The sequence below is a fragment of the Eschrichtius robustus genome, chromosome 17 (assembly GCF_028021215.1).
Source record: "Eschrichtius robustus isolate mEscRob2 chromosome 17, mEscRob2.pri, whole genome shotgun sequence".
In the NCBI taxonomy this organism is placed as follows: Eukaryota; Metazoa; Chordata; class Mammalia; order Artiodactyla; family Eschrichtiidae; genus Eschrichtius; species Eschrichtius robustus.
In genome coordinates this window covers 4,801,768-5,010,200 of record NC_090840.1, presented here as the reverse complement: position 1 = coordinate 5,010,200, position 208,433 = coordinate 4,801,768, and the positions used below count along the sequence as shown (strand labels likewise).

The 208,433-nt window shown below is 44.1% G+C and overlaps 3 protein-coding genes and 2 non-coding genes across 8 annotated transcripts; 3 read left to right on the top strand and 2 right to left on the bottom strand.

Annotated features, from left to right (window-relative positions):
• Positions 1 to 25,275: 25,275 nt before the first annotated feature.
• Positions 25,276 to 26,325, top strand: MOS (MOS proto-oncogene, serine/threonine kinase). The gene has a single exon (XM_068525475.1). It carries the CDS (start codon positions 25,276 to 25,278, stop codon positions 26,323 to 26,325), a length of 1,050 nt encoding a protein of 349 aa, XP_068381576.1.
• A 22,843-nt stretch (positions 26,326 to 49,168) lies between these two features.
• Positions 49,169 to 50,336, top strand: RPS20 (ribosomal protein S20). The gene is made up of 4 exons (XM_068526041.1): positions 49,169 to 49,343; positions 49,523 to 49,622; positions 49,893 to 49,966; positions 50,118 to 50,336. Exons 1-4 carry the CDS (start codon positions 49,341 to 49,343, stop codon positions 50,298 to 50,300), a joined length of 360 nt encoding a protein of 119 aa, XP_068382142.1. The 5' UTR covers positions 49,169 to 49,340; the 3' UTR covers positions 50,301 to 50,336.
• LOC137751680 (small nucleolar RNA U54) lies at positions 49,760 to 49,826 on the top strand. Its single transcript, XR_011070924.1, has one exon. It is a non-coding gene; the product is annotated as a small nucleolar RNA U54 (small nucleolar RNA).
• A 35,809-nt stretch (positions 50,337 to 86,145) lies between the features above and the next one.
• LYN (LYN proto-oncogene, Src family tyrosine kinase) lies at positions 86,146 to 197,180 on the bottom strand. Of its 4 annotated transcripts, none has more exons than XM_068526037.1 (13): positions 197,092 to 197,180; positions 142,814 to 142,950; positions 139,693 to 139,738; positions 138,757 to 138,862; positions 136,862 to 136,960; positions 136,637 to 136,740; positions 135,176 to 135,325; positions 133,725 to 133,877; positions 121,701 to 121,883; positions 119,552 to 119,628; positions 98,358 to 98,511; positions 95,807 to 95,938; positions 86,146 to 87,490 (listed from the first exon to the last, which is right to left on the bottom strand). In XM_068526037.1, exons 2-13 carry the CDS (start codon positions 142,943 to 142,945, stop codon positions 87,288 to 87,290), a joined length of 1,539 nt encoding a protein of 512 aa, XP_068382138.1. In that variant the 5' UTR covers positions 142,946 to 142,950; positions 197,092 to 197,180; the 3' UTR covers positions 86,146 to 87,287. The 4 variants fall into 4 exon arrangements, with proteins under 4 accessions (XP_068382138.1, XP_068382141.1, XP_068382140.1 ...); XM_068526040.1 differs by having other exon boundaries at positions 142,877 to 142,950; XM_068526039.1 differs by lacking the exon at positions 197,092 to 197,180 and adding an exon at positions 196,806 to 196,851.
• Positions 197,181 to 199,158: 1,978 nt separating this feature from the next.
• On the bottom strand, positions 199,159 to 199,231 carry TRNAW-CCA (transfer RNA tryptophan (anticodon CCA)). Its single transcript has one exon. It is a non-coding gene; the product is annotated as a tRNA-Trp (tRNA).
• Between the last annotated feature and the right edge of the window lie 9,202 nt (positions 199,232 to 208,433).

Genomic DNA, 208,433 nt, shown 5'->3' with positions numbered 1-208,433 from the left:
GACTTCTGTGGTCTTCCTTCCAGAAACCCATCATCCCAATCTAATCATGAGAAAAACACCAGACAAATCCCAAATGGGGGACATTGTATAAAATACTTAACCAGTACTCCTCAAAACAGCCAAGGTCATCAAAAACAAGGGAAGTCTGCGGAACTGCCACAGGCAAGGGAAGCCTAAGTGGCCATGACAGCTAAATGCAATGTTTCCTGCATGGGATCCTGGCTATTTGTCAGACACTGTCTCTAAGACTGAATGAAGCAAGCCTGTCACATCCAGAAAAACAACTGACGGCATTTGTTTCTTCTGATAAAATTTGCTTTCAAGAGAAAAGTGAAATTTTGGAAACGTTTTATCTACCACCTTGATTTGGTGGCTTCCAGTATGATGAGCTCAGGGGTGATATTAACGAGTGTGATTTTTTGGTATTGTGTAATGAAATGTGTCAACATTTGGAAGGTTTGCATAACTCAGTGAACAATTATTTTTTTCAAATGACCAATGTTACAAACTCATGCCTGGGTGAAAAATCCATTCAATGTTCAAGAGATATCATTGGATTTTAATGTAATACAGTATAAAAACTACATTGTTAACAGTTTCAAATTCCACATGGCAACTAACATGTAAGAAACTACCACTTGCCAAGTTTGGATACAGTATCAAAGTAGAATATCCACAATTATTTGAAAACACTAATAAAAAATGCAATTGTGCACATCTCTGTGACACTAGTTTTCTTCATATATTTCATCCAAAACCACATCTCACAACACACTGAATGCAGAAGCAGGTGTGAGAATCTGGTTGTCTTCTAGTAAGCCTGACCTTCAGTTAAATGTACTTGCAAAAATGTTAAACGATGTCACTCTTCTCACTAAATTTTTTTGCTTTGCAAAATAGTTGTTTTTTATTAAACAAAAATTCTACTCCTGGAGTAGAGGCAAAGAAAAAAAAGCTATGGCTCTGTTTTTGTTTTGGTTTGGGTTTTTTTGCTTTGTTTTTTTTGTTGTTGTTGTTGTCTTTTTGAGGGGCGGGTGTTTTCTTGCAGTTAATGGTAGTCAGGCAACACCGTTTGTGGCAAGTGAGAGGCATGTAAGGATAAAAGCCAAGCTCCCTCTGGGAAAGCTCCTGCTTTCCTAGCAAAATGACAGACACGGCTGGCTTTTTCCAACATCCTGCCCGGATGTAGCTCTGCTGCTGAAGCCGGCACACTAACGTAACATTAAGTCCTCTGACAGGCCTGACCATCTCCTTCTATATTTCACGTTACATGAAATAATCCTTCGTTACTTAAACCGATGTTAATTAGCTATTCTGTTACCTGCAATAAAAAGCATTTCATGCTGACACATGACCTCACATATCTGAGAACAGGTAAGTCAGGATCCTCAAAGGGACAAGAATTCTAATGCGGGAGTTGCACAATTCCGATTGGGTGAACTCGATTTCTCTTCCTTCTCCTTCCTCGTTTCAGGACCCCTCAAAGCTGATATCCATATGGGTAATAAGGACTTACAGAGTCAGGGAGGCTAAACTCGGGATTTGCACTCAACAGGACAGCGCCCTGGGCGTCCTCCATGGTCCTCCCCGGCCCCCCTCCAGTCCTCCCCCCGAGTCCTCCCCTCCAGGTCAAAGAGCGGACGCGGAGTGTGCACTGCTGTGTTTGTAGTGTCACCACCCTTGTGTGATGAATCCCAGTGAAGTTCTGAGTGGTTTAAAAGTTGGGGAATAATCCTTTTCAAACCTCTTATAATTGCTATTAAATCATAAACTTCCTGTCATTAATAAAACTAAGGACCAGTTGGTGGTGGTGGCCCGTTTTCAGAGTCAGTCAGTGGAGTAGCACTAAAACCTCGTGCGTCACATGGATGTTTGACAGAATCGGTGTTCGTCCAGGGACAACTGTATGCCTGCTGGACCCGCCCTAAGGGGTCAAGCTCCTCAATCTTTGTGTTTCTTGTGCTAAACCAGCAACTCTAGATAATGAAGAGCCCCGATTACTTTTCCATTCACTGATAAAATCCGGTAGATGCCCCAGAAATATCTTGGGACATTCATTCAAAATTTAAAACTATATATATATATATATAATATTACTCAGTCATAAAAAAGAATGAAATTCTGCCATTTGCAGCAACTTGGATGGGCCTAGAGATTATTATGCTTAGTGATATGTCAGTGAAAGATAAATACTGTATGATATCACTTAAACAAACAAATATATATGCAAAACAGAAACAGACTCACAGACATAGAAAACAAACTAGTGGTTACCAAAGGGGAGAGGGAAGGGTGACGGAAAATTAGGGGTATGGGATTAAGATATACAAGCTACTGTGTATAAAATAGAGAAGCAACAAGGATATATTGTATAGCACAGGGAATTATAGCCATTATCCCTTAATAACTTCTTTTAATGGAGTAAAAGCATCACAATGCTGTATACCTGAATCTAATATAACATTGTAAATCCACTATACTTCCATTGTTTTTAAATGCCATAATATTGAAACATCCTGGAAGGAGGAAAGCTATCTTTGAGAGTCTCCTGGACTTTGCCTGAATGAGAAATAAACTTTTGTTTCTTAAAAAAAATTTGTTTAAACCACAGACTACACATAAAGGCAGCTCTGGCTTTGCCCTCCCCAGCTCTATGTATAAGTTAATACCTACTCATCAAGTCCAATACTGAGAACTAACAAACTGCTACAATGGATTCATCTACCGTAGGCTCCTATTCTGAGTGCAAGGGTCTATGCACATTCATCATTTTCCTGATTCTTCCTCATCACTACAATGCAGGGCGAGGGGGATGGATAAAGTCTCTAAGTTTTACATGCCATATCATTAACTGATCACTCTCTAATGAGATTTCATGAGTCCTAGACTTAATCATCTTCCTGAGACCTCTCGAAAAGTCTACAGAAATTCAATTCAAATAATTGTTGAGCATCGTGGAGAAAACAGGCGTTTTATTCATCAGTGAGCAGACAACCCGCCTGGGTCAAGAGTTACATTTACAGTCCCCTTCTACTCCTCAGAACCAGAGATTTTCTGAAGTCAAAGTTCCTGGATCTGGGCTTCTGCTCAGCCTCTAACGCCCCATAGGCATTTGCTTTCAGAATAGGAAGAGGGTGGATTGCCAGATCTTTGGCACTCCCTGCTGGCCACATTATTGGGCCACCACTATTCAAAGGTTGAGAATTGTTCCAATGGGTGCCAGCACTGTTCAAATGCCTCTTTAGCTGGATGAGCAATTCTGGAGTTATCTCCTCACGGATTATTCCTTTGGGAAGTTCCAATCTAAGCACATAATCCAGCAGTTAAGCCACTGAGACCCAACACTTCCAATCTCTATCAGGAGAGATGCTGAGATGCTTCTTATAAAATGAATCCCGGGCTCTTAAGAACACTCTCTGTAACCACCGAGTTTCAAATTTCCTCTGTTTTCCCAGCCACCACCACCAAGTAACCAGCAGCCACCATAAATGGACACCTGCTAAGCAACCCACCTAAGTTTACTTTGTCAGCTCCAGGAGAAAACTCGGCTCCTGGGCACCTGCACCATTCCCCCCTTGTTCCTAATGGTTCCATCCTTCTAAGGTGTAAGTCCTAGGGACCTGCCCCTGTTCCAACTAGCCAGGTAAAGGTGGAGCCCTACTCAGCAGAGTCCTGAGAACTCCATGCAATCAGCTCTCGTTGGGGGAAAGGGTGCCACGGAAGAATCTCCCTGACTCTAACTTCTGAAGGCCTGTAGATCTGCCATCACATTACTGGGGGGGAATTCACTCTAAACTGCTAACGCATAAACGGTGAGTTTCATGTCTAGAGAGAGAGGTACAGCACACGGTTATAAAAACACCAATTTTCTCCTTAGGGACAGTTAGGATTTGGAGTACCCTAATCAGGAATTCACATTGCAGAGTTAGAGAACTAGCACATCAAGATTATGATGGAAATATACATCCAAAGGTTTGTTAAGGGATACAAGGAAAGAAATCATTGGTGAAACTGATGTCTTCAAGATATGTGCCTAGTTATAGGCTCTGTGGAGCCCAAGACACTTTGAATGAATGAACAGAATTCAGATAACCCAGCACTCCGGTGTTGTTGGCAGTGCTCAAGAATCCCTCCACTTCTAGAAGACTTGGTGGGGTGACCTGACAACCAGGTTGGAAGAACATGTGTCTTCCACAGAGCGCATCTGTCATGCGTGGTGTCTAGGGGACACTGAGGCACTGCCTGTAGCCCTCTTCAGGACTCGGAGTGTGCCAGGAGACCCCTCTACTGTCAGCCTTCTTTCAGAACTGCCTCAGTGGAAGAGCCCCCGCTTGCCCACCATCACACCCCTTCCACGAGGGGAGTCCTTACTCAGTAACTGGTCAGTGTATGTGTACAAGTCCCTGGCCCCCTTTCCTCAACTTGGGACACTTCTGCAGGATGATCCCAGCTCTGGAGCAACCTCAAGTGACTGCCTCACAGCCCAGCTTATCTCTCGGGCCCCTCCCGCTTCAACGGGTCCAAAGAACCCTCTATAAAGAACATCCTGCACAACAATCTCCATGTCAGCCTGTCTCCCAGGGAACCCACCCCGCTACAGTTGAGTCAGTAGTGGTCTACTGGCACTGGACCCTCCCCCCCTCAAAATGCGACGAGTTAGGACTCCTGGTAAGAGCGAGAGACAGAGGGGTTCCTGTATAAGGTAGCAGAGCAACTGTTAAAACTTTTACCTGTGATGAACTGGGATGGGATGGTGCTGTGTACCCTGCCAGGCATCCTGTCAGAAACACGGAGTAAATGGTAACTATACCAATAGTTGAATCAGGTGGCAGTTGCTAAAGGCAGTGGACTTTGACAACAGATGAAGCGTCTGGGACTGCTTAATCAGCAATTGGTCTCTAAGCGTGAAGGCTTAGGGCTTCCTAAGTAGAATAAAAACACTCATCTCCTACAGCCAGAAGGATACCAAGTATATTTATTGCAAGTATCTTTTTTCCCCACTGTAGGGCTTGCATTTTTATTTTCTTAATGGTATCTTTTGAATTGCCTCCTGATTTCCTTGTCCTATCTTTGTCTAGCCTAAGACTGTGAAGATTTTATCCTACATTTTCTTATAAAATTTTTAGTTTTAGTGTTTATATTGAGGTCTGTGATTCATTTTATTTTTTTCATATTTTATTTTTATTAACATAGCCCCAGTAAACGTTCCTGCTAGAGGACCACAGATATAATCAAGTGCCATTCTTCCTTTTTGGACAAGGACAGTGAAACCCACGTATGAGCCCTGAACATGCCCAAAGCCACATGTTACCTTGAGGTTTGAGCCCACTCTGAATCTGACTTCATTTCTCACCTTGACTGCATAGTTTACAGACCCCCATTGATGAAGACAGCAATACGCCGTCCAATATGGCAAAGGTGGTTCAGAAAGACAAATATCATATGATATCGCTTATATGAAGAATCCAAAAAGAATTGATACAAATGAACTTATTTATAAAACAGAAACAGATTCACAGACTTATAGTTACCAAAGGGGAAAGGTGAGGGGGAGAGATAAATTGGGAGTTTTGGGTTGACATATACACACTACCATATACAAAACAGATAGCCAACAAGGACCTACTGTATAGCACGGGGAACTCTGCTCAGTATTCTGCAACAACCTAAATGGGAAAAGAATGTGAAAAAGAACAGATACATGCATATGTATAACTGAATCACCCTGCCGCACACCTGAAAGCAACACAACATTGCAAATCAACCACACCCCAGTATAAAATAAAAATTAAAAAAAAAAAAAAAGGAAGCCTTCCCTGAATTAATGTACTAACTTTGGATGAGCATTCTTCAGGGCAATGTCTTTCTAAAGAGACCTAATACAAAAGTCATTTTAAAAATATGTGGCTCTCTTGACCAAAATTCAATGTTGGTAAAATCCTATTTTGTTTTCATAGCACAGTCCTAGAGATAGTTTCAAAGTTCTATTAAAGCAGTTGCTTAACTGCATTGAGTAGCAGGGTCTCTTACTGTGGAGAGTTGAGATAAAAGAAGCAAAAGTAGAAGCCAAGTGCTGATGTGACTATAGCGGTGACCACAGGCTCCACAAGGGCAGAAATCTTACTTATTTTATTTACCACAGCAAACCCAGTATTAAAAGTGTGATTCATTTCCATTTCATTTTTGTGGATGGTGTAAAATAAGGATCAAAGTTACATTTTTTTCTGTATGGATATCCAGTTGTTCCAATACCATTTTTTTAAAACACTATCTTTTTCACCTTTGAATTACCTTGGATACTTTGTCAAAAATCAATTGACTCTACATAGGTAGACCTATTTCTGAGTTTGTTATTATGTTCCATTGATCCATATTCCAACCTTATGCCAGTACCACAGTCAGGATTACTTTGCTTAACAGTAAGTCTTGAAATTAGACAGTGTTAACTGTCCAACTTTGTTCTTCTCTGTCAAAGTTATGTTGGCTATTCTAGACCTTTTGCATTTCCATAGATACTTTTTAAAATCAGATGATCAGGGGCTTCCCTGGTGGCACAATGGTTAAGAATCCACCTGCCAATGCAGGGGACATGGGTTTGAGCCCTGGTCCAGGAAGATCCCACATGCCGCGGAGCAACTAAGCCCGTGCGCCACAACTACTGAGCCTGCACTCTAGAGCCTGCGAGCCACAATTACTGAGCCCGCGTGCTGCAGCTACTGAGCCCACATACCACAACTACTGAGCCCGCGTTCCTAGAGCCTGTGCTCCACCACAAGAGAAGCCACCACAATGAGAAGCCCGCGCACCACGAAGAAGAGTAGCCCCCGCTCACCGCAACTAGAGAAAGACCACGCGCAGCAACAAAGACCGAACGCGGCCAAAAATTAAATAAATAAATAAAGTCAGACAATCAATTTCTAAACACAAGTGCTGGGAATTTGATTAGTATTGCACTGAATCAATGTAAAAATGAACGGTGACTGACATGTTAGTATTTAGTCTTCCAATCAATGAACACAGTACATCTCTCCATTCATTTAGGTCTCCTTTAATCTCTCTAAGCAACATTTTGTAGTTTTTAGTGTGAGATCGTACACACATTTTGGTAAACTTATCACCGTCGACATGTTTGCTGATGCTATTGTAAAAGAGTTGCTCATATACTGACCTTGCAACTGCCACCTTGCTGAATTCATTTATTATTTTTCCATTTCTTTTTTTTGCAGATTAAGATTTTCTGGTATAATGTTATAAGTCATAATTCTAGTTATTACTTTAAAATGTATATCTCAGAAATAACTAAATTTCCTTGTCAATTGCATTATTATGAACTTTCATCAAATCTTTAACCGTGGTCATTTTTAAGTCTTTCGTCATTTACAGATAGTTCTGGGTGTACTCTGATGCTTTTGCAAAAATGTTCCTATGAAAGGGTTTCATCTTCAAGGAATTCATGGAAAAGACTCTGACAAGTACAGGTTTCTGGTAACTGACTATACTGCTGAACTGAGTGAAGAAGCATTTTCAGAACTCTAATGGAAAACTGATGAATTCATAAAAGTGCTAACAAAAGATCAAGATAAAAAAAAATTAATTACATGGGACTGAGTGAACTGATGAGGATGATTATAATTTTTGTGACTTTCTGTTTGAATTAAAAAAAAAAATCCCCCCCCCAAAAAAAAAAGATTTTCTCCCTATATATCTATTCAAATTTAAGCATTCATTTATAGTTCTTTTTCAAATACTTATTTACTTATTTATCTTTGGCTGCGTTGGGTCTTCGTCACTGCGTGCGGGCTTTCTCTTGTTGCGGAGCACGGGCTCTAGGCGCGCAGGCTTCAGTAGTTGTGGCACACGGGCTCAGTAGCTGTGGCTCACGGGCTCTAGAGCAGAGGCTCAGTAGTCATGGTGCACGGACTTAGTTGCTCCACGGCACGTGGGATCTTCCCGGAACAGGGCTCGAACCCGTGTGCCCTGCATTGGCAGGCAGATTCTTAACCACTGCGCCACCAGGGAAACCTCAATTGTATTTTAAAGAAACTTTTTTTAAATAAGAAGAATCTTTTACATTTAGCCACATATTTACCAGTTCTGATCATCTTTATTCCTTTATGCATGTCCAGGTTTCCATATGGTATCATCTTCCTTTTGCTTAATGTACTTCCTTTAACACCTTTTTTTTTTTTTTTCCCTTTAACACTTTTTATAGTGCAGATCTACAGGAAGCAAAGTCTCTCCAATTTGTTTGCCTGAAAACATCTATTTTATATACATTTTGAGCAGTTTTTGCTAAAGATTAATAGATTGATGCCTAATTTTATTCTCAGCAATTTAAAGATTGTTCCCCTATCTTCTAGATTGCATACTTTCTGATGAGAAATCTGTGAAAGCAGAAGAAAATTATGTTGATTATAACAAACGTTACTACAGCCCCAGCTGAAACACTGATTGTTTTGAGAGCCTCTGAGCCAGAGGGCCCAGCTAAACTGCACTTAGATTACTGACCACACAGAAACTGTGAGATAATACATGTAAGACATAAATGCCACTAAGTTTTGGGGTAATCTGTTATGCAACAATAGATATCTAATTCAAAGAATATCCTAAAAACTTCCACAAACTAAAATCAGTTACAGGCAGAGCACCCAGAAAAAAAGCATTGGACATCTTAACAGCTGCTTTCAAAATTGTGAGAGAAAATTTATTTCAATATACAATTTGGACCAGACAAATTATTAATCAAATGTCAGGGTAAAATACATCATCAGACATGTAGGGACTGAAAAAATTTGTCTCCCATGTACCCTTCCTCAGTAAGTTATTGGAGGATGTGTTCCACCAAAACAAGAAAATAAAGCAGTTGAGGAAGGCATAGGATTCAAGAAAAAGTGCATCCAAACCAAGACAGAGGCAAAGAGAATTCCAAGAAGAAAAGTAAAATGCAAACCCAAGATGGTAGCTATGTGCTAGGCTAGAACAACCGTCCACTCTAGACTAGGACAGCTGCAGAAATGTGTGCCAGAATAGGAGGCAAATCCCCAAATACACAGTTTTAGAAGTTGAAAAGGGTTGCCTCTGGGTAACAAGTGAGAAAGAGAGATGGCGGTGAGCTCACATCTCACCAACCTTTAGGGAAATTCTATCTCAATCACTATTGGGACATCCTGACACCCACCATTTCCCCAAATGTAATTTATTTTCTGGATCACATAAATGATGTGTCCATGAGAAGTGCTTGCTTCATGCAGAATTACTCCTAAGCATTCAAATATTGTTCATAGACCTCCATCTCTCTTTTACCAGATCTTTGCTCTGCTTTATTCTGCATTCACTTGTCTCTCTCAGGTAAGCATTCTCTTAAAGGTACTATTTCTTCACTGCTCTAGAAAATTCCCTAAACTGAGACTCACCGAATCAATCATTATGGCCAAGAGAAAGAGAATATGATGATTAGGCAGGCCTGGAGACCCTAACAAATAAAAAGAACCCCTTAACCATTGAAACTTATGGAGAAGTTAGTGCCCCAAATGACTAAATTGTGCTAACACTCCAAGTGGCTCACACATGTCTGGTGGTTACCCTGTGATAGTTTTCCCCTTCCCAGGAGTAGCAATAAGAACTGATTTCTTATAATCCTGAAGGACTACCCATGGGTGGAGGGCACAGTTGGAAGGGGCTGTTATTAGAGCAGCAGTCTTTAGAATCCTCTCCCGCACCCCAAACTATAAGCATGAAACAGCACGAGGGTGCCAGAGGACTGAACATCATCACAGCTGAACGTAGGACTTGGACGCACTAGGGTAGTTTTTACCTCCGTGTCCCCCTTATTGCCCTGGGTTTGTCAGAGACAGGTTCCCTGGAGAGTGTAGAGGACATCTGTCACCTTTTGGCTGCACAATATCTAGACCTTCCTAACAACACATCGGTTTCCTTTTTTTAATTAATTTTTACGGGAGTATGGTTGCTTTACAATGTTGTGTTAGTTTCTGTTGTACAACAGAGTGAATCAGCTATATGTATACCTATATCCCCTCTTTTTTAAATTTCCTTCCCATTTAGGTCACCACAGAGCGCTGAGTAGAGTTCCCTGTGCTCTACAGCAGGTTCTCATTAGTTATCTATTTTATACATAGTAGTGTATGTACGTCAACCCCAATCTCCCAATCCATCCCACCCCGGCTCCCCGCTTGGCAACCATAAGTTTGTTTCTTTTCCTTTTGAGAAATTACTTCTCCCCACAATGTTTCATGGTCTGATTGAAACAGTATATCCAGGTGCCTGCTTCCCACAGAGGGAACCAAAGCTTCATGTTCTAGTTTTCCCCATGCTGTACCACCAGGAGGGGAGAAAAGTGAACAAAATTAACCTGTGGGCTGCTCCATCCTAAGACTAAAAAAATGACTGAGGGACACTCAGTCCAACAGTTCGTATCTTGGCCCTACTTTTCTGCCCAGACTGGTACAGTGGTTCATGTTTCCTGGTTCTGTAGAAAAGTCTTGGTTCTTGCCCACTTCTGAGCATGGTTCTTCAGGTTCCCACTGAGTCCGTAATCCTGCAAAATCTTTCCAATAAACTTCTTTTTGCTTAAGTTGGTTTCTACTACTTTTGGGAACCTAAGAAGCCTAAGTAATACAGTGGTTAACTGTGGATTGTAGTAAATTGAATGAGGCTGTTCCTGCTGTGTCAATGTTATGCCTAATTTTATTTCTGTATTGAAAGATTATCCTAAATCCCCCTAATTTTTGTAAGCTTTTACGAATCCGGCTAATGCAATCTTCTCTCTCCCTGTAACACCACCAAAAGCAATGATAATTTGATGTATACACTCCCCAGTTTGTGTCATAAGGAGGTGCAATGGAATTTAAACTTATGTCCTAGGGCTTTCCTGGTGGCACAGTGGTTAAGAATCCGCCTGTCCATGCAGGAGACATGGGTTAGAGCCCTGGTCCGGGAAGATCCCATATGCCGTGGAGCAACTAAGCCCGTGCACCACAACTCCTGAGCCTGTGCTCTAGAGCCCGGGAGCCCCAACTACTGAGCCTGCGTGCCACAACTACTGAAGCCCGTGCGCCTAGAGCCCGTGCTCTGCAACAAGAGAAGCCACCACAATGAGAAGCCTGCACACTGCAACAAAGAGCAGCCCCCACTCGCCACAACTAGAGAAAGCCAGTGCGCAGCAACGAAGACCCAATGCAGCCAAAAATAAATGATAATAAATAAAATAAATATTTAAAAAAATCTTAAAATAAATAAACTTATGTCCTAAACTAGATTCAAGTATTATAATTATCTATTACATTGATAATATATTGATTGGGGATTGGTGTACAAACATGGAAAATAGAGTGTAGGGTTAATTATGCAAGAAACAAACCAAACAATAGGAAAGCATAAGTTAAAAGCATTGGAAACATAGAATTGAGCAAGGGACAATACAATCTAAAACCCAAAGCCATTCAAAATGAAGATTTATATGGGCCTTCCCTGGCGGTCCAGTGGTTAGGTCTCGGCGCTTCCACTGCAGCAGGTGAGGGTTCGATCCCTGGTCGGGGAAATAAGATCCCACGTGCCACATGGCACGGCCAGAAAACAAAAACAAAAATTGAACAAAATGAAGATTTATAGTAATTTCATATCTTCTACTATGCTTCCCTGACCCTGCTTTTTCTGACTTTAGCTGTTGTTGTTCAAAGTTGGAGCCACGATTCTACTTCACCTGGATCAACACGCTTGCTAACGTGCCAACTCAACACTATTCCTTTTGGTGGAAAACAACACAAGTTACCGCCTGTCTGCTATCTTCTTTGGGGTCATCTGGGACAAATTATTGTGTAGCCACCCCCTTCCTTGGGTTGGGCTGAATGCGGGGGCCAATATGAAGGCAAGTTATTAGTAACATCTGGTCATGTAATTGGACATTGTCTGTAGGCGAGAGCTGGGATTACACTCAATTGTGGAAGAGACCACGCTGTTCTTTTTTGGTAATTTGTAAATTAATGGTCTTTGAAATGTGTCAGTGTTAATTGGGACATATAAACCCCAAATCAGCCTCCGGTCGATCAGTCCACTGACAGTTTAAAATTATACAGTAGTGATCTAATACATACAAAAGCCTAAAATCAAATGTTTCTGTGAATAACGGAACATATGCACTTGACCCTTGGACATCGTGGGGTGAGGGGCACCAACCCCCATGCAGCCAAAACTCCACGTATAACTTTACAGTCATCCCTCCATAGCTGAGGTTCCACGTTCTCGGATTCAACCAACTATGAATCATGTAGTATTGTAGAATGTACTTATTGGAAAAAAATCCACATTTACGTGGACCTGCACGTCCAAAACCATGCTATTCAAGGGTCAACTGCATTTAGTAAGTCCTCGCTGGTATCCTGAGTTGAGGCTCCAGGAAATGCTTAGGTAAAGATTCTACTCATTCCTCCCAGAAGCACCCACAACCCCCGTATGACACAGGAACCCCCTTTCACATACTTCATTGTTTCATAGGAGACCCTTGCACACACGCAAAAATAATTCTCAGAAATGTTCTGAGTTGCCCAAGTAAGTGGGTTGCTGAAGTTGCTAAATTAAGTTCCTCGCATTTGTTTCACAAAAAGGTGATTAAAAGAGCAAGCAAAAGATCCAGAGAAGGCCAGGGAGTAAAGCCACTGATGTGTGTATGCTTCTCTATTTCTTCGTTCTGAGTACAGATTAGTAGTAAATGATGGAATCTTAATTTAAAGTCTGAGACCATGATCTTTATTTCCACAAGAATTCAGCATGGTCAGCAGAATTTGTTGCAGCAGGGGGCCTGAGCTCAGCCCTGAGGCTGCAGAATTGACCTTTGTAAGCCTCTGTCTTCCCCTCCCCGCCTGCCCTTTGCTGTCTTAGGTCACCACGTAAGGACCCAGTACTCAACTCTGTTGAGTTCAGCAGCCTCTAGTCTCAGGTAAGAATCAGAAATTAAATCTTTTTGTCTAGCCTCTGTTTCTCACACACACACACACACACACACACACACACACACACACACACCTTTTATATCTTTCCTGTGACAGCCAATAAAGGGATTTAATATCCTGTTTTCCTTCCTAGGCTAGATTGACACAACATGGGTACCACCATGTTTGAATGTCAGAAAGGATTTTCCAGCTTTCTTCCGCTAGTACCAGCCCATCACAGTGAGTGGTCTGTAAAATCCACAATAGTCACACTAGAGATGACCTCAAATTTTAAGTTCCCCTTTATGAATCCTGGGACTATGATATACTGAAACATCTAAAGGAAAACCAGGGAAATCACCATGACAACCAGACTGATTCACGGTATCACAGAAAGAGGAGACGAGGCTCTGACACACGCTACCAAGAAAGTGGCCAAAACCACACTAAACACGTTGAGAGAAATATTGAGGGGAAGCCCTCCAGAAGGTTCTTTCTCCACCTCCTGCCCAAATAGGACCCACTGAGACTGTACCCCAGTCTCCCCCATCTCAACAAGCCCTAAAGGCCTTTTAATACTTGGGCTCCTCCTCCTCCTCCAGATTCACCTAAAATCATCTTGTGTGGAGTTCCAAGTTTCCTGATGTTCCACTTCCAAACATGTGGGCCAGTGATGCCAGGAGCGTCACTACAGAAGCACTATGTTCTTTATCTCATATAAGATTAAGCTTTAAAGCATTAGCACTGAAATCCTCATGCTATTAAGGAGGCATGCCCTAGAAATAATTAGAACATTTATTTTTTTGTTCATTAAAGATAGAACAGTTAAGTATTTCAGAATACATGAACATGAAGTAAATCTCTCCTCAGATTAGTCTAGATTGCAGAAGGTCAGGTGAGAAAGGAGTTGTTTGCATTTCAAATTTGAAAGGTCTTAATCTAATAAGAGGCATTGAGAAGACATATATATTTTATATAGATATAAATAGATAAAGAAATCATATTTTTAAAGTCTTAGTCTAATAAGAGACAGTGGGTAAGGCAATTTTTAATCACTAAAAAGAATTACATGTATATATACAAAACTTATCATCTATCTATTCATCCATCCAGACACACATACACAAGACTGTAAGCAATTCTGTTTTTACCAACTTAAAAATTGCCTTACTTCCAAAAAGCACTGGGGTGCTGTAAAACACAACTTTGTCTTTACTCCTTTGGTTGAATGTATATAACTATATATGTATTCGTATAAAGCTAAAATTATAAGAGTGGGTTTTAAGCAAATACACCTAATTTTTTAAAGCATAGTCAAGCTCAAAAAGAAATATAACACCCAAAGACTTCTTAAAATTGGAATTCTACACTGAAATTAAGAATTAGGATAGGCACGTCCCTGGTGATCCAGTGGTTAATACTCTGCGCTCCCAGAATGAACCAAACCTACGTGCTTGTGTTGGAGGGTATCCTGCAGAGGCGAGGGGTGGCTGTGGCTCACTGTGGGGACAAGGACACTGGCAGCAGAAGTTCTGGGAAGTACTCCTTGGCATGAGCCCTCCTGGATTCTGCCATTAGCCACACCAAAGAGCCGGGTAGGCTCCAGTGTTGGGTTGCCTCAGGCCAAACAACCAACAGGGAGGGAACCCAGCCCCACCCATCAGCAGACAAGTGGATTAAAGTTTTACTGAGCTCGGCCCACCAGAGCAACACCCAGCTCTACCCACCACCAGTCCCTCCCATCAGGAAACTTGCACAAGCCTCTTAGATAGCCTCATCCACCAGAAGGCAGACAGTAGAAGCAAGAAGAACTACAATCCTGCAGCCTGTGGAACGAAAACCACATTCACAGAAAGATAGACAAGATGAAAAGGCAGAGAACTATGTACCAGATGAAGGAACAAGATAAAATCCCAGAAAAACAACTAAATGAAGCAGAGACAGGCAAACTTCCAGAAAAAGAATTCAGAATAATGATAGTGAAGATGATCCAGGACCTCGGAAAAAGAATGGAGGCAAAGATTGAGAAGATGCAAGAAATGTTTAACAAAGACCTAGAAGAATTAAAGAACAAACAAACAGAAATGAACAATACAATAACTGAAATGAAAAATACACTAGAAGGAATCAATGGCAGAATAACTGAGGCAGAAGAACGGATAAGTGACCTGGAAGACAGAATTGTGGAACTCACTGCCGTGAAAACAGAATAAAGAAAAAAGAATGAAAAGAAATGAAGACAGCCTAAGAGACCTCTGGGACAACATTAAACGCAACAACATTCGCATTATAGGGGTCCCAGAAGGAGAAGAGAGAAAGGAAGGACCCGAGAAAATATTTGAAGAGATTATAGTTGATAAGTTCCCTAACGTGGGAAAGGAAATAGCCACCCAAGTCCAGGAGGCACAGAGAGTCCCAGGCAAGATAAAACCAAGGAGAAATATGCTGAGACACATAGTAATCAAATTGACAAAAATTAAAAACAGAAAAAAATTATTGAAAGCAACAAGGGAAAAATGACAAATAACATACAAGGGAACTCCCATAAAGTTAACAGCTGATTTCTCAGCAGAAACGCTACAAGCCAGAAGGGAGTGGCATGATATATTTAAAGGGATGAAAGGGAAGAACCTACAACCAAGATTACTCTACCCGGCAAGGATCTCATTCAGATTTGATGGAGAAATCAAAAGCTTTAAAGACAAGCAAAAGCTAAGAGAATTCCACACCACCAAACCAGCTCTACAACAAATGCTAAAGGAACTTCGCTAAGTGGGAAACACAAGAGAAGAAAAGGACCAACAAAAACAAACCCATAACAAGTAAGAAAATGGTAACAGGAACATACATATCAATAATTACCTTAAACATAAATAGATTAAATGCTCCAACCAAAAGACACAGGCTCGCTGAATGGATACAAAATCAAGACCCATATATGTGCTGTCCACAAGAGACCCACTTCAGACCTAGGGACACATACAGACTGAAAGTGAGGGGATGGAAAAAGATACTCCATGCAAATGGAAATCAAAAGAAAGCTGGAGTAGCAATACTCATATCAGACAAAATAGACTTTAAAATAAAGAATGTTACAAGAGACAAGGAAGGACACTACATAATGATCAAGGGATCAAAACAAGAAGAAGATATAACAATTATAAATATATATGCACCCAACATAGGAGCACCTCAATACATAAGGCAACTGCTAACAGCTACAAAAGAGGAAATCAACAGTAACACAATAATAGTGGGGGACTTTAACACCTCACTTACACCAATGGACAGGTCATCCAGACAGAAAATTAATAAGGAAACACAAGTTTTAAATGACACAATAGACCACATAGATTTAACTGATACTTATAGGACATTCCATCCAGAAACGGATTACACTTTCCTCTCAAGTGCACACGGACATTCTCCAGGATAGATCACATCTTGGGTCACAGATCAAGCCTCAGTAAATTTAAGAAAATTGAAATCATCAAGCATCTTTTCTCACCACAATGCTATGAGATTAGAAATCAATTACAGGGAAAAAAACGTAAAAAACACAAACACATGGAGGCTAAACAATACGTTACTAAATAACCAAGAGATCACTGAAGAAATCAAAGAGGAAATCAAAAAATACCTAGAGATGAATTACAACGAAAACATGGAGATCCAAAACCTATGGGATGCAGCAAAAGCAGTTCTAAGAGGGAAGTTTATAGCAATACAAGCCTACCTCAAGAAACAAGAAAAATCTCAAATAAACAATCTAACCTTACACCTAAAGGAACTAGAGAAAGAAGAACAAACAAAACCCAAAGTAAGTAGAAGGAAAGAAGTCATAAAGATCAGAGCAGAAATCAATGAAATAGAAACAAACAATAGCAAAGATCAATAAAACTAAAAGCTGGTTCTTTGAGAAGATAAACAAAATTGATAAACCATTAGCCAGACTCATCAAGAAAAAGAGGGAGAGGACTCAAATCAATAAAATTAGAAATGAAAAAGGAGAAGTTACAACAGACACCACAGAAATACAAAGCATCCTAAGAGACTACTATAAGCAACTCTATGCCAATAAAATGGACAACCTGGAAGAAATGGAAAAATTCTTAGAAAGGTATAACCTTCCAAGACTGAACCAAGAAGAAATAGAAAATATGAACAGACCAATCACAAGTAATGAAATTGAAACTGTGATTAAAAATCTTCCAACAAAGTCCAGGACCAGATGGCTTCACAGGTGAGTTCTATCAAACATTTAGAGAAGAGCTAACACCCATCCTTCTCAAACTCTTCCAAAAAATTGCAGAGGAAGGAACACTCCCAAACTCATTCTATGAGGCCACCATCAGCCTGATGCCAAAACCAGAAAAAGATACTACAAAAAAAGAAAATTACAGACCAATATCACTGATGAATATAGATGCAAAAATCCTCCACAAAATACAAGCAAACAGAATCCAACAACACATTAAAAGGATCATACACCACGATCAATTGGGATTTATCCCAGGGATGCAAGGATTCTTCAATATACGCAAATCAATCAATGTGATACACCATATTAACAAATTGAAGAATAAAAACCATATGATCATCTCAATAGCAGCAGAAAAAGCTTTTGACAAAATTCAACACCCGTTTATGATAAAAACTGTCCAGAAAGCGGGCATAGAGGGAACCTACATCAACATAATAAAGGCCATATACACCAAACCCACAGCAAACATCATTCTCAATGGTGAAAACCTGAAAGCATTTCCTCTAAGATCAGCAACAAGACAAGGATGTCCACTCTCGCCTCTATTATTCAACATAGTTTTGGAAGTCCTAGCCATGGTAATCAGGGAAGAAAAAGAAATAAAAGGAATACAAATTGGAAAAGAAGAAGTAAAACTGTCACCGTTTGCAGATGACATGATACTATACATAGAGAATCCTAAAGATGCCACCCAGAAAACTACTAGAGCTAATCAATGAATTTGGTAAAGTTGCAGGATACAAAATTAATGCACAGAAATCTCTTGCATTCCTATATACTAATGATGAAAAATCTGGAAGAGAAATTAAGGAAACACCCCCATTTACCACTGCAACAAAAAGAATAAAATATCTAGGAATAAACCTACCTAGGGAGACAAAAGACCTGTATGCAGAAAACTATAAGACACTGATGAAAGAAATTAAAGATGATACAAACAGATGGAGAGATATACCATGCTCTTGGATTGGAAGAATCAATATTGTGAAAATGACTATATTACCCAAAGCAATCTACAGATTCAATGCAATCTCAATCAAATTACCAATGGCATTTTTTACAGAACTAGAACAAAAAATCTTAAAATTTGTATGGAGACACAAAAGACCCCAAATAGCCAAAGCAGTCTAGAGGGAAAAAAAACGGAGCTGGAGGACTCAGACTCCCTGACTTCAGACTATACTACAAAGCTACAGTAATCAAGACAATATTGTACTGGCACGAAAACAGAAATATAGATCAATGGAACAGGACAGAAAGCCCAGAGATAAACCCACGCACCTATGGGCAACTATTCTATGACAAAGAAGGCAAGGATATACAATGGAGAAAAGACAGTCTCTTCAATAAGTGGTGCTGGGAAAACTGGACAGCTACACGTAAAAGAATGAAATTAGAACACTCCCTAACACCATACACAAAAATAAACTCAAAATGGATTAGAGACCGAAATGTAAGACCAGACAATATAAAACTCTTAGAGGAAAACATAGGAAGAACACTCTATGACATAAATCACAGCAAGATCTTTTTTGATCCACCTCCTAGAGTAATGGAAATAAAAACAAAAATAAACAAATGGGACCTAATGAAACTTAATAGCTTTTGCAAAGCAAAGGAAACTACAAACAAGACGAAAAGACAACCCTCAGAATGGGAGAAAATATTTGCAAACAAATCAACGGACAAAGGATTAATCTTCAAAATATATAAACAGCTCATGCAGGTCAATATTAAAAAAACAAACAATCCAATCAAAAAATTGGCAGAAGACCTAAATAGACATTTCTCCAAAGAAGATATACAGATTGCCAACAAACACATGAAAGGATGCTCAACATCACTAATCATTAGAGAAATGCAAATCAAAACTGCAATGAGGTATCACTTCACACCAGTTAGAATGGGCATCATCAGAAAATCTACAAACAACAAATGCTGGAGAGGGTGTGGAGAAAAGGGAACCCTCTTGCACTGTTGGTGGGAATGGAAATTGATATAGCCACTTTAGAGAACAGTATGAAGGTTCCTTATAAAACTAAAAATAGAATTACCATATGAACCAGCAATCCCACTACTGGGCATATACCCAGAGAAAACCATAATTCACAAAGACACATGCACCCCAATGTTCATTGCAGCACTATTTACAATAGCCAGGACATGGAAGCAACCTAAATGCCCATTGACAGATGAATGGATAACGAAGATGTGGTACATATATACAATGGAATATGACTCTGACATAAAAAGGAACAAAATTGGGTCATTTGTAGAGATGTTGATGGACCTAGAGACTGTCATACAGAGTGAAGTAAGTCAGAAAGAGAAAAACAAATATCGTATATTAACACATATATGTGGAACCTAGAAAAATGGTACAGATGAACCGGTTTGCAGGGCAGAAATAGAGACACAGATGTAGAGAACAAACGTATAGACACCAAGGGGAGAAAGTGGTGCGGTGGTGGTGGTGGTGTGATGACTTGGGAGATTGGGATTGACATATGTACACTAATATGTATAAATTGGATAACTAATAAGAACCTGATGTATTAAAAAAATAAATAAAATTAAATCCAAAAATTCAAAAAAAAAAGACTGCGCTCCCAATGCAGGGGGCCTGGGTTCGATCCCTGGTCAGGGAACTAGATCCCGAGTGCCACAACTAAAGATTCAACACGCGGCAACAAAAATCCTGCATGCCGCAAGTAAGACCCAGTGCAGCCAGATAAATAAGTAAATAAATAAATAAACAAATAAATAAATTTTTTTTAAAAAATTAATATACAATAACTTTTATTTACAAAATGATATCAGAATTTTTACCCCAAGTAGAGGCTCTCAGGCAAAATCTTTAAAGCATGTAATACTTGTATGCATGGTGGCCATGAAAATATGTCTCTCAGGTCACTGAATGCAGAAAGTATTACTCGCCAATGGCCCTGGAGCCACTCAGAAATCAATCATGATGTTCTCACTGAAGCCACGCTCCCCAGGGCTGCTCCCAGCCAGTGACTGTGCACAGGGACACCAAGCCAGCCCATTCCTAGGAGACACGGATTCCTCTACTGACAGCTTTGACTTGGAGAACCCTCATCAGCCATACTGAACCTTCTTAGAACTACACTACAGGCTAAGACTCGCCCACCCAACCTTCTGTTCTCCCTCCGCCCTCAGGGTCAGACCTGCATCACAGTCTGGCAGCTCTCGAGCTGCCCGGCTCCCTCCTCATCTTCCGTCAGAGATGGTCCCCTAGTAAACCTCTAGCACCTCTAATCCTGTCTTGAGATCTGCTCCTCAGAGGACCTAGACTAACACAGCATCTTTTCTTCATAATAGAGAATCCTAAGATTCTATGTCCTCCTTGAAGTCCCCCTGGAGGAAAATTGAAGATTTTGCCACTAGATTGCGACGAAATCAACTCAGAGAATCATTTGGATTTAGACGTTGTAAACTGTAGTACAACGTGATAATATTAAGTTGGTGGAAGAATGTTATATGTTATAAAAGGAAGTTAAAATAAAGAGAATAAAAAGACTTTATTATTAAATATTTACTAAATAAAATATTAATGGATACACAAAACTATTATCAGAAATTGAATAGAAGACTGAATTAGATTGCCCAACCAGAACTCATGCATATACATCTTATGCACATAATATTGCATTTGAAAAAAAAATATTGCATTTGGTCATTACATATGGACCAGCTGGTGGCTAAATGAAACTTTCATACAGAGCTTGGGAAATTCATTTGCTTTATTTCCCCTTTATTCCCTATCTCATAAGGCTGACTCTGAGAATTTTTTTCTACCATCCTTCAGGATTTAACCTCCCAAAATTGAAAAAAATTAAACTAATCATATATGATATTTGTAATCACAAAACCTCACAAAATGAGTTATTATGAATGACTCTACAAGAAAATAATTTGACTACACATCCTGAGTAGCATTCAGTATAAGGATGAAAATAGCTGCAAAAAATCATCTTAAACTTTAATAATTTTGTCAGATAACATTAGTAATTATATTAATTTTGTTTGGAATTCAGATTTTAAAAGAAAGGGAAGGAAAATTATAAAATCAAAATGTTTTAATTAGGAACTATAATGTTAGAACTGAATTAGAAATATTGACACGAACCCATGCCTTTGAAAGAAAAAAAAGGAGTATATTTTCCAATTCTGTCAGCTAAAATGAGCTAGGAACAAGGGTTTAAGAGAATGGACCTGATGTGTAAACTTCACTATTATGATTTCTAATGCCATCTTTCCAGGATACCCTGGAGAAATGGCTGATTCCATGTCTGGCGTAGGGTAGGTTATGAATCTGGGGCAACTTGCTGTAACAAGACAAGAAATAATTCAGATTAATGGGACTGTGTCTAACTCCCAGGGATCCGTCAATTTGATCAATAAAAGACAAATTTTGTACTGGTTTCATTTCTATAAAATAAACCCACAGTAGTAAAAAAGTTGCTTATGTTGATATTAATTGGCGTTCCACCCAAGATCAAATTTTGATAGAATGTTTGTCATATGAATAGGTAACAAAAAATATATCCCCCCCCCAAAATGGAGGGGAAAGTAACATATAGGTTTCAGGTATTATTTATAAGTAAAATTTTTCTTTTCTCTGAATTTTGTGATGTCTGTGTTGTCAGCTTTTTAAAATTTGTAACTTTTTGTGATTTTTCATCTAAAAAATATTTGCTTCCATATGTAATTCTAGAATCTTTTTCTTAAAGAGGGTTCCTCAGTTTGTACTACGCTTTAGGTCCCACAGAAGTTAGACCTTCCCCTGACCATCTTATGTTAGAAAAACTGAAGTCGCTCTATATGTACTGTACTGAGGTAGAAACAAGCTCACGATACATTGCTAAGACTAAAATTCAAATTTCAGAATAATGTCAACAGTGTAATCCCACTTAAGTAAAAAAAAAAAAAAAAGTAATGTTTCTCAAGTTTGACTCTAAAATCCTCATATTTCAGCAAAGTATATGTATTCATCTATTAGTTTTTCAGTTCTACAAAAAGCAAAAGTGAATTTTCGACCTTCATCCAGGCTTGTAAGTAGTAACACAAGACTTCAACGACTCCAGGTCGCCCATTCCTTCCCATTTCACAGCCTGAAGTTGGGTTGTAACCTGAGGTCCCTGGGAAACGGATCCCTGCATTGATGTCGCTGGTCCTCAGCCTGAGTGGAAGCCGCTAGACCCAGTGGCCTGGGAGGCGGCCCTGGACCCCGCACCCGCCCAGCAGGAGACACTCCTCCAACCAGCGCTGCCCTCAGTCTCTGTGATTGAAATCAAATTCAATAAGCTATTAATTCTGGCACCTGTTGTCACATCTTGCGATAAATATCCTGTCGCTTGCCGGATGCTGAAGGATCTCTTCACAGCCAGGCTGTCAATCAAAGAGCAGAAAATGCCAAGCCTCTATTTACTCTTAGAACCTGAGAGCCTTTTCTTACCTGTAGGTGCCCAGTCCCTCGACTTTCCTGTGTTTCATCTGCAATTCTAGGGGAGACAGTGCATCCTCTGTTTTCAACACGTTTTATTCTTTGCCTAATTTATTTCAGGATGACAAAGTTACCGCATTTGATCAGATCAGTGTGAACCCTCCAAATCTTTAGTACATAACAATAAGGCAACATGCCCTTATGTCTTTAACCTCAAACAAAATTTAAGTGCAGAAAAAAATACTCTAACTAAACTTTAAATTGGTTTAACATGATAAAATGATGTTACTTCAGCCCTGGTAGGGTACATTTTAAACCAATACTGTCTAACAGATCTTACTGTTACAATCTCATATACATCTTTGTATGAGTTTCATAAATAATAATTAGCATTTAGGTATTACTAATCAGGCCCTGATAGTATTTGGAACTCTGTTAATCTTGACAACAATCCTGAGGTAGGCATATTTTCCTCATTTTGCAGACAAGGAAACCGGGGGACAGTAAGAAACCCAGGCCATTTGGCCCCAGAGATTGGAGAGTTAATTAAATACTCTTGGGCAGATTGGCAGATGATAGATCTAAGGAACTTGGGATTTGTGAAGGGACAGAGTACCATTATTTTCATTAATACCTTATATTTTATGTAAATAATGAAGTCAAACTGTGAAAAATGAATTGTTTATGCTATTATCCTAAAAATAAAGATTATATTATAATAAGTCACATCATTTTGCATTGTGTGTAATACCAAGAAGGTTAAGGCACTCCACTGCTCTTATCTGGCTAATATTCACAGCATTCCCGATACCATATGACAATTTCCGAGCCCTAGATTATAATTCCAACTATACGATGGCTATTAAATAGATTTTGCAATATAGACTTATAGAATATAATTTTGTTACTTTCTTATTTTACTCTATTCACTGCCATCCTTTCATATTTCAGGTTTGACACAACTGCATTTCTACTAAAATATTTCATAGTTTACATTTTTTAGATTTTTGTTATTACTCCAGACAGGGCTCCCCAAACTTTGTTCCAAAATAAAAAAGTTTACTTTAATAATTATCCTAATTTCTTAAGTAAAAAGGTTGAGGCTCAAACAGGTTGAATATTATACGTGATAACACATGCTAAGTCAGAGGGGTAATATATTGATAGAATAGAAATCTTATCCTAGGGCTCAAAAGACTTTCAATGGCTTATGTAAATGGACTGTGTTTATTAGCATCTTCTTGGAACAAATATACTTCAGAAGCATAGACCTATCAATAGAAAAATGTGGTTACACATCACCTACATGCTCTAAGTGCAGTAAGTCAGGACAGAACTTTACCATTTGATTTTTCAAAAGGTAGATCCTTTCACTTTCCTGTGTTTTTTCATGAACAGGGTAACATTGTCAGTCTTTGTTCCAAAGGTATGGAATGAAAATTGTTTTTTTATTATAAAAATTAGAACGGAAGAACTTATGGCTGGACAGCACGACACTGTATTTAATTTCAACATCTGGCTTTCCACATTATAGGGAGGCACATTATATGATTCTGTGCCGCTTTTATTTCTTCGGATTTTTCCTCTCCTGGGATTCTCTCATATTTGTTATTATTTGAAGCTCTGGTCACGGCTCTGAATCACTTTTGTCCTTTTTCCTCCTCTACCTTCAAAACTGCTTCAAAACTTCTGTAACTCATTTGTTGAGAAGCCTAGAATCTCTTCTGCAAGTCAGCTGGCTGGGTGGACCTGAAGGATTGCTAGGGAGTTGATAGGTTGCTAAGAATATAGCTGATTCACTTTGTTGTACAGCGGAAACTAACACAACATTGTAAAGGATTTATACTCCAGTAAAGATGTGAAAAAAAAAAAAAAAGTCTTGCTAATTTGCTACATAAGCTGCATGGAGTGTCAGAGAATTTTCCTTTCTCCGATGAACTTAGGGGGCTTGTGTTTTGAGCTGTATCAGTGATTCTGTTTGGATCGATTACTTTCAGGTTACCATTTTTTATCCCTATGTGAACGTTGCACCTAATTTTCCCTGTAGTCGGTTCGACAAACGTCAGCTGTTCGTGTTTCAGTTCTTCCTGCCGATAACTGCTGGAAGTGATTCCATGCAGCTGGGGAATAAACTGACAATCATTAGAGCCTGCAAAGTGTGAAAACACTTCATTGCACTGTCGTGGTCTCCTTAGTCTGAGGACTTAAGATGCGCAGCGGATGAGACCTGGGGGGAAGAAGCCTGTTTACAATGATTACAGAAATTGTGTAAAAGAGGGGTGAGGCCTGGGGCCGCTCGGGGCTGTTTATCCGGTGCACTCTTCTCCGGGGCTTCTTTGTATACGAATTCACTTTAAGCGCTGAAGGGAAATGCTTTCATCTGAATGGGATTGTCGTGCTTCGTTCGGACCGTTTCCCCATCTGATAAAACCCGTCGCTGAGTACCGGCACAGATGGGGCTCATCTGGGGAAGACGGAGGCGGAGGAGACAAACGCTGGGGTGGAGCACAGGGGGCGGCCAGTGACGCCTGCCGGCTCGCGGGGTCTCCTCTGCTCTGCCCGCTCACCTGCGCCCCGGCGGGGTCCGCGCGGCCGGAGGGATGCCCTCGCCTCTCCCGCGGCGCCCTCACCTGCCGGGCGACCGGTCCCCGTCGGGGGACTCGCGGCCCTGCAGCAGCCCCTGCGAGCTCCCGGGGCCGGCAGGGAGGCTCTTCGCGGGGGGCACCCCGCCCCGGGCCCCGCGCCTCCCGCGCCTCCCGCGCCGGCTGGCCTGGTGCTCCATCGACTGGGAGAAGGTGCGCCTGCAGCGCAGGCTGGGAGCCGGGGGCTTCGGCTCCGTGTACAAGGCCACCTACCACGGCGTGCCCGTGGCCATCAAGCAGGTGAGCAAGCGCACCAAGAACCGGCTGGCCTCCCGGCGCAGCTTCTGGGCCGAGCTCAACGTCGCTCGGCTCCGCCACGCCAACATCGTGCGCGTGGTGGCGGCCAGCACGCGCGCGCCCGCGGGCTTCGACAGCCTGGGGACCATCATCATGGAGTTCGGGGGCGACGTCACTCTGCACCAGGTCATCTACGGCGCCACCGGCTGCCCCGAGGACCACGGGCCTGCCTGCGGCGCCGCGGCGCAGCTGGGTCTGGAGAAGTGTCTCAAGTACTCCCTGGACGTGGTCAGCGGCCTGCTCTTCCTTCACTCACAGAACATCGTGCACTTGGACCTCAAGCCGGCCAACATTCTGATCAGCGAGCAGGACGTCTGCAAGATCGGTGACTTCGGCTGCTCCGCGAGGCTGGAAGACGTGCCGTGCTTGCGGACCCCTCACCACCTGGGCGGCACCTACACCCACCGAGCGCCGGAGCTCCTGAAAGGAGAGCCCGTCACGCCCAGAGCGGACATCTATTCCTTCGCCATCACGCTCTGGCAGATGACCACCCGGGAGGCGCCCTACTCGGGGGAGCGGCAGCACGTGCTCTACGCCGTGGTGGCCTACGACCTTCGCCCGGCCCTCTCGGCGGCCGTCTTCACCGCCTCCATCCCCGGGAAGAAGCTGGAGAACGTCATCCAGCGCTGCTGGAGGGCCAGTGCTTCGCAGCGGCCAAGTGCAGAACTCCTGCTGGTGGACCTTCGCGCTTTACAAGCTGAACTGGACTGACTCTAAACCTGCATCCAGATAAGCCTTTGTCTTTGTTTGTATTCATTTTTAACGAAGTCAAGATGTAGGAAAAAACATAGAGGTAGGATGAATTTTTAGAAAATAAAGTTCCTAAAAACTCCTTTCATCTCAAATGCTTTTTCTGAGACAAACAGCACAGCTACAAGTCTAGTAGTCCTGGTGGTACTTAGGACCTAATCTTATCCCTTTACAGATACTTCAACAGTCCCATAGTATTGCACTTATTCAAATTTGTTATTGATAAAAACCACTTTGCCCAAAACAGAACTGAATTGGAAAATGCCAAAATTTTCTATAAATTCGAATAATATGCTCCATACCTAAATTTAAACTATTAGCAGTTTTACTTGCTCCCATACCAAATAAGTAAAAACTTTTTTTAAAAAAGACTATTTTCCCCTCCTCCTCCCCCCCAAAACAGCTACTTGTTTGTAATGACCTTCACACATAACAATTTACAAATTGAGATAAATTTATTTTTAAAGGAATAATGTTTTAAATGAGTTCTTGGGATATTTTGCACTTGTACATTCCATGAGTAGAAAAATTTTGCTAAAATACTTCTAAACTGGGTCCCTTTTCCTGTTATTTGGACACAAAAGTAGATGACACAACAAAGAAAGGTTATATGATGTGAGAATAAATGAGGACCCCGAGGAACAGTAAAATTTAACATTGGGTTGGAGGAGAGCAGACAAGGAGAAGCAGACTGCCCGTCCGAGAAATCAAGGCCATGGCTGCTGGTACATGGGTTTAAAAGAATGAGGTGCCTGGATCTTGTCATTAGGACAAAATTGACTTCCACTGAGCGACAGCACTTTCAGCAAGGGCTTGATGTAGAAGCTGTGTTTGGACTGTTAAGGAGAAGAGAGAAGCAGAAACCTTTAAAAGGGTAAGGTACACAGAAATGTTTTGAAATTGTTGATTTGGTTTAGTTTCCTTTTAGGATAAAGGCAGTGAATTTATCTGTGAAAGAAGCAAGAGGAGACAGATAACTGATGAAGTTTAAGAACTTGCAGAAGAAATGAAAAGTAATGCCCAGGGAAAGAGATTGTAGCCTTGGAGAGAAAGCATCTCCTCCTGGATGTGAGCAAAAGAGGGCAGGACAACTGCTATCACAGGTAAGATTTTAAGCAGGAAGAAGAGGGACTGGGGAAGTTCTCATCTGTGGACTTCTATTTTTTTTTCTGTTAAGAGTGATTAAGGGTAGAGAGTCTACAGAGTGAGGTCAGGATTTACAACTGTTCTTGAGGGAAGCAAAAGGGAGCTGTCATGACTGTGTATAATATTGGTACAGTGCTGCCAGCTCTGTCCATGAAGCTGGGGACAAACCAGCCATAGACCAACACCAACAAATGCTTCCCTCTGTGTACTGTAGCAACAGGAGTTCATGTTGGCAAGTTTAAAATACAATGGATCAAAAAAAAAAAAAAATCACAAGTGGGTCAGTTTGTTCTACCAGGTGTGTTAAAAGAAGATTCTAATTCCAGACTGACAGCTATAGAAGGATCCCTACTAAAAATATTAAAGTCCAGAATTCACTTCCCTGAATGAACATGGCCAAGGCTTAGATTCAAATATCTTCCCTTCTCCTGGGAACCATTCAGAGTGACAAAGAGAACAAGGGAAGGGACCTTGTAAACTGCATAGTCAGGGACACTAGGAGGCGTAGAAAATGTACAGACTCCAAATGTCAGTAGTGATGCCTAATGACTGGAGAGACCCTGTAGGGAAAGAATGCAGGGAGCCGTGCGGGTAGCTCAGGGGAGGACCCAGGGACCTATCAGTGGCAGATCCCAGAAAGACGTGGCAAAATAGATTCTCTGAAAAGCAGGTGGCCATGTGGAGTGCAAAAGTTGGGGATGAAACTCCTGAGATCAAACGGAGCTGAGCTTACGAGAGTTGGGAGGGAAAGAAGAAACAGAGAGTGCTGAGGAGGGTCTAGCCACAGCAGAGCTGGGAAACATGTAGCAAAATGAGAGGGTCACCAGGTGTGGGGCAGGAGACACGAGACAGGCACAGAAGTCTCCTGAGCCCAGTTCGCTTGGAGGGAGAAAAAGGTGTGGCTGCCTGGAGAAACCCACAGAAAGGCCATTTTTGAAGGAAACAAATATGGTCTTTGTGGTTGCAGAGAAAGGAGGTCTTTGAGGTGTAGGAAGACTACCCAGATGGGACATAGAATAAGCCCATGGACTGTGCATTTGGAATTGCTAAGAGTCACAGGAAATTATCTAAAGTAGACAAGTCAAGTCAGAGGTAAAAGCATATTTAACAGTACAAAGATAAGGATTAAAAATACCACTGACTTAAATTGGGGTGGAGGAGGGGAGGGGGAAACGGACACAAGTTATCAATGTTGTCACTGTCTATACAAGTAAGCCCCCAGAGATGGTCTAAGACTGAGGACATTGCAGACCGGGAAATAACAGAACAAAAATACAACAAACACGCTTCCTCAAAAGCAGAAGTACCAAAACAAAAGGCAAAAGAACCAAACACAGACGGAAAGACAACACTATAAACCATAAACACAAAATAATACAAAATGTCAGAGTTAAGATCAAACCTGCCATTTCATTAACTGTAAGTGGCTTAACTCACCTATTAAAAGAAAAGCTCTGTGCTGTGAGATAAACTCCTTTTACTCCAAAAGTAGGAGCCACGATTTTATCCTAAGATGAAATGGAATTGAAGCCAAAGAAGGAGAGTTAATAATGTTAAAGAATACAATTCACAATAAAGACATAAAAGGACTAACTGTGAACCAAATACCATAGTAACAATTTTCAAAGACTAGAAATAACAAGCAGTGTAAGGGCAAATCGAAACACTGTTCGTAGGAGACTAATTTACTACACTCTGTCCAAAACAGATTGGATGGGCATGAAATAAGGGATGATGCAGAAGACTGACAAAATCAATAGGATACATGTGATTGTTACAAAATCAACAGGATACACGTGACATTCAAGACCCTACAAAGATAACTATAGCTTCTTTTCAAGCACCCATCAAAAACGGACCTATGCCATGAACAAAACCTCAAATTCCAAAACTTAAAATAGTAGAAAGAAATAAAATTAAAATTTTAACAAAATAAGAAAAGAAGAAGCTCCTTTTTCTGGAAATTTAAAAACTCTTAAGTAACTGTGTGTCAAAATGAAATGCTAATCAGAACTGCAGGTCCTCTCCAGAGCGACAATAATGAAAACACTTATATTGGAACCCATGGGAGAACAAGGTCAAAGAAAATGTGCAGTCTCGAGTAAAACTGAAAAAAGAAAGAATAAAAACAAATGAATTAAGCATATGAGTCAAACTTAGGAAAAGAACAAAAAAAATCCAATTTCATATATATGTAAAAATATATATGTATATGTAAAATATACCTCTAATTGGAAACCAGACAAACTGACTCTAAAATTTATATGGAAAATAAAGAAACAGAGCCAGAAAAATTCAGAAAGAGGTGAGCAATAAAGGAGCATAACTCTATCAGATATTAATATGTAGCATATATATGTAGTATAAAAACTAAGTAATGGAAATGAATACACAGGCCATTGAAACAGAATAGAATGTTCAGAAAAAAGACTCAAACACTCAAATATGGGAATTGGTATATAAGAAAGACAGTGGAGAAAAGATGAACTTTTCAATGGCATTATGTTGGGACACCTGTGTGGCCAACTGGAGCCAAAATTAGATCTCACAACATACACTAGGATAAGTTCTCAATAGGTCAAAGATTTAAGTGTAAAAATGAAGTCATGGGAAGTACCAGAAGAAAAGTGGAAATTTCTTTCTAACATTAGAGTGGAAAAATCTTTCCAAATTCATAAAAGAAACAATTGATAGTCTCAACTACAAAAAGAGGGAATATATCTGCATGGAGAAAAATTAACAGTACGAATAAGGTCAAAGAGAAACAACAAACTAGGGGAAAACTATTTGTACTTCAAATCATAGCAAAAAGCAAATCTCCCTAATATAAAAAGAGCTCTTAGAATTTGATAAGGGAAAGACAAAGCACGAACAATGAGTTCACAGAAACAGAAACATGAATAATCCTTAAATAGATGAGAACTACTAATTAGAGATACTATTATCCATTACGGAAAATGAAAACATCACCAAAGTCTAAAAATTTGACAGATATAATTGGTGAGACATGGGGAATTAGGCCCTCTCAGACATTGCTAATGCGAGTACAAGTTGCTATAAACTTTATGGAAAGTAATTTGGTTACATCTATTTAAATTACAAAATCATTTATCCTGTGATCCAGTAACTGTACTTCTGGAAATTTGTCCTGTTGATATACTCATGGGTATATGCACACGTTCATTCACTGCAGCATTTTTGTAGCAGCAAAAGATTGAAAGCAAGTCAAGTATCCACCAATCAGAACTGGTTAGATGACAAGACGTCCATATAATAAAACACAGTGCACATGAACACAGAGAATAAATAAGGCTTTTACTGTTACGGAAAAAGCTGCATAATGTATTTTTTAAATTAAAAGCAACGTGTAAGACAGTGACGAAGGAAAATGAGTATGCCACACTATGCTTCCTTTTGTGAAAGGAAGAAGGAAAATAAGAATACATGTTCATGTTTGTTTGCATTGGCATAAGAACTCTAGAAGGAAAAACAAAAATGAAATAAAAGTGGTTATCTGTAGGAAATGAGGTGGGTGAGGTGGGAATATTCTTGAGAGTTTACGCTTCATATCTTCTATATTAATTTGATTTTTGAACCCTATGAATGTATTGCCTATTCAAAAATAATAGAATTCAACAGTAACAAATATTTTAAAATGAAGTCAAATCTCAATCTGCACAAGTGTTCCTTAAACCACCTTGAATCCTCTCTTCCAATAGCTCCCCTCTCGTGTACATAAAACCACTGTCATTACCTTCAGCTTTCCCAGCTTTCCTCGGGCCAACTAAATCATGGTAAACATGCTTTTCACTGTGCCGGGAAATTCATTTCTGTCTGACCTTTCTCAGGTTCAGAGCAGAGAGCAGCTGACTGGGCTGTGGCCTTTGAAGGAAAAAGACTAAAACGTGTGCAGGTTAAGTTGCATCCGTCTGATGAACATCCAGATTTCACTCCGTCTCCTTCACAGCTCTCATCACTCTTGCAATCACTATCTTTGCTGCTCAGAAAAGTCATCATCATCAGGGCTAAAATTTATTGAGCATCATGTACCAGGAACGGTAAAGTATTTTACGTAAATATCAAATTAAATCCTCACAACTACCCTATCATATTTACTATTATTATTATTTCCTTTTTAAATTTGAGGAGAAAAGCACAGAGAGGTTAAGAACTTGCCCAGGGTCACACAGCTAAGTGATTGGGCCAGAACCCATGTCCTTAACCATTCCACTCCGCCACGTAAGATGGTGGTGATGTCAGGGAATACCCTACTCTTAGCTTCGTTATTTCAAATGTTTAAACGATGTATTTTATCTAATTCATAAAAGTCAACCAAGAAAATTGCTGTTGGAGGGCATTACTTGGTGCAAATATTAGGATGGTGTCATTGGGGATGATTTTTAAAGAGAAACAGAAAAGGTATCTGAGAAAAATAATGTGGTGCCCAATGCTGATAAAAGGAGATAGTTATAGAGTGTCCTTATTCCTTTCTTTCACATAAACCTGATCATAAGATAATGCTTATGCACATATTCAGCAAGCATATATTTCATCATCCAGTATATCCTCAGCACCATGCCAGGCACAGCGGGAGAAAGCAAAAGTATAGACCCAAGAGTTGATACTACATTCTAGTTGAAGAGGTCATGCAAAACTAAATTTAAGATGTTGTGGATACCAATTTCATTATTGATAATATTAAATACATTTCCAAAATTTAAAGTTGCCTGACAGTCTTGGAAAATGTTGGAACGTCCAGGGAATTATGAAGGGCAAAAATACTCATTTATCTCTCTCTTCTCCCTCCTAATATCCTCATATGTGACAGCAGATAAATTTTTCAAAGCATGTAGTCACAAGGACAAAGGGAATGAGAGAGAAAATTACAGGAACAAAATCTGGGAAGCCAGTAAATTCAGTATGCCTTAGAAAGCTTAATCCTGAGCCAGCATCTCAGGTTCTCCTGAACCTGAGATGCCACCTGAGTTATACCATAGAATAGCCCAACGTCTTAGCATTGGCTGTTTAAGTTCACAGAATCTGGCAACCAAGCTAATACCCTCTAGGCAGGGAAATATGAATAGTTCAAGAAACTAGACCTCAAGATACTGACAATGGAGATTCCCCAGTAAAACAGCCAGAATACCTTGCAGTGAGGCTTTCATTCTTAAAGGTACATCCACATGTGCACAGTTACCAGTCAGCTTTTTAGTGCCCCACTATTAAATAGGAGCAGGCAGCTTGGTTTATTTCTTTTATAAAAAAGGCTTTAATATGAAAGAAGAAGATCAAAAAAATCTTAACTATCCTTAGAGACATATAAAAGGAGCTATTGGCTACTTGAAAAAAACAAGGTTCTATTTTTTTTAACCTAGAAAACAGTAAAGAGTCCTTGGAAATTAAAGCTATAATAGCAATATAAATTAAAATTCATTAGAAAAATTGACACATAAATATAAACAAATTTCTCAGAAAGTAGAAGAAAAGTAAAATATTGAACATAGCAAGACAAGGCAATTGGAGGCTCAGTCTGGGAAGTCTAATATCCAAATTTTAGAAGTTCCAGGAAGAGAAAATATGGAAAATAGGAGAATAGTATCAACAATTTAGGAAACAAAACTCTCCAGGTTGAAAAGATGTAATATTGATTTCCCAGACAATGAATGAAAACATACTACAAGAAGGCAAATCACGATAAGATTTTAGAACAGTAGCGGCAATGAGAAAGTCCTAAAAGCTTCCAGAAATTTTTTTTAAAATCCAGATCACATACCAGAGATAAGGATCCTAAAAGATAATAGAGGCTACTACTTATAAAATTCTGAGGGAAAAACATTTCCAACTTAGAATTCTATACCCAGCCAAACTATCAGTTGAATGGACAAGCTGACTAAAGACCTCTCCAGACATGCAAGGTCTCAAAAATTTACTACTATGCACCCTTTCTCAGGAAACTATCTGAGGGTTTACTCCACTAAAGCAAGAGTATAAACCAAAGAAGAAGAAAACATAGGATGCAGGAAATCAATACAATACAGAGACAAAGGTAATCTCCAAGGCTGATGGTAAGTAAAGATGACAAGCTGTCAATTGTGCACTAGTGCAGATTAGAGCAGGTCTGAAGACTCAAAGACGATAAAACAAATGAATATCTGTGTTTGAATGGACGGAAGGAACATTTCCACAATTTGAGGAGAGTTTGGATTTAACTTAATGATGAGTACAGAGAAAACAAAGCAAATGAAACAAAAAGTTTACTAACTTAAGGGGACATGAAAAGTCGGGCAACACAAGAAAAGCAAATGCTGCATAAGAAATGATTCAGTTCAAAATAGCCGTGTATAGCTCTAATAATGCAATGTTGTATGTTGATCTAACAAAAGCTATAACATAAAAATGATGAACGGTTCAATGGAGGGGAATTATGACTATAGGTAACAGGAATAGGAGTGAGAAAAAAACTAAATCCTTATTTTCCAAAGAGAGAAATCACTAAATAATACCTAAAACTAAAAAAGTCAAGAAGTGTCCACATAAGCACCCTAGTTAGAGGTGCAGACTTAGACACCAAAACTGACAGCAAAAGAGAGTTAAAAGTGGTTACAAGTCTCTAAGAGTTGGTGTGGCACCCTAGAGGGATTTTGGGGGGCCATAATTCTAGTGCGATTATTTGACTCTTCAACTGACATTCATGTATAACTGATGAAAATCAAAACTAAATTTAAAAAATAAAAAAGAAGAAATTGAGTGTGTGGCTGTGTCTTAGGAGAAGGTGGAGATAGGGACATATTTTAATGTGCTTTCTCTATGAAAAGAATCTTAAGAAACAAACAATATCAAAGTGATTGAACTAAATATTCCTTTTGATTGCTCTGATACGTGTGCATCAACTCACTATGGGAAATCCATACTTTCTTTTTACTAGAGTAATAAAATAGTACAATCTCCCTCAAAAGCCTAAAAGAAAAAAAACAAGCCACCCATTCAGCGAAGAAAAGCAGAAGCTTAGTTTAGTCCTTTGAGAAGGACTAAACTAAGGCAGGACAGCTTCCTGAACACTGCTGAATAGGGCATCAAATTACAAAGAGGGAAAACCTAAAGGTCTATGGAATAATAGAGTGCAGCCAGAAGAAACTTAAAGGGAAAGGAGGAAAATACTTGACAGAATAATGGCAGCCAATGCCAGAAGCAAGTCCCCTTACAGAGGAGTCAAGTTACAGAATTACCCTGACTTCAGAGCTGGAAGTAGGTTTTCCCCCGTTCAGGAATGGTGAATCATATTAGAGCACACTTCTCAGTCAGTCTGACCAAACATTTGTCAAACGCTGAGCAATCTTTAAGTCCTTAAGAAATGTCAATTCTGCCACAATATGAAGAATAAGAATCTTTTTTAAGACAGAAAAATAGCCTGTTTTCTCAAATGAATGTCGTGACAAGCGTCACACTGGTCTACTCTGGGTAGATCACATGGCTATCATTCACTGTCTACTGGAGTGTATCTTTCCACAATTATTGCAGAATTTCCTGCTACTGTAACTTGAGCTAGAATAACCCATTAATTACCAAGACAAACTTGTTTCTGCAACAGAGTCGATTAAATTCAGGCTTGAGTATGCAATTAGTGGATTGTTCAGGATCTTCTCTTTTGGCTTTCTTGCTGTCCATATTCTGGGCATTCTGGTACTTATCAGCCCCTCCACTAGGGCGTTAGGAGAGAAAATGATGGGGAGACATTCAACAGTTTATTCTTCTATTTTCTAACAGGTCCGCTATCTAGTATTGGCTTTAATTGGATCTGAGGACAGCTTTTAGATTACATTTATCTGCATTCTCCCCACTCTCCTTATTTTGCAGATTCCTCCTTAGGCAATAAAAATCCAATTTTAAAGAGGTGTTCTTTTGTTGTTTTTTTTTTTTGGTTTTTTCCTAATTCTTTAATGAGGGTCCCAGAGTCAGACCTGTAGTTGGAACTCACAACTTCAGGCACGCATGAGAGTAGTAGGAGCCCCCATTGGTATTTTCTTTGAAAAAAAGGCTTAAAGACTTCATGGAAGAGATCACTAAGAAGTTGGGACTATTAGCTGGTTGCCTCCCACAATCCCTCCGCCTCTCCCCATCAAAAAGACAAAAAGGTAACCAGGAAATAATGGCTTCTCCTTAACTGTGGAGGGGCTGTTCAAATGGAAAAGAAATTTACCCTGAAGAGGACGTCTGGGCAACATAGCCTAGGCTACCCTAGAGACGGAAGGAGAAAGCTCTATGGAGGCGCCTTCCGGGAAATACTGCCAGGGGAGAGGGTGGAGGGGTGTACGAAGAGCTGAAATCAGAAGAGCTGCTGGCTAACTGCTGGGGTAGTCTTCTCCCTGCCTGCAAATGTGGAAGGTGTTGGGGGGGGCAGCCCCTGGGGAGATGTCAGGACACTCAGAGGACAGACCGCCAGTGTCTCCCAGCAGAGGGAAAGGGGGGATCATCTCTCCTGACTGTAGCTGTGTTTGGTGATTCTTCTGTCTGAGAAAGTTGAGGAAACCAAAGAGTGAATCAGTCATACTTCCTGTTTTCAAGGAGCTTTTAGCCTACCACCAACAGTTTTACTAAAACTATATATTTTTTTAAATAAATACTTTACATACCACATACTAAAATCATTTCCAGATGGACTAGAGAGCATCTGTAAAACTGGAAGAAAATAGAATTGAATAGTTAATACAAATTTGCAGGAGGAAGGGATTTCTTTTTTGTTTTTCTTTTTTTTTTTTTTTAAGCAGTTTTTGAGGTTTTAAAAATTAATTAATTTATTTATTTATTTTTGTCTGCATTGGGTCTTCGTTGCTGCACGCGGGCTTTCTCTAGTTGCAGTGAGTGGGGGCTACTCTTCGTTGTGGTGCGCGGGCTTCTCATTGCGGTGGCTTCTCTTGTTGCAGAGCACGGGCTCTAGGCGCGTGGGCTTCAGTAGTTGTGGCACGCTGGCTCAGTAGTTGTGGCTCGTGGGCTCTAGAGCACAGGCTCAGTAGTTGTGGCGCACGGGCTTAGTTGCTCTGCGGCATGCGGGATCTTCCCGGACCAGGGCTTGAACCCGTGTCCCCTGCACTGGCAGGCGGATCCTTAACCACTGTGCCACCAGGGAAGTCCCTGGAAGGGATTTCTAACCTCTTATAAAAGCAGTGAAAAAATGTATAAAGGAGATTGCCAGGTTTAATTATATAAAAATTATAACTTCTGGATATTAAAATACAAATAAATAAAATATGGACAATGGTCTGAGAAAAATATTTAGCCAAAATGTGACTCAAAAAAAGGTTAATGTTCTTTCTATAAAGAACACCTACAAATAAAAATGAAAAATCATCATGCCCTAATAGAGAAATGGAAAAAAAAATCTTGAAAAGTCAATTCACAATAAAGAAAATGCATTTAGGGGACAAATATGAAAAAGAGGAAAATGTTATCTCACAAGTACTTGAAGAACTGCAAATTAAAAATAGGGTGTCTTGAAAGTACATACATGCGCAAAATTCTTAATGCTAATGAAGTGGTGGTAAAACAGGATCTTCCATACACTGCTGGTGACACTACAGAATACAATTTTTTGGAAAGCAGTTGCAGTTTGGCAATGTATATCAAGATTCTCAAAAACATTTATATTCACTGACTCAAAAATTACGTCTCTGGAAACCCATCTTAGAAAATACTACAAAATAAGCATTTTAATTAACAGAATGTTCATTAAGGGTCATTTATTCTGGAGAAAAATTCAAAACAAGGTAAATGTCCAGAATGATTAAATAAAGTACAATACACAGTTGATTCAAAATATTATGATGGTGGTAATAACATAGAAATACCTGTACTACATTGTTAACTGAACAGGGCAGCATCCAAAACTTTGTAACAGTTTGATTATTACCTTTTTTAGATCAACACGTTTTTTCTTAAAACATACAGAGAAAAAGACAGAAAGCAAAGTTTTGTTTGTCTGAGGCTGGCTGTCTGGGGGACTGTGGATGTCTCCTTTAGTTCTCTCTTTTTTAAACTTCTCTTTTTTTCCAATTTCTAAAAATTCTTTATAATATAAACATTTATTTAAAAATGAATAGTCACAAAAATCACTTGCATCTCTATACATTAACAGTGAACAACCTGAAAAGGAAATGAAGAAAACTCCATTTATAATACATCAAAAAGAATAAAATACTTAGGAATAAATCTAGCCAAGGATGTGGAAGACTTGTTCACTGAAAACTACAGAACGTTGCTGAAAGAAATTAAAGAAGACACAGATAAATGGAAAGACATCTCATGTTCATGGATTGGAAGACTTTAATATTGCTAAGAATGTCCATACTACTCAAAGTGATCTACAAATTCAACACAATCCCTATCAAAATCCAAATGGCAATTTTTCAGAAATAGAAAAGTTCATCCTAAAATTCATATGGCATTTCAAGGGACTCCTAATAACCAAATCAATTTTGGAAAAGAACAAATTTGAAAGCCTCACACTTCCTGTTTCAAAACATATTACAAAGCCACAGTAAGCAAAACAGCGTGGTACTAGCATAAAGACCACATAGACCAATGGAATAGAATAGAGAGCCCAGAAATAAACCCTCACTTATATGGTCAAATGATTTTCGACAAGGGTGCCAAGGACACTCAAGGGGAAAGGACAGTCTCTTGAACAAATGGTTCTGGGAAAACTGGATATCCTCATGCAAAAGAATGACATTGGACCCTTATCTTATACTATACACAAAAATTAACTCAAAATGGATTAAAGATCTTTGGACTTCCCTGGTGGACCAGTAGTTAAGAATCTGCGCTCCCAATGCAGAGGGCCCGAGTTCAATCCCTAGTCAGGGAACTAGATCCCGCATGCCGCAACTAAAAGAGCCCACATGCTGCAACTAAAAGAGCCCGCACAGGGCAACGAAGATCCCACATGCTGCAACTAATACCCAGCACAACCAAATAAATAAATAAAATAAATAAATATTTTAAATAATGGATTAAAGATCTAAACATAAGACCTACAACTATAAAATTCCTAGGAGAAAGCCTTCATGATATTGGACTTGGCAATAATTTCTTGGATATGACACTAAAGGCACAGGCAACAAAAGCAAAAATGAACGAATGGGACTACATCAAACTTTAAAACATCTGCACATGAAAGGAAACAAAGTGAAAAGGCAACCTAGGGAATGAGAGAAAATACCTGCAAATCATATATCTGATAACGGGTTAATATCCAAAATATACACAATTCAACGACTAAAATCAGATTCCTTGAATTTAAAATGGGCAAAGGAATTAAACAGACATTTCCACCAGCGAAGATATACAAAGCATATGAAAAGATGCTCAGCATCACTAATCTTGACAGAAATGCAAATCAAAACCAAAATGAGATATCACCTAACATCCATTAGGATGACTACTATCCAAAAAACCTGAAATATCAAGTGTTAAGGATGTGGAGAAATTGAAACGCTTGTGCACTATTGGTGGGACAGTAAAATCATGCAGCCTCTATTGAGTATTGAAACAGTATAGAGGTTCCTCAAATAATTTAAAAAGGAACTACTATGTGATCCAGCACTCCCACTTTTAATATATATCCAAAAGAACTGAAAGACAAACAGTGGTTATTCAGACACGAGTATTTGGCAGACATTTCCTTGGGAATGAATGAAGTGAGCCCATCAACAAGGAAAACAATTAGTAACCAATGATCAATGATAAAAAGTTGGGCTTTAAGCAAAAATTAGAACTTTAGAAAACTTGTATCTGCCACCGTGAACTTCACAGCGTCCCAAAACATTACAACTTTTCTTACAAGATAAGTAATGATGTTAATAGATGTGGTTTTTTAATATTATATAATGAAATATGTCAACATTTAGATGTCTGTAAGTCAGTGAATCAATATTTTCCAAATGACCAATGCACAATGTTGCAAAATTATGCATGAGTAAAGATAAAAGATCCGTTCAAGGTACAAGAGAGACCAATATTTTTTAATGTAAGAAAGTACAAAAAAGTCACTGATATGGTTTCAGACTCCCATTGTAACTAATCTTTAAGAAACTACCACTTATCCAGTTTTAGTGTATCAAAGAATATCCACGAGTATCTGAAATGTTATTAAAATCCTCCTCCTTTTACCAACTACATATCTGTGCTTCAACCAAACAACATATTGTGACAGATGGAACACAGAAGCAGGTATAAAAATTGAGCTTTCTTCCTCTATTAAGCCCGAGTTAAATTAAAGAGATCTGCAAAAATGTAAAAACAATGCCATTTTTCTCACTAAGCTTTTTTGTTGTGGAAAATATCCTTATTTTTCATAAAAATATGTTAGCAATTAATAAATCTGTTACTATTTTTAAATAAGTGAATGTTTTTACATTTCCCAATTTTTGTCTCTATTATAGCAAATATCAGTAGATATAAGCCACAAAAGCTCTTTGGGGTCTTCAATAATTTTTAAGCCTATAAAGAGTTCCTAATACCAATAAGTTTGAGAATCACTGTTCTAGAAAATTATAAATTGCCAAAACTGACCCCAGAAAAGGGAGATCAAGGCAAATCAATTACCACAGAGAGAATTAAAGGTTATAGTTACCTCTCAATAAAACACACATTCTGCCGAATCTTTAAGGCACCCATAACCACACTACTCCTTACACTTTTCTAGGGCATGTAGGAAAAGCTTCCTAATTTGTTTCTTTGGCACCAGTATATCAATATGCACACACACACACAGATCTTACAATCTCATTTGTAATATGCTTTGTGAAGAACAAAGCATTATTCCAGGAACGCAAGAAAGGCTCAATATTAAGACATCTATTCACCACATTAGTAGACCAAAAAACAAAAATCATATGAACACCTGCTTAGTTGTTGAAAAGGCATGTGATAATATTCTAAATTCATTCCAAAAGGAAATCATAAAATTACTAAAAGAAACCATGGGATAATTTTTTAAAAATAATCACAGAATGTGGAAGGTCTTGCTTAGCAATCAGTTTCTTGATGAGTCCCAATCCAGTGGGGTATAAACATGGAAGAGTTTTAATTTATCTTCAAGCTTCAAGGTTTCAATGGCATTGTTCAAATCATCTCTTCCCATCCCTTAATAGAAATCTAGGAAAGAGGGCTTCCCTGGTGGCGCAGTGGTTGAGAATCCGCCTGCCAATGCAGGGGACATGGGTTCGAGCCCTGGTCCGGGAAGATCCCACATGTCGCGGAGCAACTAAGCCCGTGCACCACAACTACTGAGCCTGTGCTCTAGAGCCTGCGAGCCGCAACTACTGAAGCCTGTACACCAGAGCCTGTGCTCCGCAACAAGAGAAGTCACTGCAATGGGAAGCCTATGCACCGCAACGAAGAGCAGCCCCGGCTCGCCGCAACTAGAGAAAGCCTGCGTGCAGCAACGAAGACCCAACGCAGCCAAAAATAAAAATAAAATAAAATAAATAAATTTATTTAAAGAAAAATTCTAGGGCTTCCCTGGTGGCGCAGTGGTTGAGAATCTGCCTGCCAATGCAGGGGACACGGGTTCGAGCCCTGGTCTGGGAAGATCCCACATGCTGCGGAGCAACTGGGCCCGTGAGCCACAACTACTGAGCCTGCGCGTCTGGAGCCTGTGCTCCGCAACGAGAGAGGCCGCGACAGTGAGGGGCCCGCGCACCGCGATGAAGAGTGGCCCCCGCTCGCCGCAGCTAGAGAAAGTCCTCGCACAGAAACAAAGACCCAACACACCCAAAAATAAATTTAAAAAAAAAAAAAAAAGTAAATTAAAAAAGAAAAAATTCTAGGAAAGAGTCTGTGACTTTCTGGTAACTTCAAGTTACTAAAACTCATTCCTGTTCAGTTTAAAACTCTAAACTGATCCAAATTCTAACCTTTCCCCTCCACTGTTACCAGTTAGACTTGGGCTTGAGTAAGGAGACCATAAAATTTATAATCCAAATTGGGCACTCTTGAGTGAAAGTTGGCACTAATAATAATAATACCTTGGTCAGGTACTGAAGCTGTTCTGGCCAAATCGGATGAATGGCCACCCTGGGTCAAAGGACTTGAAATGGGAAGAGGGGACCCTCATCTGCTACTTCAAGCCTCCTCCCCTGTGGATTCTGAATCCAGCTCCTCCCGTGTTGGGGAGCAGGAAGGAGAGACAGGAGAGGCCAAAGCCATCTTGTGTCTCTGGCAATATGTTGATGGTGGAGGTATCTCCTTCGATCTGTTTGCTTCCAGGAAAGAGCCTTTCAAAGCTGGAAGATCACCGAGTTCAACACCCTCCTTTCACAAACAAGAAGACTGAGGCTCGTGCAGATGAAAAGACACTCTCGAGGTGGCACACCCAGTAAGTGGGCTTACGCACGTCCTCACAACCCCTGTCCAGTGTCCCCTCTGCTTCTCTTAGATGTGCCATCAGAGCCAGGACCAGGGCAAGGCCTTGGGACGTGCTCACCCCAAAAAACTCAGTAACTGAGAAAAACCATATCACAATGCCATGTTTTTTAAAAAGCAAAATAATCCATGACAAACAGAGTATCCCAATTTTAAACAAAGCATTAGTATCACTGACTTGTCCTTCCGCCTTGGGCTTTAACATCTACGGTACACGTGGCCTTAGAGAGCTAACACTCATCTCAGACTGAACTCGGCTCGAACAGAGCTGTCTCCATCAGCACAGAGATCAGCTTCCAGGGGTGGCTGAGGCAGTGGCTTCGATACAGCGTCCTGTCTGCAGCTGGGGGCAGGAGAGCCTGCTGCAGCCCGGGGCTCAGCCTCAGGTACTGCCTGGGGAATTGCTCCTGTCGCGGGCTCTCCGGGGGTGGCTCTCCTGCCGTGCTACACGTTCTCCTACTACATTTTAACCTTCCCAACGTGATGCAGAAGTGGTTTCAGTAGCTTGGAAACCAGGATCCTGGACTGATGCGCCCTCGCGGAGGCCCTCCCTAACCCCGCAGCCTCCGCCCCACAGTCGTGCTCTACCCACTCCTCCTGTGTTGTTTTCCTCAAAGAAGCGATTATTGTCCGAAATTCTGGTTGGTTTTGCAGCAAGGCCTGCGTCTCTTCCGCTAAAATGCATGTTGCCTCGGGTGGGAATGAAGTGCCTCATTTCCCGTTGTATTCCCAGTGTCTGGAACTTGGCAGGGACACAGCAGTCAGCCCATGAGTATCTGTGTAAGGAGTAGCCCTGGCCTGTGATTTTCTTTGTTGGTGGTGTCTTTGTCTGGTTTTGGTATCAGGGTGATGGGAGCTTCACAGAATGTCTTTGGGAGTGTTCCCTCATCTTCAGTCTTTTGGAAGAGTTTGAGAAGGACCGGTATAAGTTCTTCTATGTTTGGTAAAATTCGGCTGTGAAGCCATCTGGTCCTGGACTTTTGTCTGTAAGGAGTTTTTTTAATTACAGATTCTATTGTACTTGTAGTGATTGGTCTGTTCAAAGGAATAGCCTTAAGAAAAGAAGGAAAAAAAGACAGAAAGAAAAAAAGTCGCTACTCTAAGTGGGTTTCAAATGACCAAGAACTTATCAGTGGAGAATTAAGATCTCTCAAATTGCAGTCATGAATTCGGCTCTAAAGGAACTTGAAAGGAGGTACGGCAGCCCTCTATGGTGACCTCCTCAGCCGACGGTGTCAGAGGCACCACTGGAGACGAGCTCATCGGCGGCTCTGAGCTCAGGATTAAGAGGAAGAGCTGCCACCGTGCTGCTGGCAGGGAAGCAACGTTTCTCAAAGGCAACAAGAAGGAACCCCGGAGGACAGGGCTCTCCTACACACCAGCTCGTAATTCCACACCCCCTGTGACCACGTGCGCAAAGCAGTTCAGAGCTGGCTAATCACATATTGCATCAGCTTGCCCTTTGGGGACCCCCGATGACCGTTTTCATCTGACTTCACCAGTATGAAGATGTTGTGTATTCACAATGTCGTAGTTATCTACTGCTGAACAGAAATTTACCGCACAGTGAGCAGATGAAAACAACACACAGTTACGACCTCGGTTCCCGTGTGTCAGGAATCCAGGCGGGCTCAGGAGGGTCTCCCGTTCAGGGTCCCTTGTGAAGGCTGCACTCAAGGTGTGGGCTCCTCCAGGGAGAGATCGGCTCCCAAAGACCACGGTTGTTGGTAGCATCTCAGTTCTTTGGGGCTGTCGCACCGCGAGCCTCAGTTCCTTCCTGGCCGTGGGCCACAGGCTGCCCTCGTTCCTTGCACGTGGGCCTCTCCATCCCACAGCTTCCACGTGGCAGCCACTCCACCAAAGCTGCAAGGGGGGGGCCGGCCAGCAGGGCAGGGGTCAGCATCTCAGTTAATCTATTCGTGGAAGTGACAGCCAGTGCTTTCCCTGAATTCTAGTCTTTAGAAGCAAGTCCGAGGTTCCCACAGTCAAGAAGAGGGTGTGAATCACCAGGACAGGAATCACAGGTGCTGGAGACACGGGGTCACATTTGAGGGTGTCCACCACACAGGAGCAGCGCGGCAGAATTTGTGTGTGGTGAAAACCAGGGGCTCCGAACTTCTTTTTTTTTTTTAATTTTATTTAGTTTTTATTTATTTATTTTTTGGCTGCATTGGGTCTTCGTTGCTGCCCACGGGCTTTCTCTAGTTGCGGCGAGCGGGGGCTACTCTTCGTTGCGGTGCGTGGGCTTCTCATTGCGGTGGCTTCTCTTGTTGCAGAGCACAGGCTCTAGGCGAGCGGGCTTCAGTAGTTGTGGCACGCGGGCTCAGTAGTTGTGGCTCGTGGGCTCTAGAGCACAGGCTCAGTAGTTGTGGCGCACGGGCTTAGTTGCTCCGTGGCATGTGGGATCTTCCAGGACCAGGGCTCGAACCCGTGTCCTCTGCATTGGCAGGCGGATTCTCAACCACTGCGCCACCAGGGAAGCCCAAGGGGCTCCGAACTTCTCACGAAGGACAGCAAATGGTAGAAATCTTTTCTAAAAATTGTACGAATTCTATATAACATGGGAAGCAGAAGTCCGAGAAAAAGTGGCTGATAGATAAATATAGCCCTGGCTCCCCTGCATGACATCAGAATCAAAAAGTGTGGCCGTGGAAATCCTCTGCAGTTTACCTGTGAAAGCTAGGAAATGGCATGTGTGATTCTTCAGGTTGTATATTTCAAGGAACCTTAGAATCTCTAGGCTCGTGGGCCTGGGAATAGGAGGATTACGGGGGGGTGGGGGGGGAGGAGAGTACTAGGAGGCCTAGAGGGCCGAACATTCAGCTCCACCCCTACAGAGAATTTCGGGAGCTCGGCAGTTAAATATGATTGAAAAGTACCTCCCCCAATGCATGCTGCATATGAATCATTCTCAGTGAAAAGATCTTCCTGCGTCCCTAGTTCTGTTCCATTGCTCACTTTAGTGAACCATGTTAATGAGCAAATAGAGTTAATTTGACTGTGGGTATCTACGGAACTTCAAACTCAGAATTGAAAGAGTTAAAAAATGGGGATTCTATGGATAAAGAAGATGTGGTATATATATACAATGGAATATTACTTATCCATAAAAAAGAACAAAGTAATGCCATTTGCAGCAACATGGATGGACCTAGACATAATCATACTGAGTGAAGTCAGTCAGACAGAGAAAGACAAATATCATATGATATCACTTACATGTGGAATCTAAAAAAATGGTAAAAATGAACTTATTTACAAAACAGAAATAGAGTCACAGATAGAACTCTAGAAAACAAACTTATAGTTACCAGGGAGAGAGCAGGGGACGGGGTGGGGAGGGATAAATTGGGAGATTGGGATTGGCATATACACACTACTATATAAAAAATAGATAACTAATAAGGACCTACTGTACAGCACAGGGAACTCTACTCGATACTCTGTAATGGCCTATATGGGAAAAGAATCTAAAAAAGCGTGGATACATGTATACATACAACTGATTCACTTTGCTGTACACCTGAAACTAACACAACATTGTAAATCAACTATACTCCAATAAAATTTTTTTTTAAAAAAATGGGGATTCTACCTTAAAATGAACACATATTAGTAGCTCAATGAAATTTCTGACCCCAACTAAAGTGAAATCTATAAAGCCCTTCTATGTCATTTTATTTAACATAATAGGATTTTAACCTCTCAGATATACTAATGCTACTAGTGATAAAGATTAGACCTAACATATACTGAGAAATAGTCTAGCATAGTGGGCAAGACGCAGGCTCTGGGGTTCAAACACTGGCTTTTCCTGTGACCTTCCTGTCATCTAAGCTCAGCTTCCTCATAGACACAAAATATGAATCCAAGGTTGACGCAAGGATCAAACAGATTGAGGTTAATACAGGTAGTCCATTTGCAACGGTGCTGGCTACTATCCTATGCTCTAATCCTCACCTGTAACCCTAGGAAAGCCAAGGAACTGCCTCTACATTTCACCCCCTTAGCATACGGCACGGGTGGGCACAAGAGAAAGTTCGTATTCTTTTTCTTTCTGGCTTTTATTCTGAAAGTTCACACTGATGAGTTTTCCCACCAATTTTATTTAGATCAAAAATTATACGAAAAAATAGTGTCTAAGCAGACTCATCCACATTCATTTGACAATCTGTCTTTAGCATTTTCTTCATACACGTATACACGGGTACCATGAATTGAGTCGCTTTTAACTGCTGTTAATTTCCTTTTGGAAGTGTAATAGTTTGATGACACTGTCATTGCAGCGAAAGACCAGTAGATGGCTGTCCATAGAAAGACACAAATACCTGCTTTACAAGATACTTTTCGAAGAACTACAAAAATCAGTGAAGGAAGGATATGGATACAGATATTGAAAACACAGACTTTGTAATGGTCTGAAGAATAATTCTTAAACAGATGTGTGGTTCCCAAGGGGAAGGGGGAGTTGGGGAGGAAAAGATTGGGAGTTTCGGGTGAGCAAATGCAAACTATGATATACAGGATGGATAAACAACAAGGTCCTCCTGTAGAGCACAGGGAACTATAGTCAATATCCTGTGATAAACCATAGTGGAAAAGAATATGAAAAAGAATACATATATTCTGAATCACTTTGCTGTCCAGCAGAAACTAACACAACATTGTAAATCAACTATGCTTAAATAAAAAAAATTTTTAAGAATATTTTTAAAATGAGACAGAAATTTAATTCTATTTTTCACACTGAAATCTTCATTGCACTGCTGGAAGAAGTATCTACTGGGGCGTAACCTTCCCAGAGGGCGATTTACATAATACCAAAGTATTTAAAAATATGCTTATCCTTCGATGAAGCCACCAAAGAATAAGTGTATCTAGTCATTGATCTAAGGCATTAAGCCTGAGTTGAAAGATGTGTCTACAGCAGTGGTTCTCATCTGGGGGTGGTCTTGCCCCACAGGGGATATTTGACAATGTCTAGGGACATGTTTGTCACAACTGAAGGGGAGGGACTGGTACAGGCATCTAGTGGGCAGAGGCCAGGATACCGCTAAACATCCTACAATGCATAGGAAAGACTCATGTGTCCCCAAATGTCAACTGTGCTGAGACTGAGAAATCCCGGTCTAGAAGCATGTACCTCATGGCACTGTTTGTAAGAGTGAAGCGGGAAAAACACCTTAAGTGTCTAAAAACAGAGGACGAGTTCAATAAATCATGAATGACCCATCCATACAGTACAGTCATTAAAAGGAATGTTGCAGAAGCATATTTATTGTGCAAAATATTCTGTGGATAAAGCTAACCAAACTGTATATACAGTATAAGCTCACGTTTTAAAGGGATATGTATGTATCTAAAAGTGTAAACATGTGGTCTATCTCTGAATGTGGGATTCTGTATTTTCTTCTTCTTTTGTGCTTATTGTTTATTTTTAATTTTTCTCCAATGACTGTCTCACATCTAATATTAGAATATTACCTTTTTAATTGAAATCTGGGGACTACCGCAGTTGATAACTTTCAAGAGGAAAATATGACAAAATGTTTGAAACGAAATCTTATAAACTTCAAAATAGTGATCCTTTCAATGCATTTGTCTAATATCTCAACCAGCTGTTTCCTTAGTACTAGTCACATCAATCATTTTTCCCATAAATGCTGGGCCATATTTTGCCTTTTACTATGCTGAAGTTCTTTTTCTATAATCAAGGAAACCTAAGAATAGATGTATCAGATTTGTTATTGAAAAAAACCCACAAATGTACTTCTCAAACACTCCACCATTGAATTTCTGGCTGTCTTTTGAGCACTTGTAAAACTTGAATGCTACTCAAGTAAGCTTTCTCTGAAGATTCGTACTCGGTATTAATGCAGCGGTGGTTGATCACCGCCCAGGGAGCTTGGGCAACTGCATTTTTGTCTGTTTGTGGCTGGTAGCCATGCCAAGACGTGAAAGCCCTAAGTTTCGAAGTCTCATTTAGGTTACAACTAGTAAAACAAGAATGCGGGTTTTTGGACTTTCTGCTGCAAATTCTACTAATAAAGTATTTACAGCCAATGCATGACATTTTAAAATAACTGAACTGGAAAATATCCGAATTTTGACATTTAAGTTTTTTGTTAAATGGAAGCAAAATCCAGTAGATATTGTTTGTGAGCTAAAGAAAGCCAGGTATCAGCTGTGCCTGATTATCACCAAATAAGTCAATGGTATTATCTGATATACGTTTTAAGTATAATTCCCCTCCAAGGAACAGAAGTGAAAGGCTCAAGAAAGGCCCCTAATTGGAGGGGTCAGATCTGTGGGGCTGAGCAAATAACTCTTCTGCCCTCAGGTTCACCAGTAAAACAATACGAGGTTATTTACTCTTGCTTCTGCCCCGTATCAAAACCCAACTCACCTATTTCGTCCCACGTAACCACTCCGTCATCCTTAAGAATATGTGTCCTCCTCATCTCTCCTGGCCACCCAGGTCAGCTGCCCGCTCTCGGTCTGTCCACTGTACTTTGTCCTAGTATTAGGGAGTATTAGGGAGGTCCTCAAGGGTCTCATCCAACATCACTTTATCCGGACAGAGAGGAGGTAACACGCTTTGGAATTAGGCGGAGAGCCGGGGTCTCCAGGCGGGGCCTGGGTTGCACGACACACCCCGGGGTAAGCGCGCGCAGCCCGGCGCGTTCGCCCTCGCGTCCCGGGAGGGGGAAGAACCACGCTCAGGTGCTTTTCAGAAACAGACCGCACGTGCTTCTGCCGGTCTGGGAAGCCAGAAGATGAAACACCGCGAAGGACTGTTCCAGGCTATGAAAAATGACTGCTAATTTAAAGAATAAAAACTGACCCAGGTTGTCAGTCATTTCCCCTAATATCCACGTGAGTTAACTCAGAAAAGTTACCCGTTTGCTTAGAGCACGAGTGATTCGGTTTGTACGGGAAGAAGCTTTGCAGGGTAGAAGCCACAAGCACAGGAGTCATTCTGACTCCGCAGAGGCTGACGGTCGGCGAACCAGGACGGAGGAGTTTGTGGAGTTTTAGGCCAGGTCGCAGTCTCCCCATCATCCCCGCCAGGTGCCCTGAGGACCGCGGCGGCGCCCCACCCGACGGCGCTCTGACTCCGCCGGGCCGGCCGGGGGCGCGCGCGGCCGCGTCGGGCCGCCCCTCTGCTCGCGCCGCCGCCTTAGAGCCCGCAAGGCGATTCCTCTTCCGGGGCAGCGCGGAGGGGCGTGCGGGACCCGGATGCAGACGCGAGCGCGTCTATATAAGGGCCCGGCAGGCCGCATGCGTGCCTCTTGGAGGAAGACGCGGTCGCTCTTGCTGCGGCGCCTTGGGCTTCCCGCTCCCGCTCCTGACTCACCGCTGTTCGCTCTCGCGGAGGAACAAGTCGGTCAGGAAGCCGCACCGCAGCCATGGTGAGTCGGGGGCGTTCCGGTCCGGCCTCGGCGGGGGGGGAGAGGGCGGGCGCGGGGGGTGCCGGGCTGGCGGGAGGAGACGGGACTCGCTTGTCCGGGGAAGGGGCTGGTGAGCGCGCTCGTCCCCGGGAGGTGATAGGCTGTCTTAGAGGTGCTTTTTCTCACCTGTGGGACAACAGGCTTTTAAGGACACCGGAAAGACTCCCGTGGAGCCCGAGGTGGCGATCCACCGGATTAGGATCACTCTGACCAGCCGCAACGTGAAGTCGCTGGAGAAGGGTCAGTGCGGTGGCTCGGGGCCGGGGGACGGACTCGGGGCGGGAGCAGGGGCGAGCTGGGCTTGTGAGGCTCGCGGCGGCGAGGCGCGTCGCCCGAGGTGGTCGGCCCCTCGGCGTGGCCCGCCCTGCCCCCGCCGTTGGCGATGAGGAGACGCTTACTGGGTTGAGGTCCGGTGATAGTCGCGTACGCTATTCTGAGCCGGCGGCCTTGCGGGCCGGTGAGGCCGCCCCTGTCGTGAGCGAGGGCCCAGACGCTTTTCCCCGCTTGCAGTGTGTGCCGACCTGATCAGAGGCGCGAAGGAGAAGAATCTCAAGGTGAAGGGGCCGGTGCGGATGCCCACCAAGGTGAGAGCCTTGGCGCTCCGGGGCGCGGGGGGCCGCCGGGCGGCTTCGGGCCGAGCGTGCAGCCCTGCTGCTCGGGGCGCCCCGCCGGGAGGTTGGGGAGCGCGGCGCTCCCGCAGCCTGGGTGTCTGGTGTCCTCTGTCTTCCGCTGCAGACCCTGAGAATAACGACGAGGAAAACGCCCTGCGGGGAAGGTTCTAAGACTTGGGACCGTTTCCAGATGAGGATCCACAAGCGCCTCATCGACCTGCACAGCCCTTCCGAGATCGTCAAGCAGATCACTTCCATCAGCATTGAGCCGGGAGTCGAGGTGGAAGTCACCATCGCAGATGCTTGAGCCAGCGGCTCTAATAAATTGATAATCAGCCGTTAAGCTTCGTGGGCTCTTATTCCGGACCCTGACGGGCCTTAGGGAGGGAGTCGTGCCCCGGAATTCATTCCGCCTTGTAAGCAGGGTGACTAGAAGTAGGTGGGTGGCCCGGGTTCTGCTCTTCCTCGTTGCGTCTTGCAGGGCCCGCTGAGTGCGTTTGCACGTGACGTTGTTTGAACGCTGCACTGCATTAGCTACAGAACGTGTGAGACCTCGCTTGCGTCGGTGGTGAGCACATGCAGTGTGGCCGCCTGTGGGAGCCCTTCCCAGGAACACGGGTCCGCGTGCTACTCCGGAAGACCTGACCTGATAGGTACGGGGTACTGTCCAAAGTTCCTGGGGCGATTCTCGCCGTACAGCCATGGTGAAGAGCGTGCGGGCTAGAGGGCAGGTGGCACCTTAGGTTTTCCAGCCCCGCCTCTGCCAGGTGCTCAGGGCTCCTTTTAAACTGGGCGAGTTTCGAAGTGTTTTTGAAACTTTATTAATAAATTTTATAGACGCCGGTGCCTTGATGTTTTAGATTAGGAGAGAAACAATCGCAGTGCTTAGATTAACGTTAGGTTACGTCTGTAGACGAGCTTTACATAAGCTCCTTGCAATTATCTTTAACTGAACGTATGTGGGTCATTCAATAGGAAGCTACATTAACATGTAGTTTGTACGTAGATGTTAGCTTCATAAGTTTATGTCAGCCTTAGGTCCAAAAAGCGCATCGCATAGGTGACGTTCCGTTTATTCAGGCCCCTGTTGGCGCAGTAGAGGATGACACTGCTTAACTACTGGGCTCTACTTACGCGTTACGTCGTCTCGAATATTCCCGTTGTGTAGACATAGGAACTGGATTTGAGGTTTAACTTGCCCGGTGTCCGTGGCTTAATAGCACAGCTGAGATTTCAATGGGCGCATATGGGTTGAGAATCCATCTAGATGTCCCATTAAAGGTATTACATTTTTGCTATTAGTTTATAGTCTGATGGATTTGCTAAATACGTGTATTTCTGTTAGAGAAAATTTCAAGAAGTATCTCTGACAAGTATATAAGCATTTTGCAAATAATAAAATTCTCCTCAGAAAACGGCCTCGCGTTTGCTGCTCGTAGTAGGATCACAGTGATGAGATGCCCGCCTGTCCCCTGGGCTGCGGCCTAGTCCTCTTTGGACCGCCTCGTCCGCGGGCTGCAGTTACCGTCTGTGCGGTTGTGTACACACTTCTGTGTGCGCCCGGCTGTGTGCCAGGCGCCAGTGCCTCAGCGCCCACAGACCCTCCCGCTCTGTGCTCCCTCCCAGCGCGGCCACCACGTGCCGCACAGCCGTTCAGACGTGGCAGCTCTCATCCCTTAACCCCCCCTGCTGTTCCTTCCAACATCCAGCTCCTTTTGATTCCGCATTTTTTCTCTTAGCAGGTCTCCTCAAAACACGGGATTTTGAAAAGGGATTTCAGTGGCACAGAACCTGGAAGGAGCTATGCTAAGGTTAACCATTTGTAACAGCCTTAAGCCAGATAGATCGTCAACTTTCATTAAACTAATTAGCTTGGGGAAACAGGAAGAATTGAAGGTTTCATTGTAACTGTTCTATAGGCATTGGGCTGTAAAGCCTTCAATAGGAGTTAGACAGGAGGAGTCTGGTTTGGTGCCTGAGGCGAGCAGTGGTCCATTGGCCTTTCCTAGAGAAGCTGGTGTTCTCAGTTTAACGCTAGAAGCTGGGAAGGAAATAATCAGCCTGGCAGCGAAACTGCTAACTTGTCCTCTAGCCCAATTTTCAGGATTCTCTGCACTAGAAGTGCAGAGAGCTGTTACGGTAGCAGTTAAGATCATTTTAAAATTCAAGTACCTGATAATGTGTGGTCCCCAGATGGAAATTCCAGCAAGCTTGTTTCAGTACTCTTTAAGTGTATTGCAACTCAGAAGTCTTTGGAGTATGTGATCAATATCCTGAGAACTGGTTGTAAAAAGATCTCAGTTCTGTGAAAACTAAGCCACTTAACGGCTAAAGAGTAGATTATTGTGCAAAATATGCCTTCATAAGTCAGAAGGTATTGAAAGAATAGCCTAATGGCTTTCATACGGTCTGAAGTTTAGCCGATGGCATGCGACAGTGACTGATGCTTCACAAATTGTAATTTATCACACTCAAATAGTTGGGAGTTGTATTTAAGCTGTAAGCAGTATTTAGGGCCTGTAATACAGCTAAAATATGGCACTTAAGATCTGGGGAGCTGCCATTATCTTCAATCCCCTAAACATTCAAAATGCCTACTTGGAAATAAAACCCCTACAGGGCCTTTAAGTGTTACTAGCAACAAACCGAAGTTAAGATAGTTTACATAGTGGTGGTGATGCCAGTGATTCTGCATCGTAGGCCAGCTTGTATGGGTTAGGGAGGGAGAGGAAGGTTGAAAATGGGAGGCCTCGGCGGTCCTTACCTCGTTCCCTTTAGGGTCACAGAGTACTTCTCTTCGAGACACGGTGGCTACACGTAACGCGACAGGAACATGAGGCTGTGCATTGCTAGATCACATTTTTTCACCTGACATCCCTAAGTATGTGTTCAGGATCTGGGATGTCAAGTGAATGGGCAGGAGTGTAGAATTCTTGGCCGTGCTGTCAAATCTGTTCCAAACTTAATTGCCTGGATATGTGGGCTTGATACCTCTTGGAGCCTCAGTTCTCATGTGCAAAATGAAGGTGCTTGTATTTATCTCAAGGGCCTGTTGGGTGTTCCTTTGTCTCTGGGAGACATTTTCCAACAAAACCAAGACTGGTTTGCTAAGTGCATAGATTTCTCCCACGGGGACCTTGATTTCCAGTGGGTATGTGGTACACTGCTGACCGGTGATATTGGTCAGATTACTTACAAGGGCGTTTTGAGAAGTGTACTTGAATCCCTAGGGGCCTGGCCTTTCTAACTGCATCCTTCTTCACCAAAAAAGTGACTAAGCTGGTCTAACTCTATTGGAGAACCCAGCAGAGCCAAAATTTCAACCTTTTGAAAGTAAGAGGAGCTAAGTTAGTTCTTAACTTCCTTCATTCTCTGAACAGTATATTTCACTTTCTTAGCAAATTAAACTTCCAGAATGAAAGAACTTGATCCTTCTGTACATTCTGTCCTGTAAAGTGCTTTTCTTTCTTTATATAGAACCCATCTCAAAAGGTATTGTTAATATTATATTCAGAACTTTTCATGTGAATATAGTGTATGTGATTTTTATCTATCTCCTCTTAGCTATATAAAATCTATATCTCCTTTTTAAAAATACAAATGAGACAATACTAAACATTCTGTAAATTTTTGTCTTTATGTATCTGGGAGATGTTTCTCTATCTGCACATACCTCATTTCTTTCAATGAGTACTGCATTGTATGAGTGCACCTTAATTTATTTAACTGGACTCTTCTTGATGGACTTAATAGACACTTCCCACATTTTTGCTATTAAAAGCACCACTTCAGTAAATATGCTTTTAATATTTTCTTTGTTCACTTGTACAACTATATAGGATATGTTCCTGGAAGTAAGAATTGTAGATATTTATATGTAGTGGCTGATATAAAGGAATTAGAAAGTCACGTATTAAAGAACATTTACTATGGGTGTGTATATGAATGTTTTTCTAGGGTAGATAAAAGAAACTAAGATACTATCAAATGGATGCCTTCAAATGACTGTGCCCATTTATATTCCCACCAGTAGTGGAAATGCAGTAACGTCCATCTGGTGGACAAAAAAAATCTCATTATTTTAGCTTTGCCCTCCATTTGTTTATTTTCTCTTTCTGAGGCTCCTATTGATTGGATAACCTTCTGGAGGTCCTGTGTGTTGCTTTCTTTCATATGCTCTTTTAGTCTTTTATTATGTGGGATATTTCTTTGACTTTCTCATCTAGCACTTTTATTGATTTATTTTTTCATGTTGTCAATTTTTTAAAAAAAATTCCCTTGTTCTGGAAAATTTCAAACATACGCAGTAGAGGGAATGGTATAATGAACCCACTCAGCTTTAAGGATTGTCAACTGATGCCAGTCTTATTTCATGTATAACTCCATCCTCTCCCCCAATCAACCCTCAAATTATTTTGAACTTAGTCCCAGACATATTTTTTTTTTATTCAAACAGAAAGTCACAAAAATTATAATCATCCTCATCAGTTCACTCAGTCCCATGTAATTAATTTTTTTTTCATCTTGATCTTTTGTTAGCACTTTCATGAGTTCATCAGTTTTCCATTAGAGTTCTGAAAATGCTTATTCATTCACTTCAGCAGTATAGTCAATTACCAGAAACCTGTATTTATCAGTCTTTTCCATGAATTCCTTGAAGATGAAACCCTTTTATAGGAACATATTTGCAAAAGCATCAGAGTACACCCAGAACTGTCTGTAAATGACAAAAGACTTAAAAATAACCACGGTTAAAGATTGGATGAAAGTTCATAATAATGCAGTTGACAAGGAACCAGACATATTTTTGATGCACATTTTTCAGTGTATTCACTTCAAAAAGATAAGGACTTTTTTTTTTAACGGTTCAGTAGTGTTGAGTATATTCACATTGCTGTGCAAAAGCTCTCCAGAAGTTTTCCATCTTGCAAAACTGGAATTTTACACCCATTAAACAACAACTCCCCATTTTCCCCTCCCCCTAGCCCTGACAACTACCATTCTAATTTTTGTTTCTGAGTTTCCTACTTTAGATACTTTGTGTGAGTGGAATCCTGCATAATGTCCTTAGGTTTATCCCTGTGCCATGAGATTTTCTTCTTTTTTTAAGGCTAATAATTCCATTGTGCTTATATATATACATATATATACCACATTTCTTTATCCATTTATCCCTTGATGGACGTTTGGCTTGCTTCCACCTCTTGACTATTGTGAATAATGCTGCAGTGAACACAGGAGTACTAATATCTCTTCAAGATCCTTTCACGTCTTTTAGATATATACCCAGGAGTGGGATTGCTGGGTCATAGGGTATAACTATATTTTTTTATTTTTTGAGAAACCTTAATGTTTTCCATAGTGGCTGTACCATTTTACATTCCCACGAAGGGTTCCAATATCTCCACATCGTCATCAACACTTTATTTTCTGGGTTTTTTGATAGTAACCACCCTAATGGGTGTGAGGTGATAGCACATTGTTTTTTTTGTTTAACCTTTTAAACATGGCAGAGTATTCAATATTGAAATATAATAACAAAGAAGCTGGTTTCTAATTGCATTTCCAGTTTATACCTTGAGTATTATATCTTTGAGCCTACCAAATTTTTCCTACCCAAAATTTTTTCTTTTGCTATAGATTTCTAGTTTCATTCCACTGCAGTAATTTTGTGTGTCCATTTCTTTCCTCAAATTTAGAAATGTTTTGGCTGTTATTTCTTCAAGTAAGCTCTCTGCCCCTTTCTCTCTCTCTTCTCCTGGAACTCCTATAATTATTGCATTGATCTGCTTGATGGTGTCCCAGAGTCCCCAGGCTCTTGTCACTTTTTCATTCTTTATTCTTTTTGCTCCTCTGACTCAGTAATTTCAAATGACCTGTCTTCCAAGTTTGCTGATTCTTTCTTCTGCTTAATCAAGCAGTCAAGGCTGCCACTAAATACCTGTATTGAAATTGTCAGTTCAGTTTGTGTATTCTTCAGCTCCAGAATTTCTGTTTGGTTCATTATATAGTTTCTCTCCCTTTGTTGATATTTCTCACTTTGCTCATGCATCGTTTTCCTGATTTTCTTTAGTTGTCTGTCTGTGCTCTCTTTTAGCTCATCGGCCACCTTTTATTATTTTGAATTATTTGGTAATTCATAGATCTCTCTCTAGGGTTGGCTTCTGGAGATTTATTTTGATCAGTTGGTTGGGCTGTTTCCCTTTTCTTTGTATGCCATGTGATCTTTTATTGGGATTTGGGTATTTGGAAAAAATCAGCCACCTCTCCCAGTCTCTATGGACTGGCCTCGTATGGGGGAAGTCATCTCAGCTAGAGATTTAGGGGACCTCTCAAACCTTTTCTGGGGATGCATCTTCTCTGGGCTCGTGTGTATGATTTCCTAGTTAGAGAGACTTGCCACTGTTTTCTTCTCAGGAGCCTGCAATCTCTTACTCCCTCTGGTGTCTGTCTGTGGTACTGCATTCCCCATGGTATAACTTGGACAGAACATGACTTTGTTCTCACGGGCCCCCAACCTAGCATCCAAAATCCACTTCCTTCCCATCAGTGCCCTGAGTCAGAGAGACAGAAACTAGTCCCTTAGGCAGCCCCTCAAAAAGCCAGAACTTTGGACTCATGTTTCACTCTTTTTCCACTCCCAGGAGAGAAGCTGGGAGTTTTCTTCTGGTCTGTCTGTCCTCACGGGGGGAGTTGGAGGGACTAGGGCAGGCAAAATGCGAGGAACGTTCTTACATCCTGTGATGTGGCTCTTCTTGGCTTTGTGATCACGTGGTGCTGCAGCCTCTTACCTGGTTCCTGGAGTTCTCACAAGTTATTACACTGTGGTCTGTATATCCCTGCTAGGTTGGTGTCTCTGCGTGGGAATGAGGGTCTGGGGCTTCCTGTTCCCCTGTCTCGCTGATGTCATTCTAAGGACTCTCGCTGAAATATAATCAAATATCATTGTTACCACTAAAAATAGCAATAATCTCTTAATATCCTTAAATATCCAGTAGTATTCAAATTTCCTTGAGTGTTTTTACTGCGTATATATTTGAATAGGGATCTAACTGGTTGATGTGTTTCTCAAATTTCTTTCAATCGAGTGGTTCCCCTTCCATCTAAGAAATCATTTAAATACACACAGGCCTCACTTTGCATGGGACCAGAGAAAATAAACACGCAAGCTGAAAACATGCGAAATGGTCCTAATAATCAATAGGAAAAAGTTATGATTGTTCTGTGCCTATAAAATTTTACAAAACATTAAAAGTCTTTTGCTTTTAGTTATAAATGTAAAGGGAAATGTAAAATAGTAGAACTGATATTTAATATACTATCATCTAAAACATTAGTAATATTGAGAATTAAAGTATTCTGTCTTTGTTAAAAAAAAAAAAAAGCAAAAAACAAAACCCCAAACTTCATCAGTAGTAGTTTGAACAGTGCTTGCCTTCTCATCACATAACTTACAAGCATTTTTTTCTATGCCTTGGTGAGTTGTCATATTTCTAACTCTGGTCATGAAATATTTCTAGATTCTTTTTAATGTGTAGCTTTTTAATGGTATCCCTCTGGGACATCATCGTCCTTCTCATCACAACAGCTTTCCTTATTCATCTCAGTAAGTCTGTCTTCACTAAGTCCCTTTGGCTGCATCTCTGAGCCTCTCAGTGTTGCACTGTCAACACACCCATGGTCCACTGTGTGTTCCATAACCCCGTTTACATTTGATTCAGACTTCACTTCCATCGTTCTCACGCTTTGTTTCTTTGCTGTGCTTTTGTCTGTTGGCCAATTTCCTGTTCTAGCTCTCCATTTTTGTAAAATGTCACATGGGTTTATTGCTGGGAGACACGGCAGCTACACAACTACATGCTTTGTTGTCTTTGCTGCCTCTGAAGATTGAATAACAGATGCATGGTGACCAATCACTAGACTTTGACATTGCCATGTGTGTGTTATTTACTTGGTGAATTGTGGACTGAAGAGCTAGCCGCAGTTTATCCTCTGTGCAGTTATTCACAAATGATACACTGTGGTAGCTGATACAGGAACTGTGTTGGTGGGGGCCGGTGGTGTCTGCCTCAGCCGTGATAACTGAAGCTCGCGCTTACCAGAACCTTGCAGAGCAAAAACAGCCTGCACTTGTCTTAGGATCATCTTATGTCTTGGGGGCAGTTGTCCATTTACTTTGGCTTTTCCTTTTGAAACTCTGGGAATCTTTGTTTTCTTTTATTCATAATTAGGAATTATAATTAAGCTTTTCTTTCTGGTACCGGTCTGGATTTTCCCTCTTGTGTAGATGGACCTGGTTCTCTGATACGCCTTCCTTCACCATTGGAAGGATTTCCATGGACTGGAATTCCCAGTAGGGCACGACTGTAGGGAGTCAACTGCTATACTGGGGACCTCACAGCAGACCCCACTACATGAAGAGCAGCAGTTGGTCACACTTGATACTTCATCTCTTCCCAGGCGTCATTCGACTTACAGATTGTTCCTCATCCAGGACGCGTCTCGTTAGGAAGAGAGGTGGAGTAGCGTGGTGTGGGGCAGAGGCTCCTAAGCCAGGCCATCTGTCCTCAAAAATGGACTCTGCTCTTTTCTAGCTGAGGCTGTCAGTTATTTATACTTTTGTATCGTAACTTTTCTCAATAAAATAAGAACAGTAGTAGAAAATGCCTTGTGGAATTGTTTGAAAATGACATGAGTTAATAATATTTTTAATGTATGTAGGACAGTGGTTGGCACAGAGTAAGAGCTATTTAAGTGTTCGAAAATGAATAGCTTTGAATTTCAAGAAATGAAATGGATCTGAAAATACGGCCCCTTTAATTTCTTGTCTCCACATCTGGAACAGTTCCCTGAATACAAGGAGGTTTAAGAAAATTTTTTTTTCCTGATTAAAAATCAACTGGTTTCAGTGGTGACTGCTTTTGCAGTTAAGTAGGCAGTTAATAAAAAGTAAATGAATAAGTTTAAAGGACCAAGTGTGTCCCTGACAGGCCACACAGGCATCATAGTAGCAATTAAAATGAATTTATCGTACAGCCAGCGAAGAGAGGGAAGAGACACAGCAAAGCTCAGTGACAAGATTCCAAACATCTGTTTGCTTCTATTTTTGGTAATCATTGCATTCTCACAGTACTTCAGTCAAAGCTGGAGGAAAGCAAGAACACTACCTGTTTAAAGCCCAACAAAAAGACCATAATAAAATATTCAGCAAAAGTTCTAACAGGACTGTATTAAACAAACAAAAAAAAGAACTATGGACATTGTTGTCCTGTGAGCACTTGTAAGGTGTTTTTAATCATATTATTCACTTATGATTGAGCATATTGTACATTCTCAAGTGTCTTCATTTCTAAAAGCATCAACACTGAGCAGGAATCTTTTTCAAGGACAAATCCCATAAAACTTGGCTTTAAAGAAAATGAGGGAAAACCCACGAGAGCAAGAAGTAAATTGTCTTTTAAAACAGGAAGGAGAAATAAACCAGTTACACTAAAAATAGGAAGCCTCACTGATCCCAATTCAGCCAGTTGTTGCCATGATGTCAGAAAATGATGTTGACAGATGCATGTTCCTTAAAGATGCCTTTTATTTTTCCTTTGAAACAATCTCAAACTTGCATAAAAGCTGCAAGAACAGTACAAAGAACATTTCATCAACCATTTGGGTAACAATTATCAACATGACATCATCATCCAAATACTTCGGTGTGTATTTCCCCCCCACACACACAACCGTAATAGAGCCACCAAAATGAGGACGCCCGCCTTGATCTCATCCTCACGTCTCGTTCAGGTTGTGCCAGTTGGCCTAATTTTGCTCTTTAGAGCACAGTACCCAGACCAGAATCGGGCATCACACTGAGTTAAAGGCCTCTTTAGTATCATTTAGTCCAGACCTGTTCCTCAGTCTCCCTTGGACCTTCATGACCTTGGCACTTCTGAAGGCTACAGGCATTGTAGTTTGGATGCTTTCCTTACCCTGCTCAGGCTGCAGCACCACTCAGGACTGGCTCCTGCCAAGTCTGCCCTCCTCCTCCACTGAGACCTTCCCGCTCGGCCGCGATGCCCTGGGCTAAGCTGGGCTGCTGCCCCCGCCACCTCACCCGCTCCCTGGGTGGAGGGTCACACCCACGGCTGAGCTGCTCGTGGAGAGAGGGATAACGGGGAAAGAAAAGGAAGAGCCTTAAATAGTCTAGAGAAATAGATTTTAGTATTTGTCTAAACATGAATTGTAGCAGACAAAACTTCGAACCCAGTTGATGAAGTCATTCCAAGCAGAATCACAAATTTTAAACAAATACCTTTCCGTTTATGTCATGAATCTCAGGGGAGTATTTTGAAGGGTTAAAAAGTGGTCATATTTGACTATGATTATTCACTTGGTCTTAAGCATTTTATGTGTGTACCCCAAAATGATATTCAATGTTTTGCCCAAACTGAAGAATGAAATCGGTAAATTATTGTATAAAACATTTAAAGTAGTTACAAGTTATTATGAAATCTGGGTTTATATTCTATAGTGATGTAGTCAGGGTTCTCCAGAGAAATAGAACCAATTTTATATATATATATATATATATATATATATATATATATATATATATATATATATATATATATATATATAATGAAATTTATTGAAATATATTAAATTTATTGAAATGTATGAAATGTACTATAAGTTGTCTCAAGTCCCAAGATCTGCAGGGTGAGTCAGGGAGCAGGAGACCGGGAGGGCTGGTGGTGTAGTTCGTCTGAGCCCAAAGGCCTGAGAGCCAGGGGAAATCAATGGTGAAGTTGTAGTCTGAAGACCAACAGGCTGGAGACCCAGGAAGAGCCAATGTTTGTGTTCACATCTAAAGGCAGGAAGAATCCATGTCCCAGCTCGAAGGCGGTCAGGCAGGAAGAGTCCCCTCCTGCTCCCAGGAGGGTCAGACTGTGCTCTATGCAGGCCTTCAACTGACTGGATGAAGCCCACTCGCATTAGGGAGTGCAATCTGCTTTACTGTCTACAGATTTAACTATTAATCTCATCCAAACACAACTTCACAGAAACCCCCAGAATAATGTTTGGCCAAGTACCTGGGCACCTCATGGCCTAGTCAAGTTGACATAAAATTAGCCATCACAGGTGGCAAACCGTGTTCCCATGGGAAGTCCTCCTGGGATCCCTGTAACTACTAGCCCATGCCACCATCACTTCTTTTTTGTTGTTTTTTACACCTGTAACATAAAATTCAGCATCTTAACTGTTTTTTAAGTGTATGGTTCAGGGCGTTAAATATATTCATATTGCTATGAGGGAGATCTCCAGAACTTCATCCCGCAGAACTGAAACACGATGCCCATTAGACAACAGCTTCCTTTCCCCACCCTCCCTCCATCCCGAGGCCACCACTCAGTTTCTCAGGGCCTGACTATGTTAGTTGCCTCACGTAAGGGAAATCAAACAGTGTTTGTCCTTTTGTGACTGGATTTATTTCATTTAGCACCCTCCAGGCTCATCCCTGTTGTAGCATGTGACAGGATGTTCTTCCTATTTAAGGTTGAATAATATTCCATTGCACCTATACCACATCTTTCTTTATCTGTTCATTGATTAATGAGCATTTAGGTTGTTTCCACCTCTTAGCTATTGTGAATATGCTGCTATGAACATGGGTGTGCAAATATCTCTTCAAGACCCTACTTTCAGTTCTTCGGGATGAATATCCAGAGGTGGCGTTGCTGCACCACGTGGTCTGACGTCACTTTTTTACGTGGGCTATTGCAGTGGCCGCCTTGCTGCTATGTCTCCCTGCTTTCACTCTCGTCCCCACCCCCAGGTTCATTGTTTTTTTCATGAGTGTTAAAATTATTTTTTAAATATTTAAAACAGATCATGTCATTTTTCTGTTTCAACTTTTCTAATAGAGACTTCCAGTTTCTGCTTGGGAGGTACAGAACTAGAAAGAGAGTCACTCCCACCCTTACAGCAGTAAGAAAAGCTAAACAAACCTCAAGTCCATGACTTTTCTCAAATTCATCAGGGAGCTGAAGTCTTAAGGCAACCAACTAACCAAATCTGAGGAGAGACGGGTGTCTTCTGGCAGAAACAAGATGCAAGCACTTGCCTACCTGGGGCAGATACAGCTGCCATGAAGAATCACACATATTTCATCTTATATAATTTCTTATTTACTTATTTATTTATTTGACTGCGCCGGGTCTTAGTTGCGGCACACAGGATCTTTGCTGCAGCATGTGGCGTCTTTTAGTTGTGGCATGCAGACTTCTTAGTTGCGGCATGCATGCGGCATCTAGTTCCCCGACCAGGGATCGAACCCAGGACCCCTGCAGTGGGAGCATGGAGTCTTACCCACTGGACCACCAGGGAAGTCCCCTTTCATCCTTTATAATTTCTGTTTCAGAAATACCTCAATTAGAGAATGTTGCATTCAGAAAAATAATTTTACCGATAAAGTTTAATCCTTTAATTTCCAGAGCTTTTCTTTTATTCATTCTTGGTGGAACTCTTCTAAAATGTGCTATACTTTCCCCTGCTTTATTATATAGAATATACCAATTATTTAGGCTTTATAGGCTAGAGGACCACTCTGTACCTCAGGTGCTAGAAGACCATCTGTCCTCAAGGGCCATGGCACCACGAGGGGCTCTTGAATTCACTTAAAGAGATGCTGCTGTAGCTGTTCTTCTCTTCTTTCAGGAAAGCTCCTCAAGGCTCTCTTTCCAGTGGCACAGTGCTTACCGGAAAGGCTACTCTTCGGAAAGAATAAAGCCAGAGTTTAACCACCCTAGCTCTCAGATGGAAGGTACCAGTAGGCTGAGTAGGAATGAACTGGAACCCATCCAGGTCTCTGGTCGGCCTGGTACCCGTATGATTGTATCACCTGCCCTTCCAAGGCTTGGAGAGCGTGCATGAGGTGCTGCACACCCACTAACCCCCAGAGAGCGTGCCCGCCCATCCAGGTCTGGTTATAAGGCTTTCCTAGAATTCTGCGTGATATTGTACCATGAGCTCTTATTTGACAGAGAGCTCTTTGCTTAGGAGCTTTGGCTCTCTAGACATCTGTGGATGGACTCCAGTGAACTCACTTTGAAATTATAGACAAAATTTTGCATGTGCTTATGCCTGACCTTTCTGGAAAGAAGATCCAACAGTTTCATCAGATTCTCAGAAGGAATGAGATGGGCTGAGATGTTACCCCTCTTACTCCTAAGAAAAAGAAGTGACGAAGTGAGGTAATTAGTTTTCTGGACAGGTTCAGTCTGAGATGAGCACCTGGTATAAACAAAGCAATAGAATAAATTGCTAGGGTTACCTCTATAGAATGAGCCCCTGAGGCACCCAAGTATGTACATCACACTCAAGTTACAGTGCTCTCTATACCAGGTCCTGCACCTGGCTTTCCTTCACTTATAGACATTGTTTTATTTTTGCTTATAGAACTATTCTAGTATTTAAAAAATAATCACATAAGATTCCATTGTATGGCTATACCACAATTTATTTATCTGGCACCCCACTGATAGATATTTAGATTTTTTATTCTAGTTATTTTGGGTCATAAACAATGCTGCCCTGCATGTCTTTGTACATATAATTTTGCACAACATAGAGCTGCGACTTTTTGCTCATTCCCTTCCAGTGCAGGATATTATGATTATCTTTTGAACATTTTCCTGAATGATAGGTGAAGGCTGTGTCTTTTACTTTTGCTATTTATTTATTCTCTTAAAGATTTTCATATATTTATGGATTATCTGTACTTGTTTCTCCATGAAATGTATGTTAACATTTGCCGCAATAAATGCGGTCTCTCTAGAGTGTTAAGTGTTACAAGTGCAAAGCCCAGAGTGTGAGGGGAATGGCCCCCATTCACCAATGGATGTGTGATTTGAACCTGCTCTAGAACAAATTATCCATGTCTCTGCTTTCTCTTTTCGATTATTTTTTGCAGGATCTGTTAAGGACAGCTGGAAATCTGATAGAAAAGTTAACTGCCAAAAGAGTAACAATGCACTGATGCACTAAGTAAAGATTTATTAATATCCAAAGTGATATTACAGGATATAATAGGAACGGAGCAGATTAGGAGGCGAACAATTCCATAACATGACCCCAACTGGAGCTGACTATGAACCTTCTTAAGGAAATGCTCATAGCAATCACCATATTTCTGGTTTTTTAAAGGTAAAGAATGCCTTGTTGTAACCATAGATCTCATTAGTATCTATAGAAAAATAATTTTATGTCCTATAATGAAAACTTATAAAACTTCAAAAGGGTTGTGATTATTTTTTTTTTAAAAGAACTTCACTTATTTATTTATTTATTTATTTATTTATTTATTTATTTATTTATTTATTGGCTGTGTTGGGTCTTCGTTTCTGTGCGAGGGCTTTCTCTAGTTGCGGCAAGCGGGGGCCACTCTTCATTGCGGTGCATGGGCCTCTCACTATCGCGGCCTCTCTTGTTGCGGAGCACAGGCTCCAGACGCGCAAGCTCAGTAGTTGTGGTACACGGGCTTAGTTGCTCCACGGCATGTGGGATCTTCCCAGACCAGGGCTCGAACCGGTGTCCCCTGCATTGGCAGGCAGATTCTCAACCACTGCGCCACCAGGGAAGCCCCAGGGTTGTGATTTTTCAATGCAAACTTTGAAGTTTTATTCCTTGAGTAATCTCCCTGCAGGTTTTTGGAAGTTGCTCTGTTTCTTTTAATACATACTTGATTCTTTAAGAGTATATTAAGAATTTGGCTCCACACGAGGAAGAGGGCTGAGCTCTGTGTTGAAGGCAGTGCTTGGTAAATCATCTGCTTTTCTGTAAATTTCAGTGTGGCTATGATAAAATCATGGTTTCAATTCAGTAAGTGTTTGTTTTATTATCTGCACGGCTCAAAGCTAGATGTTTCACCTAATTCAGATTTTAGAGTTTGCCAGGAGCCTGTTAGCATGTGAAATAAATGTCAGAATAAATTAGATTGTAGATAGGGGCAGCAGGTAGGGGGAGTAGGGGAAGTGCCAAGGAGGAGGAAAATAGGGGAAGGAGTGTTCCAGACAGAAGGACCCGCTCACAGCTGAGAAAGAGCATGGCATGGTGAAGGGACTGAGAGAAGTTAGGTGTGGATGAAATATCTCGTCTGGGGTTCATGTGAGGAGAGAGAGAAGGCTGGCGAGGTAAGAAAAGTCAGGTCATGCAGGGGCTTTACTCTATGCTGAGGGATGTAGACTTTATTTTCCAGCAAAGGGTAGAACGTTGGAGGGTTTGGTCAGAGGCGTAAGGTGATGAAATACACTGTTAAATGAGAGGGAGAGAGAAGCCTGAAGGCTGGCAGACCATTTCAAGTGTCCGGCCAAGGCCTGAATGCAGCTTGAACTAAAACAGAGGGACTGGGGCTGGAGAAGGTTCTATTACTATGAGAATTCTCAGAAGGAAGACTCTACCGTGGCTGTGAGTAGGTTGACTAGGAGGAAGGGTGAATCAAGAGTGAGGCAGTGTCTTGAGCGTTGAATAGCCGACAGAGTGCTTACAGAGAACACTGAAGAAGGTTTGTAGGGCTGGATCTGACATGCTGAAGTGGCCATGTGACATCTATGTGCAGATACTTGGTAGATAGCTGGGATCTAAAGATTAAGAGAGGGATCTGAGATGGAGAGGCAGACGTGGGAACTTCAGCACGAAGGTGGTTAATTGCAACTATAGAGATAGGTGAGATGGCCCAGGGAGCACAAATCAAGTGAGACAATGGGCTGGGGGGAGCCCTGGAGAAGACAAATCCTGAGAGGAGGGGAACCCATAAGCGTGGTCAGGAAAGCTAAAGGACCATATGAGGGAAGCCAAAAAAAATTATTTCAAGAATGAGGGAGGTGTCAACTGGACCAAATAAGACACAAGTCAAATAAGATGAGTCCATTAGATTTAGCAAAAATATATAAACGATAGCTTCACAGATGTATGGGGATGTGAGGTGGATTATAGAAGGTTGAAGAGTGAGGGGAGTCTGAGAGAATGGAGGCAGTGAGCACAGACAAATCTGGAAAGTTTGGCTCTAAAGGAGATAAAATAGAGAAAGGGCAAGAGGGCAACAGTGTGTGGTTGAGAGTGGACTTTTGTGTTTTTCCAGAAGAACTTAAGGTATGTTTAAAGGCTGCTGGAAGGAGGCAGTAGAGAGGCAAGACCTGAACACATGGGATGAGAGATGCTGGATGACATCATGGGAGGAGGCGATGCTGGATGACATCATCATGGGAGGAGGAGGTGATGGATGACATGGGAGGAGGAGACAATGGATGATATCATGGGAGGAGGAGATGATGAATGACATCATCGTGGGAGGAGGAGATGATGGATGACATCGTGGGAGGAGGAGATGATGGGTGACATCGTGGGAGGAGGAGATGATAGATGACATCATCATGGGGGAGGAGAAGATGGGTGACATTGTGGGAGGAGGAGATGATGGGTGACATCATCGTGGGGGAGGAGATGATGGGTGACATCATCATGGGAGGAGGAGATAATGGAATGATGGTCCTGAGAAGGTGGGTGGGAGGGAATTCAGAGACAGGTAGAGGGATTCGAAGAAGAGGGGGGACACCTTACCCCTTTTCTATTGTAAGTAGAAGGAAAGAGGTAAGGACATGGTCTATTGGCAGGTAAGTTCACTTGTTTACTCCTGAAGTTCAGTAATTTCTCAAACGTTAATTCCCAGTGTCTCTGTGACTTGGAGAAAGAATCATGAACACATGAGTAAGGAGGGAACTGGTGGGATCCAAGATTGGAAGGGAAGAGAAGGTGAAAAAGCTTGAGGGAGACCAGGAGAGAGAGAGAGCTGACAAGAAAACAAAGGATTACTGGGGTAGTAGGACCTTGATTTTATAATGGCACCAATCTGAGTCATTTTATTACTTTTTCTCTAGTTGCCCTTGGTGATCAAGATTTAAAAATGGGGAAAGCAAATGGTTATGTTGATTCAGGATTGGGGTTTGTCAGGTCATGACAGTGGTGGAAGACATGACAAGGGAGTGGAGAATAATATCAAGAATATCACCAATAGAAAAAAAAACTGATAACCCAATTTGAAAATAAGCAAAGAACTTGAGTAGGCATTTTTTTCCCAATGAAAACATATAAATGGTTAACAGGTATATGAAAAGATGCTCAATATCACTAATCATCTGGGAAATGTGATTCAAAACCACAGTAAGATATCACCTCACAACTGTTAGGATGGCTATTATCAAAAAATCAAAAGACAGCAAGTGTGGGTGAGGATGTGGAGAAAAGGCAACCCTTGTGCACTGTTGGTGGGAATGTAAACTGGTGCAGCCACTATGGAAAACAGTATGGAGGTTCCTCAAAAAATTAAAAATGGAACTACTATAGATCCAGCAATTTCACTTCTGGGTGTTTATCCAAAGGAAAAAAAAAAACACTAACTTGAAAAAATATCTGCACCCCTATGTTCATTGCAGCATTGTTTACACTAGCCAAGATATAGAAGCAACCTAAGTGTCTATCAATGGATGTGTGGATAAAGAAGATATTATATATATTATACATTATATATATGCACACACACAGTATATTGATAGTATGTATATATATACATACCATCAATCACATCTTCTTTATCCATACACACACACACACACACACACACACAGGCACAATGGAATATTATTCAGTCATAAAAAAGAAGGAAATCCTGCCATTTGCAACAACATGGATGGACCTTGAGGGCATTACACTAAGTGAAATAAGTCAGACAGAGAAACAAAAACACTGTATGATCTCACTTGTATGTAGAATCTAAAAACAAAAACAAAAACTGAATTCATAGATACAGAGAACATATTGGTGGCTGCCAGAAGTTGGGGGGTGGGATTGGTGTGGGCAAAATAGATGAAGGGAAACAAAAGGTACAAACTTGCAGTCATAAATAAGTCAGGGAGATGTAATGGACAGCATGGCGACTATAGTTCATAGTACTATATTTTATATTTAGAAGTTGCAAAGAGAGAAGATCTTAAAAGTTCTCATCACAAGAAAAAACATTGGTAACCATGTGAGGTGGTGGGTGTTAACTAGACTTACTGTGGCGACCATTTCACAATATATGCAAACACCGAATCATGATGTTTTACATCTGAAACTAATATAAATTTCTGTGTTAATCGTATCTCAATAAAAAATACTTTTGGAATAAGATCGACAAATTCAATTAAACCTTACACTTCATCTATAGAAAGACTTTAAAAGTCTGCCTGCATAAATCACATCTCTTCTTTATATAGAAAAAGATATATATCAAGCCACAAACATCCCATGTGAGGAGACAGTTATTGACAAATTCTGTTAGAAGAGTAAGTGGGCTTTTATATTTAAAGAGGTGACAAAGGAAATAACAGCTGAAGGATAAAATGGTTTAAAATGGAAAGCTAATTTGTGGAATCTATAAAAGTGATACAGATGAACTTACTTACAAAACAGAATTAGACTCACAGACATAGAAAACAAATGTATGGTCACCAAAGGGGAGAGGGAGTAGGGGAGAGATAAATTAGGAGACTGGGATTAACAGATACACACCACTATATATAAAATAGATAAACAACAAGGTCCTACTGTATAGCACAGGGGACTATAGTCAATATTTTGTAATAACCTATGAGAGAAAAGAATCTGAAAAAGAACAGCTGTATATGTATAACTGAATCACTTTGCTATAAACCTGAAACTAACACAACATTGTAAGTCAACTTCAATTTTTTTTTTTTTTTAAAGACTGATTGATTGATTGATTGATTGCTATGTTGGGTCTTCGTTTCTGTGCTAGGGCTTTCTCTAGTTGTGGCGAGCGGGGGCCACGCTTCATCGTGGTGCGCGGGCCTCTCACTATCGCGGCCTCTCTTGTTGCGGAGCACAGGCTCCAGACGCGCAGGCTCAGTAGTTGTGGCTCACGGGCCTAGTTGCTCCGCGGCATGTGGGATCTTCCCAGACCAGGGCTCGAATCCGTGTCCCCTGCATTGGCAGGCAGATTCTCAACCACTGCGCCACCAGGGAAGCCCTACTTCAATTTTTAAAAAATCAAATTAAACCAAAAAATAATATGGAAGGCTCTCCATTCTGCTGAGCAAAGAAAACAGCCCCCTGACTCTTCTTACTCCCCGAGACTCTGCCCCCCATTTCTCCCCAAACACTGATCCTAACCATCTCCCTACCCAGCACTCCCAGATCCACAGGCACACGCACTCTCCTCTCGGGAAGCAAGGTCTCGACCAGGATTCAGAGAAGGGGGCCCTTCCAGTAGTTTATTTTCATCAACTATTAAGATACACTTGGAGGGGGGGAAAGAGACGCTGCAGATTGCATCCAAGGCCAAGGAGCCAGTGCCAGACAAAAACAATTTTTAAATACAGCTCAGAATCTGTTCATCTCCTGCCCAGCCTACACGAACACCAGGTTGTCGTGAAAGAGGTTGCTGTAACAGACAGAAGAAAAGTCCCTGTGAGTCTGAGAACAAAGGGGAGCCTTGGTCCCTAAGCCAGGTAACAATTAGGAGTGAGGGGTGTATCCCTCGAGGACACACCCGCCTTGGTGGCAGGTGGGTCCTGCCCGTGCTGGCGCCTCTGAGTGGCAGCAGCATTGGTGGGCCCCGCGGTGACACTCAGCACCTAGGGCAGGTTCGGCAGCATCTGCTTATTCACATGCCACACGAAGGAAGAATCTGGAAGAACTGCAGGTTGTTAAACAGTTGGAGAGCAGGGTGAGAAAAGTATTCCTTTGTTATTGTTATTTTCATCCTATTTTTTTTCCTGGGCTGGTATATTCTAGGGTACTATGGATTACAAGAACTTCAGACCCCAACTTTAAAACATTTTCGCCCTCCATCCCTTCTACTCCCTTCTCTGTATCACTCCTGAAGCCTTCTTCAGCTCTCAGCTGGACTACTGCAGTAGCACCCCAACTGCTTTGATTGCCTCCAGCCCCTCCTATTTCTAATCCATCCAACACACCTTCATCAGATTGCCTTCCTGATGAATCATCGGGATCAAATTAAGTACAAACCACTCACCATCTCCCTGGTAATCTGGTTCCGGCCCTCCTCTCCAGCCATCAGCTCTGGTGAAGTGACTTCCTTCCCTGCTCCTGTATCCTATACTTACGTCTCTGCCTCTTTCCCATCTGAGTCTGTTATGATCCTATCACTTCTTCGAGGTTTGTCTCAAAGAACACCTTCTCTGTGGAGCCCTCCCTGATTGCCCAACATCGCCCTGCTCTCACCCACCTCTGAATCCCCATAGCACTGCTTGCACCTCTCCCCTCCAGCCACAAGCATTTATGAAGCATCTTTTCTGTGCCAGGCAAGGATGCACAGACATGGCCTTGAGGAGCTTGTGTCTGGAAGGGAGAGAGACACTTCAACAGGTGAATTGTATGACAACCTGATAACTGATGCGTCAGAACTGAAACGCTCTCTCACTGAACCCCTGATAGCACTCTTAGGTAAATGGCAAATTCAGTCTGGTCCTGAGTTAACTTGTGTATCTCCCACACCTCCTACCACCTGTGGACTGCAGCTGATTGTGCTTTCTCCGGGGATGTGTTTTACTCCATCTGGAACCATGGCAGCAATTCACACAGTGCCTGGCACACAGACATTTTTTCCATTCAAATGAGTTCCAGTTGGAATAGAAGGGACAGAAAGTCCTGTTCATCTCCAGTGCACATCCCGCTAGCATCCCCAGTGGCCTAGGAGACCCACGTTCACCTCGTTCTCCAAGCAGTAGAAACGGTAGAGCTTGACCATTTATAGGGGTGCTGGATAGCCTCAACCACAGCTACATCCCTGTCTGGATGTGAAAAGCTTCCCTCACAATATCAGACTCTAAACTAGAAACGATTTTCGCCGAGCCCCAGTGCCTTCAAGGCCTTCGAAACAGGAACAAGATGCAAAAAATAAAACACAGGAAACAAGGAACAAAACTAGATAATCACATCAGAGACAGGACAAAAAATATTTAAATTCCACAGTATTGGCATGAAGTAAAATCAGAGAATAAAAATAAAAACAAAACAGTCAAACGCAGGGGAGCAAAGAATAGAATTGTGGCTATTTGTGGATGTGGGGAGGGGGAAATGGAAGTTGCTAGTGAAACGTATAAAATGTCAGTTATGCAAGATGAACGCGCTCTAGAGATCAACATTGTGCCGATAGATAATAATACTGCATTGGACACTTTAAAATCAGTTACGAGGGTAGATCTTATACAGAGTCTTTTTACTATAATTAATATTACCAAGTGATAGACCAAGAAATCCACAAATGAAATGGAAGATGTCCACAAAAGGAAGATTCTGATCATTACATTCCAGGCAGCATGAAAGAAAGCCAGAGTCTGTGATGAGAATCTCACAGCAGTGGGCACGTCGTGACTACATATATGCAAACATGCACACAACGTGGAGCTGAAAAGTGCACAGGACTTTGTATCGGGAGACGTGGGTTCCAGTTCTGTTCCTCCTTCTTGTTTGTCCTTGAGCAAGTGATTTGACCTCTCTGGGACTTAGATGCCTGGTATGTCAAGGTTGAGACTAAGTGAGATCTCAGCTTTGAATTCTAGAATTCTATGATTATATTAAAGAGAAATAGTTTTTCCCTAATCCTAAATGGATGTGATGCGAACTTCCTCCCGTGACTATAGAGCACCATTAGTAGGAATGGTGTTATACTCCGTAATCATAAGAGGACTCTCTATTGTTTTAATTCTGACTAAAGATCTGAGAATACTGGCATTGACAACCTTGGAGAAGTGCCAGGATTTTTATTTGAAAGTGACTACAGTAAAGAATCTAGTAACACTCAATAAAACAAGTTTTTTTGTTAGAAAGCAGCTCTAGTAAATAACAGATGCTAACTTATTTTTCATCTTTAAATAAATGTAGACAGTACTTAAAATCCAAGGAGATGCACGAATTTTCCCCATGTAATTAATGAAACCTCTCCCTTTTACTCTCAAAAATGTCCTAGTTTGGATGCTAAGTTATAAGGTCACCCTACTGTTAGGAGAGTCCTTTCTGCTTTGCTTAATTCCAAATCCACTTCAAAGATATTCTTCATCTGGTTCTCAAATGTTTCTTCAGATGGGCCTTATGAAAATCAATTGCAACCAGAAGAGTAGATTTTCCTCTTTCTCTATTTTTAATTTCCTAGCTGCGGCATTGTTTAAGAGCCGTGTTTGCCAAGGTGATCCAGAATGCTGATGTGGTTTCTGCCCTGACAGGTAAAGAGTTCAGAAGTTGTTATTCCCCTCCTACGACAAGAAAAATCTGGACAAATGGAAAATTGAAGAATTTCCTTGTACCCATCTGAGAACTGCAGCCACAGGGCGAACCGCCTGCCCCAAATCTGGAGAGTTGGTCACAACCAGAAAGATCCTTGAAGCAGAAGCTACGGGATGCCAAGCTGGCGGGAATATTTAAACCAGCCCTCAGGACCCTCTCTGCCCTCTCTCCCCAGCCTGCTTCCTGGAGAACGTCCCTTCCGTTCTCCAGAAGGTTCCAGAACTCACAGCACACTATATGTGTTTTTATGAATCCCAGGGACTCAGGATTGGCATGAAACTTATTAGAGCGAATTTAAAGCATTGCACAATTTTACTGCAACTTTGAAGAGATTCCTGAGGGATTTTTTTTTTTTTTTACTTGAAAATTTAATAAAATAACCCCTTGGTCATGAATCTTTCCCTGGGGAAGTTGATGGGGAATTGTGTTCACACCTGCGGTGACGTGTACCCCAGACTCGATTCAATTATAAATCTCTGTGACCTCAACTCACCTACAGATGGCACTGAAAGGCATGAAAACGGTTCAAATCTACTCTAATTACAGTGACGTATACAATTCTGCAAAATCAATGAACAATTGCTGAAGTTGCCATACAGCAAAATGGCGAGGAGCTGCATGAAAACCGAAATCCTACTTCATTCAATCAACAGGGAAATATTTTTATTGTCTCTAATTTTCATTTATTTTAAAATCAACTTATAATCATTGTGAATGGACGTTTCTCAGAGAAAATGCAACTAAATTCACCATCCCTTTTGCTGTTGGGAGTTGCAGGGAGGGGTGTATCTGTTGAAACCTCACTCTCTCAGGAGAGCACAGAGGGATGCATTGTCTTCCTAACCGAGGACCCACTATCCTGCGAGAGAACATCTTAGCGCAGCGAAAGGCTGTTCCTTCCCAGCACCACGAAGACTCAGCCCGCTCCTGTTAAAGGCCCAGCCTGGGTCATTCTGTGCCTGTTTTTGCTGGAGGTGATCTTGGAGGCAGCTCCTTCTCCTGGTGCTTTGTCCCGGGAAAAGCCGCCTCTCCTCCGCCTGTCTGGGGCCTGTTTCCCACCCTCTCAAAGTCCTGAGACTCTGATGCTTGGAGATCCTTAAATCTGTGAAAAGCAACACAGTACAGAGCATTCACGGTACAGACCCTGAAAGGAACGCACGGATTCCCAGCTTTTATTAAACAGGTAACAGCAGCTCCAGTGCTGTCTTTGTAACGTCCTAGAATTGGAGGAGAAAACAGCAAAATCTTCAGAATCATAAAACCTGTGTTGCCATAAAATAAACGTCTGTCTGTGTTTGATCATCGTAAGACCCAGGCTCTATTCTTCCTCTAGGGCCTGGGTGTCAAAGGTGTTTTCCTTCGTGTAACAGGGGCCGGTCTTGTCTCCTGCCTGACCTTGGTCCGCTTCAGCCATGGACCCAATGTGATGGTTGTTCTGATCCGTTCCTGTCGTGAAAGGAAAGCGTGTCCGAAGGACTTCAAGTAACTGCCCAGAGCGTGCTGGCAGGAGGAAGCACCCAGCCCCTTGGGCCAGGACTTCTGGGGCCTTCTGCCCGCCACCCTGTCGCGGCTCACCTGTTGGTCCTGGGTCTCCTCTTTAGCCAAATCCCCGCTGTTTGTTTAGAGCCCGGCGGGCAGGTGCCCAGCCCAGGCCAGGGCCGCTGCAGGATCAGGCCGCTGACTCCGTTTCTAACTCCTGGTTTCTGCTCCAGACTCACCCCTGGGTGAGGCAGCTTCGCGTTCTGTTCATTTCTCTCGCCAGGAAAAGCGTTCAGCTTTTGCCTTCTGGACCAGGGGGAGACCACCCCTGTTTCATCTCCTGAGTGTCACCTGTTTAGATGCAGCCCAGAGAACCTGGCGTGGGCTCAGGGCAGGGGGAGGCTCCGGCTGGGCCTCTGCAGCCGGATCCCAGGTGAGGGCCCCGCACAAGAGCCACGGTGCCCGGCGGGGCACACACGCTTCCCAGGAAGAGGGGGGCAGTTCCCAGCGATCACAAGGCCGACGGAGCCTCAGGGTTTTGCCCAAATCCTTGTGCTGTGCTGTATGACCATGCAGGCTGAAATCTCTCCTCAGGAGAAAATAACCCACGCCTCTCTGCTCTGCGTTTTGCATTTCACTATTGGGTTTTGTTTGTTTGTTTGGTAGCTGGTTAGTTATAATATTCCCAGGGGGAAGACATCAGCTATTATGATGGGGTAAATTGCCAGCTGTCACATGACACCTCAGGTACCATCATTTAAGTTGGACAGTCAGTGGCATGGTGTCAGGAAAATGATTAAGCCCCAAAGCTAAGGGAAATTTCTGTGTGAAAAAACAAACGAAAAAAGCTAGAATAAATTATAACCTGGATAAATTGTTAACAGGGCCTTTAAGTTCTCTCTTAACTAAATCTTAGTGAAATCTGAAAAACAAAAGCAAAAATAATCTTAACTGGAAGATGACTTCTTTTTTATTTTTTAAATTGAAGTACAGCTGATTTACAATGTTCCAAGGTGTACAACAAAGTGATTCAGTTATATATACATATTCTTTTTCACATTCTTTTCCATTGTGGAAGATGACTTCTTTATCCAAGGACATATCTCTTAATCCAAGGTATGACAGACAGAAATAATCACTTCGGGGGCCTAACTTAACATGCCTTTGTGGTCAGAAGAGGGCAAGGAGTGTCAATCAAATTAATAAGTGAAGTGGAGTTTTTTCCATCTATTCTATATGCGAAGTACATAGGAAATTAGTGGGGGGAATAAATTTTTGCCATTTATATTCTAGGCAAACTGCTACTTTGGTTATTTGCAATTGAAAGGTGCCAGTTATTTCAGCTGTGTTTGCTATGACACATTTTGAAAAAACATTCAGGTTTAAAACCAATATATGTTAATTAATCATTTGAGGTTTTTCCCTTGAGACGTTTTAGACCATAATTGACCCCATTTTTCCTCTTTTAATATTTATTCTTAATAAAGGTATAACTTTATGAATAACAATCTGATATTAATATAAGCATGGACTTTTTAAACAAGGAAACTTTATGTAAGTGTTGGGTTAAATAACACAATATTAATATATAGCTTTATGGTTTTTAGAACTGACACTTGGAATTAAGAGCTGCTATCTCATAAGGCTTAAGTTATTTTGTAACTGTTAAAAGCAGCTATATTATTACACTTTTTCATCAGTTTGTATTTCTGATATGATATCTTTCATGTACATTATTAGTGGACTGAAGTTTTGAAAATCAGGCCTTTATCTTTTTTTTTTTTTTTAATTTATTTATTTATTTTCGGCTGTGTTGGGTCTTCGTTTCTGTGTGAGGGCTTTCTCTAGTTGTGGCAAGCGGGGGCCACTCTTCATCGCGGTGCGCGGGCCTCTCAGTGTCGCGGCCTCTCTCGTTGCGGAGCACAGGCTCCAGACGCGCAGGCTCAGTAGTTGTGGCTCACGGGCTTAGTTGCTCCGCGGCATGTGGGATCTTCCCAGATCAGGGCTCGAACCCGTGTCCCCTGCATTGGCAGGCAGATTCTTAACCACTGCGCCACCAGGGAAGCCCAGGCCTTTATCTTATAAACAGAAAGATTCTAGGCTGAGGCTATAAATGAAACCACGTTATTGCAATTTGATTACTCAAGTCATTTGGTATCAAAAGGACTTCTGGGAGGGATGGGGGAAATGTGCTTCCATTTCATTTTTCTTTTCAGTTTTGAATTCGGATTTAAGGTAATGTATAGCCGATGAAAGAGAAGTAACCAGAACTGCCACTGGTTCATTTACGTGACGGAACACTAGGTGGCGCTGTCTTCCGCAGGAATTGGCTAGAATTGACCTAGCGTCTCTTTAAACCCATTTGTCAGGGATATGTGTGTTATTTTGTGTTTTCCAGAAGTCAGATAAAAATACTCCCTTCACTTTCTGTTCTTAATGAAGTGTTAACTTTATGAATAAGCACCTACGCTTGTAACAAACTGGACTTCTTGAATAACGCAACTCTGAGTAAATGACAGGTTGGTAACTATGGCTTCCGGGTACGAAGACTCAAGGAACTTGTTTACCTTTCAGTTGTTGTTGCTAATAAACTTTAGAACAGTTTTAGATTTACAGAAACATGTCAAAACTAGTACACCTTGCATCCAGTTCCTCAGTATTAACATCCTGTAACACTTGTCACAGCTGACGGACTGATGTTGATAACTTACTATTAACTGAAGTCCAGATTTTATCCCGATTTCCTTAGTTTTTACCTAATATCCTTTTTCTGTACCAAGGTCCCATCCAGATGACCACAGTACATGTAGCCATCCTGTCTCCTCCAGCTCCTCTTGATGACCTTGACGGTCCTGAGGCTACTGGCTGGGAATATTGTTAAGATGGCCCTCAGTTTGCATGTCCGATGCTTTTCTGGTGATCGAGCCGGGTTATGGATTTGGTGGAGGAGGACCACAGAGGTGCCGGGCTGTTTCATCACCTGGTGTCACGCCGTTGATATGATCAGTCACTGTGCATGTTGACCTTGGTCGCCCTGCTGAAGGGGTGCTTGTCGGGTTTCCCCACCATCAAGGTACCTTTTCCCTCCCTTTCTGTACTTTTTCCTCGGAAGCAAGTCACTTTGCACAGTGCGCACTTAAGGAGGGGACGTGATGTTTCACCTCTTTGGAGGCAGAGTATCTACATTAACTGTCTGGAAATCTTCTGCATGGGAAAAATGTCTCTTCTCCTCCATTTATTTACGGAATTATTTATTTATACCGGTGTAGACTCATGACTATTTATTTTACCCTCTGGTTTATAACCCAGTACTACTTTATTTTGTTACTCAAATTGTTCCAGCTTTGGCCCTTGGGAGATCTTTCAGTTGGCTTCTGTGTCCCTTTGACATACCCCCATATGCCCCCATCAGTGTGGTTTCTTTCTTTTAAGCAACTTTTAAACTTTTAAATAGATTCTGTTCAGTCTACAAATAGGATTTAGCTCCGTTATTCTGTGAGCATGTCTCTTTTCCATTATTGGAGTAATATGTTAATAATGAAAATTGAAAGATACATGAAAGTAGAAGGGAAAAAGCCCAATTCAATCTTTGTTATTCGTGTGTTCCCTTAAAGTGTTTCTTTTCTTTTCTCATTTTTATTATTTTGCATACTTTTTGACATTTCCTCCTTAAAAAACGGCTCTACTCATTCTTTGTAAATAATTTCGTATTCTGATTATTTCTACTTAACAATACATCATGGATATTTTTCTATTTTATTACATACATATCACTTAAAAAGTCCTCCATTGTTCGATTAACCTTGCCTTTAGAGTTGAATTGGCTCATAAGTATCTTTAGTGCATAATTCTGGACGCAGAGCAGGCCTTTAACACATAGGGACTGAATAAGTTATCTATTGAAATTATCTGTTTCAATATTTTGGAATTATATATAGCGATGAAATGAGTACACTTGAGCCTATAAGGTCTTTAAGCACTTTTACATTATTTCACATATTTAAGAATTCTAGAAGTTGAGCTAGGTCCGATAAGAGCAGCAGTATTTTTGAAGCCCTTGATTCACAATTAGATTTTACAAAATTGGGCAAATTGTATGACGGTAACCCAGGGAAAGAAAGGGGAAGATATTGTCCAGACTATGCAAATAAGGCAGGGCTCATTGGTTGAGAAGCTAAACAAAATGAGCCGATTATTAAGAAATAAAGCTTTTCATAGAAATGACATCTGGTTCAGAGCCTGGGTGTCACCCTTCTCAGCATGAATTCTCACTGCTCTACTGAGAAATTATGCAACCGACTTAATTCAACTTAATTCAAGAAAGGACGGGAGGAGGGGACTCCACATCCTGAGTGGTACTAGTCACCTAAACCTCTCAAGAGCTCTCATAAGTGGGCAGAACAGTGAGAATTCATATTTTCCCCTAAGATCTCTGCTTAACTACACTACTGTGCTGTCCAAAATGTTCATTAAAAAGTTAACACAGTTACCTGAAAACACCAGAAGCTAGACTCCTACATTTGAAAGGAGGCTGTACATTAAAAGAATAAAAAGAAATTTCTTTCTGTCATTTTTTGTTTTAAAATTATTTTTCTCTCAAAGGAGAGCATCCAGCCGTTGTTTTGCATTACATGGTGTAATAAACATGGGAGTTTCATTGTGGGGATTCACATTCAGATGTTAAACCTCATGCACATTGTCGATGTTGGTTTGGGGCCGTGTGTCTGGCGGGGAATCCTCACCCCTGATTCTCCTGTGAGGAGCCTGAAGGGTTTTCACTTCTTCCGGCTTCAGTTTTGTCCTCCTGGAGAGGGGACCCTCTTTTCTCATCCACAGCTCTTGTCCCAGAAACGTGTATATGTGTGAATTCGCTCCTCAAAGGGCTTCTTTGTCACACTATTGACTAACAAGGAGAAAAATATTTATTCTGATTTGATTTTTTTTTTTTATATATAAATTTATTTATTTATTTTTGGCTGCATTGGGTCTTCATTGCTGCCCGCGGGCTTTCTCTAGTTGCGGCGAACGGGGGCTACTCTTCGTTGCGATGCGCGGGCTTCTCATTGTGGTGGCTTCTCCTGTTCCGGAGCACGGGCTCTAGGCGCGTGGGCTTCAGTAGTTGCGGCTCGTGGGTTCAGTAGTTGTGGCTCGCAGGCTCTAGAGCACAGGCTCAGTAGTTGTGGCTCACAGGCCTAGTTGCTCCGCGGCATGTGGGATCTTCCTGGACCAGGGCTCGAACCCGTGTCCCCTGCATGGGCAGGAGGATTCTTAACCACTGCGCCACCAGGGAAGTCCCTGGTTTGATTCTTTGGAGTTGAGAGTTTTCTTCTGATTTTTAAGTTTTTCACAGTCTCTTTTTCTTTATTTCCTACTACAGGCCGGAGCAGCTCTTTGGAGTACGGCTGGGACATTTTTAAAGCTGCTGACAGATGGGGAGCTGCTCTTCAGAGAGGTAAGTGACAGCGTAAATGACTGCGGGATGTGAGTGGGGTGGGGGGATGTTCTGGTCCGGGTGTCCTCAAAATGAAGTACATTCCAACGAGTCCAGCACCCAGCATGTTGCCCGGCACAGGGCAGGTAATCGATAGCTAGCCGTTGATTGAATACATGAATGAATAGCTGGTATTTTATGGGTATACGTTTCCCATAGTGGAGATTAATTCATCCTATTTCCCGTCCACGAGTTCTGGCTTCTTTAGGAAAAGGAACTCATTTTAAATGACGGCATCAACAACAAAATACTACAGTTTCTGAGGACTGTGGCAAAAAATAATAGGAAAGTGTTCTGTCTCCCAAAATAGCTATGTTTCGAAAAAGAAAAAAAAGCTTGGCATACTTACATGTCCCTTGGAGTAAAGATGCAGTGGAAGATGACGGCTTCCCACGATAACCGCTACCTGTGTGTGTGCGTGTGCACGTGACCGCGGACAGAAACCCACGTGCTCCTTGCGTTTTCCCATCACGAGAATCAGAGATGCCCCGAGGTTATCACCTTGGCTGCAGGGCCCACTCTGTCCCGTTTCCTCCTCCCTCTGGGGCTGTTGGGCCCTGGGTGGGCTCAGCGGGCACTCCCTCACCTGGGCCGTTCCTCTCCTGTCCTCTCCTGCCCTCTCCTGCCCTCTTCTGCCCTCCCCTGCCCTCCCCTGCCCTCCCCTGCCCTCCCCTGCCCTCTCCTGCCCTCTCCTGCCCTCTCCTGCCCTCTCCTGCAAGCCCCACACCCCGCGTCTTGGTAAACTTGGCCTCACATCGTGGTCTGTCTGTGCAGTGATTCTGGTGACAGCCCTTCTCGCTGACCCCAGCACACAGCCCACTGGGGACCGGGATGCACTCGCCTCCATAGCCCTGTGCTCACGGCAGGGTAGGACTGGGGAGAGCCAAGGCTCTGAGAGGTTTGGGCGTCCTGGGTTAGGTTGGATGGGCGGTGCCAGCCGCCAGGCCAGGCTGTGTGGGGTTCTCGGCCCCTTGGCAGCTGCAGGAAGGACTCGAGTGGTGAGCCGGCTTTGACATGTCCCAGGTAAGCCTGGGTTCATAACCGGCCCCGTGCTGGGTGCAGCTGGATGTCATCTGTTCACCTTTCTAGCTCATGTTCTCTAGTTCCCAAGACTGAGTGTTATGGCTGATTTGTGTCCCCCGAAATTTCATACGGTGAAGTCCTAACCCTCAGTAACTCAGAGTGTGTTTGGAGATGGGGTCTTTACAGAGGTAACGAAGTTAAAATGAGTCTGTGAGGGTGGGTCCTCATCTGATGTGACTGTTGTCCTTATAAGGAGAGGTGATTAGGACACATGTGCACGGAGGGAAGACGAAGTGAGGACACAGGGAGAAGGCGGCCGTCTGCCAGCCCAGGAGAGAGGCCTCAGGAGGAGCCCACCCTGCCGACACCTTGATCTTGGACTCCCAGCCTCCGGAACTCTGAGAAGTGAATGACTGTTGTTTAAGCTGCCTGTGTGTGGTGCTTGTTACAGCAGCCCTGGCAAACTACCCACTGGCTTTGATAGAGGTCCCAGAAGATTCCAGGCCGGGGCAGGAGCGTCCCCAGAGGTGAGCAGGGCACAGCTTCCGGTGTCAGCAGGTGACCAGGGCAGGCAGCTCTGGGAGATGCTGTCTCCTCCCAGGGCACCAGGAGGACCTTCTGAGGCCACGCGGAAAGCTCTGCGCAGCCTCTCCTTGGCTTGCAGATGCCGTGTTCCCGGGTGTCTTCACACGGCCCTCCCTCTGCGTGTGCTCTGTTTCCTCCCACGATGGTCTGGTATTAGGCGCCTACCCGGGACACCATCTAAGCTTAACTGATTACATCTGTACTGACGCTGTTTCCAAACAAGGTCCCATTCTGAGGTCCTGGAGGTTGCGACTTCAACATACCATTCTGGGATGACACAAGTCAACCCATAACTGTTGCCAACCCCCAAATCTAATTCCCTAGCTGAGTTTCTCAGGGTTATAATTTGAATATTTAAATCAATATCACAGATGGGGGAGGTTGCTAAAAATTTTAAAAAACCCACCCAATCTAGAGAAACCCGATCTCTGGGTGCCGGGCAAGGGTCAGGGTGGTGGTCAGCGTCCGCAGGGTCCCCCAGAGCAGCCCTGGGGAGTCTGGGAGCTTAGCCTTTCTCCACTTTCCTGCCGTAACTGCCTCCTCGTGGGCTTTCCTGCCCATCCATCCCTCACACTGCTGGCCGACTGGACTTCATGACGTCTTTATTTCACGAACACATTGACTTAATTGTGTGCCTGACTCATAATGAGATGTTACTGCATTCATTCCTTGTAGCAACCACGTGAAGTGAGTTCTAATCTTACACCTATTTGGGAGCTGAGCTCAGTGAGCAGAGCTGGGCCAGGAGGCAGGCGGTGTGGCCCCGCCGTCCACGGGCATCGGCCACGGGCACCGGCCACGGGCATCAGCTCTGAGCTGGGCCACCGCCCCACCCCCAGGCTCTCAAATGCATAGCGCTGCCAGCATGGCTTACCTGGGCCTCCACCTTCTCTCCTCATGGGGCCTCTTCCCCATTGACCGCGCTGCCCCCCTGCAGAGCGAAGGTGGCCCAGGACCAGGCGTATCAGCTGCCGTTCTCGGGCCCCTCCCCAGACCTCCAGCCCAGACCCAGAAACTCAGCGGGGGATGAGGAGGCAGGGATTTGTGATGATGAGGTGATTCTGAGACGCTCTCAAGTTTGAGAATCACGCCCAAGCTCCACCCGTCTGGGGGGCTCTGTCCTTGAAGCCCCCCGACGTCCCTGCCCCACCTCCCCCCTCGCTGCAGCCTTTCTCTGAAACTCCCTGCAGCCTCTTCTTCTGCTGCCGGCGCTCGGTCCCTCTTCAGAGCCAATCCTGAATGTCACTTCTTTATGAAGCCTTTTTGCTTTATCTCCGTGCCTGTTCTTGTAACCAGCCCTGCGGTCTCTCCTCAGAATGACCTTCTTCACCTTCTGTACCTATTTTTTTCCTTAGAATAGTCTTCTTGCACTTGCGCTGTCATCTCTGCACCTGCCCCCTTAAAGCCGGCCGTCTGAGACTGTGCTCAGGACCGCGTTCAGCAAAGCGCCGTATTGAATGACCACTATTAACCCATGGAAAACCTGCTTTAAAACTAAGTACATGGGCAAAAAAGAGATTAGGAGTGATGATCCGCTTTGGGGAAAAACTGTCTTACAAAGAAGGATTCAAAAGATAATCCTTCGACAGGGCAATTGTTTTAAAGTGATTTATCTCTCCCATCAAAACACCTGGGCTCTGGCTCCCACCGGCAGTCTGAAGGCTTCCGTGTCTGATGTGCTCCCAGTTCCGTCACATGTCCCCGCTTGCCCACATCAGAGAGACTCTCTCAGGGCACTTAGATTTGGGAGTCCGCCATCTAGAGCTCAGAGTTGAATGGAACGCTCCCGCGTGGTCTGACTTTCGTGAAAGAGCATCTCTTTTTGTTCGTGGTCCTTTGCCAGCTACTGCACTCTTTATTTCAGCAACCACAGCTCACTGGCAGCTCTGTGGGCAACTGAAACCACTAGACACCTCTCCTCACTTGAACTGCGAAGTCTCAGACCTCCCTGAAGTGCATTTGATCAGAGAGTATTTTAATGACTATGTTGTTTCAAAGAGATGCATAAATACTTTGCATCCTGGAACATGGCTGCGTCAGATGAGTTTTGCGTAACCACAGCCCCCATGTCGTCTGTTTGAACTGGACTCACCACTGACACTGAAAGGTCCTGCCTGCCCTTCAAGCCCTCTGGCCCGTCCCCTTCGCTGCAAAAGCCCAAAATACTCCAAACCAAGTTTTTCAAGAATTCATTTGGTGGTAAAACCTGATCCAGAGCTATTTATAGGCTATATTCATCCCACTTCCTATGAATTCAGGCATTTTTCTCTGCAGAAATGTTTTATTTGATTAATGGTTTCTTCTCTAGTGTTCACTGAGGGTTTGCCACCAAATATTCAGCATATTCATTGTATTAACCTTTTAAATAAAAACAAAAACAAAAAACAAACCTTAAATCAAAAACATCTGACCCTGAGCGTAGCAGATGAGGGCTTAAGGACTTGTCTGAGCCCCAGCATAAGTGTAATTTAAAAAAATTCCCGGATTGTTTTCTTGCTTTGTGACACGGTATTGACTTTTGGTGCTGTAAATAAAGCCACCTTTGGTTCTAGAAGTTCTGTATTAACATTGCACATTGGCCAATCCAGATTATATCTGACAAATCTCTCCAACGGCCTAGAGATGGAGGCCACCAAGACTGCCCCCATCATTTCCAGATTTAAGGGAAATATTCACTATCACTCGGTGGCCATCTTGGGAGCCTTGGGACATTTTTGGCACTTGCTCCCACTCAAAGTATTTAGATTCTTAAGAACACAGGAAATTAAATCGGAAGGCTTTCCTCCTACACATTTATCATATTAGAACTTTCTGGGATAAAATTTTATCAGTTTAATACAGCTTCATGATACGAAATGGAGCACAAATGTTATCAAAGCATTTTATTCAAAAACATAGTCTCTGTAAGTTGTTTTTTTAAGAAGTGTAAATGGTGAGTTAAATTATTGCATGACTTTTCTCCCCAAATTAAAATTTTTAGAAGAAATTTCCTCTCACATCTGTGTGGACTCCAGTGGGGCATTTTTAAAGTAATTCCTTTGCCCACTTAGAATATCCAACTGAGTCAGGAATATTCCACCGTAAAGGTATTTCACTTGTTTTATTTTGCAAGAAAACATGAAGAGAAGCCAATCTATTCCTTTTGTGGCCCTGAATGCCTCTGATTTCTCAGCCATGCAATAGTGCTAGTACCACCCAGAACTTCAGGAGTGATTGTGTGAGTTCAAGGTAATTTTTTTAAGTGCCAAAGCACAGAAGAGAACAAGGAGAGAATGGTGGGTGTATGGGTATCTTTGTGTATTTATAGTCGTCATTCCCATCAGGAAGAATGGCAAGGTGTCCTCAGTTCATCAGGTAGTCAAAGTGTAGAGATAGAGAACTGAAGTCTCATTCAACCAGCAGAAGAGGAAAGGTGGGTGGTGTGAGCTCATCTGAGAGATGCTCTGGGCAGAGAACACAGGAAGCTTGGGTGTGGAACGTGACAGTTAAAATCATAAGGGTGGGGGGCTGAGCAATTGTTTTAACTCAGTGAAGCTTGTCAGATGCTGGTGTTTTGCTACTGAGTACCTTTCAGCAGCTACTGCCCAGGATGTAGTTTGTTTGAGCAAAGGGAAAGCCCTCACCACAGGCAAAATGAGAAATGAGCTTATACTTATGTTTCAGTGCCCTTGATCTTTCCCACTGTGTAAGCAAGTAAATATGGCCCCTCCTTTAATTGACCCCCTTCTACACTCTTGGGACAGGAGTCAAGGCATCTGTGGTGTACATAGTGTGTCCCCTAAAAGAAGGCCTGAACATGCTTTCCCAGTGGGGTTCTGACAGACAGCACCTCGGGAGGCCTTCTTGGAGGGGCTACAAAAGTACCAAGTGTCCCCTCCTCCTCGGGACACGTGTCAGGCCTACGAGCTTTACTTTGGGTTCTGTGAGCTTTCCGTACCTAAGGAAGGAAAAAGGCACATTTCCTCCTCCTTATTCCTCCTTTTTGACTACATCCTCCTCAGGGAAACTGAACTATCTGGGGAAAGAGAAGGTCTTCTTTTGAGCAGATCACTTCGCAATATGGGTCAAAGCTGGGGGGCGGCTCTCAAGCCTGGTCATGCATTATACTCACCTTAAATTCACTGGGAAGCTTTTCAAGTACACTGACACATCCCCTCCCCGCTCCCCCAGGGCAGAACAACAGAGTCACGGTCTTGGAGTGGGGGTGAGGATTCCGTTTTTCACGTTCTCAGTGACCTGGGACGTGAAGATGTAAGCCAGCCTGCACGCCTCTGCACACCGAGATTAAACAAACACCTACCCAGCCCCTGATTCTGCCTGCCAGGAACCCTAACGGTGCGTGCTGTCCCCCGAGCGCCCTGTGTATGGGCACAGGCTGAGAGTAAGCCAGGAGGCCCGAGGTGGCGGAGGAGATGCTGGGAGCAAAGGAGCACAGACTTGACCGAGGGGGACAGTGGAAAGTAAAATGGCCAAAGGAAGCAGAGTTGAGAGGAGAAAAACACGGTGAAGATGAATTTAGTAATTTCGTAGAGACCTCTTTTTGCTTTAGGGATTCCTTACACTTCCTCTCCACGTTGGGTCACGTGTGTGATTCTGAAATAAAGCGTGAACAGGTGGGTGTTTGTAGAAGATGTACCGTGGCGAATCAGGCGACCAGCTGTGCAGGCATTAGATGATAATAGTTCACCTTTGCGAAGACGGCTCTTGTGAATTGAGAATTTTAGACTGTTTTAGAAAGGACCTTTTTTAAAAAAAAAAAAAAAAATGATCACACAGGAAAAGAAGTTAAAATTTAGGGAAAGCAAAATATTCCATCCCTTTCCCCAGGCACCCAACATCTAGGCAACACAAACAAAGTGAAAATGTAATGGTGCTTGCTGAGCCTGTTTGTTTGAAAACAAATCCTGTTGGGCCCCCATAAAGGGATAATCAGGTGTCCAGCCCAGCAATTCCTCAGTTCTCCAATGTGAAAACACTCAAAGGATGGAGGTAGAACTTGTACACAATTTTTTAAAGGATGTATCTAATGGAATCACCTCTCATCCCACCCCCACCAACTGGTACTCATTTTTATATTGATGACAGTAGGAAATGTTAAACACCAGTGAAAAGCTTCATGTTACTGGGCCGGGTGTATTAAAATAAAATCAAAAATTGAAATATTAGGTATATACACAACAGCATAAGTGAAATGTGATGTGATATAGCATTTTCCATTCAAAGCTTACAGTAGAAAAATTTAATAAACAAAACCTCGTGTCTCTCTTGCTCCAGTGGCTCAGTTGAGCCTCCTGACTCATTTATTTTCCATCATATCTTCATATAAATAGTCTCACACAGACCTTACACAATTTAGAAAAGATTGCTGAATCACAAAAATAGCCCCCAAATATGGCACTTTTACTTCCTAGAGTATGACTAAAATGAATACTTGATCACTAAAACAATATTCAAAATCATTTGAAGCAATAAAGAAAATTCTGATGTTTTGTAAGGCCCTAGAAGTTTCTGCAGAGATCAGAATCTTACTGTTCTTCCAAACTACGTTGTCCAAAAAAGTCTGGATACAGGAAATTGTGGAATTGAAAAGCTGAACCATTAAAAAGTATTCCTTCTTATGGCAGAGCAGTTTCTAAAGCTCCTTTCCAGGGTGGTCTGGGCAAACCCCGGCTGCTGGGGGGAGGTCCATGTCGCTTAACAGGGCTGCCCTGTCTGCTTGCAGGTGACACTTTCAAGAAAAGAGACCCCTTCTTCCCAGCTGGGGTTCTGAGCGGTCTCCACCAAAGGAAACATTGAACAGTCTCAGATTTCAGGGGGTGGGAGATCACTGAAATCTGGGAACGACACTGAAGCTTCTGACTTCACCTGCAAAATCTAACAGGTTGGATTAGTAAATTTTTTTTTTTTTTAAACAAAGAAGCTAAAGCATAGAGAAAATACAAAGAAGCGTCACGAAAGGCATATGGTTATTTTACTTTTATAAGTGAGTTTAGCTGTGCTCCTGTCTGGGATTTACTGAAATGGCCTCTGAACCTCTGAGTCACACATCCCCTTGTAAACACGAGGCCGATATGGGTGCACTTTTGGTGGGACAGGTGTTTTCTTCTCAGAAGCCCGTGTCCAGATGTTGGTCTAGCGAGGCCGGACTGCCCACGGGGAGCAGGCCAGGCCACGCGCTGGTGGGCAGTGGCCCTTGAGAGCAGAATCCTTTCCCATGGGGGGGTGTTCTTCCTGAGTGTTAGCCTCGTGTGTGGGAAGCAGGGGTGGCCGGTGACCCCAGCCCAGGAAATAACTAGTGAGCAGGGATTGTTACGTTTTCCTTTTAGGAAGGCAGCCGTCCCGTGAGTGGCTTGAGTCCCCTGCGCCCTAAGGCTGCTGCTGGTACTGGCCCTCCGTGGCCGTGTAGAAGTCGTCCAGGACGCTCTGCAGGTAGTCGAACGTGGGCCTCTCCTCGGCCTTTTCTTTCCAGCACATTTTCATGATGTCGTAGAGCTCGTCCGGGCAGTTCTCCATGCGGGGCATCCTGTAGCCCTGCGACAGGGCGGTCATCACGTCGGCGTTAGTTCTCCCTGAGGCCGAGAAACCACAGGTACCATTTAGAAGCCTGACCCAGGCTCACGCACTGCAGGGGTGCCCACCTCCTGCATCAGTGGTTGAAGCAAAGCTTCGGAGGCTGCCATGGGCTGAACTGTGTTCCCGCCGTGCCCTCCCCTGCAAGCTCCTATGCTGCACTCCTAGCCCCCAGGACCTTAGAATGTGACCATTTAGAGACAAGGCCTTTAAAGGGGTGACCAAGTCAAAATGAACCCTTTAGGGTGGTCCCTAACTGCCTCTGACTGGTGTCCTTATAAGAAGAGGAGATTAGGAAAGGCCCGGGGAGACACATGGAGAAGACAGCTGTCTCAAGCCAAGGACAAGCCTCGAGAGAAAGCAAGCCTGCCGACACCCTGATCTTGGACTTGCGGCCTCCAGAACCAGGAGAAAATAAGTTTCTGTTGTTTGAGCCACTCAGTTTGTGGTATTTTGTGCTGGCAGCTCTGAAAACTGGTACAGAGGCTAAGGAAATTTCTGTAAGCGATGAAATAAATGTTAGTACGAAGGAGATCAAGGCAGCATTCAGTTGCCAAAGTGAAAACAGGCAAACGTGGTAAATGGAAGACAAAGTGAGTTCTAATGACAAAAGGACACTGGACTTGACAGACCTTGTGAATGAACAAGCCCAATCCTAACACTTAATCTCACTTTCTTTTGTAGTATTTTTTTTCCAGCTTCTACCTGTAATACCAAAAAAATCATTTTCCCGTATAGTATCTCATACCAATACTTTTTCAAAATTAGCTTTTCATCGTAAGTGTACTTAAAGAAGTCAGGATCCTTAAGTCAGCTGGACCAGTTGCTTAATTCCCACTCCTCAGATGGTCCCGGCCTTCAGTACAGGAAGAGGCAGAGTCCGCCAGGCTGCGGGAAAGAGCACATCTCAACAGCCGGCGAGGGAACTAGGCCGCCCGCTATTCCTACGGGGCTCTGCAAGAGAGCTGACCGTGGAGGACGGCTTTTACTATGGTCACATGTCTCAGGGTAGTTCAGATGCCGAACTGTCCATCTTTGATACTGAGAATAGCTTTAAGGAAAAAAAGGTCATTTTACTAACATTTTCCTCCAGTGCTAAAATGGGGTATCGACCCACGCCCACCTAGCAGTTTTAGCAGGACTTACCCACGTCTGGGTGTTTTGCCTATCTTGTGGCTGCCTTATTCTGTAGGGACATGAGCTCCTCTAGTGAGGGGCTGCATCTCATGCGGAATGTTTTCATGCGTAGAAGACATATAATATCTGGCACACGGGGAACTCCATTCATCCCAAGCATTTCCTTTCCATAGTTATCTCCTTTCCATAGCCAGAGGTTTTACCACTAGTGGCCACGGGAAAGATCCTAAAAGATAACTAGACACTTTAGGGGAAACGTCTTTGACTTGATTGGAAACAGAACCTTCTTTTGAATTTATTCTCAAATCCGTGTTTTTCAAATTGTGGGCCACCACCCATTTGGGATCAATAAATTGATTTTTGGGGAGCTACCAGTATCTTAAAATATAAATTACCAATATAACAGAGTAAAGTAGAAAAGATCAGAGTGCGCTGTACATGGCAAAAGTTAGTGTGGTTTTGTGAAACTTTCGTTTTATATGTGGAGCGGGTTTCTGTCTATTTCTTACCGTGGGTCATAATCAGTGACCTCTGCACTCCTTTGCCCTTAAGTAACCTTTCTTCTTCTAAGGACACAGTGACTGAAGGGCCCTGCCTGGATTTAAACCCCTGAAAAAAGACACGATTATTTCTGTCTTGGAAGAGCCCTTGTTTTTGAAATGGAAAGATCCAAGCCAACCTTATAACTGTTAAGATCTCTTGAAAGTTGTTTGCATGGTGAACTAATTTTGCTCAAGTCTACTTCTGAAACATCATCTTCAAATATTTGTGTAACGGGAATGTTCTAACTGGAACACTTCATTTGCTTCTCATTGCTTGAAGCCAAGGGGCTGATTTGCATCGCTTTCTTTATTTGAGGTTCTGGTCTCCATAAATTATGTGGCTTCAGCATTGCTCTGGCTTCTGTAACTAGCCAAGCTCACTTGGATAAATTTCTGAAGAAATATCCGTGTTTACTTCTACATGGGCGTTGGGGAAAGTTCTGGGGTCCTGGCAGGAGGATTAATATCCAGGATAAAGGAAATAGCAGCTGGACCTGCAAGGCTGGGTAGGAATATCTCTTTCACCTCCTTCCTGGAGAAGCCCCAGTTGCAATAAAAGGTCAGAATGTGCCCACAGAAGATAAATAAACCTTTCTAGGGCCCACACTGCTGCACTGTAGATTTTTTTCTTCCTTGTTCTTATATGTTCTCCTAACCCCGAAGAACTCTCTCAATGATGCAGACAAAGGCCAGGCACACTCCAGCCTGCCTGGGGAATTTGACTTGATAAGAGGAATAAAAAGAAGGAAATCTGAAGTCTGTCTTTTTATGTACAAGTAAATCTACCAACAAAATACGGCTATCAACTGACAAGTCTGATGGAAGAAAGAAAGAGAGGAGAGAGACCTTGACCGAACCCTAAGATTAAACCAGGTGCTGGTCTGTTGCTAGGCTGAAGAAAGCAAACACCCATTGGCTGGTGATCTTTAAAGGCAAGTGACTTCATATTCCATCCTCCCTCCTTTCGACAAGCGTGTAGTGAGTACTTCCTACAGGTCATGAGCTGGCACTAAGATCTGAGAGATACAAAGATGACTAAGAGAGAGTCCTGTCCTCAAATGGCACAAAGCCCAGTGGGGAAGCCAGCTCAGGAGACGGAGCTGGGGGGTGGGCAGGAGGTGACATCTGGAGTCGGTAGGAATTGGCAGAGACTAAAAGTTGGTGAAGGAGCAAGGGAGGGAGAAGAACGCAGTACAGCAGAGATGAGAAAGGGGACGGGGGTTAGCGACAGGAGACAGAAGCCCAGGCGCTCCAGGAACCAGGACAATCTTTAACGACAGAGCGGGCCTGTATGTGCAAGCAGAGGAAGTACAGCCAGCCCGGGACCGCAGTCTCCCGCCCAGTGGGACTTCCAAAAGGGCAGATTATTTTTTTCTGAGCACTGCTTGTGACGGAGCATTTGCAGCAGGATGAGTTTCCCGATTCTGGTTCACGTACAGCTTAAGATGCTAGATATACCTGGCAAGAAGCAGCCAGAAAAGACACGATGCTTCCGAAAGCTTCGTCTTTTTCAAACCTCCTTTCTCTTTATAAGAGCAAAGCAAAACAAACCCCCAACCACAAAGGTCCCCTCTGGTTTCTTTAGAAAATTCCTATACAAATATGACTACAGTTTTGCTTTTAAGATAGTGAAGTAAGGGCTTCCCTGGTGGCGCACTGGTTGAGAATCCGCCTGCCAATTCAGGGGACACGGGTTCGAGCCCTGGTCTGGGAAGATCCCACATGCCGCGGAGCAACTGGGCCCGTGAGCCACAATTACTGAGCCTGCGCGTCCGGAGCCTGTGCTCCGCAACGAGAGAGGCCGCGACACTGAGAGGCCCGCGCACCGCGATGAAGAGTGGCCCCCGCTTGCCGCAACTAGAGAAAGCCCTCGCACAGAAACGAAGACCCAACACAGCTAAAAATAAATAAATAAATGAATATATAAACTCCAATCAAAAAAAAAAAGATAGTGAAGTAAGGATCTTTTTGTCCCACCTCCCTTTTTCCCTTTAATTCATCCCCAAACAAAAAGAGAACAAGAAAGAGAAAAACGGCGTCTCTGATGTAATCAGGAGACACCTGTCAGCCAGAGGCAGAAGTGGTATGAGCCCAGAGGAGGAACGTGACCCTGGCGCCCGCCAGAGAGGAGTCAACAGTGCATGTCTGGTCACCACGTCTTGGGAAGGGGCACTCCTGGGCTGAGGTCGGTGCTGCAGGCAGGACGGGACCTGGAACCTGCCTGGCAGGTGCCCACGTTAACGCTGGAGAAACGGAAGGAGAGAAGATCCAGGCCCAGTGGAGGGGGTGCAGGGGGGGCGGAGAACTCGGAGCAAGGAGAGTGAGGCACATGTGACCCGGGCCACAGCCTGGCTGAACCTGCGGACCCCAAGCTGAGCGAAATGAGCCCGGCACAAAAGGACACATAGCGTACGATTCCACTTACAGGAGTGCCGAGAGCAGGGAAATGCCTGGAGACGGAAAGTAGAACAGAGGTGACCAGGGGCTGGCGGGGGCAGGCGGGATGGGGACTTAGTGTCTGATGACCCTAATGACCACAGTATCAGTTTGGGAAGATGAAAAAGTTCTGGAAATGAATAGTGGTGATGGTTGCACAACACTGTGAATGTACTTAATGCCACTAAACCGTACACTTAACAATGGTTACGATGGTGAATGTTATTCTCTGTTTCTTTTACCACAGTAAGAAAACCCACAACAACAGCGAAGAAAGACACTGATGTCCGCTCCCCAGGACACCTCCGGAATGCTGATGGCCAGGCGGTACTCCCACCGGCAGGGCCTGGAAGATCCTCTTCAGAAGGAACTAAATAGTCCCAGAGGACAGACCTGAATATACTGCCGGGGGAAGATGCTGACAGCGAGCCCGGTGGTCCAGAGGCCCTGGTTCCCACACGTCGTCTCACCGAAGCAAGGGGAGCAGGTAAGCCTCAGAGGACAGGACGACAGGGACAGAAGCGTAGACGGGGGGCTCTGAGGGCCACCCCAGGACGTCTACTGTCCTACCAGCAAGGGATTTGGAAAGAGGCGAGGAGCGAATTTTCAAAGAAGCAATATAGGAAAACTTCCCCAAATCTATGGCTACAAGTTTCCAAATCAAAAGAACAAAACAGGTACCCAGCGTAACATAAAAATGACAGAAGTGTCACACCAAGGTACATGGCCATAAATCTCAGGGACAAAGAAGGATCTTGAATTCTTCCATAGAGGAAGCGGGATCCTAGGGAGAAGACAGGTACAGAAGCCATCAGCCTTCAGGCCAGCCACTCGAGAAGCTGAAGTCAGTGGAAGAAGTTGCTTAAAATTCTAGGCGAGAACGTTTGGTGGACTACCATTCATAACATAAACGAATTTGGTAATTGTACTTATTTAGCTATTTAAGTATATTTAGGACACGAGTCTGTCAAGAAGAAGCCCTATTTGGAGTGGAGTCTATCTTCTAGGTATGAACTAGAAGAATATTAACTTTGATGCCTCCAATTTTCACGAGACAATCTAGGGGCTACACATTTAAATTCATAACTAGGGGCTACACATTTAAAAACATAACAATAAAATATGGCTGAAATGGACTAACAGTAAACGAAGACAAACGAGTTTTGAGATTTGCCCCAAATACAACGAATAGGTGCAAAGCCCTTTCCTAAAAAGCAGGTTGCGGAAGAGCCCTTTTCTGCATCACATCCTATGTGCACAGAAGTTCGTGGTGTCAGCTGTGGCAGCTCAAGGCGTCTATTCAACGAGTAGGACTGCAAATGGGAAATGACACTCTCATGCTCCACTAGCACTTGCTAGTATTTGACGACTACAATTTTGATAAGTTTATTAACAACATTGTACATTTTACTCTCCTATTCCCAGAGTTTGGTTTATGTGGGTGCTATCCGTTTTGGCATCCAGTCACTCTGTGTATTTGGTACAGCCCTAGTTGTATATGCCTTGATATTCCTGGGATGTCTCTGACAGATGCACCAGAAATTGAGAACCGTGCCCACCTTGGGGGCAGGGGTTGTGTGGCTGCAGACAGACGCACCTGTCACCTTACACCTCTTTGTACCTCTTGGACTTAGAACAATGTGACCATATTCTTATTTGATAATAACTAAAATGGAGGAAAATCTTTACTTAGGAAATAACAGTCTGAGTATAATATTTAGAACTATGAACAGCAAATATTAGGATAAATAACCAAGATTCCTGAAAGCCAACGCCTTTGAGGAGCCAGCAAGAGTGAGACCCCGGAGGCAAGTTTTCAGCAGAAGCCTTTTGCACTACCTGATTTTTTAAATATATTTTTTAGACAAGAAGTAAAATATTTAATAAAAACATACTTGTAAAAAGTTAGCCACTTCAGGAACTTATTAAGAAAAAAATAATGTAACCTGTTATTTCATTGCTCAAGGATAGTAACATTTTGATATATTACACCTTTTAGTCTTTTTTTTTCCCCCTCTGTTCATTTTATAGGAGACTTTATTTCTTTTATGTTTTTATTCCCCTTTTCTTTCTCTTAGTGCCTTTTTATTTTGCAAAGCTAGGCGTATAGCTTCTAAACCACACAAAAAAGAGACATATCCAGCACTTTTCCGGGTAAAGAAAATATTCTCCGATAACTTAATTGTCAGTGGGCCTGTCGTAAGCAGTTTTACAACAGTGATGGAACTGGCATGTATTGTCTATGTTCACCAGTTTCCATGCTCTCTGTGAATCGAGTCCTCTGATAGTTAAGTAAGTAGGACTGTCCGCTCTGTTCACATGTCCTAACGCTAGAGGCTCTCATAACATACAACGCTTGTGACTGGGAAACCTCGTCAACACAGAACTCCCGAAAGGATGACATATCCCTGGTCCTATCAGAGGACTAGAGACTGCAGAATAGACCAACTGATGCTCTCTGGTTGGTCCTATCAGGTTTGTGTGTGTGTGTGTGTGTGTGTGTGTGTGTGTGATTCTCACTGCTTTTCTACTGGTTATTTTATAGTTTTTATGGTTTTTCACCCCAAGTATTTTCTAATCGTGGGCATTGAGCACAGCAGGTCAGAGTGAGGAGGCCGGGATTCCGCAGAAGCTCCGCCTGGAGCTCGTGATGCAGTTCTGGGCACGAGTCCCCTTCTCAGAGCCTCAGGGCCTCGTGTGCACATCACTGTGGAGCATGCGGTACATACCACACAACATGTGTGAGGCTGCATGTTTATCTGATCAGATGTCATATATATATATATATATATATATATATATATATATATATATAGTCTGAGTGTATAATCTTTCTCTATAGGTTATAGGTTATAGATATATAATGTCAGATATCCGGGCTGATCAAGAACTACTGTCCCCATATTTTTGGAGTGGTGTTATTCATGAACTTCAGTGTCTAGAACAGAGCAGCCGTCAGAATATGAAATGTGGGCACCAGAGGGGTTTCGCGGTACGGTCAGCCCACTGTGCAGGCACCGCTGAAGGCCGTCCCCTCCGGCGGGCCCCCCAGGCCCCGGCTTCTCCACGGCTCAACCCCAGAGAGCAGTGAGGGTGATCGGGAGCGCGAAGACCACGCGACTGCTCTGCCCCAAAGCTTCCGGTCTCCTAGAGTCAGAGCCGAAGCCCCTGCGTGGCCCCTGAGGCTCGCATCCGCTCCAGCCCAGCCCGCGCCTCCTGCCCCGGCTCGGGACCCCGTGGGCCACCCAGGCCCTCCTGTCAAGTCACCGAGTCCCTGCTGCTGCCGGGATCACCTGCAACCCTACCCCACCCCCAATCCCTACACCACCGTGCCCCCTCCATGGCGCCCCTCCCATCCTACACACCGGCCCTTTTACCAGTGATTATTATTAGTGATTGTTATCAGTCTCTCCCCACTCAAGTATTAGCTCTCAAGGGCACAAGCTGGGACTGCTCCATCCGGGCACCTCGTGAGTGCCTGGCACCCTCAGATAGTTTTTGAATGAGGGAATGACTTAAACATTAAAGATTTAATTTTAAATTGGCCGTATCCATTAATTTTGTTAAAAGCCAAACATTAACAAGAATGTGACAGCTTGGGGAAAAAAATCCCTCTTCTTGCACATTCCAGCATGGATCCTGGAAAAAGGGAGAGCCGGAAGAATCTGGCTCCGAGGAGGTTAGGAATCTGGAAATACTGAACGATGTCCCCACGTCCAATAAGTCAAAGATCTGAAGAATCTTTCACTCACACACAGAGGTGCTTATTTCCTGAAGAGGCAGAGACTCCAAAGTACCTTGTATGAACTTCTGTTTCAAAACTGACCGAGAAAGAATTGTAAAACCCTCATCCCCATGTCCGTAACCTCCTCCATCAGGTGGACTGCTTGGGAGGGGCACCTGTGTCTAATCCTCTAATCCATCCTTATCAGCAACACCTGTGATGGTGCCAGGCACATTCTAGGCAGCAAGTGGTGGAATTAATTAGCGAAGCAAAAGAATATGCACTCAATCAGGCAAGAAGGCAGAGAAGTTTCTAAGCATATTTTAGGACACCTTCCAGTAACGACAGTCAAAATAAAGTTCTAGCACCATAAGCTTACTTTACTTTTGGATATAAGTTTATCTTTTTATGACTCGTGCCACTTGGCTTTTTTCTCATATATACCAAGTGAATGGAAATAGGTAAGTAACTGATACCTGGGTAGGGAATTTTCCCATAGGTGACGATTTCGTACAGGAGAATTCCAAAGGACCACACGTCAGACTTAATAGTGAAACATCCAAAGTTGATTGCTTCTGGAGCTGTCCACTTAATGGGGAACTTAGCACCTAGGGCAGAAGACGCAGGTGTTTTACTTGGGTCTCTGAGCTGAAACAAAAGAGTCATGGGCGTGTGACCCTCACACTTTCCTTTGGGGGGAAAATTTTAATGAATTATTTTGAACAGGTTAACACATACACACAGTAGAAAATAGGGATGGTACAAAATGTCATACTAAGAATGTTTGCCTCCCTCTGTTTCCCTCGCGGCATTCCCCTCTTAAGAAGCAAAGTTTCTTGTGTATTCTCTTAGCGAAATCACAACTAGCACACTTGAAACATGAGAACATGACAGCAAATGGAAAGGCATCTATTCTTAGCCTGTACACCTGGCCCTCGACATCAGCCTTCTAGAGCACGTATCCTTCATGTTCAAATTTTCTCTAATGACCCAGAGCATGTTTATATGGAATGTAAGTATCTCGATGTGTATATTCTTGTGGATAAATCTCTTGAAGCCTGTACCAACGGGGATATTAGGTGCTACTCCAAGCTTTCATTTGATAGGACCAAACATTACTACTCTTCTAGGAACTGCATAGGATGATGATCTGCTCAGAGTGAGATGACGATGAAACTAGGTTTCTCACGAGAAGCTGGTGAGGCTCAGGTCGACTTAGCCGCCGGGTCACATTGGGAGGCAAGCCTGGCCCCGGGGAACTCGCAGGGTCACCTCGAGGGAAGCAGGGACTCGGGCACTCCTACACCCTGGAAAGGCAAGGGCTTTCCACCAACCACTATAGAATTTTTAAAATACATTTGCCTTCACGCGGTCTTTGCTTTAGACTTTTCTGTGGAGTCCAGACCTAGCGCACAGGGCGGGGCCAGGAAGGGCGGGGCTGTGGTTGGGGCGGAGCCAGGGGCGGGGCCTATGGGTGGGGCGTGGCTGGGTGGAGGCTGGGGTCCAGCATGGCCTTGGGGGGGGTCTGACTGCTGTGTCCAGCCAGGTATGACCCCGGCAAGACACTTACTGTTTTTGTGCCTTCTTGGCACTTCCATCCATGAAATGAGTAAACAGCAGAACCTCCCCGGTTGCCCTCAGGGTTAAGTGGGTGGGTCTGCATGCTTGGCACAGAGGAAATACCAGGGAGGGTAAATATCATTACTTTTGCCCTGAGGTGACCTGACCTACTGTTTCCTTCTAGAACCCGAGCTCTCTGCATTAGGCCACCTGTTTCACGTGAGAACAGTTATTTCTGTGAGACGCTGGGCTTGTCAAATTCTACAAAACCGATGTAATAAATTCTGACTCATGCACTTTGAGGCCACATCTCCTGGGTTTGAGTTCTGGCTCTAGCACTTACTATGGGGCCTCAGAAGCTTCTGAACCTCTCCTTTTTTCTCATCTATAAGGTGGAAACAATAATACTACTTATCACATAGGGTTATTGTAAAGATAAATGAGATGATGTATGGAAAGCACTTAGAATAGCCGCTGCCACACTGCAAATGCTCGCTACCTTTTAGCTACTTTTCCTCGGACTATTTTCCTTGACCTGCCATTTTGCTGAAGATAATTAAGGCCAAGGATAAATTATAATCCACCTAAAAGAATGCAAACTTGAGGCAGGAGAACTACCGTAAGTATGACGAATGCAGGAGATGCTAGACAAATCAAGACGATGTTTTCAATCTGTTTGTCACCTCTATAAATTCTGTGGGTACCTTCCAGAAATAACACACATGTAGTTAAAATAATCCTTGTTTAATAATTCTTAGGAATGTCAAGAAAGTGCTTGGCTCTTTCAGAAGAGAGAAAGCACTGCAGAAAAACTCACTCAACTTTCACGAGTGAGACCATCAGAATCTTCAGATCATAAGCAACACAGAAGAATCTCCAACAGGAAAGGTCAGTGCAGCCCCAGACAGGGCTGGCCCCAGAATGACAGGCCAGGGACTCGGAGATTTACTCTGTGCGTTCTTTGGTTTACATATATAATATGGAAGGTGGGAAAATAAAGGAGTGTATTTTTGTAGTGTTATATTTACTTCTGTGTGTGTGATAATTTCCATGTTTTAATTTGTAGTTAAAAGGCCAGAATATAGAGTATAGACTTATTGTTACAAATATTTTCTCGATAGTTAAGGAAAGTATACTTCACTGTTCTGGTGAAAAGCTCTAACAAGTAATATGAACAAAGAATCATGATCCTGTCAAATCTCATTTTGTTTTGCCTTGCTTAATCGAAATACAAACGACAGCATTTGTAAATTTTATAAAAGTATCTTGCAGAGCTAATCAAGAGAGTAATTTTTCAAAACAATTATTAGAATAAACCGCAAACAGCAACTATGGTACATTTTGAATATTGTACCAAATGAATTCTTTTTCTAATGATGCCTATTGTAACTGCTTTGTTAAAAACAGGCAAAAACAGAATAAAACTAAACAACAACCAAACACCTCAAGATCGTTCCGGGAACGTACCTTCCCTGGCTGTGTACTCGTTATCCTCGATCACTCGAGCAAGGCCAAAATCTGCGATTTTGCACATGAGGGACTCGGAGACCAGGACATTAGCGGCTCGTAGGTCCCTGTGGATGTAGTTCTTCCTCTCAATGTATGCCATTCCCTCCGCGATCTGGAAACAGAAAAAGGTTCTCCTTTAGATGTGCCATTTAGGCCCCTATAGGGACGTATGGAGGAACACCAGAAAACTTCTGAGCTCCTGGAATCCTTTCATGTACGATATTCTGATCGTTCACATTTTTAAAACAGTGGGTAAATTACAATCGCCATTTTGAGTCCTTTCTAAAATAGCTGCCCCCAAACCTCCAACGATGGTAATCACTCTCAACATGGTTATTTAAATAGCTATATGTCTCAGCCTTTTTTTAAATGCATGGAGACTTTTTTTCAGTTCCTACTAAATTCCTGCATGTAGATACACAGATGTTTGTATCCCAGTTTTTCAAACGAGGAAAGAGAGCCAGGGAAGTGCCGTGCTAACACAAATACATTATTGGGGTGTCAAGAACGGGCTGTCCCTGGTCAGCGGCATCCTTGCTGTCGGGTCAGTCGACTGCCCACAGGACCCGGGCTCTAAGCTCTCTCTGCACAGTCCCTCCAGGATGAGAGAAAGAGTCACCCAGACAGAAAGCTGACAGCAGGAGAGAAGCAAGGACAAAATGATAAAACAGGGGAGGTGAAACTGCTACTCATCGCTTCCTAGGAAATCGGGTCTTTAAGGAATCAAAACAGGATTATTAAGGAAAACATTACCAAATTATAAAGATAAGAATCAAGAAGGAAGGAGGAAAGGTAGGAAGGAAGGAAGGAAGGAAGGAAGGAAGGAAGGAAGGGAAGGAGGGAGGAACCAAGTAGCTGTGTCTGGTGAGCAGTTAGAGGGAAAACTAATTAGGATTGTGTCACACAGGAATGAATGTATTCTGCGGATTCTACCTTGAATTCCAGGCGGCTCAGCGTGGGGGACCTGAGTACTCCCACACCCCATCCTCAACAGCAACCTCCTGGCTCAGTCAAACGCCGCCGTTTCAGCCAGGCCCTGTGGCTTAGCAAAAGCTTTTTAGCTCCTTTCTACGGGGGATGCTTCTCCTGACCTCCGCCTGGAACGCCTTGCTTCCCCTCTCGGCCAATCACTAGGCTTCCTTCTGGCCAGAGGGCCTTCCCTGAACTCCTCTTGATAATTTCACTCCACACCCACCGTCAATGGTCAATTTGTACAAAAACCATTTGCACCTCCTGACCATGGCTTTGCCATTATTTTGATGCTGTTTAAGGTGCTTACTGCTGTCCTGCCATCCAGACAGCAAACACCACCAGGGAGAAGCCACCTTACATCTTTTCTGTTCTCACTTGTATCTGCTGGAAGCTTCAGCCACGTCACTCCCCTCTTCTCAGAGCCGAAGGAAGTTCTTTGGTAAATGTGTTGCGTTTTTAATATTACCAGGATGCTATGTTGTTTGCTCTCTGCTGCAGGAATTTGCCAGATGCTATTTCTGTGGCCAGAAAATCTGCCATATAATAATCAGAATACACCAGCTCAGTCCCGAAGTCCTGGCGGCCCAGGGGCTCGCCTGTGACTCGCCCCAAAGAGTCTTGAGCAGATAAAATCATAAATCCGAAAGAATAGAAGAGGTCTGAGCATCTTCTTTAGTAGAAACGACAGTTTGATAACGTACACCTTGACTATGACCAAGAATAAGGTGTGTGGCGCGCAGGCTGGGCCGGTAGAGTGGAGAAGACCCAGGCCACGCGACACCTGCTGAGTGGACTCGGGGTCCAGCCCCTGCCTGGACGGCTGGGCCAGCCTCACACAGCATCCCTCGACAGGAATACTTTAATCCTTTGGGCAAGTCCACCCAGGTCACTCCCTGCACAAAACTAGCCTCCAGACCACGTCTGAACCCCTTAGCGCTGCTTCCAAGGCCCTGGGTGACTGGTCCATCATACTCCACCTCCCACCACTGCCTCCCTCCAGGATCCTGGCTCCTGCAGCCCCTGTCGCGGGGCAGTTCATCCCGCAGGTCTCAGGGGAGACGGCCCTCCCGCTGAGAGGCCTTCCCTGACCCTCCTTCTCCTCCAGTGTGTGTGTCCCAGGGCCCCCTGCTCCTCACCTGTTTACCTGGGCATCGCAGGAATGTAAACCCCTTAGGGCACACTCCTGTTCTTGAGCCCGTATGTAACATTCCAATGATTCTAGACAAACTGGGCCAGGAACCGGGAAGAGCCGAAGCTGGCCGCGATCCCAACATGTCCACGTGCCGCAACTACTGACGCCCACGCGCCTAGAGCCCGTGCTCCGCAGCAAGAGGAGCCGCCGCAGTGAGAAGCCCGCGCACCGCAACGAAGAGTAGCCCCCGCTCGTCACAACCAGAGAAAGCCTGGGCGCAGCAACGAAGAATCAATCAATCAATCAATCAATCAATCCTGGGAACTTGTGGGTAAGGCTTTTATCACACTCACCCGAGTTCTGCATTTACACAAACCCGAATGCATTTTTTAACATGAGTCTCGGAAATAATAACAGACTTGCAGCAAGCCCAGCTTAGTTTGGCTTTCTTTTCCACGTCAGAGTGCTTTACGGGGCTCATATTCCAAACAATAATAATAGCGTTCACCAAGACCAAGTTTCGAAACAACAGCGCTTGCCAAGTGGAATAAACAATAGATATGAGAGCAAAATAAAAGCTTTCAGATAGGGCTGGTTTTGAGGTCAAAAAAGACTACAATTCTCTTCTTATATGAAAAGTATTATTTCCTGGTCTATATGTATTTTTCTTTCTTGGTTTCTTTCTTTCTTTTTAAAACCTTAATCTTTTTTTTTTTTTTTTTTTTTTTTTTTTTGGTTGTTGTATTTACTTTGGCTAAAGTAAATCCAACTCTTATTTCTCTATTTCGCAACAGCAGGAAGAAATCGGAGACCACTTTGGCTAATGGAATCTAGGATCAGCTTTGCTTGCACGAATATGTCCTTGCTCCTCCAGGCCACTTAGTCTAACCATTGTCAGCACTGCAGAAAGAGCTGTTGCATAAATGCAGCCCCCACCCAGGCTCAGCCATCCTCGGGGACCCGGGGAGAGGCGGGCGCTCGCCTCCTACTTTCTTTTTAACTAAATTATAGTTGACTTACAATGTTTCAGGTGTAGAGCAAAGTGATTCAGTTATACATAGGTATATATGTATTCTTTTTCAGGTTCTTTTCCATCACGGGTTATTACAAGGTACTGAGTATAGCTCCCTGTGCTCTACAGTCGGTCCTTGTTGTTTATCTACTTTATATATAGTAGTGTATATCCGTTAATCCCATTAGCTCAGAAAGGCTGATCTGTGAAGGAGTTACGTGGAGTCGCTCAGGTTTGGTGAGGACACAGTCTGATTCAGGAGATTGCTTTGTGCCCACAGATATTTTAGTTAGATGATGATGGTAATAGGTAGGTGGCTGATTGATAGGTAGGTAGGTGGCTGATTGACAGGTAGGTAGGTAGATATATAGATGGATAGTTAGACATTAATAACCACTACTTCTCCCACCACTAATGGAGCACTTTTTATGTACCAGATACTATTTTACATCCATTACACCCAATTCACGTTTCATCTGAATAACAAATCTACCCGGTAAGTTTTATTTCCATTGTACACATGCAAATGAAGCTTAAAGAGGTACAAGAACCTGCTGAAAGCCAGGAGGGAAGGAGAGAGCCAGGACTGACACCCAGGAGTGTCTGACCACCAGATCACATTCCAGAATGTTCCATCAGCAAGAGAGCTCATAACTAGATGCTTCTGGAACTCAAATTTTTCATCAAGAGAATACTATTTAACTGAGAAGAGAGAAAAATGCTTTTGAAGTTTCCTCCTGGAATTCATTGTTGTTAAGCCCAAATTTCACCTCTCAGAAAAGCTACCACAAACCTTCCCCAGGCAGAGCTCAGGATACCCATCTCAGGAAGGACATACAAGCTTGGTTTGGGTTGTCTTTGTCTAGAACAGGGTTTCTCAACCTTTTTCCATTATCATCTCCTAAGGAGAAATTTTTAATTAAATTAAAAATTTAAAATTAAATACAAAGAAGTTAAGATTTTGTCAGGTAGGTCTGAGCTCTGGAGGGCCACAAACTATCGTAATACCTAAGATTTTCCCATCTGCCAAGAACCAATTTTCACTCCCTTGGGGGCAACTTGCCCCATTTTGAATTCTTGGTCTAGAAGAAGCTAAACTGAGCAAAGAAGGTATAAAGCCCATTTTGCCCTATGACTCAAAAGAGAGAAATAAGATGGATGATGATCTATTCTTGGCTTGAATGAGGTTAAGGCTCTGTCAGAATGAAAATAACCAGGCTAAAATTAAGCAGGAAAATATTCTTTCATTCAAATAGCCCTATATATTGCAAAAAAAGCAATAAATGTCTTTCCCTTTGGAAATTTGACGGGGCTGAAAGGAAATTACTTTCCTAGGGTCACACCACAGGTTAGGACAATGGTTTGGAAGTGACTTCAATTTCCCTTCTGTGCATTTAGCCGTTAAATGAAGTTTAAACCCTTACACCAGTATTTCTTAACTCTGGCTGTGTACCGGGCATCTTATCTTAACCCGGGCCTCATCCTAAATCACCTAAACCTGCATCTCTAGGAGTGAGGCCTCCCTAGGTGGTTGTGACCTGCAGTCTGGGTGGAGAATGGCCCTTGTCCCTTACCACCTTCTGGGAGCTTGATTCTGACCCTGATTTATTTGATCAGAACCCGGATTCTAACAAGCTCTCTGGGTGATCTGTATGCACACCGAACTTGGAGAAGAACTGCATTAGATCCAATGCTTTTCAACTTCAGCTATTTTAGGATTTAAAGTTCTAGACGGATTGGAATGAAATCTCGGTCTCAACATCACGAGTAGATGGACTGTTGTCCTCCTAATGCTGGGGAAAGGAATTCCCCAACAACTCAGCTGAAGAAAAAGAAGGAGCAAGATGGGCAGAGCCAGAAGGGAAAAGCCCAGGCGGGGAGATGGGGGTGTCATGCTGAAGCTGGGGTGGTGGCGGGCCAGATAACGGGGGTGCGGGCTAGTCCTAGTACATCAGCAGCTCAGAATGTGCGTCCTGAGCCTCTGTTTTTCTTGTAACTAAGGGAGAAGGACTCCAGCCTTACAGCTCAGAGGCAGGGAATCCGGAACCTCTTCCTCCACATCATGGTTCTGGGGCCGGGCCACTACTTAGAGGGCTTAGGAAACTGATTTAATCTTTCAGCTTTAAATCATCTGAGGGGATTCTCTACCTCTTGGGCCACGCCAGCATCACGCCAGCATCAGGCTCAGCGATGCACAAACATGAGAAAACCTTGACTTTCTAAACCACCTGCCAGCACTAAAGAAGAATTAAAAATGTCTCATCTCCATGTGCTAATTTCCAACTCTGTATTAGAGAGTCTGTGTGTGAAGCTACTGGGCATTTAAAGTAAAAAAGCACCCTTATTACCTAAAATGAGAAAAATCATACAAGGAGATAACTTTAGTAATGTGTCTGTACTCCTGGATTAAAGCTACCTGATTCAGGGTTACATGTGCTTGTCATTTCTTGAGCTCTTCAGCCCAAATAGCGTGGCGGGTGTACATTTCCTAGTTCCTCTTTTTGTACCTTCAGTGGAAACATACGGTGACATGTTCTCTGTTTGATGTTTCTATGTGTGTGTGCGTGTGTGTGTGCATGTGTGCGTGTACACGCATGCACTGCTGCCCTGGGAGGACAGAGAGGAACTACTAGGCAAGCGAGGGACCCACTGGGATCCCAACCCGAGCCAGTAACACAGCGGCTTCTGGTGAAATCCCAGGCATCTAGTACCCAGTGAAAGTTCTAGGCACAGAGGAGATATTAAAAATGATGCTTCCTGGGCTTCCCTGGGGGTGCAGTGGTTGAGAATCCGCCTGCCAAGGCAGGGGACACGGGTTCGAGCCCTGGTCCGGGAAGATCCCACATGCCGCAGAGCAACTAAACCCGTGTGCCGCAACTACTGAGCCTGCGCTCTAGAGCCCCCGAGCCACAGCTACTGATCCCACGTGCCACAACTACTGAAGCCCGCGTGCCTAGAGCCCGTGCTCCACAACAAGAGAAGCCACTGCAATGAGAAGCCCGCGCACCGCAATGAAGAGTAGCCCCCGCTCACCGCAGCTAGAGAAAGCCTGCGCGCAGCAATGAAGACCCAACACAGCCAAAAGTAAATAAATAATTTTTTTTTAAAAAAAATGATGCTTTCTGAGTTAGAGGCCAACCTCATCTTGTCAGGTGCGAAATAAGCCGCCCCCCAGCCCCATGGCCATCCTCCAGGGAGGCCTTTCAAATGTGCTGTGAGAAGGAAAGGCGTGACCTTCGGGCGCCCGCCAATCAGCTTCCCAGCCAGGGACCTGAAGGGCTAGAAACACACGTGTGACCACAGAGGACACTCTGACCCCAAATACTGGGGATCCTGCCTCTCCCACTGCTGGTGTGAAGGCGACGCGCCAATCCCCCCACAGACGCACCCTCAGGGGCCCACAGGCACTGCCTCCTCCAAGGGGAGGAGACCCACCCTCACCGGTTGGTGGGTGCACGGCATCCGTCCCCGGCATCTGAGACCCCCAGCTGGTGGGGCATCTCGGAGGACCACCACGGACACTCCCTCTCTATGGCAGTGTTGCCAGTGTGTGTCTATTTTTCAGTACGTCAGTATCCACACACGTGATTTTTACACCCACCCACATGCATACACACCACGCAGATACATACAAACTTCTGGGACGTTTTCAGAACCCAACATTTCATAAAGCATTATCCTTCTGCTTCCTCTGCGTATCATTTTCTACCCAACCCCCCGACACGCACACTTACATATGCACACACTTATGATGGGCAGGGTGGCGACAGAACGCAAAATGCTTTGCAGATGAATGTTTCCTGGGGTATGAGGTCAGAAACGTTAGATCAGAACAAAGTTTCCAGAAGCACCTGAGGTGAGCATACCCCTTTATATTCCCTCTCCAATATCCACGTTTAAGTAGAAAGTCTGTGTCCCCGTTCCCCAGATGAGAAGGAGACCCTGGGAGCGGCCTCCGCAGACATCTACACGCACCCCTGCCCGCACTGCCCTGAGGAAGGCAACCCAGGACCCTCCTCTCTGGTCATCAAATACATTTACTGAGAAGGGAGTTGCCAGGGACCATCTGGGGCTTGCAGGATGGCGATGCTTGGGGCAGGAAATACCTAACACCAATGCCCGTTGGTTGTATACAAGACAGACTTACTTTATGTGGAATACAATGCTGGAGAAGAAATCTCAAATCAAGTTTTACAGACCAAGGCAGACTCAAATAATCCTCCTTGCAAGTGACCTTCCCTGCTAGCAATGGCCACAGAGGTCACGCATCTTTTTCTCTTTTTCCCAGAAACCCAATCAATGCTGTGACCCCGGCATGCCACCCAGCCTGCCCCAGCCTCCAGCAGGCTCCCTCCGTCTGGGGCTGAGGCTCTGAGCCACAAGCCTGTTCCCACGCATGCGATCAGTGCACGGACCGCGCAGGTGTCACCAAGGACCATGAAGGAAGCTCTGGACACACAATGGAGTGTTTGCACGGATGACCTCGCCGTGTGAGTCTTGCTTTAGGGTTCTGTGTTCGCCCGAATTCCTACCGCTGTTCTGAGAAACGGGCAAGTGACAGGCTATCTTGCTTAGTGAGTGATTTTTAAAATTTTAATGAGAAGAACCCACATGTGAGTCAGACGAGGGAGGAAATAAAGGAATAAAGGAAACTAATTGAGGGACTCGATGTGATCTCTCAAGCAAAGCTAAAATCTGCCCCAGGAAATTCCAGCCTGAATGAGAAACTGGAACCGAAAACCCAATCTGTCTTAGAATTGGCCGGTTGGAAAACATTTGTCACTTAGACAAGCAGTGAGAGAGATTGCACAAGAAACCTGCCAGAAAGCAGGAAAGACTAAATTTTGGGTTTCCTGTGGCTATACCTGTTCCATTAGGCATTGCTTGCCTCACTCTTTAGATATGTATTTCCTTCCTACACTTGGGGAAAGTAGAATTCAAATAATTTATTACTTTCAAAAGCCTTAGGAAGCTTACATAATAATAATAATGCTAATATTAATAAGTTGGAACCAAACAAATGGGTTAAACCTACAGTCTCTCTGATGGGGTCTCAAGCCTCTCTGAAGGGTCCTCTCTATCACCCCTGGGGTCAATCCCAAACTGACCTAAAAAGACCATTTAATTACAACACAAAAATAAAATGTAAAAAAAACCAGGGGGTTTAAAGTGAGAACACACCTCCTCGGTACTCCAAATATGATAGCATTTGTTTTGTAGTACGTGGTAGTTTCTATAGATGTACTTTTCTATCTATTAATATTCATTGATCCTCCATACTGGATCCCTACACTCTTTAATCCATAATTTGGATAGAGGAAGGGATGGCATAGAGCTCATTCCTTGCTATGTTTGGAGGTCAAATTTCCTAGTATGTTTTAGCTTTATTGGGTTATTAAAATATTCTTCTTCATTCCTCTTTTCCAAGCAAAACTTCTAAGAAATAGTGGAGTTTATTGCTTTGATGGTGGTGATGGTGGTGATGATGGTGGGTGATACTGATGATGGTGGTGATGGTGGTGATGATGGTGGTAATACTGATGATGGTGGTGATGGTGGTGATGATGGTGGTACTGATGATGGTGGTGATGGTGGTGATGATAAGGGTGATGATGATGATGAGGAGGAGGAGGATGGTGACAGCTGCCATGTACTGGCTGCTTACCCTGCCCAGGCATCCTGCCAGGCATTTATAATCCCTAAAACAAGCCTATGAAAGTAGCCAATATTCATAGTAAAGATGAGAAAGCTGAGTCTCAGAGAAGTAAAAATTTTTCCTAGATAGACTTGGATTTGAATCCATATCTGGCTGGTCCCACCTCCTGTGCTCTTAACTATTTATCTATACTAGCTTCTTCCTTTAAAAAGAGCTACAAACAGCAGAATGTTTGCAAGCTGACATCAGGAAAAAGGAGAGAAAGGAGAAATAATAACTAGATCCTTTAAAAAGTGGCCATGTTAGGGGCTTCCCTGGTGGCGCAGTGGTTGAGAATCTGCCTGCCAATGCAGGGGACACGGGTTCGAGCCCTGGTCTGGGAAGATCCCACATGCCGCGGAGCAACTAGGCCCGTGAGCCACAACTACCGAGCCTGCGCGTCTGGAGCCTGTGCTCCGCAACAAGAGAGGCCGCGATAGTGAGAGGCCCGCGCACCGCGATGAAGAGTGGCCCCCACTCGCCGCAGCTAGAGAAAGCCCACGCACAGAAACGAAGGCCCAACCCAGCCATAAGTAAATAAATAAATAAGTAAATAAAAAAAGTTTTTTTTAAATAAAAAATAAAAAATAAAAAAAAATAAAAAGTGGCCATGTTAAAGTCTGCAATCTGTAATACCTTCATAGCTGAAAGATGAGGGCAGAGCTTGACACGTACAAACTTAGGGCTGGTGAGGTTTCTGTGACGGATCAAAATTCAATCAATCCAAAAGCATGCAAGGCCCCATAGAGTCTCAGGGAGGCATGAGTTCCACATAGAAAACTGCACTGAATAACCATATTTAAACCAGCAAGTTTCCATGAAAGAGATTTACCTTCATTAGCAGCAAAGGAAGAACCATTTGTCAACTAATTCTCATAGACTTTCTCTTGCAAAAACTTATTGGACCAGTTCATATCCATCAGGATGGCTATTATAGAAACAAACAAAGAAACAAACAAAACAAAAAAACAAAAAACCAGAAAATAAACAGTGTTGTTGAGGAAGTGGAGAAATTAGCACCCTTGTGCACTGCTGGTGGGAATGTAAAACGGCGCAGCCACTGTGGAAACCAGAATGAGTGTTCCTCAAAAAATTCAACATCGGATTACCATGTGACCTATCAATTCCACCACTTGGTATATACCCCAAACAACTGAAAGTAGACACTTGTACAATATCTAACTGATAGTTGTACACCCCTGTTCATAGGAGCATTATTCACAAAAGCAGAAAGTGGAAACAACTCAAGTGTCCATCAATGGATGAATAAAAAAACCAAAATGTTTGGTCTATGCGAGCAATGGCATATTATTCAGCCATAAAAAGGAATGGAATTCTGACACAGGCTACAACATCGATGAACTTTAAGGACAACATGCTAAGAGAAATAAGCCAGTCGCAAAAGGGCAAATACTGTATGATTCCACTCATACGAGGTACTTAGAGTATCAGATTCACAGAGACAGACAGTAGAATGGTGGTTGCCGAGGGCTGGTGGGAGGGAGGATGGGGAGTTAATGGGTACACAGTGTCAGTTCTGCAAGATGAAAAGGGTTCTGGAGATGCTGGTGGTGATGACCGCACAACAACATGAATGTACTTCATGCCACCGAACTGGGCACTTAAAAATGGATGAAATGTACGTTATGTGTATTCTATCACAATTGAAAAATAAAACTGGGAGCTTCCAGCTGTAGGGAAGCAGGAGCAGAGGTGGCAAAGGCTGTTGGCCACAGGGAGAGCGGGCAATGCCCATCACCCACCCCTGCGCAGTGTGCTGACGACCAAGGAAACGCTCCGGCAGCTTGTGGTGGCACCCTGGATGGGGACGCCCATGCACACCTGGGGGACCAAACCACACTAGGCAGCGGTCAAGGCTCCTCCCGCATCACTTCCGCCCCGGGCCGCTCCTCAGTCTACCCTCAAATAAACCCGGTCTTGACGTGAACACACAATTAGGGATTAGAAGGAAGTAGACCAATGATGCCTCAGAAGACAGTTGGACAGTTGTGACTGTGGATCAGAGACTTACAATGGGTCATCTTGGATTTTATATACAAAACGGGGGCAAGTTTCTTCTCAAAATCTCAAGTTTTCCACTCTGCAAAGTGGCGATAAGAATAGCATCAACCTGGTAGAGTCCAGATGAGACTGAAAAGGAGAATGCAAGGCTGCTCAGTGCATGATGGAGATGAATGATCACTATGACTAATATTAATACCACTACTATTCATAGCGAGAAGACCCACATCCAGACCTGGTTCATCGTGGTGAACTGACAGAAGGGCTGCTCTCTTAGAGCCGAGGGGCTGGAGGTGGGAGGCTGCCCAGAGGCGCCCGAACGCAGCCTCAGGCACACTGCTTCCCCGCTGCTGAGTGGCTGCCGCCACCCTTAGGAGAAGCTGGACCCAGACTCTGCGTCCGCTGACGGGGCTCCCTGATACCGGCTGCCTGAGGTTGTAAAGGGATGCCCTGTCGGGGATCACCCACCGCCAGTCAGGGAAGGGACTCCGCACTCTGTACCCCCAGGACAGGGCAGTCAAGAATCTACACTAAGATCAGAAATCTCCTTTGCTTACTCTCCCCTCTTCTGCATCAATTTCACTGCTACTACTGTCATCTAGATGACCTACCCCTGGATATCCCTGGTGGTCCAGTGGCTAAGACTAAGTGCTCCCAATGAAGGGGGTCCTGGGTATGATCCCTGGTCAGGGAACTAGACCCCGCATGCATGCTGCAACTAAGAGTTCGCATGCTGCAACTAAAGATCTGCGTGCCGCAACAAAGACCCGGTGCAGCCAAATAAATAAATAAATAAATATTTAGATGACCCACCCCTGATCTGCAGCTAACGAACCATGCTTATCACCCTGGAAGGAGAAGAAGGAAGCAGAACGTTCTCAACTTATGCGAGGGATGGAGAAACAAGAGAAAAGCCATTGGCACTTCTGTCCAGTCTTCTGCAGGAGAGAGGATGTGTGATGGCCAGATCAGAGCTGCCTCCGACGAGGAATGTGGCCTGACTGGGTACGCCCCACACACCTCCAGCTGAGGAACAAGTCACTGGGCACAAACATGCAATTCTGCTCGCTGAAAACAAGCTGTGACTGTCAAGTGACTCAGAAACATTCCTACTCTGATCTCTTATCTGGCTACTGGGGCCTAAGGACATACATGCAGAAAGTAAAGTTTTCTCCACAGTAATGTTTTGTAGTGTTACTTACGTTAGTGAAAAAGTAGAGATTCTCCAAATGTTCATCTACCAGGGAATGGTAAGGAAATCACGATACAGTCACAGGAATAGAATATTACATTGTAATAGGTACATACATGTTCATGGAGAGGCTTCAATAAAATGAAAAGCTGTAACATTCAGTTCAATATGTACAAAACAGCACATACGGTACAAACCTAACGTGTAATGAAAAGAATAATTAGAAAGGATGGATAATGATGAACTAATAACAAAAAATGGGTAAAAAGCTTAAAGAAACAGTTCCCAGAAAAATAAACTGCAAACAAAGAAGGAATATAGGAAAAGATGCATGACCTCATCTATATTAAATAAACACAAATTACAGCAAGGAAATACGGAAGTTTGACATATCAGACTGGATTAGAGAGAGTTAAGACTTATGTCTTAGGGGCTTCCCTGGTGACACAGTGGTTAAGAATCCGCCTGCCAATGCAGGGGACACGGGTTCGAGCCCTGGTCTGGGAGGATCCCACAGGCCGTGGAACAACTAAGCCCGTGCGCCACAACTACTGAGCCCACGCACCACAACTACTGAGCCTGCGCTCTAGAGCCCACGAGCTACAACTACTGAAGCCTGTGAGCCACAACTACTGAAGCCAGTGCGCCACAACTACTGAGTCTGAGCTCTAGAGCCCACGCGCCACTACTCCTGAAGCCCGCGTGCCACAACTCCTGAGACTGTGCTCTAGAGCCTGTGAGCCACAACTACTGAAGCCCGTGAGCCACAACTCCTGAAGCCCACGTGCCACAGCTCCTGAGCCTGTGCTCTAGAGCCCGTGAGCCACAACTACTGAAGCCCGCGAGCCACAACTACTGAAGCCCACGTGCCACAGCTACCGAGCCTGTGTTCTAAAGCCCGTGAGCCACAACTACTGAAGCCCGCGTGCCACAACTACTGAGCCTGTGCCCTAGAGCCCACGAACCACAACTACTGAAGCCGCGTGCCTAGAGCCCGTGCCCCACAACAAGAGAAGCCACCGCAGCGCGAAGCCCGTGCACCGCAATGAAGAGTAGCCCCCGCTCGCCGCAACTAGAGAAAGCCTGCACGCAGCAGTGAAGACCCGACACAGCCAAAACTAAATAAATAAAATTATTAAAAAAAAAGGGGGTCTTAGAGCAGCACTCTGGCTGCTGTGTGACAGACGGGCTCTGGAAGAAGCAGAGCTGAAGCCCAAGGCTAGTTAGGCAGCTACAAGGTCATTCATCCTGAGAGTGTTCGACTTGGGTCAGAGTGACAGCGGGGAAGGAGTTGGGGCCTCTCAGCTCGCGCCCCGATTCCAAGCCCAGGCCCCACAGTGAAGTCCCTGGCCCCCCGGGACATGTCCAGCTGGGTGTCCCACACTTCAATCCCCACAGCAAAACCGACCCCCGCGCCCCCCAAATCCCGGCGTCCACGGGGCCAGGCGCTCGGCCGCCCATCCAGACACCGGGCGTCGCCCTCGCCTTCCCTTCTGCACACCTGGGGTGGGCGGGGCTCCGTTCGGCCCACCCCCCTCCCGGGACCCGGGGCTCCAGCCCCGCTCCCTCCGCGGCACGGCTGTGCCCGGGGCAGCGCAGGGCGTGCGGAGCTCGGCGCATCGCCTCCCTGCTTAGACGTTCACGGGCCCCCGTCACGCCCAGGATCAGGAGCAACCCGCCCGCGTTCGCGGCTGGGCTCCCACACCCGCCTCCTGGGCAACGCGCGGCAGCCTCCGGGTGGGAGGTTCGGTCCTCTCCGAACTCAGCCTCTTCAGGTTTCGGGCTCCCGGGCCAAAGTGCTCTTTGGTTTGGGGGCACGGGGGTGGGGAGGAGGCCGGGGTGCTGAGAAATCTAACTGATGGAAAAGCTCCAGGACGGTTCCTGCCCACGTCAGGGTGTTCCCTTTAAAGACGAGCTTGGATGGAGCGCAGACACGCCCCTGCCCCCTCCTTCCACCTTTGGGGTCTCAGGTTTACAGAACACAGCAGACCAAACCAAAGTCAGCAGCAAAAGAGTATCTTCGGAGCAGAGCACCTGTGGTTTCTACAGCGAGCCCGGGGTCGGGGGGTCGGGGGGTCGGGGGGCCGGGGGTGGGGAGGTCAGAGGCCAGTGGGGAGGGACAAGGGCACGTGACAGTAAATGCAAACAGCACTCACGGATTCCTCAAAGGTAAAGTAAAACTCCCGAGAGACCATCTGCTGAGTATAATCATCTTCCCCTTTTCTCCAATACGTACATCTCTTCGGTTACCTACAAATCACTTAACTGCTCCTCCCGAGGAACCCAGGGGTTGGCAATGCTTCCGGCTTTCCTTAACGTCCGTGTCTAGCTCTCAGGGTCCCTGCTGCCACCCCGTTACCCCTCTCCTGTGCCCTTACGCACCACGTTCCCTCAGCCAGAGCCGCCTCCCCACATCCGGCCCTGCCCAGCCTCGCAGGCCTAACGCTGTCTGCCAGGCTCACCGCCCAGGAGGCCTACCGTCCTGCCGTTCCGCCCCGCTTGGGTTCCACGCTGCTCCTCGGGCCCTGAAGGCAGCCCGCAGCGCGGCCCGCTCAGCCCCGGCCACGTCCCCAGCGTGCTGCCCGCTGCCGACCTGCTACTTCCCCTCCTCCTGCAGCAAGCCATCAGCTCCCTGACACAGGGATGCGCCTTGCTCATCCCAGCCCTGGCGCACGCCTGGCTGAGCGCAGCACACGCTGTGGTGAAAAGGGGGGGGGGGGGTACCGAGGGGGTGAGGGGAGCACGGGGAGTGCGAGCGACGTGCTTAAGACAAAGAGCAACTGAATTGACTCTGCAGCCCCCCTCCAGTGCATTCACGTCCACGTTTAAAAATAAGCAGCTGGTAATGAGCCCTGCCCGCTCCTAAACTACTTTGATTTGATTCTAGCCTTGCAGGCTTCCAAGATGAGTATTTGAAGAGGAAATTATTTTGTGACTTACAGGCATGCTGACCAGAAATTGCCGCGCCTGGATAAAATCATTCCCAGATAAGAGGCAGAGCTGGCACGTAGACCAGAAGCCCCACCACCTCCCCCTGGACATGAGCTGAAAGCTTCCTATTGGTGCTAGAAAGGTTTCCAGTCAAAATTAAAGCAAGAATAACTTCTTCTGCCTTTTCTGCTATGTTAAACAACCAGTCGTGGTTCTTCTGCTTAAATATGCCAGACACCCCAACCGCCTAACAGAAAAAAAAAAAAAAAAAGTTCCTGTTTTACGCTATTTTATTTTATTTTTTAATTAATTAATTAATTTTTGGCTGCATTGTGTCTTCGTTGCTGCGCACGGGCTTTCTCTAGTTGCAGCGAGCTGGGGCTACTCTTCCTTGTGGTGCACAGGCTTCTCGTTGCGGTGGCTTCTCTTGTTGTGGGGCACAGGCTCTAGGTGTGCGGGCTTCAGTAGTTGTGGCTCGTGGGCTCAGTAGTTGTGGCACGCGGGCTCAGTAGTTGTGGCTCAAGGGCTCTAGAGTGCAGCCTCAGTAGTTGTGGTGTGCAGGCTCAGTAGTTGTGGCTCGTGGGCTCTAGAGCACAGGTTCAGTAGTTGTGGCACACGGGCTTAGTTGCTCCACGGCATGTGGGATCTCCCAGGACCAGGGCTCGAACCCGTGTCCCCTGCATTGGCAGGCAGATTCTTAACCACTGCGCCACCAGGGAAGCCCTTTATGCTATTTTAAAATGACAGCTTCCTATTCTTCCAACTTTTTCAGAAGGAAGCTGCGTACGATCAGTTTTTCAATGCTGACAGTAACTCTACTTTCATTTGTCCATCTTGTAAGTTTTCATGGCTGAAGTTTAAGTCTCAGACATAAAATTCATTATTCAGAAAAGATAATAGAGGATTTACGTGCCTGTCACCTGGGTACTACATTTGTATGAGGCATTCATATTCCTTTGTTTAGAGCAATGTCAAAATCTTATATCGGCATCCTCTGAATATACTCAGAAGCATTCATTTTAACTTTTGGGTGATAATTGACACAGATATTCTAAGTAGGAGGAGATTTTTCTTAGTCGTAGAACATCAGAGCCGAGGCAACAGGAAAGCTGACTGGTGACCCCTTCTCACAGAGGAGGACCCCGGGGCCAAAGGGATGATTCTCCCCAGGCTGGAGCAGGTTTTCCAACTCTCAGCTCAATGCTTTCTCCACCATTAACATCATCAATAGCTCCATTCACAAAATGACGCTGATACTTCTCATATTGTGTAGAAAGAGAGAACCACCGTGTCTGTAAGACAGTTTACATTGGGAATGGCTTCCAAGCAGTGGTTCCTCAATGACACACAGCGAGGGACCACCGTGTCCTGATGGCCGTGTGACCCCTCATCAGGGCGGACCCGGCTCAGACGATTTTGTGGAATTAACTGTCTCTGCAGTGCTGGCCGCTTCCCCTGGAGGAGGGTCTTGTGGTTGAAAGAAGAGCCGAGAACGTGGGGCCTCCCTAGAGTCACGTATGAGAATTTCCGCGTAAAGAGGGGAGATCAAATATGAGGTGGAGAGGGGACCCAGCCTCCCGGATGAAATGCAAACCAAGTCTGTCACCTGAGTTTCCACGTGCCACTGAACCTGATCCGGCGTTTCGATGTGATTCTCCCTCCAGCTTAGCTAGATTAAACGTGATGACACTGTTAATTAGGGGTTAATACCAATAAAGGTTTTGAAAATAACGTAGTTGCTTCATTATGATACTATTTGTGGGTGGGGGAGGTATGGAGGGGAGCCTTGAGCTGGACAAGGAGATCCTAACTTATCTTTTAGATTCTTTACAAAGAGACAGAATGAGGAGACCCACTCATGGGCAAGTACTCCAGAAACTTCCCCACAACAGCCCCCTCCAGACACTTCAGACCCCATTTACCACCAACAGACTGGTGGGTTCCAACTTAAGAGTATGACAAGGGATCCCCAGTCTATATGCTGTTTTCTTGATGAGTAGATACCGTAGTGAGGGCAGACCCAGAAGCTCTGATGTCAAAGGCCTTTGTACTAAACTGGCTGAGAATCACATGATGGTAGACTGAGGTATCCTACCTGCCTTGCTTTCCCAATTTCCAACTTAAATGTGGCTTAAACTGTAACACTAGGGGGCAAACTGTATCTTGAGCATGATCACTTTGTGATAGAAAAATCTACATCTTGGTAATAGAGATTTTGGGGGGAAAAAATGCTAAATATATTATTAATTCTGATAATCAAAATCCTTAAAAGGGGAAAATGCATATCAGCATAGCGTCAGGTGCAAAATCATCACAGGGGCAACTCGGCTCACGGAATGACAGTGGGGTGCAGAGGGAAGAAGCAGTTATTTACAGTCAGAGGAACCAGGATGGAGCCCAGTAATTCTACCCACTTGTCTGTAACCATGGGCAAGTCCAAGGTAAAATGTATTAAAATGTATCCTCATCTGTAAAATGTATTAAATAACAACATAAATGCTTTCAAGCTTGTTGGGCTCAAATTTAATGATGGAACCAGAAGTGTTTTATTATCTAGAAAGAGTTAAAGAAATGTTACTTGCTGCCATGATTATAACAACAACTTTGATTCTCCCATTTTTATTACAGTTTTACTCACACCTAATTGTCCATTTCGTTTTTGGTACTTTTTATAACTCAGGGATGTTGCCTCCAGAGACCAAGAAATGCTTTGATTCCCTGGCCTGAATTACAACATGATTTATCTGACTTCCATATTGCAACTGTGAATTCTCCACTTCTTTTTCCTCTCCGTTCAACAAGTCTACGATTCCATTTCTGCCTTTGCTGAAGGGAATTCCCACAGATTTCACCCCCTCCTCTTTTCAAGTTCATTTTTCTTCTCTCACATGAGGCAAGGGCTGGAAGGGAATTAGGCAAAGTCTCTCTGCTCTGAAGTTATCAAACTTTCTTTGCAAAGGGGTCATTTTCCTACTTCAGTGCAAAAAGGCCAAGATGGCTTCATTTAATACAAGAAGGAAAGCACTGGATAGAGCTGATTTAGTTGGGATTTCTTAACCTCCATTAAGTGGAGAGGAAGGCGGGTGTGGCCTGAGACATGGCTTGGGGGGTGTGGATTATACTGGGGCTCCGAAGAGCCTTTCAGAACTCATCCTGAGACAGGAAGTGATGAAATCAGCTCTCACATGAACGATCACGTGCCCTCACCTCCTTCCTGTCTCGATGGGCCCTCAGGGAGAATAGGGAGGGGAAAGGAGCATGGGGAAGTAGGTGGTGGGGAGAGGGAAGAAGAGGCCAGAGGAGAATCTGGGAAAAGTCTCAGCGCTGCCCCTCACATACCCCTCCCCCCTCCCATCTCCCCCGTTTCCTTATTCTTCTGGAGCTGGGAGTCAGTCAACTGGTTTATTTCTACTCTCAGTCTCCCACTGTGAAAACCTGCTGTATTTAACTACAGTTTCTTGTGCACACTCAGTTTCCCAAATCTCTGATGCCATTGACAATGCAAATGGAAAAAGGGAAGTGTAAACGTATTTTACAGGCTACTAATTGTTAGCGTTCAAACACCACATGGACTCACCAATTCTTCTGCTTTACCCTATCTCCACTCTAAATAGTCAAGTGGAGAAAAGGGGTAGGAAAGGCTGGATTATTAGGTATCCGGGTGTCCTGCATCCCCTTCTTTTTTTTTTTTTTTTTTTTTTTTTTGCCGCACCACGCATGTGGAATCTTAGTTCCCCCACCAGGGATGGAACCCACGCCCCCTGCATTGGAAACACGTAGACTTAACCACTGGACCGCCAGGGAAGTCCCTGTCCTGTATCACCTTGGGCCAGCTTTATTCATATTTACTGTTCTTGAGTTATTCACTATGGGAAAGCCACAATGTTAATTACCGGCACATGATGGAGAGGAAAAGGAGAAAAAATTCAGAGATGACTTTCTTTGTATAGAGATCATTTCAGAAAGGCACATGAAGACGGAGGGGGTGTTGGTTACTGCCAGTCATAAAGGGAACAGGCGGTATCCCAGTGGGATGGGGCAGCGGGCACGGTTAACGGGAGCAGGTGTGTGTGGTATATGGTCTCAGACTGAGACCGGGGCGCACAGGTCCCACCCTCGTTGCCAAGGTGCAGGCCCCTCCAATATTATAATAAGAAAAGCCACAAGCAGATGAAACAGATGATAAGTAAGGGGCAGCAGGTCTCATGTGCTCCCCCTTGAGGGAAGGGCTGGGGAAGAGTCTGGGCAAGGTTTGCACCGTGAACAAAGACGGACTCGAAAGGACACGGATCCCGTTGTAAAGACCATGAGTTTCGTGCTGACCCCACCTCCTAGGGCCTTTCTGAGTGCAGCTGCCTCTCCACGGACACTCAACACTCCTGCACTTAGAACTCGATGTTGTACCCGGCGGTCACTGCTGGGAAAGCCAGCCTGAGACAGGTAAGCAAGAGCACCATCCCGTGAGCTGGCTTTGGTACTCTGGCTTGGATGGTGACCAGTGGCAGTGGCCTTGATTGCACCCGGCCCCTCCTGGAACCTACAACCTGAAAGTCATGGTCAGTGCCAGGCTCTGTGATAACTGACTTGGCGAGTTACAAAGGTTTAGAAAGCAACCTTTCCCCCCACCTCATTTCTGTTAGAAAAAGTTAACCTTTGTAGTAATAGGAGTAATTTAAAAGTTAAAGACTAGAGACGGAGGCCTTGACTTGGACCTTAAAACCTCCGAAGATGTCAAGGTACTATGAGATAAGCCATACAAAATCAAATACAAAATGCCCACATGACAAGATGAAGTCCTACTCAGGTGTAGTACACGCCCCGACATGCTCATTTCCACCCTACAGAACGGTAGGCACAGATCAGACCCTTAGGGCTGGGGCGGGGGTGACCACTCAGGCCTCCAGGCCACGTGCCCCGCTCCTCCACACCCCTGTCAGCCCCTTTCCCTTTCAGGAGCCTTTACAACCCCCTCTCAATGCCCTCATGCAACAGGGCGAGCGGAGGGCCTCGTTCATTGGTGCCAAGAGGGACCCAAGCTTTGACTTTAACCCTTGACACATCTCCTGGAAGCAGCAATGACCACGCGCCTCGGACAAGCGCATACACTGACCCACGGAGGCAAAGGCCCTCCTGACAGTGGCTACCGAGTGGCCGAGCCTCGGCACCAGCTCCAGCCGAGGACACTGGGCTCCGGCTCTGCCCCCGACACTCTGCTGCACAGTATGTGTTCTGGGTCTTCCTCAAAGCGCTTTACCCGTGGACTAAGTCACTCCTTCAGCCTCATCTTCCCAAGAAGGCCTTATCAATTTCCCAAGTTTTAAAAGAGGGTCTGAGGAAGAAATGGGCATAAGAAATGAAGACCATAACGACCCCCCTTTCCCAGAACTTCTAGAAACCTCTCATGCTCCTTTGGGCTTTATGGTATGTGGTCTTCCCAGCATGAACCACCCATGAGCAGTATCAAGAGACAAGCAAATCGCTGAACATGACCGACGGACACAACGAAACCCTGAAAAGTCAGTAGCTGGCAACATGCAAATGTGCATTTCCTTGCGATGCCAGGCACAGGGCTGGGTTTCTGGGTAACTTCCCTCTTCTCTTAAATACACTTCAGAAAACATCATGTGGTTCCAAACTAAACAAATTTGTAACTTTTAGGCTAGTACTAGAAATGCTATAAATGAGTAGTTCTCAGAATCCTAGAGACACACCCAACAAGAAGGAGTGAAAGGGGGTAGAGAGGGAAGGAAGACAGTTCCTCTGTTTTTGGGGAACACTGAGGACTTAAAAGCATCAGTACTTTAGATCAGTAACTTAAACGCCACAGATGCATCACTTAGAAGGTGCTGTGCTTACACCCCGTGGAGTTCTTCTCCAAAGTGCACACAAAGTGATCAGCTCAGTCGTGCTGTTTCTATCTCTCACGCAGAAATGAATACGAGTATAAAGAGGTGGACCTGGGTCAGAGACAAGGGCGTCCAAGTCAACACTCGATACATGCACACACACACACATTCCAAGGGAAACACCCGTCGCCGCCTCCAAAGACACGTCCTTCGGGAGACCTTTTTGTTATCACCGGCTACCGGGAAACACAACAACGCAAAGGCCTTCTCCCTGGAAGTACAATTCCATCCCGAGTCTGAAGCAGGGAGGTTTTGCAAATTTACAGCGTGCCGGTTTTTTCATACTTCACCTGAGCAGAGAAGTCAATCAGCTTTGGAAGCAGCACTTTGCCCCCTTCGTCACTCTTCAGGAAATCCAGCAAACTGCCTGTTGACAGAGGAAGGGATCGTTGGTGTAGTTCAAACACACAAGAAAAAAATCCAAACAGAATTCGAAAGATCATTCCTACTGGCAGGGCAGGGCGGGGCGAGGGGGAGCACGCAAAATGACTGCTTTGTAAATCTGTGTGGTCACAGAGCCTTTTCCTGACGTGGGTCAAACCCAGTCCCCTTTAACCTGTCTCCTTTGACCTGATGTGAAATGTACATGAGCTCCAGGTACGAAAAGGTGACGGTGGATGCTGCTTTCTCGCTACTGAGCACTTCGTACCTGCCACCGCGGTACACGTCCTGCAGCACCTGATCTCCAGAGCTTCTCTGGCACAGAAACGAGCCAGTCGGCCTGCCCGTGTCCGCGGCAGCCGCTCAGCTGGGCTCCTGCCCTCCGTGTCCAGCACGGATCTCAGCCATGCCCCAGGCGCCCAGTGAGTACTGGATGAACCAACTGCGCTCTGGAGGAAAGTGAGACCTTACTTAAAGGGGCGCGTGCCCACAGGCAAAGTCTCCTGCTTCCTGGGGCTTCATCTCTGAAACACGACCTGCTTCTTCTTCTAGAACTTATGGTGCCAACCTGAGGGTAGGCTTGGGCAAGTTCTGTACCTCGTCCGAGTCCCTGTCAAGAGAGGGCAGGTCCCAGGAGATCTATCAGAGTCCGCGGGAGGGCCTGTTTAAAGCACGTGCCAGGGGGCTGGCAGGTAGTAAGCGCTCAGTTAATCCACAACAAACACCGCTATGTTTTAAATGGACAACCTACTGTACAAGGTTACCATGGATACAAGGACCTACTGTATAGCACAGGGAACTTTGGTCCATATTACGTAACCACCTAAATGGGAAAAGAACTGGACAAAGAATAGATACGTGTATAGGTACAATATAACTGAATCACTTCGCTGTATACCTGAAACGAACACAACAGCATTAATCAGCTATCCTCCAACATACAAGTAAAAGTTAAAAATAATAAAAATTTTTCAAAAAAGCCACAACTCAGAACAGTGGTACTTAGCCCTCAGACTGCTGGGAAGATTGAGTGAGATCCCCCAGGGAAGACGTCAAGAGCAGTCTGACATATAGTAATCGCCCAATACAAGGTAGGCACTGTTACCCGGAGAAACTCATGTTTACATTTATGATTAAGAAATATTATTCGTGAATTAACCCAACAAGTATCTACTGAACTGCTGCTTAAATGTCTGACCCTGAGCCTGGTTTCTGGGTTGTAGCAACCTAAGCCACAGGCAATAGGGCTTTTTAAAAAACAATGTTCTTTATCGGAAGGACTCTGGGGGACTAATATTCTGAAATATTAACATACATTAAATAAGAAAATGTAATAATCATCTATCTAACCTATTCAGCTATGACATACACTATAATCTCCATTCTGCAGGAGACCACTGTTAATTCTGGATTATGGCTTATGTGTCTTTTCTTCCTTCATTCCTTCCGAAGATTCTTTAGAAATCACTTAGCAGTTTATCAGTATTTCGACTGAACTGGAGGCAGAAGGGTGGTGGTTCCAGATCCTTCATCTGAAGGTGACAACAATGGGAGAAAAGCTGGTGGCTCGAAACCTCTTCCTCAGGGATTCTGTGATGACACAGGAATTCGACCTTGACAAGCTTTAAAAATATTTACATTTTGAAGTGACACCCTGAACATTTAGGTGACGCTAAAGAGGAAATGGAACTGGTTTTGAAATTTTGAGAACTCACATTCTTGAACCCATAACAATAATACTCTTACTTGATATCCATATTTACTTATTTGACAGATACTTCCTGGGGGCTGACTAGGTATGGGGTGCGACTCTTGGAGCTAATGTGTACATGGAGACAAGTGCAGAGAAACTAGGAAGACGACAGATTCATTTTATAACAGGTGACTTCCACTGAGGTGGTTTATGAAAAGGCTTCAGTCTCCTGTATGTGCTGATGCTTTGGTAGGGAGCCTGCTGTTTTACAATTTGAAGTATCTGTATCTTCTCGGAACGTTTAGGTGTTTTCCTTTTTGAGGGTCCGGCCTCCGCAAGCACGGGTGCCGGTGGGTGGCGCTCACCCTTGGCCATGTACTCGGTGATGATGTAGATGGGCTCCTCCTTGGTGACCACGGCGTACAGCCGCACCAGCTTGTCATGCTGCAGGGTCTTCATGAGGTTGGCCTCTTCCAGGAATGCTTGCACAGACATTGTGCCTGGCTTCAGGGTTTTTACAGCCACTTTGGTACTGTTGTTATAGTAACCTAGGGAGAGAAAAGAAGGGAGGCCGTGATTTATCAAAAACTTCATGCAGACTTAGAAGAATATTTAGTTATAGACAGAAAAAACTTCTATGAACTCTACAGTGTTAACATTATCTAAAACCTGTTTATGTAACATTAGGGGCAGCTGAGTAAAGGGTAAATGGGAATTCTCTGTACTATCTTTACCAAAAAACCCCTAGAATTATTCCGAAATCAAAAGGTTTTTTTTTTTATAAAACAATGGTAAAATAAAGCTCCATATATGCACTGCACCATTTTCTCTAATTAATAAAATGTTCTTTATCCAAGACCAAAAAACCACACACACCAAAGCTCTATATACTCCTACGTACACACAAACCCTGACAATGGTATGGAAGAAAATACACCAAAATACACCGAGGACTGGCTTAATCATGGGTGATTTAAATTTTGTTCACCATACCTTTAACTCTTTACCAAATTTACTGCAATGAATATGTATTATTTTTATAATCAGAAAAGAAAAAGCTTTGCACTTGAAAAAAATTTACTAGCTTTAAAGTACAAACAATACACTAGAGTCAAATAAACATTTCCCAAAGTTTTCAAAGAGAACTGGATTCTGCGTGAACGAAGGGCTCTGGGCTGAACTGTCCGGGGACCATGGCCCGCCCCACCCGCTGTGCCAGGAGATGCAGCGGGAGTGCGGACAGTCCATCAGGGAAGATGCCTGTCTGAGTCGATTAACTGCAGCATTTCCCACACTTGCTTGACCCCGGAACACTTCTTCATGTACCTTTTCACACCCCACAGAACGTACTTTGGGAAATACTGCCTACTTAATCTAGCTCCCCCAGGGCACCGCTTTTCTGGGACCTGCCTCAATGATGTGCTTACTTTCAAGCTTGATTTTTCTCCTGGGAAAGCTTTTTCTCAGTGGTTGGGAAAGCTTTTTCTCAGTTTGTAAAGCAGAAGTAGAGATAATCCCATGCCCCTTTCCTTTCCTTTCTGTTTCCATAGTTCTCGAAGGGTAAGATGTGACAAAGTGAGAGAGTGGCATGGACATATATACACTACCAAAGGTAAAATAGATAGCTAGTGGGAAGCAACCGCATAGCACAGGGAGATCAGCTCTGTGCTTTGTGACCACCTAGAGGTGTGGGATAGGGAGGGCGGGAGGGAGGGAGATGCAAGAGGGAAGAGATATGGGAACATATGTATATGTATAACTGATTCACTTTGTTATAAAGCAGAAACTAACACACCATTGTAAAGCAATTATACTCCAATAAAGATGTTAAAAAAAAAAAAAAAAAAGAAGTAAAAAAAGGGTGAGGAGGGAGGGAGTGGCAGCTGGTCACCACCACGAGTCATCCTGCAGGTCACCTCTACTTGGTGGGTTACAGCCTGATAGCACCTGCCCCAAGAAAGACACAAGTCTAAGGAACGGTGATGTGAAAATGTCCAGTCCCTTTTCAGGTCACACGATTATTAGCATATACACAGCTTATGCTCAGTGAAAATCAACAATGGTGGTTGGTCTTTGGGTGGCAGAATTTGGGGCAGCTTTGACTTTCTTTTGTTCTTTTTTATTTTGATTAAATTTGTGAATGAGTATATATCTTTTTTTTTTTTTTTTTTTACAAAAGGAATTATTTTTAAAAGGAAAAGGAAGTATGTTTCTACTTCCACACCTTCCAATGGGTTAAAAAAAAAGTATTAGTTTACAGCTAACAGTCAACTCTAGTTAGTGATTTTTCTTCTTATCATTAATACTGCTTTTTCTGCTAGAACTTTTCCTTTTATATTCTCCTTTGATTTGTACTTAGTAGTAGCTTTCCATGCCTTACAGAAAAATGAAGAATGCAGTATATAAAATAAAGTAAGCGTGGGAACACATGATAAGACAGTAATATAAAGCTGACAAAATATTGTCCTAGGTCACTATCAAAAGCCACAACCTACACAAAATAATGGAATTATGAATATATTAAATTGATTTCCATCTCCATGCATAATTACAAACAGTACGACCTTTCATGGCTGTAAAGAGTAAATTGAAAGTAAATCCCACCAACAAAAGTCCTCTTAATATTACATTTGCATCAAAAAGGTTCCATTATAATTTGTTTAAGAGTTCATAAATAGGTCTTCATTTACATCGATATATCCGTGGCAAAGTACAGCAAGGCGTAACAAGAAAATATACCCTCTTTGATATATAAAACTGACAAAGGACTAGTGTCCAGAATATATAAAGAATTCCTATAAATCAATAAGAAAAATAGAAAAATAGGCAAAAGCTTGGATGGGCATTTTAAAAAGAAGAAATTCTAATGACTAACAAACTTGTGAAAGAAACTCAATCTAATCAGTAATCAGCGAAATGCAAATAAAGCCACAGGGAGAAACAACCACCCAGCAAGACAAAAATGACAAAGTCTGACAATCTTGAGTGCCGGTAAGTGCCGGCCCCTTGGCAGGGGAGCTGGCGCAGTTCCTGCAGGTCCTTTCCTGGGCTCTTTTCTGAGCATCACTGAAATTCAGTCGTAAAGCTTCTGTCTCCAACAATATCCTCAAGGTCCCTCGAAGGATGTAGACACAGCAGACTCCTTTCTAGTGCAGTTGTGTTGAGTGACCACCCACCCGGGCTGTGCCGACCTGGGGCCCACATCTACCCAGTACCACTGTGCTGTCAGGAAATGGAACACTGCCGACCCTTGTACGTTGCTGGTGAGAGTCTAACCCGGACGAGAGCTTTGGAAATTAAGTCGGCAGCATTTCGTGGAGTTGAAGATCTTCACGGTTGAAGATCACACTTGTGATCCAGCAAATACACTCCTGGTCATCTAGAGAAACTCATGTACCCTCGCACCAACCAGCACAAAGATGTTCCCAGTAGCCTTGTTCATAGTAGCCAAAACGTGGGAGCGACTCCAATGCCATCAATAAATAGTGAGAAATAGGTAGGATTCCTTTACATAAAGTTCAAAACCCGGCAAAACTAAACTATAGTGTGCACACACACCTCCATATTCAAAAATAGCAGAACTACAAAGAAAAGTCAGGAAATTATGGCAAAGTCAGAACAGCAGCTGCCTTCGGGGGACAGGCGGGGTTGTGACCGGCAGGGGGTGAGTGGGCGCTTCGGGCTGCGACCTCAGTGGTCACCACGCAGGTTTTCATGTTGTCATTAGCTACGAAATCCAGCATTTGTGTGCTATGCACTTTTCTGTCTGCTTGTTACATCACGTAGCAACCAAAGAGAAAAGAGCAGAACTACTCTCCCTTTGTCGTCATAAAAGCCATGGGACTCATTCAGACTTCCACATAAAATAAAATTATGGGTAAAGGACGAAGAGAAAAACGCTTTCCAAGCGTAGGGGGAAAAGTTAGCAGGAAATACTGCAGCTGCTAAAGATATTAAAAACGCTGATAAAGAGTTTGAGATGAACAGTGAATGAAACAGCTGTGTCAAACACAGCTCCAGGATGGCCACAGCCTCCGCCCGGTGGCCTCTTAGGGCTGTGACATTTGCGCGATAGGGCAGGTTTTCACCTGCACTAAAAGGCATGATTTTTATTCAGCGCTAAGGATCAAATTGTACTGTACCAAGATATCCCCTGGTAGTGGCAGGTTCACACCAGTCACAGAGATTTGGATTGTCATTACAGATGGAAACATACACACCACTATGTATAAAATAGATAGGCAACAAGGACCTACTGTATAGCACACGGAACTCTGCTCAATAGTTTGTAATAACCTAGAAGAGAAAAGAATCTGAAAAAGATTCTTATATGTAACTGAATCACTTTGCTGTATACCTGAAACTAACACAACATTGTAAGTCAACTATACTTCAATAAAAAATAAATAAATTTTTAAATAAATAAATTAAAAAGGGAGTTGCAAAGCGATTTTAAAAAACCTTTTGAAGGTAGTAAATAATTTCGTGTGGGTGCTGTTCTTTGCCACAGATAAAGAAAGCCAAGAAAGCTCCAACTCCAGGTGTGACTAACTTGTCAAAAAGAGGCTGACTACCACATAATGGAGGGTGGTTTTACAAAAGATGCACGTAGTTGATTTTAGAAGGCGGCTGGTGATTCATGTCAATGCAGCTGTGGCTCCTATGAAAACTGATCCAGCAAAATTCAACGCAAAATCAGCTTCCTTTCTTTCCCAAAGTCTCTTCAGAGACCGAGTGGCAACAGGAAACATCACCCTTCGTGTCACTGATGGGTCAGTTCCCTGGGAATCCAACAGCCCACTGAGGAAAACGTGTCTCCAAGCCAGATGTCAGAGGATTACCGGGACAAGAGGAAACAGCTTGAGGGAGAAACTCCTTTCTTTTATTCCCCACCCCTTGCTCCCCCCACTCCCCAGAACAGACCACATCCTCGTATTTGTCTACGGTGCTTCAGACCAAAAAACCCAGACAATAAAGCGTGCCTGGGAGTCTATGAGCCACTTCTCACGCTTGACGAAAATATTCACTTACTTAGTTAACAGGGTTACAATTTTTAATTTGTTGTCCTTTTTATATCAATGAGCTAGCCAGCTTATTCCTTGAGAAGTAAAAACTAAATTCTGGCAGCTCTAAATTGCACAGACCTTGCTCTTAATGGGTCCCTCGGTCAGAATGAGACGTGCAGACACACACGGGAGAGGGGCATCCTGTGACCTGATTCGCAGCACACCACCCACCAATATTCTTTTGGTCTTATTCCCCAGCATTCCTCTGCTAAATGCATTCAACAAATTGACGTAATTTCAGTGGCTAAGGAAGAGCTCCCTGGCTGGCAGCCAGAATCACAGAACCATGCTTGCACGAGATCCCAGATCAAAATTTTCTATTGTTTTCCCTTTCTCTTCTTTCTTTTCCTTCCTTCCCTCCCTTTCTTCTTTTCTTTCTTTAATACAAAACTAGAAGGAGAAAGGTACAATTAAAAAACAAACAACTTTCGATAGCAATATCCTGGCAGTGATGTTATGCCATAGTTTTGCAAGATGTTACTATTGGTGGACACTGAGTAAAGGCTACATGGGACCTCTCTGTATTATTTCTTTTATATATACGATAGCTTTATTGAAATATAGTTCATATACCATATCATTTTCCCATTTAAAATATACAATTTGGGGTTTCCCTGGTGGCGCAGGGTTTGAGAATCTGCCTGCCAATGCAGGGGACACGGGTTCGAGCCCTGGTCCGGGAAGATCCCACATGCCACGGAGCAACTAAGCCCGTGCACCACAACTATGGAACCTGTGCTCTAGAGCCCGTGAGCCACAACTACTGAGCCCACGTGCCACAACTACTGAAGCCCGTGAACCTAGAGCCCGTGCTCCACAACAAGAGAAGCTACCGCAATGAGAAGCCCGCACACTGCAACGAAGAGTAGCCCCCACTCACCGCAACTAGAGAAAGCCCTTATGCAGCAACAAAGACCCAACGCAGCCAAAAATAAAAAAATAAATAAATTTAAAATATACAATTCGGCACTTCCCTGGTGGCCCAGTGGTTAAGACTCTGCACTTCCACTGCAGGGGGAACGGGTTCAATCTCTGGCTGGGGAACTAGAATCCCACATGCCGCATGGCATGGCCAAAAATAATATGAATAATAATAAAATAAATTTAAATAATTTATTTTAAATAAATAAAATTTAAATAAATTTAAATAATGACTTAAAAATAAAATATACAACTCACTGGCTTTCGTATATTCAGATTTGTGGTATCATCACCACAATCAATTATTAGGACATTTTCCTGGCCCCAAAGGAAACCCCGTACCCATTAACAGTCACGTCTCCATCCTCCCATCCCCCAACCTGAGGCAACCACTCATCTACTTTGTCTCTACAGATCTGCCTATTCCAGACATGTCACAGAAATAGAATCACATGATACATGGTCCTTTGTATCTGGTTTCTTTCCCTTTATCATCATGTTTTCAAGGGTCGTCCATGTTGTAACATGTATCAGGACTTTATTTCTTTTTATTGCTAAATAATATTCCATTGCATGGATACACCACATTCTGTTTATCCATTCATCAGCTGATGGACATTTGGGTTGTTTACGCTCTTTGGCTATTATGAATAATGCTCTTATTTATGAACATCTGTGTAAAAGTGTGTGAACAGATGTTTTCATTTCTGTATTATTGCTGACAGCTGCATGTGACTCTATAGTTATCTCAAAATAAAAAGTTTAATTAAAAAAAAAAAAACAGCAAGAAACAGCTTTGTTGAGGGGGGAATCCTGGGTAATTTCTCGTCTCTATTTCATAGCCTTTGCTCTAATTTATCATACTATCTTCATAATAAAATTAAGTATTTAATAATAACAACAGTTCTTAAATGCTGTCAACTGTATTAAATGCTTACCTGCATCATCTCATTCAATTTTTACACCATCCCTACAGGCTAGGTTCTATTATAACCCCCATTTCAAGTAAGCCTCTGCTATCTCTCCCTTTTCAAACATTATTAGCAAATCAAACAAACAACCTAATTTTAAAAATGGGCAAAGAACTTGAACAGACATTTTTGCAAAGAAGATATATATACACATCGCCAATAAACACATGAAAAGATATTCAACATTACCAATCGTTAGGGAAGTGCAAATCAAAACCACAATGAGACACCACCTCACATCCACCAGGATGGCTACTAACAAACGGACAAACAAACAAACAAAACCTCCACCAGAAAATGAGAAGCGCTGGGGAAGATGTGGAGGAACGTTGGTGGGAGTGTAAATTGATGCGGTCACCATGGAAAACAGTATGGAGGTTCCTCAAAAAATAAACACAGAACTACCATGTTATGCGGCAATTCCACTCCTGGGTGTGTGCCCCGCCAAAAATGGCAGCAAGGTCTCCAAGAGATATTTTTGCACTCATGTTCACGGAGGCATTATTCACAACAGCCAAAAGGTGGAAGCAGTGTCCATCAGTGGACGAACGGATAACCGAGATCCATTGTTTATGGATTACTATATGGTAATCTATATTCCTGTATAATTAATATTCAATGGAATATTGTTTGGCCTTAAAAATGGAAGGAAATTCTTACATACACCTACAGTATGGATGAACCAGGAGGACATTATGCTGAATGAAATAAGCTGGTCTCACACACACACACACACACACACACACACAGACAAATAACTGCATGATTTCACTTACTCGGGGTCCCTAGAGCAGTCACACTGTTAGAAAGGAGAGCGGTGGTTAACTGGGGCTGGGGGGGGGGGGCAAGGAGAGTTGTGTTTAACGAGGTTAGAGCCCCAGTTCTGCAAGATGAAAGTTCTGAAAATTGGTTTTACAGTGTGAATGTCCATACCAGTCCTGAACTATACACTTAAAAATGGCTACGGTGGTACATTTTAACACAAACACACACAAACATGATCAACAAACCTATCCAAATGCTGAATTTTCCCAAGATTTTTAGCCTCTCTCAAACAGTCTAAATAAAAAGTAGCACTCTGGAGAGACCAATTCCATCTTTTCCATGGTCCCATTCTCCTCTCCTCTACACCTCAGTTTCTCCCAGGCACCACCTGGGTACACGTTAAATAAAACTCCTCTAAAATCAGCATCAACATTGAGCATGTGGAAGCCCATGAATGGGAGAGGGTGGAGGGGCGGGGGGATTTAGCACATCTGGAATTGGAAGCAAAGAGGTTTTCTCCATCCCAGAAAGGCCCAGTGGCTTGAGCTCCAGGTGACCATTTCAGCATAGCCTCGAGCCGCTGAACAGAAATTGGCTCAGAGGCCCAGAACCAGGCTGAGAGCAGGTCTTCTCAGGCGTGGGCCCTCCCCTGCTGCCTTGCTCTGAGGGCCTGTGAGCTCACACCCTCAGCGTCTTTGGCCTGTACGAGCTGGGCTGGCAGATGGCACCGGTGGGCACCCCCATGGTGAAGCTGGTAAAGGGCTTACCATTCCACTTGCTAGTAGCCCTTGGGAAAATTTTAAGAAGACACAAGAGGGCTATCACAATCTCTTCCTCCTGAAAACTGGTAACTTCTCAGACCAGCCGATCTGATCTCTTGGGTGCAAACAGCATGCAGTTCAATGCCTTTATCCCACTTCACAGCTGAACGCAAGGAGGGTGGAACAGACCTCCACGTGACCACTCTGTATGCAGGGTTACTGTTTCAGAGCAGATGAGGACACCCCAGCAAGCTCCCTCTACTTTTTTATCCTCAAGACAGATATGCAACTCCTTCGTCACCAAATATCCATAGGAAGGTCTAACTGGATTATTTATAGTTTGAACTTATAATTAAAATTGGGGGAAAATCCACTGAAATATAGCTTCTAGTGACTATAGTCAAACGTAGTAAGATGAAAATAATAAGAAAAATAGAGCACACACAGAGCCAGACTCTACAGGAAACACTTCAGGTACATAATCTCATTCTTCCTTGCAGCAACTGATGAGATAGTTGTTTGCTCATTTTCCTGATGAGGAAACTGAGGCCAGGGAGGCCCAATTAACTTGTAGGTAGCTTAGCAAGAGAGCGAGTCTGAGTCTCTGGGAGGCCGGGGCAGCTGGCTTCTTTCCCACCTTGAGTGACTCTGGGTGAGTTGCTTCCTTGCTTCTCAGGGCCCTCATTCATCGATGGTGACGGTGACTCCTCTCTTCCAGCCCTACTGCTGCGAGTATGTGAGACAGCGGATGAAAATGCACTTGGAATGTGTAGCTGGGACATTCTTTTCTCCCCCCCTCCCCCTGGACGCTCACCTCCTCCCCACTCACGTGCAGAGAGGCAGGATGGACTTGGAGACCTAGAGGGCAGTGAAATGTAATCATGAATGTGTATTTTCCTGCCAATAAGCTCACTAAAGACACAAGTCTGGAAAGGGGAGGCGAGGGACGGAAGGCAGAGTCCTGGTTCCCGGCCTGAGCGGGAGGTTGGAGTCGCCGTGTTTAGGGGAGGGTGGTCAGAGGACAGACGACTGCAGCTTTCAGAGAAGTTATGGCCTCTAAGAGGGATGAGAATCCAAATGTGCAGCAAGTAATGCTGAAACCATCTGGGGAAAGCTCTTTTGGATATTTACACAATTTTAAAGAATCTCCCTACAGATTATTCATTAGTTACAACAGGGAATTAAAAAGTAACATTCATAATGGAGAAATATGGTGGACCTCCTTAAAATCAAACAGAACATTGGCAATAATGGGACCAACCCTCATTCTGTGTCCCAGTGGACGCAGGAGGACGCGGCATCGCTTAATACTTAGATACTATTCGTGCCCAAGGGCGTAACCTGGACCAAGTCACGGGAAATATCAGAAAATCCAAATGAGGGGCATTCTTCAAAATGACTGACCTGTCATGAATGATGGAGATGGGCTGGGGGACCGTTCCAGATTCAAGGAGACTACAGACAGGTCAACTAAATGCAAACACACAATCCCGACAGCCATGAGGACACCACTGGGACAATGGGGGGAGTTTGGAATGTAGACTCTACACTAGACAGTGTGGACCCACGTGGAGCTTCCCGAACGTGATCAATATGCAGTGTGAGCTGATGGCCTTGCTCTTAGGAGACACCTGTGTAAGTACTTAGGGGTGAAAGTCATCACCTCTGCAACTTACCCTCAAGTGGCTCCACAGTAACAATAAAATATGTACGTGTGTGTGTGTGTGTGTGTGTGTGTGTGTGTGTGTGTGTGTAGAGAATACAGCAAAATATTAAGTGGTGCATCTAGGTGAAGAATATACAGTGTTTATTATACCTGCCCCTATTCTGTGGATTTGGAAAAAATATGTTAAGAAGTAACTGCAAATACCTCGGGGGAAAAGTGGCAATTTAAAAAAAAAAAAAAAAGAGCAGATACCAGTTTGACAGTTCCTTCAAAAGTTAAACATAGAATTACCATGTGACCCAGCAATTCCACTCCTAGAAGGATGTCTATACCCAAGAGAAATGAAAACATTTGTCCACACAATAATCTGCACACGAATGTTCAAAGAAGCATTATGCATAATAGCCCAAAGGTGGAAACAACCCCAATGTTCATCAGTGGATAAATAGATAAGCTGTGGTATATCCATACAATGGAATATTGTTCAACCATAAAAGACGAAAGAAATTCTGACACAGGCTACAGCGTGAGAGAACCTTGAGGACATCATGCTGAGTGAGATAAGCCAGACACAAAAAGACAAACGTCTGTATGATTCCACTTACACGAGGTCCCTAGGGTACCACAGCCACAGAGAAAGGAAGCAGAAGGGTGGGTGTCCAGGGGCCGGGGTCGGGGGGGAAGGGGAGTGTCTAGCGTTTCCTTCTGCAGTGATGGAAGTATTTTGGTACTAGATAGAGGTGGTGACTGCACAGCCATGTGAATGTAGTACACGTCACTGAATTGTCCACTTTAAGATGATTGATCTTACGTTACATGAATTTTACTTCAATTAAAAAAAAAAGGTGGATAGAGCAAAGAGGGGGAGGAGGTGATGATCTGGGCCGCAGAGTGGTGGCAAAGACACACCTAGAGCAAGATCACACCCCCAGATCTGCAGGCCCAACCGGAAACAGAGTGCCAGGTACGCACGCAGACCCCAATGAGCAAGGTGAGGTTGTGTAATCGTGATTTACCTGAATTCCGTTATCATGTTCCCACAGACTTACAGCGCAGTAAGAATTAATTATATGCAGAGGCATATTTAAACGACACTTTGGCTAAAGCAGTGACAACAGGAGAAAATGGGCAAAGCTGTGATCCCAGGGGCCGAGATTTTAGAGGGAAACCTCTCCCTCGCAGACTGGCTGGGCTGGGGCTGGATGGGTTTTAAAAGCTGTCTGCCCCTTCTCTTTAGAAATCATGTTTGCTCTCACTCACACAGTGCTGGCGTGGAAACTATGATCCAGTAAAAAATAGTTTTAAAAAATTCTTTTTACAAAAGAAAAAGGAATTCACAGTCATTATAAAAGCTTTAGAAAAGACAGGTGGGCAAAAAGTACCTGCTGGAGAAAGCCACTGTTATCATTTTGGTGCTTTTCTTGCCAGCCTGAGAAGGCAGTACTTAACAGTAAGGAACGATTCTCTGACGGTGGAATTTTGAGTATCTTTACAAAGTTTCTTGGTGAGAAACTGCAATACCTGTGAGGCTTCCTATTAAGCCCACTAGTAAGGTTGGTCCTAACCCAACTGTACCCTTCCCTGAGATGCAAGCACATTCCTGCACTTAACACGTGTGTCCAGAGAATCTGGTGATGAGAGAATCACGGAAGAGTAGACAGAACCACCAGGATAAATGCCCACTGCCCCCTTCCTTATAAACATTCATCCTTGGGACTTCCCTGGTGGCGCAGTGGTTAAGAATCCGCCTGCCAATGCAGGGGACACGGGTTCGAGCCCTGGTCCGGGAAGATCCCACATGCCGCGGAGCAACTAAGCCCGTGCGCCACAACTACTGAGTCCGTGCACCACAACTACTGAAGCCTGCGTGCCTAAAGCCCGTGTTCCACAACAAGAGAAGCCATCACAATGAGAAGCCCCTGCACTGCAACGAAGAGGAGACCCGCTCGCCACAACTAGAGAAAGCCCATGCGTCCAGCAACGAAGGCCCAACGCAGCCAAAAATAGATAAATAGATAAATTTATGAAAAAAAAATTCATCCTGAAAGAGAACTACTAAGTCACGAGGAAGAGGAAGAGTCTAATCACGTAGGTTGTGTAGCCTGGTTCTTGGCACAGGTGGACAGAGGAAAACAAAAGCAGTGATACTTCTGAGAAAACTGATAGAAATCGGCCGGAGCCCTTATTTCTCCTGCCGTCGCCCCCAGGAGGGACTCTGGCTCCAGAGCCACACACTCACCCATCCAGACTTCCCCGAACTGCCCGGCGCCGAGCTTCTTCACCAGCTTAATGGATTCCCGGGGGATCTCCCAGGCATCTTTGTCCCACGGCTTCTGTGGTTTGGGACTAATGCATGCCTTCTCCAATCTTCTGCACAAGCCATCTGACTGCTCTAATTTGAAAGAGAAAATAAACGTGGAAAAAGTCGTCCCTTGTATTTTACCAGTATCCATAGGGAAGTCCGGACTATGAGTCTTATCATTTTCAACTTGCCAAGGTCTACGAACCTAAGATGCTTATAGGGTTATCTTCTGCGTAATCATGACTTTTGAAATTCTTAAATGAAAGACAATTTAAGACAGACTTGATTTTATTCATTAGTAATGCTAACCTATAAATATAAAAACAACAAAATGAACAGATAAACAAAGGCTGACACGTTGTCACACTTAATAGAATATAATTCTAATTACAGAGCCCATGTAAGCTCTCCAGGGCACATTGGCGGGAACTTGGTCACGTCACCAAGGGGCCCCAGTGCCAGAACAGGGCCAGGGCTCCACAAGCCCTCAACACACGTGCCAGATGGATAAATGGATGGGGGTAACAGAGAGGGAAGGAGGACTCCACAAAATCTGGGGTACTTGCTCTCTCCATATTTTGGGACCTACGCAAATTTTATGTGTAATCCCTTGGAGCAGGTTGAAGAGATAAGCAGTAACAAGAGTTGCCCACTACAACTGGCCTCAAACACACAGTCACGGGTTCAGCTTAGCCAGGCTATAGAGCAGATTGGCGACAGAGGACCACTGACAGGCCACTTCTAAATATTTTGGTGTTATTGTTATTTCTGTTTTCTTTCACCAAGAGTAATACGTACTCGTGGTATGTACTTTACACACACATAGACATGTATACACTAGGACACAGTTCTACAAATTTGCATTCCTATTCCAGATATTTAAAGATGCGTTGTAAAAATACGTACTATGCGAAAACAGTATCCATTTTTCTCTTTGCAATTCTGGAACATTAACTCTTAAACAGCACAAACTAGGTGGGAAGGACTAGGATAATTATTCACAAAGATCAAATCTGACTTTGAATGTATACTTATAGATTAATTTAGAACCAACTACAGAATATCATCTTCCAACTTTATCCAAAAGAAATATGATACATAAAACATTTTATTCAACATAGTATTGGAAGTCCTAGCTACAGCAATCAGACAAGAAAAAGAAATAAAATGAATCCAAATTGAAAAGGAAGAAGTAAAACTGTCACTGTTTGCAGATGACATGATAGTACACATAGAAAATCCTAAAGATGCGACTAGAAAACTACTAGAGTTCATCAATGAATTCAATAAAGTTTCAGAATACAAAAAAATTTAATATAAATGTTTGACACCATATATTTATCATAATAGATGTATCTTTTCTTGTCTGACCTTGCATTTTCACTTACTTTGGTAATGCTTAATCATGTCACTGATACAAGGAAAAGTGATTCGTGGGGAGATGTAATAACCCCCATTGTCCAGACTTCTGATTTTGTAGTGCTTAATAACGTCACCATGCACGGGGTCATAATCTCTGACAGACAGGGAGTAACTTCCTGTGGGGGAAGAAGTACAAGCAAAGATTACACTTACATGTTGTAAGTAAGATTGGCATTATGGGGGAGGGGAGGATTGGGAGTTTGGGATTAGCAGGTGCAAACTAGTATGTATAGGATGGATAAACAACGAGGGCCTACTGTATAGCACAGGGAACTATATTCCATATCCTGTGATAAACCATAATGGAAAAGAATATGAAAAAGAATATATATATGTATAAGGGAATCGCTTTGCTGTACAGCAGAAATTAACATAACATTGTAAATCAACTATACTTCAATAAAATATTTTTTAAAAGGTTGGCATTATACACACCGTGGACATATTTTGCCATAAAAATATGCAAAATATAAATTGAGCATGTATATAGTGCATAATTTTAAAGTCATAAAAAGTCTACTTGACAAAGCTAGTGCTTTGTTTGCTGTGAAGCTTACCAACACACTTTTTCTTCTTTGTGATGGTTTTTTAAAAATTATTTTGCTGAATTGAAAAGTTATTTTGATTTTCTTTCTCTTAAAATTTCAAGTTTTATACTAAATAATAATTTAAGAGGCTCAGTAAACATAAAGCATGGTAAAAAAATAGCCATAATTATGTCTGCTTTTATGTTACTTTTAGTAGCAAAACTAATAATTTAAGCTTCTTATTTGTTATCAAACTATAAAACTTTCACTACCAGAACATAGTACAGGCATATCTCAGAGATATTGAGGGTTCAGTTCCAAACCACCTTAAGAAAGCAAATACCCTAATAAAGTAAATCACACAAACTTTTTGGTTTTCCAGTGCATTAAAGAAGTTATGTTTACACTGTACTGTAGTCTATTAAGTGTTCAATAGCATCAGTTTAAAAAACAACATATATGCTTCAATTAAAAAAACACTTTATTGCTAAAAATTGCTAACCATCATCTGATCCTTCAGTGAGTCAAAATAGTAACATGAAAGATCACTGATCACAGATCACCATCACAAATATAATAATAAAGAAAAAGTGTGAAATACTGCAAGAATTACCAAAATGTGACACAGAGACACATTTGCTCATGAAGTGAGCAAATGCTCTTGGAAAAATGGCACCAATAGACTTGCTCGATGCAGGGTTACCACAAACCTTCAGTTTGTAAAAAACTGCAGTATTTGCAAAGCGCAATACAGTGAAGCCAATAAAACGAGGTCTGCCAGTAACTGACTTTTTTTCCAAAAAAAATTCTCTTTTTTTTTTTTTTTTCATAATTCTAGAATCGTTTCTAAGAATGATTTCCTAAACAGTGTTTTATAAGAGACCTTATGTCACTTCCCACCTTTTAATGTTTCACTTTCTCTGATAAGAAAAGCTCCAGCGCTGTTCCCCGGTGCCAGAAGCTGCCTTTCTGCATCTTTCCTGGTTATATCCTTGAAAAACCACCTGAGAAGACATATTAACATTTCATGGGTGTTTTAATCCCGGGAAGGAAAAAGACGAAGAATAAACAAGAAACCCAGAGCGACAAACGGAACCGTCCCAGACGACACGGGAAAGGACTCACTCTTCCGTTTCCAAGGTGTTGACTTTGGCTACGTAGTTGCTGGGGATGAAGCCTTCTCTCTTTGTCGAAAGGGATTTAGCTTTCCACCATTCTCCATGCCTGGAATAGAAACACGCATCCAAAAGGGTTTGTATTCAATGACTCAAGAACTACAAGAGCAATTGTCTTAATGTGTCTGTCTTGCAGGGTGAGGGAGGGCGGGGAAGACCCCTGGAAACCCAGAATCCAGGGAGAAAGTTCATGCTTCTTGCTAAAACATAAATACGTTCAGTGATGGAAGCAAAAGAAAACAGTCTCACGACTGAAGTGTGGGTCGCTGTGCTCAGAGCTGCCCAACGGGAGTCGGTGAAAATGGTTCCCATCTTGCAGAAACGAAAAGTTCATATCTAAGAAATGCTTTAGGGGTCCTTACAGAAACGGGAGTCAAGGGAATAAAGGGCCATAGTTCCTATGTTATAAACTCCCTTGTTAAAACATCTCATTTCCATAGACACAAGCCATGGGAAAAAGAAACAGAAAACCATAAAATAACCCCAAGCAGCTAGGCCTCATCACCACACTCTCACCTTCTGTGAGAGGCGTGGAGCCGGGGAAGGGGCTGGGGAGGGAGGAATGGACGGGTCCCTGTGAGCCGCAACTATGTTCCCCATCAGATTCCCACACCCAGACGGGACCCTCGTCTGCAAGACGTGAAGGACAATTACAGCTGCCACCAGGCCGTGGTCCACTACATGCCTGTGCCACTTTTATATATATATATGTACACACATAACCTTCACATCAACCCCATGACAGAGGTATTGCCGTTCCTGGTTCATAAGTGAAGACACTAAGGTGTGGAGTGGAAGTGACTCGTCAAGGTCACACAGCTATCAGGTGGCAGGGCCAGGATTTGGCTCAAGTTCACACTCAGCCAGGAACTGACAACTGCTCTCAGCCACTCACTCAACACCATAAACTTAATCAGGGTCTCCCTCCTCCAAGCAACCAAGGGTGTCGCGGTTGGCAGGCCAAGGTGACGCCATATGAAAGATTACTGGAATTCTCGGAGTTCATTATCCTCAGCACATTGCTGAGCCCTGTGGTCTGAGCAGGGCCACAGGTGTGCGAGTCAGCCTGGAGGGGTCACGGAGATGACGTCCAAGCATCTTCACAGAAACGCTGAACGCTGAGTGGGGACTCTCCCGAGACGACCACTGCTTCAGCACCACGTCCTGAGGAGTCACACCCAGTTGGACCCATACACCCAGGCTTAATTTGAGTAAAATAACGAAATAAAAATGGTAAGGGGCTTCCCTGGTGGCACAGTGGTTAAGAATCCGCCTCCCAATGCAGGGGACACGGGTTCGAGCCCTGGTCTGGGAAGATCCCACATGCCGCGGAGCAACTAAGCCCGTGCGCCACAACTACTGAGCCTGTGCTCTAGAGCCCGCGAGCCACAACTACTGAGCCCACGAGCCACAACTACTGAAGCCTGCGCACCTAGAGCCCGTGCTCTGCAGCAAGAGAAGCCACCGCAATGAGAAGCCCGCGCACTGCAACAAAGAGTAGCCCCTGCTCGCTGCAACTAGAGAAAGCCCACGCGCAGCAATGAAGACCCAACACAGCCAAATAAGTAAATAAATAAATCAATTTTTTTAAAAAATGGAATTTAAATAACATGCAAACGCCACATAGACCCAAACCTCTTAAGGCAGCACTGATGGATAAGGAAAGAAGGGGAAAACCCTTGGGAAGTGCTCACAGCAAAGCCTAACAGGAAAATCTCTCTAGCCCTGCTCCCTCGGGCAGCAAGGAGGCTGGGGGCCCCATGCCCACCCCAGAGGGGTGTCTGCTTCACTGTGCTGCTGGCGGCCAAGGGCGGCAGGCCGGGGGGGATGCCCGGGCGCACTTACTCCTCCAGGACTTTCATCTTCTCTCCTTTCTTGAAGGACAAGTCGTCTGGGTGGATGCCATCATAGGGGTACAATGCGACCACGATGTCTCCTTGCTCCTCTGGATCTGAAAATGAAGAACGCAAGCGAAGACCTTTGAGAATCCACAGCAGAAATGTTGTAACAAATTGTCATGGGGCACAAAGGACGCGGAGAGGCGCTGAGAGATGGGCAGCTGGAATAAAGACCTGCTTCCTTCCTAGTGGGGCTCGGGGCCTACGTGGTCCATGGTCGGTCACATACTGCGCACACCGGTACAGTGTTTGTTATCTCAAATCACATAGACCTACGACCACAATAACTTCCAACTCTAGGTTTAAGAAATGATACACCCATGCTCACAGCAGAGTTATTTACAAAATCTAAAAGGAGGAAACAATCCAAACACACTGTGACGAACGGATAAACAAAATGTGGTCTATACATACAACAGAATATTATTCAGCCTTAAAAAGGAGGAAAATTCTGACGGATGCCACAACATGGATGAACCTTGAAGACATTACGCTAAGTGACAAAAGCCAGACACAAAAGGACAAATACTGCTTGATTCCACTTAGGCGAGATTCCTGGAGTCGTCAAACTCATAGAGACAGAATGTAGAATGGCGAGTACCAGAAGCTGGGAGGAGGAGGAATGGGAGTTCCATGTTTGATGGGCACAGAGTTTCAGTTTGGGATGAGGGAAAGTTCTGGAAATGGATGGAGGTGCCGGTTGCACAACAGTGTGAAGGTACTTAATGCTACTGAGCTGAACACTTCAATGGTTAAGATGATAAATTCTATGCTATGTGTATTTTTTCACAATAAAAAAAAAAAATCAACAAAAACACCCAGGACAACTACTTTACAGAGGCTCTAACAGTAAAGAAGCTTCCATGCTGCCGTGAAAACATACCTTTATTTTGAAACCTCTGTCCCGGTAAAAGCTGAGAGTCTGCAACCTACGAGAGAATATTTGTTAGAAAAATACATTTTTATGTTTAGCTTTTTACACTTACATTCATGTTGAATGTTGCATCATTTTCCAGCAGAAGCGAATGGGGTTTAGATTTGTTAATTCATTAAGCCAGAAAGAAGAGGAGTGCCGAGGAGCAGTCCTGTGGAGCTGCGTCCTGACCTCCACAGCCCAGGGAACGGCTTCTCCTTCTCCAGCGGCCACGGGCCTGGCGGCAGGAAATGACCAGGGCTCTGAACAGTGGCTGCGAGCTGCTGACCCAATCAGCACCCTCCCTCTGATTTGGTACCAGACCCCTAATATCACTGGGGGAGGCAATGTGACCAGCTAAATGGTGATGCTTTCCGATTCTCCGGCATTCTGTGCAGATGCGGAAGGAGTTTATCTGCAAGCAGTTCGTGTGGGGCTTTGGGTCTGACTCTCGTATTCCCTGGCCCTCTTCTTTCTGCCTAGAAGAAGGTAACGAACTGGGGTCTCAGCAATATGGAAACCAGTCACCAGAGACAGCAGAGAAAAAGATAGAGAGGGGCCCTGGGGGTCACCTGGGGCCCTGGGGGTCACCTGGGGCCCTGGTGACCTTGTGGAAGTGCCACCCAGCCCAGGACTGCTGATCTTCACAACTCCCAAACTTGTCTTAAAAACTTCAGTCAGGGCTCGGTCTCTAGTAGCTGAGAACAAGTGCTAACAGATCCAGGCTTCCTGTGGCTGACCCTGATTCTGTTATGGGGACAGATGGCATCTCTGTTATTTTAGTTGAGAGGTGAATTATCAGGAAGGGTCTGGTGGCACAAAGGCCACCTCAATCACCTTTTAAATCAAATCCTTTTTTCCCTCAGTGACCGTGGGGAGGATGTGTAAGACCTCTTGAGCTTCTTTTAGAGCAGGTACTGTCAGAGGCTTACACCCACAAATCATGTTTCTCCTTGATTAAAGCGATTTAGTGGAATGGGGACCAAAACGGTTTGTACTGAAACTTAAATTTCTGATGAAAGTCAGCCCATAAAATCTGCGGGGGTGGGGGGGCATTACATTTTTCTAGTATCAGAAAATCTTGGGTCCATATTATCCTTCAATGCTGATTTCAAGAAGCTTTACACTGATTTTTAAACTCATTTAGATGTGCATAATTAGGATGCATGATCAACTTTAAATGAGTTAGAGGAAACAAGATGAGAAACTGATTAAATCATTTTGAAAGCAGCAAGCTGATTTTCAAATATCAAAGAGTCCTTAGTTGACAAATGTTTTAACACACTTTTTATAAGACCAAAACACGTGTATGGAACTCATCGATCATCACTCTTTTTCTTTAAAATGTCTTTTCCTTAGAGTGTTGTTGAATTTGCCTCAGTTCAGCCTTGATGTCACATCACACCGCCTGTACTCAATCCAGGGGTGGATTTTGGGCACGTCTGGCCGGAGCTGGGTGTTATCTATGGAATAAGGCCAACTGTCTGGTTCGTAAACAAGGGCATCTGTGACCACAGAAGGCACAAGGAAGCGTTCCCGGTGTGTGGGACGGAGCTGAGAGGCTTCCAACATGTTTACTACTTCTGCTTTCTAACTTAACTTTGGAACCTCCTTTACTCTTAAGGAGAGGGAAAACGGTGCATAAGTTTGTACTGTTTCCCTTTGCTTTTCTGAATAAAGGACATCTTCTTTCATCACGTAAGAAAAATGGGGGTTTTAAAGCATGTAAAATCTATAGCACATGATACCAGAAAAAGCCAGATCCTTTTTATGAGAGCTTTGAAGTCTATAATAAGAAAACTATTTGTGAGTCCAATTCCTGTATCAGTTCACTTTCTATAAGTCATATTTCCATAGACTAGTTCCACATCTATACCTATAATATGTGATGCTTTTAAATATTACATTTATATATTTATGATCACCAAATTATTAAAGTTATCAATAATCTTATACATTTTAAGTTTCTATATATAAAATTACAATGTTAATGTATCTGTCTAGAAATATCAAGTATGGTAATTAACAGCATAATGTACTCACTCTTCATCTGCACTTCTTTTTAAGAAGGCCAACAGTGACTTACCAATTTCAATACTGACATGTGACTTTGGCACACGTCAACCTGCAGCATAATGGGGAATGAGGGGGAGAGGGCTGGCAGAGGGCGTGACAACAATAACATACTTCTGGAATGCCAAGGCATTCAAAAACATGTCAGATTAGAGAAACTATGAAAACTCTTAATGAAGGCATTTGGGCTAACGTGGAATAAGCTACTTCTAGCTTAAATGCTGAGGAATTCCATAAAAACCAGGCAATGGGAGATATACATACATACATATAATGAGTGAATAGATGGAGAGGATATAAAATCTGAAATAAAGTGCATTTAAGGTTGTAATTATCCAAATTATTATTATTATTATCCAATTAATAATTATCCAATTAATTATTCTTCTCTCCCATGAAATGCGGCATTAGTCCTTCATCTGCCAAGCATTTCTCGGATGCATCAAACAACACATCACTCATACAAAAATGTTGGTACAGATATCTGTGTAAGGTTAGAAGGCAGAATTAGTTATGCTTTTAAAAAAAAAATCCTTTAATTCTCTGTAATAAGTCATGGCAACTTCAGTGTTTGTACTATTTTGAATTAATTAAAGAACAACAAGATGGGATAAAGTATGATACACCAAAGGACCTATTTTGGCTTCTGACTTGAATCCAGCATTTCCTTCTAATCTCACTATCCATCCTAAGTCACACCAGCTCAGATGCATATCTTTATATATAAAGAGTGGGTCTTCACACCAGGGATAGGAAAGGTGATTATCTCCACACATAAGAAGGTGACCAAAGCCCCCTTTATTGTACATTCAGTGGCCTGGTTATCCTGAAAATATTTATAAGCTCTTTAAAGGATTAAGTTACAAAGCATATCAAAAATTATTGGAGGCCCAAGTAATTGACGTGATTTTTTTTTTTTTTTTTTTTTTGCATGCACATGGTACAGATTTGGTGTTTAAATTACGCAGCCATGCTTTGATCCTGCTGTGGGAATGCTCCCCTGAGACTATCTACTTACTGGCCTTTGCTGTTTATTGGACGTTGGATCTCTCACATAAATAGTTCGGTCAGTATTACGTACTGGTTGAGTCTTCAAATCTATTCCATCGTCTTTCAGATTGTCTTTCCTTTTTGATTTTATACATCCCATAGTTCCTGTTGGAATACAAAAGCCATGGCATTGTTTTACCATTCCAGAACTGGCTTCAAGCCACCAAAATCTCTCCATTAACGAAGAGTTAAAAAGTACGCTTTTATTCTTCATTGCAGATGGTTTAACAAACTCAAAGGTGGATACTGTTGACAAACTAGCCGCTTGTTCACACATTTGTTCATTCATTCATTCAAAAACTATTTATTGAGCATCAGTTTTATGTCAGCAAGATATAATTCTTGCCCTAAAGACACTCATATTCTTGTGGCGAAGATGGGTGAATTAAAATTACAATACAATGTGGCAAGTCAATGACACAGGCTGCACAGGACATAGGAAAAGACATCGCACTCAGGCAAGAGGAAAAGGATGTGGGCAGGGAAGTGTCCTGAAGGAAATGCTCTGTGAGTCAAAATGGGAGTGATGTCAGCCAGGTGGCAAAGTCAGTAAAGGGATTCCAGGAAGAAGGAACTTCACATGCAAAGTATCGGCCCTGAGATAACAAGGCCCCTTCAGGGAACTAGTTCAAGCTGACCCCCTCAGGGAACAAGGAGGGAAGTCCAGGAGTTGGGCTGGAGAGGGAGGCACAGCTGAAGACAAATGTCACTGTGCAAGGTGAAGTGAGGGGACCTGGGGCTTCAAAGGCATAGAATCTGCCTCTAACCAAAAGTGGCTTGGGGCCTGGGGCAATGGTGGTGGCCTTCACCAAGACTGGAAATAAAAGAGGAGGCACAGGCATGGAGAAAAGATGCTTGCAGGCACACCCAAACAATCGCATCCTGTACGTTTCCCAGTGAGACTAGCGAGCCTGGGGACCAGGAGAGACGGCCGAGCCAGAGGCACAGGAGGGTGCCGTCAGCAAGCCTAAGGCTTCAGGGAAGAACCGCCGACAGAGGGGGGGGCCTTTGCGGGCAACCAGACAGGAGGAACCACCCCTCTGAATGCTAGACTCCTATTCGTCTATTCAGTTAACACTAGGATGTGTAGAGCGCCACCCAAAGCACTCTGGGGACTCCAAAGATGATTTTAAAACTGAAATCAGATATGAATATTGCCGTACAGTACAGCCTCATGGTCAAATTTATACACTGAAAACAAAACAAAATCTGTTATGAGCTCCATGAGAAGGTCTTAGAGGGCAGAGTTCCCAAACCTGAAGGCACACCAGAATCGTCTAGGCTCACCTGGGCCCGGGGAGGGGGGCGGGGGGCGGGTGCTCCCCAGTGATCTGTGTCATTCTGAAACACTGCCAAGGGGGACCCCTGCCCAGAACTTCAGAGGACGATAGACGGATGGTTCCGCGTGGGGAAGGCGGGCGGTGGGAGCTCGGAACAGCTCCTGGTGTACAGAGAAGCCTCAGGGGCTCTCCTCTGAACTGTCATCCTCTCTGCATTGTCGCCCCAGCTCATCCTGCGTTTGGTCCTGCAGGCTTCCAGGAGGTCTGCGACCTTCACCTTGTTCATCATTTCATTGGTTGACGTAGGAGGCCTCTAAGGACAGTCACACCCCTTTCTGAAACTAGCGAGCTGTGGTTCCCAAACTAAAGGGGAAGCAAGTACTCCTTTGACTCAAAATGGGACAGTTTTGTTGTTTTTTTTTTCATCTGCTAAAGTTTCTGAAATGGAGATGGGTTTTCTAGTTGATCTGTAAATAAACAGGGGAGTTCTTTTCGGACCAGGCCCACCCTCATCCTCCAAAGAAGCTGTGTTTAAACCATCCGCATTAAAACGGTGATGCCTGAAGGAGGGAACTCGGTAGCGGAAAAGGCCACCCCGCGCGGACCCCCGATTGCGCCCCGAGCTGCGAGGGGAGGAGCCCGGCGGGTGCCCAGGACGCACGCGCGCCCGGCCCCGGGCAGCCCTGGCTCTCCCCGGGCAGCCCTGGCTCTCCCCGCGCCCGCTTTTCTCCCCAGGCCCTAGCCGGCTGGGTCGCTCTCCTTTTTCCAGATCTGGACCTAAAGGTTACCTCCCCAACAGGTCTTCCCAACCACCCTACTGAAGAGGTCACCCCTCTGCCCACTCCTCACGCTTTACACTCTCATTTTTCTGATTAAGACGGCCATTCCGTTACACGTGGGTTTCTTTAAGGTCAGCTCCCCAGACGGAACCGAAGCAGACGGGCCGGGTCACAACCTGCCCCTTCCCTGCAATGTGCCTGCTCAAAGCAGGTGCTCCGAGAGGGTTCACGGAAAGAAGGGAGGGACCAAGCGCTCTGGCTGCTGCACGGGGGGCTTCCTGTGTGCTCATCCCAACCCCTCCTGCTCAAGGTGGGCAAGGAAAGGAGACGCCCCCGCCCCAGCCGTTGTCGTTTTTATTAGAGACACAGGGACAGAGACCTCTAGCACTAACTTCTAGTTTATAGGAAGCACAGAGGTTAGAGGAACAAAATGATCAGACAAATCCACGATGTGCCAAAAGCTGGGCACCTCAGAAAGGACAGGGGAGGGGAAGGGGCGGAGCTCTATCTTGAACGAGCTTTGAATGAATGGGGGGGGGGGGGGAGGGGGGAGGACACATGGCTGGATCCTTGGGGGAATCTGAATACGTGTGAACGTGATCGCGGGCAACTGTGCGCTTTAAAGGCGTGATGACGGTACTGCGGTCACGCAGGAGAAGGTCCACATCCGAGGAGATGCACGCAAGGCGGGCAGGGATGCAAGCTCAGGGTATCTGCAACTTTCAACACTTCCGCCAAAATGAAAAAGAGAAAGCGGGCCGGGGGAACAAGAGGAGGGGACAAATGTGGCAAAATAGTAAAAAAAATTAGTGAATCGATGTGAGGGTATTCTTTTTTTTCTGTAGATTCGAAATTTTCAAAATAAAAAGTCGGATAAGGGAGAAAAAAGGAGGATGGTACGAACAACTTTATGAAAAAAATTTTTTTTCCAAAATCTTAGGAACCCCTGTAGTGCGTATGTGTGCGCGCGCGCGTTTGTGTGTGAAGGCAGGAGATGAGATTAGAAAAGCGCTTTGTGGGTCTTAGTTACAGAGCGCAGAGCGAGGAATCGCTGACCCAGACCTCTGAAGGGGTGACGGCGATGGTCCGAGGGCCCGCTCCGTGGGAAGGAAGACGGAGAATGAAAATAAAAAGCAGGTGGATGTGTGAGGAGGTGATATAATCCGCAGATGATCGTTTATTTACGCTTATGTCATGATTTCCCCTCCCCCATCACATGGATAATTGAGAACCAAAAGGACGTACGGCAGAGGAAGACCCTAACCCACGAGCACTGAGCTTTGAGTTTGGGTCCCTGCAATTCAAACACTCAGGCAAGAAAGCTCAGAGAGCATCTTGTTGCGTCAGGGGATAAACACCACCCGCTCACATCAGGTCCTCAATTCTTTTCACTGTACGAAGGTACCAGAAAAGCACAAAACACACGCCCCCCCCAACAACAACTGAGAGCACAGTTACGTGTTTGCAAGTGACAGGAGCTACGCTTTACAATGATTTACACCTTAGTATTTTTTCAATTAAACATTTGTAATTTTCTGAGCATCTCATTTAATCCTCGAAGAAACCCCATGACCCAGGTATTATTAACCCCACTTTACAGAGAAGTAAACTGAGGCTTAGAGAGATTAAATGGCTGGCCTAAAGCCATTGCACAAGTGAATGGTGGACTCACATAGCTTTAGCCTAAAGTCTGTGCTTTTTCTTTTTTTTTTTTTTAAATTACCATGTTGCCCAACAATGGCTATTTTGAAACATGCATTTTATCTCCTTATTAATAATACTAAAGAGATTGTTTTTATAGCCTCTTCTTTCTCAAAAGGATCTGAAATGCTTTTACAAAAAGTGAGTTTAATAAACTGGAAACAGAAAACTCGAGGCAGGGAGAAGAGGAGGATGCGATCTGGTACTGCAGATTGCAGTACCCGGTGGGCACCAGATTTGCAGTAGCAGGCTTCCTGGCAGGAGCAGCCAGAGGAAAGCCCGCATCATCGCGCTTTCACCAGGGAAAGAGGAAGCTGACCTGGTCCTCACCAGGCAGGGAGGCCCCAGCATGAGAATTCTAAAGTTTTGTATGATGGGCTTTACATAAAGTGCTGTGGATGATGTAGATGACAACGTCTTCAATTTTTTCGTTTGTTTGTTTAACAGTAAATGAAGGCACATTTTACATGTGGAGACTTTGAGTTACTCATAATAATACCTGAGTGTCTGACATGCAAATACAACCCTGGGATGTTCACACATAAGCTCGAGTAGGTGATCTAATGAGACAGAGACAGTGGGCAACCCTCTGTCACAAAGGGAATATGAATGAATGTTCATATCAGTCTTATTTATACTACAGACAGAGACAAGGTGTCCATCAGTAGGGGAGAGTCCATTAGATGAGACCAAACTGACATATTATGAGACTGAAGTGGGTTAAAAAGAGAGATTTGTATAATTTGGATGTTCTTGACCACCAATCATTATTGACTGAAAAAAAATCATATATATCAATCAATTTATATAACCAATCAGTATATACATATATATACGCACACACACACACCCATATATATTTAATGTCCACAGAAAAAAGTCTGAAAGGATACCCACTACCGTGTTGGTTGGGTTCTGAAGTCCACTTGTAAGGTGCACAATCGTATACAGAAATTTTCTCTTAAAAATTCCTAAGGAAGACACCACAATTTGCAAAATATTTTGGAGTAAAGGACTGTGAAGTTGGATTGCTAAACTCAGATCCTGGGTCCCTCAAGTATTAACTGTGTGAACCTGGGCAAGTGGCCTAACCTCTGTGCTTCAGTTTCCTTCTGAAAAAATGGAGATAACTTCATCAAGCTCATTAGGTTGTTATGAGGATTAGATGAGTTAAATCAGTTAATATTTGTAAAGTGCTTAGAAGTATACTTGAAGCAGCACACAGTAAGAGCTAGATACATCTTTGTTAAATACATAAATAAATGTGGTCCAAATGCCAGTTTTCCCTCCAACATTGGAAGAGAAACAATCCCATGATGAGAAGCACAAGGAAACCCCACCTCACCCCAAAGAGGGAACGGCAGAAGCACATCTCCCATCTCAGCCTCAGGCTGACACATGGGCCACTTGCATTTTCTCCCTCTCTGCCCCTCCCCTCTTTTGGCCATGTTACTCTGCTGTCCACTTTTATAACATGATGACCTGAATGTAAATGTGTGTATTACTCTGTCATTAAGGGAGAAGCGAAGGAATTGTGTAGTGAAAGAGGTTCCTGAGTTTGGATTTGTATAATATACATTTTGGGTAATATTTTGTTATTCATCATAAGTTTCACAAGTTTAAAAGATATTCCATCATGTCTATTTCAACCTGAAGTCCATACAAATTCACCTCCCTCTCGGCTATACAAAGATTTTTAAATCACCAATTTCTCATATTCTGAGAGCTTAAAGAAATCAAAAACAGGAAATTGGATGCCACTTCCCCTATAAAATCTGAATCCACGTTTTAACAGCTATTTCACACAATCCTAGATCTTAAAATTTAAAAACAAAGGTACTAGAATTTAACCCCTGAGAACCTAAATTTCTTGCCTCTACAAACTGCTACAAAAGAAACTGTTTTTTTTTTTTATTTTTATTACGACTTACGCATTTTGTTTTTTGACGACTGATGCATTTTCTGCCTTTATCCTAGCAGCCAAAAAGAAATTTAAAACATTTTGTTCCCACTTCACTGCAACTTCCCAAGCTGAGCTCGTAAATTTGCATTGCGTTTTCCCAGCAGCAAGTGAATGACTCATCCACAAGCTCTGAAGTCTCCCTGCTGTCGCTGCCCTTCTCTCGCCTGACCTTGCAACATCAAGTGGTCGTGTTCTGGAGTAACCAGAAACATCTCTAGGGTAGGAGACAGACGGCGCGTGGGAAAAAAGAGGAGGACGTGGAATTGCTTGCTCTGTGTCTGGCGCAGCGCATACCAGGATGACACCCCGACAGATGGACCTGTGCCTGGCGATCAAAGGTCCCCGTTAAAGTGGACCTTGGCCCATCGGCCTTGAAGCTGCACTTCTATCCACCCAAGCCTCCTGCATGACTGTGGAGGGAGCTCATCTCCCAAAGAGGTTTCTGAGTTAGGGAGCCTAGAACGAGAAAGGAAGCCCCAAGGACATGGAGATGGGTGGTAACGATCCCCCAGACAAAAGTGGCCTTGAGCTTCAAAAGTAGGTTGAGTTTGGTTCAAGGGTCATTCACAGGGACTCGTCCTAAAACAATTCTTATCCATGCAGTCTGCGACCAGTTGCATAACTCAAGAGATGTACTTTGCCCACCCAAACAGAAACCTTGTAGGCACCCTTTGATTGTTTTCCTTCTTACTTTACTTTCAAGGATGAGACTTTGGAGGCTTTTTTAGAGAAGCAAAGTCCACGGAGGAGTTGCGATGCTTTCTCCAAACTACTTATCAGAAAGAAAGGGGGTCAGACAAGCCTCACAGGTGTCCTCGGGAGGGCAGAAGAGGAGAGAGTGCCAGAACTAACTCCGCGACCAATGCCATCACTTCCAACCTAACTAGTTGTCTTTTCTTTTGTCAATTTTCCTAAATTCCTTTTGCAAGAGATAGAATTGAAAAGGGTAGAGCCAGACTCTCTTTACTTAGGCAACTAAGGTTTTTGTTTCTTATACACCATGGTAATCATTTTCATACATTCTTGATATTTTTCCTCAATAAAATCACCCAGAAAGCCATTGTCAACACAGTTGGAAAGCTGGTAACCCAGGTCCACCTGGCTCCAGAGCCTGGCTTTCTTACTTGACCAGCCTCTCCTATAAAGCCCTCCCTAAGGTCTAAATACCTTATGAAACAAGAACACTGTCTTGGGGCAACTAAATCGATGTCATTTTGGTTCTTGGCAATCCCCAGCTCCCAGCTCTTCTCTAGGTTCCAGGTCAAGAGCAAGGCTTTGACGACTTGGCCCACAGAGCTGCTCCTGTGGTATGAATGTCACCTCCAGTCTGTGACTAAGGTTGAGCCATCGGGCTCCCCCTTGAAGGAAGGGCGATGGGATTTAAAAGAAGTACTTTTTGATTTACAAGAATGAGAAAGAGGAGCCTGAAGAGGAGAGCATTGGAAAGACTGGGAAAGACTGGGAGAGAACCAGTGTCCAAGGGGTCAGCCATCCCCCATCCACTTTTTTTTTTAACTGAGCATCTCTGGCTTTCTTGCTTCTATGTCATTTCTTCATTATTATTATTATTATTATTAAATTAATTTTTATTGGAGTATAGTTGGTTTACAATGTTGTGTTAGTTTCAGGGGTACAGCAGAGTGAATCAGTTATTCATATACATATATCCACTCTTTTTTAGATTATTTTCCCATATGGGTCGTTACAGAGTATTGAGTAGAGTTCCCTGTGCTCTACAGTAGGTCCTTATTAGTTGTCTGTTTTATATATAGTAGTGTGTATACGTCAATCCCAATCTCCCAGTTGATCCCTTCCCCCTTACCCCCTGGTAACTGTTAAGTTTGTTTTCTATGTAGGAAACATCCACTTTTCCTATTAAGAAGCAGCTGGGTAAGGGGGTGGGGTGGGAAGTGGCTTCAAGACTATCTGGATGGTTCCAGGTCCCCTCCCTGCTTTGTGTCTCCCACACGGTAGAGCACGAAGGAAAGGAGGTGTCAAGACAAGCCTCCCCTCACTCAGCCTGTTGAAGGTTTGAAGGGGGTCCAGGTGTTTCCGACTGTCCTAATGTGATCCATTTGCTTGGGAGGGGGGCGGGTGTCAGTGTAACGTTCCCCCCAGTCAGCAGTGCCGGTCCTATCAGCAGGCACACCAAGAACATGGAAAGAATCTATGGCTTCTTTCTCCCCAAGTAACACAAGAGAAACCTACATCTACCTACATCTTGGAAAGGAGCAGAAGAAATGGGAAGGACCAAGCTCTCCTCTTAAAGGAATAGAGTCGTGATGGAAAAGAGACTATTTAAAATGGAAAAGATCTGAACCCACTTGGCAAACTGAAGGCCATTTTTCCACCTGCTGCTACTCAGAGCGCTGGAGAGAGAAGAGTTAGACAATGCGAAGCTTGCTTTCTTCCTTTCTTTGCACAGCTGAATTGCAATTGTAAAGTCTGCAAGCCTGCTACACACAAGATGCAGTAGGTTCTGGAATTAGATAGTGGTGATGGTTTTACAGCTCGTGAATACACTAAAGACCACTCAATTGTACACCGTAAAAGGGTAAATTGATGGTATCTGAAGTGTATCAATAAAAAATTAATTTAAAAAAGGTACCCCCCCCCCCCGGAAATGAGAGATCCACTGCAAGTATGGCTGATTTCTTCTTCATTAACTTTTCTTTATGCCTTTGTGATCAAAATCTGATACATTTTAATTTATCTCGTGTTTGCTGATGTCTTTATCTGGTTTGAAACCATTTCTTTATTATGTGCTTTAAGACACAGACACGGCTGCAGGAAGACCCAGGGGTTAGGAGTCAACTATAACATGAATGTGTAGCATAAAAATGTAAAGCTAACCTGACACGAAGATATTCTGAAATAATGATGCATAAATACAGCAACTTGACTGCGTTTATCAGAGCTTTAATAAACCAGTACAGTTTTAATCACTACATGTATTAGAATAAGTCCAGAAAAGAAGTGCAAGACAACTCCAGAGATAGACGAGGTTCAAACACCTGGAGGTTTGGCGTCCAGGACAGAGAAGGTGGAAGAGTAACTCGGCTCTTGCCTGGAAGGGAGAGCGGAGAGGTCACGAGAGGTGCAGGGAAGTTAGGAGTCGGGACGCCTGACTGCTGGGTCCAGCCTGGACTGTCCTATAATGATGGACAAAACCACTCCCGTCTGTGGCCTCTAATCTCCTCACCATGAAATGAAATTGCTGGGCTTGGCAGGAGAGAGTTAGTGATAGTCTTCACCTTGACAACACTTATCAAGGTCTTTAAAATGTATCCACTTCCCAACACATCCTCACCTCCATAAATAAGTGATTTTTAAGAAAATAACTGGGCAGTTACACAAAGCTCTGTAGAAAAGGATTTTTATGGTGAGACTGTTTGTAATACCATCCAATTAGAAATAGACTTGTTTGACATGGAAGCAACCTAAATGTCCATCGACAGACAAATGGATAAAGAAGATATGGTACGTGTATACAATGGGATATTACTCAGCCTTAAAAAAGAATGAAATAATGTCACTTGCAGCAACATGGAGAGATTATCATACTAAGTGGAGTAAGTCAGACAGAGAAAGACGAATAGCATATGATGTCACTTATATGTGGAATCTAAAAAAAATGATACAAATGAACTTATTTACAAAACAGAAGCAGACTCACAGACTTAGAAAACAAACTTATGGTCACCAAAGGGGGAAGGTTGCGGGAAGATAAATTAGGAGTTTGGAAGTAACATATACACACTACTATTTATAAAATAGATAACCAACAAGGACCTACTGTATAGCACAGGGAACTATACTCAGTATTTTGTAATAAGCTATAATGGAAGAGAATGTAAAAAAAAAGAATATATGTATATATATATAGTATACAACTGAATCGCTTTGCTGTACACCTGAAACTAACACAACATTGTAAATCAACTGTACTTCAATTTAAAAAAATAAATTAAAAAAAAGAAAAAAGAAATAGACTTGTTTGCCAAATAATAGGTCATTGGTTAAATAAATGTAGAACAGTTCTCGAAATTCATTTCACCCAAAGCCAGTTTTCTGAGGATTTTCATTTTACAAGATGATCAGTTTATCAAAATTTGTATCTTTTAACTATTTGTGAGGTGTATATAATTTCATATTTGATGGGATGTTTTAACAGCTTAGTTTACTGACGGTTTGTGTTAGAGTAGTTTTCAACAGCTTAAGGGTATAACAATTCTTATCAAATGTAATTGTTTTAAAAGCTTTTGAAGATTTCTATGATGCTTTTTTTTTTAACATCTTTATTGGAGTATAATTGCTTTACAAGGGTGTGTTAGTTTCTGCTGTATAACAAAGTGAATCAGCTATACATATACATACATCCCCATACCTCCTTCCCTCTTGCGTCTCCCTCCCTCCCACCCCCCTATCCCACCCCTCTAGGTGGTCACAAAGCACCGAGCTGATCTCCCTGTGCTATGCGGCTGCTTCCTACTAGCTATCTATTTTACATTTGGTAGCGTATATATGTCCATGCCACTCTCTCACTTCGTCCTAGCTTACCTTTCCCCCTCCCCGTGTCCTCAAGTCTATTCTCTTTGTCTGCGTCTTTATCCCTGTCCTGCCCCTAGGTTCATCAGAACCTTTTTTTTTTTTTTTTAGATTCCAGGTATATGTATGTGTTAGCATATGGTATTTGTTTTTCTTTCTGACTTACTTCACTCTGTATGACAGACTTTAGGTCCATCTATGATGCTTTTTTAAGGAATGCTCTATTTTTAGAAACTAAGGATAGTTGAGTCTTCTTAGAACTATATTAGCCTTAGTTACTAGTAATTAGTAGCCTAATTATTAAGAATAATTATGAGATAACTGGAGAAATTTGATCATTTACTGAATATTTGATGACAGGAGGAATTATTGTTATGTTTAATAATGGTATTAAATTTATGTTGAAAAATGATTATCTTTTAGAAATAAAATTAAAATATTTATGGATGTAATTTTAGAAATAGTAACTAGTAGCTTAAATGTAACATGAGATATGTTTGTTTCTGTAGTTTCCTAGTTCATTTCTTAACTCTATCTTTACGTTTTAAGCTAATTTCTAAAAATTCTTTGACCCTAGTAACATGTTTTTGGTTATGTTTGAGGCTCAAGTCTTCTGCTTCTTTCTAGAAATTCCTCTACACACCTTCACTTCCTTTCCGCATCTCAAAGCTGTTCCATCCTTTCATATCAAATGATTTTACAAACAGCTGACAGATCAACACAGCTTCATTTCTCCTTAGAATCCAGAGTTTTAGCATGCTATATGTGTTGGGAATGTTTGATCACTTCCAATTTCTCTCTGATGCTTCTAAATTGAAATCTAAACTTAAATTAAAATTTTAGTTTTTTAATCGCACAACCCTCAGACTTGATATGCCATTTGAAGAACTAGCAGGAGAACATTAAAAATGTACAAAGTTTCTTTAAAAAATAGAAATAATATTCAAATAGTTAAAAGAAACACATCTTCTGGTAAATTGAAACATTTGATAAGTTCATCAAATTGGCCTTTAGGCAATTGGCTTTTGTAAAATTGATCTAGAAGATGATACCTCAACACGAAAGAATACTAGTGGTCACTAAAATACTGTACATTATATTTGTTGACATAAAAAGATATTCACAATATATTTAAGCTAAAAAACAATACATATAGCATAATACCATTTTTGTGAGGGGAAAAGATATAAATAGGCAGGAAAAGAGTCTAGGAAGAAAAATCCTAAAATATCACAATGTTCATCTACAGGTGATGGGGCTGCAGGTATTTTGGGGTTTGCCTTTTTCATCTTCCTATCATATATATATCTGTGAATAGGAAATTATATATATACATTATATATATTTAGATATATACAATTATATACATACACATTTTATATACATATATATATATATAATTTCCTATTCACAGATATATATATGTATACACACACATATCAGAGTCTGAAGGACCTTAGGTCACATTATTATATAAGGGTAATTAATTACCCTTATTCTAAAATTTTAAAAGATTTTTTCATTTTGTGTAAATTATATATATTTATATATATTACACACATATGTGTGTCTTTATTATATATATGTATATATATAAAACATGTAATATACACGCACATACATAAACTTGTACAAAAATGGATAAAAATTTTAAGACAAGAGAATCTGAACCCATGGCCTAAGGTCCTTCAAGCCCTGTTAATCTGCGAGAGTAAGGAATCTGGGGAGGACGTAGCTGGAGCCGTCGTCTTTGCTAAGATTGCTAGGAAAGGAAATGTCAATCATGAGGACTGTCACAGACCTCAGGAAAACGGCTCAGCGTCCAGGAGATGCAGCCAAGTGCACTCTGGATGGACAGCGAGGGCCTGCTGGCTGTCTCAGGAGATAACAAGCACTCAGGTCCCCAGGCGTACACAAGAGGCAGGTTCAGCTGATACCTACAAGCCCCCTTCTCTTTGACTCCAAGAAAGTTGGAAGGTCGTGCCCAGATCCATGATGGGAATGAGGTGAGGGGCAGGGAAGGAGCTGGTGAGGCTGGGGGAAGGCTAGGGGCTGAGCTGTAAGACAGGAGGCCAGGGTCCTGACGCTCTCATGACAACAAATACACCGAAGATGCAGTGACGCCCCCGGAATCAATGTGCACAAAGCCGATCCCCATTTGCATAACTCTTAGTTGAGCAACTTCACACAGAGGAAGACACGGGGGATTGCTGAAACGAGCGGGGGTTTTTTGGTTTTGTTTCTCTTAAAAATAAAAGGGAACACTATGAAAACAAGATGAGCTCATGGAAACTTAGGTATCACAGGGAAATGTATCATTTAAAGGACCAGAAGAGGGAATTCAAAGCAGAGTCTGAATTATGTACTACAACCCAAGAAGTGGAAGAAACATCAACCCTGTTTCTAGCCTCAGATTTTTATGATCAATGACCCAGCCACCTATCTTTAGAAATATATAAAATGATATATTAAATTTTACTTTAAGAGGTCAGTCAGGTTTACATAAATAGATTTAACAAAAAATAGAAATTATTATGAAATTGAGAAAAAGTGAAACCAAGCCCAAGACAGCGAAAAGAAGCTGAAGGTTATATCTTACCAGAAGTTTCTGCACAATTGTTAGACACAGACCACAAATCTCCAAAAGTTTAGGTTTTCTAGAGGCTAAACCAAAGATGAAAACATGCCGCGGATAAATCTGCTTCTCTGCAACAGGCTTTCTCAGCCTCAGTACTATTGACATTTTGAGCCAAAAAACTATTTGTTGTGAGGTTTGTCCAGTGCACTGTGGGGTAGTTAGCAGTATCCTTGGCTTCTACCCACAAGATACCAGGTATGACAACAGAAATGTCTCCAGACGTTGCCAAATGTCCCCGATGAAAGCTGCATGGCAGGAAATCTGATGTTTCAATTACTGGTAATGATCCTAAGTATAGATATTTTCTGTTACAGAGTGGGGCAGAACAATATGCTTTGTCACTCATCAGTGAAAGATAGGTTTACTATTCCATTATAAAATGTAAAGGGCATAGCCAGAAATCTTGTTCAATAGAAGTCTGCCACTCTGCTTATACACACAGACAGATACAGACTCACAAAGACACACGCACACAGACCTGGTGTTTGTTGGACGAGACCCAGAAACTTTCTATGAGAAAATCATCACCCTGACGCTATACTAAAATACAGACAAACTAGTCTCATGAGATAAAGCTAGAAGAAACAGTAAGAATGATCTATTCTACCCACCCCCTCTTATGAAGAAACTAAGACTCAAGGAAGTCAAACCAAGATTAGTTACTAATAGATTTTATTTTCACTGAAGGTAACAAAAATAAACCCTCATTTAAAAGTACACTAAACAGAATAAAGAGTCCAGAAATATAGTCAATTGATCTTTCACAAAGGAGAAAGGCAATTCAACGGAGAAATGACAGCCTTTTCAACAAGTACTGGCTGGAAAAACTGGACATCCACATGCAAAAAGAAAAATTAATCTAGACCCAGATCTTACATCTTTTATAAAAATTAACTCAAAATGCATAACAGAACTAAATGTACAAATGCAAAACTATAAAACTCCTAGAAGATAACATAGGAGAAAATCTAGATGACCTTGGGTTTGGTGATGACTTTTTAGATACAAAACCAAAAGCATGAGCCATAGAATAAAAAAATTGATAAATTGGACTTCATTAAAATTAAAAACTTCTGCTCTGCAAAAGACACTGTTAAGAAAATTAAAAGACAAGCCACAGACTGGGAGAAGATCTTTTCAAAACACAAAGGACTAGTGTCCAAAAATACACAAATAATTCTTAAAACTCAATAATACAAAAACAAACAACCCAATCAAAAAATGAGCATGAGATCTGAAAAGACACCTCGCCAAAGACAGAGAAATGGCAAATAAGCCTATGAAAGGTGCTCCACATCATATGTCACGAGGGGGATGCAGATTAAAACAATGAGATACCACCACGCACCTATGAGAGTGACAAAAATCCCAAACACTGACACCACCCAAGGCTGCGGTAGAGGTAGAACAAAAGGAACAAAAAATGGTGCAGCCACTTCAGAAAACAGCTTGGCAGTTTCTTACAAAACTAAATATACTCTTAATATATGACTCAGTAATTCTACTACTTGGTATTTACCCAAATGAACTGAAAACTTCGGTTCGCACCAAAACCTGCCCGCGGGTGCTTATAGCAGCTTTATTCACAATTGCCAAAACTTGGAAGCTACCAAAACATCCTTCGGTGGGTGACTGGAGAAACAAACTGTGGTCCATCCAGACAATAGAATATTATTTATCAATAAAAAGAAGTGAGCTATCAAGCCATAAAAAGACATGGAGAAAACTTAAATGCATATTGCTAAATGAAAGAAGCCAATATGAAAAAGCTACATACTATATGATTCCAACTCTATGACATTCTGGAAAAGGCAACACTATGGAAACAGTTAAAAGTTCAGTGGTTGCCAGCAGCTGAGGGAGAGGGAGGGCTGAATGGGTGCAGCACAGGGGATTTTGAGGGTACTAAACTATATGACACCGTAATAGTGGACACATGTCATCATACCTTTGCCAAAACCCACAGAGTGTACAGCCCCAAGAGTGAACCCAATGAAAACAGTGGACTTTCGTTCAGCATAATGTATTAATACTGGCTCATCAATTGTAACAAATGTATCACACTATGCAAGATGTTAATAATTAAGGGAAACCGAGGGGGTGGTGAGTACTACATGGAAAACCCTCTGTACTTTCCACTCAGTGTTTCTGGAAACCTAAAGCTGCCCTGAAAAATAAAGTCTATTAATTTTTTTAAAGTATATTGTGATAGAATAGGCATCAAGCCACATACTTCTGAGTGAGTATTTCAGAAAAACGTATCCCCAGTTTTGAAAAGACTATTGCCTTAAAATATTTCTGCTGAGAAAAGTTGTACACAGCTTCTAATGTGCCCCTTCCAGGCAGCCAATATTCTTTACAATGATCAAGGGCAGGCTGTTACCTGCTCTGCCTTAATCATCGTGATGTAAAACACAATCGAATTTCATTCAATCTTCTTGACTGAATTCCCAAACGTCTACAATTTTAGCTTGGAAAAATAACTGGCAAGAGGTAGAAGTTCTATTAATGTTTAATAATAAAGTGGTATTCCTAACAATATGCCTGTAGCCATTTACGATAAATGCAAGATACGACTGATTTAGACATAAAAAACGGCAGGCAGAGACCATCTGATAATGCAGCCCTGAGTACGCACACATATTTGCATAGTGAACAGGATTTTATCAGAAATTAGTAATCCTGCAGAAGCACCGCTGTCAACCAGTAGTTCAGTAAGTCGATTAAGTAAAAATAGGACGGGTGGCAGATGCGTAAACTACATGGTACCATTCAAGGGACTATTGTAGAGCCACTGAAATTGAGGATAAGAAAGTGGTTGGATCTGGCGAGTAAAACTGGATCAGGGACGCTAGGAAGGAGGGGTAGGTGTCTGATGTTTCGTGTTAAAGCTTTTTAGTCGTTTTGCTTTTTAAATTATGTGCAAGTATCACCTTGAAAGTGATACGCACTCATTTTTAAGGATGGCTAAAAGAATTCTGTGACTAAATTTTAAAAAAATGTTTATAATGTAATTTTTTAACAAAGCGAGGTTAAAATTTAACCTACATTGTGATCACATATGTAGAAAAGAGTTCAGAAAGGAACATGGAAATCAAATTAAATCAAAATGGGGGGAGAATCACTACAGTGTTATGATATGTGATGGGTTTTTAAATTACAAATTAAAAACACTTGCTTATTACAATAAAAGAAACTAATCTTTAGAAATTTTTTTAAAAATTAAATCAAAGGTAAAATAAAAACACTTTCACACTTCTATGGTCAGTTTTTATTTTTCTCCCTCTCCATTGCCAACATGTCTATGATAAGCTACACTGTTTTACTTTCATAAAAATATAGTGGTTGAAAAGAAAAAAAAAAAAAAGGGACTTCCCTGGGGGTCCAGTGGTTAGGACTCCGTGCTTCCACTGCGGGGGGCACGGGTTCGGTCCCTGGTGAGGGAACTAAGATCCCACATGCCGCATGGTGTGGCCATACATTAATTAACTAATTAATGAATGAAAAATACAGTGGTTGAATTAAACGTGAAACACAGGGAGCCAGTTACTTACGCCAGCCATCTCAATGCAGCGTGGCCTCGTAGACTCTGCATGAACTGGGAGGCCAGCGGCCCCAAAGGTGCAGTTTCTGTCCTGCTGCCTGGATGGCAGGGCCGCCTCACTTCCCTCCGATGCAGTGGGGGAGGCATCGCATCATCCCCACGGGGCTGGGCTGGAGTTCAGGGGCGTCCAGGGAGACAAAGGCACAGAAGGCCCTTCCTTCCCGTGGCCTGGCTCCCACTCTCACCCCCCGAGCTTGTGGTAAAGTGTGATGGCTACAAGCCAGGCAACGACTCTAACCTGGGAGACCAGAGGTCACGGGGGCCAAGACTTCTTTAAACAAAAGAAGTAAGGAAGAGAGAGGATTGGAAACCATTCCCTGGACTAATTAGCTTGAGGACAAAGCCCTGACTTACCAAGAGTAGTGTAAGATCCCAGATGCCGGCAGAGAGGATCACTGTACACTCACTCCAGGAGTTTGAAAGTGCAAAAGAGGAAACTGAGGCCAGGGCTGGGTCCACAGTTACTCTCTTAAAATAGGTGCGGCCCAGAAGCATCATAAGCTGGAGGAGAAGAAAGAGAAGGCAGAGAACAGGCCTACACCGTGGTTCCCAAACGGTGTGCCGAGGCACCCCAGGGCGCCGCGGCGAACTCCCGGCGTTCCTGGGGATATTTCACATTTTCAAGGGAAACACAAGGGCCTCTGCTGGACACTGCGAGAACTACCAGCTCCACCTTAGATTGTGCTGTGCCCCTTTCACCCGCTCACATCTGCCTGCAAGCGGATTCTCTGGGGTTGCTGCGATAAAAAGCAGCTATCCCATGAAGATAAACCTGGGTCAGGAAGTGAGGATGGTGGGATCCAACTAAGATCCCAAGAGTTGAGAGGGCGTGTGGCACAGGTACACACACCCCCTCAGTCATGTCCATGTGGGAGAACAGACAACTGTTCTGTTTTTGCTTTCCGTGGGTGTGTATCATTTTTTCCAAGGGTACTACGTTGTTACAACAAATGCAGATGAAGCGGTTTGGACCCACCTCCCTAGTCACTGGAACCCTGTGGTGCCTCTTGTGCTCTAGGATTGCTGTGAGAAAGTTACTGTGAATGTAATTTTCACTGGCTGTGAACCAAGGGGCTTTGGGAACCTATGAGCCTGTACCTTTAAAAAGGGACGAGCACCAGGAGAGCACAGGGCAGGTGGGTGCTGTCAGCTGGAGCTGCCAGGCTGCAAGAGCACAGGGTGCGGCCCCTGCGGGTGCACCTGGGGGGAAGGGGGGCGGGGCGGGCTGCCCTTCACGTCGCCTGCCTGCCCTACTCTGAGGAGAAACCACCGATTCCCAGGAAGTGCTGACACTGGAGAGGATGCCCCCGGTCACTTTCGGAAAATTCTACACCACCTGGACAGCATGATGGCTCTTCTGTTGAATTTCCATTATTCTTAGTGCAGATTTCTCATTTTTCTCACCACCCTCATCACCCAGGCTCAAAAGCTCTGTCATCTCTGTGACATCCAGGTCCCACGTTATCCTCTGGAGTCAGGTCTCCATGAAGTCCTGTCGTCTTCACAATGTAACCATGCTGGGCTTCTAGACTTAGGGAAATGCATGGACCAGACAAACAGTGTCATTCTGACAGTTTTCCCCTACATTGGTCTTCTTTCTCTACTTTATGATATTAATGACTCAAGGGTCCGCTTTAAGTACAACTGTTCTGGGTGGTGTGGTCACCTCCTAGCCGGCCTCTGTGGCATCGGTCTTTTCCCTACTCTTTGCTCAAGTTTGTGAATTATCATTTCATCATATCATTGATATTCAAAATCCTTCAGACTGCCTTCTACTATTTACCTGATTAAATGAATGAATACATACGTGTACTCAGAGCCAAGCTTCAAAACTGAGATGTCCTCTCACTCACCGCCTCCCTGCCCACCTCTCCATATTTACATGACATGAATGTAGATTACAAGATCTATTTTATCATCTGTCTGTCTCTCCTTGCAGGACTGCAAGCCCCGTGAAAGTAGAGATTTTTGACAGGTCTGTGCCCTGTGGTATTGCCAGCCCAGAGAACGGTGCTTGGTGCTTGGAAATGCGCTATACGTGTTCATCATCGCATGGAATGCCCAGTAGAATAAATGCTCAAGAAGTGTTAGACATTATTATCACTACTATACCACCACCTCGAATTCTGCTACCAACACCTCTCCTATTGCCAACAGGATAAGACCTCAAATATTCAACTTGCCCCTCACAGCCCGGCTCCACTCCACCTCGACACCGACCGTGTCCAGGACAGAAACGTGTATTTATTGACATGGTGGCACCATCCTGCTTTCCCCGTTTAGGCAAATCCCACTGATCCTCCAAAGCCGCATTCAAACCGAGTCTGGTCTACATCCCTCTCTGCCAGACTACTTCTCTCCATAATCGATTCGGGACGTCGCCACAAGCCCCGGGACGCCTCTGACGGTCCTGTTTCACGTGGTTCTGTAGCTCTTGCGTTGGCTCTTGTTAATATGTGGGCGGCTCTCTCCTCCATGGAGACTGTAAACTCCTTGAGATACTATATCTGCTCTGCCTCTCACCCTGCTTCCACCGCCGAGACACACACAGTCCCCCTACCTGGTCACCATGATGCAGCAAAACACCTTCGCTGAATTAAAGTTGAACTTGGAAACCCCATGGACTACAGTTTGTGGTCAGAAGCAGTTCTGTACGCAGATCCCATTCTTTTTACTAGCCACAACCTCTCTGGTTTATAACAGATGATCAGAAAATGTTAGTTCCCCAAACTGCTTTAGTTTCAGACATATCTAGACCATGACCGCCGTCAAGATGCCCCCATTCACTGGAGTCTGCGACCATTTAAAGAATTCGGGCTGAAATCTCTACTTAATAATTTTGCCCAAAATGAAGGAGCCCAGCGCTTTAGGATGAGGAAATGTGGGTCCAATCTGGTTCCTGCATTTATTAAGAGCCATATAAACATCAGCAAGTTACTTAATTAAACGTCATTCTACTTGGGACTTCCCTGGTGGCGCAGTGGTTAAGAATCTGCCAGCCAACACATGGTCACGGGTTCGAGCCCTAGTCTGGGAAGATCCCACATGCCACGGAGCAGCTAAGCCCGTGCGCCACAACTACTGAAGCCCACGTGCCTAGAACCCGTGCTCCGCAACAAGAGAAGCCACCGCAATGAGAAGCCCACGCACCGCAACGAAGACCCAATGCAGCCAAAAATAAATAAATAAATAAAAAAGAAATCTAGCACCAATGGGACAATCTGTTTAAAAAAAAAAAACCTTCATTCTACTCATCTGTACAATGTAGATAACACTCCTCCTTCAAGGGTTATTGTGAGGATTAAACGCAAGAGCCTAAGTTAAATGCCCCGCCTCAAAAAAGTGAACAATCGGTTACTTCCGTTTTCCCTCCCTGTCCCCCAAAACAGGGAGAGCCAGATTATAGTGACACTATCGCACGTAAGTGAAGAAAAGGCTCATGTGACTTTTGGCACACAAAAAAATTGCTAAATAAAAATTGCTAAGGAGGCTTTAGCTCTATACATGTAGCTGAGGAGTGTGGATTCCACTGCAACTAAAGCACTGCAGTTTCCACAGCACTGCAGCCGACCTCTAAGGAACCCCACCTCCACCTCCATCCCAGCCCTCTGTTCCCGTTACTGAAATGGAAGTGGTCCAGATTTCAGACCTCTCCCCATCTCACACTGGGCTCCCCTCAATGAGTCCGCTCAGTTCTTTGACTGTCTTTACAGCCTCACTCACCTACTTGGCAGGCAAACGAGTTCCGTATCTGCAGCTCTTTCTTTTTCAGTTGGCTTTGAGTCTTTTCTCTGATTTTGTCACCGAGAGAGTAAAAACCCGAAGAATTCTATTTTGGGCCTCAAGGCGTGTTAGGCTGAAGGACCAAGGGAACAAAGGAGCAAAGAGCTGGAACCCAACTCAGTCCTGGGTTCTCCACTCCCCAGGTTTACACCAAAGGATAAAGCCGCCTCTATCCAGCTTCGGTGCCTTCAGAGCCGAGGCCCAAGCCCGTCACGGCAGTCACTGTGTCCTGAGTTCCTCCTGCAAGGTGGCCGTTCTCTGCCCATCACCCCTCCACCTCCGTCCGGGATGCCCTCCAACCAGCCTCACGCTGAGCAGGAGGGTCAGGACGGGCACATTAGGCCTTTCAAGCAGCCCCAGGAGGAGGAAGTTTCTTGTTCCCACGGGCCTGGGTTTTTCTCTTTTGGGTGTGTTTTCTCTTTCTGAAACCAGGAAGCTCGATTTGCCTAATGGTCAAACCCAAAAGGATTACAGATTCTTTCTGCAAGAACCCACAGTCCCATGGTCCATCCCCCCCTGTTAAAAGCAGTCTGTTTCCAAACCACCCCGACACAAGGGGGGCTTTCTGTTCTCCCCAGTGAAGCCTGTTCTACACCATTATTGTGATGAAAAATACTATATTAACAGATCACTCATATTTCTGTTTGCCCCCTCTCACCAAAACGCTAAAAGTGCAAACACTAAATTATATCTCAATTCCCTAAAGAGACAGAAATCACACTTTCTTTTCCCTCTGCCTCTCAGTGCACTCACTTGCAAACTGAGGCCACTGCCCCCTACCCCCAGGGCCAGTGTAGGGGGAGCTGAGCTGGTCCCCAGGGCGCCCACTCTGGGAGGGCTCTTGTCAGCAGCACTTATGCGCGGTTACCCACAACTGCCTGATTCTTCCCAAAGAATCCTTTCTGCGTTTGTCACTCAATTTAATTCTTTTAAACGTATTTTCAGTTGCGCTGGCGAATGCAGTATGTCCTGTGTTTGGTCCATCAATGTATTTATTAGGCCACGATTCCTAACCTGAGCTGCGCATTAGAACACCATGGGGGCTTTTAGGGGAAATGCCCCGGCTCTACCCCAGACCATTTAAATCAGGATCTCTGGGGGTCAGGTCTGGGCGACAGTATTTTAAAGTCTCCACAGGTGAACAAGTAACTCTAAGACTTTTAGGTGGTGGTGAGTGCGATGCAGAAAAAGCAGGGTAGCAGAAGCAGGAGGGACGGGATGGTGGGTGAGCAGGTCTTTGTGAGAACGTGCTTAAGCCGAGGACCCCGTGGAAGGGAACGGCCCCGCGGAGTCCCGCATGCGGATCAGAGACAGAGTGGGCGGTGCGCTGGGCTGACCCAGCATCAGAGGCAGGAGGTCGGCGAGGTGCCACGTCCCCCAAGCACCCTGGCTGCTTCCCACTGCAGACTTGCTTACTCAGCCCTTCCTTCACCTTGGGGCACTTTTGTGCAATACCTCAGCTTCCTTCCAATACTTCCCCCTTTCTGCTTACCAGAGCCAGAGGAGGTTTCCATGGAAACCCAAAGAATTTCTACTAATGCCGCAGGTTATTTAGTTTAAATTCATCTTATGCATGGAGTCATAGTTGACAAACGTGGAACTTCACATCAGGAAATCTGGGGGAATTTATTACAGCCTAGACCACTGAGTATCCCAAAAGTGTTCCTTTACCTTGCCTGGACCTCCATCTCCTCACTTGTATATCACGGGGGTCAAACTAAACACCCACCTCTTCCAGCTCAAATTCTGTGCATCTATGCATCTGGGGTCATTGTCACTTGTTGAATCTAATATGGGAGAGACATAGGAGGCACAAATACCTGCCAGACATGGGCCTCTCCCCAAGGAGCCGAGGGGATTAGTCCTGGGGTACGTGTAGGCTAATTCCCCAGGGTGCACATACTCGGGGAACTCTTTTCTTCCCTTCTTTCTTCAGTTCATGTCACCAGCTCATTAGCACCATCTCCCCCTCCCACACTCCCTCAACTTCACAAGTCTGATAAAATATTATTAGTGTCTGCACTGTGTAGAAACATTTAAAGAGCATTTTCAAAGCATGACTCTCCCTGACCTCAGTCATCACCCCAAATTACCAAAACCGGGTCTTTTCTTTTTCTGTCTGTACACACACACACACACACACACACACACACACACACACACGCACAGTGTTACCATCCCCACATCTCTAGTTTAGAGCCAGATAGAGGTCAGTGTGTGCTCGTCTCTCAGGGGTGGGGCATCGTGACATTCAGCACACAATGAGGGATTTATGTCTTCCTTCACATCTGGTGCTCAGGAATCACATCAAAGGCAGGACACCCATTTGGAACCATTGTTCCAGGGTAAGTGTCTACACCGCTGCCCTCTGATGTAAATGCACGGCTCCATTGCTCTATGATCTACACTCTGCCCACGCCTTCCTGAGTGGTGTCATGTTTGGAAATCAGGCATAAATCTTTCAAAATCACCCAAAGTAATCTGATAATGTCCAGAAGCAGCAGAAAGTTTCTCCTGAGAAGCACGATGTTTAAATGAGAAAAGAGCATATGATGGGAAACACAGCCTCATCAGTTCTAATCTACTGGTTTTAAATAGCTAACGTCTATTTAACTCCTACTGTGTACCTGGTACTGTGTCAAGCACTTTACGTGGACTCTTTCATTCAGTACTTAGGACAATCCTGCATATACTACTATCATCTCCATTTAACAGATGAGAACGTTGAGGCTTAGGCAGGTAAAGTAACTTTTCCAAGGTGACAGAGGCAGTAAACAACGGAGCCAGAGTTGACCTGCTCGCTTTCGGGTAAGCACCATTTGCCCAAAAAATCCTAAGAGTCCACATCTGAGCGCACACGGTGAAAGCGAGGACCGCCGTGCCCCACTGCCCACCCAGAATGGCTGCCTCTGGGAGTGGGTGAGACCGGCTGTCGGATACTGGCAGGTAGAGGGATCCTTAGTGGGTGGGGTGAGGCTGGCAGAGAGCAGGGGCAGGAAAGAGCGATTACAGAATACACCTGTTCAGGGCAGAAATGGGCGGATACAAACATCTACTCAAGAAATGTTACAAGTCCCCTCCTGATGCTTTACAGAAGAAGACAGAGTCAACATTTCTGAGCTGGAGAAGGCTGAAGAAGTCATCTAGGCCAGCAACCTCAGCATCTCCTGGCAACGGCTTAGAAAGGCCAGCTCCCAGCTGGACCTCAGGCATCACTGTCTCGTCTATAAAACAAGGAGGTTGGACTAGTGAATCAGTGGTTCCGGAACTTCAGCAGGTGTAAGAATTGCTGGAGGGTTTGCTCAACCTCAGGTCACTGGTTTCACCCAAAGAGGGTCTGATTCTGCAGATCTGGGCAGTGGGGGGGGTGGGGGGTTGGCATTTCTAACCAGAGGCTTGAGGATGTCTGGAACGGCGGAACAAAATCGTAAAAGATCAGGCAAAGAATGGGAAGAGTTGCAGTGGAAAGCAAGCAGCATCCAGTTCTAGAATTCAGAGAGCTTGGACAGCCGCAATGCACTGTGATGGAAATTGAAATGAAAAGACACATTTTCAAAAGGAAGAACAGATAACAGATTAGGCTTTAAGACAAGGTACAGCCTCAGTCAACCCATGTTTAATATACGAATTATAAAATGGATCTTTTCATCTAATTAACAAACCCATCTCTACTCCCTGTCTATTTGGACGTCATTCAATTATCCCAATTCAAAGCAGGAGAAACCTCAGGCACACAGAGGGCTGAGAGCCCCTCCAAGTCCAGCGGCCCTGGACCCCCCAACACGAATCCACTGCCGCTGTTCACCTTCTCTGCGTCTGTCTGAAACAGCTCCTTTGTTACAAACAAAAGGAACAAGGTCAGGGGGTGAAAAAGACAAAACAGCAACTGCCTTGATCTTCCTTCCTTTACCAAGTAGGTAAGTCTTCTGGATTTTGTTCTGAGATGGTGTTTTCTCATGTCTGGGAGGGGAGAGGGGGGCTGGCGGGAAAGAGGTCCAAGGAGCACAGCCTCCACGGAGATTGCTGTCTGGATTCCCAGTAAAATTCTGGAACGGAGGCCCCAGGGCCCCAGGGCTTGGCCTGGTAGCTGGACGCCTGCAGACGGTCTCAGCAGGGCCCAGTCAAGGCTGCTGGTCGGCCTGACCCACGCACATGGTCCCTCCCTCTCTGAGCCCCAAAGGGGCCCGACACTCTCACACGTGGAAACAGGAGCATTCTTGCTTTTTCTTCTCCACTGTCACTTGAAGGGAACATCTGCCCCCTAAGGTGTGGGGTCATCCCAGCAGGTTTCACGTTAACACATAAAACGCTTCTAGGGAGCAGAGGCTGGCCTCCTGAGGACACTCAGTGTCCCCGAGCCCCTCAGCATTAGGGCCTGGACCCCCCGCCTTACCTCAGAACCCTACACTACCAACAGAGCTGAATTTAAAATTCTCCAGGGGCTTCCCTGGCGGTCCAGTGGTTAGGACTCCACGCTTCCGCTGCAGGGGGCACGGGTTCGATCCCCGGTCGGGGAACTAAGCTCCCGCATGCTGTGTGGTACGGCCAAAAATAAAGAAAAAAATTAAAATAAAAAACCTCTCCAACCTGGCTTTCCTTCCTCTTGCTTTCCCTTTACCATTCTCCCGCCACTCCCTCACACACACACACACACACACACACACGCTCACGCAGACTCACACTCAAGTACACACACAGTCGCACTCACACACACACCATCCACCACGCTGCACGCTGCTATTTCCAGTTACCTTTCCAAAAACAACGACAGCTGTCCCCCCCCGTTTCCTTGTTCCTCACAGGACAGGGCTGGGCAAGAATCGCCCTTCACGACAACCTACGTCCCGGGCTTCATAAGCCGTCTGCATCACCCCGACACACCCTGTGGACCAGCCCCACGGAAACCCAACCCTGAGGCCTCCATCCTCCTCCGAACCATCGCACCTGCTTCTTCCTGGAATAACACCCGCCCTCCCCCCTCCGCCCGCCCCATAAGCAGCTTCCTTCTCCTTGTTTCAAGTGAACCATTTCAAATCCCGCGTCCTGTGTGGAAAGCTGTCCTGAGCTGCCAGGCAGAACTGCCCATCCCTCCAGCCTCACATCTCATCCACGTAGCACCCTCAGTGCCCAGGACGCCGCCAAGCCCATCAGCAAACACTCAACAAACTCTGAAGAATGATTTAACTAATACAATCATTTATGTCCAATTATTTCACCTTCAGCCTCTCAAAAGGCTCTTTCACTCACACCTTCAAGACAGTTGCAATTCAACAATTATTATTTTTTCTATAATTAATTTATTTATTTTTGACTGTGTTGGGTCTTCATTGCTGCACGCAGGTTTTCTCCAGTTGCAGCGAGCAGGGGCTGCTCTTCATTGTGAAGCACGGGCTCTAGGCGCGCAGGCTTCAGTAGTTGTGGCACGTGGGCTCCGTAGTTGTGGCTCGTGGGCTCTAGAGCGCAGGCTCAGTAGTTGTGGCGCACGGGCTTAGTTGCTCCGCGGCATGTGGGATCTTCCCGGACCAGGGCTCGAACCCGTGTCCCCTGCATTGGCAGGCGGATTCTTAACCACTGCGCCACCAGGGAAGTCCCAACGACTATGTTTTAATTCTTTCACTCAAGCCAGTGTTTTCCAGATTTGCTAGTTCACAAGAATGACTGAGATATTTGTTAAAAATACAGATTCTTCACCCCTCAAATTTTCTTTGTGCCCCTTTGTAATTCCTCCCCCTTGCCACTTCATATCCCTTCCCTAACCCCAGGAAACCCTGACCTGCTGTCAATATAGATTACTCTGCATTTTCTAGAAATATATCTGTATATATATACATATATATATAGAATATGTACTCTTTGTTTCCTTTCAAACAACAGAATTATTTTGAGATTCATCCAAGTTATAGCATGTATCATTATTTTTATTACAGAGTAGTATTAAATGATATAATTATTACCACTATTTTTTTATCCATTCACCGTTGATAGACGTTTGAGTTACTTGCAGTTTTTGTCTACTACAAATAAAGCTGCTTTGAACATTAAAAAAAAAAAAAAAAAAATACAGATTCTTGGGCCCTGCTCTAGGCAGACCCCTGAATCCGAATCCACATGGAGAGTGTGGGCGTTTGTAGCAAACAGTACAGGTAATTCTTTTACTGATTTTGACTACGGGCACATTTTGCCCCCCACTAAAATGTGAGCTGTTTTGGAAAGAGAGCAACATAGTAAACTCTATTGACTATTCGTAACTTAATGTGAATTTTTGGTAAAATGCTTTATTAAAAGATTTAAATAGAAGGGATGGAGAAAAAGAAAAAGTCATGGGATGGGTCCAGTTTTGATTTTTGCAAAACATTCTCTGGATATGAGGCCACTTTACAGCCAAACCCTCTGTAATCAAAATACTTATCTAGTCAAGTGGCTTCTTCCTGTATAAGAATAAAGTCAAGGTGAATGAACTTTTTACAAGGGCTGCTTTAAAAGAAATTATAATACTTGTTGTCCATTTTTTTAAAGATGTATCTTTTTAATCAGGAAATGCAATATCACAGCTCGCGTACTCTTGTTTTTCCCTCATAATGATAGAATTTCTTATTTAGGCTAAAATGTCAGAAAATACTTAAGTGCAGCCATGCACTTAATTGTAATGTTGGATCTTATAATTGTAATGTTGGGTCTAATTGTAATGTTGGGTTTTATAAAAGTTGTGACAAAGACACTTTTGTGTCCGGTTTATCTCGGCTGTCCTTGGTCGCCCACATAACCACTTCATTGCAAAAATTGTCTTGTTTCATTATGCCTATTGATGGATCCTTAAAGACACATTGCAAAAGAGGCACACATCACAACTACTGAAGCCCGCGCGCCTAGAGCCCGTGCTCTGCAACCTACAACAAAGAATAGCCCCTGCTCACCACAACTAGAGAAAGCCCGCACACAGCAACGAAGACCCAATGCAGCCTAAATAAATAAATTAAAAAAAAAAAAAGGAGGCACACAGAAATCTGTTACATAATGAAATAGAAATATTCTTTAGTCCAATTCCTAGGAAGTACATTTCTTTCTTCCACTGTTTCTCTTAGCAGCAGCTTAGCTGGGGTCTAAATATTCACCTAGAAAATAGCTTGTCCCAGTCACACTGTGTCCTGAATTGCTTCTCTCTCTTCCATTGGAGCAGAGAACAGGGGAGGGGGAGGGGAGACGGCTGGAGGGGTGGGCCTGGACGGGGGACAATCCAAGAAACGTCCACGTCTTCCTGTTTACGTGCCCTTAAATAAGGCTTGTCAGCCTCACAACGCACATGTTCCCCTCCCTCATCTTCTCCAGCCCAGTAAAGGAACCCCCAGGTGCCGAGGTTGGAAACCCAGAAGTCACCCTAGGTTCCTCTTTGGCTCACTCCCCAGATCCAGCTCATCAGCGAAGTCTCCCCGTGGACATCCACCGCCTGTCCCCAGTCTCACCCCCTCAGCTCCGCCACCATGGCCTCTCACTGCCAGAGAAAATGCAGGACACCCAGTTACACTGGCATTTCACGGAAATGGCAAATCATTTTTTAATATAAGTATGTCCCCAATATTACATGAGATATACTAAAAATTCATTCATTACATACCTGAAATTTAAGTTTAATCTGGCATTCTGTATTCTTATTTGCTAAATCTGGTGACCCTATCTGCCCCCGCATTCCCTACAGGGCCAAATCTTTATCTGTTGATTAAAGTCCTTCCACAGCTTTGTTCGGAAATAAGATTTAAGTTCTTTACCGAGGGCTTCAGGGCCCTTGGCTGGAGAAGGCAGGAGAGGTTGGAGAGGCCCTCTGCCTGCCTGTTTACCCTCTCTCACCCTAATGCTTTGGCCATCAGAAACCTCTTTCTTCTCTGCAGACACCCAAGCTCATCCCCACCTCAGGTCCTTTGCACTTGCTGTCTCCTCAGCCTCGAGCCCTCCCCTGCTGGGTGTCTCCCACTCTCCTCATCACAGCCCGGAAACGCCACGCTCCCCTGGCAACCTAGCCAAAGCAGCACCCCCGACCCCCGTGCGCCCTCCATCGCAGTACTTAAACTTTCCGCAAAGCCCTTCATCCAACCTGGAAGCGGTTACTGGTGTATGGTCTCTTTGTCCTGACTGGCAACGCCCGCACCTCAGAGCAGAGCCTGCCTCTTGTTCACTGTCTCCAGGGCACCCAGACCTGAACCTGGCACTGAATCGTCCCTCTAAGACCTATTGCTGATGAACGAATGAATGAGTTTCCCGCCTGTGAAATGAGATTTCCTTACATTCTAAGCAGTCTTCACTTTGGCATGTTCAACTTTCATAATAATATGTTGACATCCCTAAACAACCTTTCCTGCCCCAGACTCAGACTTTTCCCCATCAAACAGCGAATGCACAGTTGCACGGTGTTGCTGCTTGCCCCTCCAAGTTCAGTCACCAGGAGCCCTGTCTCAGTCAGTACCCGGTGCAGTGCGTTACTTGAGTGTTTCATTGTATTTTAAACTGGTAATTAAAAAAAAAAATTTAGTGGAAAGCCAAAAGACCAAGGTGTTGATATGAATGCTATAAAAAGCAACAAGATGAAAATTACAAGGTAGGTTGAAAGCAGGGACTCTTCAGCCTTAAGCAAAACCCTCTTTTCGGTGTAAGCTCATCGCCTTATTGTGAAGAAAATGCACGCAACTTGAGACCATGGGTGAAATGCTGAACGTATATTGATAACTGAGTCTAAACAGGAATATGGAATTTCGAAATGGTACAAATTGTTCAGCTGTCCGGGAATGGAAGCGCTTATCACATACGACTCTATTTCTGGCTTTCGGGCTTAGGAGAGGGAGAAGGAGCTGCTGTGGACCGTCTGTGGCACAGCTGAAAAGCGAGGCAGTGGGTCCTCACACTGTGGCGTACGACGACCCCTCCTGTTATTTTGTAATCTTCTTGATTCCTGGCAATTGTTGGAGTTTCTGAAGAAGAAAAACCTGAAGTTTTCGTTTGGACTCTTCCGGGCTGCTAGAGGAGCAGAATATTGGCAGTGGTCATCCAGGCCCTTTGGGTTGTTTAGATCAGCAATTTGAAGGCGGGCCAGGAAACCACAGGACACAGGAGGTAGGGAAGTGCCTAAGGCCCCGTGTTGGGTGGGAGAACCCGTGAGCTGACTCCAGCAAGAAGAAAGAAGACACGCAAACACACACGCTAACTAGAAGCAATCGTTCCAGGAAGTCGTGCAAAATGCTCCCCATTTCAAGATTCTAAATGCTCACATGGTTTCTTTAACCATCTAACAGATAGAGCTGTGAAAGATACAGGCACCTATTTTCTTTGAGAAAAGCTTGGAAATGGACCAGGCCGAGTCCTGACATGGGGACCACTTGGCGTTCAGCACACGTGCACGAAAGCCTTCCTCACATGGATGCCAGGGGAGGGCAATGAGCAGGACCGTCTCCATCCTTGGGAGCTCGGGGCCAGTGGGAGAAGCAGGCAAATCGACACTGACACTGACACTGATGGGACAGGTGCCCAGCCGAGGTGTGTGCCGTGCGCTTCGGGGCCACAGAGGGAAGCAGACGGTCCTGCGTGCCCAGGCTGGCTTCCCGTATGCATGAGGCCAATGCCTCAGTTCCAGCTGAACTGACCTCACCACATGACAGTGTTTTTACTTTGCTTTTCTTATTGAGGCAAAATGCATACAGAATGTTCTGGAGATGAATGGTGATGATGGTTGCAGAACAGTGTGAATGTTCTTAATGCCACAGAACACTTAACAATGGCTAAGAGGGAATTCCCTGGCGGTCCAGTGGTTAGGACTCTGCACTTTCACTGCCGAGGGCTCGGGTTCGATCCCTGGTCAGGGAACTGAGATCTTACACGCTGCGCGGAGCGGCCAAAAAAAGAAAAATTAAAACATTTTTAAAAATTAAAAAAATAAATATGGTTAAGATGGTAAATGCTGTGTTAGGTCTATTTCGCCACAAGAAAAACAAACAAGAAAAATAAATTTTAATTATTACCCCCCCAAAATGTGTACACGGTGAAATGCACAGATCTTAAGTACTGTATGAGATGGGTTTTGGTAGATGTCTCCACCCACATTCCCACCTTCCAAAACAAGACACAAAACGGCCCTATCACCTCAGTCCCCTTGTGTCCCTTTCTAAGTCACCCATTCCCCATGATCACTGTTTTTGACCTTCATAGAAAGGAAGTCAGACAGTACATATTTCTTTCTGTCTGACTTATTTCACTTAATATAGTGTTTTGGAGATTCAACCAGTTGTTGTATGGAGAAATATCTTTTTCTGGTTCAAGTAGTCCCATTTTATGAATATATCATCCAGATTTATTGAACCACTCTTCTGATAATGAATATTTGAGAATTTCTAGGGTTTTTGTTTTTTATGTATATATTATGAAAAGAGCTGCCATATACATCACTGTACACATCTTTTTGTGGACATCTGCTTTCATTTCTCTTGCATAAATACCTAGAAGTGGAAAGGCTTGGCTGTGAGGCATTTGTATGTTGAATTTTATAAGAAATCGCCGAAGGGCTTCCTGCAGTGGCTGGACCATTTCCACTCCAGTCTCCCCACAATCTCGCCAGCACGCTGGGATTGTCAGTATTTTTTTTTAACGGACCGTGATGGCTCACTGAACCAGCATGAATGATGCCGAGAAAAGGGTAACGGCCCTCGGACAGGGCTACTGGTTTCCCGGAGGGCTACTCCTTCCATCCAGGCCGGAGGGCTACCACCCCTGGCTCAGCTGGAGTTTAAATGGGGCTCATTTATTTTCTTTCCTTTTCTTTTTCTAACAAACCACTTTCGCATACTCTTTCACAACCAATCCTGATAAGAACTCTAACAGATGTCGAAAGAGCAGCTTGGAGACGGGGTAATTGGCCCAGGGCTCACAGAGAAGACCTCGCCATCTCAGCCCTCTGCCTGAACAGGTGCCCCATCTCTGAGACTTTGGTCGATCTGGATGTAAAAAGTAAAAGAACAATAACAACTGAACGAGTTATGACGGCACGATGCTACTTCCCGGTTCCTACCACGTACTACCTTCTCACTCGTGGGTGGCTTTGACGGAGCCTCAGTCTGCAGAGGTCACGAGCGACCCCTGAAACCTCCTCTGTGTCCCGGGGAGAGGTAAGTGGTCCCCCAGCACAAGGGAGATACTCCGGGCCTGAGTGTGAGGTCCCCCACCGGAGCAGGAGGGGCTCTGTGTACCGACACAGCTCACAACACAGCCAAGACATGCTGTTTTGGAGGGTGAGGCTCTCCCAACAGGTAGGGTGTCCCGCCCAGATGCTTCTCAAGTGTGGGAGGAGACTGGGGTTAGCAGGCCCTCTAACCCCAGGAGACTCGCCACCCTCCTAACTGGTGCCCAGTGTGGTCGCCTCTCCTCAAGGGACGGGGAGCTATTCTGGGCACGTATCGGCTCTCGGGACATCTGACGTTCTGAGATGGACCATCCAAATTCACCGATCTGAACATTATCCCCTAACAGCCCACAGATTCCACAACAGCTGGATCTGGTCAAACGGTTCAACCTTGGTACACAAGCAGGGTCTCGAGGACAGCTCTAAAAAGCACTGATGCCTGGGTCCCCCACTGTCCCCATTTCATTGGTTGGGGTGCAGCTTGGGCCTGGGGAGGATTAAATGCTCCCCCATTGACTCTAGTGAGCAGCCAGGGCTGAGAACCACTAGAAAAGCCCTGCTCCGAGAAAGAATTCACAATCCAATAGTGTTGGGATCCTTTTATCAAATACTGAACTCCTCGCCAGAACTGAAATCATAGCAATGGATGTGCCATAGATGGTTTAACTTCAGATGCCCTGTCGGCTAGCTGTGACACAAACTATCCCGTATGGCATTACAATTCCATGCCCTTATGCCAGAGTGGCGTTGGAATTTATCCACTGCCAACCTAACCCCATACCCAACTCAAACCAGAAAAAAATGTTCCAGAGGGGAAAAAAAAGGCTCTGATTGATGAGTGGAACCCACTATTGAAAATTTGCTGGTGCAGTAAAGTTGACCTTCCTATCGTAACTAGGCTTCTGTGAACATTAGTTTTGTTCTATAAACCTGATGGCCCCAAATGGAGAGTTATTTAGTCCTGGATTTGGTTACACTCTAGCCGTAAAGGAAATGGTAGTATTTACAAAGTATTAGCTTTGGGGTACATTTTATGAAAAATATAATTCACTTATACTTATCTCAGATTTATCTATTACAATACCATCACTATTTATTCCTTTATTTCAAGAGTCATTCTACCTTATTGTTTATAATCAGCACTCAGAGAACAAATGTTTATGATTGATAAAGCAATGCTACTTCAAGTTTCAAACCCCAAGATCTACATAAAGGATAAAACACTATAAATTCTACATAAATAAACAATAGTCAGGCTAATCATCACTTACAAATGTGAAAGTCTCAATAAACCCAATGAATTCAGATTAGACTATCAACACAGAAATAGAAAGAACATACAGTAAAGAACAGCTTCCTAGGAAATAATTTATCCCCTGATCTTAAAGGTAAAACTTAGAACAGCAGAAAAATTTTAACCTGTTTATTTCATGAAACACTGGCGATCAAAAACATATGTACAGTTGACCCTTGAACAATGTGGAGCTAGGGCTGTTGACTCCCTCGCAGTGGAAAATCCACGGTAACTTTACAGGCAGACCCCGTATCCGTGTTTCTACATCCTCGGATTCAACCAAGGCAGATGGCATAGTACCGTAGTATTTACTGCTGAAGGTCGTCCAGGTATAAGTGGGGCCATGCAGTTCAAACCCATGTTGTTCAAGGCTCAACTGTAATTCAATTCATTATTTTTCTCTTGTTGAGGTTTAGTACATCTTGTTCAACTTTACCCCACAAGTCTGGCACACAGGAGCCTTAGTAATTTTCCCTGTTCCCCACGAGCTCACGTTGTTCTCTTGAAGATATTAAAGAAACAGTCAAAGAGGGGCTCCATCTAACATCTGCTCTACTGTTCGTATAAACGCGATGAGACATTTTTTAAAATGATGACATATCATCACTCACTCATTTGGCTTTTCTCACCCCAGATTCATTCCTGTGTCTGTCTAGGAATGAGTCCATTACGAGCCTGGGGTAGTTTATTACCCAAATCATGGTCCTAATGCCCTTTTTGGCTTAGGTTCTTCTCATCTGTTTATCTTTGGTTGAGCCAAGAAGTGCAATTAGACAAAGACTTAGCACGAGCTACTCAGCTAGGAGTCCTCTCCTGCTGCATCCAGCCCAGCCTCTGAAAGATCTCAAGTTCGTGGCTGGTCCTGGATGCAGCTGTGGTTCTACGGCCTGAAGATTCTTACAAGACTAGCAACGGGTCCAAACTGTGAGTCAACGGGGTGTATTTCAGTGTATGACCCATGTTCCTTCTGGATCGGCATGGAAAATATGGATACAAGACTGCCGGCCCCACCCTCATCCCCACAGAAAGCAAGAATGACACACCACCTCTGCCAACGCCCAGCCTTCGGGTACCATATTTGGGGGCTTTTGGTCCAGGGAAATCCCCAGAAGTGTTTCCAGCCAGGCCACAAGATGGACCAAAAGAGGATCCTGTGGGGTCCCAAGAATGAGCACAGGACTGACGGAGAGATTAAACAGCAACGTTTATGCTAAAGTCAATGTCAGAACACTTCTGCTTATACCAACTTCATCAAGACCAGAGAAGACTGGGGTTTTACTTAAAGAGTCACCTGACACCCCAGGAATGAAAGGAAATAGAGGGATCCTAATACATTTTCCCTTCTAAAGAAAAAGTTAAAGTCTTATCCACTTTTAACCTCTTTTTGGAGAGCTATCATTCAGAAATGGAAATAGCCATTTAGAAGCCATACAGGAGACATCAGGCAAGGGGTACGCAAGTGCTGAGTGAAAACACTGGCTGGATAGTTGACATGCTTCCCAGGGAATAAACTGGTTTAGCCCTGGCTTAACCATCAATGATCTTAAACTCATTGCTGCAAATGCCACAAAGAACAGAGGAAGGGAATGGGCCGAGGACAGCTGTATGACTCACCAGATCCGTATATTCTTTGCCTATTATCCAACCCTTTGCCATTAGTCATCTATTAACTACAGTCTTAATAACCTTTCAAATACAGCTTTGAAGCTGTTTTTTAGAGAGTTATGAGAATGTAAGATAATGCTTAATAGGAAGAAAAACACAAGCTGGATAGGTATTGAGCAAAAGAAAACTGTGGAGTAACTGCTGAAGGAAAGGCTAATCCAATCATGATTCAAACTTAGCTATAAAACAAATGATTTGCTTTGCTTTGCCAGCAGAGGAAAATCATTCTCTCCCAACAAATAGTGACCAGGATAATAGAGAGAAATTAAGTCGCCAGCTGAAGTTAATGCACATAAATTCAACTGGCTTAATCCTGCTCATGCTTTAAACTCTTAATGTTTAGATTTTTGGTGCGATTTCAATGAATTTTTTTCTTGGTCTTTGCAAGCGGTGATGATAGTAAGAATGACACCAAGTTGTCAGAACTGGGGGGGGGTCTTTCTAGCTTTGGCTCTACTACTGGTTTTGAGTGTCTGGGCTTTTTTCTCCCGCAACTCAGAGAGGTTGCACCTTGGATTCATGTAGTAGTAGAGTTGGGCTTGAGAGCCAGACTTCCTGGGTTCAAGTTTGAGCTCCACCCCATAGAGACATGATATTGGGCAAGTTAATTAACCTTTATTTATCTGAAAAAAAGGGGATAGTAACTGTATCGATTTCATAAGGTTGTTGGGAGGATTAAGTGAATAAAAACTTAGCAAGCGTTTAGAATAATGAATGACGCACAGCCTGTGCCCAGTAAAAGTCTCTGCCCCATATTTATTATTAGTCTCCCAGGAGAAATCGCATTCCTGTGTTTACATTTAAGTTAATGTATAAAGTCAACATGATAAACTATCAAGGATATTACCGCTCTTAGATAGCCTCATCCACCAGAAGGCAGACGGCAGAAGCAAGAAAAACTACAATCCTGCAGCCTGTGGAACAAAAACCACATTCACAGAAAGATAGACAAGATGAAAAGGCAGAGGGCTATGTACCAGATGAAGAAACAAGATAAAACCCCAGAAAAACAACTAAATGAAGTGGACATAGGAAACCTTCCAGAAAAAGAATTCAGATTAATGATAGTGAAGATGATCCAGGACCTCGGAAAATGAATGGAGGCAAAGATCGAGAAGGTGCGAGAAATATTTAACAAAGACCTAGAAGAATTAAAGAACAAACAAACAGAGATGAACAACACAGTAACTGAAATGAAAAATACACTAGAAGGAATCAATAGCAGAATAACTGAGGCAGAAGAATGGATAAGTGATCTGGAAGACAGAATGGTGGAATTCACTGCTGTGGAACAGAATAAAGAAAAAAGAATGAAAAGAAATGAAGACAGCCTAAGAGACCTCTGGGACATTAAACACAACAACATTCGCTTATAGGGGTCCCAGAAGGAGAAGAGAGAGAGAAAGGAGAGAGAAAATATTTAAAGAGATTATAGTCGAAAACTTCCCTAACATGGGAAAGGAAATAGCCACCCAAGTCCAGGAAGCACAGAGAGTCCCAATCAGGATAAACCCAAGGACAAACACGCCGGGACACATAGTAATCAAATTGACAAAAATTAAAAACAAAGAAAAATTATTGAAAGCAACAAGGAAAAAATGACAAATAACATACAAGGGAACTCCCATAACGTTAACAGCTGATTTCTCAGCAGAAACTCTACAAGACAGAAGGGAGTGGCATGATATATTCAAAGTGATGAAAGGGAATAACCTAGAACCAAGATTACTCTACCCGGCAAGGATCTCATTCAGATTCGATGGAGAAATCAAAAGCTCTACAGACAAGCAAAAGCTAAGAGAATTCAGCACCACCAAACCAGCTCTACAACAAATGCTAAAGGAACTTCTCTAAGTGGGAAACACAAGAGAAGAAAACGACCTACAAAAACAAACCCATAACAATTAAGAAAATGGTCATAGGAACATACATATCAATAATTACCTTAAACGTGAATGGATTAAATGCTCCAACCAAAAGACACAGGCTCGCTGAGTGGATACAAAAACAAGACCCATATATATGCTGTCTACAAGAGACCCACTTCAGACCTAGGGACACATACAGACTGAAAGTGAGGGGAAGGAAAAAGATATTCCATGCAAATGGAAATCAAAAGAAAGCTGGAGTAGAAATACTCATATCAGATAAAATAGACTTTAAAATAAAGAATGTTACAAGAGACAAGGAAGGACACTACATAATGATCAAGGGATCAATCCAAGAAGAAGATATAACAATTACATATATATATGCACCCAACATAGGAGCACCTCAATACATAAGGCAACTGCTAACAGCTATAAAAGAGGAAATCGACAGTAACACAATAATAGTGGGGGACTTTAACACCTCACTTACACCAATGGACAGATCAGCCAAACAGAAAATTAATAAGGAAACACAAGCTTTAAATGACACAATAGACCAGATAGATTTGATATTTATAGGATATTCCATCCAAAAACAGCAGATTACACTTCCTTCTCAAGTGCACATGGAACATTCTCCAGGATAGATCACATCTTGGGTCACAAATCAAGCCTCAGTAAATTTAAGAAAACTGAAATCATATCAAGCATCTTTTCTGACCACAACGCTATGAGATTAGAAATCAATTATATGGACAAAAACGTAAAAAACACAAACACATGGAGGCTAAACAATACGTTACTAAATAACCAAGAGATCACTGAAGAACTCAAAGAGGAAATCAAAAAATACCTAGAGACAAATTACAACGAAAACACGGTGATCAAAAACCTATGGGATGCAGCAAAAGCGGTTCTAAGAGGGAAGTTTACAGCAATACAAGCCTACCTCAAGAAACAAGAAAAATCCCAAATAGACAATCTAATCTTACACCTAAAGGAACTAGAGAAAGAAGAACAAACAAAACCCAAAGGTAGTAGAAGGAAAGAAATCATAAAGATCAGAGCAGAAATAAATGAAATAGAAACAAAGAAAACAATAACAAAGATCAATAAAACTAAAAGCTGGTTCTTTGAAAAGATAAACAAAATTGATAAACCATTAGCCAGACTCATCAAGAAAAAGAGGGAGAGGACTCAAATCCATAAAATTAGAAATGAAAAAGGAGAAGTTACAACAGACACCGCAGAAATACAAGGCATCCTAAGAGACTACTACAAGCAACTCTATGCCAATAAAATGGACCACCTGGAAGAAATGGACAAATTCTTAGAAAGGTATAACCTTCCAAGACTGAACCAGGAAGAAACAGAAAATATGAACAGACTAATCACAAGTAATGAAATTGTGATTAGGGTGTGACAAACCCACAGCAAACATCATTCTCAATGGTGAAAAACTGAAAGCATTTCCTCTAAGATCAGGAACAAGACAAGGATGTCCACTCTCACCACTATTATTCAACATAGTTTTGGAAGTCCTAGCCATGGCAATCAGAGAAGAAAAAGAAATAAAAGGAATACAAATTGGAAAAGAAGAAGTAAAACTGTCACTGTTTGCAGATGACATGATACTATACATAGAGAATCCTAAAGATGCCACCAGAAAATTACTAGAGCTAATCAATGAATTTGGTAAAGTTGCAGGATAAAAAATTAATGCTCAGAAATCTCTTGCATTGTGATGAAAAATCTGAAAGAGAAATTAAGGAAACACTCCCATTTACCACTGCAACAAAAAGAATAAAATACCTAGGAATAAACCTACCTAGGGAGACAAAAGACCTGTATGCAGAAAACTGTAAGACACTGATGAAAGAAATTAAAGATGATATAAACAGATGGAGAGATATACCACATTCTTGGATTGGAAGAATCAATATTGTGAAAATGACTATACTACCCAAAGCAATCTACAGATTAAATGCAATCCCTATCAAACTACCACTGGCATGTTTTACAGAACTAGAACAAAAAAATCTTAAAATTTGTATGGAGACAAAAAAGACCCTGAAAAAACAGAGCTGGAGGAATCAGACTCCCTGACTTCAGACTATACTACAAAGCTACAGTCATCAAGACAATATGGTACTGGCACAAAAACAGAAATATAGATCAATGGAACAGGATAGAAAGCCCAGAGATAAACCCACACACCTATGGTCAACTAATCTATGACAAAGGAGGCAAGGATATACAATGGAGAAAAGACAGTCTCTTCAATAAGTGGTGCTCGGAAAACTGGACAGCTACATGTAAAAGAATGAAATTAGGACACTCCCTAACACTATACACAAAAATAAACTCAAAGTGGATTGGAGACCTAAATGTAAGACCAGACACTATAAAACTCTTAGAGGAAAACATCGGAAGAACACTCTTTGACATAAATCACAGCAAGATCTTTTTTGATCCACCTCCTAGAGTAATGGAAATAAAAACGAAAATAAACAAATGGGACCTAATGAAACTTAAAAGCTTTTGCAAAGCAAAGGAAACTACAAACAAGACAAAAAGACAACCCTCAGAGTGGGAGAAAATATTCGCAGATGAATCAACGGACAAATGATTAATCTCCAAAATATATAAACAGCTCATGCAGCTCAATATTAAAAAAACAAACAACCCAATCAAAAAATGGGCAGAAGACCTAAACAGACATTTCTCCAAAGAAGACATACAGATGGCCAAGAAGCACATGAAAAGCTGCTCAACATCACTAATTATTAGAGAAACGCAAATCAAAACTACAATGAGGTATCACCTCACACCAGTTAGAATGGGCTTCATCAGAAAATCTACAAACAACAAATGCTGGAGAGGGTGTGGAGAAAAGGGAACCCTCTTGCACTGCTGGTGGGAATGTAAATTGATACAGCCACTATGGAGAACAGTATGGAGGTTCCTTAAAAAACTAAAAACAGAACTACCTTACGACCCAGCAATGCCACTACTGGGCATATACCCTGAGAAAACCATAATTCAAAAAGAGTCATGTACCACAATGTTCATTGCAGCTCTATTTACAATAGCCAGGTCATGGAAGCAACCTAAATGCCCATCGACGGATGAATGGATAAAGAAGATGTGGTACATATATACAATGGAATATTACTCAGCCATAAAAAGGAACGAAATTGGGTCATTTGTAGAGACGTAGATGGATCTAGAGACTGTCATACAGAGTGAAGTAAGTCAGAAAGAGAAAAACAAATATCGTATATTAACGCATATATGTGGAACCTAGAAAAATGGTACAGATGAACCGGTTTGCAGGGCAGAAATAGAGACAAAGATGTAGGGAACAAACATATGGACACCAAGGGGGGAAAGCGGCCGGCAGGGGGTGGTGGTGTGACGAATTGGGAGATTGGGATTGACACGTATACACTGATGTGTATAAAATGGATGACTAATAAGAACCTGCTGTATAAAAAAATAAGTAAAATTCAAAAATTCAAAACAAAAAAAAAAGGATATTACCTTCCACATGCTATAATCATGATTTTTTAAAAATAACCTTTCAAGGTTAAATAAAGCACATCAACCTGGGAGTCAAGCTGGCTTGCATCCCATTTACTTAGCAGCTAAAAGAGCAAAGTATTATCTCTAAGCCTTGGTTTCCTTATCAATACCAAGAATATCAATAACACACCTTGTAAGGAATTTGTTATCTAACAGAGGACACACACTCAATAAATGAATGCTATTTTTATTATGTTTTCTGTAAAAGGTAATTATGGCCTGGTACCAAGGTCAAGCAAGTAATAACTGTACAGGTGTCATTGTAAGATTCTTCCGGGAATTCCCTGGTGGTCCAGTGGTTAGGACTTGGTGTTTCCACTGCCATGGCCCAGGTTCAATCCCTGGTTGGGGAACTAAGATCCTACAAGCCACGCAGCCAAAAAAAAAAAGAAAGAAAGGAAGGAAGGGAGGAAGGAAGACGTTATGGAAAAACCCAAATGAACTTTTTCTCCAAGCCAATACGATTCTTCCAATTAAGAAAGAAATTGGGGACTTCCCTGGTGGCGCAGTCATTAAGAATCCGTCTGCCAATTCAAGGGACATGGGTTCGAGCCCTGGTCCGGGAAGATCCCACATGCCGTGAAGCAACTAAGCCTGTGTGCCACAACTACTGAGCCTGCGCTCTAGAGCTCGCACGAGCTAAAACTACTGAGCCCACGTGCCACAACTACTGAAGCCCAAGCGCCTAGAACCTGTGCTCTGCAACAAGAGAAGCCACTGCAATGAGAAGCCCGCGCACTGCAACGAAGAGTAGCCCCCGCTCGCCACAACTAGAGAAAGCCCGCGTGCAGCAACGAAGACCCAATGCAGACATAAATAAATAAACAAACAAATAAATAAAATGTTAAAAAAAAAGAAAGACATTGGCTTTCCCTTCTGTGCCAAACTAACCACTCCTAGCTCCTTTTCTCCTTGAGCCTCAGACATCAGTCTTTGGTCTGAACAAAGTGAGTTCAGTCTGGATCTTGAGGCTCATCATTATCTAGTCTTCAGTAAGTAAGACAGTCTAGATTCGGGGGCCTATGAGCCAGAAAGGTCCTTTAGCTCCCTGCAGAGCCCAGGCAGCATGGAAAAGTTAAGTCATCCTGGTGTGGTTCCTCCTTTGTCCATCGTTCATCCAAACATTCTTTCCCTTAGCAACACACGGTGCTTCTGAGCTTGGACAAACATTTCAAAATGCACTTCGGGCTCAAGTCCAAGCGCGCATCTAGGTTCAGAAGACCACAGCCTTTGCAAAATCTTTTCAGTCATTTCCATATCGTTGCACAGAATAAGCTCCCTAAAGACTATGATGGCCAAAAACTGATCACTTGGGCAAAAAGAAAAGCAAATAGGAAATGTTTGTGAGGCCTCTATTATGTTTCAAGTACGTCCACATAAATAATCACAGATGAACTTCAAAAGACCTTCTGTTATGAATCTTCACATGACCCGTGGCCACAGGGAGATGTCGAGAAGTCAGGTGACTTGCCCAAGATTATATCTCCAACTGTGAGAATTCATACCTGCGAAGGTGGAGCCAGGTCATGTGACCGGGCCCGCTGTCTGTCATCCCCGGAGGACGCTCCTCTCACAAAGAAGAGGAAGAATTGGCTCAAATGATCCCATTTCACCTGAGGCCTGTGAGAGCCCACAAGAGGCTATGGTCATGCCCGTTCTCCAGGCGGGGAGCTGGGGCTCACAGACGCTGCTCCCGCCAAGTAAACCTGGGGGTTGAGAGCAGTGCCATCACGCCCGGGCAGCAGGGGTTGTGGGGGGCAGGTGGGGAGGCAGCAGAATGCAGCAGGGCAAATGCCCACACTTCACCCCCAGAACTTAAAACACCGCTTCCCAGCATTCCCTCCGTAGGAACTTCCATCCAGGCTTAATAGCACTGCCCTTTACTACCATCCTGGAAGATTCTGCTGGAGAGGACCTTTATTTACTTTTTTAAGTAGAAGAGCTAAAAGAGAGTCACTACTACGCGTACCCTGCTCCTCAGGCACGTCAAGGCAGCCGTGGCGCGACACAGCCACGCAAGCTCCTAGACTGCTACCAACGCACAGCCCACCACCTCCAGCAGATGGGTAAGGAAGCCGGCTAAACTGTTTCCCCATCTTTTCTCTTTCTTTTCTCAGCTGAGGAATGCACTTCTTCACCGGAAACCTGCCCTGCTCTGGCCGGTCCCCTTGCTAATCCGCCCCTCCCTCCGTCCCCGGCTTCCCTCCCGGTTCCAATCTTCCGGATCATGCAACGGTGAAAACGCAGAGAGCAAGCATCAGCAGCTGTGGCCAGAGGAAGATGAACCTGCGGCTGGAACTGCAGGCAGTCAAACCATGGGCTCAGTGACCCCCCCCCCCCTGGGGTGGGGTCATTCCCAGCCTTGACCTCGGGACCACAACTGTGACTTCTTCGCAGGAAGGTGGGCACCTCCGTACTCTGCTGCCTGTGTGCGTTCTTCATATTTCATATGAAATAGAAAGTTATACTCCTCGTCCTACTTTAAAAAATATTTTAACTTCCTGAGCATATTGGAACAATTCTACCATTCAGAACTAATGGATGGGAGGGCAAGTCAAATGCATGCATATTCATGACCGGCGAGCATCCAAGAAATGTTCTCTGAATCATGAATAGATGAAGCATTACTTCATGGGCTAATGCATTCCGCAGGTCAAACGACAGCGCTCTCTCACCCCCAACAAAAATAAATGTCAAAACTACGAGAAGCAGAACAAACAGTCAGTCATAAGGGTACTGTGTTTCTTCACATCAAAAAAGAGAGTCCCATTTTATGAAGACCGTCATAACTGAATTCACAAAGCCAGTTGGTACTTTTAAATGTCTGTGTGCACACTGGCTCTGTGTCACACAGCAGGATGTTTGATTACTTGTGGGTCACTGGAAACCACCCTTATCACACCCACGTTTCTAAATTTGCATTTATACATTTACTGAGCTATGCAGAGATGGGTAGAAAAACAAGCTATGTATGGCGAGCGCCATCTAATTTTACTAACTAATGGTTGAATAAACAGGTATGTAAATAAGGCTCCGATCAAACCCAGTGTGAGAATTTTAGCAACTGAATAGCCAGGGTATAAAACCAGACCAGGACTTGTCCTCCTCCCACTGAACTGTAGTCATTCAACACAGAGATGCTGATGCCAGCCAAACCCACAGCTTGAAAAGCTGTTCATCTGCCAAACCAAATGGCTTCGTACTGCTTTTCAATTTCTAACACTTTATTGTGAAAAAACCAACACGGGAAACTCAGCTAAAACTTGCCGCAGGAATGTAGATGCCTTTGAGGAGAGAGAGCGTGGGGAGGTGCAACTGGAGATACTGTGGGTGAGCATTGTTCTGCCTCCCCATCTGGGGGAAGTTACATGAGGGTTTGCTTGGAGCTAGGCTTACCTATGTGTTTGCGTTTTGCTACATGTACATTACACTTAAAAGAAAAAAACCACCTCCACACTGGGAAAGCGTAAAAAAAAAAATCCTCCTCTTCACATCTATGAAGAAGAACTCCATTAGGAATATTCTTTCCTATTACGTGATTTGGAATTGGGGGTCCGTGGCTAGAAATGACAGAATTAGCAAATCAGAAAGCACCTTTCAGAGGCATCTAGTTCACCTTTTCTGAAAGGTCCTGCAAGAGAGTCGCTTAGCCTGTGCTTACAAACTTCTGACTTGTAATGGAGAAGGACCACTTCACACCCCAGCCGGGTCCCCTGCAGGCCGCTCTGATTGTTAGAAAGCTCCTCCTTACTCTCCAATCCCGAGCCCTGCCTTGGTAAAATTCTCCATTATAAACTCACACCACAGCCATTACAAAATCTTGTCAGCCATCAATCCACATGGCCCTGGATTAACGCAGAGTTAGAGACCCCGTCCCCTTCCCCGCAAACAACTGAGCCCCAGTCAGCTAGGTGGGCAAATCCCCAGTCAGAACAAGGGCAACTCAGCAAACTCAATGAAATGTCCTCCAGACCACCCTCATCTATTTGTACACATTTCTGCTTATCGAGCAACTTCTTAAAACTCATTTTTTTAATTGTAATAAAATACACATAACGAAATTTATATCTTAACCATCTTTAAGTGTACAATTAAGTACATTCATAACCTCACGCAACCATCACCATCCATCTCCAGAACCCTTTTCATCTTGCGGCACCGAAATTCCAGATCCATCGAACAACAGCTACCATTCCCCTTCCCCCAGCCCCTGGCAACCACCATTCTACTTCCTGTCTCTATGAATTTGATTTCTCTAAGTACCTCACATGGATGGAACCATACAACATCTGTCCTTTTATTTCTCTTAACATACTGTTCTCAAGGTTCATCCGTATTGTAGCTTGTGTCAGAGTCTCCTTCCTTTTCAAGGCTGAATGATATTCTCTTGCATGTATAGACCACATTTTGTTTATCCGTTCATCTGTTGATGGATACTTGAGTTAGCTATTGTGAATAACGCTGCTATGAACATGGGTGTACAAGTATCTCTTCAGGACCCCACTTTCAATTTTGGGGGGGTCTACACGCAGAAGTGGAATTGCTGAATCAAAAGGAAATTCTGTGTTTAATTTTGGGAGGAACTGCCAGACTGTTTTCCCCAGCATCTGCACCATTTTACTAATCCCACCAGCAGTGCAGAAGGGCTCCAATTTCTCTGCAGCTTCACCAGCATTTGTTATTTTCTGGGTTTTGTTTCTGTGTTTGGTTTTCTGGTTAATTCCAGATCCTCCCTATCCTGTGCTCTAACCACTTACACACTGCCTTCCTTCTTACCAGAACTACTTGTTTTCTGTGCACTGATTCAGATGCCCTGGGATTTCCCGAGCAAGGTGATGGTCACACCCACGACCACAGCAAGTTAGTTTGTCAGCCTCTGGTGTGTGAACAGCCCAGAGAGGATAGAGCACGATCAACTCTTTAGGACAGGAAGTTCACACTTATTAAGGTTTATACCCACCACAATGCCTAACACACAGCACTCAATAAATATACATTTCAAAAATCCACTGTGATTACAGAAGCCCAGTAATCAGCATTAATGCCACACCAGCCTGTGTGACTAGGAGAAACAAAGAGCAGACAACCACCTACTGTGTACATCACAAATTAGTAATCAGGATAACCTATACTATCTTCCTTCCAATTTCCTGACTTTCACATAAGGCTTTTTTTTCTTTATCCTTTATCCATGTCTCATTTCCCTTCTCTCCTCCCTCCCCCACTCCTTTTCTGTTTGTATCTTAGGACCATCTGTGGAGCATTATTTTTTTTTACTGATTACCGTCCAACCCGAAGTACACCATTCATGAACCAATCACTTGCAAGAATAAGAGCCTTTGACCAATCAGGGCCACCCTGTAGATGGGGACGCAGAAAACGTCTGCAGAAACTTCAGTGGAGAAGATGGATCCTGATGTGATCTGGGTTCTGTAGGGAAGACAGGCAGAGTAATAGTGCTGGGTGGACAGGCCAACAGTCGTGTCCCTACACATCCTGTACTTACAGCCACAGTGGATGGATATTCAGTCAATCCGACAGCGGCTGGCTTCAACTGCGCAAAAACAGTGCAGAACTAGAACTGACAAGCAGAAACGATGGAAATAAAACATTGCAGCACGAGAGAAAAGCTTTCTAATATCCACAGCTGGACAAAAATGAAACGGGCTGCTTTGGGCAACAGGAATATCCCTGTCACGGTGCTTTTCACAATGTGACCTCCTTACCTGCGTTAGAATCACCTGGGACAGACCCTAACTTCTGAGACCCAATGTTCAAGGGAAGGTGACTATGTATGAGACACACTGACAAAATCTCTTCCTTCTCTCAGAGTCTGTGCTTCTCATGCTTGATACTAAGGCAGATGGGTGATGTCAAGAGCCCGGTGGTTGACACTTGAAGCCAGGGGAAACACGTCATTTGTTAAACTGGGCTGTACTGGGCTGCCTTAGTTGAAGACATTAACACAGCAATAAGGTAACATTTGAGTCATTTACCAAAATGTCCAGAAATTTTTTTCCTACTAGACTCTTGAAAGGTTATCCACTGGTAAAGGAATTTATGGCAAATGACAATTAAATCCTCATTTAGTGGTTATCTTCATTTATTTAAAGCTTTTAAAATAACTGAAAACCATAAAGTAAAATATACGCAGGCAGTTATGAAATTGTTGAATTTTCTTTTTTAAATAGATTTGGCATCGTTAAATTTGAAACAACTGGAAAAGTCAATGCGGTCCAGAGAGACAAAAACTAACTCTTTCGGTGCATGTTTGATTATCCTGATGACCATAAACTGTATATTAGAAATTTCTTTGAAGCAGGGACTGCATCCGCTACCCCCATGTCACTCCTCAGATTATGAAGTCTCTCGTTCTTTAAGGATGCCTCCCTTCAAAGCCTCCGACCGGTGAATTCCTTCTCCCCCATCCTACACAGCTCAAGCATCGTCCCCTCGCTGTCACCAAGAGTCCTGTCCTCCTGTGTGCAGAGCACTCTGTACGTACACGTCTAGGGCAGCACTGAGCAGACTCTGAAAACCACATTTACGCCCCCATGTCCCACTCCTGAGGGCATCTTTGAATGCAGAGGCCATCCTGCTCACGCCTGTAGCCTCTAGCAATTCCTCGTACCTCAGGAAGATCAGAAGTTCAGCTGGCCCACGACAGCGACAGCGGAGGCTCCAGCCCAGGGCAAACACCGTGCTGGGAAGGATGGCCTAGGGCAGACTCCCCCGCTAGACTCTGAACTTTACAGATGCTGAGACAGCGTCTAAACCTTGTACTATTATGTGCCGGCTGTGTACCAGAAACAGCGTCAGAGGTTACGGATCCACTCTGCTAATCTCCACCACACACCTGAGAAGCAGGTGTGGTACTGTTATCGTCATTTTATAAATGAAGACATGGTGAGAATAAGTCACAAGCGTTGGAGCGCAGATTGGGCTCAGGTTCGTCTAACTTGGAAGTCCATCTTCTTTCCACCGTATGATATACCATCTTTTCTCAAGGTTAAAATGAATAATCCCTCGTAGGCACTGAATACATCAGCTATTCAACATGCCATGTCTGATTATGCAAGGGCGTTCCTCGCATAACTGCCAAATTATGCCATTTTGTCCAACCGTCGCCATTCCTAACTATGGTGATGCTTTTAATACACTAATTTGTACGTGGCAAGAACACTGCCAACACCGAGCTGCCGCCGTACAATAACTAGTCTCCATTTAAATCAAATGGAAAATACCGATAACCCCACAGAAACTCAGACCTCAACTCCAAACTTATTTCTTCAGCAGTGTTGCCTCATCAGGAAGATTCAGATAAATGTCTGGGCAAGCGCCTCACCATCCGGGGCAGTCATCAAGTTCCTACTCGCTACTGACTACAAATGATGTAGTCTGATGTCAAGTCAAGTAGCAATAAATGTTACTTTCTGGCCCCAGATTAACCTCTGTGGAAGTCCCCGTTCCTCCCCCGGGTTAATCATCCTCCTATTCAGAGCAGACAATGAGTGTCTCAGTGTCGCTTCATTTTTTGGCGACATCACCAATACTTTATTATGTTAGAATCTAGGCAAGAAGTTGACTGTGATGGGAAAAAAACGGCTGCCCATAAAAAGGCTCCACCATTCACCTCCGTCTACACAGTGCAATGCAACACTGAGTCCTGGGGACAAGGGTCCTCGGCGCCTGCGCGAACAGCCCCACCCCTGCCTGGCCGCCCAGTGATGCTGTAGGAACCAGTCTCTTCTCCCCCGGCCGCCCGCGGCTCCTTCTCCCCTGCGGGGTTTCCTCCCGATGCTGGGCCTGACTCATGGTGGGTTCTCAAGAAACTTAGCCCTAAATATAAGTAAATATAAGTGGACGCTTCTTTAGAAAAATATCCTGTCTGCTTACAACGTTTGCAACGCATGAGCTCCTCCAGGGTCGGGTCTGCCTGCAATGATATCCACATAGCCATCATAAGGGCTACTTTTGCCCCAAAGTTTCCCGATCGCTCCAACTCCCCTCTGCCGCCACGCTGGCTTATTACACGTCATCGCCCCTTACACCGCTGTCCTAAAACCATATAAGTCATGCTCTTTGTAACAAAATAGAGATCTACAAAAAAGAAAAATCAGCGTTCTCCCATCACCCAGAAATAATCAGTGCTGAAAACTTTAGTATAAAACAATTACTGACGTGCATAGCTTATAATTATGCGTCACACAGAAATATTTTAGTTCAGAAATGGTCATATATATTACGTCTCAGTTTGTGTTCAGCTTTTTAAAAGCATCTTTCATATCGGGAAATGTAATTTAATTCCATTTTTAAAGACATTTGCAAGGTGTACCATTCATCGTATGGATGTACCTTAATTTATGTTTGTGTAATAAACCCCCCTTACTGGACTGCAGCTTGTGGAATTGCTGGGACCACCTCTGTGCATTTTATTTTATTTACTTATTTAGTTATTTTTGGCCACCCCACTTGTGGGATCCTAGTTCCCCAACCAGGGATTGAACCCATGCCACAGCAGTGAAAGCCGAACCCTAACCACTGGACCGCCAGGGAAGTCCACATTTAAAACTCTGCCCCATCTCACCAAGCTGGCCTCAGAGGACTGCCTGGGGTCAGACTCCCCAACAAGCTGGGAGGAGGGGCTTTTCACCAAATGTTCTTTCTTTCTTTTCTCTTTTTTTTGGCATACAGATGGATGCACATTTGGGCCCAAGGTAAAATATGATGGTTCTTGCTACGGATCAAGGTTAACAAGTTTGCAAGTCACTGATCTATCCCAAATGTTTAACAAGAGGCTATAGCTTGAGTAATTTTTAAAATAGCACTCAACACTGTAGTTAGGATTAAGAAATTATTATAATACCTGAACATTAAAAGATTTCAAAACGTCCACTCAGAGTTTTGTAACAGTTTCCATGATGCAGAATTTCAAAACGTCCATCTTTCTGTGGCCGAAAAACTCCAGCATGGCCGCCGCAGGGCTCTGCCTGAAGAGGCTCCACCCTGAGGGCGAGGCTCATTCTTTTTCTCCCTCCCCCTTCCCTTCCCCCCCACCTCCCCTTCCCTTCCCCCCCTCCCCTCCCCCCTCCCCCCTTTCCCCTCCCCTCCCCAAGGACAAACTGAAAAGGAACAGAGCAGAAGGTGCTAGAAAGAGCCCGAACCCGCAAGAAAAAGCAGTGCGGGCTGGTGCCGAAGGCCAGGGCGGGCATCGCTTCCGGGCCGGCCTCCTCCTGTCGTGGGCCTCCCGCGGCACTTCTGCTCTCCGGGCCGCAGCTTCCCCGTGGAAAGCAGAAGTGGGCCTCCCTCCAGACGGCCTCTCTGAGGCCAGCTTCGCCCCCGCGCCTCCCCGCCCCCGGGGGTTAACATTCACCGGAGACCGGAGCCACCCCGAGGGCCCGAACCCCGGGGGGGGGGGGGGCGCCCCTGACCCGGGGGAGAGGCGACAAAGAGCTTCCAAACAGCATGACTCGGGGTCAGTAAAGAGAGCGCCCTTCGGGGCTCACAGAAGCGGGGCCGTGTGCGCAGGCCCAGCAATACCTGACTTTGTCTCAAGTGTGGACTGTGAAATGGAAATGAGACACACGTAAAGACCCCCTGAGCCTCGGGATGAAGACTGCTTCCCTGTGTCCTACACCTCACCAAGGGCAGGCAGAGCTCCCAGCCTTGAGAAACGCCCACTCCGATGGACTCTATTAATGTATCCCCGTCCGTAGTTATTGTATAGAACATCCCTTATACATCTTAGCGTGATGAAGAAGGAACACAGTTACCCCGAGATCAACCAATAACGGTCAACTCCTATCAACTCATGACTTGAAGGCTCTGTAGAACAGTGGGGAAAGAGTTGAAGAGGGGAGTTAGAGAAGAGACACTGGAAATACACTGAGGTTAATAAAATGCAAATAAAGCACAGTTAAAGAACCAACACTTTGGGGCTTCCCTGGTGGCGCAGTGGTTGGGAATCTGCCTGCCAATGCAGGGGACACGGGTTCGAGCCCTGGTCTGGGAAGATCCCACATGCCGCGGAGCAATTAGGCCCGTGAGCCACAACTACTGAGCCTGCGCGCCTGGAGCCTGTGCTCCGCAACAAGAGAGGCCGCGATAGTGAGAGGCCCGCGCATCGCGATGAACAGTGGCCCCCGCTTGCCGCAACTAGAGAAAGCCCTCGCACAGAAACGAAGACCCAACACAGCCAAAAATAAATAAATAAATACAAATAGCGTTCCCTTTAAAAAAAAAAAAGAACCAACACTTTGGAAGAGTTCTTTACAAATGGAAACTATACCTTGATTATAAATCCAACTTTCCCGAACTAGCTTGGCAGCAAATAAGAAATGTTGATGCTTACTCAGTACTAAGGGAAAGTAAAGTTCAGGACAAGATTGAAGAAGCAGCCCAGGAATTAAGAACCAAGGCTATAACAGGCCCCTGCAACCTGTCAGCATGGGTGAGCCTTTTAAACACATCGTCCCAAGTAATTCCTGAAACTTGCTGTTCTAAATTACAAGGGAGCCCTTCCAGCTAACGGAAGCCAAGGATATCTAAAATAAGGTTCAAGTCCTTAAACTGGCCTGTTCCAAATATTTGAATCCCTCAATGGGCAGATTTCCCTACTATTTTCTACACTTGGGCTTCTCCCCCAAATGGGAACTTACTCAAAATAAATGTCAGAAATGATGAGAGAGTGAACTCAAAGTTTCACAACTTAAGTATCAGGAAACCAGACAGCTGTAAGAAATCTTTCAGTACTTCTGACCAACTTCCTCTTCCCTGTCCTGCTCTTCGTCAATCTTGAAAGACGGGAGGGAATGTCTATCTAGTGTAGGAGTGTGGGCGTAGGACGAGCCTTGTTTATAGCAGGTACCCAGGAAACGGGCAGTGTGTCTCCATGTGCATCCTGTGGGCCCTCTCTCCTTACTTTATATTTTGCCCTCGAGTGACAACTCTCCCTATTATAACAACCACACAGGGAGGCTCGTAGGGTTTCTAAAGAGGCTGAAGGGAATCCCTTTGCAAAGTATTACTTGGGTACTTCTATAGTAACCAGTAAGCACTGGTGAGCCCCCAAGGCAGTCACTAGAGCTGCTCTGACAGCAGCCAGGATAGGTGTCACCTAGGCAGCTATCAGAGCTCCCCCAGCCCCAAGCAGGAAGCCGAGCTGAAAGGCACAGGAACTCAGTAGAGCCTAAGTACATCTGCTCTGACAGCCCCTTAGTTCAGACAGTTTCCAAGTGATAGAAGAAAATTACCTTGTGATTCTGTCTTAAACATGTTTATTAAATGATAAGTTAATTTATTTACTTCTAAGTAGTTGAGTACCTACTACAGGTCTAAAGGCAGAAAAGTGGGGAAAACTCTAGAGTTGGAGCCAGAAAACATACCTACTATGCCCAGCGATGCCACTTAACCAGGCTTGTGACCTTGGATATGCCTAAACTCTTTTTTTTTTTTTTGGTATCTGTCCCTGCCTGCCCTCGGGGGTCATGAGAGGTTCAAATGAAATCACAGTTCAGAAGGCTTCAGAGCCCTGGATAAGCAAAAGGTATCAGCACCATCACTGCCAGGAAGAGCCCAGGAAAGGTAGGAGGCTGTCTCTGCCATCAATGTGTCATTGATCAATGCCCCAGCTAATGACTGTGATGACCTTTCCGTGTCAACACTGTCCATGCCTGAGGACACAGAGGTCACTGAGATCCGCAGTGTGAGGGGGCTGTAACGGTGTTCCATGATGGGGACATATATTCCTATTTATACAAATTTTAAATTAATATGGGTTTGTTTATGGATAATATGGTCCCACATTTTTGTGTTTTTTTTAATAAATATTTATTTATTTATTTATTTTTGGCTGCGTTGGGTCTTTGTTGCTGTGCGCGGGCTTTCTCTGGTTGCTGCGAGCGGGGGCTACTCTTTGTTGCGGTGCGCGGGCTCAGTAGTTGTGGCACGTGGGCTCAGTAGTTGTAGCTCACGGGCTCTAGGCGCGTGGGCTCAGTAGTTGTGGCGCGCGGGCTTAGTTGCTCCGCGGCATGTGGGATCTTCCCGGGCCAGGGCTCGAACCCGTGTCCCTTGCATTGGCAGGCGGATTCTTAACCACTGCGCCACCAGGGAAGCCTGATAATGTGGTTTAATTTTGTAAGTTACAAGTCCATATATTCATTTGAACCAGCTGGCATCTCAAATGTTTCAGTGGTTTATTTTTGAATACAAATATAATGGAACTAAAAGGCTTTGGAAGTCATTGAATCACAACCCCACTGGATCACTTTTCTGCTAAGAGAATGCCATGGGTGGGGATGGGACACAGATATCACAAGTTCTCTACAATACCGATGATTGTAAGATAAAGTGCATCTTTTTGGGCAACATCTTACCCAGATGTAGTCTTTGCAGGCTACCTCTTACCACCTCTTACCACTCCAAATCAAGACTTCTCTCCCAGTGATACACCACAGAAACCAGTCCTGAGTGGAAATGCCCACTTAGAACACTAGTGCTGGGATAACTTGACAGTCAAAAAAGTTCCTCAAATCCCCATTTTAGAATCCAGGACAGAGAGGACCAGTGAGCTACAGATGCCTTAGGGGCCAGCCTGTTCTTCGGCCTTGCACAGGGCCAGGCTCGGAGCAGACTTTCCTTCCTTCTTCCAAGCAATCTCGACCATGTGACAGGCACCAGGGCTAGCATTTTGGACAAGACTGACAAAGCTGTTTTCACAGGGATTTCACCGTAGTAGTGGTGAATGCAGACTATACACATATGGGCAAATCATAATATAACTCTAGTTACTGCTGTGAAGGAAATACTGGCGGAATAAATGGCCCAAGTAATTGATCCCAAATCACAGCTGTGATAAATGGTGGACGAGACCCAAACTCAGGTTTCCTGGCTTCTTTACATCAGCTGCCCTCTGTCCTTCACTCAGGAAGAGGGTTTTCCCATTCTGCATCCAAAGAGGCCCAGCCGATATATGTATACATATAGCTGATTCACTTTGCTGTACAGCAGAAACTAACACACCATTGTAAAGCGATTATACTCCAATAAAGATGGAGTATAAAAACAAAACAAAAAACAAAGAGGCCTAGTCACCAAAAGCCCCTTGTGATCAAATTAAATTTCTTCAAGCCTCAAAACGGCTTGACTTCCTTACTTCCAAATGAGAACCAAGAGCTACCTGAATCCTACCCTTTTCCAGCAGAGCTTACCTTATCAGGACGTACTTACGAGTACTCAGTAAGCTCCCGTATTCTCTCAGCGCATATTCCCCTCCGCACAGCTTTAGATGGTGCTGCCCAGAGAGAACGCCCCTGCCCTCCTGAACCCTACAGCCGCTGGGGGTAGCCAAGAAATCAAAAGCAAGTCAAACCTCCTCACTGGCTAGTTCTTAGGGTGAGTCAGACTCCGGGGCGCCGCTTTGGGACAGCACGTCTCAGGTGTATTTATTCTGCAGATTTATTAGTAAGGTCAGGTGGCTAAATCTGACAAGCAGGTTTAGGTGTAAAACCCATCAAATTGCAAAGAACCAGGGAGCCTCGTTGTTATGGACAAAATTATTCGCAATAATAACAGCACCGTTTATGGAATGCCTAGTATGTGCTTGGGGCTTTACGTGCAATAAATAGTTCAGAAGGTAGGTATGTTCTCCTAAAGATAAGGAAACCCAAACCGAGAATTTCAATAATAGGCCCAAGTTCACACTCAGCTAGGAAACTGCGAAACCCGGGTTGAACTCGAGTTTCTGAGATGGCAAAGAAGTTGGGGTAATTCAGACACTCAGACACACACACACACACACACACACACACACACAAAACCACGCCGGAGATAACGCAGGAAAGTGAGAACTGACGTTCACACCCTTCCCCCAAGGCGAAGGAAAGGCAACCCCTGAATTCTTAAAATAACTCTCGCTTCCTCTCGGCCGCCGGGGGCTCGGGACCGCCGCCCCGCAGGCCGGCAGGCGCCGGGCTCCGCGGGAGGGTGCGCACCGCCCCCGCCGCCGCGCCCGGACGTCACGCTCCCGCCGGGCCACCGGGGAGGGCGGCCGCCCGCCGGCCTCGGAGGGCGCCCGGGCCGGGCCGCATCGCTCACCTCGGGGACCCGGGGCCCGGAGGGGACGGCGGACCGTGCCAGCGAGGAGTCCCCGCGGGACCTCCGCCGCGCGCGCGCGCCGCGTGGACAGGGGCTTCCCCGCCGCGCAGGGAGCGGCCCGCGCGGGGACAGCATCCGGCCCTCGGGGCGGCGCCGGAGGGCCCCGCGGTGCGCCCGCCCCCGCCCGCAGCCCGCGCCCCGCCCCGCCCCTGCGCCCCGGGCCGAGAGACACCTGCGGAGACGCCCGCCCCGGCCCCCCGCCCCCCGGCTCCCGTCCGCGGCTCACCAGCTCCGGGTGCGAGTCGCGGGGCGGCGGCGGCGGCGGCGTCGCTCCACGGTGGCCGGGGGTCCGAGCGGGGGCCGCGACGGGGCGGCCCGGCGGGGCGGGGAGCGCGCGGCTCGGGGTGCGGGCTGGGGCCCGGGGTGGCGCGGCCGCCCCGCCTGCCGCGGGCTGGAGGCTGCGGCGCGTCCGGCCCCGAGGCGCCACGGCCGGGAGCGAGCGGCGGCGGCCCGGAGCGAGCGGCGGAGGAACTGGCCGTCGCCGAGCTCGGCCGGGAGGTCCCAGCTACTTCCTGGTGCTCGGATTTGCATACCGCGCCTGGAGGGCGGGGAAGTGACCGTTTGGCCCCTGCCCAAGGTTTGGGGCTTTGGCGTGGCCGTCGCGCCGAGCTTTGAAGGCAGAGAAACCTGCGTCCCAGCCCGCAGCTCCGGAGCGTGGAGCCGCCCCGGGCCCGACCTCCTCCGGCGGAGGCGGACAGAAGGACCTTCCAGGAGACCCTCTGGCGCCTGGCGTCCTGGCACAGCGACGGAACCCCTCGCGTCTCCTTTCCTTCCCTTCCAACCTACTCGCTCGAGTGTTAGGAAGCGGGGTGCCCCTGGCAGCAGAGGGGCGCGCTCTGCTCCCCCAACGTTTGGAGTTCTCTAGAGAGAGGATGCTCAGGGTCTCCTTGAGTTCTTAACCAGCAGAGTCGCTCCTTGAGGGTGTACACGGGGGTGTTCAGGGCGTTGGTAGGGGTGGGGCGTGGTCGTGGACTTAAATGGCCTGGGGGTTCCTCAGTTCCTCAAAACTTCAATCTCCTCCCGGAAAAATGGAGACAGGGTACTGGGAGCATGTAAAGGGCTCGCCCTGTGCCTGGCACACCTTCACCCCCGCGTGTAGCGCGGTGCTTGGCGTGTAGCGCGGTGCTTGGCGCACAGCAGGTGCCTGACCGTCGTTTGCTGAAAGAATGACTGCATCTTCAAGCTCACGGTCCAACTCAGTAAATGCCACGTACAAACCCAAGGTAGATTATCAGTCTTGTTCTAAGCAAGATTCCACTCGCTGGGATCTCAGCATTGCACTGCAGTGTAGCATTTACGAGGAAATAAACAGCTCCCTGTAGGAGATTGGACTTTGTGTTAACAATAGCAGACACCTACATAGGGCCTATTGGGTGCCAGACACGGCCCCAAGCTCGTGAGACCGATGACCTTTTATTAACAATGTTCTTGAGAGGCCGGCCCACCTGAGGCTACAGCCATAGTCCAGCGGTCCAGTCTGCCGTCTTATAACATGACCCAGGGAGCAGTCATTTTATTACTGGTAACAGAGGAAACGGTCTGCCAGCCTACTGCCTTAACCAACAACAACAAAGTAGGATGGTTTCTACCTGTGATGATCCCTGGTATGTAGTTGGTTAGTTTCCTGTTGAAGACGAGGGATCGGGTTACCTGTTGCAAAGTGTTGATCATGTCATGATTCCTATGGAATAATTCACTACCTGAGGGCCCGTTTCCTGGACTTTTCTTCAGAATGACCTCAAATATCTTGGCCTTAGTTTAAAATATCTACTATTACCAGTGAGTCCTTGAGGTCCTGGCTAAAGGCACTGGCAAGTAGGCACGGGACACAGAATGTTTGGTGTTGGCTAATCCATCTGGAAGGTCCTGCTAGTGTTTATGGTGAAAGGGCTCTTGGAGCAATGAACAGAACAGCAGCGGGCAGAGCTGGGCTTGCACCAAGCTCCACCACTTCTTTTTTTGTGTGATAAAAGTAAGGATCTCCAAAAGAGGTCCCCAGAAGTATTATTTATTTATGTATTTTTAATTTTATTTTTTTATTGAATGAAATTTCCTTAAATTCTGCAGTGCTTTACAATTTTCAAAAGTTTCACACACATGATTTTTTCTAATCCCTTAATAATCCCTTTTGCTTTTTAAATCCCTTACCCCCAAAATAGCCCTCCCCAAGCTCCACCCCTTCTATTTATTTATCCATTCATTCATTCATTTGGCTGCACCAGGTCTTAGTTGTGGCACGCAGGATCTTTTAGTTGCAGCATGCAGGATCTTAGTTGAGGCACTCGGGATCTAGTTCCCTGACCAGGAATCGAACCTGGGCCCCCTGCATTGGGAGCATGGAGTCTTAACCACTGGACCACCAGGGAAGTCCCAGCATTGCTTTTTGTACTTCTCTCTCTCCTGCTGTCAGACAGATTCTCTGTTGAGAAGTGAGCACAGAATGGAGTGATCAGAGGCAGCTGCAAATCAGCAGAGACCCCTTAACGGGCAAGTGGGCTTCTGAAGGAGATGAGGGCTGCGACTGGTGGGGGGAGACACAGGAGAAGTAGTGGAAATGGCGTCAGCTAGGTATAGTCGATCCTCATTTTTTTCAGATCCCATGTTTGCAAACTCACCTACTCATTAACATTTACTTGTAACCCCAAAGTCAGTATACAGGCAGCGCTTTCACAGTCGTTGGTGGACATGAGCACAGCGGTGAGCGTTTTGAGTCGCCCGACTCACCTAATTCCCAGCTGAGGTCAGCAAGGCGTTTCTCTGCCCTCTCCTTTTAGCTCTTGTAATACAAACATGAGTCCTTATGTGATCTGCTTAGTGCAACTTCTTTGCATTTTTGTGCCTTTTGTTGGTGAGTTCACTATTTAAAATAGCCCTGAGCATAGTGCTAAAGTGCTGTCTGGTGCCCAGAGCACAAGAAGGCTGTAATGTGCTTTCATGGAGGAAACAAGGTAGCAGATGAGCTGCCTTCGGACGTGACTTATGCTGTTGGCTGTGAGTTCAGTGTCACTGAGTCAACAATATACATTACATAAGGTGTCTTTAAACAGAGACGCATAAAACAAGGTTATCTATCAATCAACTGATGAAAATGTGGTAGCCAGAGGCTCCCAGCCACCTAACCCTGTATTCCTCCTAGGAACAGTGGCTCAGTATTCGCTAACTCATTATTTGTGGCGACTGTCTAGACCAAGACTCCCGCGAATAATGAGAACTTACTGTGTGTAGGAATAGCCCATCGTTCCGTGGGAGGAAAAAGAAAGGCCTGACCTCAAGGAGATTCTCCTCCATCACGACCTTCAACTTCCCACTCCCGATCACGGCACTTACAGCTGAGACTGGTCATCTCTGCACACACTTTCATGTCAGCCCACCCACCTCGCCATCTGACCTGCAGCCCACCTGCTGCCATGTTGTGGACTGTCCCCAGTGCCCCTCTAGAGCTGCCCTCCATGGGTTCAGGCTCCTCAGCACAACTCAGGGACTCTTACGGCTCGTCTGCGGAAGCCCCCAGGTTGGTTTTGCGGGGAGGGGCAGAGCGGAGGCTAAGACTCTCCCTCTGACCCTTGCAAATGTGGCCACAGACCTGAGCGTATGGTGCAGAACAGTGGTGCACAAGCTGGCGGCACCTGAGAATCACCAGCCCAGGCCCTTCCCAGGTCTTTATTTATTTTTAAAAATTTATTGATTGATTGATTTTTGGCTGCCGTGCCCGGCATGTGGGATCTTAGTTCCCCAACCAGGGATCAAACCTGTGCCCCCTGCAGCGGAAGCTCGGAGCCCTAACCACTGGACCGCCAGGGAATTCCCTTCCCAGGTCTTTAAAGTCTTGGGGGTGGGATTCGGGGTCCCAATCATCAGAGACTTTCAGAGACTTCAAATCTCCCCAGATTGTACCAGTGAGCAGCCAAGATGGGGAGCCACTGGGAAAGACCCCTGGCCAGACATCCTGGGAGAATATGGGACAAATCTGCCAGACAGATGGATTTCTGCTTCTCACCAGTGTTCCTAGTAAAACACGCTGGAGAGCCTTTCATCTGACGCATTTGGCACTGATGAATCAAGCAAGTTGTTTGAAGTGGGGACATCATAAAAATGATGTAAATGTCCCTTAAACATTTTACTTGAACTTCAACCTAAAGTACATTCATTCAGGGAATTCCCTTACGGTCCAGTGGTTAGGACTCCACGCTTCCACTTCAGGGGGCGTGGGTTCGATCCTTGGTCAGGGAACTAAGATCCTGCAAGCCGTGCGGCCAAAAAATTAGTTAATTAATTAAATAAATAAAGTACATCATTCACCCCCAGTTTCTCATCTCACAGCAGGGCATTTCCAAATTCACCTTGCTGAGGTGGCAGGAGCTGGAATTGAACCCCATTCTGTCCCCAGCTCAGTCCCTTAGGCGACAAGGCTGCCTACAAAGTTCAGGCTTCTCAGCCTGAAACACCCGAGACACAGCACCGTGCGCCTGGAAGCAAACGGAGAAATTGAGGCCGAGTCTTCTCCATTCCTTTACATTTGTGAAGGAAGACCCAAGCTACCTGAACAAGAAATTGTTAAAACTGAGACAAACAGTAAAAGTAGTATCACCAATAACTGGGATTGGAATCTTATCAAATTCACAACAAAGTTAATTTGTTACTCAGTGATACACAGCATTGTTCTACATGGTAATGAGACCGAAATCGTCAGCTATGCATAAGAAATTCTCTCCTTGGAATACTACTCGGCCATAAGAAAGAATGAAATACTGCCATCTGCAGCAACATGGATGGACCTAGAGATGACCATACTAAGTGAAGTAAGCCAGACAGAGAAAGACGAATATCATATGATATCACTTATATGTGGAATCTAAAATATGACACAAATGAACTTATCTACAAACAGAAACAACCTCACAGACACAGAGAACAGACTTGTGGTTGCCAAGGGGAGGGGGGAAGGATGGAGTGGGAGTTTAGGATTGGCAAATGCAAACCAGTATATGTATGTACAACTGAATCCCTTTGCTGTACGCCAGAAACTAACACAACATTGTAAATCAACCGTGCTTCAATAAAATAAATTTTTTTAAAAAAGAAATTGTCTCCTAAAGTCAGATTGGGGGTTCCTAGGGTCTAGCAGGGAACACGCAAAAGGTAAGAGGGAGAATTGCTTCTGACTTCATTTGTTTTCTCTCTGAGGAGGAGTCCCCAGGGCCACCTCCCACTCTTTCCTACCTTCTGATCCTCAGTGAGGATGCCCAGCCCCTCCAATCGAGCTGGTCGCAGGACCCTAGGGTCTGCCCTGTCCCCTGGTCTCATGTCTAGAGGTGCCAAACCTGTTTTCTGGGTGCCCCTCTGGTTTCTAGGAACTCATGTATTTAGCTTTTCACAATTTCAGACTTAGGGAAAATTCCAAACATAACACAAAGAATCAGTAGATATCCTTCAGCCAGATTCTCTGACTGTCCATGTTTAACCATATTTGTGCTCTGTGTCTACTGTAAGGTTCCTAGTCTTCATCAGACTTTTCCCCATTAAGCATCCATTGACAGTTCTTGCCTGAGTCGACGGTCACTGTGATGGTTGCCAAATGCTGTATCCTATTACTTTTGAACAAAATGAACTTTCTGGAACTGGATGTGTCAGTCAAAGGAGGTAGGAAGAATTTGGAAAAACAGGTGGCAAGGATCAAACAGAATAGCATAAAACCACTTGATTCTCAGAGCAGCTTCATGATGTAGTCTAATCAGAGACCTTTCTTAAGGTCGATCGGCATTAAGACTGTGGCAGTTTGGATGGAGATGAAGGGGCAAGGGGTCACGTGGTGCCCAGGACATCATGAAGGAAGTTGGGCTTCAGGGGAAGTAAGCCAGTGCAGTCCAGGAAGCAAGGCTGGGGCCTGAGGCAGGTGCTGGGTGGGAAAGGGCTGCAGAAAGACACCTGCCCTGCTCCAGGAGTCCAGGGGTGCATCATGCAGACCTTGATCTTGAGAGCTGCCTGCGCAACTTAACTCCTTCTGGAAGATGCAGCTCCGATGATCACCTGTAATGGTCACAGCAACAAACAAGTCGATTAACAGAGGGAGGCATGGATGGGGTGCCCATCTCCAGCGATGAGCAGAGGCCATCAGCTCCACTGTCAGAACTGAGCAGGAGTCCCGCTGCGGCTGGCTGGGCTGGGGCCGAGGCCCAGGCGTGGACCAGCCAGAGCTCAGCTGCAGCGCTGCTAGGCTCTCCTGTTACATTCTCTACTCCACCTTCTTTTAAGCTCTCCTATAAGTAGCTATTCCGTGGGGAAGTATTCCTGGTTACGTTGATCTGGGGACCTTGAGTTGTACCCAGTCTCAGAGGCTCCACGTGGGGGCTCCAGGAAGGGCCTCCAGTGTGTGTCCCACCCCGTGGACCAGGTGATAAGTGTGTGGAGAGACGCTCCTGTCGGTGGAGACCCTCCCCGCTGCTCACAGCTGGCAGGGGTCACGTCTGAGGCCTTGCCATGGGGCTGCCGCCCTGGCCTCTGTCATAGACGTGACCACAAAGTAGTTAAAATCGTGAGCGTGAAAGGGCTGCCCGTGGGTGTCTGCGCTGCTTTCCTGGCATGAAACAAACCCGGCCTCCTCCCCAGCACTTGACGTCACTCTGTGCTGACAGAATTGTCCACGTGACCTTTCACGATGACCTGTCAGGGGCCCTTCAGGGTCTGGCTCAGGCCATCACCCCTCTTTCACCCACCGACCCCTTCAGTCAGCCTGCACATCCTCCTGGGGACCAGAAGCGGCATGGCTCTCTGAACTCGATTCCAGAAACACAGCATCTGGTGAAGACGCGCCAGATGAGGATGGTTGTGTAAAGTTAATGACTTTTATATTCTGATATTTTTTATCTGCATTGGCCAGTGCTGTATCATTTTCTTCTTTTTTCTTTTTCTTTCTAAAAGAACTTCACATTACCTTTTATTTATTTATTTATTTATTTATTTATTTATTTATTTATTTAGTTTTCGCTGTGTTTTGGGTCTTTGTTTCTGCGCGAGGGCATTCTCTAGTTGCGGTGAGCGGGGGCCACTCTTCATCGCGGTGCGCGGACCACTCACTGTCGCGGCCTCTAGTTGCGGAGCACAGACTCCAGACGCGCAGGCTCAGTAGTTGTGGCTCACGGGCCCAGTTGCTCCGCGGCATGTGGGATCTTCCCAGACCAGGGCTCGAACCCGTGTCCCCTGCATTGGCAGGCAGACTCTCAACCACTGCGCCACCAGGGAAGCCCCTTTTTTTCTTTTTTTAATTACTTTTTATTGGAGTATAGTTGATTTTACAATGTTGTGTTAGTTTCTGCTGTACAGCAAAGTGAGTCAGTTATACATATACATACATCCACTCATTTTTAGATTCTATTCCCATATAAGTCATTACAGAGTATTGAGTAGAGTTCCCTGTGCTATACAGTAGGTTCTTAGTGTTGTATCATTTTTATGCACAGAGGTGTGTATTCAGTTTGACGACCGTCTTGGATGTTGTTTCTGTCTACGCTGCCTTTGAATGATCTCAGCCTCAAATGAATTCGGCTTCTGTTGTTTGCCTTGGTAGGAGGCATCAGCTGAATCCCCCCCTGGTCTCTGCAGAGTCAGCCTGATAACACGGTTTGGTTATTACCGCTTCTTGTACACACATGGCCACCTTTGCTGTTAGGCGAGAAGTGTTTCATTGGACTTTCTGGATTCTAACTCTGTGTGAAGAGAGGTTGGTGTGTGTTAGTATGAGCCCCACCGTCCTGTCTCCGCGGAGCAGGTCTGACCGACGAGCCAGGGGCCTCTTGTACTCGGCTCAGGTGTGAGGGGAGAGCTCTGCGCCTCCATGGAAATCATCTTCCTTTCCTTAACCCCACTTCCAGAAAAGTCCAGGAAATGCAGGGTATTCCTGCAGGTCCCTCAGTAAAATCTCAACCACCCTCTAAAGGGTGGGTTCGTTCCAGGGTGGGTTTATGGGTGTGTCTTTTTGTCGATCTAAATAGTTTATGTGTGTCTGTTCCTTGGAAGTCCTGTTTACATTGATTAGATGGTCCTGTTACCATTGTATATTGTTCAGCTCCTGCTATCCTAAATAACAACTGTCCCATGAGCTATCTGGTTCTTACTCAGGGATTCTTCATGTCTCATTGTCGGTAGGATTCAAAGTTACAAAAGGAAAAATGTCGCATTAGGAAAGTTAGAATTTAAGATGATATTTACCTCACCACCCAGTGGAAGAGTTTTGACGGAATGAGTATGATTTGGAGCCTGAATTGCTCATTTACGTGACCCCAGGGTCTGAAGAGGTTCTTCTGTGATTACTGGGTAAACTGTACTTAATTTGACTCTTTGCTTGTCTGTAAAGCAAGTCGCATGTGCCTCACACAAGTACTGTGAAGGCAGAGAAGTGACCGGTTTTCCTAATCTCTGCATAAAGTAGTGATGGCCCGGGGCACTGGGGGTGAGGGAGGGGAAGAGGTGGGAGGAGGAACAGAAACCCAACGAATGCTTTGAGGACGTGGGATGGAGGTATTTCTATGTGGCTTAGGCCGCACTGACAGGTACCTTTATATTTTTGTGTTCACACATCCCCTTTCGCTCCACCTTCCCATGGTAAACTCTTACCCATCCTTCAAGGACCAGTTCAAGTGCCACCTCCTCCAGGAAGCCTTCATTAGATTCATCGCCTCTCTTCCTCCCTTGACATCCTACAGAAAGTGACCCCTACCTCTTGTTGACACTTGTCACTTTCCACCCTTTCTAATGCTGTTATTTATCTATTGATACATGGCGCTCCTGCACCAGACGGTGGAATGAAGGAGGATCCGGGCTATGTCTCTTGCTCTGTGTTTGTTGGTTGTTGTTGCTCTAAGCTCCCAGCACAGTGCACAGGAGCTGCAGTGAGTTTGCCAAATAAAGTGCGAGGCTGCCACCACAATGTGGGAGCCCAGGGAGGCGATGTCCAGCCTTGGTTTGTGGGGAAGACCCGGCATCAGTCATTATGGGTTGGATTCTCTCCACCCAAAGATGCTGAAATCCTGATCTCCAGGGCTGTGAATGCGACCTATATGGAAACAGGGTCTTTGCAGGTTATCAAGTCAAGAGAGGGCATTAGGGTGGACCCCAAATGCATATGACTGTCTACAAAAGAGGAAAATCTGGACACAGGTAGACATGCCTGCACTCAGGGAGAAGGCATGTAAAGATGAAGGCAGAGGCTGGAGTGATGCATCTACCAGCCAAGGAACACCACATGTTGCTAGGAAACCCCCAGAAGCTAGGAGAGAGGCAGGCAGCAGGTTCTTCCTCATGGCCTTAGAAGGAACCAGCCCTGTCAACCAGACTCTGATCTTGGACGTCTGGCCTCCACAACTACGATACAATAAAGTTCTGTTGTTTAAGCCACCAGTTTGTGGTCCTCTGTTACTGCAGCCCTAGTAAACTAGTATAGTTCTTGAGTCCCCAGTCTGTTTCAGGAGCTGGGCACTCACTTATGTACACCATGTATGTAATTCTCACAGTTATGTTTGCCACACGTGCTGCTTAGTGTGTCCTACAGTCGATGAGACCCTCACTCTACAAATGAGGAAGTGTGACGCAGAGAAATGAAGAGACTTGCTCATGGTCACATGAGTGGTGAGAGGGGAGCTGGGGTCCATGCAGGGCTTCTGAACCGGAACCAGGCTGCATCCTACCGCTCTCCTGCCATCCTTCAATGAAGACCCACCTCATCCTCGAATGCAGATGACATGTGGCCACATCCCCAGGCAGGACCAGGAGGGTCCTGAGCTGCTTTAAGTTGAGGTGTCCTACTCACCTTTACTAGCACAGCATCAGGTATGTGAAGACGCTCAGTGAAAGTTTGTTGGATGAATGGATTTCTCAGTGGATTAAAAATTAATTTTATATCACAGGGAACTATATTCTATATCCCGTGATAAACCATAATGGAAAAGACTGTGAAAAAGAATATATATATGTGTATGTGTGTGTGTGTGTGTGTGTGTGTGTGTATATGAATCACTTTGCTGTACAGCAGAAATTCACACAACGTTATAAATCAACTATACTTCAATAAAATATTTAAAAAATTTTTCCAACCTGATTACATTTTTTTTTGAATTTTATTTTATTTATTGTTTTAGACAGCAGGTTCTTATTAGTCATCTACTTTATACATATCAGTGTATACACGTCAGTCCCAATCTCCCAATTCATCACCCCCCCCAACCACTTTCCCCCTTGGTGTCCATACGTTTGTTCTCTGCATCTGTGTCTCAATTTCTGCCCTGCAAACTGCTTCATCTGTACCATTCTTCTAGGTTCCACATATATACGTTAATATACGATATTTGTTTTTCTCTTTCTGACTTACTTCACTCTGTATGACAGTCTCTAGATCCATCCACATCTCTACAAATGACCCAATTTCGTTCCTTTTTATGGCTGAGTGATATCCCATCGTATATATGTACCACATCTCTTTATCCATTCGTCTGTCGATGGGCATTTAGGTTGCTTCCATGACCTGGCTATTGTAAATAGTGCTGCAATGAACATTGGGGTGCATGTGTCTTTTCGAATTACGGTTTTCTCTGGGTATATGCCCAGTAGTGAGATTGCTGGGTCATATGGTAATTTTATTTTTAGTTTTTTAAGGAACCTCCGCAGTGTTCTCCATAGTGGCTGTATCAATTTTAAAAAATCGATTTTATAGACAAAAAAATGTTATGCCTTTATGCATCAAAAAAGCCTACATTGTCAGCTGGCAATAAAAAATAACCTTTCTTTGATAGAAAGAATGTTATCTAGAAATGATAAGATCTCAGTTTTGACCCCAGCTCCACCATTTAGGAGCTATGAAACCTGGGTTTCCTCATTTTTAAACTTAGGTGTTGGTCTGCGTGGCATCTATAGTAACTTCCACGTTTCAGAGTCTATGCTTCTGGCAGTGACTTCCTGTGAGGACTTTCATTGCCAGTTCAGGGTATTTTACCCAAGAAAAGAATTCATTGTGACCTGGAGCAATTAATTGAGCAGTATAAAGCAGTATTTTTTGTTTAGGCCAATCAGAAGCAGCTTTTTGTTTCAATAAGGAAGATCATTTGAGGGGCATCTATATACAAAAGAAGTGGTAAGAAGATCGTTAGTATTAAGAAGCTTAAACCTCACCAACTATCATGAACGTTTATAAACCAGTCCAACTAGATGCTTCTGTTAAACAGGAAGAAAGAAAACTTTACAATGACTAGAAAACCAACACTAAATCTTCTGAAGTCCCTTTGCTATGGACCTTCTGTGATCTGAACCTGAAGGTCTAGACTACAGCTGATGCACACGGCTGATGCACACGGCTGATGTACACGGCTGATGCACACGGCTGGATAAGGCAGATTCTGGAAGAGTGACAAGGGTCGCGAGAGGTCATCGTCCATTTTCACTTATTTGGCAGCATCTGGGTTTCAACCCTAAGAGAAAAGTGCTCAAAAAAAAAAAAAAAAACAAAAAAAAGGCTCAGGAAATGATTGAGAACTAATTAAGCTATATTAATCAAACACATTAGGCTACAGACAGATCGAGAAA

Bases quoted from the DNA above. Each gene is read 5' to 3' on its own strand.
- RPS20 (XM_068526041.1), top strand. The intron at 49,623-49,892 runs GTCAGTGCGGTG...CCCCGCTTGCAG, and splicing joins CGTGAAGTCGCTGGAGAAGG to TGTGTGCCGACCTGATCAGA. The intron at 49,967-50,117 runs GTGAGAGCCTTG...CTTCCGCTGCAG, and splicing joins CGGTGCGGATGCCCACCAAG to ACCCTGAGAATAACGACGAG.
- LYN (XM_068526037.1), bottom strand. From the start codon at position 142,945: ATGGGATGTATAAAATCAAAAAGGAAAGACAATCTGAAAGACGATGGA. The intron at 139,739-142,813 runs GTAAGTAGATAG...ATTCTCTCGTAG, and splicing joins CCAATAAACAGCAAAGGCCA to GTTGCAGACTCTCAGCTTTT. The intron at 119,629-121,700 runs GTGAGCGCCACC...CTCTGTCAACAG, and splicing joins CACCGAGTACATGGCCAAGG to GCAGTTTGCTGGATTTCCTG.
- MOS (XM_068525475.1), top strand. From the start codon at position 25,276: ATGCCCTCGCCTCTCCCGCGGCGCCCTCACCTGCCGGGCGACCGGTCC.